Below are 288,358 nucleotides of genomic sequence, written 5' to 3'. Positions count from 1 at the left end.
GGAGGAGGCTTGAAGCATCCTGTCAGACGCCGCCCACCACCTGTTTGATTACTGCACTTCTGGTTCAGGGTTCAGGTTTCCAGTTGTGAGGAGTATTAGATACAAATACTCCTAAATCCCTGCAGCCATGATCATTTCAAATGCAGACATGGTTTTATGTGCATCACATAAACCCCTCCGCAGGACATTGTTTTACACTTAATTTAGTTTATATGGCCTTTTATTTTGCACAACTATCAAGTTTTTGCCAGTTCCTTTGTTTTTTATTGCAGCAGCATCAATGTTATTTTTCATTTTAATGATTTTCATGGTTCAAGAAATGTCCATTGTTATGTAACATGGCCGTTTTTACATGAGCGTGCACAGAACCGGAAGCAGAAAGCTGAGTTAACTTTACTATTGCAGTCCCAATCGGACATACGGAGATGGCGCAGTTCTGGGACCAACTTTGATGCTGACTCAGATTCAGCAACTTTAATATCACATTATTTTTCTGCACCTCATAAACAGAACTGTGAAGTACAAAAGGGTTCAGTACCAGTGAAGCTCAGCCTCTGGACAGAGTCCAAAGGAAACGAACAAGAACCCCCAACACTCCCAGCCACAGCATATTCCTCCTCATCTGCTACTGCACCAGCTACTTCAGAAACATTTCTTCTTGCCTCACTGTTTCTGAAAACCATCCTAACTTTTTTGACTTAATATTTCATCCATAAATTATGGTTTTATTAGCCTAAAATCCCTACATCAAGAATGCTATTTTATAGTAAGAATGAGATGTAATCCTGACAATTCGTATATTTTTTTCCCATTACCCATTTTTCATAAAGGTTTTTCAAAAAAGCCAGTTCCAAAGTGCGACAGGAATGTCTGTAATTTTTGCATTACCTTCTATTTAACAGATGTTACTACCGGTAATTAGGAAATTATATTGAGCATCATCCCTGACCAACTTCACTGTATGAAGAATATATAAATGAATTAAGCTTTCAGAATTTTGGGGGTGGGGCATGTTTACCACTGTGTTAGATGCACTATTTAATTATTTGAGAGCTGCGGAAGTTAATTTCAATTCATAAAGAGAGATCTGTGCTAATTCTGGCTGAATGCAAAATTTCAGCTTCTGCATTGATTTCCCTAGTTTTTAAAAAATCTTCCCAATATTATGCATTGCACACCTATATTCTTTGCAATTTTGCAAGAAATGTCTTTATGAAATGATGGACACTGATGGAGACTGAATAAAGCATGGTTTATTCTTCTACATTAAACTACATTAAACCAGTAGTGTATGTCTGCCATAAAGGGTAACCCCACACTGTAATCTCTGTTATCATCCGAAATATTCATTTTCTGACCAGCAAACAACAAACAAGATGAGTTTCCGCACAGTCCTTATGCGTAAGCAGTACTTACATGCTCTCTAATTGGAGGTTGTACTTTTTTCGGCTCAACCTTGTGGCCTGTTGGGTAAAGTACATGTGCCGTTCAGACTTCTTCCACATGTAGTAATACTCCACACACTCGCCCACGGAGCGTGTTCGTACCTGCGGAGTAAAGGAGTTTTTGTTTTGAGCAAACATTGAAAATTATCACCTTATATGCAACAGCGCGCAAAATTGCATGGCAAAATAATGATAATAATAATAATAATAATAATGATGATAATAATAATAATAATAATAATAATAATAATAATAATAATAATAATAATAATAATGAAACAGCTTCACATCCCATTACTTGAAGACTCACCTTATTACCCTGAATGAGGTGGAAGTTTTTCCCATAAACTCGATAGCCGTGCTCAAAGTTTCTACACTCCTCCTCGCTCCAACAACACAGCTCCTCTAAAGATAGCGGTAGGAGAGAGAGTAAGTATAGCGCTATGTGTCAATTTAATTTAAATGAGAGACATAACTTTGATAAAACTGTAAAGGAGGCAACAAACTGTGTACAAAAAAAGAATGCAAATCTGAAAAACAGCGTTTTTAGATTTGGCTTTATCATACTTTTAGGCCAATCCATTTGAGGAAATGTGTTAGTTTTAAGCGGCGCCTCACTGCGGTTTAAAAATTAAAATCAGTAACAAATCACCGACTTGTTCATCCTCTGCAGCGCTAAAATCGAGAGTTTGCATTATGCAGCAAATAAAATAGCCTAATTTGTAATCTCTGCAGAAAAATGTTTTCTAAGAACTTCTGAAATTCTGGTAACAGCACAAAGACGTTATCCTCTCACTCCTGTAAACTGGCTGTTCAAAAAGTGAACAAAGAAATGAATCCAAGTCGGGAAGAATTGTATTAATTTATATATTTATTTTTCAACGTTAAACCTTCTACAACTAGTATTGTGTGACCAAAAATGCAAATGGCCCAATTCAGAAGTTAATCTATTTTCACCAGTAATACTAGAGTTCATTTTTATCAAATGTACAAATAAATCTGCGAAAAAACATGCGTTCTTGGACTGGCAGTTTTCTTGATAATGAAATACTGCACATTATCAAGCATTATTACAAGTCAGAGACAACAAAAGGACATAATGAAACGTCTCACCGCTAAACACTTTCACATTGAACTGTAATCGCCTCAGTGCTTCCTCTGCATTGAAGTTGCATTTCACTAATTCATACAGCGCCTGAAGAAGAAAGGGAAATGAAGAAAAGTGAAACTTGACATCTGTGCTTGAATGCAACCGAAAGAAAGGCCTCACTAAAAACCATGTCAAATCTCAGCAAATCATTAACTCAGTCATTAAGGGGAATAAAGTTAAATTAGAAAAGTGGAAGAAACACTAAAATATCCTCAAATTATTGGACTTTGTTTAACCTCTTCCTAAAAAGGTAATTTTTTAAAAGATTGACTCATGAAAATGATACATCAAAAACATCATGAGTACATCTCAGCAACTAGATGTATTTGAATATATTTAGGGGTTTATGTGTAAAACAGATATTATGGGTCTACAAGGAAGGTGGCACAAAGCTGTTTTTTTCTGTGACATAATATAAGAATTGCATCTCATGTACTTACAACCACTATTTACAACATTGTTCTTTATTTATTACAATCAAGACTTATTTTCCAGTTGTTTGATGGTGAGTTTTTAACAGAGGTTTCTGCTGTGGACCAGTCGCTGAGCTGTGGTTGTCTGCACACGTTCATATCTTGGCAAACACTTCACTGGTGTGGATGACAATAACTTCGATAAAATCTTCCCAGCCATTAGAAGCAGCAGGCAGTAACAAATAATTCACAGGCATCATCTAATAAGAACAAGTATGTTTCTGCAGGATGGTGACTCAGTAGTCCTGCTTATGTATGTTTCTCCTGGTGAAGGGCCTTGTAAAAAGGATGCGCTGGGTGCTACACTCCGCTCTGAAACAATCCATATCTGTGTGTGCCATCCTGTCATTTAAGCCAAAAAATTTTCAACTTGAGTGTGTTGCATGTAGAAGCTGGTTGTACATTTTGGGATTTTTTTGCCTGGTTTGTTGCATGTGTATATTGTACCAGGCTCTATATGATTAAAAACAGCTTGAATGACCTTGCACCCTCTCCTCTTGTACACACGTACAGTGGATGACAGAATTCTCTAAGAAGTCATATCGTGCTGCTGTACCTGTTCATTATCATTGACAGCGGGATCTTGAGTCCACACTACTCCGTCCGGGCCCCGAGGCCTCTGTGCATTCAGCAGGAACTCCTCCACTTCCTGCTCCGACAGAACCCCTGGCTTCCACAGCAGCTGGTCTTCGCTGCTGTAGGCTGGAGGAACGGATGCAGATAAAAGAGGAGAGAATAAGCATAGAGAGTGGTTCAGAAGCACGTGGAAGAGAGAACAGATCGACAGAAAATAAAAGGAGACAATGATGATACAACGAGCTGTACATAGCAGGGACTTCTTTTATGTTACCAATGAAAGTTTGGAATAAAAAATGGACTTCTTATTCACATAAAACTTGTTTTGTCCCACAGTTAATGTGAGTTTCTTACCTTTCCCTTGGTATGTGTATGGACTTATTGGAGGGATTCTTGCTTGATACATGGAACCAACCATGATCTCCTGAGGAATATATCAAGGAAACAGATGTGGGACATTTGTGTCGTATATGCTGACAAAACCACACTTAAATTCTGTCCTGTAATTCAGGGGTGTTCCACCCTGGTCCTCGGGGCATGTTTCAGGTGTTTCCCTGTATCAACAGGATTCTAATTAATGGTCATCAGGTGGAAGTCAAGACCCACAAGTCTGTTAATGACACAGTCATTAGTATCAGGGTGTGTTGAAGCCCGGAAACTTCTAAAAGATGCAGTTTATTTTTTTGCTCTTTAAATATTGGATAACTTCGGTATGTGACTCAACTTGTATGTCTATGGCTGTGTTCTTCAGTCCAGTTCCTCAGGCCCCCCTGCTACGCATGTTTGGGTGTTTCTCTGCTCAAACACACCTGACTGGATCACCATCACTAAATCTGTCAACGAACCACTATTTTAAGCCAGGTCTGTTTGAGCAAGGAGTCCTTGGACCATGACCCTCGCCCCCCATTAGTCTGGCTGGTGATGTCACAAAGGAACTGCCCAGTTTTCTTAATACAGATCTAACAAAAGTCCCAGCCCTTGAAAAGAGGGTTGAAGCACAGTTGAACAGCTAACACCACCTTTAAAACAAGCTGCTATGAACAGACGTACACAGACACTGTTGAGAGGGGCGGTCAGTCTTTACGTCGGATGTGGCCAGAACATGTCACAGAAATGTCATCAAGGACACATAAACGTGTGAAACTTGAGCCTTGAGAAAAGGGTCTTTCTTTTCTAAGAGAAGTCGATCAACATCTCCCCTTCCAGCAAACAGCAGCTGTTGTGGAGGATTATGGAGAAACATTGGACCAAGCCTGTGAAAACCTTGGGTCCTTCATACTGATGTGGGATGAGTCTGTTATTAAAAGTACCACTGGATATGAATAAATTCCTGTTGCAAATATAAATACACAACCTTAAAGGCTTCATGAGAATGGCCTACCTTGTGCTCTTCATTGGAGGGAATAGACGCATCATCAGAGTCGTCATCTGACGAGCTCACTGATGTGGCTTTATCTTCACCTTAAAGAGATAAAACATCATTATTTGATAGAAATATACAGGTAATGAATGTCCAGATTTTAAGGAGGCTTTCTTTATGGTATTCTAACGTCACATTTTTTCTGGTCTCAGATCACAAAGGTTTTAGAAACCACTACATAAGCTGGTAATAAAAAATGCCATACATATAAAACTCATCATAAAAAAAGAGAACACGCAAGAATCAAATAACAAAAGGGCACCTCCTGTTTTTAAGCCTCCAAAGAAACTGTGTTCAGTCAATATAGAGAAAACAAATACAGCACACAAACAAGTGTACCCGCAAAAATAAATTCCTTTTTTCCAATCTGAATTATCTCCAGGAGTTGTACTGCTGCTATATATTTAATCTTCTTGAGGCCAAAAAGGGTTTGAGAGTGCCTTTGACATACATAGTGTGCCATGAAGCCAGAACATGCTGTTAAAAATGTCCATTCCTCCATTACAACTGTGGACCTCCACATCAGAAAATGATAGTAGCTGTTTGATTTCAAGGAAAATAAAAAAAAATAAAGCAAAAGGTAAAAAAAAAAAATTCTCTCCTTTTATTAATATGTCTTTTGCTGTGAGAACTGTAAGAACTGTTCCCCAGTCATGTGTAAATGTACATCACTTTGAGAGTTACCCTGGAGGTGGCAAAGCAGATCTGAGCTTTTGGAGGTGCGTTCATAAACTGATGCTTCGTTTTCCTCGTGTCCATGATAGAAATCCCCAGTTATCTGATCCTGTACATTAAAAACCATTAAAAAAAAACAGAAATTATACTGAAGTTAAAAAACAGAATATATATTTGTAAAAAAAAAAACAACACATAATATAATTTTACACTTTTATTTGATTGAATTAAATCACCAACTTTCAGCTGTAGACAGCATTTCAATCAAAAACCTCTGGAACCAAAAAGTGTTAAACATTTTTTTATTTTTAAGTGGGATTGTGTGGAGCACATATCAGTAGCATATGTCTATGTGCAGTAGGAAGCGATCATATTGCTCTCAGTTCAGTGATTCAGGGTAAAATTCAGACAGGAAGTACTGTACACCAACACACTCACAGGTACTTTTCACACCACCCTACTTCAACAAAACCAAAATGTCCCTTTTTCCAATGAGCTAAATGATTTCCCCCTTAGACCTTAGGCATTTGCAGTCGGGTCTGAACTGCAGGTTAGAGAAGGAAAAATAAGTCAGTTCAAGTGTCAAACATATCTAGCTGGAGTTCAGGGATGTTAACCTTTATCACACTCGGCAGTCACACCGGTGTGCTTCAGCTGTATTAACACAAAATCTGGTCCAGTTACACTTTTCTACGAGGTTTTGAATGTTTTTATGTACTGATGTGAAATAATGAAAGATTAACATTTTACTCCTCTGACTGATTGCTTTCCTTTCAATGATGGCACTCCCTCCTCTCATTCACGCTAAAGCTTGCTGGACCGCTCCATTTATCTATGCCCACCGTCTCCTCAGCTGAGTGAACCCGGCATGAACGTCTACATATGAATGTTGTTTACAATCAGCAACTACCAGTGGTGTAAAGTAACGAAGTACAAGTACTTCGTTATTGTACTTAAGTAAGATTTTTGAGAATTTGTACTTTTATTGATACTTTCATTTTTCTGTACTTTTACTTTTACTTCGTTACATTTTCAAGGAAAAAAATCGTACTTTTAATCCGCTATATTTAAAATTGGACACGTCGTTACTCGCTACAAATTAAAGAACAGCACAGCGAGGGCTGATTTATGGTTCCGCGTTACACCGACGCAGAGCCTCGCCGTAGGGTACGGGCTCTGCGTTGGTGTAACGCAGAAACATAAATCAGCCTTGAGCGGCAGCCGACGCGTGTCCATGCGCACCATTCTTTGATTCCACCCCTTCTAAGGTGGTTTTGGCATTTAAAAGTTCAAAAGTCTCATCCTTTATCAGCTGGGGTTGCTTAATGTTGTCACTGCATATAATAGTAATATAATACTATATATATATAATAGTAGTATTATATATATAATACTATATATATATAATACTACAGGCTGGGGGTGAACCTGTCAGCGGGGCCAATGGGGTACAGCAGCAGTGATGAGCAAAGGGAGAAATTAAAATGGGGTAATGGAAACGCTAAAGGGGTCAGAATAATATCACCATTATTTAGAGTTGTAAGCAAATTCTTGGATTCTTCATTTATTTGCAATCCTTTTGAAAATAATTTTGTACTTTGTAATTTTGTACTTTGTACTTTTTACTTTTGTACTTAAGTACATTTTACACCATGTACTTTTGGTACTTTATTATATTTAAGTTGAGGTACTTTTATACTTTTACTTAAGTAATGTTCTTACTGGGTACTTTTTACTTTTACTTAAGTAATTTTCAAGCAGAAAATTTGTACTTTCACTTAAGTACAATATTTTTGTACTTTTTCCACCTCTGGCAACTACTATTCCTGGGGTACAACTTTAAGTTAACAAATGCTACGCCCCACGGAAGAAAGACAGTAATCAGTTATGTTCAGCCCAGCAAGAAAAGGTGGGGAAAAGTACTGACTCCTGTTTTGGTTCCTGCAGTGAAAATAAAGGTGCTTCTTTCTGCACCCCAACACAGCCAACATAGGTTTGACTAATTAAAAAAAAATTCTGCAACAAAAATGCAAAGAAGGAAATCCAAAATATGACTGAGGTCCCAGGTGCGCTTCTGCTTTTAATCGTACCTTGTCCAGCGTCATATCCGGCATGCTGGCAGCCATGAGACACGTCTCCTTCTCTGGATCTGATACTGTATAACCGCACAAAGCCAGCAGCTCCTGCAAGGGCAGCTCACTGGCCTGAAAAACATTTAAGTGGGGAACAACAACAGCAGGAGGCATTTAATTTGGTTAAATGAGGAGACAAAGGACACAAATATTTTAATCATTTCCAAATTCCTTTAAAAAAATAGAAAAAAAAAACTTTTCAGTGATCTTAAGAACGAAATCCTGCTTTTTTCTTGGATTGATCAACATAAACATGCTTAAAATACAAACATTTGAACATTTCTCAAACTGATCCAACATTACAACTATGGTTCATCCATGGTAAGATTAGCAGTTCATTTAAAAAAAAAGGGAGAGAGAAGAAACATCTGTCAAAATCTGATCATCACAAAAAGTTTGATTAAGTGTGATATTAAGTGTGATACTAAAAATACCATCTTTGAAACATGGTGGTGGTTGTGGTTTGTGCTCATTTCACTGCAAGAGCGCAGAGCTCTGAAGAAAAATGAACATTTGTACAACTGTTCCTGAACTAAACCTGAGATAAAAGTGATTAATGAAGAGAGGCAAAAACAGGAAACTTACAAACTCCTCTAAAAAAAGAGAAGGGTTTATGATACACCAATTTGAAGTTTTGGAAAAGTGTAAACTTATTCCCACTAAAATGCTACGGAAGGATCAGAGATGAATCCTTCATCTCTTGTATGAGGGGTAAGGACCCATTTCTTAAAGGCTGATGTGCGGGAGTGATCAGGCAACGTTTAGTTTTTGCTGCACAAGGGCACACCCCTGATACTGAACCCAAAGACCCACATATTTGTTAGCAATGATATGCAATTTCAGAACATTTATTACAAAAGGATCTTTTGTAAGATTTTTATTAAAGGGCGCCTATTATGGTATCTAATACCTATTTTAAACAGGCCTTGAATGTCTTAAAAACAAGCTTTTGATTGTTTTTGCTAAATAAATTAGAAATTCAGCCTCTGAATCCTGTCTGCAGCATCCCAGTCTCTAACCTCATTATCTATGCAGGATTCTGAGTGGGCGTGGAGGCTATGATAATGAAGAACTGTGCTGATTGGCTGCCTGAATGACGCGATACACCGCTATGAAAAATGGCGGAATCTCCGGCTGGCTGAGTTAGTTGTGGGCGTGGTTTCACGTATCGGAGGCCAACCTATGTAAATCGCATTTTCGTTACGTAACAAAAGCAGAATCTGAACGGCTCGTAGAAGCCACATCACACTGGATGGCTCATCCGGGCAGCTGTACAGACACTGCAGAATTTAGTTGCTTTCCTCCTTCTCTGAGTTGGCAGGCTGAGGGGAGACCACTTTATATATGTTAAAGCAAGAAAAAACGTGTTTTTCATAATAGGTCCCCTTTAAGTTAAATTGGATTTTCCTCATTTACTTTTAAGCCTGAAGTGAAAATATGGAAAATCTGCTATAAATTCAAGGTCAAATTTGTACTGAAATAGCAACTGGAAACTCACCCGGCTCAATATACTAAGTTCAACATGGCAGATGTGGTGAAGAAACCAAAAAACAACATGGAAAATGTTAATTGAAAAACATGCAGTGATTCTTATATGTCATCTTTCAGACAGTATGAACTACTGCAACTCTCTTTATTTTGGCATGGACAACTCACTCTTGCACCGCCTACAGCTGGTACAAAACGCAGCTGCCCACCTCCTTACTGGCAAGCGTAAGCGGGACCACATATCCCCTGTGCTTGCTGCGCTGCACTGGCTCCCTGTTGTTTTTAAAATACATTTTAAAAATTGTTCTGATCTTTTTTAAAGCTCTTAATGGACTGGCTCCCCATTATCTGACTGAGCTCCTCAATACCCACAACCCTGCCAGGTCAGTGACATCCTCCACTCAGCGGCTACCGGTCGCCCCCAAAACACGACTGAAGACCAACGGTGACGCAGCCTTTGCGGTGGCGGCCCTTAAGCTCTGGAATATGCCCTTGCACGTTCCATCTACACGATCACTTGAGGTTTTTAAAAAACACACTTTGTCTCCCTGGCTTTTGATTAGTTTTAGTGGATTCTGGCAATATTTTATTTCAAATTTTTATTATTTTTTTAATTATTTTACTCTCATTTTTAATTTCATTGTATTCTTGTATTTTGTACCCATCTTGTTCTATTTATTTTATCTTTGTAATATATGCCTTTTATTCAGCAGGTTTTTAACTGTACAGCACTTTGGTCAATCTCGGTTGTTTTAAACTGCGCTCTATAAATAAAGATTGAGTTGAGTTGAGTTGAGTTGAACACAATATCTTCCCTAATTCTTCCTGTCAATTTTTAATGTATTCTATTAATATAGACCCATTTGTGGATGTCGGGTCTGCAACACACTCCAAAAACTGTTGTCTACGCTGACATCTTTGATGTCTGAACCTTCAGACAAAACTGCATAAAGAACCATCCTTTTTAAGTAGCTGCTAAAACCATGAGGGAAAGGACATATGTTGAGAAACTTCTGCTAACCACAATACAAAGCAGCGTTCACACACTACTCTGAAAATTTTGTAAAAATCTTATCATAACCTTAATCAGAGGCAGCACCAACATCTCTGGCTCAAGGGCATCTGAGATAGAGCATCACAGTGTGGAAACATATACCGTGGTTAGAAAACTCTTATAGGGTGCCATCGGGTGCTCTGTGGTCTGGACCACAGGATAAAAAAAACTACAAAAAAAAACAAAAACAAAGGACCATCCAGATTGTTATCCACAATAAGACCAAATGTCTTGGATCCTTAAAGAACAAAAACGTGCCCCTGCTCGGCATCTTCAATGCCAGAACACCTTTTAAATGTTTTAAGAAGGAAGAACGATAATATAAAGAAGTGAAAGGTTTATGCTCATAACTTTTTTGGAATGTGTCGCTGGCATAAAATGACCTTAAGTACAAAAATGGATGTACATGAACAAATGTAATGAAGTTGATGAAATAAAATGGAAGAATCGGTGGATTATTTTTTCTTTTTTGTATGATTTGGGCTTGCATTAATCCAATCAGCTCTGATGCAGCATACAGCTCGACATCAGCACTGAACCTTCACAAGAAACACAGAAAAGAGTTTAAAGACGCATAAGGAATCAAAGAAATCAATGACAACAGGGATGTTTAAACCTCTAAATGGATTTTATGTCATGTCTTCAGTTTCTTAGCAGTTTGAGACCTCAGGTCTTCAAACACAGCCCTGGTGGGAGAATGCTTACATCTGAATGGGTTACGTTGTGACAATCACATTTCACATTTTGTTAAAGCTAAGGAACTTGAACTTACAGTTTGGGACTGTGCTGCCATCTTCATGGAGCAACGACGCTTTGGCTCAAACTCCTCAAAGACTTGTTTTGATCGCTGCTTCTACTGCTGAGGGCCTTCATGGCTGCAGTTGGTCCGCTCTCCACTAGGCCAACGCCGCTGCGCTTACGCTTATATTTTCACCGACCTGTAGACACACAACATTATTTTTATCCAGCAGTCAAAGCCATGTGGGGGACAAAGTAGCACTGCTTACATGTACAGAGTGCATTTGAGGTGTACTGTGCACGAGTATGCACAAACAGCATGTGATCAAATAGTACCTGATCCTGGGTCATCCCAGTGGTGGACAGTAACGGAGTAAATTTACTTGAGTACTGTACTTAAGTACATATCCAGAGGATTTGTACTTTACTTGAGTATTAGATTTCTTTGGTACTTATTACTCTTACTTGAATACATTTCCAAGACAAATATTTTTACTTTTACTCGAGTACATTTCTAGGAAGGCAGAAAAGTACTCGTTACTTTCAGGTCTGCTCTTTTTTCTTCTTCCCTAAAATCCTATTGGACACAAGCTGTTTTTGTCAAAGGAGGAGACCTATCACAGTGCACGCTCTCAGACAGACATTGGGAGACAGACAAGACAGACATGGGAGACAGTTTGTTATGCTCTATATTGCTATATTGTACTGGTACATGTCCTTCCTGTAAAGTTAAGTGACTTCAACATTGAGTTATTGAAAGCAGAGATGTAGTTTTTTGTAAAGCAGTGGTTTTTGAGGGGGATCCAGACTTAGTTGGATGGTGCAGGTTCATTTGGTTTCAGTTCATGATTGTTAATAAACTCTGCATCATCTGCTGTCCTCTTATGATCCCATTCATTGGATTTGTTTTTGGTGTTTCTGCAGGTTTTATACAACATTGTGGTTCTAAAAGCAGCACATCAGTGCAGCTGGTTTCAAAGAGTTAATTCTCAGAAACAAGAGTTAAAAGATCCTTAAATTAATTTAGAAAAAATATAGTAATTTACTGATGGGGAAAATAAGAAATTTACTCTTACTCTTACTTTTACTTTTACTTAAAGTAAATTTAAAAGCATTTACTTTTGGATACTTAAGTACCTTTAAAAGCAAGTACTTTTCTACTCTTACTCGAGTAATATTTTGACTGAGCTACTTTTACTTGTAACAGAGTAAATTTTGACGAGTAGTATTTGTACTCTTACTCAAGTACTGGGGTCGAGTACTCTGTCCACCTCTGGGTCATCCCAATACAGATCAGCTGTCTGCCAACTTTTGAACCATTTTTTTAAAAGAAAATTTGATTCCACTTAAGTGATGGTGTTGATCAGGTCCCTATAGACAAACCATCACCACGCTGCTACAAGTCCATACAAGCACCAAACTGCCGTCAGGTGCAAAAAGCAACTGCATGCTTCCAGCAACTGCATGTTTTATTATAAATATCTGCATACTAATTGATACAATTTCCTAAGTGTAAAAATGTACTGCCATTTTGATGCACATGTAAATTCCTGTCTGACTCAAAACTACTTTGATTCATGTCATTTCAGTCTCTAAAGAAAGTTTATACTAATTATCATCTAATAACAGACCTTAGGTTGTTTAGATTGCTTCTTCGCTTAACCATATTATGGTGATAATAATATTACTTTGGCTCAATGTTCTGAGCACGACCATAATGAGTTATATTCATGTTTGCCTTAAAGAACATTGATAAAGAACGGCCCATACTACAGAACGTTTTTTTTAATCTGAGTAGAAAGTTATTTTAAAAAGTCCCACATTATGCCAATTTATTTATTCTGATCATCTACTGCAGTTAACTAGTTTGACATAAAACATGACTCAAACAAACAAGCTTTTCTAGAGCAACGCAGCTCTTTTCTGGCTTCCTCAACCCCAAGCCCAACCCCTGACATCCTGACTCTACTTGCCACTTTTCTCAACCTGAACCAGACAGCTGAACATTTGGAGGTGTTCAGCATGCGTCTTGCACATGCAGAAATACATTTCAATACAGTATAATTTGTGGAATGGCTTCATTGATGCAAATGTATGATAGAACTGGATATTATGGACCCCAAATCTGATCTGAAAAAGTCAGTGGTGAGTCTCCAGAAACTCCACAACTACAACTAAGTAATACGTTTTTGGACAGATCTAATAACAGTATGAGTGATTTGATTATTTTATCTTTGATTTACAAACTGCTTTTGCTTACTTTACAGTATATTAACACCAAAAGACACCCTGGCCAGCCATTCTTTTACTCTTCAACACAAAGAAATAGTCTGGTTCTTCTGGATTCGACTTTGATTTCCAGGAGACAGTAGGAGCGTTTCCATTACCCCTGGATTTGTTCAAAACTAAATATCGAAAAAAATAAAAATAAATCCTGTAACAGAAACAGCACTATTTCAAAAAAACTCCAGAATATCGATATAAACCTTTTCACGCTTCCAGGAGGTGACTTTTCAGCTGATTCGGGAATCCACTTATATGCGAAAGTAAGAATACTGTAACACTACTTAATCACTTTATGTTACATAATGGCTTAACCTCTGAATAATCATTTAAATGATCATCCACTGCCTTCATCATCTGGCTATTTTCTCAACAGCTGTAGCAGGACTCACAATAATTTAACGTTGAGTCTTTCTTTTTCGTTGTTTTAAAGAGAAATCTCACAGGAGAAGACATGCGGAGAGTTATGAGAATTACACATTCGAAAAACAGCAATCAATAGAAACATCGACCCCCTGCAGCGCTACCTTTATCAAACTTTACGAGACTCGATTTTCGCAAAGGTGTACTGGAAACATGGCTAGTATTAATGGATGCAGAAAGAAATGCATCTAGATGCTATTGCATAGGCATGTGACATAGGTAGAAGAACAACTAAACTAGCATAAAAAAGACGCCCAAAACGGCATGTAATGACGTAGGAACGCTGGTGAATGTTGATTTTGCAGAGAAAAAGAAAGCTCATCAAAGGAAGTCAGAGGCCATCATCGTTGTTTTGAACAGTGGCTCTTGAACAAATAATCACGTAAAACCTGCTCAGTTGCCATTGGTTTGGTACATTCTGCACCGGTGGAAACAGCTGTGAAACTGAGGGGTACCCAACTTATTTCATGGACCAAGTGTGTATCGCTGGCCAGACTAGTTAAAAGTGTGTACACATGCAGTACGTGTAACAACGGAGAACAAGGTAAGGAACATTTGCTGTAAAGAGGTGTGGCAGGTAGTGGCTGAGCAGAACCTCACACCAACTAAAGCAGCGTAATAAGTGGGTTCATATCTGTAGCTGCAGCTGAATACTTTTTACCATTTTTCTTGCTTAATTAAAAAATGTTATTTATTATGAATCAAAATACATTTGCTTTTTAAACACTTTGTCAACTACTTTGATTATCTGGTCAGCTGAGTAACAATTAACACACAGCTAGAAAAAATACAAGATGGATACACAATGCTACAAATCAGTCTTGAATCATTTAAAGACACTACAAGGATAACGTTGGGCCTTCAAGTTGTAGTGTTTATAATGACAATAATTCATTAACTATATGAATAGAAGTCACATGCATATATCTAAAGTCAGAGAGCTCAATAGGGATAAAATTATATGAGAAAAAGTTGACCCACAGGAGAATACATTTTTCAAAATAATACAAGTGCTCGAGAACTTTACCATGACATATCCATTACATGCTGAAATTTAATTTGAATTCTGAATTACTTTTCTTGCAATCTTGAAACCCCATAAATAAATTCACGACTGGTGCAAATGATGACTTCACCCGTGACTTTTGGTTTGATTCTATATAATTGTAATAGACGTTCTGCAGTGATTTTTTGCAATTCTATCTCAAATAGACCTACAATCATACACTAGGGGTTATTAAATTAAATATCTCTATTAAATATCTCAAGCAACTCTACACACATATCAATACCTCAGTTTTAGATGGAACATGAAAAACAGTTGTTAAAGTTTTGGATCATGGGTGCATGAGCCTAATTTCCCACCTTCTCAGCCACTTGGGTGTTTATAGAATAGGTTTTGTACATCCTCAGCAAATGAAGAAGTAAAAACTCAAATCATAACCAGGATACCAGCAGCAAACTGTCATCACTATCTTCTAGTTTTTGTGCAGTAAAAATAGAAAAACAGTGTTCATCTTCAAAAAACACCTCCCACAACAATGTAGCTGCAGTACAACAATGCTTTTCAAATGTAGGGTTTGTTATTAATTTGTTATGTCAAGTGGGACACACTTGAAGGACACAAGGAGTTTGACTAAGAAGTAATGAAAACCTCCCACCTACTCAGCCACTTGGGTGTTTATAGAATAAGTTTTGTACATTTTCAGCACATGAACAGGTAAAAACTCAATTCATAACCAGGTTACCAGCAGCAAACTGTCATCACTATCTTCTAGTTTCTGTGCAGTAAAAAAAAAAAAACAACGTTCAGCGTTCATATATACTTGTTCATATACAAAGCTACTGTATATTAGGTAACCTTCCATTTTACATCAGTAATTATAGCCTGAGATCAAATGATGCTATCCTGCTGTCCATATCAAGTGCAAGGACCAATCTAGGGAAGAAAGCCTTCAGCTGTTCTGCCCCACTTGCTTGGAATAGCCTCCAAAAAGACCTGAAGCTAAACACATTAGTGTCATTGTCTGATTTTAAAGCTCTTACAAATGCATTTTTAAATGACTCTGTCCTTAAGTATTGTAACTTATTTACTGGCACTGTTTTGTGATGTATTTTGCATTGTCTTTCTATTTCTGTTGTTGATGATTTGTTGTTTTGTCTGTAACTTATAAAGCTGCCATTTTTGGCCAGTGTTCTGCCAACTTCTGCTACCTGCCGAGAAATGCTACTTTGTGGTTCTGCGCATGCGCACAGTCGATTTTCAAAGTTTGATTGCCACGCTAAATTGATAATATGGGAACTTGAGTATTTGATCCTTCAAAATACACGACCCATGACATGAATCACATTACACTTTGTGAACATTATACGATAAAGGGGAAAAAAACAAAAAAAAAACAATTCTATCGCTTTAATAGATATTCATTCAGTCATTCGCCTTTATTTAACCAGGCAGGTCATTAAGAACACATTCTTATTTATAATGACGGCCTGGCAAGCAGAGGTGTCAAGTAACGAAGTACAAATACTTCGTTACGTTACTTAAGAAGAAATTTTGGTTATCTATACTTCACTGGAGTAATTCTTTTTCAGACGACTTTTTACTTTTACTCCTTACATTTTCACGCAATTATCTGTACTTTTTACTCCTTACATTTTAAAAACAGCCTCGTTACTCTATTTCATTTCGGCCTTTAAAAAAAACTATCCAGTTAAATTGCTCCATCCGGATAGAGTGAAATTGGTTGTGGTTGTTTCAGATGTTCTTGTCCAGTTTTGTTCTTACATCCGTTCCCTCAGATTCCTGCAACTAAACTTGGATGTACATTCCAATAAAGGTTAGGATAAATGATAACATGCCTCTGAAGTTTGACTTTTTGCACCATTACAATACTTATAGGCAAGTAGTCATCATATTACTTTACTTTTTAATTTATACATGTTACCCCTGGGCAGTGTCATCAGGAGACACGGCATATCTTTCCACAGTTATGCTGACGACACACAGCTCTATGTGGCCGTCTGATCACACTGGGCCGATTGACTTACTTTTTAACTGTATTTTAGATATTAAGGCCTGGATGTCACAGAATTTTTTACAGCTAAACCAGGACAAGACTGAAGTACTGATCGTCGGTTCAAGAGCCCAGAGAGAGAAACTGGCCTCTAAACTAAATACATATGGAGTAAACCCGAGCAAAAAGGCAAGAAATCTAGGAATCATATTTGACTCAGATTTTAATTTCAAATCACATGTACGCTGTATCACAAAAACAGCATTTTATCATTTAAAAAATATTTCTAAGGTGAGGCCGTTTCTCTCTCTGAGCAACACGGAGAGACTAATGCACGCCTTTATAACTAGCAGGATAGACTAATGCTCTTCTTACTGGTCTGCCCAAGAATACCATCAATCAGCTGCAACTGGTTCAAAACGCTGCAGCGCCAGTTCTGACTCAGACCAGAAGGAGAGCACACATTAGGCCCATTTTAAAATCCTTACACTGGCTACCTGTTAGTTTTCGTGTTGATTTTAAAGTTCTTTTATTAGTTTATAAAGCACTACATGGGTTTGCACCAGAGTATATTTCAGAGATGTTTTTATTCTATGAACCAGGAAGGCCCCTCAGATCCTCTGGCTCTTCCTTTCTAGCTGTTCCACAGAGTAGAACTAAAACATTTGGTGATGCTGCTTTTAGCCACTAATATGCTCCAAAACTGTGGAACAGCCTGCCGGAGGATCTGAGAGGAGCTGGAAATATGGACATTTTTAAACGTAGACTAAAAACTCATCTCTTTGGTCTGGCTTTTATGTAGCATCACATTTTATAGTTTTATTCTGTTTAACATTTTTTAAAGGTATCTGTTTTTTTTTTTTTTTTTTTCTTATAATGTTTTTATTAATTTTTATTGTTGTAGACTGATTATTTTTTAGCCTTAATCCTTGAACTTTTATCTTTTTATAAATTTTATATATTCTATATTGTATGTCAGGGTGCATTGGTCTCCCAGTTTTTATTTTTTGGTCTCCCAGTTTTTATTTATTTGTTTATTATGCTTATTTTTCAATCAAAATGTCAAAGCACCTTGTATTTCATGTACCTGGATGAAAGGTGCTATATAAATAAAATTTGATTGATTGATTGATTGATATCTCCTGCTCTCTGAAACACATGTTAATGCTCAATAGTACACATGTATGGTTCTTTAATATATTTGCATTATACTAAGATGCATTCATTTTCAATGGCTTTTGTCCTTAATGGCTTTTTCCCCCCTTACATTACTTTTACTTTTATACTTTAAGTAGTTTTGAAACCAGTACTTTTATACTTGAGTAAAAAACTTGAGTTGATACTTCAACTTCTACAGGAGTATTTTTAAACTCTAGTATCTATACTTCTACCTGAGTAATGAATGTGAATACTTTTGACACCTCTGCTGGCAGGCGACAAGGACCACTTGGGGGTAAAGGAAATGGGCTATAGGGAGTAAAACACAGTAAAATTGTAGCTCTGCAAAGGTAGAAAACCATTAGGTAGCATTTTTTGGCAAAGCAAAAGAAATTGGCAGAACACCAGGTCTCCCTTGAAAAAGAGATCCTCGATCTCAATGGGACTAATCTGGTAAAATAAAGGTAAAATAAAAAAATAATAAAAACACCCGCACAACAATTTGTGATGTTTTAAAGCTGGGGCAACGCTTTTCAAATGTAGGGATGTTATTAATTTGTTATGTCAAGTGGGGCACACTTGAAGGACACAAGGAGTTTGACCAGGGCCGTCAATTGGGTATGGCAAGGTACGGCAGCCGCCACACCTCGGCTTCAAGGGAAAATGTAAATGTTTGTTTTTTAAATTTTATGGAATTACTCTGTGTCTATTTGTATTGATTATTCTATTACTTAATACATATAGAATAACTACAAATGCAAATCAGAACATGATCGATTTCACTAGTTATTATACACTGCAAAAACTCAAAATCTTAACAAGAATATTTGTCTTATTTTAGTTAAAATGTCTAATTTTTAGTCAGAGAAAATCTCATTACATTTAAGACAAGACTCAAAAACAACCATTTTCACCTGTTTCAAGTAGATTTTCACTTAAAATAAGTGGAAAAATCTGCCAGTGGAACAAGATTTTTTTGCTTGTAATGAGAAGATAAATCTTGTCCCACTGGCAGATTTTTCTACTTATTTCAAGGGAAAATTTACTTGAAACAGGTGAAAATTGTCAAATAAGTTATTTTTCTGGTGATGACTCTTGTTTTAAGTGTAATGAGATTTTTTGACTAAAAATGAGACATTTTAACTAGAAATAAGACAACTATTCCAGGTAAGATTTTGAGTTTTTGCAGTGAGCGAGACTGCATTTGAAAACATTCCAATTTTCTTGACCACACAGATAAGCTACATAGACTTCTGTGATGAGTATTTGCTGGACGTGTTGATTGATACTCTAGTTTAGTTCTGTGACTCGTAACCTTGCCATACCTTAGCTTCCACTGAATTGACGCCACTGAGTTTGACTAAGAAGTAATGCAAACTTTGGGTGACAGCTCTGGAGAGGCTGTGCGAGGATGTAAAATAATCCCTGAAAAAGCATGTTATTAGTGAGCAGGTAAGAGTGAAAAAGCGTGTTATTCGTGAGGAGGTGAGCGTCCAGGGAGGACCTGGATGTTGCGTGTCTGACCAGGGCGCTTTCCTGCGACTTGGTGCTGAACGTGTGTGTGCCCGGCTCGCTGAGCTGCACAAGGAAATAACTACTTTACAATATTTCACTGAGACACAGGCGGACTTCACCGCCGCCGGCTCGTGTCATTCCTCCCCAACTTTTAAAGTGGACCCCCCTCGCTGTGAGGACGCACCTGGAGGGGTTCAGCACCCCCGGGTCGCAGCCCGCAATAGTCCCTATTGTTTCCCCCGGCTGCGAGAGCGGCGGAGGGAATGGCTCTTTAAAGGCGAGGACGCGGAGAGAGAGAGCCGATACGCTGGAGACCTTCTCCATTTCTCCCCCCCGCTTCCCGCTTACAAACGCCCTCGTAGCTCTCTTTCACTAGTCGCTCGCCGGCCGGAGAAACCACGGGCAATGTTGTTGTGCCGTACGAAGTGACACGAGTCACGAATCCGGCCCGCTTTGACACATTTTCGGGGGCATTACATTCTTCGTTTTCGCTCACTTACCTCCGCCATTCCGTTTCTGCGCAAGCTGAGTATTGCCCGGATGTAGTAGGTCTGCTCTTCTGCACAGCTCCGTTTATTGCCGCAACGCTTCAGCACGAGCCGCCGCGAGCACGGCGAGCTCCTAACTTACTTTTACTAAGTACTTTTAACATTTTCACCCCACTGCTTTAACGACATTTAAGAATATCTTCATAGTTTTGCACAACTTTTAAAAAAAGTCTTACTTTGACTGTCACCACTTTCAGTATCACTTCTGAAATTGCAAAACTATTATATATATATATATATATATATATATATATATATATATATATATATGATATATCAATATATTGAAAAAAGTGTACAAGGGTACTTTTGTCGTTGTCTACATGTGACTGTCTTTAACCACAGCCAACAAACAAATCACATGATGATGATTCACTCAATCTGTCTCCAACCCTGACATCAAAGAAGTGCAGACCCACAGAAAACACTTTTTTTTAAATATAGCACCGATACGCAACAAAAGTAATCTAAATTCACTTTTCACCTAAGACGACTCCAATGACAGAGCATCAAGTTCAGTTCATTTTTATTCCAATTAATTTCAGTTAACTGTCATTCAGTTCTTTCCAGTAGAGTCTAGACTTAAAGTTATGTCGTGTCTGTTCACTGAAAAAGAATTGCCTTGTTGAGGAATAAATTAATCTTTTAGAGCTATTTACAGGAAATAAAGCCCTTTTAGAATAATTATTGTAATGAGCAGTCTGTTGCAGGTCTTGCTGACCTCTGATTGGTTGAAGGTGCAATATGCTTGTTAATTGGATCTGTGAGTTTTTGACTGTTCACTCCAGACCGATATCAGTTTAACTAAAGGGATGGTTAAGGGCAGCTGAGCCATCTCTAACAATAAGATTAATCAAAAAAGTACGTTTAAATCCTAATCTTAAATGTGGAGTGTCTGCGTCTCAAACATGAACTAGAAGCTGGTTCCCCTAAGCCTAACCCAGAGAGCATGATGACTTTGCTTCTCATCTGGAAATTCTAACCAATATCTGCTGCCTGAGAAAGAAGTGCTCTATTGGGATAATAACTCAGATACGTAAGATAAGCAGGAACTTGGTCTGTAATGGCTTTAAATGTACATTGTAAGAGAAAAATAATTAAAAAATCCGTCCTTGGTTCAATACAAAACCACAGAAAGGAAGCTAAGTTTTGGGAAAAATGATCTCTCCGGCTAATCCTCATCAGAACTCAGCTGAAGCTTATTCAAAGTAATTTTAGGACATTTTTAAACAGGGAATTGTGTTGGTCTAAACATGCCGGAGAACCTCAGGGCCGCAGAGACTGTTGATGCTTTTAAAAGCAGGCTCAAGACTCACCTTTTTAAATTGGCTTTTAGTCTTTCTTGTATACCCTTGTTTTAGCTGTTCTTGTTGTTTTAACCCAGGTCTTATGCTCTTATGGTTTTAAGTTGTTCTTATGTTTGTTTTAGCAGGTCTTGCTTTTTAGACCTACTTTTAAGATTTTATGTTATACTTTTAAACTCTTTTAGTATATATGTATTTTAACCTCATAGCCTATCTTATCCTGCTTTCTTGTAGCTTTTAGTTCCAGTGTTTCCTCATGGGGAGCCTCCATGCTGGGAGTGACTCTGGCCTGCAGGTGGTCGTCCTGGGGATGGTTCTGGCCTGGATGGTTGTGGAGCTCTGCACCACGGCTTTACTGCTGTGGTGTGGTCTCCTCTATCTGATCGGATTATTAAGTTTTATGCTTTATGTTAAGCGCTTTGTGTTGCATTTTTTATTTTGTATGAAAAGCGCTTAACAAATGAAGTTTGACTCGATTTGATGAAATAACCACTTAATTTACTAGTTTTTCTGCATCACTTTGAGATAAGATTTTCCTTATTTCTACAAAGAAGATGGAAGAAGGCCCTAGAAAAAGTATATGTGAACAAAGAAATATATCAAATGTTTTCATTATCATGGCTTTCTAAAGTGGAAAGATGAAGAAAAGCCATTCGTGAAGACATAATTACATGTTTTCCCCACATAATTATGTCCATACACATAAGGATTTTATTTTAGCAACAGTACACTAATTAGATTTGGAGAACCCTGATATTTTCTAGATGGAACTCTGTAGTAACATGCAATACGCATACAGTGGGAAAAGATCACCAATAACGTGCTGTACACAGCTCATGTGGAGCTGTGAAAAATACAGTAATACCCCTGTAAACACAACAAAAGAATCATTTGTGACAGGTTCATTGATCACAGAGCTGTAGCTATAAGCCAAAAACTATTTTTGAACTCGTATTATGATAACTATTGAGCTAACAGGTTCACATCTGAGTTTGCATTACACCAGAAAAAAAAAGCTCAACCCTACTGAAAAAACTAAACAAAACACATTTGTTTGCAGGGAGAGTGTGACTGTGTGCTTTGGGATTTCTGTCTGAGCCAGATTTGGTCTAAATTTAGGATATAGCCATTTTGTATGAATGAATGTGATGAGAGCTGCCAGACTTCTTTTTTCATATAAAAAATGCATATACTGTACTCTATTTTATAATTCTGAATATTTCAAATATTGAGTCTCAATCTTATCAATTTAAAATGTTTTGTGAAATCTTTTTATAAAAAAAGTTAAACAATTGAAAATAACCCCATGAGAGTTTTAGGCATAAATAAAGACAGAATATAACAGTTATGTTGACAGACAGCTCCATCCTCACTGACTAACTTCTCCTCCCTTCAGCTGCTCTTCATGATGACAGATCCTGCAGCCAGTAGGACTTGTGTCCTCTGTCTCTCCTCTGTCCTCTTGTTAGTGCTTTACTCCACGAGAAGAGTCCACTTTCTTTGGTCGACTAAAAGAGCATCTTTTGTTGCAGCATTTGTTGCTCTTTTGTTATTTTGTGAGTGGTTTTGACGTTTGATCAGAGAAGTGCATAAGATTCCATTGTTTTGAGCTTTATTTGATAATGCACAAATTGCAGTATAATTTTGTTTTATTTACACTGTGCAAAGAAAAACAGTACTTGTTATTACAAATCTGAATGAAAATGGTCTTTTGTTTTACTCTGGTGGCAGTGCTAATAAAAAAAGAAATTGTAGCCATTTGTAGGATATATGGAAAGAGGAAGTTTATTTAAAGAAGTGGGAGTAGCCTGTTTGAATCTCTTTGTCTGGCTTGCTAGTAAGTTTGTTGCATCTGCGAGGTGTTAGGGAAGGTAGTATCAGCACTGTCATGACCGGGAGCTTGCATGAGCCGGTCTGTTGAAGGTGGCAGTGGACGATGGACGATGCTGTGGTGGTTGTGTAGATTGGGTAAAGGGTGTTGTTGTGGTGGGGATGGAGCGGTGAGAGCCGGCATTAAGGGAGTGACACAGTGATGCTAGAGATTACCGTTTAGCCTTCTGGAGTTGTCGTGGGACTAACTAAACAAAACACTTATTTACACCTACAAGGACCATTGCAAGAATAACTGTCAATCAATATTGTCTATGTGACAAAAAATGTTGAATAAGTAGAAAAAACATATGTTGAATTAAGCATGCAATACAAAAACCTGTGTACTTTACAACAAACTCAGAAACAGAAACAACACAGAGAAGGTAAATAGAAAAAATAAATAATTAAAAACATAAATTGTTATATTTACTTTGGCCTCTATTTAATAGCAGCCAGTATAAACCCTAGATTTAAATTTTTTCAGAATCCTTAAGATCTAGTATGTACTCAATTCTTCACACGTTCTTTATTAAGGATATGGTGGTCCAGTAGTTGGCCTGATTGGTTTGTTCTCCGGTGCTGGGTTGCATCAGGAAGTGCATCCAGTGTAAAACAGCCATATCTGTGTGTGGGCTACAAAGCTCTGCTGTGACAAAAGCTACGTCAGGTAGTGCCAAAACCTGATCACGTTATTTTTTATTGAGAACAGGTCAAGACAAGAGGCAAGCACCTTTGAATTTCAGTTTGGGATTTATTTGATTCTTGCTTTGTTTTGTTTTGGTTTACATGCGCTCTTGTTCTTTGTTATACATTTGCTATGTGTTTTATTTTGAAAGTGTCTAGCCTTCACACCTGTGTCTTATCAGTTATTTTGTTTACTTATGTCCTTTCTCTCCTTTCAAATTGATGATTTATCTGTTTGGCTCCTCCACCATGCTAGTTTGTTCATGTTTTCAGAAGCTATTTTCATGTCTCCTGCCTCCTCCTCTTATCACTACATTTTAAACTTTTGTTTTCTTGAATGTACAGCTTTTACTGAGACATAAGGACATTGCTATGTACTATTGAATTTTCTGGCCTTCCACAAACGCCTTGACAGAATGGACTGGCTTGTACATAACTTTTTTTCTGTTTGTTATTAGTTTTTAAGAAGGAAAGAGAAAAAAACACATAAGTTCTGGAGATGGCTGAGATGGAGTAACCTTACTACGTGATTCCCATTGAAATTTTTCTACCTCAAGTTTTCATTGTGTCATGGGTTCCTGCTCCAGAACCTCCACGGAGATGCTCCAGAGAGGAGGTGTGGGTGCTTTTGTGCACCCCAGTGTCCAAGGGGCCACCACTCGTGGTAGAAGCTGCTTCTCTGAGCTTCCACCGACATCCAGGGGGCTCCTTAAACCTCAACTCCTTCCCAGATCTCTCCTGTGCTTATTTGTGAGGGGTCTCAAGGTTCCCCTATACCTGTCTACAGCAGCTCTAACCACAACTCTGCTGCAATGTCCATTCCCTGAGCAAGAGCCAGATCCAGTTTTTGACCCAGACCCCGCTCCAGGTCCACACCATTTTTCTGTGTTATTCTCACTTCCAGTTTTAGTTTCTGGCTCATACTTGCTTCTATGGTAGTTTCTGTACCCGTCCCTTTGCCTAACTGAGTCAGTCCATTAACATGCACAGTTTAGTTGCGTTTTTGGCCATTACTCAACTAGGCTGTTAATTTGATGCTTATTATTATTTTTTTTAAATCATTTTGTGGCTGCAGTGGCGTTTATTAACAACAAGTGGACAGGACGTGGGGACAAAGAAAGAGGGAGAAGATACTGAGCAAAGGGCCTCAGAGCCAGCTTTCATCTTATTTGCAGTGGGCTCTTGACATATTATGCTACACTTCAAATGCATTGATACATTTCAGATTTAGCTGAAAATTGGAGCAATATCCAACATTGAACTGCAAAGACTTATATAGCTTCGTACATTTTATTAGGCCTGTACATAGTTGTTTTTCTTCATATCTATATTGGCTTCTTCTGTCATTTCTGCATTAAAGGCCGGGGAGGGAACTGTTGAACACATACAGAGCACCTAGGTCGTGTTTAAATGCAGGGAGTAGCTCAACTAGATTGTAATTACAGCAAATCCACATTAGTACACTATCATTTCAAAACATTTTTGTTTTTTTCTCTTTTTTGTGTGTTCGTGGTCTTTATTAGACATGGCAAGGCAAGTTCATTTGTACAGCACAGTTCAACAACAAGGTGATTCAAAGGGATTTACAGAGAAATATAATTAAAACATAAAACATAATCACATAGCAGAAAATAAAAAGCAGGAATTAAAACTGAAACAAAAAGAAAGAAAAAGGAGCAATAAAGACGGTAGTTCAAATAAGATTAAGTTTTGAAAGTCAAGCTTAAAAGCAACAGCGTAGATTGGGAACTTTATTCAGATGCAGCTGAGAACAGGAAACCCGGGAGACGGGGTGATGCTAAGCAGCGAAGGGCCCAGGTTAGGACATGTGTGTGCTGCAGGGAGGACTTAAACTGCAGTATGGGGCACTTGCTCAACAAGTTGACACTGTACCCAAAAAACATACAGCTTTTGTTACTGTTACACTGGGCATTAACTATACTCCTACAAATTCAAACCTAAAAAATTGTAACATTTTGATCTGCAGACGCTTTTTTGCTGTGTAAACCACAATGGTTGCAGTCTAAAAAAGTGATTATAATTGCATCAATTCAGGTAATGATTCCTTTCATTGGGTCACTATGTATCCTAGACGGATTCTCCAAGCTCATAACACATGACCATCACCGGAAGAAAACAAGATTACTAATACTGTAAACAACAACGTGAAGATGGAACAGCAAGTACTGCTGACTTTGATGTCCTTGGTAGGAGCTGGTATGCAGCCAAAGTCTGTATTTAATAAAACTGCATACATGTGAAAGAGGAGAGTCATCGTGAGCCATCTGTAGCAAAAGTTATTTACAGCGGAGATCTTTTCTCACCTGGAGCTTAAACACTAGTGTGGATGTGGATTGATTTTGGTTGGAATCAGCATCTTGGAGCATATACAACCTAGTTTGGATATAAAAATGACGTATGTTCACCTCAATTAGTGTATAATATCACCATGTTTATGTTTTTTTCTTAGTAAACCTGCACCCGTTTCTGAAATAAGGAAAAACTATCAATGCAAATTTGATCTTCAAACAACACCTTCTCTCTTCTTAGTCTGGGAGATAAAGGTTGCAGCAAAAAAAAAAAAAATAATAATAATAATAAAATAATGAGGCCATATCCAGTGAGAGCAGAAATTTAATTTGCAATGCATAATGGTAAATTGGTCTCTAAATCAAGAATCATGAATAGTATGCTGTGGTATGAAGCATTACCTGCTCCGGTTCCTGATGAAAGGCAGATGTAAAGATTACAGATTAAGACATGCTGGCTGTCTTTTTGCTGCATGTTTCCTGTTAAGCAGGCAACTGTATGTGTTGCTGCTTGATTTGTTATGGATGCTTTGAATTGCTACTATGAAACCTTGTTATATGCTCATTTCATCAAGGTTGTCATTATCAGATACAATGCAGCAGTGTTCGTTTCTGTTTACTTTTATTGAATATTGTTGTTTTTATTGAGTATTGTTGTCTTCCATCACTAACTTCTGTCCTTTCTGAGCACTCCCACCTCTTCTTAGTTTTACCACCTGACCTGCCGCTTCTTCCTGCTCACTTACTCTTGAGTTCCTTACCTTCCTCTGTATATTTAAATTCTTCTCATGGTCTCTAGGGTTTTTTGATAGGTTTTTTATTTTATTGTGTTTTTCTTGGGTTTCCTGCTTTGGCTTGTTTAGTTCCCGTTTTATTTTGAAAGTCCATGTCGTGGTTTATTGGGTTCCAGTTCGACTTCCCTTGTGCCCATCTCTCCTGATTGTGTGCACCGCTGTGACTGAGTATATGTTGTCTTGTCTTTCCCTCTTAAGGCTGCAAGATTTTTGGCTGTCTCAGAAAAATAATGGGCATTGTGGAAATATCTGTCATTGCACGTCCAAATTGGCTCTCTCACATCTGTGTGATGCCATGGCCAACAGTGTTGACAAATCTACAATAACTCGTATTTGTACGATCATTTTGACCTCTGTACGGCCAATACTTGAAAGTGTATGATAATTTCACAATGCCTTTCGAAAAGTGAGCATTTCTTCACAACTATTTTTCACAACTAATTTTTTATAAATATGTTAGTTTTGGGCTCTCTGTACTATAATTGGAATTGGGTATCGGGCAATACAGTCACACTCATTTTGCAACCAAAAACTGCCTAATTTAATATTTTGACTTTGCCTGAAATCATTTGACTCTGTCTGCTGACTAGCCAATTAAAATGTAACTTGAAGTGGCGTGTTAATGCAATCTAGTGCAATTCCTTCAAAGAAAGTGAAATGTAAAGGAAACTGAGCTTCATGACACTCTGAGAAACAACCAGTTGGTGGAACTGTGATAAAAGAAGTTAACAGTGAGGATGTTACAAGTTGTCGCACAGAATGTGTATCTGTAGCCTGAGAGACATTACGTGTACTACATGCTGTCTTTGCAAAGCAGACATCCAGAGTTGGTCTCGTCTGAATAATGACTTTGAATATCTACCAAATATTTTATGAAGTTATTTGGTACACATGAAAGTGACAACAGAGGTTCAATTCCAGTTTGTGTTTATTTATTGCTCCCCAAGCTGATGATACAACTGCTCCCTGTCGTATCAAGTCCTAGCCTACGACACGAGGGGGCATCATCGTTCAGTCTGATCACACCATATTTTACATTTTACCCAAGGTTAAGCAGGTTTAAGCCATACAGAAACAGATGTAATGATCTTATAAGACTGAAAAAGTTGTGCAGTCGGCAGAATCCTTTAAATTCTGACTGGTGCTGAGCTCCAAGTGTAGGGCTAGTTTCATCTTGAGTGTCATGGTTACGTGTGTTTTGCCGTTCTCTCATTTTTTTAGATTACTGTGGATATTCTTTACACATCTCTCAACTTTCTTTGATATTTTACAGATCACCAGTACTGAGGGTAAATGTCTTAATTTGATACAACATGTCTAATATGAACAACACCAGACCTGGAGCCTTGTCTCTTTTCTTATCATTTTATTTCATTTTATTTGTTATTTCCTGTTAACTGTGTCTTGCCACTTTTAATGTTGATATAAAGCACTTTGAATTACCTTGTGTTGAAATGTGCTATACAAATAAACTTGCCTTAATTGCCTTCCCTTGTCAGGCCATAACAAACTGCAGCTATAGACGATGAATGAATATATACACATCCACATTTAAGCACGCAGACAGTTGTCATGCAAAACATTCTTTTAAGTTTGATTTTTTTCTCAACCCCATGTGAAAAAAGTAGGCAATACATATGAGTTATGGTAATTCAACTCAAGGTAATTGAAATTATACTCAGTTAAATTTAAGATACTTTAACCCCGTGTGGAAAATACATGCTGCAGTAATTTTTACATCAATTTACAAGTATTATGATGGAAGCGTGGAGGACCCAAATGCATGAAACCGGAAGGCACAAGTAATAAATGTTCTTCAACAAATGCAATAGAGGCCAAACACTAAAAAAAATAAACAAAACAACTTCTTCAGGAACAAAAAGAGTCTGAAAGTTAAAAGAAAAACAGAACACATGATCACAAAAAAATCTGAAAGGTCGATGAGAACACGACCACCGCATTTCCATACCAGTAACCAGCTCATTCAGCAGATCCTCGCTGAATTACCCGCAGATCTGCCAGCAGATATTTACAGCATATTTTACAGATATTTTCAGATGTTGACTAGATGGCAAAATGAAAAATTACTGATGCATTTAGCCAACTCTGGCTTGGTACAAACTGCTGATTGCTTCACTAAGAACAGTAGCATGATGATTACAGATGAGCAAGTGATAATTCAAGTCAATTTAATTCAATTCAGTTTTATTTATATATCGTCTATTACAATACAAGTTATTTCTAGGCGCTTTCCAGAGACCCAGAACATGACCCCCAAGCTATTATTACATAAACAATGGCAGGTAAAAACTCCTCTAGTGGGAGAAAAACCTTAAGCCAAACAGGAGGGAAGAAACCTTGAGCAGGACCAGGATCATAAGGGGGGGGGGGGGGGGGGGGGGGGCAGGAAATGGGAGATCAAAAAGACAGGATGAAGAACAGAGAGAAGAGAAGCACAGATACATTGTCAATGGTACACAAGAGAAGATCGGTTGTTTCGCTCACTGAACACAGATTTAAATAATTGCAAACAGTAATAGACAAATGGCTCTTATTAACATACAATAAAAAAAAAGTGAAAAGTGCAGCAGTATGAGGTAGACATGGTTATTGAAAGGTGCATTGTTACAGCATATGGTTGTGGTTATTATTATTATTACTATTATTATTATTATTATTATTATTATTATTATTATTATTATTATTATTATTATTATTATTATTATTATTATTATTATTATTATTATTATTATTACACAGTGATTGATTACTCTGAGACTATGATTGAGTTCATCAGAGTAACAGCTTGGGGGAAGAAACTGTCTCTGTGTCTGTAGGTTTTGGCGTACAGAGCTCTGTAGTGCCGTCCAGAGGGGAGGAGTTCAAACAGACTGTGTCCTGGGTGTGAGGGGTCTGCAGAGATGTTTCCTGGTCATGGACCGGTACAGGTCCTGGATAAATGGGAGGTTAGTCCCAATTATCCTCTCTGCAGACCTAATTGTACGTTGCAGTCTGTGCCTGTCTAGTTTGGTGGGGGGGGTTCCTGTTATGTCCAATTATGCTTATGAGATACTTCTAATCAATACCTGTGGATTGAGCTTAAGAAAGAGAAGAGGAAAGCAAAAGGGGTGAGAGGCCCCCCTCAGTGGATCATGTCGGTGTCCCCCTGCAGCGTAGGCCGGTAGCAGCATATCTACAACAAAGCTATGTTTAATACCAGCGGCTCTAGTCTTGTCCTGTAGCTGCACCAATGACTACTGGCCCTAACACACTATAGTTTACACTAACTAGAGGCTTTACTAAACACTAACGTTTTCAGTTTGGTTTTAAAGGTGGAGGTGGTGTCAGCCTCCTTAACCCAGATTGGAAGTTGGTTCCATAGTAATGGTGCCTGATAGCAGAACCACCATCCTCCAAATCTACATTTGGATACTAGGAACTACGAGTAAACCTGAGAGAGCTCTGTTAGGAACAAGAGGTACTATCAGGTCTTGCAAATATCGCAGAGCTTGGCCAGGACTTTATCCGCATACATATACAATTTTAAATTGGATTCTAAGTTTTACGGGGAGCCAATGGAGGGAGGCTAACGCTGGAGAGACGTGCTCTCTCTTGTTGACTCCTGTCAGCACTCGCGCCGCTGGATCAGCTGGAGGCTACTCAGACATCATCTTCATCTTATCCCTTCTTAAGGTATTTGGGACTAAAAACAATAACCGCTATTTTATCAGAATTTAGAAGCACAAAATTTGTGGACATCCAGGTCTTACTGATGATTTGAAATAGAAAGAGTTTATGATCATACATTTTTGAGTGTTGTTATTGACCATAAACTGTGCTGGAAGCCACATGTTGATCATTTAAAGGCAAAGGTATCTAAATCAATCGGAATATTGCACAGAACCAAGGACATCCTCACTCATGACTCCCTGAATATGTTATACAGTTGCTTCATTGTCCCATTCATCACTTATTGTGTGGAAATCTGGGGAAATACATACAAAACAATTACAGACCCGATTTTTATCTTACAAAAAAGAGCCATTAGAGTTATAAACAAAGCAGGTTATTGAGAACCAACTAATAGATTATTCATAAATTCAAATGTGAGCTTAAATTCAGAGATTTTGTGGACCTTAAAACAGCACAATTTATGTTCAAAATCAACAATAAACACTTCCTGACAGTATTCAGAAGCTCTTCCAAAGCAGAATTAACCAATATGAACTCAGGGGAACATATATGTTAAGGGAAACAAAGGCAAGAACCAACGTTAAACAACGATGCATCTCAGTGACAGGAGTTAATCTGTAGAACAGCTTAAATACAGAAATGAAAATGTGTTATTACAATTCAAAAGCACCTATAAATTAATTAATTGATTAATAAATATAAAACAAAGGGATAATACACATAGGCATGTACCTATGGACATGTGTATGTATGTGTGTGTGTGTGTGTGTGTGTGTGTGTGTGTGTGTGTGTGTGTGTGTGTGTGTGTGTGTGTGTGTATGTATGTATGTATGTATGTATGTATGTATGTATGTATGTATGTATGTATGTATGTATGTATGTATGTATGTATGTATGTATGTATGTATGTATGTATGCGTATTTATGTGTGTGTGTGTATGTATACATATATATATATATATATACATATATATATATATATATATATATATATATATATATATATATATATATATATATATATATATATATATATATATATATATAAACACAGTATGTGTGTGTATATGTATAAATGTATATGTGTAGGTATGTGTATGAACTATTGTATTATTGCTTATACAAATACTGTATGGAATGATATTTATTAATGACAGTATATATATATATATATATGTGTGTATATACCAAAAATTATACTGTTTTTTTGTATGGCACTGACGAATTGCACCTGTACTGGGACTTGAAAGGACCAATAAACTAAACTAAACTAAACTAAACTAAACTGCCCCTAAAACATGTCTGAAGTGTGGCTAATTGCTCTGTTACACCCAGTTTCACAGACAAATACAGCTACAAATACAGACTCTTCTGTGTAGAAGAAACCTCCTAAAGACTAGCCTCTGGCTGAGGCGCCTGTCAATCAATCATATTTGAAATAAATTCATTGTTTTACATAAATTCTCCTGACGTGTTCCAAAAGAATTCAGGGAATAATGGGATTTGATGTTTCTCCTAATCATTAAAATGCCAAATTCAAAGTCAGAAATAAAACATTTGTGATCTATAGCTTAGATCTACCTCTAACTATTACAAAAATGAATGAATTTAGTATTTAGCCCATTAGTAGAAAACTTTTATAACAGACCACTACGGATGGATGGATGGAATAAGAAGCCCCCATGTAACTACAAAGCAGATGGACATTTTTGGCCAGAGCATCTTAGGAAGGAATTAGATGGTGTTGCGATGGCTTCCAGTGCAACTGTGAGAAACCTTGGTGTTGTTTTTGATCAGGATTTGTCGTTTAAACCATATGTTAATCAGGTTTGTAAAATAGCGTTTTTCCATCTCCGTAATATTGCAAAAATTAGGAAAATCCTCTCGCAGAGTGATGCAGAAAAACTAGTTCATGCATTTGTATCTTCTAGACTGGATTACTGTAATGTGTTGTTAGCAAGATGTCCAAGTAATTTGCTGAATAGGCTCCAGCTGATCCAGAATGCAGCAGCACGAGTACTGACAGGAATCAGCAGGAGAGACCACGTCTCTCCAATGTTAGCGTCGCTCCATTGGCTACCTGTAAAATTCAGAATCCAATTTAAAATTTTATTTCTTACATATAAAGCCCAAAACGGCTTAGCTCCGCAGTATTTACAAGACCTGATAGTGCCTTATGTTCCTGGCAGAGCTCTCCGCTCTGAGAGTGCAGGTTTACTCGTAGTTCCTAGAGTATCTAAATGTAGATTTGGAGGGCAGGCGTTCTGCTATCAGGCACCATTACTATGGAACCAACTTCCAATCTGGGTTAAGGAGGCTGACACCACCTCCACCTTTAAAACTAAACTTAAAACCTTTCTGTTTAGTAACGCCTATAGTTAGTGTTTAGTAAACCTCTAGCTGGTGTTGGTAAATCTCTAGGTAGTGTAAACTCTAGTGTGTTAGAGTCAGTAGTCATAGTTGCAGCTATAGAACAAGACTATAATAGTTTATATATAATAGTCTCAAATATAGCTTCGCGGTTGATATGCTGCTATAGGCCTATGCTGCAGGGGGGCACCGACATGATCCGCTGGGCGGTGACTCTCACCCTTCTTCTCCTCTCCTTTTCTCTCTTCTCCATTTCCATTTTTATTTATTATAAATATCTCATAGCTATCGTTTTTGTCCATCGTACCTGTAGTTTCTTGTGCCGGCCCCCCTTTTTTCTCTGTTGTGCATGTTTGCAGGCCGGAGCCTCGGGAGCTGCGTTCTGGCCTGCGGTCCCGGTCCCCCCCCACATCCCCAGTCATCCCGTTGCTGCTTCCACCTGCCTACGTGGATGTCTGCTGTGTGCTGCTGACGTTCGCCCGCCACCCCCAACCCCCCCCCCCCCCCCCACTGATCATCCCATTGCTGCTTCCGCCTGCCTGCTGTGTGCTGCTGACCCCGACCCCCAGTCTGGCCTTCGGCAGGATGGTCCCCCCTTATGAGCCTGGTCCTGCTCAAGGTTTCTTCCCTCCTAAAGGGGAGTTTTTCCTTGCCACTGTTTGGCTTAAGGCTTTTCTCCCACTATGGGAGTTTTTACCTGCCATTGTTTATGTAATAATTGCTCGGGGGTTTATGTTTATGTTTATGTTTATGTTTATGTTCATTTTCTGGATCTTTGGAAAGCATCTAGAGACAACATCTGTTGTATTAGACGCTATATAAATAAAATTGAATTGAATTGAATTGAATTGAAATGGAGGTAGTAGTGCTTTCCTGCCAAGCATCTGTACAATACTGTCTTCAAAGGAATGTTTTTAATATATTTATTTTTTTATGTAGCTGGACTGGTGGGTGATAACCTGAGGAGCTCTCTCCAGATCCATGAATTTATGGAGTTACTGCTTAATCCCCTAAATAAAGCGTGTTACTCGCTGGGCTACATATGACACAATGCTTCGTTTGTGTCATCCCTTAGGCAAATGAGTTTTTGTGTTGTTGCCAATTCTGATAACAATCCAGTTTGCATATCCACACAACTGAAGAGATCGCTCAGGTGCACGGCAAAAGATCTTCCAGAGAGAGGGAGAGAGAGAGAAAGAGAGAAAGAAGGGGGAAAAGTCCAACTTCCTTTTATTGCAGAAGTTAAAAACATAGTAAACCCAGTCAGTATGTTTAGCAGTCAGTCCCTGCATATTTTGGTTTGTGTCATGTGTTTTTTTTTTCAGTTTTGCCTGCTTTTTATTTTTGAGAATGTATTCTTGTTCATTTGTTGCCTGCTTATTTTATTAATTTTTTTGATTGCGTGCCTTGTGAGTGGAAAAAGTAAGTGAACCTCTCATCTCTAGTTTAAGTTTAAGCTCAAGTCAGGTGCTTTCAGTCGATATGAGTGGTTGGTCTGTTTTACTCAAAGAACAGGGATTTATTTAAGTCTGATCTTATTTGTTGCAGTGAAGCATGACACAACAGAGATTTCCTAGGATATCAGAAAAACAATTGCTCAAGCCCTTTTAGCCCGAAAGAGTTTACAATAATAACAATAGTGATTCAAAAATAGTTTGAATATACACCAATTCAGATTTAGACTGTGGAAAAATTAAAAAAAAAAATTAAAAAAATGCAAGAGCATTGTTATCCTGGCCAGCAGTAGTTGAACAAAATAACAAATTCCGTTATAATGCGGAGGTCACAAAAGGTCTTTAATATGACTAAAGAGTAAAGTTAGTATTCATTAGTCCACCTGCAGCTACCAGCTATGTCCACTAAACACACCTGACAGTTACCAACAAACATTTAGCTGCAGAAACTGTTGCACCACAACAAGGGTTCCTCTAGATACTGTAAGCAAATGTTCACGTACCTTTGCCACATGCAGATATGCAACACAGAATATTTTCCTAAGCAATTAAATGGTAAAAATTATATTTTTTTCAAAAGTCTGATGATGTCTAAGTTCATATTTAAACAGAAAAAAAGTCACAGAAATGTTATATCACTTTAAATGCTGCTATTATTTATAATATATAACATTATTTGACATGAAATTATTATAGTAACTGTTAAATATAATTATTTCTGTGACCCTGAATAGGAATAAAGGGGTCTTTTAAAGGGGTCTATTCCTGCTTCATTGTTTTTGGGGACACAGGGGCCTGCTGGAGCAACTGTTTTCCGGTGAAAGGCAGGAGGACACCCTGGGGGTTGCCAGTCAATCGCAGGACTACACACTGTAACAACCACATGCCCACCATAATGATAATTTACAATCTACAATTTACATAGCAAGCATGTTTTTGGACTGTGGGAGGAAACTGGACAGCTGAAGGAAAACCCGAAGTGAACAAGCAAACGCCAAACAGAAAGGCAAAGAAAGACATTTCAAGCATTACTTAACTGAAACTTATTTTTCCTCTACTACTCAATATGAAACAGCTGAGCCGTCCATCCATGAATGACTTCCTGCAAATTTGGGCCTCTCTGTCACCACGGTAACCCCCCTGCAGTCACAAGAATCTGCCACAAACTGAGATGACATCTGCATGTCCCCAAAAATGTGGTCAAAGGGCTGACGTAATGCCATCATCTGATGCATGACAGAGAGATGTGATATCTTCAGCAGTGCACGTAATGCGGCTGGTTGTTCTTTAAGAAAGGTATTGTGCAAAGAAGAGTTTGATACGTATATTCTTTCAAATACTGTATACATGTGCGCTATGGTATGGAACCGGATCCAGGACAAAATGGAAAATAGAATTTTGAAATTCAAAGTAATTCATGTAAACTGTAATGACTATACTGTGTTTCTATGTCAGTTTAGAAAGTTGTCAACATAAATTAAGGTACAATTAAATGAATTAAATGAAGCTTAATATTTGCAAACAAGTTGAAGGAAATAAAATTGACATCATAGTAAAATTAACAAAAACATTAAATCAAAATATAAAGTAAACTATTTATTCACAATCTTTAAAATCAAATCTGATGTTTTTAATCCAACGCTATAAAGTGTAAACATAATCTAATTTTAGGGTTGTTTAATTTTTTGCAATCCAGTTGATGAATGTGATTGTTTTCATTCTATAAAAAAAGGAGAAAAAAACCCTCCAAACATATGAAGTTTCAAGAATGAAGGGGAGGAGTTATTTCCTGCCTCCTTGAGTCACTTCCCGGGCATGACTTGTGTTTAGTGCATTTGTTATTATTCACGTTTTCAAAGAACAAATGGACATTAGCGGGAATTACACTGCGACAAGTGGTCCCGTGGTTTGCCACAAGAGATTACATGGAATTACTGTTTAAAATGTTTTGTTTTTTAACATCAGATTTTTCATTACATGAACATGTATGACAAAAAAAACGACTTGCATAAATACCCCCATTAGTTCAGTGCTGCTGCTGCCGGCCCTTACAGTCCTAACTTAATCAGCTCACACCCACGTATGCTGATTATCCCATTTTTGCACTTTTTTTTAATGTCACCATGTCAATTATGTTATTGCAACTCATCTCTTTCCTTTGTACTTGTTTTTGGTTTGTGACTCTATACATTATTAAAACAAACCACTTGCATACAAATAAGAATAGTTTGTGGGTGTGCTTTACAGCAAAGTTTCCTTTTTATCAAGAACCTCTCTGCATATGCATTATTGCTTGATGGTTTCTTTTGTCATTTTACAGAGGTGAATGTAGAACACATGTACACGCTGGACCTATTCTTGGCCTTGGTTATGAACCTTTCTATATTCTCTTAATAACACATACATTGTTTGTATTATATTATTATACATATATGTATATTTTGGTTAATACTGAATAAAAGGACAAACCTTTGTGACCAAGTTAAAATGTATGTTTGTTTTTTAACACTATAGCTACCTTTCCACAAGGGGGCAATGCTGCCCTTTCTATGAGTGGAAACAGGACGTGAACGCTACTGAGCTTTGCCCCGTCACATAAACAAGAAACCAATGTTTTAATGGGGTAGGATTTAAGAAACAACCGTCACTTCTCTACATATTCCACAAATTCCGTAAAGAACTTGTGTTCTTGCCAGCTCACTTTGGACAGATCACTATTGCACTGTAATTGGGCTAATTTTCCGTCTGCTGGTTCCGGTTGTCTGGCCATGGTTCTCTTCACACAGACTAACATGACTCAGTCACGGTAGGCTACTTATTTGTACAGTTGGGGCAATCTGGTTAGCTCCCTGCATTAATTTACGCGTTCTTCTTCTCTTTTCCCAGTCTCTCTCTAAACAGGATGTTTGTGTCTCAGCGGGGCCACAGCAGACAGCAAAGCACTGATGGTCAGATAGGGTGGCTGTGGAGTGCCCAGCTCTCCCAATGATGTGACAGATTAACTAGGATTTAAGGCTTCCATTTGGATTCCCCACTAAATCAACACACTGCAAGAGACAGCAAAACACAGGGGGTCACGCAGCCAACAGCGTGCCTGCTGTGATCCATAGCTGCTTGAACAGTGAAGTCCCCCTTCGTGCAGTGCTTCGCAATATCCTAAATACGCTGCATCCTATTGTATTGTCCCTCCTCTTATCTGAAGCAGAGCATAACTAACATGTTTTAACACTGATGCGTTGATTATCAGTCAAGAGAAAGCATACCTCTGCTGTATTTTACAGTAAGTTGCCAAATTATTCGTGGGGCAAACACACTCAAAGGTGATATCATGAGACTCTGGAAATTTTGGTTTCCTAGTATTGTGCTGCTGTGCGTGTGAACTCACCACACTTAATATTTGACGCCTTTCTGGGCCATGGTTTGTGTGGCACAGGATCTGAATCATGAGTGCAAGCTGTTTCACTGCAAAAAAATGTCGCTCCAGAGTTAAAGTACAACTACACTGGGAAGCAAAAGCAGGACAAATTGAAACTTTACCCCCCTTTAGTTGGAGCATCTGATTCCTGTCTGAATTCAAATTAAAAAGGATAAAAGGAGCTTTCAAGAAATATGCTATAGTTAAAACTTAAAACTTCTGGTGTGTTCTGTTCTTTCTTCCTCTATTTATAAACTCCACAGAGTTATTTTGCCATAGAAAACGTTTTTATGGAAACAGTGGAGGGCATTTCCTGTGAGACACAAGGAGCTCAAATAAAAACACAGGAGTGGAAAGATGTGTGTAGCTCTGCCCTGTCGTGTTTTAGTTACTCCCCACCCTCTAACTCCCACACCACTCTCTGGTTCCTTGTCCCTTGTTTCCCTGTATGCATATGTTTTGTATGCAGTTCACTCCAAAAGTAATTTTGGAGCTATATTCAATTTACGAGGAGAAAATGTGTTGAGTTATGTCTATCGGACATAATTCGAATCCTAAACAGGATTATAGTTTAAGTCAGATCAGAGGGATCAAAGGAGGGCAAATGAGAAGCCTAAAAGTGTTTACCTCCAACCTGACTAACACAACCGATTCTCTGTTGGTAGGACTTCCTTGCATGATTTTTTTGAAATATGTACAACAGCCTGAGTGTGAATTAGGCCAGTAAGTGGTGTCATTAAGTCACTGGCACCAGGACACATGAGCCTTTCACGCTGAAGACTCACTGGAGTGTTTACGCACATGTGCCGTAGATACAGCCCACAACCGGTCCACTGTTCAGATACACAGTTAACCTGCCATCATGACCGGCCCTCTTTTACCTCCAAACTTTCATTTAAGTTGCAACTGAATGCAGGCGGTTTGAAATATTGCATCATTACTCAATGCCACTGGTTTTCAGAGCTTTGAATCAGTGAAACTTTATGCTCTTTTAAATGTGAAACACGGTCTACATGTTGTTCATAGGCCCAACACTTGAGTCCTTAGTACCAAGTTTCAACCTCTGTGTTCCAGATAACCACAGCACTGTAATAATATACCCTTCTAAGCTGTGCCCCCCTTGTCTCTGATTTTAAACAAAAGTAGTTTGTTAATTTTCCATGAAGACCGTTTCTCTTTCAACCCTGAAGGCTATATTTGAACTCAAATGTTCCAAGACGGCATGCCAAGTGGACGAGTGCCTTCGTGGTGACGGTCTCAGGGCTGCCAGTCCACCGAGAGCCCATGTCTTTATCTTTTGGTTCCCATCCACAAAAAACAATCCAGCAGGGTAAGAGTAGTAGGAAAACTTTTAGGTCGAACGAGCTCTGAGGTTTTTGGAAATGCAAGTTTCCAAATGTTTGTGCTCTCTCCATCTCCATTAGACTTTGTTCTGATAGAGTGGATCGAGCTGATATGTGGTGCAGAGCCAAACAGCACAGCCTGAAATATGTGTGCTGGAGACAAAGCTGAACGCAAAGATAACATGACGTTCCCAACTGCCCGCGCCTGGGTTTCAATCAGTTAAGAGATTACAAATTAAAGTTGGGCCGCGTTTAAGAAGTGTGTATGTACTTGTTGAGGTGATGGCTGCGCTGGAAATCTGTTCTCCTTCCTGTGTCGGTGGTTTGATTGTTTTCATTTTGACTCCAGGGAAAAACAGTCCAGAGAACCAAGGCAAGGGCTAGGATGTAGCAGTCGGGTGTGTGTGTTTGTGTATGTGTGTGTGTGCATGAGTCTGTGTAAATGTCAGGTTTAATTCAGCTTTGTGAGAGATGTTATAGAGATACTGGGTTTGTGGTAGACCAGTGCACATGCCAACCTGTTGCAAAGGATGATCTCACAAGGCAGACAATTAGTGTTTATACAGAAGGCACATGAGCCTAGGACAGACCGGCATCTAACACACCCCTGCTGGCTGCAAGCTTGCTGCCCGCTTCATTTATCTTAATAGCATATTTATCCTGTTTAACCCTGCAGTCCACCTCCTCCGCATGTTTTCTTTTCCCTTGTTTCCTTCACACTCCAATGTACATGCCCACCACAGTCACCCTTTCCTCTGAAACATGCTACTGTTGGACCTTCTAAGGCCCCACCAGAGCTCTCTCAGTACACTCACAAGGACAGGAGGACAGATGTGGGGAGACTGGTCAGCTGAGCAAGGGTGGAGTAGATTTCCGTGGTGTAGTTGACTTTCATGTCATATAATCATAAACACAGGTGGATAAAGAGCTGCTGGCCATGGAGCCTAGTGCTAGTCTGTTTTTGTGTGGATAAATCTCCAGTACCATATGGCAGATGTCTGGAACATCCATCATATATTTACTTTGCATTATCACATGTCCTTTAATTTGCTTCTTTAAGAAGATAAACTCCCCTTAGGTGTGTGCATTCGAGACAGTCTGCCAACCTAAGGTACTCAAACTCTTTGTTGAAATGAAAGTATGGCAATCCAAGAACACTCCAACACAAGAAATGGTTTCAAAATATCTCGTAAGAACAGAACATGTCTACAACCTTTACCTTTAGTAGCTCATTGGTCAGTCAACATATTAACATTTCTTAATCTGCTAAAAAGTATTTCTTGGAGAAAAACAAGGCTAAAATAGTTTTTTATTATTTCAAGTTTCTAAGAATATGTGTGATTTATCTTAAACAATAAAGTACAAACAACCTTTAAATAATGTTGCTACAGATATGTATCTGGAAACTGCTTCACAGTGTTTTATGGTTTAATGTAGAACTTACATGATATTTTTTTATATATGTTTGTATATTGTGTACATACATGTTTCTCTCTTCAGAGTTATAGAGAATAAAAAAACACAATTCAGCACTAAAATAATGAGTTTTGCTATTAAACATGAGCCCCTTTTACATTAGCGGATACCCTGTATTTAAAAACAAATCTAATATGTTGCATGTCCTTTTTACATTAACTGACACCGGTGGCGTGTTGAGTTGGCCCCGCCAATAACTTGCCTCTGAGGGTAGACTTAATCACAGGTCAGGCGTAATGTAAACAGAACTGCCGCAGGCAGGTAACACCAGGTCCTAATCTGAAAACGCCTATGGATGGATACGTACGGTAAATCAAATAACATCCCTTTGAGTGACTCGGATATTCAACTCAATTCAGTTGTATTTATATAGCACCAAATCTGCATCAAAACCTTTCTTCAATACGCACCGATCCTAAGCACCAGGCGACTGTGGGAAGATAGAACTAGAAGAACCCTCATGCAGAAGCAAGCTCAGGAAGGGCACCAATCTTCCTTGACTGGTTGGGGGTTGAGAGGACAGAAAAGAGGAGAGAACAACAACAACAACAACAACAGATCAGGATCACCTTGGGTCTGTTTCACAAATCAGGTTTTGCAGAAACTCTGAGGAAGTTGAACGTGAACTCTTTCACAAAGCGAGGTTAAAGGTATAGTCTGTAATGTTGGAGAGCTAGCAAGATTTGAAAGTGGCACCTCCTCTAAGCCCCGCCCCCTCCTCCCCCTCCCGTCAGCGCTCCGTCCAAAGCCACGCCCCCACAAACTTTGGGGAACGCGCATTTGCAGGAGTCGAGTTTTCCAGGACATTTTGGACAGCACATTTTCAACAAAACTACCCCATGTCTCATTCACCTGTAAGCGAGGCCGGTTTTAGGGGGGGCAGGGGTGGGCTGTGCCCACCCAAACGTGCGTCCTGCCCACCCAATCAAAGTTATGGGGATCCTTTATTTTTTTATAATTTTATTTTTTCATAAATATAAAAAAATATCACAGAATATCTGTACTGTTTCTGATTGGGTGGGCACTGCGCATCATTTTTAGACACAACAATGAACGCATACCGCAAAAGTTGTGTCTCGGCGGAGGGACCCGACGTCCCAGCAAAATGAGCACAACAGAGAAGTTCAGAACAGCACACACAGCACACACTGAAGGCTGATTTATGGTTCCGCGTTACACCAATGCAGAATGGTGCGCGTCGCCGCGTACCCTACGCCGTAGGCTACGGCGTACCCTACGGCCTAGCCGAGGCAACAGAGCCTGCGCAGCACCGCCACCCGCACCGGTGCTCTCCGCCCTCGCCGGGATGGAGATGCCTCCATCCCCACGGACCCCACGGTCCGTGGCAGACCCCAGTGGCGGACAACCTGCGCCGCAGAATCGCACTTTGGCTTTCTTTTTTTAGCCTTTTTAGCAGGGCGAGCCGTTACATTCGACGTGACGAGTTGTAATGTATATTTTAAACAGGCCTCGAATGTCTTAAAAACAATCTAAAGCTTGTTTTTTCTACATAAATCAGAAATTCAGCCTGTGGGCCATGTCTTTAGTTTTACCCCTTCTCACCTAATTTTCTGTGCTTCATTTTAGGGGAGGGGAGGCTATGATAATGAGGCTCTGTGCTGATTGGCTCCCTGAATGACTTGTAGCAGGGAAGGAGAATACCGGTAAACCTCGCTCCGGCCAGAGCAGCTGGCTGCGTCGTACACAAACTGTGTCCCATGCGAGAAGCTTCTGTGACAAAATAAAATCCATTGCTTTATTTTTTTTGTATTGGACTGTCCTAACTGGCCGCGAGTTTAACAGTTTCAGTGTGGACAGAGAGCGTCCGATGTCACGCAGCTCGATAGTCGGATGCTCTTTCAGTTACACGCTGTAAACACTCCTTGGTTTAACTCAGGCCCCGTTTACACATAGCCGGGTATTTACAAAAACGGATATTTCCCCCTCTACGTTTTGAAAAATTCCATTGTTTACACGAGATCGTTTTCAAAATCTCTTCGTTTACACAAATCTGCATAAATACGCTGTTAACGTCATGCCAGCCAATCAGAATCCTGGAAAAACATCAACAAATGACACGTGTAACTTCCAGTTAAGGCTGATTTATGGTTCCGCGTTACACCAACGCAGAGCCTACGGCGTAGGGTACGCGGCGACGCACACCGTACGGCGCGCATCGCCACGTACCCTACGCCGTAGGCTCTGCGTCGATTTAACGCGGGACCATAATTCAGGCTTTACTTCCAAGACGGAACGAGAGTCTCGTTTGGAGTGACAGAGAAGTGGAGTTACTTTTAAGTGTGACTTTAGAATATAAAACAGGTAAAATACAAGAAAATATTGACGGTGGCCAAACTAATTGTAAACACAGATTGCACACATGACGCTGGTGACGTTTCTGTTGCATAATGTGACGTTCTGAAGCCTAAATCTCAGTTTTCCTCTGTTTAGACGCAAACGTGAAAACAGGGTTTTTGAAAATCTCCACTTTGAGTGTTCAGAAATGATCGTTTTTGGTGACTTTGAGCTCCGTTTTCGTGTAAACGAACGGCCAAAACGCATGAAAACGCCTCCGTTTTTGCTCCGTGTAAACGGGGCCTCAGTGTTTCTCAATCCTGGTCCTCGTGGGCCCCTGTCCTGCATGTTTTAGATGTTTCCCTGCACCAACACACCTGATTCTAATTAAAGGTCCTTATTAGCTTGTCACCAAGGTCTGCACAGCTCTGTTGATGACACAAGTATTTGTATCACGGTGTGTTGAAGCAGGGAAACATCTAAAACATGCAGGACAGGGGCCCACGAGGACCAGGATTTAACTCATTGATGTGGTCAAATTATTTTCTTCTTTTTTTTATTTATCCAGGCCAGTTTAATATCTTCAAAAGCAATGTGATTACGGTAGTCAAGTTTCAGTGACTTATTTTCTATCATTAATTTTGTAAGTTTTAGGGTATTTCAGTTACCATTGTGCTATTTTATTTCTTTAATTACAGGGTACCAACATATGTGCCCATGCATGTATGATGACGTCCAAGAAAGATTTGAGTCGAGATTACTTGGGAACCACAGAATAAATATATTAATTCTTTTTTAATCTTGTTTATAATAATTGCAAGGTCGACATTTGTCTTTCGTTTGTGAATGCGGTGATGAACTGTGTTCACTGACATTTGTTTCTAATGACAAATTACTTGGTGGAACAAAGATCTCTGTCAATAGATTCTGGCCTTGTACCATGGTTACAGATTAATGAAACCACGTCCATTTGTGCTGTTGTATGGTTTAGTCTTGGCTTTAGCCAGAAAGAGAAAATGTGCACATAACAAAGACTAATTTTTAAAAGCATTACATTTATGTTGGAAAAGGTTGGTCTTTCAGACTAGAAAATAAAAAAAGACTGCTACAAGATAAACACGAGAAATAATACTAGTTAACCAAAAGTAGGCCGAATAAATACATTTTGTTAGTAATTTAAGTCATTCAAAAAAAAAAAAGCAGTTTCCCTCAGGGATTATTAAAGTATTCTGATTCTGAAGCATTCAGTAATTCATACTGACTAAATTTTGATTGGTTTTTGCATGATTTGTTACTTGACCTGTTTCAGGACTTCAGTCGGCGGTCACAGTGGCCCTGACTAATGAGATGTGAAGTGTGTTTTTAGCCTTTAGTAAGTCCTGCATGTTTCTGGAGCCAGGGAGCTTTAGAGTGACCATGCCTGATGCCTGCCCTGTCTCACTGTTGTTGCTGGTTGAGCGGTCACCACACCAGTCTTGACTACCTCTGCAGATCTCTATCGAGCCTTTCTTTATGTGGAGCATGACTGAGGACCACAGACCACAGAGCTCACTGTCAGTCAGAGGATGGCAGCCCGGCTGAGTGCCATTCACACAGTAATTCATTCACAAACATGCACCATTCATTTCAAAAAGCCACTACAGCAGGGTCACATACTGGGAAAAAAGCTGTTGGACTTCCAATGCACGCATGAAGTACAGAAGTCCACATACTCCAACCCTGTCACAGTTCAGCACAGAGAAAAGAGACATTTTATGCTGTGTTTATATTCTACATTCTTCTTGTTAATTTCCCAGTGAAAACACGTACTGTAATGATGTATTAAAGAACTGTGGGAAAAAGCCCCATACAGGCTTTTTAACCACAATTAAACATCTCGGACTGTAAATCTGCAGAGCATTAAAGCCATACAAGAAAAACAAAACAAAACAAAAGAACAGCATACTGATAATGGAAGAGCAAGTAAGAGCGTTCACTCCAACTACATGGGATTTTTTTGTTTTCATTTTTTTGTAGCACAGTATCAAAAGAGAGAGCTTTCTTTCTTTTTTAATGATGATATCCTGCAAATTGAGTTTTCGATAAGTGATTTTCTTTTTTAAATGGCAGTAACACAACATGAGCCAAGTTTTCTATTCTCAAGAGAGTTGACTGATATGGCTGTTTTATATATTTCATGAAATGAATTGTATTCTGAATAAATTAAATAGTAGCAAATTTGAGTTCAGATTGTAAGTTCTTGAGGAGACTGTTTGGCATATTTTTTTAATTAAATGATTACAGTGTGATACTAACCATCATATCCTACTGACATTGCCCTGCAATTTTGATTCTGGATTTTTTTGATGTTGTGTTTTAACTTTTAGTGCTGTCAGGTTTCTGTAGTTGAGGATTTAAATGAAGACACCCAGGAGGTAGGAGTAATTTTTGAAAAAAGTCCCTTTTTTCAAACAAAAACTAGCAGAAAGCACAAACAGTTAGGATATTCCTATAGGCAACCAGAAAGCCAAAACAAAGGCAAAAACATGCAGAGAAATAGCGAGCAATACAGACTGGGCATTGTGTTGAATGAAGACGGATCAGCAAGGAAGGAAAAGAAAGCAGAACCAATATATACACGGGGCTGATGTTGGGAACAGTCTGGAAGGATGAGAATAAAGAAACTCAAACCTGAACTTAACACACAAGGAATCACACTAAAACCAGACGTCAAACAAACATGAAAGTTCAAAACAAAAGAACTCCACTAAATCAACACCAAGGGCCAAATTACACTCTCTACTCTGACGTAGTGCGAGATTAAAGAAAGCTGCAGTACTTCAACTGGCTCCAAAAACAAGTCACTTTTTTATTGACTCCCGTATTAAAGTGTTCAACCTTGCTGCAGAAATAGGCTTGAAATCTATGACAACTGTATGTGGGCTGAATTTTCACTTAGCCTATCAGCAAAATCATAAAAAAGCCAAAGGTTTATGCAGGATAAGGGATGTTGTCTGTAAATGACTGCCGCGTCAGACTTCCCGCTCCTGTCTCATAAGTACATGCAAGTTGCTCCAGAGCCGGTAAGCATGTAAAAGCATTACTTAATTGTTATACTCTGGAAATTTGAGAAAAGGTATTTACGCGTTTATGTTGTTCGTATGTTAGGTTAAGGAATTTCACTGCGCGGTATGAAAGATAGGCTACTAGTGCTAATAGAGTATGAGAAGATAGATGGTTTATTCATTGCAGGAAAAGTGTTTCATTTTATTCAAAACAGAAGTAATTATCATTAAATTGTTATTGTTTTTATAGATTTCAAGGATCCCATTTAATGTAAAAGTTAATTCATTAATTTAATTTTATTAAAATTACATTTAAAAACAGGTAAACATCTTTTCTACAGATTATTCATGGAAATAAGATGGTTCTGTGGCCTTTTGTATTTTATAGTTTTCACGTTGTAAGAAGTGAGGTGAAAGGAGGAGAAGATTAAAGTATACCAGTCGAAGCTCTCTGCATCCTGTGGTTATTCCAAGTGCCCCGCTACATGGTCTTTCCATTTATGGACAGCTATGGTTAATGGCTAACTGACATCACTTTAGCTTTAGCTAAGCACTGTCTTGTCTTGACTTCTGAGTTGTGAATAAAGAACTAATACTGTATAATAATTATAATTTAAAAATGTATACAGTCTGTTGTTAAGCAAGGTTGGAGCAAAGCTGCTGTGACGTACTTGAGTGTGTGACACAAACGAAGGAGGAAGGAGATGGTATATGTCGTGCTGCTTGGTCTTTGGTGTGTGTTCACTGTCAAGTTAAAATATGAGAGTGAGAAAAGGCTTCAAGCGGCGAGACATTTAAACATTTTTTTTTTCCTCATCTTGGCGCTGCTGAAAAGTCCTTTGGTAGCCATGAGCAGATATGGAGTAAGAAAGCTTCTGGTAGATCTTTTCGTTCCTTATCGTCCATCTAGATCCCTTTGAATTCTCTCCTCAGCCAACAGGTTAAGGAACGACTGCACGTCAGAGTTGGACCCCCGAGCAGACTTTTGCGCTGCCATTGCTGGTCAAATAATGAACAAGAAGTCATAGTCACTCTTCAAAAGATGTCCACATCCTGACTCAGACGTCTGACTCCAACCCCCCGACCAATCGGTGGCGTGTAGTGTGATGATGTCAGATACAAAGTATCTACTCGACACAGGTAGACCCCTGGTGGAAAAGCGCCAAACCGAGTCGAGGAGGGGTACCAGTGTAAAATGCCATAAGAGACGGCTGAAACTGGTTTTACATTGGTGCAAAGTTTAGCAAAAGCAGCCTCTTGCAGCACTCTGCCTTGCTCGGCTACCTGTTATATGGTCACCCAGGTTGTTAGACATGGTCAACTCGCAGGTGATGACTGAAAGACTGCGGCTTCCAGCAGAGCTCTGTTAGTTCTTGTTTCATCTATGACCATGCAGACAGATGAAAAAGAGGCTTGTGATGCACCATTCAGCACCATGGGTGACATCACAGGGGATTGTCTAGTTATTTTCATACAGTACAACCAACACCTAAACTTAAAGCAGCATGAAGGAACATTTGTGAATTGTAGCTCAGTGGGTCCCCCTATAGGCATGGAGGTTAAGTCACGTTTATGACACTGTCCAAAAATGTTCCCATTTGGCCTCTCACTCACCCTCTTATTTTATCTCCATTCATTACTTTCTTGAGTCTCTTTGTCACCTCTGCAACAATATCCATGGCCATTCTGGGCCATTTGAGCATGATATCACATGGAATAATAATAAATCAATATTAAAATCTCAAATTAACTTCCTTGAAAAGATGTAGATGAAAAGATGAATGGCACACATTCTGCAAGTGTGGTCTCATTTTGGGACTCTAAGATGGAAGAGAAAATATGGTAGAAATAAATACAGATTAAAACAAACACAGAATAGGTATGGTTGAGAAGAAGTGACTGAACCGTTTTAAGTTGGCAATAAACTGTAAATCTGTTCTATCTCATTCACAACCACTAAAATGTAGAACTAACCGATGCATATTTAGGGCCCGAGCACTTACAGTGCGAAGGCCCTAATGTATCTTTAGGAATTTTTGTTTTTTTTTCCTGTTTTTTTTTTCCTCCTTCTTCCAATGAAAGGAGGGCCTTTTTGCCCCCCTAAACGTGCCCCAAAAGTCACCAAATTTTGCATGCAAGCCAGGCCTGGCAAAAAATTTGATATTTCATGGTTTGCATTAATGGGCGTGGGAAAATGGCTCAACAGCGCCCCCTTGAAAACTTCGTGCCTCAAGCCTCACAATACCGTTTGACGTACATCCACGAAAATCGGTACACACCTGTATTATGTCGCAGCTTAAAGAAAAGTCTCTTGGCGCCATGGCCGAAACCGAACAGGAAGTCGTCCATTTTGAACATTTTGAATTAATCGTGTAATTTTGGCGCAATTTATGCCATTCCTTCGGCAGTTAATACGGCCCGAACCGTAACGTGCACCCAGGTATGTTATACATCAAAATGTGCGTCTCCATCCTGCGACGACGCGCATTACTTTTCTCAGTCAAAAGTGTTACCGTGGCGATGATAGACGCCAAAAAGCGCGCCCCCCCCCTTCATCTGATTGGTCCAGACAGAAAAAACGTTATGCTTCAAGCCCCACAATACGGTTTGACGTACATGCACGAAAAAAGCTACACACCTGTATCATGTCGGAACTTAAAGAAAAGTCTCTTGGCGCCATGGCCGAAACCGAACAGGAAGTCGGACATTTTGAACATTTTGAATTAATCGCGTAATTTTGGCGCAATTTATGCCATTCCTTCGGCAGTTAATACGGCCCGAACCGTAACGTGCACCCAGGTGTTTTATACATCAAAATGTGCGTCTCCATCCTGCGACGACGCGCATTACTTTTCTCTTTCCAAAGCGTTACCGTGGCGACGCTAGACGCCAAAAAGCGCGCCGCCCCCTTCATCTGATTGGTCAGTATTTGACATAAAGACTCGTCGGTGGTGTCATCAGACTCGGCATTGAGTACTTTACCTTCATTGGCATGAATTAGCCCCGCCCCTTCTTCTGATTGGTCAATATGTGATACTTCCGATTTTCTGCAATAACTTTTGAATGGTTTGACATAAAGACTCGTGGGTGGTGTCGTCGGACATGGTTTTGAGTCCTTGACCATAATTGGTGCAAATTAGCCCTGCCCCTTCTTCTGATTGGTCGATATTTCATAGTTCCTATTTTCTGCCATAACTTTTGAATGGTTTGACATAGAAAGTCATGGGTGGTGTCATTTCTGATATGCTTTGGGGGGCGCTGGCCATGAGTGCGAGGGCCCGTTCATCGCTGCTTGCAGCTTTAATTTTGTTTGTAATTTAAACATCTGGGCATTTTCAGATGTCTGACACTGAGAGAACTATTCTCTGATCCAATCTTGCAGTCACTTGTAGGTGCAATATTTTTGAGGCGTAATCCGTACGATATAGTCACTGGACCATAAATCCAAAGTAAGCAAGAGACGATAGAGCTCATCTTTGAAAGGTTAAAGTGATTCTAAATCTACACCGATGGTATTTGGAGATGAACTCTGGTCAGTTTCAGTCAGTGGGTTAGTTCTTTCTCACGCTCTTGCTGCATTTTTTCGTCCTGCGTTTCTTTTAAAAGCTGAGGGTTGAGGGAAAGGGTTTCTCGGGAACTGGAAAGCTTGCTGGTGAGGTGAATGTGAAAAATTGAGATGGTGTTTGATTGGGTTCACTGGGACATGTGTGGAGCATGTTATACTCGACTGCATGCTTCATCTTTGTTCCAAGGTAAATATACAGTATCATTGACTTCATCATGCGGAGCTGCAAACAGACAAAACACTCGACTTAGATACACATACTTCTAAAAATATCCGTAGCCGCTGCATGTAAAGGATGCATAAACTTTCCTCTATGTGGCAGTCAAGGACCTCAATGTTTACGTTTGGTAAAGAAGAGTCATAACTCTCATGTACACTAAAGACAACATTAATACACAAACACACACAGTACAAGTAAACAGAAAACATCTATTGTGTCAATAAAAAAACACACACACACACACACACACACACACACACACACACACACACACACACACACACACACACACACACACACACACACACACACACACACACACACACACATTATACATTCCATTCATTTAACCATACCTACTAACTTGTCAACCCAAAAGAACCAAACGTTAAAACATATCTTCAGTTTAACATCCAGTGCATAGCTTTTATTCCTATAAGGGAGACAAGTCTCTATAAAATGATTGTGTTAACAAACTGTGGCCCCCACGAGACAAATAATACTTGGAGCACACACACAGGGATAAACACACATGTGTGTATTTTTGGGGTTCTTTCCCAGACATCAGAAAGGCAGGTCTAATAAAAAAAGATTGGGCACGATTGTTTACATGAGCCAGCTACAAGTTATTCTTAACATGTTTTGTCAAAACAATGGCTTTTTAAGAGCGTCTAATGTTTAAGACCCACTTTCTTAAAGGAAATAGATAATGCTAGAACAATGTTGATACAGACAGATTGTATAATGAACAAGCGGGGTGGTGGCATTATAAAGATATAAATGATAAAATATGGTGCCATGTTTCCAACTATGTAATGGAAAGCTGAGAGTTTCCAGAGCTGTTACAGTGTGTTTTATCACAAAATCTTAGATTTTTAACAAAAAGTAAAAATAAGGCCTGTTTTAAGGCTGACAAAGGAATTTTTACACCCAGAACTGCAAAAGAGCAGATTGACTGAGCCTGGAACTCCTCATGATAGATACAGATACATCTGTCTTCCTCCTTTCTTACGATCAGGATGCAGCCTTTGTAGGAACAAATCCTTATCTTTTTCTATTCCACTAATCAATGCATTGTTTTCACAGGAATCTGTGTGGAGGAGACAAACTTAAAGAAGGATTTTTTTTGCAATTAAGGGAATGACCAAGTCATTATGAAGATGCAATGACATTCCTCTCTCCTCCATTTATTGGTCCATCTGTCGACCTTTGATTCTATTTTGAGCTAAACACAGATAAAAATGTTATCTCAAAGAAGCAGCAAGGCTGTTTCTAGGATGTGTGGTCACCTTGTGCCCCAAAAGATTTCAGACCTCCAGTGATAACCTGCCAGAAGCAGCGTGAATCCAGATAAACTATCATCCCCTCCGTAGACCTCCTACAGTGTTGCAACAAGCTCCATCCAAGAAAATATGTGATGCATACATATCATGTTGCAGTGCTTAGGATTTACAAACATTTGCTTTTAAATGAACATGTGCTCAAATATTTACTGTAGGTCTGTGAGCATCTGAATGAAATGAAGCATTATTGCAAGTTCAGTCATTGATGTTGGAAGGGTTAACAGGATATGAGGTGACGTTAGCAGGAAAATCACACGTGTTCTTTAGTAGTTGAATGACTGGGAAATGTATTGTTTGAGAAATCTTCTTTTTTCCACTGGAAGCCAAATATCTCTTGCATTCCATGTCAGTCAATCACTTATTTCTGAAACAAAGTGCATGATTATGACCAAGAAGGAGATCATGAGATAAAGCATGCATTTATGGTCTTGTGACACTCAGCCTCAGATAATTAAAAGACATGAAACACACTGGGTACAAAAAGCAGAACCTGTGTGTCACGATTTGGGGTTGTAGAACCCAGATGCAAGAGACTGAGATGGCAGGAGTTTCAAAACAAAAGTGATTTATTCAACAAAAAATGCTGCTGAACAAGATATGAAACAAAAACAAAAACAAGAGCCCAAAATTTAAAAAAGCCAGAACTAACCATTACAAAAAAACATGATGGGAAAACAGTCCGGACCAGCAGGGAGCAAGGGAAAGACAAGACAAGATATAGACATAGGACTTATGAGACACGGGTGCAAACAATCAGGGCAGATGGGAACAAGGAAGTCAAGACAAAACTAACAAGGACACAGGCTTTCGAAATAAAACAGGAACATAAACCCAAAAACGGTGACACTGTGTGGAAAACTAAGTACATACCATAATTTAGAAGCTTGTCGACCAAACTTCAACAAGAATTATGTGGCATAGAATTTTAGCCCATTTTTTTTTTACTCATTACCGTCACTTCTTTGAGATTATACGCATTTCATTTTCTCGCTTAATCCTAAAACTCAGTTTAAAATTACCCAAAACTGGAGCAAATGCCCTCAGTTTCACCAGATAACTTGCCCAACCATTTAGCGCCTTGCAAGGGTTAAGCTGCTGCAGTTTGAAACAATAGATGAAAAGTTATATCTTTGTTCTGAAAATGCAGAATTTCATCCAGATTATATTTCTAATTCTATTTGTCTTCATTTTTTAAGGCTGAGGCACAAAATAACTAAAACAAAAAACAACTGAGCGAAAATGTAATGCATATATATATATATATATATATATATATATATATATATATATACTGTATATACTGTATATACATGCTATACGTATGCATACGTATATATATGTCTGTATCTATACACAGAAAATGACTAAATGAAACCACAAAGTCTAAGAGGATTGTTATTGGTATAGAACTGTCTTCCCATCATTTTATTTTAATTTGAATGGTAACTACTTTACACATCTGCTCTGATATTTTTTTCTTATTAATTGAAGTGCTGTGTTCCTGGTGCCAAGCATCAAAGCATCTGTCAGCCTGGCTCCTGAGCTGACCAACTGTTCAGTGTCCATTTTAACCCAGGGTAGAATAATCTCAGCCTGAGAATTAACTATTAATATTACAGCTTATCCTAGACTGACTCCAATATAAATACCTGTGGGATGTTTTTTTCCCCTATCTATGGCTTCATACATTTCTTATGTTTGGATTTGGAGTGCTTTTCCCCGATGTTTGTGCTTTTCTCTTGAAGGCTGACACAGGTCTTCTTCAGAATCAATGACACAACAGATATTCCTAATCAGTCATTTTTACGGGACCTAGCACCCGGGATACCAGTATGCCAACTCTTGAACAGTTATCTGAAGCATAAACGGATCTGTTATTTGTCCTTAAAAGGTCATTTAAAATGTTCCATACCTAATTAATGTTAGCTGTTACACCCTTTTTTTTATTTTGGGTGAACAAAAGGATTTTGGTGAGGGTCAAGGCCTTTCTTTTCCATCAGTAGCGTCCTGCTCCGTTCCCACAAAACTTTGCATTCCCGGAGATCTAAATCACCACCAGAGGCTGCGTCAGTGTGCCCTGACTCAACGCTGCTGTGCACGTACATACACAGCAGCCACACGCACACACAGATGCAGAAACAGCCACCAATGGCAAAACTGTGACAGAAACTTTACTACAAAGCCAGTTGTTTCATGATCTGGTGACCTGGAGCCACATTTCCTCTCTTCAAAACAGCACCAAACATCCAGGAAGCCCGTTCCTGCTTGGAACAACACTGAGCCAAGGCCTTTGGGGTGTTTTCATGTGGTTATTAAAATGTTGTCATAGTGTCTGTACGTCTCTTGCTGGTCGGGGTAAAGTCAACAGCTCTGAGGGTCATTCATTAATCTACACTGTCTGGGCTGACATTTGCAAGAAGGCCAAACTGCCTGTAACTCCTCACAATCACTGATACCCAGGGACTGCTCTGTTGCTCCTCATATGTCTCCCACTCTCTTTTTTACTCTCTCACCATCCTTTCTCCTTTTAATCAATATGTATTACACTGTCAGTCTATTTTAACCAGTGCTGCTATCCATCAAAGTTTTATTTTCTGGCCTGCACGATGCTATTCTGGCGTTTTGGGTCCAGGAAAAGCAAAGAATGGAAAAACAAAAATAAAACTAAATCAGCAGGGATGGTCAGTTTGAGAAACTTAGGATTCACCAACAAAGGGAGAAGAAAAAAAAGGTATCTCTCATCTTTAGACATTTTTTATGCACATCAGATATGGATGGTTGCCTTACCTTGGCAATATTGTCTTATTATGCAACACAGGCTGAACAAGTCCCACAATTTCTGATTGAAAAAAAAGAAGGCTAGTTGAAATGTTGTGACATGCAGCTGCAATTGCTTTAGGTCAAAATTTGTCATAATAGACAAGTTTGAATACAAAATTCGTTCCAAGACTTAAGGACATGACCTTAAAGTCTGGGAGCTATAGCTGTACTTCATGATCTTCCATTGGAAATAGATTTTTCCAGTCAGAGGATTTTAAACACTTCTTAACATATTGATTTTCTTCCAAGACCTCTGTTCCACGGTTGCTTGAACGTTATTATGCAAAATCCTTGAAGTGGGGAAGGAGGTGAGAAATAACAGTGAATTTGATTACATAGGTTCTGTTTCAACAACGTGCAATCATGGGTACAGGCTGAGACATGTGGTCATACTTGACCATTTTTGCCTCTAATTTATTTTGAAATATTCTATAAATCTAAAAATGCAAATGCAATAAACAACACCCTTCTCCAGTAGATTGAGGTTGAAGTTTTATGACCTAACCTCCTTGTTGTCATTGAACATAGACCTCTATGATCTTCAATGACTTCAATAGTGTATTTTTATACCGTGTTAATAATAATAATTAAATAAAAGCGTAGCACTGAAGAACTGTGCACTTATAGCCTTCCCATCCAGTCGTTTGGCTCCAGTGTGAGAGGTCTGACCTATCTCACTCTCAAAAGGACCAAATTGACCCAACAATCCTTTATTTGAATGTGAAAGAACAATGACTCATAATTTCACAGATATAATTTATTGGCTTGTCCCTGAGGATGACTACTTTTAAAGAAGAGCCAAAAACAACTTACCGAATGCCAGATTTATAAACGAGATGAAAAATATCTGGTTACTGTGCGTTTCTCACACAGTTCAAAAACATGCACGTGCAGTTTATTGTTGATTATAAACAGTAGGTTGTTATGAGTGTGATTAGGTATGGTTATTTGTCTTTTTGTGGCCAGTCATGAACTGGTTGCCTGTCCAGGGTGCACATCACCTCTCATTTGATGACAACTGGGACAGATGCAGGCCCCCATCTAAACAGGATAAAGCAGGTATAGAAAAGACATGCATGGATGGATGAATGTTTTTTTTTAAAGTGGTTCACCACATGGTTTTATTTATAAGAGAAAGATTGAAATGTAAAACATGAAACTGGTATTATGCAGCACTCCAAACCGGATCACAACAGGAGCTGAACAAAGTCATTTAAGCATGATGCAACTGAATGCAGTGCCCAGACAACATAAGAGAACACATGAAGCCTGTAGGGCTAAAGACTAAAACATGTTGGGACATCAAGAGCTGCTATTACATGACACATCTAATTGAAACAATGAGCTAGTCTTCAGGTGGAAAAAAAATATTGATATACACTTGAAAAAAACAACAATTCAAACCCTCCCCCTGTGCTTGTTTTGAAATCCAAACGCTGGAATACGATAATATATCTCTACAACAGTTTTGTATAGTAAAACGCATTCATCTGCTCCAATCTCTGACTCAAAGTTAAGGCTGATTTATGGTTCCGCGTTACACCAACTCAGAGCCTACGCCAACCCTACGGCGTAGGCACTGCGTCGATTTAACGCAGAACCATAATTCAGGCTTTAATGGCAATAAAGCAGTGGAAGAACCGCCCCGCTGCTGGCGGGGAGGAGTGAAGAGTCAGTGTACAGACTGGACGTAGAAGAGCTCAGGACACAACTCATCCTGGATGTTTTGAGGATAATACTTAGTTATAAGATAAAAAAAAAGAAAAAAAAACTAACTACGAGAAATGATGGATATTTGAATCTGCTTTGAACGCACTCTCCACCTCCTTCTATAACTTGTTTGTGCCAGGACTTCTTTACGCATCATCTTTACGCAGCTTTACGCTTATTTTACGCTGCAGACGCTTATTATCCCTCAAATACCACCTCAAGCGAAATGTTCGGATGAGTCCAGTAACTTGAAAGGTAAGATACTTCCCAGAAACTCGTGATGCATGCTAAAATGATTTTTATCAAAACATTCACTGTGCACCATATTTGCACAATTGCGTTTCCAAAACGGGAAAATGATTTAGACTTTAATGAGTAGGTTTCTCGTTTCAACTAAAGTGTGGTAAACGTAGCAGACAAGATGTATTTCATGATAATGACGGAGAACAACTTGTAAGTGTACACATTTTTACATTTTCAGGCACAATGTGAGAATAATGTGGAGGAACTTGTTTTTGAGCTTCTTCATTTGTCTGTCACAGCGCTTTAACTTCAGCATTTCGCTTCTTATGTCAGTATTATTATGTCATTCACATTTTTATTTTTTATTTTTAAGTTCCCCGCGTGTCATTGTCAACACACTTGTGTAACACAGATGTTTTAGACTGAGTGATGCACTTTTCTGTTTTTAGAAGTCAATCAAACACACGATATCAAACTTTTTGGACTTACATTTAGAGCCATCCTTGGGATTTTCTCTTTCCCCCGGCTCTCAACCATCATGAACTCAATCAAACTTAATATTTGTTCCTCTCTAATCTCCATGTGATTGGCAGGACGTTGAAGAAGCTGTGAAATGGCAGCTGTGACTCTTCCAGGCTGAGCAGCTTCCAGTGTTTCCAGTGGTGTGGCGCCCTCTGCCGGTGGGCCGAGGAAGGTCAGGACAGTCTGCCGGTGGGGCCGAGGAAGGTCAGGACAGGCGACATGGGGAACACCTTTGACGAGGGGATGAACCGCATCATCGTGAACCACTACAACCACACAGGGAAGTGGAACCGGCCCCGCAGCAGTGAAGCCTGCAAGATGGCCGTGCTGCTCTTCATCTGCGTGCTGATCGTCCTGGAGAACGTCACCGTTCTGCTCGCCCTCTGGCGGAACAAACGCTTCCATAGCCGCATGTACTTCCTCATCGGAAACCTGGCACTGTCAGACCTGCTGGCCGGTGTGGCTTATGTGGTTAACATCTTCACATCGGGACGTAACACCTTTTTCCTGACACAGCAGCAGTGGCTGGCCAGAGAGGGAAGCATGTTCGTGGCCCTCAGCGCCTCCACCTTCAGCCTCCTGGCCATTGGCATCGAGAGGCACATGACAATGGTGCGTTTGCGCCCCTGTGAGACGGCAGGTCGAGGTAGACTTCTCGCACTGCTGGCAGCCTGCTGGGTTGTCTCGGTGTTTATCAGTGCCCTGCCCAGCCTTGGGTGGAACTGCCTGGACAACCTGCCTTCCTGCTCCACAGTGCTGCCACTTTATGCCAAGAGCTACATTGCCTTCTGCATTAGTGTGTTCAGCGCCTTGCTGGTGGCTATTGTAATCCTCTACATCAGGATCTACCGCCTGGTGACCTCGAGCAGTCGCAGGGTGAGCAGCCGGCCGTCAGAGCGCTCTCTCACCCTGCTGCGGACAGTGGTCATTGTTCTCGGGGTGTTTATCATGTGCTGGGCCCCCTTGTTCCTCCTGCTCCTGCTGGATGTGGTTTGCAGTCCGCTGAAGTGCCCGGTCCTCTACCAGGTGGACTGGTTCATTGCCTTGGCTGTGCTCAACTCTGCCCTCAACCCTCTGATATACACTCTGTCCAGCAGGGAGATGAGAGCTGCCTTCTTCCGGCTGCTGTGCTGCTGCCTTAGCAGCATGGAGCCCACGGGGACTCCCGCGGTGGGCAACCTCCACCTCGGCACCGTCATCCCCACAGCGGAAAACAGCAAGACCAGTTTGGGTGGAGGAGGAGGCAGCGGGGCTTGCAAGTCCACACTGAATAGGGGGAAGCTTCCCACACCTCTGAACTCTGACAACAGGTTTGGGGGTCCCTCTGCCACCGCCGTGTCCCACCCCTCCGGGCCTGCTGACCTGCTCTCAGCTGTGCTCGTGAAAGCAGGGGCTCTGCCGCCCCTCAGCAAGTTCTGAGCGGGCACACTGAAGTACACACAGAACAGACACTATCCTGCTATCAGCCACTTTTAGTTTGTGCACTTTGGCTTGTTTTGCTTTATGATATGACGATGAAACAATAACAATATTCCGTTGGAACCAAATAAATGCTGATTGTTGAACAGAATACAATCAAAATCACTGAAAGTCACTATTCTGTAATGTTATTTCCAACACTTCAGTGTCTGAAATGTGTTTGTCTCGCACAATATTTAAAGTTTAGTATTATTGCATAACCATGAGATACAACAGGACAATGTCATGGGTATGGTTATTCAGTCTCTGTCCCTGCCTGTGAGACAAGTCTTGGTAATCCTTCAAATGACAGCATGGTGACGTAAACTTTACACTTGTCTGTCTGTCGGTATGTTCATTTGTTTATTACTCCATTAAAAGCAGACACAATTCAATTGTGGCACTTTTTTGTTTGCATGTGTATATGCAGGAATTGTTAAAACGCCTGCAGTTACCATCACAACTAGATTGATAGTCTATTTATTTTCTGTGAAAACATTTTCCACCTTTATATTGTAAACTGCTATATTGTTTTGCATTGTGTGCATAAAATCGATCACGGTACTAGGAGTTTATTATTAATTCTTTTTGATGCACTGTGAGGGACATTTGTGTATTGCCAGACTAGCGACCTCATGCGGCTGTGACGCTCATCACACAGCAGGAGACAAAACTGCCGGTCGGATAAATATGGCACTGCTATCTTTAGATTGGTCCCACTAGCGGGCAAGAATCTGGAGTTCGTCCTGACGGTGGCACTACAGGAGAAGTAATGTTTTCAGCTCAGACTGGCTCAGCTCCTCTTCCCTTTTGTCAGTCTTAGCCTGACTGCTACTCTGTGAGCTGAGTTAGAAAAGGCTAATAACACTCATGAAGATGTTTACGTCTCAGCAGCACATGTAGGAACCACTCACACGTCAGCTAACCACTAGTGAATAAGAGTGTTGGATGTGAATTATTTAATGGTGGTAGACTGTAAATGACTTTCTGCCAAGGGTGATGTAGTGCCTGACACAGTTATATAGCAAATAAAAATCTATTTCCTTTTATATTTTTCCCACGTGTCATTTTCTTTTATTAAATTAGTGTGGCTGCTTGCTTTCAACCTTCCTGCTATCATCCAGGCTGCTTCTCTGCATAAATCATCACTGATTCGACAGTGATGGCATCTGTAACCTCTCACCACATGAATGGTAGACATTAACTCATGCTAATCTGTTGTCATGGTCCTCGGAAACGCTTAAGCCATTCATCATCCACATATATTAATCTAGAAGTATGCCAACGGGTCAGTTTATTAATTGCTTTTCGGACAGCAGGCATGAAATGTCATCTGATTCAACCTGCTGCACTCATTCATAAAACATCCTGATGCAAAACTGATTGATGATTTCTTATTACCATTCACTGGAAGACCAGGGTCAGACATTGTTGAATAATGCAAAGAAACTGATATTATTACTAAAGATTTCCAGACAGTGAGGTCACTTATCAATTAGTCATGAAAGTTATATTACATGAGTTTGCTGTGAAGAAAATGTGTCCTCTTAGCAGATAAATTCTCTGTAGGGCGTTTACAGATTATTGGAAGTATTGATGTGGCAAGGACCGCCGGAAAACAGCATCATGAATCTGGATACATTTTGAAATACATGTGTTTGTTTTTGTTCCCGAACAATTGTTTCACTGGAGGTTAGTTTCAACTGAACTGATAAATGGGATGATTAAATTAGTCTGTGTCTGGTGGCGCAGTGCAAAGCAAAGAACAGACAGGAGCTGACAGACTGACATTTCATACTCACCTCACCTAAAAGACGTGTCTCCGCTCCACGTATCCAGTTCTGATTGAAAAAGACAGTGCGACTGCACCACCAGCTTAGCATTTCCAGCTTAAAGGTCACTGATTTCTTCCTGTCAGAAATGTTTGGGCACTTTTTCCTGAATTAGCCAAAAAAAATTGTGGCCTGATGGCACATGGAGCATTTGAAAATGCCAACATGTTTGAGTTAGTGTGATTTGTAGTCTGGGAATCGACTTCCTCCTCCATTTTTATTTCAATTTAAATCCTTAGTATGTTATCTTTAAGTCTTTTCTATCTTTTTGTTCCATGACAGTAGATTTTTAAAAAATAGCTATGTTTTTAAAAACACATACAGGTAAATTTATTAGAAACAGGACTGAGGAGTGTTGCAGCTTCAAGTATTAAAAGCAATGTGAGAAATTGAATGAATCAGGAAACAGCTAATAAATGAGAACTAATACTGACAATCACATTTGACATATCAATGTGAGGAATAAAACGTATTTAATCTCAAGGCCCACGTTTTGTCTTAAAAAAAGGTACTATGACTTGAGCATGCATCAGAATAACCTGAATGGAAAATCTTCCAATAACACCAAGATGGACTGTTGCTCTGCAATGAGATGTATTGAAAAATAGTGGAGAATCCAAGAAATATTGATCAAAATCAGAACATACTTTGAGATGCCAGAGTCCAAATGTGATGCTAGAGTTAGTGTTAGTAAAGTAGTGACTTTAATGGCAGTTATACAGACAAACCCAAAGGCTGCAGACAGCATTGTGGTGGAACTGTGAGCATTCAACATCCACTGATGAATTCAAACTGCAGACTCAATATAAGTATCTTGTTCTCTCAAACTCAGCACCAAAGAAAATCTGTTAAGAAAAATAGCATATATTAGTTTGACAAGATAAATAAAGGTTTATAAAGTGTTTGTCACTTTTAATGTGTCTAAAGATGTCTATGAGTTCATGGTAATGATGGCTGAACACTGTTGGACACACGAGCCTGAAGTCATCCACAAGTGTTCAACCAGGATAGTGCATGTTGACTGCAAAAGACACAGCTTGGGATTCTCTTTGTTTTTGTTTTAACAGGAGTATATCTTATTCTTGTCTTATATGGGTTGATAGGAGCAGAGAACCACACAGAGCACCGGAGCCACCAGACCCCCCACTGTACGGGTTAAACTTTCAGACCGGTGTCTGTGGTTTTGCAAAAAAAGAATTTCATACAGTCTGATCACATCCTGCAGTGACATTCCTGATTACTGTGTTTCCCAAATGGAAAGATGCTCAGCTTTGACTTCAAGTAAGACTCGAGCAGAAAACCAAGTACTGGTAGTCGTCAATAAATGGTGACATGTTTTTTTTTTCTCAAGCAAATTTAAGGGTAGTGTTTTCATGAACAATGTAAGAAGAATTACCATTGACATTTGTTAAAAGTGAATCATACAATGCACTCCTAAAGCATGTAATTGGCATTGTTTGTCCATGCCGTATTTAGTTCTGAGATCAATTTCCTGGCTTCAGTGGACCTCTGACATTCTCCACCTGAAGGTTTTAATCTACATGAGGTTTATAAGGCAAGTTGTTTAGAAAAAAACTAAAACAAAAGCACAATCAGTAAAATTACATATTTGAGAAAAGGGGTTGGTTATACAGTTTACCACTTATATGCAGATATAATGTATCTTTGGTTCTATTTGTGAGAGTAAAAGTGTGCATAAATATAGGTCTATAACTGGATCCAACAATCAGGCAAGATGGGATCAGAGGAGACGTTTACAAAGGAGGCCGTCAATGTCATTGTTCCGACAAAGCTTTTTCACAGCACAAACTCTGATCAGGACAAGCACGGCTGCAATCAATAACACCAACAAAGGGATTGACACTGAATTCCTTTTAGGGCTGTGGTAAACCATGGCAATGAGCTGGTAACTCACCTAAAGGACCTTTAGCAAATGTCCTCATTAACACACCTGTACATCTATAACATGTCAAGATGTCTGCGGTTGAAAAGGGCTGCTTGAATGCAAGTCAATTTGATCGTATAAGTGCCATCCATACCCAGCAACCCTCTGCAAAACCCACACAGACTCTTAACTCACCCTGCTGAACAATGTTCTGCATGCCACAAACTAACAATGCTAACCGCTTAATGAATGCACCTCTGAAGGAGCACTTGCATCACTTACTTTCTCAAGGTTTTGCTGCTGGTTGGAGATCTAATTGTTGAAGACATACAAATAAAGATGATGTACTGTTCCTGACAACAGCTTTCTTTTGGTTACAGTTGGTGATTTTTAGTTCAGAAGTTGCCCTGATATAGTTGGCCAGCTATACTCTATTTGCAAAAATCCTCTCTTGTGAAAATCCAAATGATTTTAAGATGTCTTTTTGATACTAGTTTGATCATCATTCTGTCTGCCTCGCGTGGTTAATTTTTCTGACTGATAATTGATGATCCAGTACCATTCAGAGGTATGGTCCAGAGGCAGTTTCTCTGCATCCCTACGACCTCCTGGAAATCAAAGTTCAGTCCAGAGGAACCATACTAATTCTTGTCATCAGAGAGGAAAAAAATAAGAATTACACTTTCTTGGTCACTCGTTTTTTTCTTCCATCACCGTACCACGAAGGCCACCATAGCTCTTGTTGATGTTTTCAATAGTGCCGTAAAGTCAAATGCAGTTATCGAAAGAGACGACTGGGACAGGAACTTTCTTTAGATGGTCTTACCAATCGTAATGATGGGAGACCACGAGAGCTAGACAATATTTCTTAAAAATATTTAAATGTTCTTTCAAATTAACTGAAACTGCAGGTTTAACATGGCTTAACAAAAAACCTCTTTGTCTTGTTTTAAGTGCTTAAAATGGGACCAGAGTTCCCTGAAGAAAAGCCGCACGACCGTGGAAAGAACATCCAAACCCCACGCGGAAAGTACTCACCTGGGATTAAAAGCAGGAATCTTCCTGCTGTGAGGCATCAGTATTGGCCAACATCAAAATAAAAAACAACAATAAAAAAACCAATAATGATTTATTTACTCTGTGACTCTGATATGTGTAGACAAAGAAAACGCTTAAATTGGGGGACTTGGATTAAAGGACATGGAAAAAAAACCCTTTCAGCAACATATAGCAACATTCCTTTTCATTCAAATGCTTTCTGTGTCCTCCAACAGATTCAGTTTCTCCATTCACCTGAAACAAACACCCCAAATGGGCCATGTGCTAACTGGTCAAAACCCTTAATAAATCATGTTAACTAAATAGCCGTCACCAGTCCTTTTGAGGATTTAGATATGGTGGATTTGTGTCATTCACTCCGCACAATACCTATTTGCATAAGACTAATGTGAACACGACGGAGGACAAGAAAATCACACCCCCTCCCGTCACCATGATCCTGGCTTTATACCACCGTGTTGTGGTGGAGCGGGCATGCATGCATGTGTGTGCATTTGCATGTGTCAGATGGTTCGTGCACGGCCATGTTCGAGCTGTGTGTGTTTGAGCAAAAAGAACAAAGACTCCATCTGGTTCGAGCCACTGAATGTACCAGTATGAAACACTTCTGCTATTCTGAGGTCCCTTTTTGATGCGGCTCAGAGGTGGAGTGGGGCCAGGCTGAGAGCAGCAAGGGGTCTCATTTTATTCGGCCACTCACGCTGGGAGCCACCGAGTTGAAGCCATTTCTCCCCCTACGGCTGAGCTGTGCCACTCTCACCAGAGGAGACAGTCATTCATCTTCCCCTGCCTTCACCTCTACTGCACTTCGATTCAATATCGTATAATTACATGTGGAACAAAGACAGCAAAGAGCCAGGGAGACTTTGGTGATAAGCTCCCCAGGATCAGAGGGCTTTATCCTGGGTGCAGCTGTGAGGGAGCTGGGGGAGCTGAGGCAAAACGTCCCTTTGTAGGAAGATATCTAAGGAGATTTGCATTGGTGGACAGTCTTCCCTGCAATCCCCTCAACGTCCCGCTCAGTTAAGTACCTTGTCCAGACCTGTACAAGCAGACAGTCGAGGTGAAAAATGAATATTTTAAATTGAAAGATACTTCACCATCTAATCCAAGTCAATCATCCCATTTCATTCCTTGTTCCTTAGCAACAACAAAAACATCCTTCCCTGCTGGACACCCTCTGACGATATCTTATTAATCTGGGGCCGAGAGCCTAACGTGTGCTGTCTGCAACTGAAACCTATAAAATGTCTTAAAATAGATCAGATAGGCCAGGGGTCGGCAACCCAAAATGTTGAAAGAGCCGTATTGGACCAAAAACACAAAAAACAAATATGTCTGGAGCCGCAAAAAATGAAAAGTCTTGTATCAGCCTTAGAATGAAGGCAAAACATGCTGAATGTTTCTATATTAGTTATAACTGGGGGAAGATTTTTTTTTTCATTATGCACTTAAAGAAAAAAGTAAAAATGACGAGAAAAAAGTTGAAATGTTGAGAAAAAAATCTAAATGTCGAGAAAAAAGTTGAAATGTCGAGAAAAAAGTCAAAATTTCGAGAAAAAGGTCGAAATGTCGAGAAAAAAGTAAAAATGTCGAGAAAAAAGTCGAAATGTCGAGATTAAAAAAGGAAAAATGAAGAAAAAAAGAGAAATAAAGGAAAAAAGAAGAAAAAAGGAAAAAGGAAAAAAAAGAAAAAAAGAAGAAAAAAAGAGAAAAAAGGAAAAAAAAGAAAAAGAAGAAAAAATTAAAAAAAAGGGAAAAAAAGGTCAAACATTTTTGAAAAAGCTCCAGGAGCCACTAGGGTGGCGCTAAAGAGCCGCATGCGGCTCTAGAGCCGCGGGTTGCCGACCCCTGAGATTTGCCATATATCTTATTTTAATTTTCAAGAGTCCATTGTGAGGTTTTTAAAAGTTTACCAGTAACCGCTTCAGATGAAGGAAACAAAAAAGCGACATATCAATACATCCAAGAATCCACCAAACTTAACATATCAGATGGATGGATAAATATTTTTGGAATACTTTGCATCCCCAAATCCCCAAAAACAGCAGCTGCCTTCTTCTCCAAAACCCTCTCTGATTGCAGTCCTCTGGCAGGAGCCCGGCAACATGCACACACCTGCTCCCTCTGACCTCCAATCTATCTTTTCCATGACTGGCTGCCACAACTGCAGGGATTAGCATGTCTGGGACTGGGATAGAGGATAAATGAGCGCGAGGACGGCTGCCTTTAGGCCCCGTTTACACGTAGCCGGGTATTTACAAAAACGGAGGCGTTTTCATGCGTTTTGGCCGTTCGTTTACACGGAAACGGCGGTCAAAGTCACCAAAAACGATCATTTCTGAAAACTCCGGCCAAAGTGGAGATTTTCAAAAACTCCGTTTTCCCGTTTGCGTCTAAACGGAGGAAAACGGAGGAAAACGGAGATTTAAGCTTCAGAACGTCACATTATGCACCAGAAACTCACCAGCGTCATGTGTGCGACCTGTGTTTACAATTAGTTTGGCCACCGTCAATATTTTCTTGTATTTTACCTGTTTAATATTCTAAAGTCACACTTAAAAGTAACTCCCCCCCCGTCCAGCCTCCTGCTCATTCAAGCCTGTGAGCGCGTCAGCCAGCAGCATGAAGCCTGAATTATGGTTCCGCGTTAAATCGACGGCGTAGGGTACGCGGCGACGCGCAAGGTACGTGCGCGTCGCCGCGTACCCTACGCCGTAGGCTCTGCGTTAATGTAACGCGGAACCATAAATCAGCCTTAACTGGAAGTTACACACGTGTCATTTGTTGATGTTTTTCCAGGATTCTGATTGGCTTGCATGACGTTAAGAGCGTTTTCATGCGGGTCCGTGTAAACGAGGATTTTTTTGAAAACGTAGAGGGGAAAATATCCGTTTTTGTAAATACCCGGCTACGTGTAAACGTGGCCTTAGTCTGACATGTGTGTGCTGTCCCTCACTTGTGGCACTGAGCGTGTGTGCACAGCTGGTTAATTCCCTGCCTCTGTGCAAGCAAACACCCTGGAGGTTTCTGAGGAACTGGAGGTGGAGAGACCCATGATTGGTTTAAAGTTTGCATTTCATATTAATCAAAGGAGAGCAGGGTCTTGAATTACAGCATTTTTCTTAATAGCATTAAATGATTCCAATGAAATAACTTGACGTGGTTCTACAAAAGTTAACAGTTATTTCAAGGTCTTGTATGAGATTAGATTTATTTTCAACTTCGAAACTTGAAAAGATCCTCGTAAATAAACGATATTCTCAAGTTTTTGATTGTCCATAAACTCTCTGTAGAGTTGCTCTAACAGACACTTCTGCAGGAACGACTGCTGCTGTGAGCTCACACTCATAAATGTGTTAACATGAGAGCATTTTAATTTATTTTTTTACTTTTAAGTCAACGGCAGCTTATGTTGAATATAAAATCAAGCACAGCTTCACCAAAGTCCCCCACAAATGCACCCATTGAACCATGACAGGAATCTCTACATGAATATTGTTCAGTCCATCAGAAAAATGTCCTGTTTGACCCCTGTCCTCTTAGTAAGAACCTCAAAGCAGAATGTAGTGCATATTTGATCGATGCACCTTCTCCTGCTGCCTGCAGGGGTTTTGTCTGTGTGTTTTCCCTCCAGTCTTGCGTGCATGTTAGATTGATTGGTGATTCTAAATGAACTGCACTATAGGAGTGACTTTAGATGGTTGTTTGACTTTGAGATGCAGTCATGTTATCTCCGAAATAGATTATCGACCAGTCTGGGGAATAAGTCACCTAACGTCCAATAACAGTACAGAAGTGTGTCATGCAGAATAGAAAAAGGATGATCATAAGCAGTAGCCTATGGCAACTTAGAACAATAACATGACGATGGATTTTTGTACATTCATTCTCTTTCAGCTGTCAGACCCAGTTTGCCTATTACTCAGTAAACCGCCCGTCTTCTTGTTAACAGTGAGGAATATGTGAGATGAAAGAAAGAAACAGAGTTACAGCAAAGAAGGGGTCAAGCATTCTTGACCCGCACTCACAACTACGAGTGGGGACGTCTCAGTTTCTGCTGTTTTCATTCTGGCTGTTCTTTCTATGCCTAACAGTTTATGGATGCTCATTTCTAAACTGACATGGTTCTGGTTTCTTTGACATATGACTTGTGAGGCCTTAGTTAGTTTTATAAAAATTCCAGTGTTTAAAAAAAAAAGTCACTATACCATTTCCTGAATGCTTTTTTTGACTGCAGATACTGTAGTTATAAATAATATCCATTAATATCCTGTTCCTTTAAAGTGGACCAGCTTACACAACAGTCAGACCCAAAGATAAAGCAGCTCAGTGGAACCCATCCATGATTCATTTCATGGTTTACACCCGTGCACTGGCTTCCTCCTGCTGAAGGTATCTATAGAATGTATGTATCTACAGTTGTATATGTGTTTGCATGTCGTGTGTGAATTTTATGTGGTATCCTAAAATTCCCCGAGGCTGTATGGCATCACAGGTGTTCATTCCTGCAATCTTATGGTGGCAAAGCAGCTGCGGCCACCGCATAATTGTTGACAGATGCTGGTATGACAGCTACAAATACACACAAGCGTGGCGGACACACACTTTACTGCGCCCACAGACTTAATGGTTCATTTTAAAGTCACATTTTGTTCCAACAAACACAAATGTGCCCATTAAAAAATAAAATAAAATAAAGACTGAGCATGCTTCAGTCTAATATAAAAAACAAAAACTGACAGAACTCTCAAAAGCAGACACATGCTTGGAGCGAGACAAAAGCCAGAGGAGAATCAGAATACTTTCATTTTTTTTTGTATGCTGCATTGCTGCCGTCGTTATTATTCATACACCTCCCCGGGGAGGCTTGTTTGAAAAATGGGACTATATCAGCCCCCCCGTCCATGTCATCAGCCCACTGTTATTCTCACAAACACCCGCCCCACACACACACACACACACACACACACACACACACACACACACACACACACACACACACACACACACACACACACACACACACACACACACACACACACACACACACACACACACACTAGTTTGGAGTCTTTTTTTGGGAAGTAAAGCCAGGCGGTGTCTCCCTCCCATCCTTCCTGCTCCTCCTCCTCCTCTCCCTCATCTCCTCCCCCCCCAAAACACACACTTTTTTCACTCTTTCTCCCCAGCAGAGAAGGATCCAGCTCGTCTCCTTTTCCGTCACGCGGGTAATCAGGCTCTGCTATTTCATTTGGCTCTGTAATGAAAGCAATCCCCGCGCTTTTCACAGCAGCGCAGCCCAAATAATGAGGGCTGCTGCCTCACCCTCCTCAGCCACACCTCACCCCCAGCCGGCACCCTCTCCCTCCCAACTGCGCCGTTAATGGATGAAGGAAAGCACATGTGCGAGTGTGTTTGACGCACGCAATCTTGCCAAGTCCTTTGTGCCTCCTTTCCTCCTCTCCTCCTCTCTGGGCCGCCAAGGAGTCTATTGTATAAAATCTGATCAGCAGCAATGCTCTTAATCACAACCATTTTGACATGTTTCCTTATCAAATCAAACACCCAAGCAGACATGTTGCCTATAAGACATGTTGCCTTCATTACATTTAACTTGGTTATATCTATTTTGACTGTGATGCAACCACTTACAAGTTCAATTTCTATAAGTAACTTGTTTTTCAAAGAAAAACTGCTCTCAGGGAAGTACAAGTAGGCTACATGGTAATCAAAGCAAAAATAAACGTATGGAAAACTGACCTTGATGAAATTGTATCATTTGTCCAAAAGCGTCCATAATCTCTTAGAGATTCCTTCCTCTTGAGTTTTTCGGCACATTATTGGCCTTCATGCATTGAAGAGTTTTAAAACAAGCCATGGATTTTGGAGGTGTGTTTGCATCCTGCACTGTGAAGGAAAAGCCCCACCATGACAATAAAAGAGAACTTTTGTTTTCCATTTTCAGTCAATTTTAAACAATCATTTTCAAACGCCTTCCAACTCTTACTGACTGCTTTCATATTTTGCGTTGTGTATGAATAGTTTAAGGTTGTGAGTGTTTAACAGTTTCAACATTTCAGCTGTTGTGTGTTGATACATTCAGAAAAAAATTTGAAGAGAAGTTGTTTGTGTTTATTTTGCATTAGTACGTAGACTTTGCTGGTTGCAAAGGTAAGAGCTCATACTCAACGCTGATAGCTTGGACAACAGCGCTGCATGTGTTTCAGGCTGGCACACATATACCGATGATGCTCTGGTTCTGTTCAGGCATTGATTCCATCTTTTAGTATGTTTAATATATTAATAACTGTATTTACTACTCTTCAATTATGTATTAATTAAGATAGCTCTTAAATCTACAACACAGAAACCAAAGGTTTTCCTGTAGCCTAGACATCAACTAAAACCTCTTGGTCAACAGTTTTGTGGTTGAGCAAAAAACTAAAATGAAGGTGTTTGACGGATAAAAACAGCCAATACAACATATAACAACAGTAATATAATGCATTGGAACCTTTCTTTCTTTCTTTTTTAAGGGGTGATTTAACTATTTTGAGATGCTGCAGGACAACATAAGAAACCTTTTTGACGTAGACTGTGAGATCCAGATCACTGGCATGTCCAAAGTGGTGAATAGAAAACAAAGTTGGCCTTTCGGAGCAGCCCGGTCAGAGTCCTGGCCCGAGTCGCATCAAAAACATGTGGAGACAATTAAAAGCCAGAGTGATGGAAATGCACCTGGAAATCGTCACAGAGGAGGCATTGTCCAAATTCCCAGTGGCGACATGCAAAAAAGATTTGCAAGCAATTATAAAAACTGTTGGACTGCACTAATAGAAAATCAAGTCTTTGCCACTGACGACAGAGAAAAGTATGAAATATTAAGACTAAACATTTTTGATGAAACTGTTAAAAGGAGGTAATTGTTAAGGGTTCATCACAGCATTTCTGTCTTCTGATCTTCTACAACATTTATAACCAAAAGTTGTGTAGATATTTGGGGATTCACTTTATGTGAAAACTGAAGACTCTCTAGAAGCACTTTGTTTTGAATGCAGATGAGACTTAACACTGTAAAAACTGACATTTTTAATGGACTCTTGCTTTGAAAAGGATATATTTGTCATTTCCAATGAAAGACATAAATGTGTTTTCACTTAAAAATTCTGCAACCAGGCAGCATACATTTGAACCCATTCCAGATGGCAAGCATTGAACTCAAATACCACCAATTAGCATGCAAATTGGCTGCCTGAAAATCAGAAGGAAGTGTGAAAACAAGGCCAGCAATAATAAAGTTTGAAAGTCTGTGCGTGTGTGGAAGACGGAGATAGAGAGTGCGTATCTCTCCTCTCTTTGCTTCAAATATTCTTCCTTCTTCCAGTCAGTTATGAGACAAAGACAGCAAGAACAGGTTGTTTTTATCAAACCCAAATGCAACACAGGCAAGCAAACAGATAAAAGTCAGTTAAGTCAACACAAGCACCAATACAACACAACTTCTCTTTTGGATGTGACCAACAGTCAACAAATGATACAGAGATGGAGCTGTATGTTTCCGTGTTTAAAAAGACATCTGGTGAAGTATTATTGCTGTTTGTAAAGACCTCTAATTTCTACAAAAGTGTTTCAGGCTTGAGGATGGAAATGTTTCTCATGTTACTTATTACAATTGAATCCACTGATTTCATTGTGAGTATGAAAAAAAGCACAATGTGATTCTCCAGGTTTTCATACAACAGCAAAATCCTTTTTTTTTCCTTTTTCTTTTTTACTGGTGTCAAGGTATTTCAGTGGAACAGCAATAATTTAATCTCAGTCTTCTGCTCGTCGTCTGTGGACGAAAGTGGAGCATGATACATTCAGCATCTACAGACTTTCTCCTAGCAACAGCTCTGCTAACATCCCTTGCATTTCCATCACGGAGAAATGCAATGAAGTGGAACGTTTTCGATGTCCTGGAGTCAACCTTCTCGGTTAAGTACAGCAAACGAGAGATAGGAGTCACACTAGAAGTACCTAATGTATGTATTGCATTTCATGAGAATCGATCCCCAAGGAGGTGGAGACTTGGCACAGGTACGACAGCAGTGGTGGCGGAGGGCACGAGCCCTCGGCCGTTGAATCATTAAAAGTAATCCAGTCAAACATCTGAGCGAGCACTGTGACTCGGCTCTGAGATTAGCTGGTTTAACATTCATGTTTAGCAGTGTCTCATCACAATAAACTCCTTGAGGTCCAGGAGGAGGTTCCAGGTCCGTCAGAGCGTCTGCACCAGCACGGGGAACAGCAGGGACAGGTGTTCGGCACCTCGGATGGGGAGTTTGTGCGTGGTGTAAAAGTGGATGACCTCTGGGATGGTATCAAAGGGTGGGCTGTTCTGTCCCAGCACATACTTACCATCTTTACACCGAGTGAACTTCATGTGCATAAAACCCTGGCAGCTCCTGTGAAGAACAAACGGGAAAAGAAAAGATTTAGGATAGAAATAAAAGGAGGAAGGGTGCGGGAGGTATCCGATTCATATGTGGAGGAAAAAAAAATGTAGGTGAGAAAAAAAGGCCGACGTGAAATGTGGGGCACATAAAACATCGCACAGCCTTCCACGCGTTTCACCACATAATGACACGGCGTGACTGGCAGCTGGGATTTATGTTTACCTCTTTTTCTTTCACTTTAGGGACATAATTCTATCCAGGTAGCACCACCGTGACAAAAATTAGGAAGCAAGGGGCTTTATGATGGATGGATAAGTGCTGTAATAACACATAAAAGAGATCATAAAGTCTGGGAGAGAAAAGAGAGGCATGCTGTGAACTGTGATGGGCCACACCTCCCCTTTACAATCCAGGCTGCCATTAAAGGACTTCCCCTTTAAGAGCACGCCAGCCACTCATGATGAATGCCTAATTATAGCAGCAGAGGAAAGACAAGGGCTGAAACCGGTCCCCATAATTGTCATTGTTCAGAAAAGCAAATTAAAATTTAAAGAGCAGTGAAACCACAATCACTTGCCATAACTGTAGACAACAAAACTAGCAGCAGCTTCTTATTGTCCAGTTGGTCTCCCGAACACTGCTCCGATCTTAGGAGTTAACGGTGTGCTTTTAGGTGGCCTTGTTAGTTTTACAGACTCTTCTAATTTAGTCTTTAGTGTCTGAGACACACTGGTGTAAATCTGATACATCTGTTCGCTATGCCACTAACTCAATTTAGGGGGATTTGTTTTTACCTCCTCTTCATTAAACAACCTCCTTCAGTCAGTCCGACTATTGTTTACATTTCTGTGTAATACTTGATGTGGTTAACGTTTTCCAAGGATGGATAAAGTCAATGGCAAAAAAAAACAACATGCTGATGCTACATTTTCCCACAGAACTGGGGGGAAGGGGTTGTTTATTGCATAAAGATCCCTCTCTGAAGGTTAGCATCATGAGTGTGTGCACATTTGGCAACTGACCAAAGCACCCTGTTAAACACTTAACTGCTGCTCTCAAAGCTAGAAAGAGGAAAATCTCCTTTACTACCAGCTGGACCACATTTTGGTAGATTTATGATGATATAAGGCAAGATATTAGTGATGCATAGATCAGGATCAGGATTTTTTAATATCCCCAGCCAACATATGAGAGCCAACGCCACTGCCAAGCTTGCAAGAATATTGGTTGATATGATACCTGAACTGGACCTGATCCACAGCAGCTGTTGCAGTGCACTTCAATCCTAACTCTGCCATGTCCTATTCTGAAATGGTCTTTTATCCAGCTGTCTTTGTCCTCTCTCTGCAGGAGTTGCTTGTTCATTCTTTAAATCCTTTAAAGCATATTACTCTGAAGTTTGGTTATACAGATTATCAGCAGCAGCCAAGACAGAAACCAACAGCCTCCTGGGTCCAGTTGAGTGTCAAACTCAAGGGAGGGGGTGGCTTAGACGTAGAGCACTGCTCGGTATGGTTCAGCACAAAAAATAAAACATTTTATTTTTCATGACAGGTAGTATCACATTAAATGGGGCTGAATATTTCACCAATTTTCACTTCTGATCTACCATCTTGAAGCAAGATAAACAGCAGAGACATGAAGACTGTTGAAGGAATAATATCCTTGAAAACAGAAGGTGGCAGTCGAGTTGAAGGGTGTATCTTTAGAACAAAGAAGCAGCTGCTGCTGGTACTTTTTCTTTTTAAAAATCTAGATCTATTTGTATATCTTGTCAGTGATCTGCGGTGTCTTTACATAGTTATTCAATATTAGTTCGGCTCACTTGTCTCAGGTAGTAGTAAAAATCAGTCTCAGGTACATGGAAGTACCTAAAATTGTAACTGTCAAATGTAAATAAAATACCATTAGTTTTATTGAAGGCCAAATCAATCTGTCTGTTGATCCATGAACAACAGATCACTTCACAACAAAGCATGTTGTAATACCTCATCTCCACTTGTTTCTACACACTTGTGTAGAAGTCCATTCATTTTTATAGGAACCTCAGTAATCTCCGACGTAGTTGTGCAACTTCCTCAAATATTTCTCTGTTATGTGCAGTTGTTGTAGTAGTCCTGCTATCTGGCACAATGTGAATAGCTGCAAAAGCATACTTATTTTAGCTTAATATGTAGTGAAATTGTATGGGCTACAAGTGTAAGCTGTTATAGAGATAGTTTTTCAGCAACCAGCTGGTGGTTGCACTGAACCCCACAGGATATGCTCCACGATAGAGGGCAAGAGGAAGCAAAATGTTCATCAGATTATCTGAACTGTTGTAGTTGTGGGTGGAGCTCAAATGATAAAAGTTTTCATTGTTTACTGGGCTGACTGACTTCCTCAATACAGACCACAAAAAAGCATACTACTGTCAGAACATTCAAGTTAAATATGTAAACCAGTGTTTCAATATTCATGAGGAACTTGCTTAAATTCATTTTTAACTGGGGCTGAATATTACAGCAACCAGAGTGTAATAAACGCAGCCTTAGCGACTAACATTTATCAAATGACTGCATCATTTGAGCTGATAATGATTTGAAAGTTATAGCACTGCAGAGACTTCACTTCTTGTTTGCGGGCCAAACTGTTACCAAAACCACCATTAGACACACTTTAAGAGCCCATGGTGACATAGCAACAGTACAATGAAAAGCATCAGGTGAATTTACACTAAAAAAGGTCTCCTGCAACAATAATCATCGCATCATTCTTTTCCAAACAAAAGAGCTTCATTCCATTCGGTCCATAAACCTAAAACTCACTTCAACAAAAGGGATTTTGATCCTCTAAACAACTTCAACAACGTGATGTTGACAGTTTTCCTTCATACTTTCCCTCCCTAAGTCTGCATACGTGCCAGCTGGAGAGCCAACCTCACTCCTGACCTTGTTGCTTGAGCAAATGTGTGTGTATGTGTCAAGCCCACTCTAGTCAAGTAAATGAGTAATGCATGAGCTTGTTTATGTGTCAGCACAACACAGTAACTCCCCTCCCCCTCTCTCTCCCCCTTCTCCGCCTAATTCCATTCTTGGGTGTCCCACAGAAGGTAATTCATATTCATTAGTGATTATGTAGAGGATGATGTGTGCACCGAAGTGTGCTCTACCTGCCTGATTACCACTTAAGAGGGTCCGCTGGGGCCAAAGAAGAAGGCCAGAGAGAGAGAGAGGCCCAAGGATGGTGTGAGGACAGAGTGATGAAGGGAAACTGGTGTGAGCCAAGTGCAAGGAATCATGATGGTAATTATAAGGGAGAGATTTAACCAGATAAGCAGTGCTGTGCCCTGCACATGAGCACCGGGAGGAGAATCAGTGCAGCACTGAGTGTAAGTGAAGGGGATGTTGGGGTGGGAGAAAGAACTGGCAGAGACAGATGTTGAGATGTGGGAGACTGCAGTATGAGAAGAGTCGTTCAGGTGACTTCACACAAACACAAACACACACTTTGCACACACTCCTTAGCTACAAGGTGCAAAAAAAAAGAGAGAGAGAGAGAAATCTGTAATTAAACTGCAGAGCTCTTCATCTGAGACAGATATTGAGTGGAGTGAGATGTTTACTGGCTTGTTGCACTATAGTCTGTACATGTCTCACCGTAGGGACAGGGAGTAATCAACGCGGTTGGTCTGGCTGCTCCTCACCAGGTAGCTGCACTCCTTACACAGTGTCAGCAACGCCTCCGCCTCCGAACGCGATAGCGAGCCGTGGTACCATCTGTTGGCGGACACATACAGCCAGAATGAGATGCTGCAGAAGCGGTAGTGTGATGCTCTTATACTCTTTAAGCCATTCTTTTGATGTATATTGATACTGGAGTGAGTGCAACCTGCATTTGTGATTTGAGGAAAGTTATTCTGATTTTAGCAGCGTTGTTTCAATGTTTAAAATTCCAACAAAACGTAGAAACAGTAAGAGCTGACTTATTTATGGTAAAAAAAAAAGTAAAATCATGTTTTTTCTGGTATGATTGACCCAGGTGATATGAATAACACCATCTGACAATGATACTGTCCCAACTTAAATGGTGCTGAAAGACAAAGATTCTTACAGCCCTTAAGAGATCAGAAGAGAGTAATGGAGCATAACAGTGAGATCCTCAAGTGAATTTGTACACCATTACGTGTCTGTGAGTACGACACTGAGCGCCATATGTATGAATGTGCATCTGTGTTTAAGGGCTGTTGTGTGCATGGATTTCATTAGTAAAGCAGTCTTTTATAAATGCAGGAACAACAAATAAATTACAATAATGATCTCTTGAATTAAGACCAAAGTAAATGTGTGTCTTTAATGCTCTGCTAAATTAGTTCACATCTAACCCGTTCCAGCTTTGCTTAGCTGAAGCACATAACATCCTTATTTTAATGTGCTCAAGCCCTCCGTAGATCAAAGCGGAGCAATAAAACCGGTTTTGACTTTTTTAATGTGGTCTACTTTACAGCTAAGTCCTCTGTCAAATATTCATAACCACATTAAGACAAAGTAAAGATAAATGTGCGAATTAAAGCGCTGCAGAAAACATTCACAGCCAACTATAATTAAATGAACATGCATAAATAAGCCTATAATGAAAGTTTCTTTGGAGTTTTTCAAAAATCATTACAAATAACTCCCCAAGTAAATCCATGCATACCTTACAGTTCACTGTACCTTGACTGATCCATGTTCAAATATTGAATTTTCCTCAGCACTGCAGGCTCTTTTTGATATTTCATAACCTGTACTGCTACGACTGCCTGTCTAATTGGACAAGGCAGTTCAGTTTTATGTCAAAGATAAAGCAGTGTGAAAACATCTTTTAGTTCTAAGGTTTTACATATCCGAACATCATAAAAACCATCTGGTGCTTACCCAGTCTCAAAATTCGACAAATACAACTAAGATGAACAACATGAATCACATTAATCATTTACCAACAAACAAGCCAGAACACTTGAGCAGTGTGAGAAAAGTATATACTCTCTTACTGCTTCCATAGGAATCAAGAAGATGTGTAGTAACCAGCAACTTCTAGTAAAATCCTCTAAAATAAAATCAAATACAAATGTGCTTACATAACACCCAAGTGCAAAAACATCAGCAATGATCTTAGATAAGCATTTATTGCCAGCCACCAACCTTTGAAAGATTATAACGCCATTTCAAAACAATTCGAAGTCCATTGAGCAAGATTATTTACCAGTGGAAAACATTTAAAAAGTGGCCAATCTAACTAGGAGCGGATGTCCCAGCAAGCTCACCTACTCATCAGGTTTTAGTGCTGGTCCACATCTCAGACTCATCAGGCTTCAACTGGCATGCTAAATGTTAAATGTCATAACAGTAAAATTAGACTTAAGGATAACTTGTTTGGAGGAGTTGCGAGGAGAAAGCCTCTCTAGTGTGAACAGAAATAAAAAACAAAAAAAAAAAACCTTAGCAGCAAAGCTTAAGACTTCTTCATCAACTGACACTTCCCACTAAACATTTCCAGCTACTACTGCTTATCCACCAGACTGCAAAGATAAAACAATTGCGTTCTCGGTAAAAATGACTTTTGTGTGTGGTGCAAAAATTGATGGTTTGCATTTCCTTTTTTCCTGTTTGAACCTTTTTTTTTTGTTGTTGAATAAACAATCACAGTCGAATACATCATTTGTTCATCCAGGGTTGTATTCATCTGATTCTAATGCTACGTTCACACTGCAGGTATTAATGCTCAAATCCAATTTATTAACACAATCCGATTTCTTTTGGTGGTCGTACACATTATCATTTTAATGCAACCTTTATCACCCTGAAGTGTGAATGGAAGTGACACGCACTGGCAGAGGAAAACATGGCATCGCATTTACAAAAGTAAATATGGTGTTTGTCCAGCAAGTTGGAAGTACTTGCACAGTCGTAAAAAACTAAATTATGCCCAAATGATGGAGGAAAGAAGGACACTGAGCAAAAGGAGAGCACAAATGTTAGCGTTGGCCTTTTGTGAAGCAGTGGCTGTTACTTCTGTACTGTAAAAAGTATGTGTGGATGTGAGTCTGAGCAATATATCAATGGATGAAGCATTCAGTCACATTTAGCAGCCATGTTGCTCAGCGAGCCGATGGGAACACCCCACTGCATGTTGTTCAAAGTTCGCTTTGCTCCCAGCTCTGCCAAAATATCTGCAGAGCTGCTGACAGACATTAATTCAACAGTGAAAAAAAAAAAAGACCGTTGCGTTTAGCCGATGCTGGGTTCATACAAACGGGTGGTTGCTTTGTGAAAGGCGCGAGCATAACGATTACAAATAAGGAAGTGATAGGACTAGCACTAAGCTGAGCTGACTGCCAATCAATCATAATAGAAACGATCAAACGATTGAGACCAAAATGATTTTTTACAATGATTTATGATTATTTCTGCTCTAAAGTTGGACAATTTCACATGGGAGTCAAAGGGGATTGACTTGCTTTTGGAGCCAGCCACTATCGGTCAGTCGGGGAACCCAACAACAAAACTTAGTTCTGCATCAGCGTTAATGCTGAAGTTAGATGGTTGGCGCTTGGTCTGAACCAGCGGTGATGTCTGATGAAAGTCTGATGAAATACAACATGACCATTCTGTCTGCGGTCTCTCCGATACAGACTAGATATGTATCCGGTTTAGGAGCACATATGAAAGTGGCCTGGGTCTGATTTGAAAAAAAATCGGATTTGTGCTGTTCAGACTGTCATAAAAAAATCAGGATTGAGCTGCAGTGTGAACGTAGCCTAAGACCTTGTAATGGCCAGGTTGTTTTTCTTTTTTTTTTTTAATTATGTGCTTAGACTTAAAACCTTTGCAATGAAAAAGAATTTACTTTCTTTTTGACGTAACTGTATTTAAAACAACAGTAATCAGGACACTGAAGAAGTAAGTGCAACCTCGGCTCAGACATGCAAATTTGTGACGGTGATACATACACCTGCTTCTCCAGAGGCAGAGTCGGGTCCACTCTCTCCCCCACCATCGCCGGGCCTTCGTGCGGCATCCGGAACTTCACCCCCCCCCCGGCCAGTGGACTGGACCGGGGCCCGGGAGGACGCAGCCGCTCCGTGGGGGACGACGAGCGATCCCACTCCGTGCCTTCAAATTGAACTGTTGGCAAGCAGGGACAGACAAAGTGAGTCACCTGATTTACACAACACTGAGATCAAAGAGGATTAAACTTTTCATCCAAATAAGGGTAAGCATCAGATATTTCAACTACTGCAGAACCGTGTGCGGGGGTTTGGGGATTTCCCATGGACAGCAGATCTGGGTCAGACAGGAGCAAAACTAGCAGCACCATCAGTTACTAACATCCCCGTTTCTCTGAGCCCAGGAGGGCTGGCACAGACAGGAACTTCACTTGTCTATCCAGAACAAATGAGACGAGCACACAGAAATGTAATTTTACATGTTTGCGTTTGAGATTTGTAAAATTAGAGCTGTAATGAAACATTAAGTATACCAAAGTGCTACAAGTACCCTGACATTAACACGCCAGGCGCCTTCGTTACAAGGAGGTTTTGGTGCAGAGTTGATGTCAGGAAGGAAAATGGTAAGAAGGGAGTATTTTAAAACCCACAACATTGAAAAAGTGTTACAGGCAGGGATAGATGCAGGTGTGGCAGATGCAGGGCACTGGGGGTGGAGCAGATGTAGGACAACAGGGTCATGGAGGTCTGTACGGCTGCAAGTGTTTGTGTTTAGGCTGATAAAGGAAGGCGATGGGAGAGAAGAGAAGGGGTGTTCAGGGTGAGAGGTCACCTTGCTCTCTGACGGGGGGCTCCTCCTCCAGCTGACCCACTGGGGCAGGCCAGGGCAGCTCCGACAGCTCCCTCATTTCTAATAGCGGAGGAGAGCGGGGAGGAGGCGAGAGAAGAAAGGAGCGAGAAAACAGCAGATGGGCTTTTCACAAAGTTAGCCAAAACAACGTAGGTGAGAGAAGTGGTGAAGATTAAGAAATGAAGCTGATCTTGGGAAGGGATTTCATTTTTTTTTTAAATAAAAAGATGTGATATGTGGAGTAAGCAGAAGAAAGGGAAGCCCCGATGAGAGTTATGCAGCATGTGTGCAGAGATGGCAGGGATCTGGTATCATGAAATATAGTTAACTATAGCTCTTGTCATGAGGAGACGTAATCTACCTCTGCTCTCCCCGTTTCATCCCACACATGAAAAAAAACACAGTCTTAGTGCTTCAGAGTCTATATTTACTGTAATTCATCATGGGAGATAAGACTGAAGAAAGCAAAGATAAAACAAAAGGAACACGAAAAAATCACAGACCAAGTTATTTATAGTCATTTGATCTTTCACTTTGAAATAATACTTTCTTAGATGCGATGAAAACAAATGACTTCAAATGTAATGTGATCCAGAACCCAGTACGACAGAAGAACTGAGGAAAAAAGGGAAAAATCCTTAACTGTCCTACCTAGAACTGGAGAGCAACAGAGGGTATGCTGGGAGTTGGAACTGAAAATAGCTCATTACATACCAGAGCTGACAACTGAAACACTTATTAGCGCTGCTTCACGCACACACACGCAGTCACAGGTACATTATGTATTTGTGCCAGGATCACAATGTAAATTTAGCTCCCACTCTCAGCAAAAGCGGATTACAAAACAAATAAAAGGAAAACAGCGGTGACATCTTAATGAGCCGACAAATCCAAAGACCCCCCAGGCCAAGCAACATCAAAGGCCATTTGAATGGGCGTTTGGTGAGAGACCTGGGGCCTCATCTATAAAGCTTGCTTGCGCAGAAAAAGCGCCTGAAAGTTGCGGAAGCCGCCTTCTACGCAAAGTCTCGGATCTAAAAAGAAAAAACTAACCGAAAAATCTGCGTGTCTTTACGGCAACCCGGACCCTCCCGTAAGAATTTACTTAAGACAGGGGAACTGGCGACGCAGGCTGTGAGGTGGTGAAATGAAGCCAGATTCATGTCATACTCTTAGTAATGTCATCACATATCACAACATATTAGACTTATAATAAAATAGTGCTGATAACGGAGCAGGCGGCGGGGGGGCGGGGGGGGGGGGGGGGGAAATGCCGCTCCGAGCCGCTACTCCACGCCGAAGAGGAAAAAAGAAAGTGTTCTGATTAAAATAAGGAAAGTTGGACTATATAACAATTGCGTTCATAAGGATAAAGTTTAAAAAAAAAATAAAAATTAAAGAAATAGTCTCTTCTCCCCGTGTGTGTCTGCCTGTCATGCACGGGTACGTGCGCTCATGTTGTTACAGCCGGAATTATGGTTCTGCGTCACACCAACGCAGAGCCCACGCCGTAGGGTCCGGCGTACGGTGCGCGTCGCCGCGTACCCTACGCCGTAGGCTCTGCGTTGGTGTGACGCGGAACCATAAATCAGCCTAGAGCAGCTCTGAGGGGAGACGGGAGGGAGGAGGGGGAGCGGGGGCTGCCAGGCCGCCGTCCCGAGTGTCTTGATGATTTGCTGATCCTACCGTTAGTTTTTAAACTGTAAAAAGTGGGGGGGACAAATACATCATTTTGAAAAGACGGGGGGACATGTCCCCCCTGTTGCGCCGGGGAACTCACGGCGTTTAGCGCAGCAACGGCGTGCTGCCACTCACTCGCTTTATTTTATTGTATAGCCTACTATTTATATACTTATTCTAACTTTTACTGTGACCACCAAATAATGTGGTTTTCCTGTCCTCCACATCATATCTAGGTCTCCGTGAAAGTCAGTGTCACGGTGGCTGCTACTTCTCATTCATTCTGAAGCCAAACCATGGATCTGCGCCAAACAGGCTGCAGAAAGCCACTGCGCATGCTCAGCAGGCTCATCCATATGCATTTCTGGGCGTGATAGGAGGCGGATTCAGCTACGCAACCTTCCAGCTGGACTGCGTGGAAGTCTGCGTGCACATGGTTTTATTGATCCGGATTTTTTTTTGCGCACGGCATTTTCGGCTTTTGAGAGTACGTGCACTTTTAGTATGAATCCTACGCACTCCATTTTAAATGAGGCCCCTGGGCTGTACATACATGCTCTCTCGCTCGCTGGTTAATTATTGAGCAGGCAGACACACTCCGCCACTTTCTCTGTCTTTCTGTGAATTATTGATGCATGGCACAGTGCAATGGCCCCATCTGGAGCGGTCCGTACCTCCACTAAAGCCAGGATTAACGTGTGGCCCGGCTATCCTCAATGGGACACATTCACGAAAACATGCAGAGGCACGCACACACACACACACACAAACACCTGAGACCTTCGGACAACACCACTGTCACACTGCTTGTCAGTTCGCCACCACATTCCATTTCACACCTCTAATTCTCAACCAAAATGAGGAGGGAGCCATGGAAAGGGATCTAAGTCAGAATGAAAAGGACACAAAAAGCAAGTTACGGATAACACGACAGGACAATGGAGGGGAAAACAGGCAGCCAAGACAATTACATGTTAAAAATCTGCAGAGCCAAGTTGGAGATAAGCTTCGGGTGGTGGGTTGGTGATACTGGAGGAGAAAATGCCATCAAGATGCACCTCTTTTACTGTTTTGGAGGTCATTGTCCCTATAAAAATTCATTCTGTCTAAATTACAGTTAATAAAACTTTTAACTTTCTTGCTCACCTTCTCTTTTCAAAGATAAAATACATTTTTAGGATGAATGACCTGTCTAAATAACATTTTAAACTGTCAGTTTAATTGCCTTAGTTTTTACTTAACAAACTCAATAACTTGAACAAGTATAAGAATAGTCTAATAGTTTATGACTATTTTAAACATAATCTAGGCTAGGGCACTGCTTACTATGAATCACTATGGGTAATTTTGCTTTATTCAGTCAGATAGTGTGACTAAGATCTTGATCCAAGAACATAAAACATTCATAAGTGAGACGAATAAAGACTGAAGAGGAGTCAGATCCTTGGATGGGGCATGCAAAATTGTGTCATCCGTGTAAAAATGGATGCATACGTGTATAGTTGAGAGTACAGTATAATTTATGTAAAGTAGGAATAGTTATGGACAAAGAATACAGCCCTGCGGCAGTCCATTACTGAGGGTTAGCGGGTTTGACAGGGAACAATCAGTAACAACAGTCTGAGCTCCTCTAAAGCCATTTTCACACATGAACTGCACTTCTGAAATCTTCTGACATCTGACATCCTCTGGAGAGAGACGGTGCCGGCATAAATGTCTGAGTCGCATCATCGTAACACATTTCATGCAGACAGTCTCCAAACAAAGCCAGGCATAGGAAGGTAACCGACAACAAAGAAAAAACTTGTGAAAACTACAAAGGGACACAAACGTATACTAATGTATGAGGTTACAAACTGATCTTCCACGCTATCCAGGAATTAGGTTTTTCTGTTAAAGTGGAGGACTGAACCAGTTTACTCCAGCAAAAACGACCACCGGGGACACATGCCCACCTTGTCTGAAATCTCTCTTTCTTTCGAAAAGAAGTGTACCAAACACACATATGTACACGCTCATGAAAACACACAAATCATGTCATTCATTTGCCGGCAGCGAACATCTGGTTTCCATTTACTTCTACTGAGGAGCTGAGGCTCCGTCATCCACAGACGGCTGTTGGTGCTCTGTTTCTGTCTTTAGTACAAGACAGTGAAATGTATGGTTTTAGGACAAAGACATGTTCACAATGAAGACCGCAGTAGAAACTTTTGATATGGTAAAATATCAAACTTTCCACGATAAAACAATAAAGTGGGGTCTAACATTTTAAAAGCAAATAATAAAACAGGTGTCAGCAATTTGTGTTATGCCAATATCTCATGCGCCTACTGCCTCAGCTGCCTGCTAACAATTGGCAGAAACTGTCCGAGGGGGGGAGGGAATGACAAGGCTGGGTTTCTCTCTCTGCATTGCACACAGGACACACAGCTTTGGGTGACAGATAACTGACTTTTGAGGAACACCAGCTGTTCTCTGTGTCCTCATAATCAAAGAGAAGCAATCAAAGACAATAGAACAGCTATATTGGGTCGATTAATGAAGACATCTGGGGAGGGTTTCCATGCATCTCTGGCATCACATCTTTTCTCTGTGCACAAAGCCCCAGTGCTGAGAAAAAAAAATCTCTTCAGGATTGGCAATTATAGGAGGGGGGGGGCGGGACAAAATTCAATCACACAAAAAACCCTTTAAAATGTGAAGCCACACAATTTTATTTCAGTCTAAAAAGCACCATTTCTATGTAGTCTTTCCCCAGACATTCATCCCCTGGAGATTTGTGGCGTTCTCCCTGTCTCTTCCATTGTTAGATATCTGATCTATATCACTCCTCCGTCACCTATTTCCCCTCTAAGTGGGGCATTATCTCACTTTCCATATTTTCTTGCTCCTCTACTTTCTTGCCCTGCTCTACCTCGGTAATCTCTCCCCTCATCTCTCATATTGGTCAGTGAGGCCGAGACACAAAGGGCATGCCTTTCCATTTATGTCAGAAAAGAACCAGGCTGAAAGAGAGTGAAAATCAGCGGGCGCCGGCAAAGAGGAACGGGACAAGAGAGGGGAAATGTGACAAGGAGAAAAAGAGGTGAGAGGTAGAGAGAGTCCGACTGATGTGGCAGTAAACTGATGAAGAAGCCAGTCATCTGACCCCAGTGCAGCAGAGAGAAAAATCTAGACATGGAAATCTAATTTTCTTTGCCTCTTTTTTTTTTTTTCTTCATGTTTGCACACAGTGATGCACACGATTTAATACTGCAGAAAACACGTAACGTTACTTTCCTTTTAGCTTTCAAATATGCAAACAAGTGTAGCATGAGGGACTGTCGATACTCAGAAATAGACAACCCTGCTGACCCATGTGGGCCACGTGTCCTACTAAGTTGTCTTCTACCAGAACCTGGTGCAGGTATAAAATGCGCTCAGGTTTCTGGAGGTGATTCGGATTCTGCCTTTTGGGATTTAGATAGTCTCACATTACGATTGGCTGAACATTGAAATATATACGGATGCCACACAACTCTTAGCGACTACAGGCATAAATGACATGAGGGGGCTTTCCTCTTTCCACGGCCGGCCATATAAATTAATTGTCACAGTTAAATGGCACTTTAGTCATCCTGGATTCCATTTGTGAGTTGCACATGGAATTTGTTGTTGCACTTTTGCTGATAAATAATGGAGTAGTACATTTCCCAGAGTTCAATATGTCCAGCACAGAATAAAAAATAAAATGTGACTTCAGACATGATTCCATTTAAAGCTTGTCATGAATGTTATTAAATGAGGGTTCTTCATGTAAAGGCCCAATGGCATGCTCAAGATAGTACAACCACTGATGCGTGACATCACGTGGCAAGGAGAGTACATCTGGGACCTCCATCTGCATTAAGAGATGACAGTGCTTTTAGCTACATACCGACATCACCAAGTCACACAGACGATGACACAAGAGAAGATGTCAAAAGCTCAGAGGTCATTACAATCCATCCACAAAAAAAAAAATCTGTCATTCAATTGTCACATAAATCTGCTGTCAAGACATGGAACTGTCATAGAAGGCTCAGATAAAAAAAAGAAACCCATTAGTTTGGATGATCAGACACGACCCAAGAACCACTGAGTCACAGCTTTGCCATGAAATGGAAAAGGCAGTCCACAATCAGCATCTCTGACTTCACAGAAATTTGCGGTTGACTGAATAGAGACAGAAGAAAAGTATTGAGGGTGAGAATGTCCATCCAACCAAAGTATAAAAGAAATACCAGATGTGATGCAGTTGCATTTTTCAGGCTTGGTAATTGTATAACATGTTGAATTAGTGCAATGTGATACCAGTTGCACCAGTGTACCGGTCTAAATTTACAGACCAGTACGGATTCACAACATACCATCATACTGCAGACCAAACTTTCATTATTTTCATAAAAATAATAAGAGATGATTTTCTCTGACAGAGAATAAAATGCTGCGGCATGTTACAATGTGTTACCAAAACAATATGTAACAAAGATACAGTGCAGGTCAGAGGCAGTAAAAAACTGACTGAGGAGAAAGACAGATGGCTAAAGCAAGAACGTGGGCCAAAACGAAGGGCCTCATCTTCAGCTTTGAAGGTTTTTTGGATAGAAAATATAAAACACAGATGAACTGATTAGACTGAAACTAAGTTAGTTCTTCTAGTGCAGAGGTCAGCAACCCGCAGCTCTAGAGCCGCATGCGGCTCTTTAGCGCCACCCTAGTGGCGCCTGGAGCTTTTTCAAAAATGTTTGACCTTTTTTTATCCTTTTTTTCTTCTTTTTTTCTCTTTTTTCTCTTTTCTTCTTTTTCTCTTTTCTTCTTATTTTTCGTTTCCTTTTTAATCTTGACATTTCGACTTTTTTCTTGAAATATTGACTTTTTTCCTCAACATTTCGACTTTTTTCTCGACATTGACTTTTTTCACGTTATTTTCGACTTTTTTCTCAACATTTCGACTTTTTTCTCGAAATTTTGACTTTTTTTCAACATTTCGACTTTTTTCTCGACATTTCAACTTTTTTCTCGACATTTCAACTTTTTTCTCGACATTTCGACTTTTTTCTCGAAGTGCATAATGAAAAAAATTATCTTCCCCCAGTTCTAACTAATATACAGTGTAGATACATGCAGCATGTGTTGCCTTCATTCTAAGGCTTATACAAGACTTTTCATTTTTTGCGGCTCCAGACATATTTGTATTTTGTGTTTTTGGTCTAATATGGCTCTTTCAACATTTTGGGTTGCCGACCCCTGTTCTAGTGTTATTGCTGCTCGTAGGATGCGCTAAAACATCAGGACTGCCTGCGACTCCTGTCACTGAACTTGAGGCTGTCAACTAGCAGAGATAACGCAAGCTAAACAAAACGGCAGAGATCCATTGAAGAGGCACTGATGAGGCAACCAGAAAACTAAGAAGAGCGCTGTCACTAAAGCTGTGACATTAAAGCCAAACCGCTGTCCCATCACTGTTTGGCGAATACAGAAGTGCACTCAGCTTGGTACTCTTCCACCTCAAGGGAGGCATATCGCCCACAATGCACTGTAACAAATGCTTCATCAGCAAACACTATTTTCTGGTCAAAGACGTAGCACAAAGCAGGTTACCCTTGAATCTTGGGATCTGGGAGAAGAAAGACAGGAGGGTCGACCAACGGTGGGTCCGACATTTCAAACACAGTCCACCTTAATAACTGGAGAAAACCGCCAATGCATTGGACACTGAATTCACCTCATCAGATAGGAGCATTTATATTATTTAGAGATTTTAAAGTTGGTCTGATTATATTAAGACTCCATTGTTTTAAGCACTCAAATATTTAAAAAAGCTACCATTTTTCATGCAACTACTTCATGCTCACTGAATCTTCATGAATATGAAAAAGCTTTAATATCCCCGAAGGGCAATTTGGTTTGCAATCACAGGACAACATATACTTCATGTAATTTGTGTAAATTAAACCATCATTTCCTGAGTCAAAATGATTATTTTGTAGAAGCCAGCATACACTTTTACTAGTAGATAGTCATGCGAAAATTCATAAATAATAAGATGCTACGCACTGGGAAACTGAAAATCTTTCACAGTTTCCCTCAGCAGTACGTTGACCCCATGCTGACTTTAGAAACCCACTATAAATCAACTATTGCACACAGTGGGAGGTTTCTTGATAAGATGTGTGCTGTCCAGTCAGCTCAAAGAAATCAACACATTCTGTGACATTTACTTCAGATTTCAGCTTAATCCTGTTTGTCCTCCGAGTCTTTATTTGGATGTGAAATATAGAGAAATACCATAATAAAATTAAATAAAAAAAGGATAAAAGTAGTCTCAACCATGATTTGAAGACGGATATGCTCATCCTATGGTAGGGCTTCTCTCAACAGCCCAAGTCTTTTGCACCTGCCTAATGAGCAGCTGCACTGGATCAAGCGGAGGATAAGTGCTTTGCTCAATATCAACATAATAGAAATTACTGGAGGTAGCGATGTTATTCATTCGCCTTCCCCATCCAGATTTCCAGCTGATTGGCTGCTCTCCATTCATGCGTCCCCCCTTCCTCCAACTTGAACACAGCCATCACAGACATCAAATAGCTCAAAGGGTCTGTTGAGGACGATGAAACCTAAAAACATGGACCATCTGAAACAAGCCACTCAAGTGCTCATTAGGTGTGGCCATCAGAGAGCTAATAAGATGGCTCCTCTCATCAGCTCTCTAATAATGTAGATTGGCTGCAGGGCCAATCTCTCTGCTGGGCCGCCTATTAACTCCCAGGACTTAATGACTACTGTAAATCGAGCTGGATGGTGCGAGTGGTGACAGCTTTCCCTTGTAATCAAAATTTCTGGCCAGAGACGTGTCTGCCATGCCCAACTCCTCAGGCACTGGCAGGATCACCCTCACAGAGCTGGATGGAGTCAACTTGGCACACAGTTATAATAAGTGCAGTAAGTTTTTATGTAAATACGTATAATGCAATGAAAGAAAGCTTATTCTGTTTAAATAAAAAGCAATTGGTGTCACATTCAATTTCCGCCCACTTTATTACATTTAACACTGAATAGGCTGCGAAAATTGTAATTAAAGATATGCACCGCGACCAAATGGAGAGACGGAGAAGTCCGAAGGGTTCAGCACGGCGTCACGGCTGCGTTGTGTGCTCTGCGTTGGTGTGACGCAGAAGCATATTTCAGAGTAGTTGGCATATTGCATCACCCCCCCCCCCCCCCCCCCTTTTCTGCTCCCTGCAGCAGGTTATCTGAGTGAGTGTGTCACATCAGCAGGGAGGGGAGGTTGAGAGAAAAAAAAAAGCCCCATCCTCGCCGCCGTGTCGGTGTGTGTATATACCAGAGTGTGTGCCTGTGTTAGTGAATGACTGATTGCTCCCTGCCACAATGGCCCTGAGTCTCCCCTTCTGTCCGCTTGTTTCACCTCGACACAGCTCCCGAGCATTAATACAACTCAACGCTCCTCCCCACTGAAGCGCTGGGCCTCCACATATACCCAGTGAGCTGCCACCAAACATACCATAACCTTGAATGTCCCTTTCAATTTCCATCCAGCTTGCTTTCCCATGCAACCTTTCAGTTCACTTTGCTACCTCCGTCTGTCTCCCTTACTCTCGAAGGCCCTCCTCATCTCATTTATTCGTTCATCTTTCTTTTGAATCTCTCTCTTTCTCTACTCCGTTACTCCGTCCTTCCCATCTCTCTCCAACCGAACATGTGGGCCGTGCCTAGCAACGCTAAGAGAGTCTGGGAATATGGATTAAATGTGAGAATGGAAAATACTGTTTGCGTGTTTACACTTCAGTGCCTTGGTGTGCCCGAACAGACAGCCCGCCAGCTCAGAGTGCTCCCTGCGAATTGAAAAAACAAGGGGTCACACGACTGAAGCTGTACAAGTGCTTTCCTTGCACTATACACATCGATGATGTCATAGCCACTTTCTTGTAAGGGGGCACGGAATATGAGGCACCAAGAAGACACGCAGCGGAGAGAGAAAAAATGAAGGTGAAGTAAGAATGAGTGCAAAATAGGTGAGAGGCATTATTGGCTTTTAGATTAACAGCCCTGCATCTGCAGGTGAAACCATCACTCTCCAATAAGTTACGGTGGCTCTTTGCTCTGCTTAGGTTGATTTGAAAATGAGAATGGATTTCTGTGTGCATGTGTGGATATTCAAGCAGTGGTGCACTGACCATGACTGTCTTAATAACACCGAATCAGTCACACACATGTAGGCAAGTAATTAACTGAGGGGAGGAGAGTATGAATGGAGGGGAGGGAGGACAAGCCAAGGTTGATTTATTATCCCGTCACCTTGACCTTGATGACATGCAGATGCCGCTCAATTAAGCCTGCTAGGCTCGAGCATGCTTCACACTGATCCACTCCTAAATGATTTATCAGTTCTGTTTCTCTTATTTTTACTTTACTCTCTCCTTCGAACTATACTCAGCCGAGGGAACGTAATGCGATTGAATCTGGGGCATTACCAATTACTTGGACAAGCAGAGCTTGTTCTCTGTTCCCAACTGTTGACAACTCGCACAAATAAAGACACACAATGCCTCTGACAGCTCTGATGATCATCTCAAAGCTTGTTGTGAATTTGGTCCGTCACTCGCCTGAGAGCAAGAAATCAATACTCCCCAGAAGGTGTTCAAATGTAGAAGGAGAGCTATATGTCATTTGAGGCAAGACAGTTAAGGTCAAAACACTCCATTTCGTGTTAAAAACGTGGCGACGTTATGCCGGGTTAGATACTTTATTAAAGGTCAGGGCACTTTGATGATTATTTGCACCATGCAATATCAGCAGCAGGGCTTTTTTCTTTTCTCCAAGGAGGGCTCTGACCTTTAAAATAGCTCTTTCTGAGCCCGGTCTTAACAATTTAACTAATTCCATTAAGCGGCTTCTTTAAAAAATGTATTCTGTGAGATACAATACCTCACGACTCCCAGAGGCTTTAAAGGTTCTTGTCTGTAGTTGGTGGGGATTTATTGTTTTGCTCTAGGACACTGTAATGCGGTGGAAGATTGCCAGTATGTGGGGGATTCTGTGAACAAAAGACTGAGTATTGATCAAGTCTGGCTGTGTAAAACTAGATGAACCAACACAGAGTGAAACCATGTGTGAAGAATGGATTTTATAATGCTGTGATTCACCAAGTCCTGTAAATGACAAACTCAAAATGAGGCATTGTCTGAAGAATTGCAGCCTTTCCAGACCAGCTGCCCTGAATGGGGGCTCAAGTTACAGTGCATCGTCCAGTCGTATTCAGTTTGAGCTCGTCTACTATATACCGTAGATAGTCTAGGCTACCTTCTTTTTATTAAGAGCACTACTATAATTCTTCTTGCATGAAGATGTGCAGCCCAGAGTGGCTGGGTGCTGAATGCACTGATCATGTTGAGTCCCCATGAGGTCTGTGGCTGAAATACAAACCCCCACCAATGACATGGTGAGGGCAGCCCCGACTACAAAACCCCCCTAAACACTGCCTGTGGAAACCAAATGCAATGCTTTAATTGCCCGTAGGGAGGAGCAGTGATTACGGAGGCTCAAACTGTTCACAGCCGTCAGACTGATCGCTGTAGTTTGTGGATTTTATTTGTTATTACGGAAAATGCTAAAAGTGGTAATGCTGTAGCAGAACTGCAGCACTGTCGGTGCAGAGACAAGACAGACCATCAGAAATCTTCTGCAGATATCTCCAGTTGGAGCAAAAACTACTGTCTGACTTCCACAGCAAACAGCATTTCAGTACTTGGAACAATAGCCAGAAACAAAAAACTAGCCAAATACAGGGCATTGAAATATGAGTAGGCTGCAAAAAACACAATCTCTTTCTCACACACATGTAAAAGTAAAAAAAAAAAAAAGCTTTAAAGCCAAATACTTAAGAAAAGATGTATAAAACGACATATTCACAGAGAAAGTTTTTGGCACCCAAGACAATTCAAAGATCAGAATTTTTGTAAAAGCTTCACACACAACCTGCTCCTGCAGTGCATTTTCCACTTTTTCATAGCAACACTAGACATATTTCTGATTCTCTCCAATGGCTGCATTCCAAGTTCTGTTTTAAGCTAGTTAGATCATTATCAACCTGTTCTGTAGCAACTGTAGTGCAAAGGTTTCACATCATGATCACCTGCAAAAAGCATAATTTCAACCTTTTTTTGTTACTGATTCCTGATAACCATCAATTTTCGTATCCATTTCTTCTTGCTCAGGGCACGGGGGGGAGGGTGGGGTTTGTTTTTATCAGCCCATGAGGGTGAGAGGCGGGGTCACTTGTAAAAGGGCTAGCAGAGAGGCAAACAAGACAGCCATTACACCCACTCTTATGGGCAATTTACAATCACCAATCAACCTAACCTAAACTCCAAACCACTAATGCCTCTTACGCTGCCACAGTGAATTCAGACCGAAGCTAGTATTGAATGTCATTAAGCAGAAATACTGAATTTATGATGAAACAAGAACTTGAAAGCGCTCGATTAAAGAAGCCTGAATAACCTAAATGTCAGATTGCCGTAATTGACAGAACAACAATAAGACAGGCGTCATCTTAAAGGTCTGTTTATGTATTCGTACAATGATCAGATGTTGGCATTTCCAATGGCAGAATTCACAGAAGACTTCCTGATCATCTTTTATCTTCAGCTCGGGTAAAGAAAATGGCTGAGAGCGCAGTAACAAAGCTGTCGGTCCTGATCACCTTTTAACAGATGTTGACTCGAACGTCTGATGCTGAGTCGTATAAATTTATGCTTGTAAAAATTGAGTTTTCATTGATCCAAAGAGGATTTACATGGAACATCTGAGGGAGGGACTTGTGCACATTACAAAGCTCGCACAATCCATGCGAGTTTTAAAGGGAGTAAAGTTGATGTTTACTGTAAGCATCTATGTTTTTTAAGCTTTTCTTGAGAATGAACCCTTGAAAGGTTAAAAGCTTCAGTCTTTGAGTTGTTGTTTAGCAGCAGACGTACAGATGTCCTGCTTGTTGCACTGCCAACTGTGTGACATAGCTAATGCTTTCATTTGTACATGGGCAAAGTAACTGAAATACAATCACAATGTATGTGGAGGCACATTTTAATGCAAGGTGTTAACGCATACTTTTAGCAACTCACTTAAATATGGTTAACCCAGGAATAATGATGATTAGACAGTGAGTTCACAAACATAATCTGCTTTTCAGGTGAAACTTCCACAAAAGTGAACGGATAGGGATTTTTGCAGTTCTATTCATATGACTTGTTTTGGTCGGCTTGTGTTAGCGTGTACTCAGTCTACACTGCATTTTAGAGGTGATTCTCCTGGGCGCTCTTTGCCTAAGACAGCAGCCAATGTTGTTCTTCTGCTTCTTGTTTGCTCCTGAATGGGGGTTTTGATTCAGGCATGGGGTTGGCCCCCGCGGGACCCAGTGGAACCTCGTTTACAGGTGATGACATTTACATCACATAAGCTTTGTGCTCGGGCAGACAGAAAACCGAGAAATAGGACAAGAATCCTCTCATTATTGTCACAATGTTGTCTACCTTTCCCACCCTTAATGAAGAAAAATGTTAACACCTCTCACAGTCTGCTGAAACATAGTGTAAGCACTATTTCACTGCAAAAGCATAGCACATACACATGTGAACAAACCCACTAAAGAAAAAAATGTTTAGTTTGAACTAATTAAGGGTGTATTTTAAACCGAAAATGCTACAAGATTGAAGACTGGAATAATTATTTTATCTATTTTAAGTTTCACAGTGACAGAAAAACAGATATTTTATACTATCTCATTCACTCCTCACTCCGCACAGTCATGAAACACTGAAATCTGCTCAATGTTGTTGGTGATATTTGCACCAAATATTCTTTAAATGTCAGACAAGTGATATGGGCTGACAACAATAATAGTGTGGGTTTCCATTCGGGAGGGCCCTGAGAAAAACCTATGAAGCTACAACTGTGGCAGGCAGAACTCAATCCCTGATGCTTTCAGATGTTCCTCCATTACAATGACGGACCTGGGTTGGAGTCGCTGACCTGGCAAAGGTAAAACTCACTTGTTGGAAGTAATATACCACGTTTTATGTTTTCAGACATCCAATAACACGAAAAGAAGAAGAAGAAGAAGAAGGAAGGAGCAGCAACCATTGCTGCATTTCTGTTTGTTGCGTTTGCATGCACAGTGATGGCAATGAATGAGAAGAGGAGACTCAGACCTAACGGGGCCATCAGGAGGTATGAACATCATCTCTTGCCTGCGGCATACCCAATCAGCTGCGAGTCAACACCATGACCCATCCAGCAGCTTTCAGGCCATACTGAAGTAACGAACCCAGGGAAGGGTCTTGTATCAGCCCCATAAAATTTCCTGAAAATTCTCCAATTGGAGTAATGGAGACATCCACCATTGCTCCTGTTAATGGAAACCACTTCAGCTATAAATCATGACTGCATGTGATTTTTTTTTTTTTTTTTGTTGGGGGGCGGGGGCTATCTCTTCATTACACCCCACAATCACAAGCATGGACATAGTAAGAGTGGAAAGCAGACATGCCACTAGAGAAGGAGTAGGGACCCCACTGAAATTAACTGGCTTGCTTTTGGAAAAGGCATTTCTAACTAGCAAGACCTGTACCTGCAAAAGCTTTGGAAATGTGGTCTTTTTTCCATTCCCAGGGTTGGTCATACTCATCAGCTGGTCTCTCATCATCTTGTGGTAGCCGGCTGCTCTCCTTGCCATCCTCCGGAAGCTCTCCATATAAATAACCAAGACGACGTCCTCGCTCATCTTCATAGGGAGTGTCATAGAGCTGAACTCCTCCCCTCGTCCGTCCTCCGCCTGACCCGCGTTGCAGCTCTGCAACACCATATGCAGAATAAGATAAACCATGAATTAAAAATATACCAAAAATGTTGAGATTTTTCTTATGTGTGACTTAGCCAGTCTGCAAGAATGGTTGTGTTAATCAAAATGATATTTGTTTGCCAAAATGGTTCTGTAAACACAAAGGAGAAAAAAGGCCTGTTGAGCTCTGACATGTCTAGAGTTAGAGGAAAGAAGTAAATTATGTTTTCCACAGCTTTCCACTAGCTCAAAAAGGGCTTAATGATGTCTTTGGTTGGATGCTGAGTGGCAACACAGAAGACAAGCTTCCTCCCCCCCTCCTCTTGTCTAAGCTGCATCCCGGCAGCAATCTAGCACAGCTGACAACATCATCCAGAGTTCCCTGTTAACATTTTCATCACTTTCTCAGTGGGTAGCAACCAGCAAAATGGTTCTCAGCACCTGCATCTGTGTCGTGGAGTCAAATATGGCCATGAAAGATGAAAGACATTAGGATTATGATAATAAAACTTCAAAAACAAGCCATACGTATCATCAATAAGGCTGATTACTACGCTCACACAGATCCACTTTTTCTAAATTCTCATGTTATTAAATTTTATGATTTGTTTTATTTTAAATTCATGCAAATTATGTTTAAAGCAAAATCAAAAATGCTCCCTGAGCCAATACAGAGGTTCTTTTCAATTCAGGAGACTCGTTACAATCTTAGAGGTGTCTGCAATTTCACAGTACAAATAGCTAAAAAAGGTATGAAAAGGAGATGTGTCTCCATCACTGGAGTTAAATTCTGGAATGTTGCCAACAAATTTAAAAACATGTAATTCTTTTGTTGTATTTAAGAAAATGGTTTGTAAAGCTATTTTTGAAGCTTATAAGTGCAATTGACCATCTGTAAATGTTTCTTTGCTTTTCTATTGTTTCTTTGCCTTTTGTTGTTTCTTTGCTTTTCTATTCTCTTTTTGGTTTTCTGGAGGTTGGTAGCCAAAAATAGAAAGTTGGTACTATAGGACAGGCTTTTATAAGCATTTTGCTTCAGCCTATGCCTTTTCAGTTATTGTTCAACACATTTTTTTGTTTTGGTATGAAATGTTAATGCTGTGTACAATGTTTTTTTGGTGTTGTTGCAATGACTGAATAAACTTCATTCATTCATTCATTCATTATTGGTACGAGCAAGAAAACCAAATCTGATCTGTAAATGCTTCAAGCGTCTTAGCTGCAGCATCACCACTGACCAGTAGTGGACCTAAAATATTGCGCTGTTTTCAAAAACAGGTTGCACAGAGGAGGATAAACAGATCAAGAGTCTGAATCTTCTGTATTGACGTCCAGCACTTTTGAAAAGAAAATGTCTTCGTAGAAAAGTGAATGGACAGTGTTCACTGGTGAAAGACAGAGCAAAACTTTAACCTTCATGCGACAAGTCAAAGCTATCGAGCAGCCCTGTAATCACCATGGTGACCAAGAGGAGGCCCTGGGGAAAACCCCAGAGTTTATGAAGAGAAGGCTGGAGGGGAAACGAAAAAAAGGAGGAGCATGACCAAGAAGGCAGGGAAAGGAGAAGATGTGTTAGATGAAGAGCAGACAGAGAAGGAGGTGGAAAACGATGCAATGAGGAAACAAGGCAAGAAGAGAGGAGGTGAGGTGAGAGAAGTGGGGGGTTGTGGCATGTCAGCGTTTGACGTTAAGCTATTGAGACAGAAGCACAGGAGGGCTGAATCTTGTTCTACCTGTGCTGTGAGCCCACAGTGTCGCAGCAGCATCAGCTTAGCGAAGATGAAGGTTGGGAGATAAAAACTAGATTTATGGAAATAGTATATACATTTAAAGAAAACATGATGGAGGAAAACACAAGCTGGAGATAGAGTCTGGGGGGTGTAAAAAAAAAGCAAATCTGACAGAGTGACATAGACAGAAGTTTGAGGGGAATGATGACAGTGAAGGTTAGGAAGTGTTTAGGCGTGCAGATATGTGTCAGCAGGGAGACAAGTCTTTTATCTTCAAAAATTAATCTCAAACACATATTGTATGAGTTTTTTCAGTGAGAGATAATTATTATTCCAATTTCATGTTTGTTTGCGGCTTCCATGTATTTTAATGTGCAAAAACAGACAAAGATAGACGGACAGACAGACGAGCAATGGAGTGACAGGTTCAATTCAAAGTGATAATAAAAAAAATCTCTGACAATGCTTTGCCAGATGCTCCGCCATCACTGCTGTGAATCTAATCTGTCACATGGCTCCCTTCCATCTATGGCAACAAAGGATTTTGTTCAAAGTTTTTCAATTTGAGCAGGGAAAAGGGGTGCTCCATTCACTTATTCCTGATATTATGGAGTTCCTTTGACTACCAAAAGGGCAGCATGAGTGACAATGATGAGGGGACAGGACATAGACTCTGCTAAAGGACAGATTAGAGGGGAAGTCAAAGCCCCTCAGGGCTATGGAGAGTCCTCGAGATGAAGAGAGATAGAGAAATGGAGAAAGGGGAGGGGGGCAAGCTTTTACGATAAATGAGTGAGACAGACTGGGGAGAGCTTGGGGGAAAGGGCCAGACAGAGAGATGTTATAGTAGAAGGGAGAAATGGAAAATGATGGTTGTGTGCTAGACGATGTGGGAGCAAATCGCAAGGGCAGAGAGAGGTCCAAGACTGGATAGTGGATAAACTCTTTAGAAGGGACACTTAATGACCTTGAGCGCTCACTCAGCTATGCTGAATTAAAATCCTGTGGTGAAATATCTGCTAACAAATGCAGCCATTACACTGTTCTTATACCACATTTAACATCAAAGTCTACAATATTCTCAAAAGGGAGAAATACCTTATTGCAGAGGAATAAGAAGCGTAATAAACAAAGATAATGTTAGACTGCTGACCTAGGACAAAACAGAGGTATTACTTTGAGCCAAAGTTGCATCTTTTATTCATGATACAATCTGCCTGAAATGCGATGTAATATTCAGGTAAGAGGTTTGGATTTAACCTTTAAATATGTTCACTCACACTTATTATGGAGGCTTTTTCAAATCCTTTTTTGAGTGTGAAGCAATGAATCGTTAAACTGTAAAGATCAATGCCAAAGACACAAACAAGAAATAAGTAATAAGATAGAATTAAAAAGATTACACGATTAAAGGTTCAATGAGTCATTTAGATACAGGATTTTCTCTTTGTTAGCTGCTGCAAAATATCTCTTCACAATCTGTTGTCTTTCTGTTGCTATCAAATGCATTCAAGTGCTTTGTGTAAAGCCCCGGTTCTGTAGATGTCAACATGACTTCCAATGATCCACGCAACAACTCTAACAAACCACCCAAAGGGGTCATTTGTGTTTCTGCACAAACATACATGCTGTGCAGAGAACAAGCCTTTGATCCCCTGCATGTTTCCCATCAAAATTAAATCGGAATTTTCATTTTTTATAAACATAACCCCTTTTTTATTTAATTGATGTTTTACCTACGGCGGTCTTTCATTTCAGACGATAAAAGCTGCTGTTAAAGTCATACATTTATAGACAAATCTTGCTACGTTTGTGCATCTGATCCAGGTCAGGAATGTTAGACAACAGGATATCAGGGAAACAGCGATGAATACGCGAACAGAAATGTTGGAAAAACACAGAAAGAAGGCTATAGGACACAGTGGAATGACTCCATCCCAACCTGTAATTACGTATTATTTTCTGAACTCAATGGTCCTGTCAGAGGTATTTCACTGACCTGTTATAACCCTTTGGGCCTCATATGGTTCCATGTAGCCATTATTCTCACAGGGAACAGGTCCATGATCCAGCTCTGGTCGGTGCTCCAATCGAGCGTCAAATGGGTCAGAATAATCTGTGTCCCCTGCTAATGGAGCTGATGGCACCACCTAAAAGATGAAAGACAGCGACTCATGAAGACAAAAACACTTTGTAATGGATCGCTAACTTGAACCCCTAGTAAGAAAAAAAAAAAGCTGATTCAGTATTATGGATATAAAAGGATTTTAAGTTTTGTTCTTTTCTCGCAGGCAAATTTGTAAAAGGAGCTAAAATTCCAATGAGGCTATAATTAGTTCAACTTTCATCCAGAATTGTTATATCTGTACTCTGTAAGAGCTGCACATCGAAGAGTTTAATAAGAGTTATTCTGGGGAATACATTTTCTAATTATTAGGACAATTCAGCCGGGTGTCAATATTAAAAAGTCGGAGGTGCTGCAACAACAGTGGCTCATCAAGACTTAAACAGAAAATAGCTGAGCAACCTCTTTTAATCAGAGCTTCAATGAATGGTGTTAAATACATATTTGATCTAATGAATTTGTGAATAGAAAAACTGCTGCTACAGTTTTCAACATCCCAAAACCATAGCAGGACCGTGCAAAGAACATGTAGAAAATACACAACACAGTTGCTGATAGAATCCCCTTGAAAGAACTATATGGTATTTTTGTTATCATATCAAAAATAAACTGTGAAGAGGAAGCTACCCTGCCCGAGGATGATCTGTTTTTTTGGCAACCAAAAATGTGAACAGAGATAAAAGAAGGAGATGTGTGGTCGGCAGCATTTGTTCCTCTGTGCAAGCGCAGAAGGAAAACAGCGGTCATCTGGCACACTGACAGCTTCACGGGCAACCATATGGTCACGCAAACAGGTGAGCAATGTTTATGAACACATATGTGCACAAAGCTACAAACATGTATATACTTTGTCTTTTCTCAAAGAAAGGCTTGCTTCCCAAATTCCTGACAAACAGACTACTTTCTCCAAAAATGACATCCTAATCCCTTGTTGATGCTGTAACAGGTTTTCTATCGATGCGCAGGAATCTGCAATGTTAATCAAAATGCGGATGTTCCCACAGACCATGGGAAATTAATGAGAGCGGGAGGAGAGTGGAGCAGAGAAGGGAGCTATTGACTTCTGTAAAGACTATTACTTCAATCCACTTCTATCCGGGACTTTTGCACTTTCTTGCATTTTCCATGAGTGGAGTCATGAAATTAACTGCTGTGATGAAAACCCTGAGAGACTCCTTAACTTACTCAGCACGTGTGAGTCAAGTTAATGTGTACACAATACCACTGTAAAAACCCTTGGCTCTCCTCTCGTTTCTTTCTCAGTGTTACATTAATTTATTATCAGAAGCTGATTTTGTTTTCTACACTAAATACAAAATACAAAAACACCAGATCCATTGACACAAATAGCACAAAAGCAGAAATGATACCTCCCTGTGGCCCCTGAACTATCACCATGCAGCATACTGCAGGTGGGCCCCCAACATGTGCTCATATGAGGGTCTCTCAGCTTGCAAAACCAAACCCCATTTATTATTAATGGAAGGACATAAACTCGGGGGACTGTGAACCCCTTCCGACTCAATGTTCTGCTCAAGCCATCTTTTTTTTTCCTTCCCCCTTACCTATGGAGGAGGAGGAGCAAATTTATGTGGTGTGTGGGGCATAATGTGATTTATGTAAAAACGCACATTTTCTAACACACATTACTAGTCCCTTGCTTATGCAGTTTGATCAATAAACCTGCCACGGTGATGGAAATGGGATGAGAGAGAAGCGGGAAAGTGCTTTTTTCCCCCTCTTGCATTCTCTTCATCACACTTTCCCGGATCATTGAAAGCTCCTTTCACCTCATCACATTTCTTTTTTCTTTGAACACCCACAAAGAAATGCAGAAAAAAAACTGGGGGTCTTACAGGTTCCTGATGGTCTTCCAAAGTGATGGCGCTGAGGAGGATCTTGGTGCGCCCCAGCTCCTGGGAGTCCACTTTGATCAGTCTGTGTTTAGGAGACTTCATGTCCAAACTGGAGGACTTCATGGGAGATCCATACACTGGCGTGGCAGGTTCAGAAGTCCCAGAATCCCCTTTGGTCTTACTCTCTGACTCCTCATACGGATCTTCGAAATCGAGGTCCCTTTGGAGCCTATATGCCTTGAGAATCTCACTCTCTGTGTAGTCAGGTGTGGGGGGCTGTGGAGGCACCTTCCTGCCAAAGCTCAGGTAGTCCTTGAGCCACTTGGCCATCGCCGCTGAGCTTCCAAATGTGCTGCTGTGTGGTGAAGTAAGAGCAGGAGGCTGCAGGGGCCAGACAGTGACAGATACTGGGTTATTGCTTGACCTTAATATATGATGATAGATTTGCTCTGTTGTTACGCAAGAATAAAAATAAACTCAATTTCAATTTTTAAAACAACATTAATCCACAGGTCCTGACCCAATAATATTTGTGCACTAGACTAGACTAGACTAGATTCTCCTAATCACAGAGCCACAATTTATGAGCTGTTACATGCGCTCATGTGACATTAAGCTGCAGTGACAGCTGGGCTTTACGCGCTCCTTTTGTTTTTAAAAGGGGAGCCTAGGCAACTGGACTTTGACCACAGGCTTCAATTACATTTCACACCCCTGCAATAAACTTCCACGTTAACACACGGTGGTAAAAGTAAAAAAACAAAGACCAGACAACAGTATTACAGAGTCAAGGAATTACGAAATACACCCCCCTTTTTGAAAAATCCTGTTGTGTTTATAACTTTGTTTTTCTTTAATTTTACAAACAAGGAGCACAAGTTTAATTTTAGCACAGGCTGACACATGAAACTTAAAACTCGAGCCGGAAGGAAGATATATTTGCTCCAAGTTCTCTAGGAAACGATCTCATAATAAACACTGGATGTATATTCCAGACAGCGCTGCGCTCCAACAGCACACTCACCACGATTCAGTCCTGCAGCCACTTTGGATGCTTTAATCCGCGTTTCTTCATGTCGCCGTCCATAAAACACTACTGAAAATGGTCAAATGGTTTTATTTCAAGGGCTTTATATCTTCAAGAAAAGCACAAGTACAGAAAAAAACCAACAGCGCTTTTCTAACAAGAACGCAAATCCACTGGAGTTTCTCCGAAGGCTGAGTGGAAATGTGCGAGTGAAGAGAGCGACAAAAGCTCCGAGAGAAACACAACTCAACCGAGCGATTAAAGGGGAGGCGCTTCGTTCCCTGTGGACTATCCTTCTGCTCCCTTTCGCAATCAGCTCACCATTCATTCATCGAAATGTCTGCACATCGCACAGGATGCAACAAGACATGGGCTATATGTTCTCTCTCCAAAGCGCAATAACTGCGGGGGGAGAACAAGTCAAGAGGGGTCTGCTCTCACGAACACGCTCCACACAAATGCATTATTAATTCGCATGACATCATTGGGGATTTTTTGTTTCGGGTTGTTATGGGAATTATTTTTTTATTGCCTTCTAAGAGGACCCTCAACAACTTAGTGCAGAATCTTGAAAGTGTCATGAAAGGGCGTTCTGGGATTCCTCAGAGGACCTGCTGGTGAAAATCTAATCATTCTTTGGGCAACATGACTGCTGTTGTAGTGACAGGAGTGCAGACACAAAAAGTCTCATTTTCACTCAGATAAAATGAAAAAAAAAAGCACTGAGGCTTGTCCACTCTCATAAAAAAGATAGCATTTTTGTTTTTCATCCCCTTTGTTGATCCCTTTTCGCTCTCTGGGAGTGAGTCCTATCCTCCCACAGATGTCACATTACCCATTGTCCAGGCTGCTAAATTGGATTGTATGCTACACTGGGTAGGGCCTATCTAAGTCTGTTAAAAGACTGTAAATGCCTTTTTGTCTTTACGATGCTTGTGAGCTCACTTTCTCCTAGGGGAGGGTGACTGGATGAGGTCATCGAGCTAAAATCCACCCCCACCGCCGTTAGCACAACCATCAACATCATCCCATCCAGACTTATGTCTTCCCTAGCCTGCCTGCCTGCACCACTAATCACCAAATACTAGCCCCAAACCCACGAGAAGAGATCAAAAACTAGTCCAGAAGTGTTTCTAAAGGTACTTTGTAAGAGTGACTGCAAATCCTCCAGGTCCCTGCAGACCAGTTCGAATCACTTAAAGAGAGGAGGCAGTAAAGTTGAAGACGGGATCGATTTCATGGCGTTGTCCAACAGACGCCTGTCAGGTTTCTTATGTCGAAAAGATGTTCTGCAGCTTTAGGTACCCCTGTATCCTCTGTCACTAGACCATTTTAAGCAATCTTTTAACCCAGAAACAGATTCGTCTCATAGTGGGAATCAGTCATTATCATGTGGCAACAAGATCAATACGTTGTGTGGAATATCTTATCTTCTGGGAATTAAATCAATTTATTCATGAAGCTGATAGAGATCTTGTTGGACAACACATGGGTCATGATGCAATCTCATCTCAGTGCCATCTTATCATGTAGGTCTTACTACGAGTCTTGTATTATTCCCCCACGCCTTTTCTGCCTTTGATATTCCTTTTTTAAATCTCTTGTCATATCTTTGAACAAAACAACAATCGTTTTTCCCTTCGCTCTGCCCTCAGTCACACATTCCACTTTTTCATTTGCACTCTCTGCTCAAGCCAACATCTAATCTCTCTACAGGTGAGCACTATTTTTGTTTGAATTGAATTTGTGTTTCCACCCAAACTAGGATGAGAGCCAGAGCCTTATGGAAGAGGAGACTGAAACTAAGCAAAGGATGGAAAATTAGAAACACCAAACAATATGGATCCCAGAGAGAGTAAGAAGGGGACACAAGGAGACAAAGATAATCACAGACTGACAGTGAGACAGACATCTACTTTAGTCAGTTTGTGTTTTATTCATTAGGAAAAAAACAATTAAGAACCCGATATGTAATTAAATAGGGGAAAAACATCAAAAACAAGGTGCAGTGAAACTTTGCAGAGAATTACTAACACTGTCTAATTATAAAGGGCTAAATATGGATATTTCCACTGAATTTCAGGCTGCACTCAGAGTATTGCTTCTATGTATGATTTATATCATTTTTGTCTGTTCCAAGGGATTTAGTGGCTGTAGACATTAATGTATATAATAACACATTAAAAAAATATTAGATTTCAAAACCAGAAATTATTAATTAGCTTTTTTTTCAAATCAGTTGTCTCGCACAAAATTAGTATTAAATGCATGGGACACAATTTTGTGTTATGAGGAGCATAAAAACCTCTAAATTAATGCTCAATAAATTAATGTTTATCTTGTGATTTATTTGGGCTTTGAAAGGGGAGCTGAAAAAAGATAAGTCTGTCGGTTAATCAAATCCTGTGGTTTCATCTGCTTTGCATTGACTGCCCTCATTTGGTGGCTGCTATGTACTGCATGTATCGACAGCACGTGCAGTAGAAAGGACTCATCTTGTAAGTGTATCAAAATAAACTGCAAAAAACAGCAGTAAAAAAATACTGTATTTTTGCATTTTGAAAATATTCAAATTACTTTTTCAAAGGAGTTTCTCAATTAATTAACTGTTTTAGAGGCAAGCAGCTTGGCGGTTATCACTGCTGCCTCTTAATTAAGAGGCCCCTGCTTTAAATCCCAGTTGAAGTGTTTCTGTGTGGTGTTTCCATCTTCTCCCAGTGTCCATTTGTGATTTTGAATTCACCCTTGCAAGTTATTTTGTATGGCCCTGAAGTGGCTGGGGACTTGTCCAGGATGAACCCTTCCTTTTGCTCTAAACAGATGGAAAAAGGTTCCAGACTGACTGGACAAAATCTGTGAACTATCTTATGACCAAAGCTAGTAATGCGTAGGCTGAGACATTATTTTCTTAAATGTATTCTACACCTTCATATGGTAGATACAAGGAGGTCAGTGGAGCTCCACTGACCTCCACTGTAGACCAGAACCATGTCACCTCAAGAGTGGTTAGGGATCAAGGGTCAGGGTTAGATGTCAGAAAGACGTGCTTCATTGGCTGAAAGTCATATGGTTCTGGTCCACAGTGGAGGTCAGTGGAACTACACAGTCTGCAGCCAGGTCCCTCTCTGTAGATCAGCCCATTTCATATTTAAACTACTACAAAGGACTTTTTTTTCAAGCTGAACCAGTTTTAGTTTCATTTGAAGGAATATTTTCATTCTTTTACATCTATACATGACTGACCTAAATATCTATTTAAATATTAGCCTAACACCTAGCAATAGAACATTCTGTACTGGATAAAAATGATGTATGTTCTTCTGTTTTACATGAAAACTTAAGTGAAAAAGCATAGAATGTTGCAACTGTTTGCAATGAAGAACTGGTGTTATAAGTTTTTCATCTTGGAAGGAACAAGTTTTTTGTGGTCTGTTTGAGCAAGTTCTGAACAACGATTAAGAGGCAATAAAATAATTTGCTTTCTGTAGTGTCATAGACATCTTAGATTTCTCATACATCTCGTATATATTCTAAACCTTAAAATACAAAGCACTGTGTCATGGTCTGGGGAGGTTGATGGGGTTTGGCTCTTTCTCTTTAAGGTTTGGGTGTAGTGTTTGACTTGTTTCCTGTTTTATTATGAAAGTTTGTGTGATTGTGTGTTTAGTTCTTGGTTGACTTCCCTTGAGCCCTTGGACCCTGACTGTTTGCTGTGTGTTTCGTCAGCCACTTATAATGGCCCTTTTGCACTAGTACTTACTCAGCCCGACTCAGCTCGTCACGCCTCTACCCATTTTGTCCCCGTTTGTTTTTCCACAGCCAGGGGAGAAGTGGGCAGGTTGGGGTGAAGCTGCTGTGACGTACTCGATTGCGCAACCGCTTTGTTCATGTCGGCGCTGATCAGAAATCAGCTGGAGCCGTGAGCGGCTGAGAGTAAAACAGCCCGTCTACATCCCTTTTTTAATTCTCTCGTCAGCCACCAGGTTTATGAACATCTGCACCTCAGAGTTGGATCACCAAACAGACGTTTTGCGCTTTATAATAAAATTGCCGCGAGCCGCGAGTCGCTCTCGCTCTGACTCCCGCTTCCTGATTCAAACGTCTGACGGCCCCGCCCCCCGACCAATCAGTGGCGCGGAGGGTGGTGACGTCAGAAATAGTCCCGGCTCAGCCCGGTTAGAACCTCGACAGAATGGTTACAGAAAAAGTATCGGCTTGGCGCGGCTCGGCCCGCCTTGGCCCGTAGTGGAAAAGATCAAGACGGGGGCGTGGCGGGTAGAAGCGAGCTGAGCAGGTACTAGTGCAAAAGGGCCAATAGACTGTAGAAAACAATGAACAAAGCTTTCAATCACGCAACCCATTGGTTTCTGAAGACTGGTTTTGAAGCTTGTTCTTCTTTGAATGGGGCACACTTATGTTGCTTGAGGAGCCAACAGGAACACACCCACCACATGTCAATCAAGCTTAGATTTGCTCGCAGCTCCCTCAGCCAAACCCTGCCGAAATATCTGCAAAGGTGCCGTCAGATGTGAACAGTGGGATATACCATTTAACCTGTTGACTCTACAACGAAATCAAAAATGGGTTAATACAAACGGCTCAACGGCAGGTAAGGAAGTGATAACGGCTAGCCATTGGCTGAGCCGACTGTCAATCAATAATATCAGAAATAAATGTAATGCTTTATATAATTCTCCTGGCATGGTACAAACAAAATTTCCCCCCTTCAGAGTTGTCATGGGTGTGAAATCAAATGAATGGGACCAAAATGTTTTCTTGGAACCAGGCTGTAAATATGATTATTTCTGCTCTAAAGTTGGACATTTTAATATGGGAGTCAAAGGATATTGATTCGCTTTTGAAATCAGCCTTTCTCAGTCAAGGAACTGCAATAACTCTTCATTCCACATGAGCCCCAATGCAGAAGTTAGATGGTTGGTTGTTTTTTTTATCCTGTTAGTGCCCTTTTTGTTGAAGGGCTTTTTGCATTTACACTATTGGATTCCTGATGAAGCAGCATTTTTTTTAGGACTTTGCTGTACTCCTGACCCCTATAGATCTCCTGCTTTTGGGTCCTCTCCAAACCTCACATAAGGACACAATGATGTATTTTGTTATAAAATATGCTCAAATACAACTATAATAAATCTGAAGGTCACAATTGATTTATATTTATAATTGGCTCAAGTAAATGCAGATGTTTTGGCCCTCAGTGGTGCAGTTATTCATTATGTTAGCAAAACCACTTGTACATGACTGCCAGTTCACTTGTCTGTACTGAATTTGGAATCTCTTGACCATGATGGACAAATACAGTCTACATTCTTGTTTCTGTAGACAGGGCTGGAATCCATCAGTCTAAATCCAGGAGACATGAACAGATTAACACTGAGTTACACAGTACATAGACCATACCAATTTGGAGTTGAGAATAATGCCATATAAGTGCTAAAAACTTAATTCCTGAATACGTTATACAAAGAACAAAGACCAAAAGATGTACGGTAGTAAAACCAGCTCAATTAAATGATCTCTTATAATGGGATAATGTTAGCTTCTGTTGTACGAACACTGATGTTGGAAATGGCTGGTGGAGTTCCTGCCACCATATCATCATATCCCTCAATCTGAAAGAAGAGTTTGTAGCAAGGAGGTGAAAGCACATCACCAAGATCCCAGATCAGATGTCTTCTTGATGCTGGGGATGCTGTTTGCAAATACGTTATATGTGATCACTGAAGGGGATAAAGGGGTCTGTGGGAGCCCTGGCTGAAACCAGTAGTGAGGTATCAGCAAAAAGTAGTTTGAACAGTTTTGGAGTTTTTATAATTTAGTCTTTGGGTTTGAAATAAACAATCAAGATGTGATAAATGTGTAGACCTTCCATTTTAATTTAAGCAATTTTAGATAAATATGGCATAGCATTTAGGAATTACCATCATTTTCTGCAAAGTACCTCAATTTTTAGGGCTTCATAAAATATTTGGGCAAGTGACTGAAACTAAGTTAATTCACCTGGTGTGGTCCATTCCTTTATACAAGAAAAATGAAGCGGATAAAAGGCCTGGAGTTGATATCAGATATAGAGTAGCATATAGCTGTTTGACCAGAATTACCAATATGAAGTCCAAGGAGATATCTAGTGAAGGAGGCCTTAGTTAGACAGAAAACATGAATCTAGAGATATCCAAAACGTAGGTAGTTCTTAAACAGAAAGAAAACTCAACCGCATGAAAAGTCAATGAAAGACAATGAATGATCACAAAAATTCTTTCCTTGGTGAACAAAATCTCTTCACACCATCAACAGAAGTCAAGAATATTCTGGAGAAGGTAGGTGTATCATTGTCAAAATCTACAACCAATGAATATAAATAAATAATAATATGAAATAGATAAATGCAGGTACTTTATCATCCTGAAACGTTAGGGAAACTTTATCATCCTGAAACTTTATCATGCTGGAACGTTAGGAAAACTTTATCATCCTGAAACTTTAGGAAAACTATCACCCTGGAACGTTAGGAAAACTTTATCATCCTGAAACTTTATCATCCTGGAACGTTAGGAAAACTTTACCATCCTGGAACGTTAGGAAAACTTTACCATCCTGGAACGTTAGGAAAACTTTACCATCCTGGAACGTTAGGGAAACTTTATCATCCTGAAACTTTATCATGCTGGAACGTTAGGAAAACTTTATCATCCTGAAACTATCATCCTGAAACTTTATCATCCTGAAACGTTAGGGAAACTTTATCATCCTGAAACTTTATCATCCTGGAACTTTATCATCCTGAAACTTTAGGAAAACTTTATCATCCTGAAACTTTAGGAAAACTGTATCACCCTGGAACGTTAGGAAAACTTTACCATCCTGGAAAGTATCGGCTTGGCGCGGCTCGGCCCGCCTTGGCCCGTAGTGGAAAAGATCAAGACGGGGGCGTGGCGGGTAGAAGCGAGCTGAGCAGGTACTAGTGCAAAAGGGCCAATAGACTGTAGAAAACAATGGACAAAGCTTTCAATCACGCAACCCATTGGTTTCTGAAGACTGGTTTTGAATCTTGTTCTTCTTTGAATGGGGCACACTTATGTTGCTTGAGGAGCCAACAGGAACACACCCACCACATGTCAATCAAGCTTAGATTTGCTCGCAGCTCCCTCAGCCAAACCCTGCCGAAATATCTGCAAAGGTGCCGTCAGATGTGAACAGTGGGATATACCATTTAACCTGTTGACTCTACAACGAAATCAAAAATGGGTTAACACAAACGGCTCAACGGCAGGTAAGGAAGTGATAACGGCTAGCCATTGGCTGAGCCGACTGTCAATCAATCATATCAGAAATAAATGTAATGCTTTATATAATTCTCCTGGCATGGTACAAACAAAATTTCCCCCCTTCACAGTTGTCATGGGTGTGAAACTATCCTGAAACTATCATCTTGAAACGTTAGGGAAACTTTATCATCCTGAAACTTTATCATCCTGAAACTTTATCATCCTGGAACTTTATCATCCTGGAACTTTAGGAAAACTTTACCATCCTGGAACGTTAGGAAAACTTTATCATCCTGAAACGTTAGGGAAACTTTATCATCCTGAAACTTTAGGAAAACTATCACCCTGGAACGTTAGGAAAACTTTACCATCCTGGAACGTTAGGAAAACTTTATCATCCTGAAACTATCCTGAAACTATCATCTTGAAACGTTAGGGAAACTTTATCATCCTGAAACTTTATCATCCTGAAACTATCCTGAAACTATCATCTTGAAACGTTAGGGAAACTTTATCATCCTGGAACTTTATCATCCTGAAACTTTAGGAAAACTTTATCATCCTGAAACGTTAGGAAAACTTTACCATCCTGGAACGTTAGGAAAACTTTATCATCCTGAAACGTTAGGGAAACTATCATCCTGAAACTTTATCATCCTGAAACTTTAGGAAAACTATCACCCTGGAACGTTAGGAAAACTTTATCATCCTGAAACTTTACCATCCTGGAACGTTAGGAAAACTTTACCATCCTGGAACGTTAGGAAAACTTTAGCATCCTGGAACGTTAGGAAAACTTTACCATCCTGGAACGTTAGGAAAACTTTACCATCCTGGAACGTTAGGAAAACTTTACCATCCTGGAACGTTAGGAAAACTTTACCATCCTGAAACGTTAAGGAAATTATCATCCTGAAACTTTATCATGCTGGAACTTTATCATCCTGAAACTTTAGGAAAACTTTATCATCCTGAAACTTTAGGAAAACTTTATCACCCTGGAACGTTAGGAAAACTTTACCATCCTGGAACGTTAGGGAACCTTTATCATCCTGAAACTTTATCATCCTGAAACTTTATCATCCTGAAACTTTAGGAAAACTATCACCCTGGAACGTTAGGAAAACTTTATCATCCTGAAACTATCATCCTGGAATGTTAGGAAAACTTTACCATCCTGGAATGTTTGGAAAACTTTACCATCCTGGAACGTTAGGAAAACTTTACCATCCTGAAACGTTAGGAAAACTTTACCATCCTGAAACTATCATCCTGGAACGTTAGGAAAACTTTATCATCCTGGAACGTTAGGAAAACTTTACCATCCTGGAACGTTAGGAAAACTTTACCATCCTGGAACGTTAGGAAAACTTTACCATCCTGAAACTATCATCCTGAAACGTTAGGGAACCTTTATCATCCTGAAACTTTATCATCCTGAAACTTTAGGAAAACTATCACCCTGGAACGTTAGGAAAACTTTATCATCCTGAAACTATCATCCTGAAATGTTAGGAAAACTTTACCATCCTGGAATGTTAGGAAAACTTTACCATCCTGGAACGTTAGGAAAACTTTACCATCCTGGAACGTTAGGAAAACTTTACCATCCTGAAACTTTATCATCCTGGAACTTTATCATCCTGAAACTTTATCATGCTGGAACGTTAGGAAAACTTTATCATCCTGAAACTATCATCCTGAAACGTTAGGGAAACTTTATCATCCTGAAACTTTATCATCCTGGAACTTTATCATCCTGGAACTTTATCATCCTGAATCTTTAGGAAAACTATCATCCTGAAACTTTAGGAAAACTTTATCACCCTGGAACGTTAGGAAAACTTTACCATCCTGAAACGTTAGGAAAACTTTACCATCCTGGAACGTTAGGAAAAATTTACCATCCTGAAACATTAGGAAAACTTTATCATCCTGAAACTATCATCCTGGAACGTTAGGAAAACTTTACCATCCTGGAACGTTAGGAAAACTTTACCATCCTGAAACGTTAGGGAAACTATCATCCTGAAACTTTATCATGCTGGAACGTTAGGAAAACTTTATCATCCTGAAACGTTAGGGAAACTTTATCATCCTGAAACGTTAGGGAAACTTTATCATCCTGAAACTATCATCCTGAAATGTTAGGGAAACTTTATCATCCTGAAACTTTATCATGCTGGAACGTTAGGAAAACTTTATCATCCTGGAACGTTAGGAAAACTTTACCATCCTGAAACTATCATCCTGGAACGTTAGGAAAACTTTACCATCCTGGAACGTTAGGAAAACTTTACCATCCTGGAACGTTAGGAAAACTTTACCATCCTGAAACGTTAGGGAAACTATCATCCTGAAACTTTATCATGCTGGAACGTTAGGAAAACTTTATCATCCTGAAACGTTAGGGAAACTTTATCATCCTGAAACTTTATCATCCTGAAACTTTAGGAAAACTTTATCATCCTGAAACTTTAGGAAAACTTTATCCCCCTGGAACGTTAGGAAAACTTTACCATCCTGAAACGTTAGGAAAACTTTACCATCCTGGAACGTTAGGAAAACTTTACCATCCTGGAACGTTAGGAAAACTTTACCATCCTGGAACGTTAGGAAAACTTTACCATCCTGGAACGTTAGGAAAACTTTACCATCCTGGAACGTTAGGAAAACTTTACCATCCTGGAACGTTAGGGAAAACTTTATCATCCTGAAACTTTATCATCCTGGAACGTTAGGAAAACTTTACCATCCTGGAACGTTAGGAAAACTTTATCATCCTGAAACTTTATCATCCTGGAACGTTAGGAAAACTTTATCATCCTGAAACTTTAGGAAAACTTTATCCCCCTGGAACGTTAGGAAAACTTTACCATCCTGGAACGTTAGGAAAACTTTACCATCCTGAAACGTTAGGAAAACTTTACCATCCTGGAACGTTAGGAAAACTTTACCATCCTGGAACGTTAGGAAAACTTTATCATCCTGAAACTATCATCCTGAAACGTTAGGAAAACTTTACCATCCTGAAACTTTATCATCCTGGAACTTTATCATCCTGAAACTTTATCATGCTGGAACGTTAGGAAAACTTTATCATCCTGAAACTATCATCCTGAAACGTTAGGGAAACTTTATCATCCTGAAACTTTATCATCCTGGAACTTTATCATCCTGGAACTTTATCATCCTGAATCTTTAGGAAAACTATCATCCTGAAACTTTAGGAAAACTTTATCACCCTGGAACGTTAGGAAAACTTTACCATCCTGAAACGTTAGGAAAACTTTACCATCCTGGAACGTTAGGAAAAATTTACCATCCTGAAACATTAGGAAAACTTTATCATCCTGAAACTATCATCCTGGAACGTTAGGAAAACTTTACCATCCTGGAACGTTAGGAAAACTTTACCATCCTGAAACGTTAGGGAAACTATCATCCTGAAACTTTATCATCCTGAAACGTTAGGGAAACTTTATCATCCTGAAACGTTAGGGAAACTTTATCATCCTGAAACTATCATCCTGAAATGTTAGGGAAACTTTATCATCCTGAAACTTTATCATGCTGGAACGTTAGGAAAACTTTATCATCCTGGAACGTTAGGAAAACTTTACCATCCTGAAACATTAGGAAAACTTTATCATCCTGAAACTATCATCCTGGAACGTTAGGAAAACTTTACCATCCTGGAACGTTAGGAAAACTTTACCATCCTGAAACGTTAGGGAAACTATCATCCTGAAACTTTATCATGCTGGAACGTTAGGAAAACTTTATCATCCTGAAACGTTAGGGAAACTTTATCATCCTGAAACTTTATCATCCTGAAACTTTAGGAAAACTTTATCATCCTGAAACTTTAGGAAAACTTTATCCCCCTGGAACGTTAGGAAAACTTTACCATCCTGAAACGTTAGGAAAACTTTACCATCCTGGAACGTTAGGAAAACTTTACCATCCTGGAACGTTAGGAAAACTTTACCATCCTGGAACGTTAGGAAAACTTTACCATCCTGGAACGTTAGGAAAACTTTACCATCCTGGAACGTTAGGGAAAACTTTATCATCCTGAAACTTTATCATCCTGGAACGTTAGGAAAACTTTACCATCCTGGAACGTTAGGAAAACTTTATCATCCTGAAACTTTATCATCCTGAAACTTTAGGAAAACTTTATCATCCTGAAACTTTAGGAAAACTTTATCCCCCTGGAACGTTAGGAAAACTTTACCATCCTGAAACGTTAGGAAAACTTTACCATCCTGAAACGTTAGGAAAACTTTACCATCCTGGAACGTTAGGAAAACTTTACCATCCTGGAACGTTAGGAAAACTTTACCATCCTGGAACGTTAGGAAAACTTTATCATCCTGAAACTATCATCCTGAAACGTTAGGGAAACTTTATCATCCTGAAACTTTATCATCCTGAAACTTTATCATCCTGAAACGTTAAGAAAACTTTAGCATCCTGGAACGTTAGGAAAACTTTATCATCCTGAAACTATCATCCTGAAACCTTACCATCCTGAAACGTTAGGAAAACTTTACCATCCTGGAACGTTAGGAAAACTTTATCATCCTGAAACTATCATCCTGGAACGTTAGGAAAACTTTACCATCCTGGAACGTTAGGAAAACTTTACCATCCTGAAACGTTAGGAAAACTTTACCATCCTGGAACGTTAGGAAAACTTTACCATCCTGGAACGTTAGGAAAACTTTATCATCCTGAAACTATCATCCTGAAACGTTAGGGAAACTTTATCATCCTGAAACTTTATCATCCTGAAACTTTAGGAAAACTTTATCATCCTGAAACTTTAGGAAAACTTTATCACCCTGGAACGTTAGGAAAACTTTACCATCCTGAAACGTTAGGAAAACTTTACCATCCTGGAACGTTAGGAAAACTTTACCATCCTGAAACTATCACCCTGGAACGTTAGGAAAACTTTATCATCCTGAAACTATCATCCTGGAACGTAAGGAAAACTTTACCATCCTGGAACGTTAGGAAAACTTTACCATCCTGGAACGTTAGGGAAACTCATCCTGAAACTTTATCACGCTGGAACGTTAGGAAAACTTTACCATCCTGGAACGTTAGGAAAACTTTACCATCCTGAAACTATCATTCTGAAACGTTACGGAAACTTTATCATCCTGAAACTATCATGCTGGAACGTTAGGAAAACTTTATGATCCTGAAACTATCATCCTGAAACTTTATCATCCTGAAACGTTAGGGAAACTTTATCATCCTGAAACTTTATCATGCTGGAACGTTAGGAAAACTTTATAATCCTGAAACTTTATCATCCTGAAACTATCCTGAAACTATCATCCTGAAACGTTAGGGAAACTTTATCATCCTGAAACTTTATCATCCTGGAACTTTATCATCCTGAAACTTTAGGAAAACTATCATCCTGAAACTTTAGGAAAACTTTATCACCCTGGAACGTTAGGAAAACTTTACCATCCTGAAACGTTAGGAAAACTTTACCATCCTGGAACGTTAGGAAAACTTTACCATCCTGAAACTATCATCCTGAAACGTTAGGGAAACTTTATCATCCTGAAACTATCATCCTGAAATGTTAGGGAAACTTTATCATCCTGAAACTTTATCATGCTGGAACGTTAGGAAAACTTTATCATCCTGGAACGTTAGGAAAACTTTACCATCCTGAAACATTAGGAAAACTTTACCATCCTGAAACTATCATCCTGGAACGTTAGGAAAACTTTACCATCCTGGAACGTTAGGAAAACTTTACCATCCTGGAACGTTAGGAAAACTTTACCATCCTGAAACGTTAGGGAAACTATCATCCTGAAACTTTATCATGCTGGAACGTTAGGAAAACTTTATCATCCTGAAACGTTAGGGAAACTTTATCATCCTGAAACTTTATCATCCTGAAACTTTAGGAAAACTTTATCATCCTGAAACTTTAGGAAAACTTTATCCCCCTGGAACGTTAGGAAAACTTTACCATCCTGAAACGTTAGGAAAACTTTACCATCCTGGAACGTTAGGAAAACTTTACCATCCTGGAACGTTAGGAAAACTTTACCATCCTGGAACGTTAGGAAAACTTTATCATCCTGAAACTATCATCCTGAAACGTTAGGGAAACTTTATCATCCTGAAACTTTATCATCCTGAAACTTTATCATCCTGAAACGTTAGGAAAACTTTACCATCCTGGAACGTTAGGAAAACTTTATCATCCTGAAACTATCATCCTGAAACCTTACCATCCTGAAACGTTAGGAAAACTTTACCATCCTAGAACGTTAGGAAAACTTTATCATCCTGAAACTATCATCCTGGAACGTTAGGAAAACTTTACCATCCTGGAACGTTAGGAAAACTTTACCATCCTGGAACGTTAGGAAAACTTTACCCTCCTGGAACGTTAGGAAAACTTTACCATCCTGGAACGTTAGGGAAAACTTAATCATCCTGAAACTTTATCATCCTGGAACGTTAGGAAAACTTTACCATCCTGGAACGTTAGGAAAACTTTATCATCCTGAAACTATCCTCCTGGAACGTTAGGAAAACTTTATCATCCTGGAACGTTAGGAAAACTTTATCATCCTGAAACGTTAGGGAAACTTTATCATCCTGAAACTTTATCATCCTGAAACTTTAGGAAAACTTTACCATCCTGGAACGTTAGGAAAACTTTACCATCCTGGAACGTTAGGAAAACTTTATCATCCTGAAACTATCATCCTGAAACGTTAAGGGAAACTTTATCATCCTGAAACTTTAGGAAAACTTTATCATCCTGAAACTTTAGGAAAACTTTATCACCCTGGAACGTTAGGAAAACTTTACCATCCTGAAACGTTAGGAAAACTTTACCATCCTGGAACGTTAGGAAAACTTTACCATCCTGAAACTATCACCCTGGAACGTTAGGAAAACTTTATCATCCTGAAACTATCATCCTGGAACGTTAGGAAAACTTTACCATCCTGGAACGTTAGGGAAACTTTACCATCCTGGAACGTTAGGAAAACTTTACCATCCTGAAACTATCATGCTGGAACGTTAGGAAAACTTTATGATCCTGAAACTATCATCCTGAAACTTTATCATCCTGAAACGTTAGGGAAACTTTACCATCCTGAAACTATCATGCTGGAACGTTAGGAAAACTTTACCATCCTGAAACGTTAGGAAAACTTTACCATCCTGGAACGTTAGGAAAACTTTATCATCCTGAAACTATCATCCTGAAACGTTAGGGAAACTATCATCCTGAAACTTTATCATCCTGAAACTTTAGGAAAACTTTATCACCCTGGAACATTAGGAAAACTTTACCATCCTTAAACTTTATCATGCTGGAACGTTAGGAAAACTTTATCATCCTGAAACTATCCTCCTGGAACGTTAGGAAAACTTTATCATCCTGAAACGTTAGGGAAACTTTATCATCCTGAAACTATCATCCTGAAACGTGAGGAAAACTTTATCATCCTGAAACGTTAGGAAAACGTAATCATCCTGAAACTTTATCATCCTGGAACGTTTTAAAAAAAAAACAAAAAAAAACTCCCGTGTCCTGGAATCAGATCCCTTGGACAGATGAAACCAAGATCAACTTGTATCAGAATAATAGGAAGAGAAATGTATGAAAAAAAGAAAAGAGCAGCTCAAGGTCCAAGTCAGGACATGTGCCAAACATGGTGGAGGCAGTGTTACAACCATGTACTGTATGGATGCCAATGGAATGGGACCATTGGTATTTACTGGTGATGTGACAAATTCTGAGGTTTATTGGTATATTCTTTATGCTCATTTTAATCTAAATACTACAAAACTGACACAATGATGCTTCAAATTGCATAAGGATAATGATGACCATGAACATACTGCAAAAGCAACTCAAAACATTTTAAAGGCAAAAATAAATTGAGGATTTTTCAATGCCCAAGTCAGTTGCCTGATCTCTTCTCAATCATCTGGGCCTTTTTCATGCCAGCTACTGAAGATAAAACATTTCCATCCAAAAATTAAAAACCATGTTTATATTTAGTTATGTTACTTTATCTAAATACTTTTGATCCCTCTGAAAATGTGTACTTCGCTTAAAATGGCTGTAATTCCTGTATGGTAAATGACATATTTTCGTGAAATCTCTTAAATCAAAACTGAAAGTCTACACTTTGATCACATCTTGGCTGACTGTGGTGTTGTATAAAGGAAAAATTATCAAAACTCCATCATTTTCCAAATACGTCTTAACTTATTCAGAACTTAAACTGATAGTTTGGCCCCTATGCTTGTTATATTGTTATAAATGACATCCTCACATAGGAAGACAGAAATCAAGAAGAAAGCAAATACTGGAACCACAGACCTGTTACCTACTGCACTCATAGATTACCGGGACTGTAAGTACTGACAGCCATACAGTAGTGACAAGGTCTACAGTTTGTATTCTTCATCTTGAAATTAACCACTTAATAAAGCTGGGGGGTAGGTTACATTAAGTTGAGAAGACAGCTCTACATTTTATTTGAAATAGGTGACAATAAGCATAAAGTTAAGGAGTTTATATTTTCAGATAACCCTATTTTTCATAGTTGGACACAACCATGCCATGAGGTTGTAATGTAAAACAAAATGATTTATCATCACTAGCTTTACATTTTTACTCCCACGTGTTTTTTGTCAAAAAAATGTATTTCCGGGTTCAGCCGCTTCAGTGACGTCATTGGAGAACTCACCTCGACATTTTATTGTTTGGTTAAAATGTCTAAATTCAGGAACTTTCCCATCACCAACCGTGCTGAAATGTGGGCTGAAAGACAGTCATCAACCGGAATATTACAATAAAATAACATAATATAATACGAAATGCATTCAGTCCGATGTAAAACATCGATATTCGCACCCGCCTGCGTATCTTTAATGTAAAATAAAGACCGACTGCTGTGCACGCGACCGACCCCCATCAATCACCGCCAATCAAACTTTGATCTGGCATTATGCGCATTGCTGATTGGTTGATTTATGATGAAGGCGGGTGCATTCCTGCTAATGGCCAGACGGCAGTGACTTCAGTGTTTCGTTGTGAGCAGCTTGATGGGACACAAGAAACCCCAACCTGGAGGTGGGCAGTTATCCACAGGTAAGCTGCTGCAATGTTTCTCCATGAACTCAGTGTCCACCTGTGTTTATATGCTGTAACTGTATTAGATTTTTATTTAGCCTTCGGCTGATAGATTTCTGATGTCTTCCAAAACATTGGTGGAATGCCTTTGGGACCACTGTCTGATTTCACAATTAGGGGTAAAGGCTTTAAACCCACAGAGTGAGTTTCAGGATTTCAACAAGGCTTTGCTTCTTGTTAACTTTGGTTTTGTCGGTTTCTTTAGCATCTTTTCACTTTCTGTTTTCAGAGCTATCATTATTATTATTATCATTATTATTATTACTATTATTATTATTACTATTATTATTATTACAGCTATTACTATTATTATTATTATTATTATTATTATTATTATTATTATTATTATTATTATTACTACTATTATTATTATTTTGTGTAACCTCATGATACTTCATTTGTTCTTTTTGTATATTCTATTATGGTAAAAGGTGGGCAAGATAAGCTTTATGCTTCAAGCCCAGACCTTTTCGGTCAAAATAATCACAATGTTGACCAGGGAAAAACCTGTGGACGTTTGTTATCTTGTTTGTTTGAATTTATGCTTGTGATTGACCGAAATAAATATTAACTAACTAACTTTTACTTTCTATTTTGCAGTCATCCTGATGAGGCAAGTTTGTTAGACCAATATGAAAAGTCTTAAAGCAAAATTTAAGAAGAATGAGGTAAGACCCTTGGGGCAGGGTGGGTTTTACAGGTGGTGGTATTGTAAAGGGGGGGTCTCCAGGTTTCAATGTCACTAAAGCAGCAGGAGAGCGTGACTGTCGCCACGCTGCTGCTATAAGCAGTGATCTCAGGTAGCCTTCAATTATTCACGTTCATGGACACACATACAGTCATGTGCAAAAGAAAGTCCACCCTCTTTTCAGCTCTAAGGCTTTATGTGTCAGGGCATAATAAATAATCATCTGGCTCTTAGGACGGCTTAAAATGAGGTCACACCCTCAAATGAACAATGTTACATCATATATTATTTACTGTAAATGACTGTACTGTACTGTAAATTATTTACTGTATTATTTCCTGTTACTATAAACTAAGTTAAAGCTGAAGAAGCACTGTGTGACATAAAAGTCCATCATATGACTCATTGTAAAAAAAACCTTAAGCAGCCATAACTTGAGCTTCTCTGCAACATTGTCCATCTATCATACTATAGAGTAGTTTACACCCTTTTTTCCTTGCACTTTTACCTCTTTTAGTTCTTTCAGGTTCAGTGGCTATCGTTTATGAACCGCTCTAGCTCCCGTCACAGCATTTCACTTGGACTGAGGTCTGGAGGTTCAGTTTGTCAATGCAGAACTTTGGTTCTCTTCTTTTTCAGCCATAATTTTTGTAGATTTACTGGTGTGTTTGGGATAAGTGTCGTATTGCTCAGTCCAGATTCAGACATGGTTTAGCTGCTGGATACATGTTGGCGTATAAAGAGGAGATTATGCTTAACTGAATTACTGTAAGATGCCCAAGTCCTGTGGCTGAAAAACAAGGCCAAGTCATCACCCCTCCATCATCGTGTTTGTAAGTTGGCATGCAGCATTTGTGCTGTTATGCTGCATTTGGATTTTTCCACAAATTGGCTCTGTGCATTATGGTAAAAGTCAGATGTAGCACTTGGCCTTTTTGCAGCTACTCTGAGCACGCACGGTCTCACAATGGGGTGAACTCCTAAGACGACTCTCTTGAATGGTTTTTTTACAAGTGAATATTCTTTTTCGCCTCACATTGTTTGATTGTGACATCATAAGTCTTAGTTCATTAGGCCCTCGTCTTAAGTACATGATGATAATAATGACATGTTGTAATATGTCAATCTTAAGACCAGGTATGGAAAAGATTAGGTTTTATTAAGTCCTGAAGTATAAAACTGTTGAATTGAGAGAGAGTGCGTCTTCACACATGGCTTTAGATACACCTGAACGCACTGAGAATTCCCTGCTGTAGTTGTTTTGTTCACCCTGGGAGCTGCCTTCAGTGTAAACATTAGATGATAAAGAGATCTTGCAATCATCTGCAAGTGTTGCACTGGCTCTGGGCTGTGATTCAGGTTGCTCATAAACCAGTAATGTTTGAACTTCAAGGCAATCTAAAAATGGCTAAACTGTCAGTGTGCTTCTGACAGACAGATAGATTATTTGTGTGTCTGTGTCCTCCCCCCTCTGCTATTGCAAACCAGCAGGACAGACTGCAGCTTATCCAGCCTTTACTCCTCTCTTTTTGCTGAGTCCTCACATCCAACAGGCCTTGCTCTGTAGCTGCAGAGAAACAGACCTATGACGGTGGTGGAGGTGGCACTGTGGATGTCCCGACAAAAACTTGCAGGAACGAAGGAACGATGATGTAAAGAATGAGGCAGTGAGGAAATTGTTATGTCAGAGAAAGGAGGACATGGAGGTACAGAGGGAGGGGAGCTGCGGTGGACAGACTGACTGTGTCCCTGCTAGCAGCTGATGCAAGATGAGAGGATGCTGTTTGAATGCAGAGAGGGGATGCTACACAGTAAAATGTGTTGAGGACAGAGAGTAAGTGTGCCACTCTATGTATGTCACAGTTTATGTTTGGCAAGTGGTTCAGTTCACTGGAGGTTAGATTTGAGGATAGCATGCATCCTCTGGAATTTAGAGCTCTGTTGTGATGGTGCTCTCACCTCTGAAAGGGATCTCTGAAACTTATGGGTATTTGATTTTTCTCAAATCTCTGTAGTGGATTTGTAATGTCATGTGGACAGGTGACAGAGTGTACTGTCAGGTAGGATCCACCGTAGGAGCTTTGCAGCAGTATTTAGTTGTGTGAGACGCCCTGCTAACCAGATGGATCCTCAGCAGCCTGTTTTTAGCCTGATGAGGAGGTTCTGTCCTTGTCTCAGCCTGCTCCCGCTGCCAGTAGGTATCCTCTCTCTCTATCCAGAGCAAGCGCTGCATCACAGAGAAACATTATTTTTGAGTTTCTTGTCCTTTTTTAATGTTACTGGATTGGATTTCATTTGTGTAAACTATAAAATTGATGTGCACAATGTCTGTATGTTCATAGGCTTTGTGTGTTAAGTGGTACGCTGCGTGGTGTCAGTTATCATGGGTGACCTGTTCTCTGGCTTGGCTCCCTCAGAGTCAGGACTGGAGCAAGAGTGACGAAAGGCTTCTGCAGGCTGTGGAGCAAAACGAACCTGACAAAGTCTCTGCCCTCATTGTCAAAAAAGGTCTCTGTCCCACCAAGTTGGATGCTGAGGGCAAGTCAGCGTAAGTTTGGCCCCTACTTTTTATCCCCGAATTAGTGGAGGAGATGATGTTATTGCATAGATTAGAATTGTAGGTATGCAGTCATAGTATGCAAAGTCTCTTGTATAATATTACAGTAATATTCTATCAAAAATATGTCCCACTAAATGTTTAGTATAGATACACATTTTCCGATCTCTTAGAGTCAAAATGATCACCAAGGACGTTAAATACTCAAATTGGTCCAATATTAAGCGACAATTTTATAATCTGCAATTGCAAAAATGCAGCTACGTAATTTAAGAAATAATTGTCTGTGTTAAAGTGAAAGCCCCCTTTTTTTAGCTATCTTTTTTTTGTGCTGAATTTATTTTGGTGGCTAAATATCTCTCGGCCTTTTAGAGCTTCACAAACAGTTTCATGTCTCAATTTGAAAAAAAAAAAGTTAGAAATAAAATAAACATAAGCTTTGACAGTGTTTCCCCCGACAAGTTAAGTTTCTTTTAATGTTACTCTGTTCTTCCTCAGATGGCTCTCACAACTATCACATTAATACGAATCCCCTCCCGCACATTGTCAGAGCCTTACCTCTCTATGTGATATACTTATTTTATGTGTTTATACCAATCTAACCTGGTCAGTGACTATAATAAGTCAGTCCACTGTGACGCTGACAGTTATCTTAGATTTAATTACACAGGCTACTCAATATTCAAAGATTTTTGTCTCCATTTTTCATTAAGTGTTTCAAAGATAAGAAACACTCCCATGGTGTAATAACATTCGTATATGGTTTGTTTGCTTTCTCTCAAATGAAAACTTGATGAAAATAATGACAATTTCGAATAATCATCCGTCAAGCAAAATCAAACATGTAAATATGGCCCCACTTTATGATCTCATCTTTTAACTTGTTGTCCATCTTCCATTTGCCAGGTTTCACCTTTCCGCATCGAGAGGCCGGCTAGACTGCTTGGAGATTATCATCTCTAATGGAGCAGATATCAATGTAATCGATGGGGCTGGTGAGACGTTTTATTATCTCACTGCTATGCCAAGAGTAAAACATGTCATAGATTGTTTCAAAATGTGTGTTTTGTGACTGACTGACTCCAGGTTTCAGCGCCCTTCACCTTGCAGCCAAAAATGGCCAGTCAGAGTGTTTAAAGAGACTGTTGCAGGTAAAAATAAATATACTGTTACACTGTAAATTAATAACAAATTCTGTAAATAATTAATAAGATAAGGATTTACCAATAAATATTTTTGTAATGCAATAACCATAAGTGTTTTTCTTACAGGAAAGATTGGCAGTAGATTGCTCTGACAGCATCGGCAGGACGCCACTTCACCATGCAGGTAACAGCAAAACAATGCAAATATTAAATGAACTGCATCCGTCTAGCCTTATAAACCACCCAAAGCACTTGACAACCTAAATTGCATTTCTACAGCCCTTCTTAGACCGTATAGTGTATATTTCCTTTTTTTTTTTCTATGACTAATGCACGTGGGGCAGAGTGGGGTTTAGTGTCTTACCCTAGTGTGGACGGGTGAGGGCATGAGTTCAAACCACCAGCCTTCCGGTTAAAATATGAGCTCAATATATTTTGAGCCATAAGGCACCTGTGCAGTCTACAGCTCAACGGTTTATAAACTCAAAACTGTTGATACCTTCTGAATGGAAAGTAAAACCGTCTTGGAAAACAAAGAAAAATAAGTCCATTTGCCATGATTCAAGCCTTTGAGAATCACCATGACCTGAAGACTGTTTGCAAGTTTATCTATGCTCATAAAGATAATGTTTAGAGGTTCAGTCGAATCATGTGAATACAAATCATTGTATTTTGTTCCTCAGCCATCAATGTTAACAGTGTTAGTTGTAATTGTAACCTGCAGCAGTCAGCGGTTGCATGTCCTGCACTGAGACCTTGTGGGACTTCAAGGCTAATCTGGATGTCCAAGACAGCGTGAGTCTGAAGTTTGCTCCTCCATTATGTGATGCAGCTTCCAGGATTCGCTCATGAGCAACTCGCATATTTTTTCAGTTGTGTAATGTTGTTTCACGATATTTAAATGACCGTTTCTCCTTTAGGATGGGGCCAGCCCACTGATCTTGGCAGCCCAGATGAGCAGAGTGGAGCTGTGTGTTTTCCTGTTGGCCCGAGGTGCTGATGTAAACACACAGGACAACCAAGGAAGGTACTAAGCTGCTGTTGAGTGATTTCACCCATGTCCTTCCCTCAGCAGCTTGGGTCAGAATGCAGCAGGAATTCCCTTGGAGAGACACCAGCAGTCGTGAGGGCACGGTAGAGATTTAGAGGGATTTGGGTCAGGAGCACCAGCTTTTGGGTTTGACTCTAGAGAGTGGCTGGGGGGGGTAATGAGTAAAGATTCCCCAGGATAACATTAACAAGGAGAAAGAGATTATTTCTTCATTTCACTTCAGTGGCTAGAATCTTGTATTGTATAAAACCGTGTGTTTTAACGCACACCCCGATTAGTATACTTCTAATTATTGACCAAAGTTAAAAGTTCTGAACTTGATATTTTCAGTTATTAACTTGCCAAAGAAGTATATCTATGCACAATATTTAGTGAGGGACAAAAACCAATATGCCGTGTGATATTAATGTACTTTATTATTTTAAGAACTGGTAGTTTCATTAATTTGCTTGTTGTATGTTGCTGTGGGGAATGACAGGTCTGCGTTGATGCTGGCCTGTGAGAGTGACTGCGCTGACACTGTTGAGGCTTTGCTGAGAGGCGGCTCCAACACACAGCTAGTTGACTCCCTTGGACACAAAGCTGTTGATTACAGTGTAACCACAGGCAACCAACACATCATTTGTATGTTGCAAGACGGAGTACCCCCAGGTACATAATTAGCCTTTTTTTTCTACAAGTATGTCCACTTTCATTAAGTTCAAAGATCTGAAGAGGTTAAGGTAACCAACGCGTCGATTATGCAAACCAGTTTGAATAAACTATGCCTCCTTAGATCTCTTAAATATATTGTTTTTTTTGTTATTTTCCATATGAAGCAGTTTATTACAGACATTGGTACACATTGGGTCTATTATATCAATTTATTTTTTAATACTTTTCATGTTACTCCCTGCAATATAAGGACACAGGTCAAAAAAAATGAAACAGCAGACTCATTTCACTTTTATTTCTCAAAAAAGTCTTTGCTGATATAGAAAAAAATGGATGGGCAAATGATCTGAAAACATTATGATGTAAAGAATTTGGTGCAGGCATGACGCCTGACCACATCAGTGTATATTTTATAAATTAGATTGCTGATTGATTGATCTGATTGCTATATTTACTATGAGACACATGAATGGCACATGCTGTTTGCTTAAACCCGTTGAGGATATTTTTAAGGGTCCTACTGTGTCTTCTTCCTAAAGCAAACATAGCTTCTGAGGGACAAGGCGAAGAGGTAATTCTTCCCAGCTGTATTCTTACATCACTCCCTCCATCAGTGAGATCATGGCTACTTTTGGCCAATCATATTGCACATGCTTTCCAATATGAGGTCATTCTCTCCGTGTGCTGCTTTCTTTTTCTTGACTTTGCCTCCTATTTGTTGTTGACTCCTCTGCTTTATCTTGGTTTACCCCATTTTCCGATTTAAACTGCGCTTGACCTCTGCTTGTCAGTGATCTCCCTCTTACCCCTATGCAGCCCACTCAAATCCCCTCAGGCGCCTCATCGCTGCAAGGGGGGACAACCCCCCGCAAGCGGAAAGCTCCCGCACCACCCCGCTCTCCTCTCCAGGTACTGTAAGAAACATTCCAGTGGATGGAAAGGTGTTTTGTTACAGTACTGTCATCATACTTCATAACATTTATTTTACATATATTATGATACAACGTTTAACAATATCAAACCACTTCAGGTTTTTTTTCATGGAAACATAAACATTTATCTTATCCACATGACTGCTAGAGATACATGGGTTTCCATGGTTTTGCTATCTTTATAGTTTTTTTTTCCATAATGTCCCTGTTATACAGCATTGCTTTTAAAAAGCAAAGTTGAGTAGTATCATCTTACCCCTGACACCTTTTATCCTCTTTATAATCACATCCATCCAGGGTTTGATGTCCTCTCCACAGCCCCGGAGTCCAGCCCCACCTGCACACTCCCCTCAGGCCCACAAGTCCCAGCCTCCTTCTCCCTCTCCCCTGCATCCAGAAACCCAGCAGTCGGCCCAGGTTAGCATTGTAAATAAGGTGTTTTTTATTTCAAATGCAGTCTATGTCTTTTTTATTTTATCTAAACTTTGTCTAAACAAGGCCGAGGATGAGGAGGTGTTTGAGGAGATCCGACGGCTGCGCCTGGAGAGAGCACGTCTACTGCAGAAGATCAAAGCTTTGGAGCAACAGCATCAGAGCGCCCTCTCTGCCCTGGAAGAGGTAGTGAACAGCAGTGAATAGTATCTCAGTTCATTTTCTTTCCTCACTCATGTTTCTGCATTAATACCTTAATTTATTTAAGTCTGTGAGTGCTGACGGAGCTCAGTGTGCATGCATCTGTTTCATGATGATATATTTGTAAAGACATTTTTACATGTGTGCAAAAGCTGTGTCAACTAAAGCAGCGTCTAAAGGAGGCCGAGACAGAGAGGGACAAGCTGCTTGAGGAGCTGAAGGGGGGACATGGTGTTGGAGCCAGCGATTCTGAGGACATGGATGAAATGTTTGACTTCCCGGGTATGCGGTCCTAGAATTTGTGTACATTCCAGTCCCTCCCACAGAACGCACATCGATGCATGTGTCCCTGTACTACCTTAGCCATCCTTCATCAATTTATGTCATTCATCTTTGTTGTGGTCTTGTTTGAACATTCCCTCTAGAAAAGCTGCTCTCCAAGCGTTCCAGAGCCTCCTCAGCTCAGGAAGAGGCAGCATCTCTCACGAATGCTGACTCAGCCGGCCCCTCCACAGCCCCTGCGGACCCGGGAGCTGTTGCCGAGCTGCGTAAACAAATAGAAGCACTTTCCTCGCAGAACTCCGAACTGGTTCTGAAAGTGCAGGCAAGGCCAGACGGCAAAAAAGCGTTGTTTATGTACCAATAAACTCTCACACATTCACAAATGGTCACACACATCCCAAAACCTCTTTTATGCAGAACGATTGTGATTATGAAATTGCTCTGTGGTAGAGGAGGAAGGTACTGTGTCATGGGTAGCTGAGTCCCTGACTCAAGTGTTAGTCATGACCACTTAAAGATGCTGCTCTCTTACGGAGTGATACACTGAGCCAGTTATGTCCACATAGGTCAGGGGTCTGGGACTCCAGTCCTCGAGGGCTGCATTCCTGCATGTTTTAGATGTTACCCTGCTTCAGCACACCGTGATACAAGGAGCTGTATCAACAACAGAGTTTTCCAGACCTTGATGACAAGCTGGGGACGACCGTTAATTTGAATCAGGTGTGTTGATGCAAGGAGAGACATCTAAAACATGCAGGATTGCGGCCCTCGAGGACTGGAGTCCGAGACCCCTGTATTAGTAAAACACACCATCATCAGATGCAGACAACAGATCCATATTCCAGACATGTTCAATAAACTGGGCCATGCTGGTTGAAGTAAACTGAGCTCTTTAGCTCTGAAGTTTGTTTGATGTGATCTGTTTACTATAGGGCTTTGTTTAGCATCTCACAGTCCAAAAGCATGGCTGCTTGGTGGATTGTATGATGTCACAACACAGATGTATATAAAGTCTGGTTAAAATGTCTGGATTTTCCTTTTTTGTTTTTGGTAGGCATGTTTTTTTTTTTGATCGAAGTGAAGTGAAATAATAAAGACTTGTCATACATCGTACAGACTGATAGGCCAACACGATTACTCTGCATTGAAAACATTACCTGTACTCTGATGACAAACCGTCCAACTGCACCTCTGTTGTGTACAGATGCTGGAGATGTTTGAGAAGGATGACACAGACATGCAGGCCACCAGCCCCGACTGTGTCCCCTTAGCTCAGTATGAGACCTTGAGGAAAGAGTTTGAGACCCTTCAAGAACGATTCTCTCAGGAACAAGCTTCAGAGGAAGTCACCACTGGGGCTGATGGCCAGTAAGATTCACTCTTGAAACACCACCAGCACCTACAACTACCTGCCGCAGCTCTAATCTGAGATTAGCACACCTTTGCTGATATCCTCTCCAAACTTTGGCCATTTTTAAAAGTGCTGAACATTTAAATTTCTATGGTGCCACAGAGGAGGGGGGACGAGCTCGGGTACAAAATGTGGACTCTCAGTTTGACATCTCAGTTTTTTGATCACTGCACTAAGACAGAAAAAAATTACTTATTTTTATAAGTTGCACATAGGTGACACCTAGGGCTGTTCGATTAATCGATTTTAAATCGTAATCGCGATTATGTAATTAGAACGATGTTAAAACGTGAAAATCGTAAAATCGATTTTTCACTTTTTTTTCTTTTTTTAATACACCTTGTCTGCACACATATTAATGATTGATACCATATTAATGATTGATGGAAATACCTCTCAATACCTGCGACAAGTGCCCCATCGGAGAGGCTCTTTAGTGTAGGAGGGGGCGTTGTAACATGCCACCGGGCATCCCTCAAGCCAGATGCGGTAGACCGGCTCGTGTTCCTTGCAAAAAACTTGCAAATGTGAATATCAAATGTAATGACTGACATTACACAACTCTACCTCCTTCATGGGTTGCATTGTTATTTAGCATGCAAAGACCCAGTTTAGTTTAATTATAAAATGTCTTGTTTTATTTAATTGGAAATATAACTTACTGTATGTTTGCAAGTGCTGATTTGCTGATTTTTTTTTCCAGAGATAAAACTTTATATTTTATTTTTTTAAAGCCCAATGGGGCAAATGTTCAATAAAAAACAGCATATTTGAAATCATTTCTTTGCCTTTTGTCAATTCACAAAATAATCGAAATCGTAACGAAAATCGGATTTTGAGAGAAAAAAATCAAGATTTTATTTTTGGACAAAATCGAACAGCCCTAGTGACACTATACAAGTGAAGACATTGTTATCTAATACATATAAAACATTTATAGTTCCTTTTCTGTAGTGCCGTACTAGATGTATTGAATTTGTTATTTTTTGTGTTTGCTTGAACTTGTCTTGTCTTGAAGTGGGAATGAGAAGTCTCGGGAAGGCAGTGCAGACGCTGAGAGCACAGAAGCTCTGAAGGAGAAACTGCGTGGGCTGGAGGAGCAGTTGTCTTCTTCTCAGTCTGACCTGGAGGAGCTGAGGGAGCAGATGCGCCTCGGGGTGCTTTCTGTGGAGTGTGGTGAAGGGGATATCGCCACAGCAGTTGCTGGGGGTGCAAAGGGAAGCCTGAGCGAGGAGGTGCAACAGCTGAGAGCAAGAGTCACAGAGTTAGAGGAGGAGCTTACAAAGAGACGGGGGGAGGCTGGGGGTCAGAGCTGCCAGGACAGTGACACAATCAAACAGCTGACAGAGAAAGTAGAGGAACTCCAGGCTGCTCTGGCCCAGGAGGGACAAGAGAAAGGAGACAAAAGAGGAGAAGCTGAAACAGTGAATTCCCTTCGCGGCAAAATTGCTGAGCTGGAGGCAGCCCTGGCAGAGAGCAGGACATCAGGGAAAGAGACGGTTGTAACAGGAGATGGAGATCAGGTCCGCCGCCTTCAGGAGTGTTTGGGCGAGCTGGAGGGACAACTGAGAAAGTGCGTGCCTCGGTCGGAGCTGGAGGAGGTGCAGGTGACTCTCGGGCTCCAGTGTGAACAGCTGGCCAGGGAGAGGGCAGACGTTGCTAGAAGGCTCAACAATGCCCTGCTTGAGCTGGAGAGACTCAGAGCTCCCCATCGGGGAGATGATGAAGAAGAGGACGAAGAGCAGTCGGAGAGCTCCGAGCCCTCAGTTATATTAGGTGTGAAGCTGCATTTCCCCCCTTCTAATTAGCACATTGTTATATTTTGTTCATTGTTCTCTTTTCATTTTGTGCCAATTGTGCCTCTGTCCAATCAGAACCCTCCAGACACACCTTGGCAGTGGTGAAAGAAGAACTGGAGGTGGCGAGACAGGAAGCCGCCCAGGCTCTGGAATGCCTCTGTGCCGAGCGGGAAGGCCGGGCGCAGGATGCCCTGCATCTGAAGGATGCTGTGCCACTTTCAAAACATAAAGAGGCATTGTCTGCAGTATCAGAGCAGCTAGCTCAGACCCTGCAGGAGCTCCAGGAGGAGAAAACCCTGCGGGAGCATGCTGAGGAGCAAGCTGCCAGTCTTGAGGTTAAACTGCAGGCCATGCAGGACAGCGTTCCCAAAGAGGATCACGAAAAAATAAAGGTCAGCAAATAATAAGACAAGAATGATTAGAAAAAGCAGAGAGTACACTTGCATGCTTTAAATAGAGGGAAATCCATGACCTGATCTGACACGTGCGTCTTCTCTCAGGCAGAGCTGGAGCGCACCCTGCAGGCCAGCGAGAGCAGTGCAGCAGCATCCCAGGATGCTCTGAATGAGAAAGAGATGGAGCTGAGGGAGCTGAAGTCGCAGAAGGCCGCTGAACAGGGTTTGATCTCGAAGGAGGACCACGAGGCTCTTCGGCTCTCTTTGCAGGCGGAGATCAACGCCATCTCCGCTCGCTTCAACGATCTTACTCGGAAACACGAGAAGACATGTACAGAGGTAAGTTTGTTCATGTATGTGTGTGCTATTGTGTCTGCCATCAGTTCCTTCTGAGGACATCTAGATCCAAATCAGATCTTCTTGAGTCTATGTTCCATGACGGGCCTCTTTATTGGCTTTACATTATTCATTTGTCAATAACTTCCTCCATTTACTATGTGATTCTGTTAAAACTGTTACTGATGTAACAAAAAAGGGTTGTATGAGTACAATAACCTCTGGACTACAGTCTAAAGCTGACTTTCCCTCAGCTCATACAATGTCTTTCTTATATAGATATTTGGATTTGTATCCAAACTCCATCAGACTTATTTTTGTTGTGGTATAAAGTACAAACAGTTCATTTTAGTGGTGAGACAACAAGACTTGTTTTCTCACCACTACTTTTTTCTGACGGGTCTTCTATTAAGGGTTACATAAGCGCCACACAGCGCTGTCATTGCATCAACACTCGAGAGGGCTGAATCTTTCTGGAGAATATAATCTGTAATAATGACACCCAGAACGCAGTATTGTCTTATTGTAATTATAAGACTTAGCAAATAGAGTCAAGGATATCCACAGCTCCACAGGGATAAGGAGGAGGAGAGGTATTTTGCTTTGAAATTTGCATCACCTCACCTTTCCAAAAAGTGAAGAAAAACATTCTCTAAAAATGCCAATAAGATCTGCTCACTTAACTTTGTAAAATGTGGTTGGGGAGTTACTTATAAAGTCAAAAGTACCGTATTTTCTGGACTATAAGCCGCTACTTTTTTCATAGGTTTTGAACCATGCGGCTTGTATAAAGCTGCGGCTATTCTGTGGATTTTTCTTCCACCGCTCGGGGAGCTGTAACCGCAATTAGAATCAAAACTAAGACAAAATAAATGCAAAGAAGAATACGCTACTTCTTCTTTAGCAGATAGAAGTAGAAGCAGATTTCAAACAGATAAATAGATAAATAAATACCGGTTATTTTCTCTTGGTTCTGTCCCATTTTAATCAGCAAATTTGCTGCAGTGTTAAAAGACACTTTTAGGAAAGGATCTATTTAGGTACATACATGTACATTTTTTACAGTTCAAAATCCTTCTAAACATGTAGCAAATATCTAATCTAACAACATAAATATCTGCGGTTTGCATATCTTTTTTTTAAAAATAGAGCGGATGCGGCTTGTATGCAGGTGCGGCTTGTATATCTTTTTTTAATTGTTTTTTTTTTTTAAATAGAGTGGGTGCAGCTTATATGCAGGTGCGGCTTATAGTCCAGAAAATACGGTAAATGTAAAGATATACACTTTGTTTCATACAATGACAGATGTTGTTGGAATTTTAGCATTTGGCCATTTTGATCAAGTTTTACCACAATGAATTTGAGATCAAATCAAAAAGGTATCAAAGTGTGACTTTTAAGCTTTAATTTAAGAGGTTTCACAAAACTATGGCATTTGCCATTTAAGAATTACGGCCATTTTAATGAAAGTACCTCCATTTTCAGGAGCTCAAAGGTATTTGGATAAAGTGACAGAACTGTAAAGTGTTAGAGCGTAAGACATGACAGAGTAACAGCCGTACTGTTACTGGTGTAGGTGTTTCAGGTGCAGAGGGAGGCCCTCTTCCACAAGAGTGAGCGGCAGGTAGCAGAGTCGCAGTTGGCCGCAGTGCAGCAGCAGCTTTCTGAGCTGCAGGCCCGGTCCAGTCACATCCAGGAGCTCCACAAAGATATCCAAGAGTCCCAGGGTCTGGTCAAGGAGAAGGACCGCAAGGTGAGAGACTGCAGGGATACTTGACAACTACTATTACATTTGTGAGGAGGCGTGCTTATGCGTTTGATATGCATGCAGATAACAGAGCTGTCCAAAGAGGTGTTCCGGCTAAAAGAGGCCCTTGGTGCGCTGTCGCCTCCTCTTGGCGTCACATCCTCTTCTTCTTACTCTTCTGCTCATCATTCTAACCCTGGGCAGCAGATGGCGCTGCAGAATCGAATTGCAATACTCAGCCAACAGCTACAGGTGAGGAAACATGCCACAGCAGGGATGTATGATGTAAGGAGCAGATATACCTGAGAAGACCTTTTAATTAATTAATTAATTATATCACATCACTGTACTGTATACTGTATACTGCATACTGCATAATGACAAGATTGTAATCTTTTTCTTTTGTGCAGGATTGGGAAAGAAAGCACAAACATGTGGTGACTGTATATCGCTCTCATTTATTGGCAGCTGTACAGGTGAGCTGAGTTCACATACACATACTGATATTAAGGCATTTTGATGAGGATTAATATGTGATTATATATATTATGCATATGTTTGAATGGACAGAAATAGATAGATATACTTTATTTATCCCAAGCTGGGAAATTGTAGAAATCTTGTGGGCTATATGTTAATACTAATATCTCAGGTCGCACTGATGACATGACTCCACTGGTTATGAGTGTAACACATTTTCCCAACAGGGTCGCATGGATGAAGAGGTGCAGCGTCTGCTGCTTCAGATCCTAAAAATGACGCAGCAAGGACACTGATGTGTCTACAGGGTCTCTGTTTGCCTCCAGGCCTTTGACAAGGCAGCATGTAGCAGCAGCTCTAGCACTCTAAGCTATATGACCATAATCATGAAGACCTCGTCCAGAAAGCCAAACACAACTCATCTGTGGTCAGATATTGCTGCATGCTTCAGTTATAATAACTTCAACAACTACAGCCATATTGCTTGACTGATAATCAGACAGTGAAAGGGTGCCTTTATTATTATCTGTCGGAGGATTACGTTAACAAAAGTGAATGTGCTCAGAGTGGTGGTTTTAATGAAAGACTCATGCATATTGACGTGCATTGATTGTGTGACTTGCCTACTGATTTTATATAATGTTGTTATAATAAAAAAAAATTAAAAATCTAATCTGCTCTTTTGTTGCTTCTGATCATTTCTCAAACACACTTTAGTTACTGGTACAGTTAGTTTACAGAGTACATGATATAGCCATTATGCTGCTTTTGCATCCTAGAAAATCAATCATATGTGGATTTGTACTCCAGATTTATTACTTACATTGTTAGAAAAATGAAAACATAGTAAACGATGAATGAATCCTGGGAACATTTACCATCTACACTGTAGCGATTGGGTTGTTTGATAGTACCAGAATGATTAGTTATCAGTAACTGGGAGCCTGACATCCATACATGAAATATAGGTGGTGCTATTGTTCTGTCACTCCACAAGGATGATGTTCACTTCTGATATACATTTTTTTTTTATTTCCTTCACTTGTTTTGTAATATTTTCATATAGTATTGTTAGCAATTAGGCAATACAAACCATATAGTTAAGTGTTAGCCTAGCGTAAGATAACCGATGTTGCAAATTGATATTAGTTTACATTCATTCTGATCAAATTTGTCCAATCATCCTTATTTTTAATGTTGCTACTGACTTTTTTGAAGCAGGCTGTAAATATGTGTATTTCTTCTGCAGAGTTGAATATTTTAACATAGGGGTCACTGTTTTGTGTTCATCATATAGATTTGTTTGATTGAAACTTAAAGGCAGACACCCTGTACATGATTCATTGGGTATATAACATTGATGGATGAAACTTTAAGCCATAATTTGGTAGAAAAAAATTGTGAATATATATTTAGTTGACAGACTTCATATCCCCCATTGCAATACATGCATCTTTGTATCCCAGTAAGATATGCTGTGGACCTGTGATATTATGATACAATTTACTTTTATGAAAGAATGAAGTATCATTGAGTTGCACTGAATTAAATATAGGACTTATAAATGACTAAACACAATTTTTGTTGTACCCTTTTTTTTAATGTGTTCATGGACAAAACCTGTCATGGTTACTCAGAAAAGAAAAGCCCCAAGAATTTCCTGAGAAAACAAAGGGACGAGCTGTGAAAAAAAAAATGAAAGAAAATCACAAAATGACCTCATCATGCGGTTTCCCACATCTGTATTTATATGCTATGCATCCTAGAAGTTGACACTAAGAACAATGGTGGGCCAGAAAGCGAAATGCAAACAACTTAGCCAAAATGAAGAGTAGTACAATGGGAGAAATGATAAGTATCAGTTGTTAGCATATCCAAGGAACTATACGGACATGTATGTTATGTATAGACAAACACATAGAGATAAAGGCCTTTCATTAAGGCGATGAATTTTCCTGAGCCCGGGACACTTAAAGGACTTCCAAACCGGAGGTCCTCACTTTTACAGCAGACTTCTGACTTCTGAAGGGCGATTCTTCTAAGGGACACATAGAAGACAACTACAAACAAGACAACTGTAGAAGTGTTGATCAATACTCAAAACAGAACAAGAGCAGCTTACATTACTGTTCACAAATATAAGAGCTTAATCATCCTGAAGTTGGTCTATTTAAACAATGGCATAGCAAGAAAACTCATCTTTTCCAGCTGGAGCATAAATGCACATTATATACACTCTGACACAAATGCCTGTCAGTGTAGTTATTAAGGCACTGAAGTAGGAGGGGCTACGGAATAACACACACACAAATATAAGGATTTTGAATGCAGAAAAGTTTGTTTTTAACCCCGAATATACAGTTGACCACAGAGTACGGTCTTACCTATAATGTTCACAGCCTTATACAATCATCATCATGTTATGAACATCCCCTCATCAACAACATGTGACTTGTATTAATGACAAATGACAAACCTCTGACAAGAAAAAAATGTCCAGTAGACCGTTTGAATTCAAATGTACTATCACTATGTAATTAAAAAAAACTAAGGGGGAATACTTGGATTATCACGGAGAAACAGAGACACAACAGTGTGCAGGACTTCTCTTAATACGTCTTTACATACTGCAGACCAGACATATCAAAACAGTTTTTAGTCTTTACATTCCAAAGAGACAGACATGTCCTCATTTGCTTAAAGTCACAGACTTATAGTCATTTCTTGTTTTTATGCAGACATTTCTGTGTATGGAACCTGACATCTCCACACCAGAAAACGTGTTTTTCAGTTTTGCTCCGGGGTGTTCAGTTGTGGCAGAATCCTGTCGGAGTGATTGCAAATTAAAAGGAACCACTTCACGATTAAAGCCTTTGCAGGATATTTCCTCTTCACTGTGCATGTGATCCATTTAAAATTTCCTGAGGTTGGGTCCTTTCCAAAAAGTTTTCAGTTTAAGTTTTGACCTTGGTAAATATATTCAGTTCTGGCACTGGACAGTCTGTTAGATTTGGGTTGGCTTGTTAGCTTCGTAGCTGCATGCTAAGGAGTTAGTTGACAGATGACAAACGTTATTGGTTTACCCTGGTAGCCAACAGATAGAGAGAGTAAAAGGTGATGCCACACAGCTCACTTTCCTCAGAGGTATGTGTATGGGAAGAAAGTATCAGTGATCCTTCAGGTGAATAATAATCCGAGAAAAATATTTCCAGATTCAAACATTAGTTTCCTTGCTCAGTCACAGCAGAGTTCAGCTCTGGAAGAGACAAACACATGTGACATCATTACTGTATACAAGTACTATAACACTGAATGTGGAGCAACATAATATGTCCAATATTTATAGGCAAAAAATGATTACAACATTTCTAAAACCATAAAGGAAATTCTAAACATTCATAAGGTAACACATTTTTTTTATGCTACTTGAATTAGTGTTTTGAAAAAACAACCAAAACACCAATGATTACTAAAATGTTTAACTGCTGAAGGTTTATGTTGCTTCAGAAATGTCAAATGAATGGATTCCTTTCAGCCTGTCATCAAGGTCTGCACAGTCTAACAGCTCCATCACCTGAGCCAGGTGTGTTGGGGCAGGGAAACAACTAGCTCATGCAGGGTTGTAGGTCCTGGGGACCTGGATTGAAAAACACTGGTCCAAGAGCTTAACGTTTTTTGTTTATTCCTTTTAGGTCGTCCTCTTATTGGTTAGCTGATTAACCAAATGTATATTTGCAAGCTGAGTGCTGCTACTCATTCTTTAACATGCGCCAAAGTAGTAATCTCCCTGATACAGTACTATGATAATAACGTGTATTTTGTACATATGGTTGAGTGTAAAATGCAACCTACCAACCCTGGCAGGATGAAGTGGCTCACTGTTTCCTTCTGACCACCTGTTTGAGATGGAGCTCGCTTTCTGCTGCCACGATTGGCAGCTCGTTTTTCAGGTGGTATGATATGAGATGACTTATGCTCTCAAATAACATGTCTTTGGTCCGGACCTGTACAGAGGGAAACAAGTGTTAAAATGTTAAAGCAATAGTGTTGACCTTTAGAAACAGTCATTTGATTAAATGCAGTCTTCTTCCACTGGGTTTTTATGTACTATTATCGTTCTTAGTGGATTGTTAAGTTTTATTTTGATGAAACTGTTTAGATTTGCTAACATACTCACCACCCCTTCAGGGTCCACTAGCAGCAGGTGTTTTGGAAAGCCACAGTGCATGCCTGTTAGCACATACTGCCCTGGGTTAGTCGTGCTCTCCCGGACCAGAAAGTCTCCATCTCGGACCAGGAGTTTCTCTGCGTCTCGTCTGCTCATCCGGCTGTGGTACCAGGTCTCCCTGCGGAGCTGCTCCTCATTTGGGGCCACAGGAGCCCTGCGCCGTGGTGGGCTGGGCCACTGGTCCTCCAGGATCCGAACACCTCCCCCTCCAGCTTGTGAACCAACTACTTCTGATATGTTGGACCCAACAACTCGACCACAGGCCTCATGGAGCTTCAGGGCATCTTCAAAAGGCCCTGGAGCAACAAAGATGTTTCATAAACACAAATGTGGTCATTTCTAGTTTATAGTTCACATTTCAAGATGAGTTTACTCTTACTGTATCTGTCATACCAAATCTGAGCACTTACTCATGTCAAAAAGGTCTTTTTTAGGACTGTCGGGCACCCTGGCTCTTCTGTGTCCATCGGAACTCTGTGTGAGGGAATCTAGGTTATCCAGACTCTGGGTGTTTACATACTGATGCTCCTCATAGTCCTTGTTGCTTGTCGATTGGCCGTCAGCACACAGGTAACCATCTGATGGCAAACATCAGAAAGAGAAAAGAAATGCACGTAAAACATTTCTTCTATGCATATGATCCTCTTCATTTTAACGTACAAAACACTGTTATGTCTTGGGTTTATTTCAAGGCATTTTCCCTCAGTGAAATGTTGTTATGTTTATTGCAAATGTAGAAACTAAAGCTAAAGGTACTGTATATGGACATTTTGCAACTACAAAGCTAACAAACCAACCCAAATCTTGTTTTTACTGAATATTGCTTTTATTTACTCACCTGAATAAAAGAAAAAATACAAATACAGCTAAACTGGATGATTAAAAAACAAAAACGAGGAACTGAGGAATGCTTGTGGACAGTCTAAACTCCCTTCCTTTCAGGGATGGAAACATTGTGCACCAAGTAAGTAACCATTTAATGTTGAAGGCTTGCTCGGTGAGAGATCCCAAGACTCCAAATTCTATTAATGTGATTCTGGGAAGAGCCCAAACACTGGGGCTCTGTACTAGCTGGGAAGGGAATGTCATTAAATGGACTGGAAGCAATTCCTTCTCCTGAAAAAGTTACAAGTCAGTCAGTTTTCTTCCTGTTACAGTTCCTACCACGGGGCCTCTCACCTGAGCTGCAGGCCGTCTCAGTGTCCCAGTGGAGCTCATAACACAGCTGACCAGGTGGGTAAGATGCTTGCTCCCTCCGTGCTGGTGAGCCCATCTGCTGGCACACAAGAACTTCTTTAATTCTTCTGTACATCTACAACTAAAACTCGACATCCGACGTTGCCTAATCCAGTTTGGAAGCACTCTGAAACATTAACTACAGTGAGTCACCACCATATTGTGAACAAGCAGCAAGGAGAGGCCGATGGTTTCTTTCACCAAAGCTTTTTATGTAATCATATATGTCTTCAGCAGATGTGATGCAGACACACAAGGAAAACAGTTATGGAGTATATTTTCATGCTCATGTGCTTTAATTCAGTGTAAACAATGTGGAGAAGGAGAGCAAAACACAACAGTTTGGCTGTCATTCTGGGATTTTAATCAGATATGATGTCTTCTTGATAATGACCAGATGTAGCCTTTATTACATCTGTGAGGACATTAGATTTTACTTTTGCATCTTAATATTTTGCAGTACAGAAAGGTCTAATGAAATTACTGACTATTTATACCCTAAGAGGGGTGGTGTGGTGGCTGAAAGATTGATCCGACAATACTATCCAATACTTCTAATCTCTATTGAAGTGAAATTTTATACATACATCATGTATGTATAACATTTTCTTCAAGAATCGACACCAAAATCCCAGATTTGTGAAAAAGTGGCCTTTGAATAACGCAGTCAGACTGACCTGATCCCTGGCTTGCTCACTGTTTCCATGCCAACACAATGCCACTCACCTGAACAGCTGTCTTGCTCTGTGGTTGGGTGTGGATGTGACCCAGGAGGGACCCGCTGGGCCTGAGTCTGGAGTCCACCACTCCCCCGACAGGAGGCTCCTTCCCTGGGATACTGTTGTAGTAATCATGCTCAGAGAAGTCCTCATCCTCCCCCCACATTGGCTCTTCTATCCTGACAGGCCTAAAGTAAGAAACATGTGGAAATGAGGTACTTTTCATGAAGGTCTGATCCTAGAGTCAAAACTCTTGATAAAGACATTGGAGACTGTCATTGTTAGGAATTGATTGTTATTAATAGTAATAACAATCACTGGGAAGGAAATATTGGTTTACAACTAGATTGTGTCTGCTCAAGTAGCATCTCCACATTTCCATGCGTTCTATATAAATCAGCTGTATTTTGGTACAGAACGGTAGAGTTTCTGCCACCGGCAGGGATAAAGGTACTCATTTGAAACCAGGAAAGATGACACTTCAAGGCTAAGGTTCCTCCTGTTCCTGCAGAGGCATCATTCCGGGAGATGTGTCCCAGTAACTGGTGAATAGGCTGCTTGTATATTATGCTTTTCTCCCTCAACTCAAGTCTAGGTCACAATATATTTTCACATACACATTAATACATGTCTTACATTTTCTTAATCTTTTCTCTGTCCTACGTGGAAGACCCTACTGGGAATAATTGGGCTTTAGCATCTTGTCTAAGGACACTTAAGCATGTGGACTCAGGAATGGAACCACTGCCTTTTAATCAGAGGACGACAGACCCTGACCTTAAGTCTGCAATAAGATCTTTTTACAATATGAGATGAATACTATCTCATTTCATTGCATTAAACAACAAAGAAGCTTGAGCATGGTACACAAGGGTCCTTAGATAGTTAACCTTCTTTATACAGGATGCCTGCGTGAAAAAGGCTATTTCAATAGTTTGAATAAGAAAATATTTTCTTTTTACCTCTCCATGGACCCCAGGGCTTTTGGGGGGCTGTGTAGATACTGTTTGAATTGCAGCTCGAAGGCCTGGCCAATGGTACTGATGACACTTTGGGCTAAACCATCTGAGCACTCAAGGATATGACAGGCTAAAGGAAACCAAAGAGCATTACATATAAGAAAAGTTGTTTTTTTTAATATGAACAATATGTAACGTATGTGAGATTGTCTCCTACTCAAGACACATTACAATATACTGCATTGTACACTGTTTCATCGGGGGGGGTGGGGGGTAGTATTTTGTTGGACCAACTTTAGTTTTGAGGATGGCATGAATTTGCGATGGATTTGTTTCGATAAGCTTATACTCTGTTTGTATGATTGCTCTGCATTGATTTGCCATCATTGTAGAAAAATAAATCTATGGATGAAATAAACCTGATAACTAAGTATTTTTCAGGTGGTTAACTAATCTTATTTGGTACATAATGTTGCTGAACCTGTATCTGACCACCTGAAGCAACCCCAGATCATGATGCGGTTCTCACAGCCTTGAACGATATACACCAGTGGGTGCTTTATTTCTTCAGTCGGCATGGCAGTGTGTGTTGCAGACACTATGAAATGGGCAAGAAGGTAGAAAGAGATATTTTTCAGGACATACCTCTCTGATTTATTGGATCTTTGGCGACATAAGCAACATAATCAGGTGTGTCCTGTAACACATAATGGAAAATTAATTCAAAGTAGGGTTAAGGTTTATAACAAAATCCTTTTTTTTCTTTTCTTTTCTGATTATGAAATACAGCTGAGTCAGGTACGTTAAAATCAAAGGTCTCCATTGCCGATAACAATATTGCGTAGAGTGGGGATTTAAATCCTGCGCTCACCGTGTCTCCTCCAGAAGCAAATGAAATGGACTGCATAGGATGGTGTGCAATCACCTAGAAACAACAGTGGATAAAGAAAGTCAGTTGGCTGAATATGACAACATAAACAGGTAAGAAAGCCTTTGAACTGATTTCCAGGAAATTCCTTATATTCAACAGCACAAAATAAAACACTACCCAATGTTAACTAACCAATGAAGCCAACTAACATCAGGGAAAGGCTCTATAATAACAGATAAAAGTGTATTATTCAATAGCTTACTACGCAACATATTCTGTATTTTCAACCATATTTATTCAACTAGTACTTTAACATTCTAATGAAATAACATAAATAAAAGACATATTAAGCCACACCTGCTATGAGAACAGCTGATTATGAGAACCATAAAGTGGAAAATATTTATTGTCAGTGTTAAATGTCTTAATTCAGCTTTAGTCAGTGACAATACTTATTTTTTCCACTGGGGGAAAATATTTTCTAAAACCTTATCAAACCAAGTTTGATACTTAAACAGCTCACAGTCAACATCACCTGACCTGTCGTGTGGTTGGAACGAGCAGACCAAGGCCGTCCACGGAAATATTGACTGCTATGGTCATTCCTGCAAATCTCAGGTTGCTCTTCCCCATGACTGTCTGCAGAGCTTTGTTAAAGGCCTAAGTGTAAAAAAAAAAAAACAGAAAAGAAAAGAAAAAAAGGGGAAAAAATTATAATCACATAAGTTTGACTGTAAATAAGGTCAAAAATGGTAATGTGATATACCATTTGTGGCATGCAGGCATACTTGGATGATAAAATATGCAAGTATAAATAGATCAGTTTGTACTTATGTACCAAACTAAATCATGAAATACATTTTGTGATCATTTAAACCAAATAAATGCTGCAGCAGTAAACTGTTTTAGTCATTGTAAAATCCTACTGATCACTTGCAACAAGTGTGGGAAAAAACATGGATATGGACTGATAATAAAATGTATAATTAACCTTCTTCTTCCAGGCCCCCTTTCCTCCTGGCACAGCGTCACAGAGCCTGTTGATGGCTTCCCTGAGCAGGAAAAGGAAGAAAAGTGGCAGTTTAGGGAAACATTGGGTTCAAGATTCACGGCTTGCTTAAACAAACCAACAAATAAATAAAAAGTAAATGAACAAATACCTGTTACATCATATTCATGGTTAAATCTGACATTTAACATGGATAGAGGTTTTGTGTTCCCTGCCTTCCCCTAGGCAGAGACCCATAACAGTTCAAAGGTTATTAAATGGTTTCTGGTCTATTTGCTACTTCCTAGCAAGTAGTCATTTTGAAATTTTATAGACACTTCAAAACATGAATTATCCGCTTCATTAGGGAAGAAAGAAGAAATTTGAATGTGAAAAAAGCAGCAATTTTTGAGGTATCGGTGTTTACATTTGTTTTCTACAGTGCATTTATCTCTGCAGATTTGTTAAACCTTTGTAATGACATTGCTACAACTCCTGGCACTGGCTGCCTAATGGCCACTTTGAGTGTGTTTTCCCTGTGTATGTTCCTGATGGTTGGAGTGAGGGATGATGTGGATTCGAGGCTGTAGCTCGCAATCTCCCTGCCAGGGGACAGAGGGGACGGCAATCAAGAGCCCAGCTGCCCCTATCAAGTGGCTCGTAAATATTTAAAAAGCATCGTCCTGGGCCCTGTCTCGAGTAAAAGGTCTTCTCAGGGGTTTTTGAAAAAACACCACCATGTTCCAATGACTCAGGTTGATGAGAAAGCAGCAGGAGGAGGAGGAGGAGGAGAGAAATGGCCTGTTTTTGTTTTCGACTGCAGTCCTGGTATCTGCCCTGCAATAATACCGGACCTCATTATCGCCAGTGTTGCTGTTAAGCAGCATGACACAGCAAGCACTGTTCTTAAATCCATTTCTGAAATTCTCACATGCACGTAACGACTCTTTGTTGTCTTCCAGAACATAGTTATGCTGTGCACACGCTGAGGTCAGTTCTGGGCTGGCAGTATAACTTTAAATGTTGCTTTCTGCTGAACTTTGTTAGATAAAAGAAAACAATCGGAAACAAAGTCCCATAGTGTCGAAATCTAAGATGTCTTGGCTGAATTGCCTTATGATAAAAATAAGTTATGGAGGGGGTCGGGGGCATTGGGAATTTGTCTGAGGGCAAGCACAAAAAACAATATGAAATCAACACATTCATCATCCTCAGAGCTGCCTTCGCCAAACAAAAACATCAACCAGTAACAGTCAGCTCGTTCTCCATGTGCCTTCTCCCTTTACTTTTGTTTTGCTGTATTGTTTTCCAATCCCCCACCCCTTTTCCTCCTCCTTCTCCTCAAGAAGTTTCAGCCAAAGACATTATCGAGAAGGGTGCATGCACAAAGGCCACTGCAGTCTTCCACATCATTAGCAAACATCATCAATAATAGATCTCCTTCTCTATCACTCCATCGCTGCTGCCTCCTCCCCCCTTGCACTTAAGCCTTGGATGCACAGTGGGCTCGGATTACGACCGATCGATTGTGGAGGAGAGATATGAGGGTGAGAGATGGAGGGGAGGAGAGATATGAGGGTGAGAGATGGAGGGGAGGAAAGATGGTGGGAGGAGCCAGGGAGCAAGCTTCTCCCATAAGGTTAGCATTTGCTTCTATAACAATAATGTCACATGTAGGGCATGAAAACAAAAAAAAACAGGAAGACAACGAGCCTCAGGTATTATTTCATACCATATATCATCATAAGAGAGTACAAATAGACTAGTTGTGTTTTAGCTTTAAAGGGGGTATAAACTATACTGGGGTGCGCTTTGCAAACTGCTGTTTTGATGGACACTTTATATGCTTGTTCTGACATTACTGTAAGGGCTATTTTAAATGCAACTGCAGATTTGATGAAGTAAAATAACAGAATTGTTGGTCTTAAAGATGAAGGAACAACTGATTTAAACAAAGCTATGGATGCCACTTAATTTATTAACTGTCAAACTAAATTAAAAGTCAAACTGTAACATGTAAACGATCTTCGTTAACAATTCCCACTCTAGTTACCATTCTGGATACGATACACTGTTACAATTCCATTTTATAGAAAATGACACATCTATTAACAATCCTCATCTTGGATCATGTTCTACTAACTCACCACAATCAATACAGTCAGTCACCAGCTTACCTCGTCACCTGAGTCCGAGTGTTGAAGTCCAGCGAGCGCATTGACTTCAACACCTCGATGCAACCCATGTACTACAGAAGGGAGAAATATAAAAATAAGAATTAAGTGGTACAAAATGCTAGACAGATTTTTTTTTTGTCAAAACTAATACCACGGAAGTTATACATTCTTTGCTGTCCTTTACTGTGTTCTTTTCAAAATGGGAAATAAAATGCTCAAGAATATGATCTGTGTTTTAATTACAATGTCATTTTTGGCAATGCTTTAGAATTTGGTAAAAACTAACATTTCCAACAATATCCCGATGAAATCAGTAAGCAGAGCATTAAAGCGTGCTTCTATCTGAGGGCCTTCCTAATGGCTGTCAGCTCAGGGTGCTAATGGCACCTTGACTAGATTAGCAGCACTGAGAGTGTCAGGTCAAACCGCAGCTTCTTCCCCCTCTCGGGGATGCTATGCATGGGTGTGCTTGTTTCAATGATCAGGGCTTGTAAGGATGCCCTGGTTTTTGCACATCTGTAAACTGTATCTATGTGCTGATAGTTATGACCTGGTGTTGATGGCACACAGGCACTCAAGTTTATATAAATGCAATGGATATGTTGCAAATTAATAAATGACTTACTATATATCCATCTGAACAATGGATTTTTTTTCTTACATTATGATAATAATTCAGTTTCCTTGAAAATGTGTCTTGTAAAGACTTTTACGTCCGAAACATCTTGGCACAAGTAAAAGCTGAATCCATGTCATGTGCTGTCTCCTGGGATATTACTCTGCTGCAAAAACCCCACGCGGCAGAGTAGAAGGCAGAACCAGAGCAACATCAGAGCGTAATGAGCTTTCTAATAGGATTTGGAATTGAGGGAAGTCCTCTATTAAGGAAATTGTTGCTCTTTTTCCTTTTCTTCTCTCTCCCAATACTTCCATTGTCACACACTCATCAGCTAATGCAACACATCCCCTCCTCCTTCCCCCTGTCGTCCTGGGCCAAAGCTCTGGCTTACTATTCCTATGACTAGATACAATGCCTTTCCAAGAAACATTCCTGAGAAATTTAATAACACCACAATCCCCTTCTCAAACCCTGTTTTGTTGTCGCTGCCTTCCTTGAGATAAAGCATGCCGTTTCATAAAAGAAAGCTGCAATTCATCATCTAATGTGCAGTAATTTTACCCTCAGGGCAATGACAGAACAAGAGACACAATGGATGTTGTGTAATGTTTATGGGGTCAGATGAAAGGGACCAAAGAATACTATTTTTAGAGGTCAAACAGTGTGTACTCTGCCTTGTTCCTAAACTCATGGTGTAAAGATTCTACAGGAAAGTTTCTTTATTCTGGAAAACAAAGTTTCCTCTGAATTAACAATTATACATAAACTTAACATAACATATGATAACACAATTAACGATTAAATGATGTCTATCCTGTATAAATAGCTAAACACAGTCTAATTACAGATGGTAGATGTTAATGAGACAGATCAATGATTACTAGAATCAAAGACTGTTGGGAAACAGTATAAATAAAGGCTATAAATAAATAGCTATAAATAAAGCTATAAATAAAGGATGTAATTATAATGCTTTGGCAACTATGGCGTGTGTTTGCTGCAGCGCTCTGTCACAGATGCAGGACGGAAACAGCGCCAGACAGGGTTGTGCTTAAGAGAAAACAGAAGGATCACAAATACGTTTCTCCCAGAAGAGGGCTGGATGTGTGTGAATGAATGAATGAATGACTGTGTAAGTGATAAAGAAACAGAGGTAGGGAGAAAGAGACACTCACTATGCTGTTTAAAACCGGCATAATGCACCAGAAATTAGTTGTCCATTTAGCAATAACACATGCAGTAAATGCTCCTTCCGGCATAGATTTACCGCTGAACTGCACATGCAGTCCTGCTTCTGAAGCTATGACATACATGAGCTCTCACTGGTCATCCTAAAATTACTGCAGCACAATTTCATATGATAACATCTGTTTATTCAGTGAGATAGATATCAATGTTATGAGTCTTCGAGAGCTCTTCATGGCGACAAGACCTCTTGTGCACTCAGCATTTGGACCGCTCCCAGAGTGATCCAACCTTCTCTTCTGTATCACATGATGCAAATGACTGTGATTAAATGTAATTGAATATAGGAATGAATGGTGCCCGTATAATAGCATTAGAACGTGTGCTTGGACCCCAGACTGGGCTAATCAAGAGCCATGTCATTAGTTTGACGAGGAGGAGGAGAGAGCAGAAGGGCAGAGGTGAACAGAAATGGGGGAGATCATCAACGCTGATGTAAAGCAGTCACAATTCACCAACTCACACCCATGAAGACATCTCTCTGGAACATCATTTTATCTTCTAATTACCCATGAATATATTCATATAGCCTTATTTGACTTTTTATTATTATTATCATTTAAAAAAAGAGTAGTTTTGGGATTATTAATTGAAGCATACTACAACTTTACTAAAAACAATGATTATTAGTATTGACTATGCTGAGAGATACTGAAAATCCTATTTAGGGATCAAATCATGATAATTCACCAAACACATGAAAGTAAACAATCTCAAAATAAAAAAGAGCACCACTCCCACAGAGGAGCTCACACTGAGACACATGGCTTATGTGCCCAATAAACACAGTTGATCTTTGTTTTATCTCTGGTCAATGTTGAACAAGAACGCTTTCTGCAGCCTGTACGCAGATTTGATCGTTTCTCCACCCAGATGCCTGCGTGCAGTCCTGACGCAGTCTCCCAGCCAGCCTCACCAGGCCATCTATCTGGATTAAATTATGTATTCCCTTGTCCCCGCCACATGAGCTGCATAACAAACTGCTCAGTAGTCAGGTGTTCTTTTGTTTCCCATACAGACAGAGATACCTAAATGTAGTGTCATTATTAATATTCTGGCATTCACTGGTTCATGTTAAAATGTTGCTGTTCATTAGAACAAAACGTTAAATGTATGTATGTATATGAATATGTATATGTATATATATATATCTATATATTTGTATATATTATTTAGCTTCCTTGGTGTGTTTTAAAAGCCTTCAGACTTACCCTGACAACATAAGAGGCTCCTTGTCCTGCAATCTTCTTGTCAGCGTGCAGCCAGCCTTGAGAGGGTTTGTGGATGAAGCTGCCCTTCTGGTTGAAGTCTTCTCCTCCCAGCCATGTGCCCTCCACTCTCGTCCTACGGTTCATTCCTGTTCTGGAACTGCTGGATCCACCGGGGTTCACCGTGACCTCTGTGGATGTAAATCCGTGCCCGCCTGGACTGGCAGAATGTGCTGCTGCTACGGCTCGCTGCCCTCGAATGGCCTGTAGGGAACACGGGGTGACACACACCGGGTCACAGGAATTCAGCACGGCTGCCAGGCTGGCCACTGGGCCGCTGGCTGGCGTCGCACCGCTGTGCCTGTGTGACGATGAAGAGGAGGAAACAGAGGCGTGGGAAGCAGCTGTCGCTGCCCTGCCTGAGTCCTTGCTGGAGCTGGAGCCGGACGGGCTTCGGCTGAGCAGGGCGTTGGAGAACTTCCACTGTGGCATCTTGGGGATGAGCATGCAGAATGTTGTGGTGGCATCCTGTTCCCCGTCCAGGCAGGGGGAGTCTGCCAGGGCTGCAGCTCCAGCAGAGGAGGACGACCTGGCGCTGGGATCCAGAGGAGGCAGGGGAGGCAGAGCAATGCTCCGTGTGGAGGAGACCACTGGCGTGGCCACAACTTTGCTGCTCATGGCTATGCTCTGCATCAGGTCTTCAGAGGAGGTCACAGATTCGTTGCGAAAGCGGTCATACTTTGGCTTAAGGAGCATACCCGGAGGAGCCGCCTGAAGCAGGAGCAGAGAAGGGCGGATAACTGCCTGAGAACGAAGGGGAAAGGGGAGTAGGGGAAGGGGAGGGGGAGGGAAAGGTGTGATGGAAGAGGAGGAGAACACAAAAAGAGAAAATCTTCCAGGGTGAGTCCTATATCCTTGTGAAAGCCAGCTTAATGATGCATGGTCCTCTCCCGATCAGGAACACACACTGTCCCGCTCTCATGCTACTCTCCTCTCCATCTGAGCCTCCCTTCACTGCCTGAGGCAAGATCGCTCGTGTGCTCCCAGTCTCTCTCTCTCTCTCTCTCTCGCTCTGTCTCAATGATGTCATTGGCCCATTAGCCCTGCCCTGCCCAGCTGCTCTCTGACTGTATTCACCAAAACACATCAGCCACAATCACCCGGACAAACACCAACACATTCTGCCCATCACCTATGCTTCTGCCTGCAAGGCATTTAATGATGTACAATATTCTTCAGCAAAATGAGCAGTATTATGTTATACAGGATAAGCAATGCTTAGTGATGTCATTTTTTTTTTTCATAAGCTGCTATCAGTTTTAAGGTGCTTAATATTATGTTGGATATTACATAGACTTTTGCTCTATTTATGGCACCGCGAGGAAAAATTGAGTGGTCTGTTTCCTGCAAGTCATGTGTTTAAAAGTTTTCACATCAATCAAGTTAATTCAGAACTCTGTACACAAAAAACTAATACTACACACAGTATAATTATATTTACTACAGCATCACTTTAATGCATAATACAAATTCAAACTCAAAAACTGATTGTGAAAATGAGCAAATATCAGAATGACACTCATCCAATTAGTTTAAGTGAATTTTGAAGAATCAATGTGTGTGTGTGTGTGTGTGTGTGTGTGTGTGTGTGTGTGTGTGTGTGTGTGTGTGTGTGCGTGTGCGCGTGTGCGTGTGCGTGTGCGTGTGTGTGTGTGTGTGTGTGTGTGTGTGTGCGTGTGTGTGTGTGTGTGTGTTATCCCATTTGTCCAAAAATGTAAGAAAGAAAACAATGCAGCCAGGCTCATAAGGAACTGCGTATCTGAAAGCATCCACCCTTTCCCATCTGTCTGAATTCTCTCCCCATCCTCCCTCTCATTCACCTCCCAAGAGAGCAATCAGCCATCTCAGCGTGATCCTTTTAGCTCTTCACTTGCACCCTCCCTTGTGCCTCTCCCTCTCCATTCCCTGTAAACAATTTTCCCTCTATTATCTTTTTCCCCCCCAAATTGCATTATATAATGATCAGATAAAAGAGTCATAATTCTTAGAGTGAAACACAGAAAGAATTCAAGCAGAGATTTACTGTATACTGCACAACATTTTGGGGGTTGTTATTTTTTGGGTTTCCAAATATTTGCACACAGGCACGAAGAGAGAAAGATGCAAAAAGAAAACAGATGCACAAGTTTTCAACAAACAAATAAAGGTTATTATGTGTTATGCAAATAGATCGGTCCATACAAAAACACAGGCCTGTCAGAATTTGAACTTTGCAAAGTTAAATTGCCTCAAATATCTTTTGTAAAAACAACAGAAGACATTTTTCCAACATAAAAATAAATGTACACTGTTTGCCTGATGTCTTTATGATAATTTCAGTGTGTCTGCTTCATAGTTGAATGACATATAGGCAGAGAAATGGAGCCACTACTTTTCAGTCTTACTGCTCTTAGCTTCTAATATTTGTTTACTGCTTTTGGGTGATCATAGGCTGACATTGACAATATATATTATCTGCAAAACCAAACACCAGAGTCCCACTACAGACACATTTTAAAGCCAATGCACAAGTTTTTTTTACACAGAGAAAGCCAAAACATCAGAATAGGTCCAAAAAAAAAAGGTAGTCAAAGATCCTAAGTCCACTAAAATAAATCAAAAACATCTTATGTAAGAGACACAAGTGCAGCTGCAAGTCATTATCTCTGTTATATATGTTCTGTTGAGTTAAATCAAGTAAGCATAAGTGGCAAACTGAAATACAGTTCTGTTTGATCCATAAATCAAGTTTCTCCTTTGTAAGGTGGGCGTTGATTTATGAAACTTTATTACAGTATACAATTATGCATAAAAATAACAGAAAAGAGACATATTGCAAGTCCCCAGATATCTACATGACAACTGAAATGGTATAGTCGTGACATTCCTACAAGTAATTCAAGTAAGTGACTTCAAACTTGTACAGTCCTACCCATTTGGAAAACAGTGTGAGAGAATCAAAGTTTTCTATCCAACAAAACAGCCCTCCTGAAGACATCGGTACACAATTCATTTCTGACCAAATGCCACAAACCAAAAAGTATTTGTCATAGTGGTTCACCAGCTAAAACAGTTTTTAGAAGGGTATCAGTATTAAGCATCTTACCTACAACACAGGTCAGGCTCTTTAAGATCCAACCCAGTGGACTTCCAATGGCTTCAATTGGGGAAAATATAAAACAATGTGAGTGCTTCAGGTGTGGAAGAAAGAGGCTGTAGTGAAGTTCCTGAATGAGAAAACAACTGCATTTCCATGGCCAAGAGACTAATCAAGAACAACACAAGCTTCTCACAAAAAACAAATAAGAGTCAGCAATGCTATGAAACAACTCCACCCTTCTCCAATCAGCCAATCACCTTATATTTGTCTTTGCTACTAGATATATAGTTACTGATAAACCAGATATAATCGATGCATGTTGACAAATGCAGCAGTCGCTGGACTTTCTCACTATGTTTTGTCCCCCTTTTTTCAAAGGACTGCACTTATGTTGCAGATACAGTAAAAGTGCAATCAATTTGCTCATTTTGCTTTGTCAAATCAAATTCATGACGCAAAAACATACAGACTCAATGCCAAAAACAATCTCCATGTTATCATAGATACACATGATACCAACAGCCTTTTTATATAAAGATTGCTTAGATTTGACAGCTAAACCTGACTCTGCTTAATACACGTGGAACAAATCATGATGTGAATACACCACAATTCATTAGAAACCCTGACAACAGTGTCTGCAATGCAGAAGAACAACATATGCTGTTCTTATCCTTCACCTTTATGGAAAAGAGGTGCATGTTTTAACCTCAAAATTCATGTTACAGTCTTCATTTTAAAATGGTAGACTTATATTTTAGGCGTGAACAGCTAATACACAGACACGTATATATATTTAAAAAAGGTGGTGACGCCATCTATTTCATTTGCAATTTACTTTTGTCATCTCTAGGCAGATCCAGATCTGGTTTGTTGTGTGTCCCAAGAACCAGAACCAAGCAAGGTGAGGCAGCGTTCAGTTATTCTGCTCCTTCCTGTAGACCTGAGGTCTGCTCCAACTGTCAAGTCCTTTAAATCAGGCCTAAAAACTTTACTGTTTACTGAAGCGTACTCTTAATTAAATACGTACCTGCTGTACTTTACTGCCCTTACTTTTTAACAACTTGTACTTTTTATTATTTTACCTCTTTTCTTATTATTTTATTTGTTATTTACTGTTTAATTGTGTCTTGCTGTTTTTAATGTGGATGTAAAGCACTTTGAATTACCTTGTGTTGAATTGGGCTACACAAATAAACTTGCCTTGTCTTGTCTGTCAAATAAAATCTTTGTTTGTAACAGATACAAAAGAGTAATAAAGGGCTCTCATATAATCCATCCGCTTTTTTTTGTTGTTGTGGAAAAAAAAAAATATACGTGTTTTCAGCACATGTCACTCAATGGATAATGTTCATCCCCCCAGATAATCGACCCATTTTAATTTCCCTTGGTTTATTTATTATTTGTGAGATAGATTTTTTTTCTCCTTAAAAAAAAAGAGTGCTTAGAAGATCAGATACACAATCTGGCTATATGAGCTCCGAATGTTGAACTATGTATTTTATACTGTGAACTCTATATGTCTGGTATTTGTGGGGGGGGGGGGTCGATGGGATTTTGGATTTCTTCTTGTCTGTTCTGTTGAACTTATGTGAGTGCTTCATTTCCCGTGGTAAACCAGCCTGTTGTGGCGCATGTCTGGACCAATCAGGAGGAGCCTGATTCTGTCTGGACCAATCAGGAGGAGCCGGATTGTGTCTGGACCAATCAGGAGGAGCCGGATTGTGTCTGGACCAATCAGGAGGAGCCTGATTCTGTCTGGACCAATCAGGAGGAACCTGATTCTGTCTGGACCAATCAGGAGGAACCTGATTCTGTCTGGACCAATCAGGAGCAGCCTGATTCTGTCTGGACCAATCAGGAGGAGCCGGATAGCCGTTGAGGTTTGAATTGCTCTCAGAAAACAGCGGCAGATGACAGCAACCCGTTTCGCTCGTAAACGTCGCTTCGTATCAAACTTCTAAACACATTTTCTGGATTTTAACGAGGACAAAATGTCCAAAAAACAGATATTCTATTCCGACAAGTACAACGATGAAGAGTATGAGTACAGGTAATTACACTTTTCTCAGGTTTTCAGGAGTTGGATATGTTGTGTCTTGGCTACGGCTAATTTATCAGTTTTCTGACTCCGTGGCGGAAACAACATTTATGTGTTTTCAACTTCCATTCCGATGTCTGTATCATTAAACATTGTTTTAATCGATTCAAAAACTAATTATGCACTGTTTCCACGTGGTTATAGCAATACTCACCGTCAACAGTATGTATAACGTTTGAAACTATTTTTTTTTTACCTTTTACACAGGCATGTTGTTCTTCCGAAGCAGCTGTCTAAACTGGTGCCTTCCTCCCATCTGATGGCGGAGGACGAGTGGAGAGGACTGGGGGTGCAGCAGAGCAAGGGCTGGATCCACTACATGATCCACAAGCCAGGTCAGGATCTCTGCTCAACACGTCCATTAAGCCTGTTTATGGTTCCGCGTTAAATCGACGAGAGCCTGCGCCGTAGGGTCTGCGTTGGTGTAACGCGGAACCATAAATCAGCCTTTACTGTGAGAGTCAAAAAATAGTCATAAAATGCCAATGGAAAATGGCATTGAGTTCATAAGTTGTTGTTTTTTCTCCGTTTTACTACAACTGTAGCCTACAGTACGGAAGAGTATTAGGGCCATGCAGGAGAAAAAATATTTGAGGGGAAGGTTTTTTTTGCACTTCGAGAAAAAAGTCGAAATGTCTAGATTAATGTTGAAATACAATTTCGAGAAAAAAGTCAAAATTTCGTGAATAAAGTCGAAATTTCGCCTTTTTTCCTCAACATTTCAACTTTATTCACGAAATTTTGACTTTATTCTCAACATTTCGACTTTTTTCTCGATATTGAACTTCAACATTCAAGTAGCAAATAATGCTACTTAGGATGTGGATGGTTGGTTACTTAATCTTTTATTTTTGGTTCAATTTATTATTTCAGGAATTGTAGTGAAGATTTTTCACCCTTTTTGAGTTGGATTATTGTCATCTTTATTGTCATGTTATTATATTATTATGATATTATCATCTTTTATATTATCTTTTGTATGTCTATGTGTGGACCCCGAGAAGAATAGTCTTCCCATGGCGAAGACTAATGGGGATCCATTTTAAATAAACAAATAAACATTAATCTCGACATTTCGAATTTTTTCTCGAATTGCATAATGAAAAAAAAAATCTTCCTCTAAAATATTATTTTTATTTTTCTCCTGCCTGGCCCTAATACTCTTCCGTACCTACAGTCATGGCCTTTGAGGCACAAATATGTTTACAAGTTTTCTACAGACTTTCTGGTTGCACTTTTGTTATTGCACTAAAATGTGCACTATTACAGAATGGATGTTCTGCTTTCTTTCTATTGTTTTATATTAATTTATACCATTTTAAGTTAAGCAGGACAGGTTTCTGTTTAAGAAAGATACTTATTTTTATTCAGTTCATTTTGTTATTTTGTATTAAAGTGAATGGCTGGATAATAATTTGTTTTCCATGTGTTCATGGCATTCAAAAATATGCATCTAATTCAATTCAGGTTCGAGTCAAATAGTTAAAAAATCGTTTCACTCACAAAAAAGGTGCTAAAAAAATTCACCACGCCAGAAAAGGTGAAGGCAATCGGGTTGGCCAGCCCTGCCGATGAGGTGTCCCTTATTTATTTTTCAGGGAGTTGGCAACCTTTATGTCCACGTGTCCAAGACTTTTGAACATTTACTCTTAACATTCAACCACACTCACCAGCTACTTCATTAATACCAGGTGTACCTCGTTAAGTGGCCCGAGAGTGTATGTTTGTTGAGTGACTAAAACAAAAAATTCTATAACGTCTTTGTCAAAAATTCACGAAGCTCAGACGAAACATTGTTTTATAACTGATGTGAAATCAATTAAGTATTCACATCATGCATACAGATTGTATAAACAAATCTGTTTTTCATGGTGGAATGAAGGTGATTCATTCAGCAGTGGTTTCCTCCGGGTTTCTTGCCAAATGGCAGCGGAGTAATCGGAAGTTACGTTGGTAACTGGTTCTGTGAATCCCTGGGTGGCTGCCAGTGGTGGTCAGGGAGGGGGCAGAACAACAAAACAGGTGGTTGCGGTGGGTGGATAGAAATAGAAAATAGAATTTAGAAATACATTTTTGTGTCAATCACTGTGCTAGAAGAAAGCAGAATACAGGACGTGGATCTTCTGAACCAAAACATCACTGTAATGGTTAGTTTCAGCTAAGATTGATGGATTTTTTTTACAAAGAATACTATTCAGCTGCCCATGTTTCACATCGTAGCATTTTACAAAAGATGGTCTTTACATAAACATTGAAGTTGTTTCCGCTTTTCCTTTAAAAGCTTCTCATGTGTGTCATCGGACCTTGGTTATGGTTATATGAAGACAGAACACAACAGTGTACAAAGATGTCTGTATGACACTCACCTGTTTCTTTTTTGTTGCTTTTGTCCTCAGAGCCACACATACTGCTCTTCAGGAGACCTCTTCCAAAAGAATGAATGGGACCATCTGTATGTTTCTGTCCATGTGTATGTTTTTTCTTTTTTATTTGTTTTTGTTCATGTATATTGTCACTGGGCTGTACACCTATCTCTATATATGTTGTACTGTATTGTGTAGAACCTCTTTAGTTGTATACAATGATTTGTTCTTTTAAATTCCCTCAGTTTTCAGAGGTAATGAAACAAAGGAGTTGATTCCACTGTGAATGTTAAACAAAATGAAAGTTTGCATGTCAGTTGTACACTTTAAAAATGTCTTTTGAAATGTTTTTTTTCACGTTATTTTGATCAAGATTGATTGATTTATTTACTGATGGGTCATACAGTCAGGGGGGGTTTCTTCCTCAAATGTTTTCTCAAAGTTCTTGGAAGATTTATTATATTTTAAACTTATGCTTATGTTAAGTCCATATGTTATTAGATATTCCAGATCCACAGCTAATTCAGCAGGTTTTTTGTTGCTCAAGGAACAAAATAAAATTAGTTGTCATGTACGTTTTCTCCTCGTTTTTATTTTTTTTCCTTCACAAGTCGAAATTTCGAGAAAAAAGTCAAAATGTCGAGATTAAAAAGGAAGAAAAAAAGAAGTAAAAGAAAAGTACTGCATTTCTGGTACTTTTTTGGTGTGACAGATCTTCAGTCAGAAACACTGACTACTAGAGGTGTAACAAATTCTGAGTGTCTGATACCCAGGGAGTAGGCTGGTGCCCGGGCCTTGTGAACGGTGACTTTCTCTGGATTATAAGTCCCTGGACCTGGTATCTTGGTGCCATCTCTGGGCCGGGGCCGGCTGCCACGCCCCAACATGGAGAAGGCAGGCTTTCGGGGTAGATAAACGCTGGGGTCTGTACAATTGTATCCGCAGGGCCCGGGTGTCTTGGCAAAATCCACGGATGCTCCCCCTCTGCTGAAATTACTGGACATGGTGTAACTTGCACTTGCTGTCTTGTTTGGGACGTGAGGGCCCAGGAGAGGAGGCAAGTGGTACTTGTTTGGAGCAGGGTTGTGGTCTACGGTGCGGTAGTGTGTGCGGAAGCCCATTGTGTAGGATGGGGCTTTTCTTTGCAGGCTGCACAGCGGGGCTTTCTCAGGGCTGTATGCACCAGGTCCAGGTGTGTGGAAGAGCTCTTCTAATGAACAGAAAGTACAGTTTAGAAATAGGAGCTGACATAGAACTCCTAAGAAATTCAGAAGCAATCGTTTTAAAATATTTGAGTGTTCATAGTTTAACTGTATTGACTGGGCAATCATTAAAGGTTCGCTGTAGAAACATGAATTCATGAGAGAAATCTACCTGTCATTGCAAAAAGGAACTTACTCTGCACCTTGGCTCTACCCAACATTGAGTATGAGGGTGTGCCATCTTTTCCAAAGCGAGTGATTTTTGCATCAACATGATATCGAGGTCCTGGACTGCTGTCAACACAATATACTGCAATAAAAGTTAACTTTTAAAGATCAGTCATGCCGTTAAAAAGAAAGAAACGTAAACAATCATGCTCAGGAAAGTGGCAGTAGAATATGTTTGCCTCCCCCTAGTGATCACGTGTTGACATTACAGTACATCATGTAATGTCACATACACACGCATGCTGATATTTAGATGAACGTTTTAAAGAATATTAAGTTTTTTAGAATATCAGTGTAATTTTCTGAAGTATAGAATTAAAGAAAAACTTTAATAATGTGCCATTGGGTTTTGTTAATACTCTGATTTGTCTATGTCTGAGTTAGAATTCTGACTAATAAATAGAATAATATAAACAATGACAAGAGTTTGTATTATGTTGCTTAGGCTGATCTCAGTTGAGTAAAAGAAAGAGAAGAGCTCACTGTTATTATTCTTGCCATGGAGAGAATAAGCAGGACTGGATGACTTTGTAAAGTCATGGCCAATATAGCCAACAGTGGGGGGAAGTCCATAGCGGCCAGGGCCTGGTCCTGCAGAAAAGGTGAAAGTGCATATTCACAATCTTATTCACACCTTTTTGTGCTTAAATTCTGTTCATAAAACACATGTCAGAAGTATGTAACAGAGGGGAACAAGTAGACATTTGTCTTGAACCACCTTTGAGTGAAGAATTTTTGGTCTCCCTCATAGATATAAAAGATGTAATAGATATATAATGGTAGAATATTTGTAACTGAACGAAATTTTAGATAGGACAAATATCAACATTTTTCTGCATTTAATAGTTTTACTCTCATAATACCTTGCAATTGTTAATCACCACCAGAGCTTTAATCTTGACAGAGACAGCTTCTGATTGGAGTCTAATATGCAAATTCAGGCATACAAACGTCTACGAAGTAGCCAAAAAGACATAAGCATATACGTGGTTAGTACACAAAGAAATAGTAATAATAATAGTAATAATAGTAATTCTTGTGAATAGTACACATGAAAGAGCAATCGGGTGCATTTTTCTGAGGAAGGAACGAGTCCTGGCAGGTCAGAGAAACCTCTACTCTGCTCATGTCAGGCTTGAGAAATACCAACTGACCCGAATAGAGGTCACAAACCTGAAAAACTGATAATGCTCATGTCTGTACAGTGGATGTAAAGTTTCAGAAGTAAAAATTTAGATAATTAGTAAGATTAACTTAATCATCTTTTCATTCATTGAGATTATTACCTTTTTCTTTCCCTGCGATCGCTGGGTATTTTTTCTCCATCTGATTACTCAAGGGATCCTGCAATGGTTTCAGTTCTGCAGAAACATTTGTAAAATGCTGGAAAAAAACTTAAAAAAAAAAAAGAAACCAGCCTCAATGTTACTTTTTGCATCTTACCAAATGGAGATCCTGTTCTGAGCCACAGGTGAAGCAGACTTTATACTTGGATAAACAGTCACCAGATGTGTGTCAGCTTGGTCGTTAATCCCTGCCCACCATGACAGGGTTTTTTTTGTTGTTTTTCTTTCAGATTTCACAATTCTTCATTCCCACTTACCCAGGCGGACAGTAAAAACCCAGAGGCATGGCTGGTGCAGAACCAAACGCCAGTTACCTCTGAAATAATCAGGAATCCCGACACTTACATCAGCCATCAAAGTGTTAACAACAGGAGCAGACTGACCCTCTCAGGGTTTTATCCATCTGCCTGTTTGCCTCTTTGTTCAAATGATCCACCTGTGGGGGCCCGCACAGCTGAATAGCCCATCCTCCTCAGAGGTGGATGTATAGGTACACTCTGGTGCTTACAAACAATGTCATCACTCAGATTCTCTCTCATGTAATGCTAGCCCCCAATCCGACCATGAAACCAAGACCCCCTCTCCTGCACTATTCTTTTCAATCTTCCTCCTCATCACAGTGCGGACACACTATATCACTCTTCAGCCAAGCATGTAGTTCCCAAAGAGACTGATGGGAGCCTGCTGCTCCCAGCTCCCCTGCAGTGACGGCTTAATGTCACAACAGGAACCGCTTCGTCCATTGCAGTACTTGCATTTAATGTCATTGCCCAGAGTTTGGAGGGAAATTGATGAGCAGAGCACACAGAGCTGTATAGTCAGATGCAGCTCACCTGGGGCTGCTACAGGATGGACGCCTTCATTTTTAACTCCTATACTGATCTAGTTTTACATCCCATGCTGGAGTGTAATAGCAGTGTTGGAAATTAAACCAGCAACTCTCAGGTTAAAAATCTTTTAACTTTTGGCCAAACAGTTGAGCTAGATGCTGGTATAATGAAGCCCTCTTTAATCCCCCTTAACCTAAGTAATTGGAGAGAGCTGACAAGTGATGAGCAGTTACCAAACATTAAACTTTAACAGGCTTTAACCCTCCACCGACTGTTGCTCTGGTAACCTTAATCCATGGTCCACGGATACACATCCACTCATGGAGATGCATGCGGTCAAGGACAAACTGATGCAAACTCACATGCTTTCTAGCACCGACGCTCGTCAGAGGGTCAGAGAGTAAGTTATCAAAACCAGGAGCCCTCTAAAGCAGCAGACAGAAAATGACTCTAAATGTATTTAACCTTACAAAGGGGCATGGAGCAACACCTCTGTCAGTGGAAAAGAGATATACTGTGCTCCAGCTGCAGACACGGTACCACGTTTAAAATAAACTAGGTTCAATGCACTCCTTCATGCCAAATATTCAAGTGCAAAGGCATTAAAAGTGAAATGGAACACATTGAAATTTAGTTTCAGTTGATGCAGCAAACCAAAAGCTTGGACCATATATGAAGTTTATTTTCATTCTTGTTAAAAAAAAAAAAAACAAAACAACAAAAACACAAATTTTGATATGAATCAGTATTGAATGTAATCAAATTTGGTGCATTTACAGAGACTCAAAACTTCAGACTTTATTTTTAAATTGATTTCTTCACAAATGGAAACCGAACAAAAACAAAATAGCTTATGAACTGTACAATCAGATCCCACCGTAGGTGGATGGTCAGAGCGGATGATGAAGGTGTCGTGGTTGGGTAGTTTCAAAGACGGATGGAGAGTCAAGGTGGACCAGCGACAGAAAGGCATCTTTCCAACAAATGTACAGTCTGTGATCTGAGATGATCAGAGGCTTTTGTTGCATGTCTGTTCCCCTTTCCCAGTTTTGTTTCCCTGTCTCCTTTGTGCTAACAGATACAACAAAAAAAGAATCAAAATATCTTTAGAATGAAAAACATAACATATGTTTCTGTAAAGCACATGGTTAGCATATTTTCTTTCTCTTACCAGCAGGAAACAGCACAGAAATGTTATCAGAACTTCCAAATATTCAGTTAAAGCTTGCAATTAAAGAAAAAATAAAAAACAGAAAATGAAATTAGTAAGCCGCATGGAAGGGTAATGAATTAAACAAAAATAAAAACATGAACTCTAACTAAAAATAAATACCACAGATAGAAAATATAACAACACATTTTGCTTAACATCTGGTGTCATTACAAACATAAATAGTTGATTATTTCTTCTAGTGATTATAAAGGCAGCACAGTGAATAATTATGGTGCTTATTGCTTACTAAGAGTTTACAGGAAGACATGTCTGGAGGTTTCTAGCTTAATAATAATAATAATAATAATAATAATAATAATAATAACAATAATAATAATAATATTAATAATAACAATAATAATAATATACATTCACATCCAACTGCACACAGAAACAAACATACATGATAAAAGGCATCCACTCGGACTCCATTTACTTAATAACAAACATTTACCCGCTCATTTTCATGAGCAGCCAAATCTTACTCCAAAGAAGTCCCAGATGCCTCTTTTCTTTTCATTCACAAACATATTCACAAATATGATACAATTTGGAGCTGGACACGGCTTCTTCAGTTCTGTGGACAACAAGAAAAAAAAAGGACAATAGTTTTTTTAATGAAAAACATGTCCTACCTACAGAAAACGAATAGCTACAGTACTCAATTTGGGGGTCAGATAAAATATAATAACATTTTTTTTAAATAAGCAAGAATGCAAAAGGAATATACCATCGGTCAGGTGTGTTTTTTGTTCCCATTGTGGGTAGCTGGGTGTCTGCCGGTAGGTCCACCTTATGCCCTAAACCCCCTCCACCGTCAGGCACGTCAAAACTGTCCCTTCCTTCTGCATCGGCAAGAAAAGGCTCGGAATCTAAGTCATATTCATAGGAGTAGTAAGACACCTCTGCAACTGAGCCCTGTTCCTCCTCACCTGCAGGGGCAAACATGGACACATTAATCCAGATATTTTTATTTCAAAACTTTCGGGTAGAGCAATGTTCACAAATGGACAACACCGTCAAAAAGGAAGGAAGGAACATTATTCCTCAGCGTATCAGATGCAAGAGTGAGTCGTGGCATTTGAGGAGTTTAGTGTACTATCATCATAGGTAACCTTTGACCTTCAATGAATCCACATCATTTCCAAAAAAGCGAAGCATCAGCCCTGAACTGGAAACCCAGTTCAGATTCAGACTCTTTATCTATTGTTAAATTTAGGATTTTAACTGCTAACTTTTTTTATCTATTTACTGTTCAACTGTGTCCCAGCTTTTTTGGAAATAATTTATGTGGGACAAATTTCAATCGTTGGAAATATACTAACCCATTGATCTGCAGGTGGCAGTAAAATGCAAGATAATATAGCAACAGGGAAACCATGACAAAGGGGGGGACCAACGCTGCTAATAATTAATGGTGAAAGTAAGTGACCTAGGTTTCACATTTACAACAGTTGCCTGTCAAAAAAGAAACTATGAGTGAATGTAAACATAATTGTTTAACTGTTTTCAGAGAAACTGTAGATTTGCTCTGTTTATCGCCGCCTGTTGAGATGCAGTACTTCTCTGTGGCCAGTAGGGGCCAGACCTTACTTACTATTCAATTCTCACATCTTCAAAAGGAATCTTTCTTTTTTGGATATACAGTTATCAAATATTCATTCCATGATGACTTCTTGCTACATATATAGAATATGTAAACACGAGACTCAAAATTTCAAAAGACTTTGACCAAAAAAGAAAATGATGGATACAGAAAAGGGTGGAACTTACAGCTTGTAGGTTGTGTACATATTATACTATATTTTTCCCATTAATAAGACAAGTCTGATCATGGAAGCTAATTCCAGAGCTTCAGCTTCTTTCTCTGTCCTGATGGAAAGTGTCAGTTCTTTGGCACAACCCACCTTCACCTATTACACCCTTGGTGCACTTAGAGGGCATGTTGTCAATGTTTTAATGGTTTACAATGACAGTGTTTTTACAGTACTTATTCATTCTAATCACCCCAGGGTTACTTTATTGTAGCTGATCGTATTTGCACGTGTAGACGCATATTTGGTTGTGATAACAGGCAGTAAGTGTATACTTGTGTGTGTTTGCATCCACAAATGCATGTGTGAGTGTGAGGAATAGCATTCCTGTGGTGAGAGTGAAGCTTTTGTACTAAGGAGACCTTTGACTGAGTGCAGCTTTGTGAGGAACAGCCACCGGGAGCTGAAGCTGCAAAACAAGTCACTACAGGCCAGACCACATCAAGCATGCACACACACACACACACACACACACACACACACACACACACACACACACACACACACACACACACACACACACACACACACACACACACACACACACACACACACACACACACACACACACACACACACACACACACACACACACACACACACACACACACACACAGGTAGATTTAAATGTTATGTCTATGTCCGATCACACGTTGCAATATGCAACGTGCACATGTTGCATGCGTGTCAGGACTACACTCTTCTACAGTTTGTGCAGTACCTTTTTCTATGTTTTCATTGGCAAATGTAGCACAGCTACATCCTCCCATCACACACGTTCAAACATCCTAACAGGAATTTTGTGGCTGCCTCTCTGGAAGGGGCAAGCTCATGGAAGCAACAATCAAGGCTGCTGTGTGAAACTCATCCACCCATTTATCTCAGCGATTGCAGACATGATGTGGTGGCAGGGGAATGTGCTGCCACACACCCCACCTACGTATCCACTTTCCTCTTCTCATCTCCTTCTTCTCTTTCTTCTTTAATCTTGTTCATGCCTTTCAGCCTAGCTTCACTGACCCCCCCCAATACACCTTTCATGTATCAACTATGGGTGGTAATGTGCTTTAGGTCATTTCTGTTGAGTATCGCATTTAGTAAACACTGAATTCAGAATCTGTCATGGATATAGATGCAGACAGTCGGGTTAGTAAAACACAGTGGCAATCAGACAGCAGAGGTAAAGCACTGCTGATTCCTGGGGGTATGAGTGGAATCAAGAAAGTCGACTGAAAAAAGGGTAAATGGATGGACAATGGAAAGTAGTTTTTGATGCGGTAGTCAGGGGAAAGTGTGTTTCAAAGTTACCTGTGCTTACAGGGACAGAGGGCTGCTCCGTTTCCTGGCTCACTACTGACTGATTGTCTTTGGTGCTCTCCACTGGAAATAGAAACACTGTTACATGTAAACTCTTTCAATTATTCACATTTATGTGGCTTCCACAGCGCCATTCAAAAAAAGGAATAAAGAAACGTTAAGTACATCGATGGAGTACTATGTTGCATAATCTAAATACTTCCTGGAATAATTATCCGGCCCACTGAGCAACACTTCATGGCAAAGCCAGAGTGTACATTCAGTATTACAATCCATCAGTCAAACACTGTAACTGGCCGAGCCGCGGCCAGGAGGTCATGTGCGGAAACAAATTGTATCTTTTTCTTCCTCAGAATAAGGAAACGGTGGCATGAATCTGCCCCCCACGCAGGGATACACAAACAAACACGGCCAGGGAGCTCGAAACACAAATACAATCATTTTGATGATCTACATGATGAACCACTTGGCACACACTGAGGTCTTTTCCCACCAAAGTTTTGTCTATGCCTTTTCCCAATCGGCTCTACAACATGAAGGCTCCTTTTGTTGTTGGGCTGTGCGTCGGAAAGGAATGTGACAAGGATTTCAAAGGCTGGACAAAAGCACTCTGTCATTTGGAGGGAGCCCTGTAATACGGCGGAGAGCGAGAGAGGGAGAAAGATGTGGGAGGGGGTTGTTACGACGGGTAGTTCTTTTCAGAGGACTCATCCAGTAATCAGCTCAACACCTGAACAGCTGTTTCCTCTGCTCAGATAAGCATTGACGCACTCGCAGGTGCACACGCACAAACTCAGCTAGCACAATGGATGATTACACACTAATAGTGGGTTGCAACAAAGCAAACCAACTGTATCCAGCAGAACAACGGATCAGATATGGTCACTCCTTGTGATTGATGCTGAACGAGTGGATACGTTTAAATGTTTGACTGGTACTGAACTTGGATACATACAGTATTTCCTGGAATAATATATGACAAATCTGCGTCGTCTCATATCATATAACGGCGCTGGCGAATGTTCCAGCTGCGCTCATTATCGTCATTTCTGCTGCATATTTGTGTTTCCTCCAGTCACCATTGTCTTGGGTGCAGCGATCGTGACATTGAAGAATAATGGAGGAGCCAATTTGACATTTTGAATCTTTGAACCAAAACTTACAACATTTTTCTATCCCAAAATTTTCATTTCATGTGAAGACTAAAATGTAAACTTTTTCAGTTCAAAGGTTTTAAGCATTAGTGCAAAAGACAAATATGATAACTGGGACCTTATTTTTTGTCGTTTACAAGCTTGTGGTGAACTAGTTCTCAAGCAAGTGGAAGTCAAAGGTCAGCTGATGTAACACATGACACTCAGCCTATGAAAACAGTGGTGGACATTCAATTCGTCTATAGTCACATATAAGCAGAAGTGTGACAGAATTATCAGGCCTAATAAATCCTCTGTGGAGAAAAAAATGATAAAGTATTGATAGAAGAAGAGAGATCCCTTACTGTGTGGGCACTGGGACAGTGGAACCTGCTTGATGCGCGTCCCGTTTCGACAGGCAAAGACTTCCAACTGACACTGGTTCTGGTAGAGCTGGCCGTCTGAGCCACAGACAGGCTCCCCGTCGTAGCCACAGTCCCTGTAACATGTGCAACGCTCAAACTGCTCCTCCTCCAGACAGCCAAACACATTGTTGCACTGATTTGCCTGCACGAAACCTGCAATGAAGAGATCTTTTTAGGAAACGGATGAAAGTTGGGGGGCTTGTAAACTGTTACAAGGCTTAATAATAAGTATGTCCCACCTATCCACTGATTGGTTGAACTCTCCACCTCGTTGCAAGTAGGCCCATCACACAGCTCCCGTGCAAGCGGACTGCTCTCACTCACGTTGTAGAATCTGGTGGCCTCAAACGCTGCATGACGGGTACAAATCCACACCATCACAGTCACACATAAGGTATACAAAACCATGATCACATCCAGCACAATGTGCTTACTTTAAAAGTGGATGTGTTTTTTTTTTCAATTGCATTTGTGTTTTCTTTCTGGCCTGAATAAGAGAATCATTAGATGAACACCTGGTTCATAGTAGTCGTAGATCTTGACCGGGACAGGCGCAGTCTTGCCCACGATGTATTCCCTGACAGCTTGGAAGGCTACACACGTCATACACTGACTGGGAATCTGAGAAGGAGGAACACCCACAGACAAAAACATATTAGCAGATCTAAGCATGCACACTTGCACTTTAGCCCATCCCTGTGTTACGTATGCTTTTTGCTTTCAAATGAGCAAAAAGGCGCTGGCACAGTAATTGGGAATGTAAATGATTAAACTCGCCTCATCGAAGTAGAACAAGACTTTTCTCCCACTCAGCTCGTATCTCTTCAGGCCTACTCTCTTGTCCATCAGTACCTGTTGAGGATGACAGTGAGTATGACAGCATCGATATGTCAAAGAGCACAAAAACACAACTGAACTGAGGACACTGTAAACTGGGTTAGTAAAGGAATTATTTTCAAATATTTCAGCCTTTCAGTGGGAATAATACTCTGAAATACTTTTACAAGTCTTCACAATATTTTCTTGCAATACAACACCAGTTGAATGTACAACATGACAAGATACGATTTAAAAATAATTAATGATGCATTATAAACTCAGAAAAAAGCTTTAAGTCAGTTTTCCAAGGCTGATGCTGATTTTTAGAGATCAGGTAGGCCGATGGCTGAATTGATTGATTGATTGATCGATTGATTGAAACCTTTATTGTCCCCTCTGGGGAAAATCAGTTGTCAAACAGCTCATGACATTCAAAAAGAGGAAGACAAACAGAAAAACAGAGCCGACAATGCAACAATACATATAAACACACTGCTGGTCCAAAGTGCTGGTAGTTGTTATAATAATGCCCTTTTTAGTAAATATATAAAAAAGGATAAGAAAAATGGTTTCACTTCAAAGACAAAAGGTTGGGTACCCTAATTGGCATAGTCCTAGTTTCTACTTGCATATATAATGCCTGAAATGCATTTAGAGAATACACGCTCCACTTCGCTACTCTTAACAACCACCGAAAAATGTGTAAACAAATACAAATTAAGTTTATTATAAACAGGGAACGGTTTTCACGATGGAAAATGTGCAGGTCACGGACTCATTTGGGCTTACATGAATTCAAACCAACAAGTGATCGCAGCTTTCCATCAGAGTTTCCTCTAAAGTCATTCATACAATTCAAGCTTTTGGAATTTTGTGAACCTTGTGTGCAAATGACCTTATGACTGAGTTATAAAGATGCTATTCATTGTGAATCTGCGCTTGGAGAACCAGAAGTCAATCCCCCCTTGCAGGGGGGATTTCTTATTCTGTCAAAGAAAGGTGGCAGTCTTCGGACAGCGGGGGTTTATGAGGTGCTCAGTCTGAGCTGGCGCCACTCTCTCTCCCTCTTTCTTATACACATATACACGCACACACAGTAAAAGTGATCCCTGTTTACAAAAGTATTGTTTATAGCTACCAAAAATTGCCTATTAACTCCCATAGCTCAAATTCTAATACAAATGTGCGTTCTGGATAGTTGAGCACACCTCATTATACTGAGTGATAAGAGACCATGGCTGCAGGAGCCCCCAGTCAGTCACTGGACTAATCATTCGTGCATGCCCAGCATCCACAAAAAGCAACCAGACAAGACTGCAGAAGCCAAACCTGCCACAGTAAACGGAGGAATGTAAGTAGTAGTCAAGCAGGCAGCAGTAAAATTCAGGGGAGGCCAGCAGGGGTGTAAACAGAGTTTGTTAGCCACTGCAACTCAGGTCGACCTCAAGTGGCGCACTAAAGGTATAGTATGTGTGTGTGTGTGTGTGTACGTTTAATAGTTCTCCAAAAATGGAAGCTCTTGACTAAACCCCTGTTACAATCTAGTAATGAGGCGCACGCCTTTGATGGGCTACCAGGGAGCTGACCTGGATTCAGCCATTGTATTTACCTTCATCTCCTCTCTCAGAGCAAACATTTCTTGGTTCGTCTTTTCATCCAACACCTGACAATCCTTTACTCAATTCCTCTGTTTATTATGAATATACATGTCCCTTTTCTCTGTTTTTCTGTACTATATAATCTCTAATAGGTTGTGCATAAATGCTCTTCCAGATCCAGAACAGCCTGATGATCTCTGACTCTGAACAATCACACCTTCCCTTGTACTGATCTGACTATACCTAAGAACCACCACCTTAATGACTATTCCCCCTGACAGATATAAATCAATGAATATTCACTGTATAGTAATTCTTTGTTGAACATGTGTCTTTTATGCAACACTTTAACTACCTGTCACCGTTTGAAGAACGTGTTCAGGAACTGTCCAGTCTTCAGAGACAATGGAGAGCACTTCAGATAAGTGATTTACTGCTTCCAGCTCTGGCAAATATTTATGTTCCTTGTGCGACACAACTGTAAGATCCATGTCTGCTATATGTGTTTGTTTATGAGGGTAACTTAGGGATATATCCTTTGTGGGTGTTATTGTGTACATGTGAGTGTGTTGGTTACAAAGAGTTTTTGAAGAAAACAGGATGAGCCTGATAAATTCCATGCTTTTTTTGTAAAATGGCTTCCAGATGTGGATGCATCTGTGTCTGTTATTTACATCACTACTCGTCCCGTCACCATGACCAACAATAATAGCCAGTGAGTGTCTATGGGTAAAGCTTTGGTAAAGTGCGTGCATGTGTGTCAGATTACGTACCCTCTCTAGACTTTCGACATCTGCTCGGAAGCCAGAAATCATGGGAACTTCTATGACTGCCATGTTAGATGAGCCTGAGTGGAGCCATCTAGGTAAAATATTTGAGGTGAAGATAAATATAGAGTTTTGTTAGAAGCAGCTCTGTCTGTGAGTATGTGTGTGCGTGTGTGTTGAGGGGGAGCGGGGGGTCGACTTCTACCTGGCACAAACTTCTAAGGAGATGTTAAAGTCCATTTTGTCCTGGTGGGCTGCTGGGTCGTCATCATCAACCGGTGCCCGCCGCTTCCGACTGAGCTCGGAGCGATTGTCCGCTCGACTCCGGGAGCGTGACGTTGAATGACGGGAAGAGGAAGAGGCGGGTTGAGGGTGCCGCTCCTGAGGACGCTCTTTCAGGTCCACTTTTAGCTGAAAAGCCGGCTTGGACACTGGGTCAGGCACGTTGTAAGACACATCAATCTACAAATGTGCAGGGAGAAGAAGCAGAAATGGTCATTAATAGGGGTGGGCAAAAATATCGATATGGCAATATATCGCGATACTTTTCCAGCTGATTCAATATCGATATTCAAAATTTGAATATCGATTATTTTTTTTTTTTTTTTTTTTATCCCCGATTTTTTTCCCATTATATCACCCAGTGCTCCTACCTAAGTGACAGTCCTGGGCATTGCCACTCTCTACCAACCCTGGGAGGGCCCTGCACTAAGCTCAGGTTTTATTTCATTTTATAATTTATTTTTTATATAACACAATTGCCTTAAAAAATGAAAAATAATGGACAGAGGTTTATTTATTTATGGATTTATATCTATACTGACTGATCACTGTGCCTGTCGTTGGTTTTAGTACCCATCTTTCTTGTGTTTATTATCATTTGCCACATAATTAAAGCAACCTCATACTAAATTTAATGTTAATTTCATATGATGTAAATAATATGAAAAACATATACAAATATGTTGTAACTTTAGCTTGTATAGTTATAATAAAACATTGTTTTGACTCAGTTTGTCCCATGAATTGTCACGATAATCTGATGAACGTGAAACTCGGATTTTAAGATCCATCACTATCATCTGATGTACATATATACAACTTGGATTTTAAGATGTGTAATGCATTTTTAAATTTTTCGGTGAACTATGTAGAATATAATAATCGGGATATCGCATAATCGGGATATCGCAATGTGTATCGTATCGTGGCTCAAGTATCGTGATGCGTATCGTATCGTGAGGTCCTTCCCAATACCCACCCCTAGTCATTAATAGAGATTAACGAGAGCTAATGGCATCCAGACAAAAATAACAAAAATGATAAGTCTCCTGAACTGAGCTGTGCCAGTCGTGCGGCCTCAGAATGATTACACAACCATTTGTTTTCTTTAGTTCAAGCATCCTGATGAAAAGTATTCATACAGCTATTAAATGAAGACATAAAATCTGGTAACATCACAATTTCTAGTTTTCCTGTTTAATCTAATCTTATAATGTCATTTGGCCAAATTTGACCTAATGGTTGGAAAACTGAGGTTGACAGTTGTGAGCACAGTGACATTAACATGTAGTTGTAGTTTATATATTTCTAGAAGAATTTTACATCCGAAGAACAAGGCAGAAGAAAGTGCCGCTGGATGCAGTCGGAGGGTTATTAGGGTTATTTCTAGGGGAGCTTTTTTGCAGTGTATTACTTCCACACATTCTGGGACAACTTGCTGTTTTAAGAGTACACAAGCCTCCACCGGATGCACGGGTGGAAGAAGGACATATCTGGGGACTTTGGTTGTACTTCACAAGATGTGTTTTGAACAGGAACAGTACTTTGGTTACGACTGATGATGTTTCACAAACCCACAACAGCACAAAAACAGAAAAGTACACATGTTGAGAAATGAATAGAGGCTTTTGGACACTCCTGTATGAGTCATTACATAAGCCCCACCCCCACCTTTTTGTGATTAGCTTGGTGCATTCTGTATTGGTGGAAATGGCTGAGAATAGGAGACTTATTTCAGGAGAGAATAGGTATGGCTGGCAGGCTACTATGAATTGTGCTATATAATTAAGTATGTATTGCCTTGCATTTATCTCAGTTTGTGCATATTCTGTATAAGGTCAGCAAAGTTACAAAGCCACACAAACAGTTATTCTCTTTGAGGGCACCATTCTTGAAACATCTAAAATACCTTGTTCCTGGTTCAGGCCTTTTTTTTCCCCAATTACTTTTCATCACGCACTTTCACATTTGCACAAAGCCAGCACAGTGGTTAGTCTGGGACACTTCCAATATAGTCACATTCAGCCTTATTTATCTTATCATGTTTGTGGCTATTTGGAGCCAAAATCACATCAACAGTTCACGTATTCTAAAAGAGCTTTATGTGCTTTTATGTGCTCTATGTACATAGAGTTTTTTGAAGCAATATGTAATACATGGCATCAAAGACTGGGAACAAGCTTCTAAGAATTAAAATATTTATGACTTCGAGCATGCAAGATTCAGAGAAACAAAGAGGTCTTAAGTATTGACTACCAATAAATTTCCCTGGACACAAGACATGCATTCAGCAGATATCAAAAACAGCCACACACTCACACGCAAACACCCACCCACGCACACCATTTTGTTGCTTTTTGATTTCAAAGAGGGTTATTTTCCCAGAAGTGTACACATTCTTTATAAATCCCGCAGTGAGATTTTAGACCTTTGCAAAGCTACTAAATTATAATCCTGAAGCACAGAACACATTGCTTACAGCCAGGATACAAACACATACACAGGCAAGGCTCTTTGATTGCCCGGCTCTTGCATTTCATTAGGGCCCAGGTGCTGCCGGCCCGAGGGGCTGAGAGGTGTGTTGATGCATGAAGAGGTGTGGATGGAAGGAACATTTGTGTGTGAAAAACCTGCCAAGAAGGGCAAGTTGAAAGAGATCTCAGGCACTGCACAGCCCACCACAACACCCTCTCCTGTGGCCGGATCTGCCGCACGCAAATTAAGTCATATTTCATGCATGGGATCCCCCAAAAAACGGGGACTGTAAACATCTCTGTTTACAGATGCATTTTCATTTATGCAATGTTTAGTTTTAAAGTGGACAAATGTTTGAACATGGATCATCAAAAGTAAGTGCTGGATATCATTTCCAAAGGAGTAAAGTAACTCTGGAAGTTTATGAAAGAGGTTTGTATTTGTTTGCGACAAGGTATGTTGAGACAACAGGAATCAACATACTGTAGAGCAGGGATATTCAATTGGCGGCCCGCAAGCTTTTATGTGGCCCCTGGTCATATTTCAAAAAAGGGGGTGTTTGTTGAAAAAAAAAAAAAAAAAAAAACTTTTTTTTTTTTTTTTTTTTTTTTATAATATTTTTATAACTGGCTACTGTGGACTAAAATGGTTGTGCTCAATGCTTAATATAATATTCAAATAAGGAAATCTTGGTGGAAAGTGGTGCTTTGTCATTATGGCGTGTTTTATTAAAAGTAGGTCAATATCAACTTCATTAAGTTTGCACAATGCATGGTTTCAAAATGAACTTGCATTCAAAATAATATTTCTTTATCTGAACATTATATTTAACATTCACAATTACTAAATCTGGAGACAATTAATACATAATTCATATGTAAACTAGATATATTCAAATGTATAATACAAATGTATTATATTTACATAAGTCTTCGTCTTTGAGTGCAAAATACATTTTGAAAACCCCCACATTTTCAAATTGTGCGGCCCTCTCCATACAGTCCTTTTGCAGATGTGGCCCCCGGCCCAATCTTGTTGAATACCACTGCTGTAGAGTAACTGGGTAACTTCATCAGATAACTACAAAAGTCATGATGGCGCAGCAGCAGCAGCAGCAGCAGCTGCCATGTCCCCATTTGCAGATTCCTGGTTTGAGTCACGTAAATAAAAACTGTCGTAGTTCCATTTTGGGTCATTTTTGAAGGCTGCAACCATGTGTTTGTGTGAGCTTGAGTGTGCGTAATACCTGCATGAGGCAGCAACCCTCTCCTTTAGCACTGACGAAAAGCCCTGTAGGGATACTGGGGATCTGAAAAAAGAAGACAAGAACAAGGAGAAACAAAGATAGTCAGAGGGGGCAGGAAGAGGTGAGCGAGTCATTTATCAAGTGAATGAATGCCGTAGGCTGCTGCACTGCCACTAGTGGCTCCCTGGCTACCAACCAGAAGCCCTTAATTGCCCCCAATTAAGCTGACACCACTAATCATAGCAGCCTGGCAGAGACAGCCCCCTGCATTCTCACCTGAACCTTTCCTGGAGGCCGGTGGAGCCGCTGTGCCCACACAGATCTCCCCCCATGTTTAAGGAAACAGACTCATAAAACACAGTACCTAAATGAACTGACCAACAAGGCACTTTTGGGAACTCCAGCCCAGGTGAGCCTGGTTTGGCTTGGCAGTAAGAAGAGGTCGGCGCTAGTGAATGGCCAAACAAGCAAACACAGAGATCCCTGTTTGATGCCAGAGTTTAACTCCTGTACATAACAGCTCATCGGTAACAGTATTTGGAAAAACTTGGCATCACTTATAAGAGCAGAGGTTTCTCTAAATGAAACATTCCATCTTATGTATTAATACCAGCAAAAGGAACTGATTGTTAACTTAGTAACAGTCAACTGCGACAAGCTACATGAAGGAACCGACAGACTGGACTGATTATCCCTCAGGAAGACTGAAGAGCCTTGAAATAATAAAGTTAATCCATGAAGGCCAAGGAAACATTTACCTTGGCACTCTGAAGGAGTTTCTTGTTGTCCCTGTTTAGTTCAAAGGTCTCCTGGAAGTCGAGGTTGGTGGAGGCCAGTGAGATGGTGAGGTTTACCCCGCCTACATAAGACAGGATGGCATACTCTGACAGAGCATGCAGAGCCACACACGTGTCCTGAAACAGGATTGTTAGAGCTTACTTTAGATTTGAGACTCTGTAGCTGATCCATAGGCTAACTTTTAAAAAAAACAACACAAGATAAGATTAGATAAATAAGATTTTTACACTTTCACTGAAGGAAAAGAAAGGAGAGAAAAGGTTTCCTCTACCTGCGTGGAGGAAAAGCCGCCCAAGGCATTCCTTTGTTGGGAGAGCCATTTAACCACAGGGAGGGCAGACGCCACATCCCCCACCAGGGTGTAGGTCAGAAGCCCGTAGGCGGTCATCTCCACCTCTGCTGACACCACTGGGATCAAACAATAACTCATTTTGACAAGCATTTCCTAGATTGTGATTCTTATGATTAAAGAAGTCAACAATAATGTAAACACTCTATTTTTTAAAGCTCTCATACTATGCTAGTCCATTTATCCTGAGGATGCAGTCACATTTCTCTATTAATCTAACATCTACATTGATCCCATGCCACACGTCGACATCCCCACCTTTCTAAATTTAATCAGTTTTCTGAACCAATGAATGCAGAATACAGCAGGACTGTGAAGGATTTGGTCAGCACGCCTCTGTCACGTGTATTTGTTGAATGGTTGTATCCATGGTGAGGTTTGTTATGGAGCCATGTTCTTCACTGAATCTGACCCGAAAAGGACAAAATATTCCTATTTTAAAAAGGTGCGCCTGAAGCCCATTTACAGTTTTTTTTGTTTTTGTTGTGATTTTAAATACAAATGTCAACTTTTGGAAATGAGAATAGAGTCAAACTGCCTTATCAACGAAAAGAAAAAAAAAAGGCATATTGGCGTCCGCAGTCTCTCCTTTTTCTTCAGATGGTGGGGTTGTCTGTGGCTGAGTTACAGTTTTTAGGAAGCAGATCGGAGCTCACATGGGGTCCAGATGCAGAGGTTGTTCTGTACCTGGAGTCCAGCCAGCAGACCCACATTTCTGTTCATGTCATGACAACAAAGTTTTGAAAAAAAGAGGTCTAAAACCTGGGTCTTTAAGTGTTCTGAAACATGCTTAATGATCATTTAATCAGTCGTGTAGTACTTAAAATGCAACTAGATGACATCAAAATGAATATGTGACGCCACTAATAAGGTTAGAACTGTTTAAAGAAGCACAAAAGAAGTTTTGGCATGTTTTTGCTCAGCTCCCCCGAAGTTAGTTTGGCTGGTTTTTGTCAAAGAGATGGCGTGAGATGGCCAGAGCTAGACAGCTAATATTAATTCAAGTAAAATTTAAACTAGTGTTTTAACCTGAAGGTAAGTCTCTGTGGTCATGAAAAGCATAATATGGGACTTTTAATTCAAACAGGTGTACAGAGGAGGTGGAGCGATGCAGACAGCTCTTCTGATATTACTGTACCTGACTGAGAAAGGCCATCGCTGAAGCCCATGAAAGTGTCTTCGTCAGACACCGTACTGCCAGTCAGACTCCAGTGGGTAAGTCCATCTACAAAAAAAAGCATGGTGACGTAGAAAGCTGACATTAGACGGATGTAACGGGGGCGTGACAAGGTCGTGTCCGACTCAGAAACAACAAAATCAAGCTCTGTACTTATGTTGTCTGTAAAATTATTGCAATCAAGTGAGAAAACTTTAATTTTCTCCTTGACTCAGTCAGGTTTACCAAAAGTTGAAGAACGCTTCAGTCAAAAGGGACAGAAGGAAATGGCCAAAGGAAACCAACTGTGAGATAAGAAAAAGAACTGGAAAAGGAAGGGGTGGACTGAACCCTGCTGAGGTTTACAACAGCTACTTTTAAAATAGTTTCTGTCTGATAGCTGCTTTTTCCTGCAGTTTTAGGTTGGGACGCTATAACTGTAAATCTTACTAAACACACACACACACACACACACACACACACACACATATATACAAGTATATATATATATATATATATACAGTATGTATGTATATATATATATATATATATACATACACACACACACACACTGTACTATCTTACATAGAATATGTTTTTCTATTATGCATCAGTTTTGTAGTTGAAAATACCTTCATGCGACCCTCTTCTTTACTTGTCACCTATTCATACGTCTGTTGTCCACATTGTTGAGCACTGACTGCATGAAATCCAGGTGACTTACAAATCAAAGCTGCTGGTACCTTGTGTGATGGCCATGTGGTTGAGACGACGCAGCGCCAGCAGGGCGTAAGGGCTGCGCAGCAGAGCCAAGGTGTATGCGGACAGAGCGGTGGTGTACGGATCATCAGCCGAATACGTGTTGCTCTCCAAGAAGTCCTTGGCTTTGGCCACTGACACTTTCTCCTCCTGTACCAAACGAGACAGCCAGTGTCAGTGAATTTCAACAACAGTAATAGAATAAATATTCATCTTTTCCATTAAAATGCTAAAAGGACTTTCATCTCATGCACCTGTGACCTCCCCTCTCATCTGTGAGACGGTAGGCCTCAAGAGCCACTCACTGTAATTGCAGCAGTTATCTTTTCATCGAGACTGGAAGGGAAATGGAGGCACCACTTTGAAGTGCAGGATACCTTTTTTAGTGTTTATCAGTTGTAAAAGGGCAGATTCACAGAAGAATCCTTTTGGGATTGATAGCAAAGCAAAGGGGGAGAGACGGATGGAGAGGAGCCAGCGAGAGGAAACGCTAAATAAAGAGTCAACTATTTGTACAACTGCAGAGCAAAGACAAAAACAATCTGAGGACTAAAGGCTTTTGTTTTTTAGGACTTTACAGCACAAGATGAAGATTATGAAGATCTTTTGCATACCTTAAATGTTTTATTTTCTAAATATATAGTTATTGCAGAAGGCTGTAAGTTAGTGTTTAGAAAAACGAAGTGAAGAAAGTTTAATCTCAGGGTGAAAAGCAGATGGCCTAAAGAGCGCAATGAGATGTCTTTCAGGGGACTAAGCTGTCTCTCCACGTTAGCCTGAATCTCTTGAGGTAGTTCAAACGTGATTAGACATTACATTAAGAGCACTGAGGCATAAAAAATGTTGAGTGGGCTGACTGCCAGCACATCCATCTTCATAACTATCAGGAATGCAGCGGTACGTCCAAACATGACCCGAGTCAGTTGGATGGTACATGGCTGTTTATGGGGACAGGTATTGCAGTAGGTGTTGTTCCTTGTGACTAAAAAAAAAACTCCCATAAAGTTCTACAAATCACAAATCAAATTTTGCATCTGTTATTCTGTAAAAGTGACACAAAAAAATGGAACATTTCAGCGTGTTTCTGTAGGTACATTTGGTTCATAAAACTGCCCTCCGAAGAGCCAGTGTGGAGCGAGAGGTGCACTCTCTACTCACCTCTGTGGTGATTCCTGTCTCCAGCAGAGCTGCTACCACATACGCTGTAAGAGAAATCTTTCCATGGATTCCTCCCTGTGAACAAAATCATAAATTAGGCTATGCTCCATGACATATCGTAGAGAAGCTCTCCAGTACCTAAACCTTCATTTATCCCCGGGGTAAATACTGTTTAACTGCTCAGTACAGCCCAACCAGCACGCTCTGTCAGCATTATCCTATCACAGACACACCTGTTCAAGCACAGGTACAGTATTTATGCAGTCTGCTATGTGTGGAGATGAGTTAGTTTGTTTTTTGTCACAGAGAATGATGCAGTAAAAGATACACAGGTTAAGAACCATTGCATAATTTGTCAGAGCTAGTGGATACAAACAGGAAATGGATATAAATAGAAATCAGAACGCTTCCCTTACCATATGTTTACATTTACGCAAGACTGTTTACCAGTATATTGATAGGAAAAAATGTTTGTCCCATAAAATCAGTATCTACAGCAACCTAAGGAGAAAAAAATAAGAGTCAAGCTTTTCTTGTTGGCTTCAGTTTATCCAGACAAGCTTCATATCAGAAGTCTGCTAGTGAACTGGTCACCCAGCATAACTGCACAAAGTAATGTAGATTTGTTATATACATACATACATATATATATATATATATATATATATATATATATATATATATATATATATATATATATATATATATATATATATATATATATATATATATACATATATATGTATATATATATATATATACATACATACAATAGAACAGTTAATAGAGCGTGATACTCAATAGAATGACCTGGAGGAGCATGTTCCAAATAATCAGGACGACAAGTCTGTGGTATTTTGGGGTATACAAAGAACATGTAAGAGCGGCAGAAGTTCACCAGTCTGCAAAAAACTGAACCTGCAAATTGTGAAACCATGTCAGAATATTGTTCCTCACCATAAAAGTGCGAACACCTTGAATACATACATCATATACTGTTAATAATAGTATTTAAAAATAAAAAGAATCAAAATAAATCTCTGTAGATGAAACTCATTGGATAATCATGATGTTCATGCCCCCGAAGCACTGCCTCAAAAACAGACATGATTCTGGAATGGAAATCATAGAATGGCTTCAGGAACACTTAAAGAAAAGCTCTATCCTGCAAAATAGAAGTCACATATAAACATGATCCACAGATCCACAGGTCCTCTGTCACCCAAAGATCGCTTACAAGTGAAAAACTGTACTGGTCATACAAATCCGAATTCAACTGGATGCTGCATCCTAGGGCAGATTAGAGTACAGTACTGAGAGAATCATGTATATCACAAAACAAAAATACAACAAAAAAGACGCGGAAGTATCGGGCATCTCAAATCCTATATCAGTTAGGAATCGGCCAATATTCTTCTTTTGAACCTTCAGCAACTGGTCTCCTCAGTTTCCAGATGGACATGGTTGTTGGAAGAAGAAGGGAAGTTAAACTGTGGAAAACATCCCCCTGTTCCAATTCTTTGAGACGTGTCGTTGCCATCATTTAAAATCCTCATTTTCAAAATTCTATATTTTTTCCAATCTATTCCACTGTAAATAAAATAAAGGTTCATGTTTTTATTTACCTTTCACAAAGTGTCTAAACTTTTTTTTGTAATTGGAGTTGTAACATAAATTTGCTCCCACATCCATCCAGACAGCGGCTCACCTGCAGGTCTTTGTTGAGGATGCGTCCCATGGCGGGGAAGGAACCGTCTTCTCGCTGATATTTGATGAGCCAAGACTTGGCTGCGCGAAGCTCCTCGGGGTCAATGAAGATGAATCCGCGAGACTGAGCGAAGGACTTCAGCACAAATGCTGTCAACCTAGAGGAAGGACAAATGATGAGCCAGAAAGAAAAGAGGTGAGAAGGAGGGAGATATCAAATACCCTTTGACAACATGTGCTGGCAAATATCTAAAAATGGTGATCACTCTCCACAAGACTTTTGAAGTCAGTCACAAAGCACAGTCACATGGGACACTCGTTTCCAAGCCGTTCTGTGCATACGTATGTATGCCCCCATGGAGGAACAGGGGTTCATTATTGTTCTGTTTAAGGAGGTAGTTACAGAGACAAAACAGAGGGCAGACAAGTGCTGTGTCTCAGCTCCAACCGGTGTCTTAGAACACGGTCCTCTAACCAGTGGCGCTCTTGTCACTAATGACTCCTCAGTGCCGATATACTGTGTGTAATGATCAAACACTGATGCAGCGCTATGTCTCCTCCATTTGGTCTGTGTGCATTTAAAAAAAAGGGAACAGCAGTGGTTTTATAAGGAGAGCATTTCTGATCTGGTACCGCTGTATGTAAGAGCCAATAAAGGACATGCTCTCAGCCTGTCAGCAGAGGAGGAGCTGGAGTATTGAGGGAGTATTGTTTTACACATGTGACAAATATGTAAGCACCCTTCCACTAAACAAAGAAAAACCCACATGGTCAATGAAATCATTTGAAACTGACAAACGTAATAATAAATAATGTTTACAAAAAACTGACTAATGAAAACCGACATTGCGTTTGAACGGTGTCTCAGAAGAATCTTACTAATGAAACTAGACTGGACAAATTAATTGGTATCCTCAACTGAATGTTTCAGCTCTTGTCACGGATGTTCAATGGGATTCAGATCAGGGTTCATAGAGGGAAACTTCAATAGTCCAATGTTTTCTTCTCAGTCATTATTTCCTGTTTTTAGTTGCATGTTTGTGGTCATTAGAACCCATGACCTGCAACTGAGGCCGAGCTTTCTGACATTGGGCAACACATTTCACGCCAGAGCGCCTTGATAGTCTTGAGATTTCATTGTTCAAGACATCCTGTACCAGACGCGGCAAAGCAGCCACAGAGCAGAACCGAGCCTCCTCACAGCAGCTATAGTCTTCTTTTCTCTCAAAGCTTCATTTTTGTGTCTGTGAACATAGAAATTGGGACTTGCCAAAAGTTACAGTTGTGTTTCACCTGTCCAAAGGACCTTCTCCTCTTGTCATTGTGCATTTTGACAAGTTCCTGTCTTGCTTTTTTATGATTTGCCCTCAATAGTGCAGTCCTCCTCAGTCATGCATTTTGCTCAGACAGTGATGAATGGTGCAATATGACACTGGTGTACCTTGACCTTGAAGTTCACCCTTAATATTTTTGGAAGTTGCCCTGGGCTCTATGATACTATATATCTCTTCAATTTGTTATTAATTTTCCTCTTGGAGGTATACAGCCAGGGAGACTGACTAGAGTCCTCTAGACCCTAAACCCCTGAATCAAATGTGTTACTGTAGTCATGGAAACATAAAGCTGCTTGGAGATGGTATTATAGTCTTTCCCTTTAACATGCTTATCTAGAATTTGTTTTTTTCTGATCTCCTCTGACAACTCTCTCCATTGCTTTCTCCGGTCCATATTCAGTGTGGCACAAAACATGATACCAGCAGAGACGACTTTACACCCTTTAAATAATCAGACTTGCAATCAGTTACAAGACTGACTAAACTTGTGATGCTAATTACAGGACACACTTAAGTTTAACATGGCACAATGGTCAAATAATTTTCAATCTTTTCCAAGGGTACCAGTAATTTGTCCATGTCTGTAGTTTGATGGGATTTGATGAAATGGAAAAAAAAGAAGGGAATGAGGATGAGAGTAGATGGATGTGGCAGAGTTTGATCAATGCTTCACGATACAGCATATGTGCTCTTGAGAATGTAAAACTGTGCAAAGGCCACTCGAGTCTGTTTCTGGATGCATTTCAAAGATTTCCCAAATGCATTGTGGTACGTATGCAGACACTGGTACCCAGGGAAGAAGGTTGTGAATGTGACGGGGCTGGGAGAGCAACTGAACGTTTATGAGCCATGGTTTTAGTGGGCCATGTTGGAGGGGAACCAGGAGAGAACGGGAGGAAGGCCAAGGTCGACCCTGGGGACACGGGGGGATGAGCTAACACACAAACAATCATCTATAAACAACAAACCTCCCGGAAGTGGTTATAATCCTCAATCATTGGCCACTGACTGCTCAGTGACTTTTGGAGATTTCATAACAGCATCTCTGACCAGAAGTACCTTATAAGATGAGGTAAGCTGTTTACCATGAAAAGAAAGAAGAAAAAACGAGATGGAAATGAAGGATTACACACACGGGTCACACTGTAGTTTCTCAATGCAGCTCGCAAGTGAGATCACCATCCAAGAAAAGAGCACCAGGGGGATGAGTAGGAAAAAGAGAATTGTGTTCTCATAAACCAAAACATTAAATCTTCCCTGGCTGTAAAACTGGATTATTCCTCCTCAGAGACCAAACAAAAAAATCAGTCCTATTTGAATTCTTACAATGTTAAGCAACATTGTGTCACTGGCTCAAACAGGGCTCGGTGTAAGGTATTCCAAAGTGTGATTGTGAATTATTTTGAGGAAAGAAGGAAGCTTGAGGAAAGGTCACTTCCAACCCTCAGCTCCGAGCTGAGATCCCCTCTCTCATCCCTGCTCTTCTGTTTTCTAACTTCCCACTTCCACATTCCCTTCCTGAGCGTCCGTGATCCAGCTCATACGTCAAAGGACCGAGCTGAGAGACAGTGCATCAGCACGCCTTGGCTAAAGCCTTGGCTAACAGGCTTTAAGGGGAATGTTATGAGCTGAACTTTGAAAAGTCCCTCCCCTTTAATATGTCAAGGATATTAGTGAATGAAAACATGGGTAGAAACTTGTATTTACTATACTCTAACGCAGGTTTTATGTTAAACACACAAAATCTGTACCTTTTTTAACATGACCCCCTTTTTGTTTCATTCATTTGAAACCCTGATGTATATGCTTGCTTTAAATTGACTTAAGGTTAGTATTTTACTATTTTCCTATGGGTAGAAGATCTTGTTATTTCTTAGGTAGTTGATATAAATAGAAGTGAGGGGCCAGAAAGTCCTACTTCCAGTCATTAAGCTTTCAGCCCATCCTGCAGAGTGTTAACAGCCCTGGCATCAAAGCTGGCGAATACACCAAACCATTAATGCCAGCTGGTGCCTTTCGTTCAGGATTCTTAGATCCTGTCAATTTCCACTTCGGTACATTTTTAAATACTGGGAAACATTATCACAGCACTTCATGTGAGTTTAAGCAGGCAGTAAAAGCACTGCTCTACTTATGAACTCTGGAACTAAAACAAAAGCTGGACTTGTTTTGGATGCAAATGTGTTGTTGATTGATTCATAAAGTGTCAAAATGAAAGTTTATGGAAGGTTCACCATCTGCGTTGTGCCTGAAACTCACACTTACTGCTCTGATGGCCAAAGAAAACTCCAAACTGCTGCATGTCACATCCTCATATCCTCTCATAGTCAGGTGAAGAGTTCATGCTTTCCGTTGCAGTTTAATATTACCAATTACAACCAGGTAGTGAGTCATTAGGAGCACTTTTATTTTCTAAGAAATGTATTTAAACATGTGGGTACATAGCCATTCGGTGACGTGGCTCCAGACAACTTATAACCCTGTCTCCAAGAGTGGCATTTAACGCTTGTTTCTGGGGTCAAAGCAGCATGGGTCCATTCAGTGGCTCGGATATGAACTCAGATTAAGAGCAAATAAATCCTGACAAGTTTTCCTGCCTCAGGGATCCAATTACTCAGTATGTTTATGATTCACTATCGTTTATATAACCTGCTGTTTCACAGTGTTAGCTCCATTAAATATCAAAATACCCACCTCAGCTCATAAATCATTCAGAGGAATGCACAATGTGCACGGGCCTCAAAATACAAGCACAGGAGCTCCCCTCTGAGAGGTTTTTTTAGTTTGAGATATACTGAGATTATTTAGTGTGCCTGTCAACCCTGAAAATATGAAGTAAACATTCTACCCTACAGGAAAAGATTCATTAGAGCACTGCAAACTCAGATTTTGATCAAAACATCTCTGCCCTTTCCAGCAACTTATGTCCCAGATAAAGCTGAAAAAAAATACCGCCCCATTTAAGCATATCTTGGATGGTATGAGTTGTATGAACTTGAACAACTACATCAATGACTCACCACATACTCCCAGAGGAATCCCTTTCCCCAAAGGCACTATAGGATCCATCCTGCCGTTTGTATGTCAGCTGCCTCTGGTAGCCTGGATAAGAGTCAAAGTGAATGTAAACAGGTTCAAAAGTTAGTAGGTTACCATTAAGTACCCTTAAGAAGAGATTGGCATCCTTGGAAGATTAATTTAATCTGATTTAACTTAATTACAGAGAAGTATGATATTGCTAACCATGTCTCATTTTTTTTAGGGTTCCTCTTATGTCAGTTTATTTTAATTTTTATTTATTTATCTTTTTTTTTTTTTTTACTTTTTTTGTTGCTGCTGTTTGGCGTGTCCTGTATCTTAGTTTATTACTTTATTTTTCCTATTATTATTGTCTTCAGTCAGAGTTTGATTGGTAATCTGTACTTACTTTGGGACCTGTTTATAATTACGTATTTTGCAGTGTGTGTGTTTTGGGGTGTTTGTTATGTTAAGTTTTGTGTCCTTATTTATTTTTATTTTTTTTAAATTTTATTTAGTTATTTATTTATTTATTTTTTTGAATGTGTATGGTAAAATATAAAACGGGGTATTCTGTCGAACCCTTTAAAAGAAATGTTTATTGTGTAATATAATTTACATGGATTACCCAATAAAGAAACATGTTAAAAAAATAAATAAAAAAAAAGAAGAGACTGCGTCTTATCAAAAAATAATTAATATAATTTCAATGTCTACTAAGTTAGCAAAAGTTAATTTTATTTACGATATTGGAGAAGCACTATGTTGTTACAGTGGGAGATCAAGCAGCAGCAACAAAACAAAGCTGAAGCTGAAGCTGGGGTTATATTTCACAGGTGGTGTAAATCTAGTTTAAAACAACATGTCTGTTAACCTCTTAACCTGGAAACTGTCTTCGCTGCTCGCACGTGTTCTTAATCCAACTCCTCTGTGCATGCCGCACCAAAATACATACAGTATACAAAAATATCAAGTCGGCCTGGACATGCCCTCCCTCACCACCCGACAAAGGGACTTCCACTGCAATTGTGGAATTGGAAAGGTCCGAACTGTTAATTAATACTAGTTAATTAATAACATTTTTAAAAAGCAATGCTGCACTTCATGCCGCGTGGCCACTTTTAGAGTCGACTTTACCACCTCAAAAACAACCTCTTGAATGTACTTGCAGTTCAAGGTTTGTGTAGATCTCTTTTACATACATGATGAAAATGTATTTTCCATCCCAGTGACAGCGGGAGCAAAATATCGAGAGTATGATAAATATCTAGTCTTGGTAACTCTAAGGGATTCACTTTATGATCAACAAATAACAGGCGCACAAGTACTTTCCAGGTGGACTAAAGCAATTAAGTCACGAAATTCACTGGTCCCAATGCAAAACCTATGATGAAAGGCACATTTTACTACAATTAATTACCATTATCTACCTGCTGTTCCCTCAGCATGACGCCACTTTGCATGCCTCCAGGACAGAAGTGATTGACTTGTCATTGACCTGTCTCTGCACCCTCTTGAGGAGCTTAATCAACTTTGTTGTTTTCATTTCTTTAAGAGCCACTTGCTAATGCAATATTCATCAGTGGATATTTGGGAATGCAGCATCATCTGGTAAATATGTTATCTATCCTCTCACCATAGAGGATGAAATCTGCACTGAAGTGACCCCTCATTTTAGTGTCAGGAATGTGGATCACTGATTCAGTTTCATCCAGAAGAGGGAGTTTAATATGACAAATTGTGTATACAAATTTGTCACAGAAATGAAGGTACAGCCCTCTGTGCATCCTCACAATAATATGTTTGTGTGTGTCTAACTTATTGAGTTCAGAGAATGAGGTTGGCCGTGGCTTCTTTACCTTGCAGCAGGTAGTCAGTTGCTTCATTTTCAACCTCAGGGGTGAGCTGCCTGGTCTTCTGCAAGTACTTCAGAACAAAGACGTTAGGGGCAAAGTGGATCATGTTTTGCTCGCCACACCCAAAGGGAAGCCTCAGCAGCTTGTCCAGGTTATTAAGAGTTGGTCCCATGACATCCCCTGTTACAAGGACACAGGTATAACATACAAGGACACATCAGCCTACTCACACTGCCAGACTATTTCAGTGATATTCAAATGAAGACTTGTGACGTATAAACATCAGGTCAGAGGGTAGTTTACCAATCATAAATGCAGTAGCCTTTTCTGATCCAGGGACCATGTTGTGTGGGACCCCCAGCGTAAAGGCCTCACTGTGGTTGTCATCAGAGTCCTCCTTCTTCCAGATCTTAAACTCCCCCACTGAGCCCCAGCCTGTCGAGAAGCCAATATGTTGCACCTAGTCAAAAATACAGACAAAACAAGATTTTAAAATAACCTGTAAAGAGAATGCTGGTAGCAGCTTGTACATAGACAGCATTAAAGGGTCAAACCTGTCCTGGGACTTGACCTGCCCACTGGAGGATGACAGACTCATTAGATGGATGCAAACCATGGCCCACCTGGTGACAAAAAAAACTTCCTTATATACTTTATTCTTAGGTAAACCTACATCTCCTCAGGCCTGATTAATAATACATGATTATACTTCCAAAAAAAACTGCTACAGATCATTTAGAGTTGAGTTGGCAATGCCTGTGTGATTTACATACATGCACCTGTTACACAGGCACATAAACACGGAAAAGACACATAGAGAACACAGTTTTTAATTTATTGAATTGAAATTACATTGAATCATAAAACATGCAGACATCAAGATGATCAATCCAAACGGGGCACTTCTCCCAAACAAATAAATCAGGGTTTATACAGCAATCCTTATGTTAAATTTAATACCTTTTTCTCTACCTTTAGATTTTTTTAAAAACTGTCACAACATTAAGTGTTAAGTGTTAATCACGGACCTTTTAACATTAATACAGATTTTGACCTATAGAACACTATACAGAACAGATTTAGACTCATTGATGTTGACCAGATGTTTCACATTTATTTCACTTTGTGAATGACAATAAAATAGACTGCTTAAAATGTGAAATACTGATAATTCCAGCACACTGGCGGGCATTCAAAACATGAACAAAAAAAACAAAACATGAAAAAAAAAAAATACCTCTGACAGTGAATTTAACACTTTTAATGGCCTTAAATTTGGCAATTTTCATTTATCACTTTTTAATACTTTTTAAAACCCCGCGGAAACCGCTTTTGGATGTAATACAGTGTTTTTAGTTTTTGCCGTTGGTGAACGGTGCGAGCCACATGCCAGGTCTTTGACTGCAGTGAGCCCATGACTGGAATGTGATCACCAGGTCAAGGTTCACTGAGCAACATCGGCTTATTAAACATTACCTTGAAGGAAGGTAAAGTTGAAGCTAGTTCTCCTTAAAGGCAGAGCCTGTGGTCTGTTGAGTGGTTTCCTCATTGCATCTCAGCACACAATTACTAGATGAACACTAAAACTGTAAAGTTTCTGGCTCTTACCTGTACCGATCCTCCCCTCCAGCTGATCCAAAAACTGCGGAATTCATCCCAGGACAGGATACTGGGTGTAGAGGCGCTGACGAGTGCATCGCCCATCTTGCCTAAGGAAATCCAGGAGCGGGTGTTCTGCCTGCCACCCAGGACAATTTCAAGCATCTCTGCGCTGTCATGTGGGCTGGCGGAGAGGGCGATGTGGGCATCGTTGTGGGTCTTCACCGCCACCTCAAACTGGCTCATCTTCGCCGGCTTTTTGACATACTGGTACTCGTACTTGTTAGGAGTGGAAATATGGATCCTCTCTAAGAATAAAAACACCAAATGCACTTTGCTTTGAAAAGTTTAACGCCTGGAAAATGACAGTGGGCAAGTAATACTAGAAACAAACATTTTCACTGACCGTTGGGACAGAAGAAAACACTGTAGGTGTATTCTCTGGGAAGGCCTTCTGGCTACAAGTACGACAAGAAGGAGAGTTGATATTCAGGGGAAAATAGGACAGCAGAACCCATATAGTTTATATAATGTTATAATCATACAATTAAATAAAGACAGGATTTCCTTTCCAGTGATGAATGTCAACCCTCTCACCTCCACCAGGACGGTCCTGCGGACATAGTCCACGCCGGTTGGGATCCTCCTGTCGTCCAAATCGTTTCCCATTTTGCCTGTCAGGAAACCATCTGAACAGCAGCTTGGTGCACTGTAGGCAATGGCCCGAGCTGTCAGGGGAGTACAGAACAAGGTCAGAACTTCCTTCCTCCAGTTTGTTCATATTACAATATCTCAGAATGTCAGCGTTAACACAAACCAGTCACTGGCTGCTTGATGAACCAGAAAATATTGTAGAATTAATCCACTCAGAAAGAATTTATATGCAGCACAGATTCAAACATGAATGCTAAAAGTGCAGGTTAAAGAAACAGAAGACTGAAGCTGAAGGAAGACTGGCAAAAAGCTGCTAGGCTACTGATGCTCATAATGTTCAGAAATGTCAAATTTATTATAAAAATGCATCCAAAATTTCGGTGACATCAAAAACTAGCAACTTTAACACCTTGAATTTTCCGTTTTCACCGATGGCAGTTGTGGACGTACACTACACAAGGCAAGCATGTCTGCAGAGGGACACCCAGTTCTCTTGATGGGGAGCACATTGGAAATGTGGCCCCGTGCCAGTGGCGTCTCTTTGTGTGTGTGTAGTGAGAAGGAAACACAAGGGGCCAGGAAACTATGAGTGGGGCCATGGGGGGCCCATTGACCGCCAATGACCTGCAAACTCATCAACATGCCACTGAGTGTCACAGCGCAGCTCTGGTTACTCCCCCACTGCTGGCCAACTTTGTTTTCACATGCACTTGGGAGGGGACTGTTTGTAACCTGAGTGGGTGACCAGATCACACACAGCTCAGCTTCTTGGCTGGCAGAGCTATTCTAAGTCAGAGACGTTTGAAGTTTGCCTTTTTGCGAAGGCATCACACCGAGGGGACCCGATGTCGTGATGAGAGGCCCCTATTGTTTTTTAAAGCCATGCAGAATTCAAATAATGTCATTTCCATGATCCAAAACAATCTGATCTGTCTTTTTTACATAATCATGAACATTCTGAATACTTCTCCCACACCACATTGACAAGGACTACAAAGCTTATAATATTGCATAAAATGTTTTCTACACCTTTTGCAAAACTGTTTGTTCTGTAACATTAATGACGGCGTAATTTATTCTTCTTCAATAAATGAAGGACTGATGTTATTTGACTGCTCTCTGCGGGTACCTGTGATGTTAACCGATCCCAGTTCGGTGAAGGACAACACAATGGAGGTGGGAGCAGCCTGTCCGGGAGCAACACACTTCTTTCTGGTAAGGTGGTGCTTTCCAGGATGGCCAATAAACTTGATGCCCTTTGCAACTGACACTTTTACATGAACCTATGAAAGGAGAGAAGAGGAATACGCAAGTCAGAAGACATCCTTTAATGACATCATACGCGCTGGGCACGCCCTCCCTCATATAGCATGTTTCCTCAAAGCTCTAAAAAAGCGGGGCAAATTTTTTAATCACATTACAAAATTTTCCATGCTGCCTTACTCATGCTCCTCAGGCTCTCTGAAGGATTAAGTTCCACTCATCGTCCAATTTTCACAGGGCTCAGTAACGCAGAGGAATCTTTTAACTGTTCTTTATCCACATGCCACAAGTCATAAATACCGGAGCAGAAAATATAGGAATCACATGTTGCTGGGGTGGACATCAAAGGAAGGGCTATTCTGGTTTGCATATTCACCAAACATGACATCAGGGCAGCACACGCACAGGCCATTTCACTGGCTCATCTGCAAACATCATGATGTCATTTGTATGGCGTGCAGGTTGGACCCTTTTAAGGCCAGGATAGAGTTTGGCGGGTTCTTCAAAGGGAGTGCTGAAACATTTTCCTGAGCTAATATCACATCTTGACATCACAAACATGCACTTCCTTTGGAATTTCCATCCTCTCTGAACCCTGTGGGCCCACCTGAGCCCGTCCACATTCCATGAGAATCCTTTGCTTGTTTATCACATCACTCATATCAACCCAGTTCTACTAAATGCCTTACATTTGTGTGTGTTTCCTGCTCATGGAATGTACTCTCTGTCTTCCCTATTATCTGTAGTCTTCTTATGCATGAATTAATAAAGCATCTTATCTTAAACTCCTGTATTTAGTGGGTGTAAAAGACTTTTATTTACATAGTATTGCATTTCTGTCTTTCCACAATGTGGTACTACTAAAGGTTTGTTTATACTTCCTCTCTAGAAAGACTGTCTATTTTTTCCTCCTCACTTGTCTTTCTGAGAATTATCTTCTTATCCCTGTGATGAACTGAAAATGTTAACATTATACCACGTTTGATCATATTCTGGCTCATTTACAGATGTACAGCATTTTTCATTGACTTCCACTCATGACCAAGGAGAGTACAGACTGGCTATATTTCTTCTTCTGTAAGGAATTCATAGCTATTTCAGGTCACTTTTCAGAGCAAAATACTGGCAAGCATTTGTATCTCTTCTATTACAAGGGCCTCAGCAAACCACATATACTGATTCCACCTCAAGGACATCTGACAAGCAGCTCTCTACCTGCAGAAAACAAGAAAACATTGCAAGCAGTCACATTCACCCCTCTTTGTGGAAGATCCCTCATTGTGATCCGTTATTTGGTGATGTGATCGTGGCCAAGAAAACCCAGACCCCGCCCCCCGACCCGAAAGCATGCACGCTCATTCCTCAACTTACCTCAGAACAGGTGGGCAGGTAGTTGTACACGGTGAGGGGAACTTTGGTCTGCTCCCCTCTGATTAAGCTGTAGGGCAGCGTAAAATCAACAAAGAAGGGCTTGAAAGTACGAAGCTCTGCCCTCTTTGCTAAACCCAATCCCTTCTCTTCAGACAGGCCAACAGCTTCCGTGACCCAGGTGGTGATGGAATCCGGCAGGTCCAGCTGCAGGTCAGCTTCCCCCGTGTCAGAGCTGTCAATGACACATTCACAAGCAATTTGATTAGCAAACCATGTTGCAAAACACAACCAGAAGGCTGTGGCAACATTTCACGGATGTACTCAATACGTTGATGAAAAGGAATCTTCTACAAAACCTGCCTTGATGAAACATGGAAAATGATTTTTATGTTGCTAACACCTGTGTCAACATCTGCACCAATATAACGACATCAAACACTCTAAAATGGATAAATGTGAGGGACAGTCAGGTGTTGACCCACTCTGCTGCTCTGAATCAAATGGGCTGAGGTCATTCTTGGCAGCACATATTTCAAGTTGGTCTTGGCAAATACATTTCAGGCCATAATAAACTGCAAGAACTGCATTACACCCTTCCTTTTGATCAATCTTGCCCAAAGTCCACTTTAAAAAACCAGAAAAATCTGAGCTTTGGACTTCACAGGAAATTAGAGAGAGCTGAAATCCCATCCATAGGAATCCAGCGTATGGAAATCCATGGGCAATTTATTTATACTGGCTGAAAATAAATCAAAGGAGTTCTTGAGAAAGTAACAGTGTGTTCCAAGAATAAATTAGGCACCTTCACCCAGAGAGAGTAATGCTGGATTTTGCCACATGATAGATCATCAGTTTTCTCGCATGCAACGTTGCTTCAATTGTGACTAAATCTCATGAAAAGATATCTAGCCACAGGTATGAACATGTAAATGCAAGACAAATACTTGCTAAATACCTAACATTGAGGCAGTGCCACACCCACGTCTCTGGGAAAAATGTGCGTCTCCGACTCTCCGCTCTACAACAAAAACACAGGCCGACATCAGTTCATTTTCACAGCTGGAAAATTTGATATCAAAAGTATTCTAAATGACATCATGTGTTTAATGTTAATCACTACAGTGAGATGCATTTTTGTCTAAAATACAGACAAACAAAAGGTCATTTCTTGTGTCATGTTGATCTTTGCTTATGTTTTACTCATTCCAGAGCGCCCAGTCAAACCCAAAGACAATAAATACACTAAGTGAGAGATCATTTTTGGGCTCTTGAAGTGATAATACCCATCTAGGATCTTATGAGCTTGTTTTCAAATTCACTGTTTTCAGTAAAGTGCACATGCTCCAGTGAAGGATTGAATTACATTTTCCCTCAATAACAGCAACTTGTTTCCTTCCGTTTAACATTAACTAACTTATCTACTATATTCAAGACCACGATTTTAAAAGAACGCCCTAAAATAGAAACGTCAGTAGTTGAATACATTACACAGCCGATTAAAAAAGCATTAGCAACTAAATTTGCACTCTCTCTTACACTCTGCAGTTTTAACTAAAAACAGCTGCTGATGGTTGTATTTTCAGATTGTTTTTCAGTTTACTTTTATATTCATTAGAAAGGTTATTGGGAGCCAAACTTTGTCAGAATTAGACATCAGTTACGCAAGTTTTTAATCGACTTGCAGTCGTGGTTATAATAGTTTTGAATTTGTGTACCGGTAATAGTTTTTATTCTTTTTGGTGTTTCAGTTTTCTTGGTTATTTCTGTTTAGTTTAGTTAGTTTAAAAGTGCATCAGTAGTTTTAGTCTTTGAGCTATTGACTTACAGATATTTACAAAAAACTCGTCAACAATACCATACTGTACAAAATCCTTTATTCCTTAAGTGAAGAGATGTGTTTTTATATTAATTAGCCATGTTTCAATAAAGGCTTTTTATATTTTTCCACAAGAAGAGTGCCTTGGACTCCTTTTCTCCTTTATTCCTTACTTTGAGTAATCAGAATAAGAAAAACAATTAATTAGTAATTAGAAACATTAGGTGCCAACTGTTAATAAAACAAGGCACAAAAATAAATAACAATAAAAAATGTCCATTAACTCTTCACTTGGCTAAACTATAGATCTCTTGTTAAGAAATCTCTCAAAGGTGTTAACAGAAAACCAAGAAAATCTGAAGACAGCCATCATGTGTGTCATGATCTGTCAGGGTCTGAAGGCTAAGGTGGTAGAGAAAGAAGAGAATAAGATGGAACATGAAATAGTTATTATAGGATGCTCAACAAACCTTTTTTTTTAATCTGACCAGAATAAAACCAAATCCTTAAAATGTACTTTTGACTTAAATGCATGTGAAGCCCTACGGTCATAGGTCAACATATCACCAAAGTGTAGAGATTGTGGCTACCTGCTTGTGGGGCGGGGGTGTGTGGCAGCCACTAAGGTGGAGGTGTGTGGCTGAAAGGCAGGAACAGCCTCATCCGTGTACATGCCGCCGCTCTGCCGGTGATTTAAACTCACCATATCCGTCATCACCACCAGCCCTGTTTCCTGCATTAAACATACAGAGACGTGAACATGCAGACACTCCGAGGCATTTCACCTCCTCGTGGGCTCTTTAATCAAGTGTGTATTCTCACTGCGAAAGCAAAGCGAGCATCCTTAGTGATGTCCCAGTGCCATGGGAACACAGAGGAGCGTCTGCGTCTCTTTGACGACAGGCCAGGCCACCAGAAGTGTCCATCATCTTTAGGAATGCCGAAGACATCTGAAACATCAAATTCTGCCAGCTCCTTAAACACCTGCACGGTAAAAACACATCCATACAAGGACTTGTACATGATCACCACAAACTGGAGCTCAGAGTCATAGATTCCTTGTAAGGAGATTACAAAAGGTCTTGAACATCGGCAGCTCATCAAAAGTCTCAAACATCGACAGCTAATGCTACAGAATACAATACTTCTTGTGAAATAATCTATGAGCATGACAAACCTTGTCAGGACTCAGCTGAAAGTCAGGTTTTAACAGGTACAGACTCTTATCCACAGCGGCAACGCAAACACAGGAGCCCTTCTCAGCCCGGACACGCAGGGTCACTGGGTCCCCTGGCATGGACTGATTAGACGACAAAGAGACGGACACCTGCAACACAACAAAACTATATAACTAAATCATACCTTCATGAGACTCTTCTGACCTAACAATGCCTTCCCAACAAACTATATTAGCTCTTGTGAATTAAGAATGTAAATGACTAAATCATTTCAACACAATTTCAGGCAGTGTCGCTTCAGTGGCGACTTCTGTGTCATCTTTTAGCTAATAGTTTTAAGTCGGAAGAAATCCTTGGAAACGGCAGAAGAGAGCAGAAAACCACAGTGTTTAAAAGAGGGAGGGATGTAAAAGTGAGCAATAAACTTTCACACATCAACACTATTTTTTCAACAGCACACAGTCACAAATTAGCTGTGTTAATCTGTTCCGCTGCCCTCCTTTCACCATTCTGTAACCTGTCATCCTCTCCTGTCATGACCCCACTTATCTGCCTGCATGGCCGCTGTCTTGTCCTTCCCGTGCAACCCCCTCCTCCAGCACACACACACACACACACACCCACACACACACACACACACACACACACACACACACACACACACACACACACACACACACACACACACACACACACACACACACACACACACACACACACACACACACACACACATACACAATGTTGTAAGGGCATACCAGAGAGCTGTAAATACTTCTGGGAGTTAACTCCACCTAATTCAGGCAGGAACTAGGGAGCACTCTCAGCCCAACACAGCTGTTTGTTTACAGACATTACACTGTGCTGTAATGCCTGGTGCATGGACACTTGGGATTAGCTCCGAAATGTATACACAGAGTCCACCCTTTCTGCAGCTTTTAAAGGGATATTCCAGCTGTTTTGATGTGGGGTTACGTGAAGTGGTTAGGAGCAGTATTAGGAGGACCTGCGGTGGACAGCAGTCATGGTGCTCTCAGTTGACAGGTGACAGATAAAATGTATAAACAGAAATGAACAGTATACATTTATGTCTATACTGTTCATTTCTGTTTATACATTTATACATCTGTCATCCTACGTCACTTTTTGTAAAGATTCATATTCGGCACTTTTTAATCCTCATATTGTACATTTCTGTTTATTTCTGTTATACATTTTACTTTATTCTATCTCTTAGTTTATCTCCATATATTTGTTTGCTTTTATATTTTTATTTTTATTTTTACTGTATTGTACGACGGAGTATTAGGGCAAAAAAAACAAAAAAAGGAAATTACGAAAATAAAGTCATAATGAAATGAGAATAAAGTCGTAAAATTACGAGAATAAAGTCATAATATTACGAGAATAAAGTCGTAAAATTACGAGAATAAAGTCATAATATTACGAGAATAAAGTCGTAAAATTACGAGAATAAAGTCATAATATTACGAGAATAAAGTCGTAATATATTATAAACATATAAATATAACTTCACAAGATGCTCAATATTCCTCATTTTAACACAGGGAGAAGAAGCTCTTCCTGTTAGAGTTCTCATAAATTATATTCTCATAATATTACGACTTTATTCTCGCAACATTACGACTTTATTCTCGTAATGTTACGACTTTATTCTCGTAATGTTACGACTTTATTCTCGTAATTTTACGACTTTATTCTCGTAATATTACGACTTTATTCTCATAATATTACGACTTTATTCTATTACGACTTTATTCTCGCAACATTACGACTTTATTCTCGTAATTTTACGACTTTATTCTCATTATATTATGACTTTATTCTCGTAATTTCCAATTTCTTTTGTCTTAGTTTGGCCCTAATACTCCGTCGTAGTATTGCACCAATCACCACAACAAATTCCTTGTGTGTGTTAACAAACTTGGCAATAAACCCCCTTTCTGATTCTGATTCTGATTCTGACACTTGGGATTAGCTCCGAAATGTATACACAGAGTCCACCCTTTCTGCAGCTTTTAAAGGGATATTCCAGCTGTTTTGATGTGGGGTTATGTGAGGTGGTTAGGAGCAGTATTAGGAGGAGTCTTACCTGCAATGGACAGCAGTCATGGTGCTCTCAGTTGGGAGAATCGGGGAAAGAATTTTGATGGGAAGCTACGCCAACAGCAACTCAGAATGAGTCGCCAATTTTCACCCTCTTAAACGATTCAAACCTTATAAATATTCGTCCAGTTAAATCAACATTATATGTGGATTTTGTACCAGACATAAGCTTAATTTACTTTGTCACTACATTTTCTTAATCGGAAAACAATTCATATTGCAAGACAGACCTGTGTAACTGTGTTTCATACTCAAATGTTACAAATATACTGTTTCAACAACAGTGTACTCGTGAACTGCTATGACATTTTGTTGAGGTATGAGTTGTTTTGGGGTATGGCCGTTATTCTGATTAGCTGGTAATGTCGCTGGCTGTCAGAATTCCTCTCTGATTCTCCAAACTAAGACCAGGTAAGATGCTAGCGACCCAGAAGTGTGTGACATAGCCCCACCTCAAAATCAATAAACAAATCTCTCAAATTATTTCAAATTATTACAACAATAATTACCTGGTTCTCAAACTCAGGCTGCACAGAAATCTGCAGACTATCTGTGACACCCTCGCCGTTTTGTCTCACGTAGTACACCAGCAGCCGGCTGATGGGCGCCATGCTGTGACTTACAGGGAAACGTAAATAAGACAGACAGCTGTCCATCTCCGTCTGTGAGGAAACATCTGCAACACCTGTGGGAGGGATGACAAAAAAAAAAAAATGGATTGACACATTACTCTGGTGCTGAGGGGCCGTGGAGTAATCCTTCACTTCTGTTAGCATTATCACATTAAACAAGGGCCTTTTTAACGATTTAGGCATGCTGCATGTGCATAAAGCCAGAGTTTTTATCCATCTGACAAGGTATTGTTATAGCTGTAATAACATGAAACATCTTCACACACTTCCAGAGGCAGAAGGAGGGAGTTGGGTGGCGTGGACGTTCTTATCAAAGATGACTGTCGCCCTCTTTTCTCGGTGCGAGGCCGTCAGGTTGGCTGGCTGTTTCCCTGAGAGGACGATGTTTCCCCTGGATGCCACCTCGTAGTGTAAGGTGAAGTTACATGGACATGTGGATTTAAGGGCCACTTCGGCTTCCTGGCCAACCTGTACACACAGAAGGATACAAATACAACTTCATGAATGTATTTAGGATACTTCAGACCAGACTGAACCAAAAGGAACCAGATGGTGAAGTATATTTCAAATTCACAGATTTTCCCAAATTTTGGCCCCCCCAAAAAAAGTAAACCGTACTTTGAGAGGGGCACTGGGGCTCTGGATCTGGACGTGACACCTACTTGGAGAGTACCAACTACTTATTGACAGGTAGCTCGGTAAGTACTGGTCTCCCACGGTCTTCCCATCAATTGACATCACCTTGGTCTGTGCAAACGCAAAAACAACAAATTCTAAAACAAATGACCAAATGTTTTTCTCACAACTCCTCAGGTGAAGCAGCTGCTACTCCTTCACTGACCTCAAGCCAGACATACTGAGCAGCTGTAGGGATGGAGGGGATCTCAAAGGTGGCTTGGCCATCCTTGGAGATCAGTTCACTGGTGTAGACATTGTCCTTAGGAGTCAGCTCTGCTTTAACTCGCACCCTCACCCCGTCAGCTGGGCTTCCATCAGGATAGGTAACCTCGATCTACAGGCCGGAGGTGACAACCAAAGTAAGAAAAACATTAAAAAGAATACACAGATGACAGGCTCAATAACTCATCAGTCATCACCTAATTTATCATTAGCTGTCAAATGTTGTATATGAAATGTGTTATGCAGGGAGCCTCACCTTTCCTTTGTAGGGTAGACCAGGCTTGAACTGCTTGCGTGTCTCCTTTGAATACTTGATGTCAATGAGCTGTTTGTGAACTGCTGTGGAATCATCAAACGTGGTTTGCCTGCTCCCGTCAATGCTGGCCACAGATGCCCAAATGCTGACTGTCCCCCTGAAGTGATCAGCCACATCCACAGGCATCATCTCCTTAACACACAGGCTGAAATTTGCAGAGCCCTTGATCTGCCAACAGGAGACATGTATGTAGGCTGAGAGCAGTGCATCATTTTGAGTATTTCCACATAAGAATTAAGAGAACACAATAAAGAATGAGTCAAAATGAACTTATTTTTTATCACTTATGATGTCAGTATAATATTCAGCATCACACTACCTACGTGTTTGGTGTAAAAAAAAAACGTACCTCCAGAGTTTTGATAACAGGATGGCCCATCTCATGGCGGTAGTAACCAACCCCATTTACCGTCATATTCACAGTCAACTTTCCTGTCACTGGTTTCCCAAAGATATACCTGCACAACAATACCTTGTCAGAGCTTAACAAAGAAAAGGTATTGAATTGAATTTACACAACACAAAGGCCCATAACAATTAATGCTAGGCTATGACGGACAAAACAAACAGAGATGCATTGACGCTGACGAGCGAAACGCAATCACACGGCCCAAACACACCCTTAAGAAACTTCATTTATTTTATTTTTGTCTATTCCTTTACCTTGTAGCACTGACTTACCTGGCTGTGACGCTGGCCTGCTCACATGAGCTGAGATCACGGATGTAACGTGGTGGATCGATCACCAGCTCAAACTTGGGCATAACTGTGAGGAAAGGAGCAGACCATGTTTCACTTTCGCATACATCTCGCATGCATATGGGTTGTTTTTTTCTGTACTTATAAAATATCCCACATCTGCTCAGATTTAAGTAGAGCATCTCTAAAACATTAATCATAATTAACTTGAAGTAGTCTCTCTCTGTTCAGGTGAAGGGTGGTTTCCATAGTCACCTGATATACTGTAAATGAGACTTGTTGTAAAAAGAAAATTAGATATAAGTCTTACATTAACCACTGAACAAAGTAATTTAAAGAACCTAATGTGTAAAAACACATCAAAAGGGCTTTAATACAGGAATATGTACATACATTCCATTCATATCCATATGTACATATATATGTACATATATATATATATATATATATATATATATATATATATATATATATATATATATATATATAGTTGTGTCTGTGTGTGTCCTCACCGTATTTCTGCACGTCAAACGACTTGTTGTAGGTGTGGCCCTGGACCTCTACAAAGATAAACCACTCTCCAAACACAGGCTGGTCGGACAGAGGAAAACTCATATTCACAATCCCTAAGAGAGAAAGAAATCTGGTTTAACATGTTCCGTGTGTGCTTCATGCTGATACACAGACATATACTGGTACTGATACACAGAAACATACTGGTGAGCAGCCATATACTGTATCACCCTGTACTCTACACTCTTTATATAAAAATTACAATAGTAGACTGAATTGCATAATCTTAATATAATTTCAACCTTCTTATCATGCCCAAAATGGAATAAATATCATTAAACAGATTTAATATGAATACATCACAAAGATATAGTTCTCTAAATGACAGTAATTAAACGTTAAGCATGAACAATGATGATGTGAATATTTTAGATGAGAGGTGGTTTACCACAGCAGACAGATGGAAGTTCCTTCCACTGGACCATCCTGGATCCTTTTGGATCCTGAAAGATTCAATTAGAATATCACAACTAAGTGCTTTTCACCTTTTTGTAAGCGTTTTGTCTTTCAGTCCATGCTATTATTTCAACATGCAAGTCTACTTTATTATTAAGTCTCAGGAAGCTGGAGTCTATCCCAGCAGACATATACTGTAACAACTATACGGGGTTGAGTAGTCTTTGAACTTCACTTTACAGTAGGACACACATTTTGGCCAGTGCAATGGCCGTCCAAGCTCTCCTAACAGGTGAAACGAAGACTTTGTGTAAAAAGCTTTGACTGTATGTGCTTGTTGCAAGCTTTTACTTTTGCATAGGCCTCTCTGAACTCTGTGCGAAAGAAGAGAAGAGAAGAGAAGAGAAGAGAAGAGAAGAGAAGAGAAGAGAAGAGAAGAGAAGAGAAGAGAAGAGAAGAGAAGAGAAGAGAAGAGAAGAGAAGAGGTTCTTTTCATGTTGTTTATCCTCATGCTGTTCCTAAGAGCACCCTGTTATCTAAGTGAACTGCTCTGACTTCTGCTCTGTAATCTCCAACCAAGCTGGGAAGTAAAATTGCCACTGTCCCCCTCCCAGATGAGGCTCTGCCAACCCTGGGTGGTCCCGTCAGTCTCCACTCACCAAAATGTATGCCTCAATCTGCAAAAGTAAAATGAGAAGATTAGGGAGATAAGTACAATACTGTATACATCAGACTAAAAACTATGAAGCCAAAAGAGAAGTCCATGCATCCTCTCAGGGCTTCACTCAGCTCCCCTTGTCCTCATCCAACAATCATCTACCTGTGAACGTGAGTCATGCCCTTTACCTGCGACTGACTTTAATAACTGCAAACATCAAAAAACTCTATGTCTGAAAAGTAACACAGTGTATTTGGAGCCACTGCAAACATTCCAAGATAAATGCTAGAACTTGGCCGCTGTAAACAAGTTACTGTACAAGTCTGCGCCCAGGGCAAACTAGGTTGATCTTTGTTATACTACTATTTAAAATACGTTCTTGTTAAAATTATGCCGTGCTAATTCAAATCGGATACAAAATGAAAATTAATGGATCGAGTTACTTGTATTTACTAAAATTTTATATTAGAATTTATATTTTCTGCAATACAGGTTACAGATAAAAATTTGTTTTGGGTTTGACACGACTCAGAATTAGAATTACCTTGTCATTCACTGGCCTCAAGTCAGGTGAGACTGTGTAAACATTGATGAACACTGAAGACAAAAAAGAAACACACTATTGTAAAGATAATACATGCATACTTAGATCATAGACATTTTCATGCACACAGTAAAAAATCAATTACCGGTAATCAGACACTAAATGACATGTTTATATTATTTTTATGCGTTGGAAGCTTTGCTGTGACCATGAATCAGACCGAAAGTTGGGATGAAAAAAGGAAAATCTAAAAGAAATCAAAAATTCAGTAATATCTACATTGACTTTGAATTACTTATTGCACTGCAGTCTGTATAAATCCAAAATACTTTCTGCATTTAAGTCCTGAAACACATTCATAAAAAGTTGGAATGAGTGCAATTTAGGACTAGAATGTAACTTGAATAAATAATTAAATATTCATATAAGAATTAACAATAATTAAAGGATTCTGGGAATCTGGAGAAATATCCATGCATGACAAGCAAGAGCACAAGCTTAAGTTGGACATCCATGACCGCTGATCCCTCAGACAGCAACACATAGAGACGTCTTTGGTCAATAGCTGATAAAACCCAATAAGCTAGGATTACAGGAGGAAACATTTGTTAAACACTTCCGTATGAAGCTACATTCCCAAATAACACTTAGAACTTTAACGTGTGGAAACGGACGCTTGTGTTAACTCTGTGGTCAGACAAATCAGTAATCCAGAGCTTCTCTGGGAGAAATTAATACCGTGTCCTTTGAACAAAAGAGGAAAACAGGACCTTCTGGACTGTTCTTAAGAAATAAATCCAAAAGCCGGGCTCTGTGATGGTAAAGGGTCGTATCATTGTCCTTGACAAGGTTCATACTGTATAGACTTCTGTGATTATAGCATTAATGCAGACAAGTGTGAGGACACACTGCCTTCAGGGAAAATGTCCTTTTCAGAGAAAATAATATGTATTTTACAACAAAATAATGCAAAACCACAGTCTGAGTAGCCCACCTGCAGACCTGACCTACTACTGTACTGTTACTGTAAAAGTCAAATTAGTTGTAAGACGTTTTTTTTTATTTATTTATTTTAGATCAACCTTTTTCACACTGTCCCAACTTTCTTGGTTTTGGTTGACATAAAATTGATTAGAACCTCAATATTATAAACATGTATCATACAAACAAAGCATATCTTTGTCAATATTCCAGTTCAAGCCAAGCATGTACATGGCCACTGTATCATTTTCAGTAACTGGGTAGTATTCTGTCATAAACATTCTTAAAAAATGCCTATTTTCTCTGCAGTTCTCTGTGATTAACTGATTAACTACCAGCTGCACTATGAGGGAACCTTTATGTTTGGGTTTGTAGATGGGTTTGTCAGTCTGGATGAAGACAGCGGTGCCCTTGCTCTCCACGGTGACGGTAGTGTAGTTGTGGAAAATGTAACCTCCCTCTGTCAGGTGACGGTTCCCCCACACCTTCAGATGGGCCTGACCTCTGAGCCCAGAGGGAACCTGGGGAAACCAAGGATACAAGCAAACTCAAAAGTGATCACTCTTGATTTTTTTTTAGAAAAGAAAGTAATTTAGGATTGAAATCTCAATTCAAGGTTTCCGTGATGACACACAGTTTCGTACGCTTTCCTAGATTTAATCTATTTGATCATTTCTGAGAAAATAGAGGCTGCAGAGTGACAAACAAACAACATTAAAAGGCCAGGCGGAGGCTAAAACACAGTCTATTAAACATAACAGTGTTAGCAAAATGAGTGTGGAGATAATAATAATAATAATGGTTTGGTTTTATATAGCGCTCTTCAAGGCACCCAGAGCGCTTTACAGAGACCATTATTCATAAGTGCCGAGGTTAAGGGTGGGGGGCTTTGGAGAGACAGAGGCGAAGAATGGAGTTGTGCACGCTACAGTGATCTGTTCCAGCCTTCAGGGGCAGCGCATCATACGTGTGCATCAACAGCTGTTGCATATTATATTGAGGCTGTTACCTTACTCCCATTGAATGAGCAGAGACAGATGTTGCATTACAAAATAATGTTAGTGTTGATTTGCACTATGGCTGAGGAATGTTCACATAATGGACAAGGGGATCTCACTACTGTGCAGCTGTCACAACTGCCAAGAAACAAATACAAACTGTGACGCACACTTTCAGACTCACCTTCAGTTTGATGGTTCCTTTATCTAAAAACCAACAGAAATAGAGAATCAGCATCAGATGGTGTTTTTTTTCATACCCTTATCACTTCCACATTCCTGTCATTTATTCTGGATCTATGAGAGCAGCTAAAAGTCCTGCTGAGTTTTCCTGGAGGTCTTCAGTAGGAAATGCAGCTGCAAGCGTATCCAGGCTATTGTGTGCAGAGCTAGCACCATCAGTTAATAGTGCTGTCAAACAAATCACAGACTGTTTACACGGAAAAGATGGTGGTACGGGCTGAAATGATTCCTCCACTCAAAGAGCATGAAAACCATGGTTGATGAGGAACATAGTTGTGGGAGATCAGGCCAATAAGGCTCTCCCTCTGCATGTTTGTATGTGTATGTTTTTACCAGCATGTGCATCTGTGTAATTCCACATCCTTTGAATAAATCACACAAACAAGGGATCTTGTGGCTCAATTTGCCATTCTAACCTTAGATTAAGAATTGGTCCTCACCGAACACTGAGCTGTGACTGTGGGCGACTGTCTGTCCCTTCACCGACAGCTGCACCTGGACGGGTGTTTCTGCTTTTGCATTGAAGATGGTTACACTCACACTCTCCTCAACACCCGCTCGGAACACCGAGGGGGCGGCGACCAGGTAACCCCTGGCGGGAGAGCAGGAGAACGGAGAAACAAAGAGATTCATTAAAAAAGGAGGCAAGATGGGAAAAAGGGGGTCAGAGGTCAAAAAGAGAGAGAGAGAGATAAACTGAGGTGGTGCATAAGTACACCTTACTATTCTTGTTTCTAAGATAAAATTGCAACCTAATCTACACAATGAGAAAAGCACTCTGTCAATTTTCTCCGGCTAACACATGTCAAATAATTTTCTGCATGTGTGTGTGAAACCTCTGCTATTTTATTAAACAAAGGTGGTGCTTATTAACTATTTAAGCACAAGGACAAACTAAAGTTTAATTTGAATGAGATAAGATAAGATAAGAAATCCTTTAATAGTCCCACAGAGGGGAAATTTCCAAGAAAAAATGACAGATGAGAAAATGAGAAAATGAGAAAAAATGTAATCTGCTACAAAGGATCAAGATCTCTATTATAACAATGGTAGAGTTGCACATTTTCTCGTATGTTCAGAACAACTATTGTCAGCACAGTTATTTAAGGGTCATCTGTGGGAGAATACAGTTAGCTATTATTCTTAGCAATATTACAAGACAATGTTGGCATATTACAGGTATATATTAGCATCTGTGCACTACCCAAAAAGGTGGTCCAGTTTAAGATGTTTGGGATACTTTGGAAATGGTGTCATCGCATAGTTTTACCGGTGGAGCATCTCTGACTGCATTGTTTTTAACACTCCCAACACTCTTGGCAGTACATACTGTATAGAAGCGTACGCATCACAGCTGAGCAGACGGTGGTGCACAGTCTTTGGAGCAGTAAAAGGGACAACGCTAAGATTGTTGGCAGGGAATTAGTGGATTAGTGGAATTAGTGTTCTGGTGTATGATAAACTGCTGCTGTGACTTTTTACTCAACAAGGTGGGAACGTGTGCGTCACTCAGCAACTGCATCAGCTACTGCCTCTTCAAGGCTTTACCACACTGAGACTAGAGAGCAACCAAAAGTGCTGCTGCTCCAGCTGGCAGCTAGCACACCGAGGCAGGTGACCCACTGGAGGGGATTGACTTCTCTGTGATCAAACTTCCTATATCTAGAGTACACCCATATTCAGACTTTTAAGGTAAAGGCAATGAAAACCTCAGGGAGTTTCGGCTTTCTAGAATACCAAATTTGTAGGAACTGAATGATTTCAATCACAGTTTTGAGTTTTTTTCCTTTATTTTGATAGGAAATTAAACCACTTTAGACCACCCATGAATGCCATCCAAACAATCTCATTTTTACAGATTGTATTTCTTACTATACAAAGCACAGTTATTAACGTTTCAATAAATGTATAATTATGCAAACACTGCCACAATTTAGACAAAGATAGGCAGTTGCTTTGGGTTTTGTTGAGGTTTTTGTAGTTTCTCATCAGGAGTCAAGATTATCTGATCGGATACTGTAAGATGCTGAAGAGATGACGGAATGAGGTAAAAAGCTCTCCAGTCCAGTTGTCTCTGCATTGTTTCGGTGCAATGGATGCATGTAACATATGAGTAAGAATGAAATGTATATGTCTGTTACACAACAGAGGTTTGATAGTTAGCCGCTGAGACGGTGGCTGAATTGGTGACTCTCTTGGTTAGACATGAGATCCTCTGAAAGTTGAATGACTCAACTCCTTCTCTAGCTTGTGAAATACATTTCTAAATTGAAAAAGCAGCATTAACTCTAACCATGATTAAAATATCTGCAGATCTTAAACTTGATGATTACCGGCATTAAACTTATCTGACAAATTCCAGTTTTTCCAAGTAAATGATGTAACCTCTATGTACTCCAAACTTAATGGTAAGTACCCGGTACTTAAGTACTTTCGGAAACTGTAGGCTTGTCTGGGATACATTAATATTTTGGTAACTTAAAACCCCCAAAAAACATAATTATACTATACTAATTTTTTTTTCTTCTAGAATGTAGTACACATGTATGCAAAGTGCAAATAATTATGCAATCTGCAGTATGTGAGAAGTATTTGGATGGTTTGCTGCTTCTGGAAAACAAAAAACAACAAAGATCTGTGACCAGTCCACCTCGTATACAAGATATGGAATTTTGTCACATGGTTGTCTCCCATTTGGGCTGTAACATACTAGTTTTTACTGTGGCATACTACACACTAAACTAGTATGCAGTGCATACTGTTAACTTGTAAATGCAGTATGTGGCGTATCGCTTCAAAACAGCCATTGCTTTTGGCACTAAAAATGCCAGATTCCTCATCTGACTACATCGTCACTCAGGATGGGAATACTTTGACTTTGGGACTACTGTGAAAAATCTTGAGGTGATTTTTAGCTAGTCATTGCTGTCTCTTAACTCACATGTTAAGCATGTCTCTGCAGCAACCTTTTTAACTCATGTAGTGTTACCAAAATCAGTCCAATCTTTTCCAACACCAACACTGAAAAACTATTCTCACATTCATCACACGTTGGCTCAACAACTGCAGTGCCATTCTTCCTGTATGTCTAGACAATTCCTCGCCAGATCCAAAATGCAGCAGTCAGAGTATTGATTTGTAATGCCAAGAGGGATCATTTAATTCACTGTTTTTATTTTCAGCTGTATTTAAATGCCTTGTTGTGTTTTGTATGTGTTTATTCCCTCTATAATGTTAACAATCTCTATATATAATTATTTTCTTATTCCATCCTGTTCAGGGTCAAAGTAACAAAAATCTATCACACTTTTTAAATTATCCTGTAAAATTACATATGGATGTAGTAACAAATAATATTAGGCTAATCTATTAATATCTGATTGTTTTTCCTTTTTCAGATCCAGATTCTAGTCAGGCTCCATTTGTAAATATATTGTTTATGTAATGCACATCCCAATACAACAGTACATCATTTATGACTGATGGGCACACTTAAACCAGAGCATGTACCTAAAATATCTTATTGTTTGACCCATTCTGTCTTGACCCACTGATTCCAGCCTTTCTATATAAAAGTCTCGCTGAAGATCACATAAATTAGGGGTGAGTAAATCCCTGAGCGCAAACCCAATTGCATGCATGAGAGAAGGATCAGGTGGTTGGTATTACAGGACTACAGCATTATAGCCAGAGGCAACTGAAGTTCCTGTGAGAAAGTCATGAGAAAATCCCTGAAAAATAAGACTTCATAGAAGAGAGATAATGTGAAAAAAATGACTAGGCTCTATGACTAGCTCTGGGATGAGAATGGATCTTTTCAGTCACATGGCTCACTCTACGCTGGCTCCCATTCTTTTAGGGCAACTTTTATCCTCTGAGAGTTAATAGCTGCTCAGTGCCTAAGAAGGATTTGTGCCCTCCTTTGTAGATGAAACCAGTCACATGATTTCATGTTTTCAGCCTTTTGGTTTTGTAAACTTTCCCTCAGTGTTTTTCTTTTTTTTTTTGGGGAGTTTTGTCACTTGACAAATAAGTCAGTATTTAAATGGGGGAATCTAATGTGACCCTTGTGATGAATGCTTAAAACTTAAAAGTTGTTTAACACTCATGCTGAATGAGCCTGAACCTGGGAAGACACTGAAAACCTAGAAGTTGTGTAATTTACATCTGCTATTTTCTTATGGTATAATTAAACCATGGGCAACCGGAAGAAAAGCAGTGCAGGTCACTAACAAACAGTGAATGAAGTCTGTTCATAGGGTAAATGGAAAGGTGCTAAGACATGTCAGTGTCTATGATCACATACTGGGAATGACAAAGTTCAGAGAGCAGACAGACACACACACACACACACACACACACACGTATTCAACTAGGTGAAAAATGACATAAATATAAAAAAGTACTAATAAAGTCCTCTCTCTGCTCATATCCAAATATAAAATGACAACCAAACAATGTTCTTTTTTATATCTAATAAATAATATAAATTGATCCAAATTATATCATTCTAATGTAATATTTGGTTGCAATGAGAAATGAAGAAGTCACACCATGGGATCATACACTCCTACCTGAACCTGAAAAAAACATGTGTCCAGTCTATACACACACACACACACACACACACACACACACACACACACACACACACACACACACACACACACACACACACACACACACACACACACACACACACACACACACACACACACACACACACACACACACACACACACACACACACACACACACACACACACACACACACAAACTAAAAGCTACTTGAGATTGCTGTGCAGATTCAGATCTCATCTTCCATTACAATAGCAATAACATGTGAAACTTGCAGTCTTGCATCACGGGACGCAGCCACCACATGCAACACAAGGCTACTTACTGTCTTTCTTGCGCACAACTTGTGCTCATGTTGCAAATGAAAATGCTCCACAAAAGACCCAAAGCTGCCAGAGTCAGCCGGAACATTTTGGCTTCAGGAACCGAGTTCCTTTGTGGATATCAGCTCCCCTTGTGAATGACGCTGTCTCTCCAAAGTCTGATGAAACTGTAGGATGAAGTGTAACAGTTCGGCTCTACAGTCCTCTCCGTCTATCAGTCCATTTGTGTTGCCTGGAGTGATAGGTGTGCAGAGCTTCGCCGCCGGGAATCAAAGTTGTTGTAATCATCTCTTCAGCACATTTTTCCTCCTTTTTACAGCCCAGAATATACGGCAAGTCCTCTCCCATGTGCCTTCACCCGCCCCGGTTCTGTTCTCTCATATTTCAGCATTACAGTTTGTTAGTGTCCTCCCACTGCAGCGCTGCAGAAATGTGTCACAGAATATGTTTGTTTGACCTGTGATAAGTGCCAACTCTCGGGGATCCGGTTGTTCTCTGCGGTCTTGAGTCGCCCAGTCAGATTTCCGAGAGTCCAGAGGAGAACAATCCACTTCTCGCAGCGCTTCATTCACTTTAATACGTCAACCGAGAGCCCGACTATTGCTGCGTTCCATTTACCTCGGAAGTCGGAACTCGGAACTGGGAATGACGTCACAGCCGAGTTATCAGCGTTCCAGTTACAAAGTAGGAAAACAAGTTTGTAGTTCGCATATACCACATGAAACATGTAAATTACACTATAGCAGCATATATATGCCGAACAATACTTGTACACGACTGATTTAGTGTGACCAAAACTAGAATGAAGTGCTACGAATTTTTACAGAGCTCTCTTCTACTGTTTACAACCGGGGCAGCCATCTTGGAATGGTAACTCGGGGGTGGTGAAGACTCTCCCACTTTCCCAGTGGGAAATCCCACTTCGAGGGGCGTTCCAGTTGAAAAATCCAACTGGGACTGGGAAATCCCCACTTCCGAGGACAAATGGAACGCGGCATAAAGCCTGAATTATGGTTCCGCGTTAAATCGACGCAGAGCCTACGACGTAGGGTACGCGGCGACGCGCAACGTACGATGTGAGTCGCCGCGTACCTTACGCCGTAGGCCCTGCGTCGATTTTACGCGGAACCATAAATCAGCCTTAAACACCAATCTTTGAAAAAAGGAAAAAAAAAAAAAAACCTGCATGCTTCAGGCCACAACATAATTATACCCACATTTTAGGATTTTACTTCATCTGACAAGTCACATACTTTAAAAGATACACGCCCCCTGTTGTTTTTGTTTTTGATGTTCTTACAGATGAAAAAAGGGGAAAAAACAAGTTTAAAACGCAAACACAGTTGATACTGCACTCTTACCGTTTAAATCACATTTAGGGAGACTACAGGTATATGCTGCCCTCAAGTGGTAGGTTGACATCAATGCAATCCAAAGTATTTGAATAGTTTCAAAATGAGACTTTGCTTGAACAGCATACACACAAGTTTTGGTAACATGACAATTCCCCATCCTGATGAAGAGTTTCTGGGATAAATCAGTTTTGTTTTGTTTTATTAGTTTATTGTGAACACAGGAGGTTAACTCATGAGGAATTTCTTCACTGTAAAAATTCCTATTGTTGCAAATGAAGGGACTGAGAACAAAATCAAGACACCACTTATCTATAGCTTCACCATAGGAGGGATAGTAAGTAAGTAAGAAGTTTTGGAAGCCATTCGGCCACATGGATGCACAACCAAAATCAGCTGTGGTGTCCTGTACCATAACATTACCATGTTTTAGAACTGGACTTCCACAGAAAATAAACACGAAATGTCTTGAAATAATCTCACAGCGAACAGTTTAGTGGAGTAAGAGGTCTTAATCTGCACAATTTACACAGTGGCTGGAGGAATGTCTTTGATCTGTGATGATGCTATCATGACGAGATACTGCAGTCTTCTAACGGTTGTTGAAACAGCAATAAGAATCATGTAATAACGCTCTTTTTGTGTAACCTGTGCATTGGATGTCCAATCGACATCCAGATCATCTCTATATTGTATTCCACACCATATTTGCCAATTTAGCAACTTAGTCAGTATATTTTGCAAATTCTCTCTAGCAACTTTTTCTCAAAAAAGCCAATAGCAACAAGTACTAACTTTTTTAGGTCTTATTGGCAACTTGAGGTGGAAATGTTACGTTGTCTCCAACTTGCTGCTGACTAAAACAACTTTTTCAAGTTCATAGCTAATGGCCATTGATGTCTGACCTTGGAATTGTTGGACAAGAGTTTGATTTTTCTCCAAAACACCTTGTTCAAAACTCTACATCTTTGGGAAAATTTGAGTGATTGTCCTGGTTCATGCAGATCTCAAAACGAGCTACATAACGTTGTCAAACATCAGTCACAACCTTTTAAAATAAGGCTGAAAGACTTTGGTTTCACAAAATTACCATCTACGTTGATGTCACTTTGTGTCTTAGAAAACCTTGCTTACAGGGCTCCAGAGATTATACTTAAGACATCCTTCCAGGAGCCGTGGCATCGATATATCGTCACTTGGGTATGTTTTAGCATACTTGTTTCTTGGCAAAAAAACCCCAACTATATCCAAATACATGTGAATATAAGGCAGTGAGACTTGTGCAGATAAACCATCTACTCACCAATGATTTCATCGGTACCATACGGGTACTATTTTAATAGGATGCTTGGTGGTTCGCAATATCAGTGGTGTCTGGAATCCTCGAAGCAATACACATTGGAAACAGAAAAAGGAGTTGAAAATTATCATAGAATCTCAAATCGCTTTTTTTCCCTGGATGACCTGCAGCAGATGAGACTTGAAATACCCAGTTACTTGTCCAGACTCAAATGCATTCATCAGCCTCCTCAAGCAGATCTTAGTGGTGGATGCAGAAAGCAGATTATGTCCAACTGCAGCTCTCAACCAAAATGTTATTAACACATCTGTCAGCTTACGATGGTCAACCTTATGTGATCATAGCACAGGAAAGCATGACAAAGTGAGTCTGAAGATGCTGTTCCTGATACCTCTAAAACATAGTCTGTTTGAAATTTAACATATGTTGCCATTTTCAGAAAAGAGGGAGCAATATCAACACAGAGGAGAGTGCTGGCTCACCACTCTCATGCTGGGTCCGCGACAGAGATAAAAGACAGCAATCCAAGTTAATAAAAGCTTCATTTCAAAAAATGTAACTTTCTTTTTTTTTTAAGTATAATTAAAGGAAGCTGTCAAGATCTTAAAATCTGTTTATCGAGTCATATATGTTAATTGAAATGACAGGTGTTGATATCTTTGCTGAGAATAAAAGTTGTTGTTATCATACCTCTTTGACCTGTGACGAGTGACAGCTCTACGTATGTAATCTGGAAATGATCTGCCCAGCGTCCATGTATTAAAATTTAAATGAATATATAAATCTGCCCACTCAGCCCACAACCGGTCGATACAATTCAGGAGTTTATTTCATCTGACAAATTATTTAAAAAAATACAAAAGTCCCTTTTGGTTTGTTGTCCTTTAAAAAAAAAAAGCAAAAAAAAAAAGCAAACACAGTTGATAAAGGACTATTACAATTTAAGACACATTTAGGACACCGCAGATATATGCTGCCCTCAAGTAATGAACTGACATAGATGTAAACTACCGTAAAGAACGTGGTTTAACTGGTTAACAAAATGTAATGAATTGTTTAGAGTGCTGTTGTGATGAAAAAAAGAGCAGGGATCAACGGTTCAACTTGACTTCGGTTTTAATAATAACTTTAAAAGAAACATTTAAAATCAAGAAAAGAACATGGCAGGCAAACTGGCCATTTCTGAATTTCCGCTGCTTCTCTACAACTCAAAACTGAGGTAAATTTAAATCCCACAAGAACCCTTTAGTAGCGAGGGTCTTTTTTGGCTGTCACGATTCACATTCCATAATAAAACAATATCTTGACCTGGGTCCCTGAGAATTCACACAAACGCATTGCCGTGAATGATGTTCCCAATAGTGAGGCCTTTCTGTTTGTCAGCCACTATACTGTGATACAGTTTACAGTGCAGTTTTCCTTGCTCAGGCTCATTAAAAGCAGCTTTGGAGAAGATCACTTGCTTGTCCTGACTGACCTCCAAGCCATACACCTGACAAAGTTGAGATGTGAGTGAAATGTCTAAGGACAAGAGTTTAGACAGTCTGTGAAGAGGAAAGCGGCAATTGCGGCTGCTGTACCCATGGCTGTATATCAGCAATAGATCTCTGCGACATTTCACCAGGTGACGGTGGAGTGCACAGGTTTGCAGAAAGTTCAGCTTCTGAGCCAATCGGAGTAAGCGTAAAGGATTTCTCTCCAGAAAAGCTTGGTTGATTGAAAGGGCCAGTGTGATGGAAGGAGTGCTGCGGTGCTGCTTCGGGACTTCCAAAATGTGCTGCATTGCACGGCCTGAACCTGAAGAGAAAGCATGACAATATTTTATCTCAGGAATGTGATACTGGTGAATAACCTGTAAAATCTCTCTCTAGACGGCCATTTGAATCTCCTGGCAAAAATACAACAAAAAAAAAAACAAAGCAAATTGAGATAAGAACACCAAGCCTTTAAAATTAACCTTCTTCTTTGATTGTGCTTTTTAACACCTGGGTAATCTTCTATTTTGATTACTCTTTAAACTACTTCAATGCTTCCCACAACCAGAAGGAAGAGCCCTAAAGAATGATATCTCTACGTGGAGTTTTCTTTTTCCTATGATCTTCACTTCTTCGTAAAGTGATTGACTGGTCCATGGATCCTAATCCAATAAACTGATGGAGGTTCAGTTTAGAAATAAAAAAATAAAAAAAACACCACATTTTATGACACCATTCATCCTTTTTAAATGCGTCATTCCGGAGAAAAAAAGACCTGGGGACACATATGTCTTTAAACAAGAAGATTACTGCCTGATTCTCATGTGATCTCAAAACCTTCAGGTAAGCTTGTAATCTCATGACTTCATATGTGCAGGCAGGGTTGTGAGTGCAACATCTTTGAAATGGCCTTTATAAGAAACTGAAAATGGAGCAAACCGCTTCAGAAGCAGACCACAGCACTTTCCCTACCAATACCACTGATACCACCCCAATACCACCCCTACAGCACTCTCAGGGCACTGGATCCCTTTTTCAAGTAGAAGTGACCCTTTAACCCATGAAGCCCAGCTTAAAGTAAAGATTTTACTTGATAAAACTATGTCCATGTTGCTCCAGATTAGTCTGCAGCTTCAGAGTTGTTTTTTGTGGTCCATCCACCCATTTTCCACAGCTTATCCGGAATTGGGTCGCAGGGGCAGCAGTCTCAACAGAGATGCCCAGACTTCCTTCACCCCAGACACTTGTTTTTTGTGGTGTTTTCTCTCAATATAAAGCAACATTCACATACTTTTTTTTTTAACCATTTAGTTTCAATTGTTTTCTTAGGAATGAGGGAGTCTAATTTGCTGATAAGCGCTGAACTCAGGGAAGGACTTAACAACACTTTGGAATGTTGTTTAAATTGTATCTCTGCATCTGCGCAGCTCGTTTATACATAGTTTTGTAGAAATCATCTTGCCTAGAACTACACCAAAGCTCTAAGTATAAAAAACATCAACCAACCCAAGTTGTAGAGCAAATCAAGAGCGTGGAATTCTTCCTGGTTGGGGTATGGTTCTGTTCCAGTTTTGTAGCAATCCAACAGCCAGCTCAGGTATTCTTGTAGGTGTGTGTCGTTGATGCTTGGGTCATAAAGACGCAGTGGCTCCCCACAAAGACAATAAGAAGCATAGATGAGGAAACGGACTGCACGCTCTAAAATAGCCACACAGTCCAATCCAGACACCCTCTGGATGATCATATCTTGTTTCACACTACGCAACCGATCAAAGACAAAGTTGTACACCTGAAAGAAGAGAAAACATTTAATGGTTGTACAAGTTCTTACATACATTTAGGACTTAAATATTGCAATGGTCCTTCTGGTCTTGTAACACATAACCTGCAGTCATGGTCTAAAGGCTCTACTCTGAGCAGACCAAGCATGTTTATAAAGTTGAATCTGAAATAACCAAAAGACTTCTGAAACAATGTTCTTTGAACGGATGACGTTAAGGTGAAAGTGTTTTCCCATAATGCACAATGCCTCTGGTTCCTGAATATGTATTGTAAGGTGTTAAAATGAAAATCTGGTAACAACTTAATTCTGTTTTCAAATATAGAACAATAAAACTGAAGTTTTCCCTCTGATACTAAAGGGGTTTTGATGGAGCCTGCCTAAGCTCAAAGGTTTGCTTACCGAGTTCTGATTACGGTACCTTAAACAAATAATTTACAGTTTTAGAATAGAAAGGAGATGTGTATATATATGACTTGCCTCAGTCCATGGTTGCAGATTAGGAGAGGTTGCAATGTCATCAATGAGGTAACAAACAGTTTTGAGCAAAACAGCAGGTGGTCGTAGGTCAGGAGGGTTTGTTGCATCTTTCCCAGCTGCTGGCCTGGAGTATTCTTTGACAGCTCGTAAAGGGTCACCCCTTGGCCTTCGATCTTTCTCTGTGCCTAATACCATTTCAAAACGATGAAGCCGATTCTGTTTCTCGCGGTCCCACAACTCTTGAGTAGGGCACATGGTCTGGCAGACCCCTCTGGGGACTGTTTCCTTTACCTGTGGTCCAGGTTTCTGGTCTTCTTCTTCCACCTCTGCAACAGGGACTTTACTTTCATTTTGCCATCGCTCTTTATTGCTTTGTCTCCACTGCCTTCCTGTTGGCACCCCACTCCTCTGTGACGGGTAGACATCTGTCCCTTGGGCATTGCTTTTGTTTTGCCCTTGCTCTTTAATGCTCTGCCTCCAATGTCCCCCTGATGGTCCACCACTCCTCTGTGAGTGAGATCTGTTTAAGAAACAGTTTCACAAGTGTTTATAGTTTGGTATGCAGTTTAAAATGAAAAATGAGATCTTCGGATTTGTACAGACTCATATCCGGCACTTTAAAAATCTCATATTGTACATTTCTGTTTATACATTTTATTTTATCTCTTATATATTTGTATTGTATTGCACCAATCACCACAACAAATTCCTTGTGTGTGTTAACAAACTTGGCAATAAACCTTTTTCTGATTCTGATTTGCAAATGCAAGGAACATAGAGCTTATTCTTTTACAGTAGCCACAAATACAAAGTATTTTAGAGAAAGTATATGAGAATGTATAATAAAAAAATTCATTTACATACAAAGAATGTCCATTTTAGCTTGATGTTCCAAACAGATATAGTACAAATTTTACAGAGCATGCCCATAAGTTTTGTTGACTGCACAATTTCAAACTTGTGCAAAAAAAGTGTTTGGTTTATAACTTGAAGAAATATTTTAACAAGTTTTTGAAAACCAATCCAACAGGGACAGGTTGTTTATTAGCTTCGGACCACTGTTCTCCATTTAAAGTAGGCTACATACTGTACTCATCTCATTCTACATCCTCAGGAAATTACCTACCAAGGGTAGCTTCAAAGTAAAGGAATATTTATGAAGTAATTTCTTACAAATGTGGACCAGAATAGTGCATGGACAAAGAACATCCAGAGGCAGATTATTTTTTCATTCTTTTTTGAATTTCTGAAGTGTGTTTTTTTATGATAATGTTACCTGGGTAAGTAACTACATCAATACTTCCATCAGGCTGACACATGGATGTATTATTTAACCTGACACCACGGTGACACCTGGCTGGCTAACGACATGCTAACGTGATTGTTTTTACTTCACAACACAGACCAGTGCAATATGTCGCATGGTCTCGGTTAGAATTAAACGGTATGTTTTTGAATGTCTTTAACAAAACGAGCAGTTTGAGAGAAACGAATGCCGTTGTTATTTGGTTATTATTACTCACAAGCCACGGGAGCTTCTGCGATGGTTCATGAGCTCCTCCGGCACGTGACTTCCTAGCAGCCAATCAGAGTAATCCATTTATGTTTTCACGACGTAACTTCCGGAGTTGGACGTCACGTGTCGGGGCACAGTTTTCAAATCCATATTTTGCTCCCAAGTCATTATGGAATTTTATTTCACATAATATATTCAAGTCTCAAATTATTATTGCCTTGTAAATATAGTATTTCAAACATCAACAAGCTTTGTTAGCATGGAAGCTATGTTATTCATTCACATAACTTTTCACCACATTCATTCATCATTTGGAATAATGAATGCATTATTAAAAGGAAAAAGTAGCTGTATTCACAAAATTGGATAGATAGAAATATAATCTGTTTAAAAGACTTATTTAGCTCTAATGGCCAATTATTTAGTTATGAAGACACTTTAACCGTACAATTTAAAGAATTTAACTCAGTAATTAGCTTTATTCCTAGAGGAATAATTTAACTAATGAAAGGTTATAAAGAACAGAATGTGCAAAATACAACTTCTAACATTCTTTACATAAATGGTATTGACATTCTGAGTAAAAAATGTACCAATAAACATATCAGAGGATGGAATTTTTGGAATGCTATTTTTATGGATATTACAGTTTTTCTCAATCACTTTGGTACATTTCTCACATCAGAATTGAAATTCTCAAAAGTTCTTGTTCAGTTTTCACATCATCATGCCATTTGTGCAGATGAAAAAGGCAGTTTCTCATTGCATTGAACAAATTGCAAATGCTTTTGTCCATCCATGCAAATGATTGTGTACAATTCTCAGTTTTTTCGTACATTATCAATTGCTTTTGTCATGCTAATCAAAATGCTTTGTTATAGGAATCTATCAAATAGTCTCTTTCCCCAAAACATTTAGGCTATAGTTCATCATATAAGTCTTCACATGCAAAATGATTTACCAAGCCATCATAACATGTCAAGCATATATACATTTCCATAAGACATTTGTCTGTAAATATGATCTAAATTGGTAAATTCCTCCCAGGTGAATCTAGTCTTTCTCTAATGAAAAGAGTTGATCAACCAATGATCGACAGTTTTCTGAATGAGCTCAAGGGAGCATCTCATGAACAATCTACTGGGGAGTATATAGGTAACCAGAGCACAATAGAAAGTTACAATGTCTGACAATGGAAGGACAACAGCCAAGAAGAAGGAGAGGAAGAGGGGTGAGGCTGCGTGGTGGAGGAGTAGGAAGAGGAAGAGGCAGAAGAGGCGGACACATGCGTGTTCCTGATGAAATCAGAGCAACACTTGTAGACCATGTTTTGAATCATGGGCTGACTATGGCTGAAGCGGGGAGAAGGGTGCAGCCAAATGTTGGCAGAACAACTGTGTCCTCAATTATTCAAACTTTCCGCAGAGAGAACAGGTGTGTAATCTAACAGTATGTGCTGAATTACATGGAGTTTACTGTATTTACATGTCAATACAGTAATGCCCCATACATGCTCTATACCAGTGATTCTTAACCATAGGGCCGCGGCCCACACTTGGGCCGCGAGCGCCATCTAGTGGGCCGCGAAAAAAAATCAGTTTTGAACGTGTGGGCCGCGGGGGCCGCGGGACAGCATAGCAACTCCCGACCAAATGAGGAGAAGAAGACCCTCAGCTAGCTCTAGGTGTAATAGTAAGAGAAATGGTGTGTATTTATAGAGAAAATCCTTCATTTTGCACAGAGTAGGTTTAGATCCGCCAGGATCAGGGATCGATTACTTGGGTCTGCGCCCAGAGCGAGCGAGCGCGGCGTGATCATTTATCCTGACTCGTCCGCGCGGCCGGGGAGGTCGGAGCCGCTCGGGCGGTGGGCTCCGTCGTTACTGCTGAAGGATTGTACATGTAGATGTGTCTGCTGGACTGGACTGTTGTTCGGGCTCGCAAAAGCATCGGAAAGTGACTGCTGCAGCGGCCAGAGAGCTGCGGGTTCTGCCCGTCTCAGATGATCAGGCTCGGATGAAATCCGATACGCGCAGTCCTGACAACTTATTAATGTAAATAAAACTTAGTAAGTTACTTAGTAAGTAATTAGCTTGACTCTTACAGAGATGAGAAGCCTAACAGGTGGAAAGGGAAGTTCAACCCAGAATGGACAGATTCATCCTGGTTCAGTTTACCCACTGGGACAAAACCAGTGTCTCATACGTTCAGAGACCGTGGCGTTCAAAGTGCGAAAGTAAAACGCCACTGAAACAAAACACAAAGTTTTTCATCAAACATATTCACTCAAGTCTGAACTGAAGTCACAGAAAATAAGCTGACCATCTTAAACATGTTTGGGTCCACATTTCAGCTGTGAAGCAGCTTTCTCCACAATGAACATAATTAAAACTAAATATCGTTCCAGGTTAATCAATGAGCACCTTCTCATGTGCATGAGAACCTGACACCATCCAGCCCAGATTTAAAGTCCTGACAGGAGAAATTAGAGCTCAGTTCTCTCACTGAACGACAGAAAGTGGGGGCATAAGATTAAGGGGAAGAAAGAAAAACTGCAAAACTTTTAAATTGTTAAGATGTGTTTATATTAATTTATTATAAAAAGGTGTTGAGACAATTAACAAAGAAAAGGGGAAATTCAAACTGCTGGTAAAGAAATAAAATAAGATAGCATTTGAAAAATAAAATAAAATCTTATTTATTTATTGTATTTTTAAGAGAAAAAAATGTGTAATTGAAGTTACACATGTTAATGGGCAAATATGTACTTTTTTAATATAACAGTCAGATGCAGATGTTGATACAACTATGAGGCTACTTGAATATATATATATATATATATATATATATATATATATATATATATATATATATATTTATTTATTATGATGTTCTGGACCTTCGCTGCTATACAGTGTTAATATTTAACGGGCCTCGGGCCACTCTGTGCTGAAAAAATTGGGCCCCAAGGTCAGAAAGGTTAAGAACCCCTGCTCTATACAATGCCATTGTGTCTTCCTCAAATTTGTTTTGGTTTACATTTCTATTTCCCACATAGGACTGCAAGACAAGTACACAGGGGTGGTAGAGGGCGGATTTTCACACCACACCAGGAGATGGCTATCTGCAACATTGTTGTTGAAAACAACGCCATTACACTGAGAGAGATACAGACTACTATTTTGCAGGACAATGACACATTTGCAAACATCGAAACAGTCAGTATCTCTACCATTGACAGAGTGCTAAAAAAACAACACGTGCGCATGAAACAGCTATACACTGTCCCATTTGAAAGAAATGGTGAGAGGGTGAAGGAGCTGCGCTACCACTTTGTCCAGGTACAACTTTTATTCCAAAACCATATATAGATATGTCCTCGTTTATAAGTCGCTTTGGGTTTACAGTAAAAGGTGTCTGCCAAATGCAATGTAATGTAAAGATGTACACTACACTACTGTAAGTGTGGCATTTGCACATATGCTATGGCTGTAGAAAAGAAGATGCAATATGTCATATACGTTTGATCTAACTTCTTTTGCAAATGCATGTAATGCAGTAATTCAAAAAATAACATTTTGTCTTCTGTATTTAGCGCATGATGGAACTGGAAGCTAGTGATCCACCCTGTCACTTCATTTACATGGACGAGGCTGGCTTCAATCTGACAAAGCGCAGAAGACGGGGTCGAAACCTTATTGGACATCGAGCCACCATTGATGTGCCAGGCCAAAGGGGTGGCAACATAACTATGTGTGCCGCAATATCAGATAACGGTGTGCTGACACACATTCCACTGATGGGTCCATACAACTCTGAACGTCTAATAGCATTTTTAGACACTTTGTACAGGGATCATATCCTAGGTGGCCCAGCCGAGAATATGGCCCAGCCCAAATATGCCATAATATGGGACAATGTAAGCTTCCACAAGTCAGCCTGGAGGTGGAAGGTGTATGACCGAGAGCCACACACACAAGTGACCCTTCTGGCTGCAATGGATGCAGCATGCCAAGACATTACTGCAGATTCCTGCAGAGCATGGATTAGGCATGCAAAAAGATACTATCCACGCTGCCTTGCACGGGAGGACATCAGGTGTGACGTGGATGAGAATTTGTGGCCTAACAGACAGGAACGGGAAGAAGCTGAAGATCAGGATTGAGATTAGAATTTGGGGAGTTGTTCATATTTTTTTGTTTACCTACTGTATGACCTATGTTTATATTTTTGACCTATGTTTACACTTACGTATTGTATTTCACCTTTGTTATGTGCAGTCTTTTTTTTTTCTTTACGGACTGCAATGTCAATGTTTGCCAATAAAGAAGTCATTCTGTAAATGTGAATCTTGTCTTTTCCAATCAATCTTACACGTATACATTATATGAGGTCAAATGTACAACACTTGTCATCACACCTAAACCACATTTTACATCAACATGTCTCTTCAAAGTGCCTTCAATTGCCAACATGACTAATGAATTTGACTGTCTTATCTGTACACAATGACACAATGATTAAACATTCTGATGGCACTGACAAGTATATTGACACAAAAACTTGCTTTTGAGGGATGGACTAAGGATTTTGAGCAAGAGACTGGCTTTTGCAGGTGATCCACAGTGTTTTGCTATTTGTTCAAACTGTTTTGAGAAATGCACTTGATCTTCTGCAAATTGCAAGAACGATTGGAAAAATGTACCAAAGTGATTGAGAAAAACTGTAACAGGCAGAAGGCATGGCTCTTTACATTTAAATTTTGGGTCACAAATAAAATTAGACAATTACACTTAAAGATACTACACAATATATACTCATCTAAGATGTATATTCAAGATTCCTGGACATAGATAACAAATGCACCTTCTGTAAAATCGAATGTGAAGATGTAACTCATTTGTTTTATGGTTGTGCATATAGCAGTACATTTTGGAGAGATATGGAGAACTATATATTTTGTAAGACAAATCACAAAATCAACATTGGAGGGAAGTACATAATTACTTATTTTGAATCCCAAGAAAATAAACTTTGTACTATAGTAAACCTTTACATTCTATTGGGGAGATTCCATATACATAAAGGTAAATTTCAGAATTCCTCATCATTTAAATAGTCTTCAATTGAAATGTATTATTATTTTGGATCTCTTAAATTAATTACAAATAAAAAATATTTATCCATATTGAACATACATTCATAAACGTTTAATCAAAAACGTGTCACAATAATTATAATTCTTTTCCATGGGAGACGAGTTCTGTCACTGATTTATTTATTTTTTTTCCTCAAGTATTGTGTCATATAGTCATATGTAACTTTAATGTATTATTTTTTTCATGGAATGTGAGCTGGAAATGCTGAAATGTTTATTATTTGTATATATTTGTTTATATAATGTTGTCACAATTTTTCAATAAAGTCATTTGGACGATATTTTTGATACACTTCTGCATCGTTTTAAAGAATGATTTCTTGAGTTAAGGAATTATAGAAAGTTAATCAAAGCACACACTTTTTTTTTTTTTTTTTAAACAGACCATGGCCCGGTTTCCCAGATCAGTTAAGTAGCTCTTAACAGCGAAAGACTTCTTTCACAGGCTCCTTTAGAAGGTTTGAAAGAAGTCTTTCGCTGTTAAGAGCTACTTAACTGATCTGGGAAACCGGGCCCTTATCATTGTGTTTCAAATATATATTTACTTGTTGATCTATATATATATCATACATGTAATGTGTCATGTGTTGTTCATTAGAGGTTGTATTACTTATTCTTATGATCTGGTAAACACCAGCTTATTATTTGTTTAAATGCCCTCACTGAAATTTTAATGTAAATTAACTTAATACATTTTGATTTTGTTTATTAAGCATATCTTTAAAAATGCATCTGCACTTGGTCAATATTTACACTCATACAATACAAGTGAAATCGCAAATCAGACAAGACATGAAGAAAAAAAAAGCCACAAAAGTACAAATAAATCCAAAACAGGGAAATCTGAAGAAAATCCAAAGTGCATGTACTCTGTATCCCATACTGTGTTGTATTTTCATTTGCGACAGAAGAGTTCATGGGTTCTTGAACTCCCGAGCTCTCCTTCTTCAGTGGCCTGTTGGACATGGATCGAATGACGGCAGACTAGTGATGACAGCTCCAGCAGCTCAGAAAATGCACTACAAATACAATAAAATATCAACATCTGAGTAAAAATAAAACATACTCAAAGTCCAGGTACTTTTCAGAATGCAACAGGATTCTTATAGGGAATAAAAAAATAAATCAATTGTATAGACTGTAATGCTGTCACATCATGCATTCAAGTCCCCATCAAATATTCTCTTTTCTACACATGACCCTACCTTGTCAGCTGATGACTGATATCTTTGGATGTTTTTTTCATATCCTTAAGGCACCCCAAAGTTGTGCTGTTGCCCACATGGTTTCCTTGTGTACACTCCAGCAACAATTTCTCAGTTTCCGTCAGGCAAGACTCAGCTTTATCTAAACAGTTGGAGAAAATGTATTTCATGAGATTGACAAACCATTTTCTGAAAATGGTTTGTGTGTATATCATTTAATTTTTACAAAACAGAACACTTAATTTCATGATTTTATGTAATTTTTTATATGTCAAAGAAAATTATTTTGTTTTTTTAAGCAGGCCTCTGACTTTAGGTTTGGTTCACATATAGGTTTAAACTACAAAAAAAAAAAACAACAAAAGAAATTCCAGATCCACATCCTAAAGCTGATATATTTTACTGTCAAAGAACATTTGGTCCAAACAATTAGATTCTGTAATTTGTACACACTTTTATCCAAAGCAGCTTAAAAATTAGATAAAGCGATCAACATGATTATCTTTAACTAAAACTTTTTCTCAGACACAATAACTACGGTACCTAGAAATGCTCTTCCATCATCCCCAGTGTAGAAATTCTTGACCGGCAGCTCATGACGGGTGGTGTCAGTGGCTGATGCTAAACACTTGTAGTCCTTGGTAAACTGTTTGGCAGCCTCTGCCACAGGTGTCAGTATATCAATCTGATGGAAAAAGAATATTAGCAGGATATTAATAGAGTGCCTGTTCCTTTATCAGCAGACGCACTTTACGCATTACATAACAAACTGATTAATTGAATGTTTGGTAGCTAATACCTGGGTAACAAAAACATGTATTTTTATACATTAAAACATTCATTATAAAAAGAAGCAAGTGTTCATACCTGCAAATCCAACAGTTCATTGAGCAGCCTTTTTCTCTCTGCCAGAAGGTACTGGCGCTTCTTTTCTTCAACCTCATTACACAGCATGTGTTCTTCTTCCATTTCCATCAAGATCTTTGCTTCTGCCTCAGCCTTGAATTTTGTAGTATGGTTTTGCATCTTAAAGAATATTTTAAAAATACAACCATAGGATCTGAATAATGCCAATAATTCAAATATATTTTATTCCAAACAATACATATTTATATAGATGAGCATGCTTTCTTTAAGACACTATTGTACACTTAATTGACTGAATGCAGCAAACACATTGAATGCAATTTCCAGCATGCGTCAGACAGTATGAGAGCAACTTACTTTAGCTGTGAGGTATGCTAGTAGAAATGTATGCATCTCAACGATCCTCTTCTCATGTTCTGAATTTCTTTCCGTCTCCACTGCATTTTCAATCACAGTTTTCTCTTACAGGGACAGATTAAAGACAATGTGTTCAGGCACAATCCAGTCAGAAAATAACACTCAGTGCTGTAGGTGTTTTGTTGAATTACCTTTAATGACTGAAATATCAAAATCTGGTCGAAAGCAGTGCCCATCTGAAAAAGTGGACTGGAGAATACTTTTTCCAAGAAGGGATGGATCAGTTTCACGAGACATCATTGCTATAAGGAAGATAATGTGGATTTGTTATGTTATTTTGAATCTATGTACATGATCAAACACGGGAAATAGTTTATTTAAGGATAATGGACTGTTGGGTGTAGAAGGCATATGACAGCATTGAATAACTATATGCTCACTCAATTTAGATTCACAACTTAAAAATAAGAAATATAGTCATGGTAACAAAAAAAAAAAAACAATCACAATTAAAAGTACTTACATGCTGCAAGCACCTGTGGGGTCACTGAGCGCCTTGGATGAGTCCCCACCTTTGGCTTGACACTGGTGGGTTTGGGTGAGGAAGGCCGTGGAGGTGCAGCAATCGAGTCATTGGTCAGTGAGTTACTCTGTTAATTAAAAAAAAAAAATAATAAGTGACATAAACACACAAATTGAAAAAAAAATAAGACAGCTGAATTGAGAGGGACGTGTACCGGTAGTTGAAAATGACACCTTAAGTTCAAATGCCATTAGCAGTTACCATATTATCCTGATAAAAATATGAGAAGGACAAAAAAGAAGCAAGCATCATTACCTTTGAAAGAGATGTTTTCTCAGCAGCTTGGAGATAGCGTGACTTGACAATAGTGCCACCTGCTAAAGATGGTGAGGACAAGTGTTGATGAATGAAGTTGCATTAGTTCCAATGAAACTAATTTCTGCATGCTTTATATCATGTTAAGCCATCTAAAAGATCAAATTAAGAACAGCAATTATGCAAATGTATCTTGTAACGTTAAATATTAAAAAGATTCTAATGAGGATTACCCTAAGCACACGACCAAGTAGTGTATCAGCAAAATATTGCAATAACACTGACCCCATATTAGTGATAATTAATAGAGACTTTCAATGCACTTTAACAGTTAGCGTTTGTGAAACTTCTCACTGCTGGACAAATTAATAACTAATTAAAACAATCCAATCAGACATGTTCTTCATTTTCTCACTGTCCGTTTTCTCTTTTCCTGCTCTGCCCAGCCTTCTGTTGTAATAGACGCTATATAAATAACATTGAATTGACACTAGATTGGTAAACTACTTTTTGGTAAATCCTGAAAAGTTTTTATGTCTTTCTGTTAAATCTGGACAACTTAAAATCAGTTTGCCTTCTTTTAAATTTGTATCTATTACTTAAATGAGATGTAACTTTAACCCCTATAGAAGGGGTTAATGATAATTGAGGCCGTTTGCATATGATAGATAGATAGATAGATAGATAGATAGATAGATAGATAGATAGATAGATAGATAGATAGATAAATAAATCAACACAATGAAATAAAATAAATATATATATATATATATATATATATAGACACATTCACCCCTCCACACATACATCAACACACGGGCATTACAAGAACTTTCATCAACATACAATCATTTTTTTGTTATTGCACATTAGCTCCTGTTTTTGTTAAGAGTAGTAATTGCTGTTGGGTAAAAGCTGTGTTTGAGTCCGAGTCTACCTATATGATTTACTCAACATGACGTGTAGTGAAACAACTAAACGAAATACTTACATTTAACAGTTTTCTTCCCATTTCCACTGTTGTTGGCTTTATCAGTATTGCTGCCACTCTTCAAACTGTGCAGGAAATAGAAAGGGGGAAAAATGTCGTCTAATTAGCAAGTAATCGAACTGATTCCTTGATATAGAAAAGAAATGCCCAAGCTAAAACACAAACGTTTTAGGTTTAATTAACTATTGTGGAATAGAAGTGATTCATGATTATATTTCTTTTTACGTATTATTCTGAACTTGCGAACTTTAATTCACTTAAACGGCTGTCTAGTCGACATCAAATTCTTATAAATTAACCTAAATACAAATCTAAACATAGTTCAACGCTGATTTAAAAGGGAAAATTAAGCACATATATACACCTTTTTTGGTCGGAAACGCTTTTAAAACTACTTGCTGCCCCTGTTGTTCTTCTGGACGCCATATTTGTTTTGTTTGAACCGCCAGTACTTCCCCTTTTGTGACCGGGAGGAACGAGAATAACATGTTCGTTCCGCTTTTCTTTTTCCCGAGGTACTAATTTAAAGGAATGCAAGTCGGATTAAAATACATATTGATATATACTGAACTGAAATGTTTATACCATTCCAGAGGATACTATATAGCTCACGATAAAAATAAGTCCATAATCTTGCAAATTAATTCTCTAAAGCTAAGGTAATACTTATTTAACCCATAATTTAATTTGGTCAGTAAATATGTATATAAGAATTCAGTTATTATTTGGATTCTAATATCTATCACTGGGATAAATGTGAGTGTACATCATTGCACTGCATTTGATCAAGCACAGATACTTATTAAGTAAAATCTAACAATGCACCCAGTTAGACAGACAGACAGACAGACAGACAGACAGACAGACAGACAATCCATTTGCTCCATGCTCCTTTAAACAGCAGAGTTGAATGAGTCTGTTGCTGAAGCTGCTCTTGAGTTTGTCAGGTGACTTTTGCCCTTTGCCACCTCCTCCAGGGTGACAAAGTAGGAGCCAACAACCAGCTTTGCTTTTTTAATGCGTTTGTTGAGTGGGTTGGCATCCTTTGTTTTGATGCCAGTCCCCTAGCATATTGCAGCAAAGAAGATGATGTTTGTAACAACAGACCGCTAAAACATTTGGATCATCCTGTTACCGACATTGAAGGACCTGATGAAGCCAAGCCCCTCTTATAAAAAACTCTCTGTGTTTGTGGACTCTAGGTGATTGTTCAGTAGAAAAGCCAGGTAGAATGAGACGATGTTCACATTTGTCCGAAGTGAAGAATGGGGACGGCAGAATGGGGACGGCAAGGACTTGTGTCTTCTGAAATCCACTACTATCTCTTTCATCTTTGCCACATGAATTGAAGGTAATTCTTTCCACACCAATTCTCAAAGGGTTAATCGGGTCCCTGTGCTCCTTGTGCGGACTGCTCTCTACACAGCACACTAAAGACATATTATCAGAACATTTCTGCAAGTGACACGACTCAGTACAGCACTTCAGAGGTTAAAGACCATGACACAAACTGTGTGTTGGTTCCATCCAGGGAGGATTATAACCTCTACACTAAATATTTTATTGCAATTACTCCACAGACCACTAGGTGGAGGTAAGAGTCTGCCCTGTTACACAATTTTAGTGTGTAAAGTCTAGGGCGCATGTCTGAGGTGGAAACTTGTGGTACTGTAACAAAATGTGTAAAGAATTACTCAGGAACTTTTTTTGACAAGCTTTACGATGCAGAACTACACAAATCACACTTAAAACTTTACTGTCCAACAAAGAAGGCTTATGTTAGCTGAGTCCAGAGGGGGTGTTCCTGAGCTTTTAGGCATTTGAGATGCAGAGTCACATCAGAAACATTTATCGTGGTCAGAAAAATCTGTGTTCCATCTAAATGAAAACATTTTTCATCAAGACAAAACTCATCAAGCACAGACTACAAAGGCAGGATTGAGGAAGGAGAGGAAAAAAGTGTTGGAGTGGACATAATGCAGTTGTGACGTGTTGACATTAGAGACACTTCATCATTTTGTATCCTGTATTATTTTTAAATGTTGCGAGAAGGAATCACAAGGGATATGCATTTAAATGCAGAAATGTATTTGGGATTTTTTTGTTTTACTAAATATGAATAGCAGGGGTTGAGGTATTTTAAAACATAATATCTGATAGGTTTACACTCTCTATAATGAAAATGAAATCAAAGGCACTGTTAGAATAAATCTAACTTTTTCATTTTATTTAGCTTTTTCCAACTTGTTCGGGCTCATGGTTATGTGTTAAAGTATGCTGTGTGTTATATTAACATACTATACTTCTTTTCTTCCTCTTTATGTGTGATCACATGATCATTACAACAAGAAACTGACCATGTGTATAGATTGTGCCAATGCAGTGAACTGCACACCTGGGAACTCAAGCCTCGATGCATTTGAATGCATGTGTGCAGCTTTATCCCATATGTGAGCATCTGCTTAAATAGTTCCTTTACATGGTGTGTAGCGCCAGCATGTGTGCGCTAGTCTTAGAGAACATAAAGGAGGCTGATCCCACCTGTTTGAGCTAGTCCTGAACAGTGGGTAGGACAATAGGAAGTGAGGTGGGGTGATGGATGACAAACACTGGTTTGCAGCTACTCCTAATACGCTTCTACAAAGATAGGAGGATAAACCACTAAGTGGTCAACTAAACCTCAGGAGATAAATTATGAGTATTGTGAACAAAACAAAAAAAACTCAACACTGCAACAAAAGAGGAAACATATACTCCATGTTGTGTCTTCTATCTTCAAAATAAAGACAGAACACCACAGTGAGTTTAATAGCTGTTGGATTATCTTTTTATTTCTATAAAGTCTATCTGCTGGAAAATGTCCAGACTTTGAAACCAGCTTTATTGTGACCTTTCGACTTTAATAAATCTTCAGAAAGGTTGAACACTCGGTACCTGTCTTTGTGCATGTATCCTGCATGTGTGTGTGTGCAAGAGAGAGACAGAGAGAGAGAGAGGGAGAGACAGATAGAGGGAGAGACCCATGACACCCCTACCCTACATTACCAGTCTGTGTAAAGGATGGATCTTATTGCCTCTCAAAGTAATAAAGTCGTGAGGCTGGCTGGTGTGTGTCTGTCTGCATGTCCATCTCTCACCACCAGGCAATGCCAGGACCAATGGCTGCGTTGAGAAGAGTGATCATAGTGAAGGTGATATGAGCAGTGAGAGTTAAGGCACAGATGATATAAAATGATGTACTGGTAAAGTGGCTTTGTTTTGGAATGTTTTTAAATTCATGTAAAATGTGAGACTGAGTCTTAAACTAAGGGGCTAACGTAAAAGAGAAAGAAGCACACACTGAAACACAGTGTTATAAGAAGACAGCTGAGAACTGAATGAGAGTCCTTGTCTTTTTTTCCCTTTTTTGTAGCCCGCCTCTCTTTCTTGTCTATCTGTTCTGAAACTCTGAAGGATGAAGGATGAAGGTTTTTATTTATGTCACTGTGACCTCATTGATACTCTGCTCTGCCACTTGAATGAAAAAAAGAAGAAGAAAAAAGCTAAATGAAGCAGTCCTAAACACATGTGCACTCACATGATTATACAGACACAACCAGGCTGTGCCCCTCTTTCCTTTGCGGTAAGCTGTTACTCATCACCCAGTCTGCCAGTCTGGTCCACATAACCTACCAGGAATGCTTCAGATACACAGAGCCTCTTACAGAAAAGCCAACAAACAGGACCTGCATCATTCAGCTGGATGTCTGTGTTAGATTAAAATGCTCTATATCTAATCAAGGTATTGTTGCATGGCACAGAAAATGTTTTGCCTTGAGTGGATCAGTTTAGTTGTATACTAATTTACCCGAATCCTTCATATGTGTGGGTATATCTTCTCATTTTCAGCATGCAAAGTTGGGAGAAATTAAAAACAAACAAACAAAAAACACCATCTCAGCTTTAAGGACAAATGCTGGGTGTATAATTTCCACTGTTTGCTCTTTTCTTTCAGTGGACCTTCTTAAAGAAACGAGGTAAGCAGGTCTAACAGTGTCATCAAGCCTGTTTGGCTTTGGAGTTTTAGAGCAGTGTTTATTTACACTCCTCAGTCAGTTACCTTGCTGTTCATTTTGTCCTATTTTACACATTACTTCCACATTTGTAAACGTAAGGTGTATCATAATTTGTTGATAGCAGTGTATAACATATTTTTAAAGGACTAGTTTTAAAAAAATGTTAAAAAGTGTTTGTTTTCATTTGTAACTGTCAAGTTACAAATTAAGTACTTCCTATAGCATTAAAACAGGTAATATAGAATGTTGCAATGGTACCTTTCAAAGTGATGGTAGGCAGAATTTTCCTCCAATTTTCCAGTCCAGTTTGATTATTGAGTTATTTTTCCATTTATTTGCTCTCAGTCCTTCTCTTTTTCATTTAAATTTAAGGTTCACAATGGTATGTGTGTTATTTTGAGAGGCCCCACTTCCAATAAAGTTAAAACACTGTAAAATGTACATAAGAATAATAATAAAAAATGCAATGAATTGAAAATCTCGCCAACCCATATTTTATTCCTATTAAAACATAAATAATGTACCAAATATAAAAAATCTGACTTCTTGTGATTTCATAGAAAATGTTAGCTCATTTTCAATGTGATGATAGCAGAATGTCTCAAAAAAGCTGGAATAGGGGCAAGAAAAGGCCGGGAAAGTAAATGAAAACAACCAGATGCGCTTTTGGACAACTAGTTTAGTTAACTGGCAACAGGCATCACTGGCTATAAAAGGAGCATTTCACAAAGGAAGAGCCTCTCAGGTGCAAAGATGGGAGGTTTTGTAATCTGCAACAAATTGTGTCCAAAGATTTGTGGAAGAATGTTTCAGGAAACATTCCTCAATATAAAATTGCAAAGACTATGAAGATTCCCCCATCCACAGCGTGTGATATCATCAAAAGATTTAGGGAATTAGATGGAATACACATGCACAAGGGACAAACATGAAGGTCAGAACTAGAGACTTGTGATTGTCAGGCACTGCATTAAAAACAGGTATGATGAGAGGGACATCCATCCAGACAGCGTCTCATTCAGAGGAAGACAGAAAACATTTGTTTTCACCCAACGAGATCACGTTAGATCCTCCCCACCCCTTCAGCTGGTGTGGAGGCAGTGCCCAGGATTGATGCATGTTTTTGTGAGGGTGGCTAATGTGAGCAACTGGACACTGGGAGAACATGCAAACTCCACACAGAGAGGCCCTTCTGCCAACCCCACCCAGGGTATGGGTGCCGAGGACATGAGGAAGTAAACACACAGAATTGAACCCAGGTCCTTCCAGCTGTGAGGCGGCTGCACTACCAGCTGCACCACTGCATCAGATAAGAAAGGTACCACATTCCTTAGCTAAAACTCCAACACATGGTCTCTTTAAACATTTACCAACAGTTTTTCAGAGGCAATGCTACTCAATGGTAAACACCCTGTTCTTACTTGCTTTATTTGTTGCTGCCATCATATTCAGAATGAACTAAACTTTCCATGAAATGAAAAAATGTGTCAGTTGCTATGTCAGATATGTTGTTAATGTGCTGTTGGGAATAAAATGTGGCTTTATGAGATTTGCAAATCAGTAAATTCAGTTTTTATTTACATTGCATGCAGCATCCCAACCCTTTCTAGAACTAGGGTTGTAATTTTCAGAATATGAATTGTTTTCCCCCATTACACAACAATAAAGTACAAAAGTCCTTTCAGGCACGTCTCATCACTCAGCATCCAGCATGGCAATGCCTCAGTCTTCCATTTAAATTATTGGTGTGGGTCAATTATTGAAATGTTTTGGTCATGAGTACATAGAAATTACCTGTATGAAATCTGGCATGAAGTCTACAAGAAAATTACTTTTATTATGACATTTATTATGAAACTGCAACCATCTTGGAAATGTCTTTGGGTAGCTATTTAATACTCAGCCTCTTTCTAAATGAATGTGGGAAAGAAAATGTACACTCATGTGAAGACAACATTAATGGAGAGAAAAATATGTCACCTTCAAGATGACAGCTTTTCAGGAACATCAACATATTTTTAGAACAGTTTAAATCTATATTCCTCACATATTACAAAAGCATGGCTAAGGAAGAAGAGGGCAAGAAGACAGTTAATGTCCTGACCGGTCCCAGACTGTAAAGACACGATGGACTGAACTGTTGCATACCTTTTTGTTTTTCTGATTTGGAATCGTTCCATTTGGTGACATCTTGTGGCTTAAACTACAAACTGCAACCAAATGAGCACTTTCCAACATATACCTTAAAAAAGCTTAGCTAAAAGATGTGAAAGCCAGTGTTTGGTTTGGCCTTTCTCGGCTGCTGCAGAAACGTTGAGGCTGGTATGAAAGAATGTATTGGTGTAATTTATCAGAAGAACATCAACTGGGCTTGCTTTCTCTTCACACAAGGGGATCTCATTCAAGACTGTTCTCCTACATGCTGTAGTTCCTCAATGTTGGAAAAAAGCTACCCGTCGCCATAAGAGCCAAGCTGCCTTCCTACCCCTTTTATTCTCTAATGAAAATATGTTAATGAATATTAAATAAAGTTAGTGCTAAATCTAGGCAGTGACATGAAAGAGCAGTGATTCTTGATTCAAATCACGTGAACAAATGCCCCACTGAGACACATTTTGGATACAGTTAAAATCTTCACAAGTGTTATATTTTTAAAGTTTAAGCTGCTTACCTCAGCGGCCTCAGACAGCATGTCACAGGGCATGTGAGGATATGCTTTACCGTAATTGTTTTATGTCCATAAACTAATCATGGGTTAAATGAGACAGCCAGAGCAGAAAGACTGATGAAACTGCTGGGCCAGAGAGTAAACAAAAGAGGGGGACATAATGCTGCTTACTTATGAGCTTGGAGCTGCGAGTTAAAATATTCCAGAGCCAGGGGAGTGACTGAGCTGATGAGAGAAAGGGTAAACAGACTCAGGATCCCGCCTGATTCTGACTGAACAAAACATGTGCAGCAGCACCATGACTTATTATGGGAGAGCTAGTGTATTTAAAAAAAAATTGCTTAAACAAGAAGATGACTAGGTGAACAAATTCAAATAAGAAATGGAAACATTTTGTTGTAAACCCAGTGCTCCTACCTAAGTGACAGTCCTGGGCATTGCTCCCTCTACCAACCCCGGGAGGCCCTGCACTGAGCTCAGGTCTCTTTCTTAACCTGAGGAATGAGCAGGCCGCTTCTTTTCACCAGACAGGGTGGGGTTTCTCTCCTCCCCATTCTCTCCTCCCCATCTGGCGCCCCAGCTGGCCAGAGGGGGCATGTATAGCCCAGGAGCATGTTTTTGTGAGGGTAGCTCCCATTAGCTACGCAAGGGAACATGGGGAGAACATGCAAACTCCACACAGAAAGGCCCTTTCACCAACCCCACCCAGGGTGTGGGCGCCGAACTCATGGGGGAACTAACACGCACTTCAGCGCCCACAGCGTCGCCGGCGGGAATTGAACCCAGGACCTTCTTGCTGTGAGACGGCTGCACTACCAGCTGCGCAAATACTAGTATTTCTGTTATAACAAGTCCTTTTTACTCCAAACTCATCACATGTTGACACTTGGGGCCAATCCCAATGTTCACCCTACTTTCTACCACTAGCCCTCACCCACTACCACTTCACCCTAGAAGCTGTTTTAATTTCCGTTGTAGCGCTGTTAATATGCCACTTTATTAAGTTTTAATATTTTTTCAGGCGTAAAAGTAACCGTTAAGATCCCCAACCTGGGCTCAGTTAATCCAAATAACGCCTGTTAAGAGATTTGCTCCGATGTTTTCCGGGATGAGAAGAGCTGACGGCGATTTATGGTTCCACGTTAAATCGACGCAGAGCCTACGGCGTAGGTTACGCGGCGCCGCGTAACCTACTGTACACCGTAGGCTCTGTGTTGGTGTAACGCGGAACCATAAATCAGCCTTTATTCTGGCGAGATCTGAAGATACAACGCAACAACGAGCAAGCAAGTGATTATGTACATTCATTGAGTGAATATTACGAAAGTAAAATATATATTTCTTGCTACAAATGTAATCAAAACGCATTTTTATGCAGAAACTAACTCAAAATATTGATTTTATTCACTAAAAATGACAAATGTCCGCTAATTTTTTTGTTTGATTCAGCCTGCAAATGATGACGTAAAGCATTCTGGGAAATTTTTCTGGCCCTCGGTCGTGAAGTCAGCATCTGAAATCCCTAGCTTTTAAGGGCTAGATTCATACCCCCTAGCCCTCGATATGCACACTACCCCTACATGCAAATAGGAATTGGGACACCACTACCCTCACGGGAACACGCAAAATTTAGGGGTAGGGCTGAAAAGTAGGGGGTGTATTGGGACTGGCCCTTGGTCTTCAAAGTCCTTAAAAGCACAAATACCAGTTAAAGCTTCATTTTTGGATGTGTAGAGTTCTCGGATTTGCCATTACAACAATTGTGGGATGCATTGCCATTGAAATGTATAAAATATCAGCAAAAATTTAAGCTGAACAAATGCCACATTACCCAACCACAATGTTTTCCCAACTGGAAGTCAAAAGGAAGAAAAAAAAAGAAAATTAGTAGAGAAAAGCAGCAGAAACCAGGTGTGTCCCAAACACACCTCCTAAGATTAAGAGTCAGGTGACAATGGTTTTAGCCTCAGTTTTCACCTAAGAAAGATAGCTGGCAATATTTAGCTGTACATAAATTCCCAGTGCATAGAAAAGTGACTTTAAAGGGGTCCTCACGCTGAAAACTAAAGTAAAGTGCTTTTTAAGCAAGTGCCAGTGTGACAAGTTTGGAATCAAAATGTGTTGGATAGCTACATTTATACTTATACTTAAATTTATACTTAAAATGTCAACACATTTTATTAGCGTCCGATCTCTTATCCACATGGGAGTTTTTTTATTGTAACCCTTTTTTGCTTTTTCAATGCACTTTGGTTTTGGTCTGTTTTAGTCACATGCAATTATTTACAATTTTCCCTTTGAGTTTTTTTTTGTTTTAAAAAAGGGAAATTTTAAAAGGAATTATATCTGTAAATGTGTAGTCTAGAGCCTGAAAAGCTGTGTTTTTCCTGCTATCACCTAATGTTCCTCCTCTCATAGCCAACCTTGCTCTGTTTTCAATCTCTAAAAACAGATGTCTGAATATGAAAGTGGGGAATCATTGGTAAAACCAGATGACAGACTTTTGGTACTGTCGGTACTGGAATGTGTCATGATCCATGCCTCAGCCCAGAGACTTTGATGCCATCTCTGGACAAAGATAATATAAAGCCCGCCCCAGAAATGTTTTGTCCATGTGGTTATATCAGCTATAGACAAATTATGGTCATGGGTGAGAGCTTGTGGGTCTCCACCCTAGATTCATGCCCATTTACATGTACCCATGTGCAGTCCTCCAAATACATTGAATAATAATATTAAAACAATGTCAAAGGAGAAACACGAAAATCTTTTCCGATGTCCCTTTAAAACATTTCAATGATTTCCCCGAGCATTTTTTGTGCAGATCTTCTGCCCATCATTGCTCCTGAGAGACTCACCCTTTCATGAAAACTGGCACCAAATCACCTTTACAAAAACCTGCTAACATCACACACCAATTTGGAATATTTTTTTTCCCTTTTACATCCTTACTAACATGAAATTTCCCCTGAATGGAAAAGAATTGATACCTATTAACGAACTGAATTAACTTAACAAGAGAAGAAACATGGAAAATCTTGATATTAAATCTTCATACTGTTGCAAATAAATACAAGTTAAAATGATAAGAAAATCACTGCACAGTTCTTATTTTGTTTTATTTTATTGTATTTGCATTGCCCATATCCCAACTTCTTTTGATTTAGGGTTCTAAACTTGCCCAACTGTCCATGCATCCCTTCTATGATATGTTTAAAAACACAGATGTGTTTAAATGTATACAAAAATACTGTTGAAAGCTAAAACTGATGGACTCAGTAATAAGTAAGTAGTAAGTAAAATGTATTTATATAGCAATCTGTAATCTGATTTTATCCCTCAAAGAACAACTTGAACCCCTCTTGAAAGAAGGGCTCAAGATTTTTAGATGTCATCACATAGTCTGGAGTCACGCTTTCCACTTTGTGCTCCTGTCGCTCACATCCTAATTGTTTAATTATAGTGCTTATCTTAACCTGCTTTGACCTCAGAACTGTGGTCACTCTTTTGAATGCTTCAAGCAACTTCTCTCTCTGCACCCCTGAGGGCTCATGGATGGGTTTCTGTGGGGCAGTGTTGAAGAGGATCCGGTCTTCAGGGTTATCCTGGGGGGGTGGAAACTTAATAATCCCCAATAAAGGAAAAATAGCAGATAAGATTGTATTTTATGTACCATGAAGAGACCATTTTTCAGCTTTCAACAGTGAATTTAAAACATTTAAACATTTACAACATCAGTTGGGTAACTGATCTTTGTGAAAACAAGTTTAGAAATGAGTACATTGGTTGTATCATCAAATTTGTTCAAACACATTTGTACCTCTTTGAAAATGATAAATGAGCTGCATATAAACATGGCGCGATTTGGTTGTGTGTGTGTGTGTGTGTGTGTGTGTGTGTGTGTGTGTGTGTGTGTGTGTGTGTGTGTGTGTGTGTGTGTGTGTGTGTGTGTGTGTGTGTGTGTGTGTGTGTGTGTGTGTGTGTGTGTGAGAACCCTGCTCAGCGCTTTAGTAGAGCAGTGTAGCGTGCAGTGCAGGAGTGAGCAGAGGCAGCCCAGGCCAGCGCAGCCCCAGTACTCTGGTAATCCCTGCGTTTTCAGGAGCCCTGGCCCGTACTTGATGAGCTTGAGCAAGAAAAAGGTTGTGCGCTCTCTCATGTGCTTCCCTCTCTCTGTGTCTCCCTGTCTTTCTGTCTCTCACTCTTTTATTCCCCCTCTTTTTCTCATGCTCCCCCTCCTTCTCATCCCCTGGAGCCACTGTTCGAATGAATGGATTCCAAGTGTTGACTCAGCAACTTCATCTGCTCCTCTCACCCGTCGTACTTCTCAGCAGCTATTTCATCATATGGGGGAGAAAACCTGCAGAGTTGGTACCATCAGGGATGACAATAAGTATGAATGCACTTGTGTCTGCTTTGAATGTGGGTGCTTATTTTTTAGGTTGGTTTTAGGTTCGGTTAATTTAATCGAAACTTAACTTTATTGTTTTTTTTCCTGAATTTCGTTCAGGTTTTTTTCCTTATCGCAACAAAAGTGTACAGAAACTATTCCAACTCCACATTTGATGAGCTGGTTTCAGTTAAAAACATTGTGTAAATGTGTGTAAATAGTTTACATGTGTGTTTGAGGGCATCCCAGAGAATCTCTCAGTATTGTGGCAAGACAGTTACCTCTCCTGAGACTGGTTTATGGTTACAATCCATCTCAACGTGGTAGACATGAATACAGACGAAGCCTGCTTGACACGTATACTCAGTGAAAACCCTTTAGTGCTGCAAGATTTTTGAAAAAGTTTCCGACATGCCACCACTTCCCTGGAATCCCGGGCTCAGTTAAGATGGACTTTGTCAACATGTCACACGGTTTTGTGGTCTGAATGGATGCTGCTTCCTCCGACCTGACGAGGTCATGAAGAGCTTTGAAATAAACATACAATTCACAAGCCATCATCTGCGGCAGCAGAGGGGTACACCAGCGGCTAAAGTCTGGGTAACCTAAGTAGCTGAAAAGGCTTCATACTAACACCAAGACATGCTGCCATCCAGATGACATCTGCTCCAGGAAGGCTTTGATTACAATGCCATGACTCTGCAGTAAAGGAGTCCAGATGCTGAAATTGGTCAGCCTGCAGGTCTGATCTGTCGCCCACAGAAAGCATCATGTGCGTCATGAAAACAAAATTCTATCAAGATAAGCCCCAGATGATTATTTATTAATTAGCACATTTTCTTTAGAAAGGGAAACTTTTTTTCCCAGTATTTCAGTAATATATTTGGTATAGAATAAAAAAAATGTATTCCCTGTTGCTTAAGGATACGGTTCTGACAGGAGTTGGCGAATTAAGCGACTATTCTTTAGACTGGCCTGGCAGGACTCCTGATCAGTACCAAGGGATGAACCACAATTCACTTCTCACTACAGCAAATCTTCTGCTTTTCCACAGTTTGTGAGCATTGTTGAACCACATTTTGCATTTAGGGTTTCAGATTTTGTTGGGTTTTTTTGTCCAAAATATCCATCCATCCATCCATCCATCCATCCATCCATCCATCCATCCATCCATCCATCCATCCATCCATCCATCCATCCATCCATCCATCCATCCATCCATCCATCCATCCATCCATCCATCCATCCATCATCTATACCTGTTTATTTCTCTTTAGGTCACAGGGATCTACTGCTCTATCCCAATTCTTTCTTGGTGAAAAGCAGAGGTACACCCTGGACCGGCTTCCAGTCCATCGCAGGGCTTTTTCCAGAAAATGATAAATAAAATCTGATGCCTACAGTATTAACTCGGTGGAGAGGCCACATTCTTTTCAAAAACCATACACGGAGATATGTTTATCAATATGTACAGTACGATGTTTGTTCTGTTCATGTGACTGAGAAACAAATATTGTACTGAGGATACAGAGAGGTGTGGGGAGGCTCTGACACGGTGGCAGGGTCGTTTGGGAGGGGATTAGCAGGAGGCTGGGGGCCCCGAGGCAGAGAACCTTGTTTCCTGGCCTGAGCCCCTGTTTGTCCTGCCTGACCTGGCAGCTCTGGGGGCAGATCCTGCTTGGATACATCCCCGCTCCCACGCCTGTCTGAAGCTGTTAGCCACTGGCTGTGAGTAGCTAGCTGGGCTTAGTGGTGTCTGAGCTGCGGCTGGGCGGGGAGGGGGTCCAGTCATCTGTGGAAGGGGGTTCCCAGCTGTTGTGTGTTGGCAAAGAGCGGGTGACGGTGAAACAGGCATCTGGCAGAGCAGTGGGAGGGGATGATTAATAACTTTTGTTTGGCTATGGCCAACATATTTGTATGTTAGGTCTGATCAAAGGGGAGTCAGCGGTGTCGCCTCAGAGCTTGTGAACATGTAACTTGTTAGGTTAATGTGATAAAAAAAACCCACCATGCTTTAAATAAAATATTTAGCCTGAATTTAGTGTTACTTAGTCCTTCTTTTGTTGATTTTTCAAATTTTAATCCAATTGAAATTAATTTGTTAAAACGAATTAGTTGTGTTGTTGATGGAAATGGTAATGAACTAGCTCAGTGCAAGAGCTACAACAAAATAATTCCAACTGTGTCCTACAGATGCATACCTACACTTACGGTGCCACAAATGTATTCAGGTCTTCGTTTAATTTTCTGTGTCATCAAGTTATCAAGTGGTCATGCAACATCCTAATTCCACCGTCAACACTGTGAAGCCTCCCTGATGGGCAGACATTATCCACATTAAGCAACACAACACGCCTCACCATGCTGTTAAAACGGACAGTGGTTGATGCTAATCGTAGCCCTCTGTTTCTATGAATAATCAAACAGCACCATCACAATCTGGTGCTTAAAGGGTGTTGTCTTCATACCGGCTGTGTGCACAAGTGTTTTCACTCCAAAATCCATAAGATAACACATCTCCACTCTACCAAAGGGAGATTGTTTGATTATCACTGTCAAAAAAAATGAAATGAAATAGAGCGATATTTACTTTTCTTCCCCAAAAGCTTTGATAGCTCAATTGCTTGTTTTCAGCGGCTTGTTATTATTTTTCAATTGGTGGATTGGCTGTTGGGTTTCGAGGAGAATGGCTCAGCTCTGTGTGTGTTGTTTCTGCCCTAGATATACACACAGCTGTCGGTGAAAGGCCAGAGAGCAACAGAGATTCAGAGAAGGGATCACTAGCGCTAAAGTTTTATTTGTGTCTCCAAAACAGATAACCGGTTTAGAGCCGGTGGGATAAAAAAACTTCACAAGTCGGTACTTTGCTTGAACATCACAGAGGGGTTGTTAGTTGGAGCTGAGATTGAGAAAACTAATGTTTGTTGTACTTGGTTAAAGACCAGGTTTAAAATTAAATAGAACATTATTACAATTATTATTCATATTGATCAAGTAGTAGTCAGTCCTTGTTTATATATCTTTACTACTATGCTGCTAATGAGGAAATAGCTTGTTTTTATTCTTTGTTCTTGCTCTTTTCATACTGTACCAAATAATGAAATGAGGTTCCGGGATATATTCAATTTTTGCCTAGGGTATGTGCAATGTCGTTCACTGCTGCTTGGTTTCATTCTCACTAATTTTATTGTGGTATTGAGTCTTATATCTGTGGCTGTCTGTATGTGTTTTTATATGCTATGCATGTATTTGATGCCTAAAACAAATTTCCCTATAGTGGACATTAAAGTATAGCTCAACTCAACTCATATACATACATCATTAAATGCAGGCTGCTGTAAAAAGTCCAAATACCTAAAAACAGTCAACTTTGGAGTGGATGGGCGTGAGTTGTGGGTGCTCGTGCTTCAATCGTCACTGTGGACCCAGTGGCGTCACTACTGGCCTGTCTTATAAAACTGTCAACGCCTTCCTCTCACCTGGACTGACACACACACCCACACACACACACGCACACAACAGCCGGTGCAGGACAAGGGCTATTTCTGTCCGGAGCAAAAGCGGGTATAGCCAGAGGTAAAAATTACTCTCTGTGGGTATTTTTTTTTTTACCCTCAATTGATATTCTCGACTCAAAGAAGAACATTATTGTTTCTTTTATGAATCTGGCAAATTATTCTTACTTCTCTGGCATGTGCAACATGACCGCAGAGCCGTCGCCCGCAGAGGCCAGCCCTGTGGTCATGTCTCCCAGCGTCAGCCTGGACTCGCCGGGGATGCAGCTGCAGGTGCGGCCGAAGGACGGCGTCCTGATCAAGTGCGAGCCCCGGGGCTCCAGCCCGGGCATCACGGAGGAGGGAGCGGCCCTGGGCCAGACCCTGCAGGGCCAGGCCGAGGAGACGCTGCCCTCGGGCAGCCGCCGCAGGAAGAGGCCCGTCCAGAGGGGGAAGCCTCCCTACAGCTACATCGCCCTCATCGCCATGGCCATCGCCAACTCCCCGGAGAGGAAGCTCACCTTAGGGGGCATTTACAAGTTCATCATGGAGCGCTTTCCTTTCTACAGGGAAAACTCAAAGAAGTGGCAAAACTCCATCCGCCACAACCTGACCCTGAACGACTGCTTTGTGAAGATCCCCAGGGAGCCCGGCAGGCCGGGAAAGGGCAACTACTGGACCTTGGACCCCGCCGCGGAGGACATGTTTGACAACGGAAGCTTTCTGAGGAGGAGGAAGAGGTTCAAGCGCACGGATGTGAGCACCTACCCGGGCTACATGCAGAGCTCCAGTGCGTTCACCCCGACGCCCATGGGCAGGCCGGCCTACCCCAACAGCCTTTACGCGGGGATGGGGCCGGGCTACGGCTCCCAGCTGACAGCATCCTCCCCGCATCCCGCCATGCTGCATCACTACCAGACCCCCGCAGGGGTCGGCCTGCAGGGACAGCCCCGCATGTTCAGCATCGACAACATCATCAGCCAGCAGGCGGTGGACGGGGGGCTGGGCTCCCAGCAGGCCCTGCATGGTGACCTGGGCACCATGACCTCCAGCTGCTCCATCTCAGACCCGTCTGCGTCCTTCCAGAGCCAGAGCGTGAACCCGTCATCAGCCAACATGCTCAGCAGCAGGAACAGCGGGAACCTCTCCTCCAACCTGACCAACGCCGGGTATCCTTACTCCTCTTCCTCCGCCTCCCCCCCGAGCCTGCCCTCCATGAGCCAGTCCGGCTTCTCCCCGGGGAGCTCCCAGGTGTACTGCTCGGGGAACCGGCTGTCCCTGCCGGCCCTGCGCCCCGGCTCCTGCGCCGAGCACACGGAGCAGCTGCTGGGCCTGTCGGGCCCCATGAACTCCTACAACAACAGCTACATGAGACAGAGCAACTTTGCGTCGGGACTAGAGCGGTATATGTGAGGGATTGATTGATAGAAAAGAGAGAGAAGAGATACACTACAGGTGTTGTGCCAAAAAGTGATTGCCTGCCAGAATCTGATTTCTTCTGATTTCTGGCCGCGGGAGCGCGCACAGCAGCCCGTTGAACGATAGCGCTGAAACGTCAGATTTTCAGATTATGAAGCTCAAGAATGAGATCAAGTCATATTTAGGCAGAAACAACTTTTCATTAACTGTATTTGGCCTTCAATCAATTTTTGGCAGGGGAAAATGCCTATTGTAACGGTCATTTAAAAGAGTTAAAGGCAATCCTGTGAGCTCTAGTATTTAGCCTATATTATGAAGCTCAAGAATGAGATCAAATCATATAGGTAGAAACGACCTTTCATTAATTGTATTTGGCCTTCAATCAATTTTTGGCAGGTAAAAAGACCCATTTTCAGGGGAGAAATCAGATTCTGGCAGGCAATCACTTTTTGGCACAACACCTGTTAACATGAACATCGCCTAAAGCCTTAATTATGGTTCTGCGTTAAATCGACGCCGAGCCTACGCCGTAGAGTTACGGCGTAGCCTTCGGCGTAGGCTCTGCGTTGGTGTAACGCGGAACCATAAATCAGCCTTAATGCAAACAGTCATTGAATGACAGATTTACTTACTGTAGAAGTTCAGAAACGAAGTGACACAACATGACCGAGCCTCAGAATAAAACATTCCTATTTATAAAGGTGCGAAGCCATTCAGATCCGTTTGACACATTCCATCATTGTATCTTCTGATATGTTGTTTCACATGCGTGCCTTCTTCCTGTTCAAGTCAGTACTTCTTCGACTTTGTCAAAACTTGTTTTTTTAAAGTGTCATTTAAAAAAAAAAACGAATTGAAAACGGATATTTTCTGTGTGTAAATAGCTTATCAATGTAAAGATTTTATTAAAAGAAGAAGGGTGTCATTTCTGGAAAAACATTTCTTGGTTACATGAAAATAATGATTTTTTTTTTTCGTGCACAGCAGACTTATTATGCTTTCTGTGTAACTCAAGGTTTTATATCAGCAATTAATGAGTAACATAATAATATGAAAAAAGGCTATGAAGGTTCAACTTATTTTATCTAATAATTAAATTACTAAGATTTAAGTCAATAGCATAATAAGATTCAATTAATTTCATAAAACCTGTTCTGTGTTTCACTAAGGAGTTTTGATAGCAATGCTTCTATTTATTTTGTTAAATAAAGGTGTCTTGAAAGTTTTAAGAGTCATGGTTTGTATTTCAGATCATTTGTAATACAGTATTTCTGTTGTCTGTATGACCACAATAACAGGCCTTTAAAATCCTTAATACGTTTTGCTTTGGTTTAGAATGTGCTTTGGGGGAGTGTTGATTATTGAAAGTTATCAGATAAGCAGATCACAGACTGAAGACATGCAACTCCACACAATAATCTGGGCCCAATTTCTTTGAATACCTGCACCATTTTTGGATTTTCCCGTTTTACATCTGTGGTATATCAGCATCTGTACAGAAATGATTTACTTCATCACGTTTTGGCCTTTCCTCATGATTGATAATACTTTCCATCTGATTGTTTATTATTTAGTTAATTATTTTGTTTCTGTTATCTTCTGAGATTAAATTCAAATATTGAAAATGTATTTGAGCACTTTCATATCTACTTTAACAATATTGATTAACTGATTAAACTTGAGATACTGTGTAAAAACAATTTATAATTGTAGGCTGTTAGAGCTAAAATAAAAAAAGAAGAAAAAATGTCATTAATTGCATTGTTCTCATCATGGTAATAAGAACAGATTAAAAAGGAGATGGAGGTGGTAATGAAATATTGATAAAGACTGTATTGGAATGAAATTTCATTGTAAATCGACTAATAAAGGAGTCTAATCTCACCTCATCATCTAAATGCAAACACATTGCAGATAATAGTAGATTGGACGTACTGATAAGTTTGAGTGTTATTGACCAAATATTCATTGAAATAGTCTTATAGCATCTCTTGGATCAGCATTATTATCTGTGATGGAAAACTGATGTTTAAGTTCGAGAACACAAGAATCGCAGTATATTACCGGTTCCTGCCATCAGCAGGAAGTAATTAATCAGCCATTGGGACTGTTGTCACACTCGGTAACTGTATAGCTGCTCATTTTCTTCAGTGGTTTGTTGGATGTATGTAGAATAAATATGCTGCTATACCCTCTGTGAGGGGGATTAAACAATATCTGTTGTTTTTTGTTTTTTAATTCCGATTTGATTAGATGCATCATTGTTGATCTGGGATCATTTTTAGACTTAATTCATAGAGGGAAATAGTTTATGTTGCGACTAAAATACATGAATAAAAGGATTAAAGCTTGATTTGAGACACGGTTTGATACCTTGTGCTGTATCATATTAGTTTCCCCAGCCCAATGTGTAGATGTAACAGATATCTTTCAATCAGAAAAGAGGGTAAACAAGGCACATCCAACCAGGACGGCATTTATATGATCATTTATCCAGCTAATCTTCTAAGCCGTAGGTGCATATGTGCGGACATAACATGTTTTATAATATTTTATTTTATTATTAATTATAAAATTTCTTAACGGGGTCCAAAGCAACAAGAAAAAAAAATTGCAACAGGTCTTAGATTTACAGACTGTCTTCAGCAGTTGTACTCACATATTGAGCTTTCAGATGACTCTGCAGTGTGTGTTATATATTATTCAATCTTTCACTTACATTGAAAAGATAAGTTGTGGGTCTGTTTATTTAGACACACAACCATGCCTACTATATAATATTACAGTGTGTCTAAAAAATATAAACAACACATATGACAATAAATTAATGTAAAAAAATCAATATGCGTGAAAGTACACCGTTCAACTTCGTACAGACTTTACACTTTAAAAACACCAATGCGCCATGCAAACGCCTCATTTAGGCAACAAAGATCATGAAAGTCATATGAGCCGCTCTTTAATAAATAATATTTGCGTCTGAGTTTTTGCACTTCTGTTATCGTCTCACAACACCAAAATAACATTGTTTGATTTTTTAATTTTTGCTTTAACATTTATTTTGACACCAAATAGCATAAATTAATTTTTAATACTTTTTCACCAGCAGAGGGCGCGTCAGCACCACAAACTGCGGCGATGAGAAGTGCGTCTCTGGACAATCCGGTAAAACATGAACCAATGGACCTTTGGTAAGATGACAACCCTGAAAGAGATGGTTAAATATATGCAAAATTCAGAATATAACGTATAAAACAACAACTTTAAACCACAATATTAAGCATTAAACTTGTATTAAAAATGAATGTTTCGTGTAATATTAATAAGAGCATGAAAAAGGGCTATTCATACTAAATATCTTTAAATTTAAACAAGACGACAGTATATATTCATTTATCATTTTTGAGTCTATTCATTTACTCATTATTTAATTAATTTTACTTTTGGAAAACCTATTGGAAAAAAGGTCAGAAGACATCATATACCTATATATATACATACATATATATATATATATATATATATATATATATATATATATATATATATATATATATATATATATATATATATATATATATATATATATATATATATATACGTCTTACGTTAATTATTCATATATTTTACATGTCTTAAATATTATTGATTACCTTATGAATTTATCTTAACATTGCATTGATCATATCTTGGAGAGAATCCGGGAATAAAGCATATGCAGTTTTTAGCGTGTGGTCTGGGGTTGGGTTTTGAGGGATACATAAATAAATAAATACATGAATAAATAAATAAATAAATAAATTTAAAAAAAATGTAAAATGAGTTTTATGAAAAATACAGTTCTTAAAAAGAGCATTGCGTCATGCCTGCCGGGCAGCTGTCTGCCAGGTTTGTTTGTTTATTCTACATCTTTACAGGCTCGTCACACGCAGCTCTGACACTCGAATCAGTCAAGGCGTCTTTAATTTACGTCTCCTCGCCTTGAACCTGTTTCCTTACAGAAACCAGGACTCCATTTAAAATGTAAACAATCAAAACGAAAAAAAAAAACAAAAAAAAAAACAAAACTAAATTAGGCAGGCATATTCAAAATAATTCATCATCTGTTCCGTCGTGCAAGGAATTTCAAAACCATCGCGCCTTTTCACCTACAGGTGCGACTAATGAGGTGATGACAGGATCGCATTAGGTTCACTAACTCCGCAGGGTAATATACCTGCTCTAAACAACCCAAATCCATATCGTCACCCTGTGTCATTTTACCGTTGACGAGGACGAAGTGCAGCAGGCTGCAGTTGAGTGAAAAACAATAACATATTCTAGTTAAATTAGGCAAAACATCCAATTAGACAATGTTCTGTGTTGTTGACAAGGAAAATACAAAAACTCAAGAGAAATAGGCTATCCGGCTTGTTATGCAACTGGTCGAAACCTATTAAAGGGAATTAATTAATTCACCCAAATTACATCCCGAAATCCTCGTTTGAAGACCATGCAACACCTTACAAAAACAGAGATGAGTTAATTTATTTAAAGGTCATGCTAAGATTATTTTATCCTCGAGCTGTTTATATGTTTTATACATGATACCCTAATTAATCTCATATGAATTCAATTCAGTATAATTCAGTAGCCTGTTTTTTTTTTTTACATGTTCCTGTTTCATAACAAACGCTCTTGTTTCTTAAATGTATAGCTGTGAGCCAATTGATAAAGATGGGAATCAGTAAAATTGCCGTCTGTCAATCAAAACTTGAGAGTATATAAACAAGTGCCAGGCTTAAAGCAAACGTGGGAGCAAACAGTGACACCAGCACTTGTTGTCATCTTCTTTTAGTTTTGTTACTCTTCTTTTAACGATGAATATACAATATTCAAAAGCCAGTCGAGGAAATCCAAATATTTCTTTTTCTGCAGAGAATGCCCGTCCAGTTCCTGGTAACGTTGACTCAGACACCACGTGATCAGCATGGTCCTATAAATACCTTTTGAGAGCCTAGGAGGATAGTGTGACAGTGTGGCTGGATACCACCCGTGCGTAAAAGCTATTTTGGAGGGGCATCTGGATATCCAAAAAGTGGCGTTTTTGAAACAATCCATGCGTAAAAATGATCACGGGCGGAATCCATTGCATCTGAAGAAAACAGAAGAGACAATCGGCGCAAGAAGCTGACTTCTTCTCAGTGTGGCTTTTACGCCTGACAGTCCCAAGTTTTCTCTATGAGATCCTCGTACGACCCTGCTCTCGCAGCCGTGGACGTCAAGAAGTCGCCAGAATCACAGGTCAAAGAGTTCCTTATCTGTTTCGTAGATTCTAGCCATGTGTTCATTCAGTAGTTGGAGATAAGTCTGCAGCAAAAGCCTGAGGTTGCAGGGAGAGAAAGAGGTGTGTCTGTGCGCTCTGGCTCTATAGCCCGACCAGACGACAGAAGTCGGGTTTTTTGGGGAACGAGAGGGAAGGAGAAACGCTTCTCCAAGGATGACTTTAGGGACGGATATGTCCGACAGCTCTGCATTGTCCGAAGATGTGGACATCGATGTTGTTGGAGGGGACATAACCGTCGGGAAAGACGGAAAATACATTCACCACGAGTTCAACTTGGACAATGATTCGGACGATAATTACTCCCAGAATACGGCCGACAGGGTTTCCTCTCCCGGGCTCAGCAGTTCCGACTGTCCGTCAGACCAGCTGGGATCCAGCGCAGAGGCTGGGACTGTGATCGGGGACAAACCCAGGAAAAGTGCGCTGGTGAAACCCCCCTACTCTTACATCGCCCTGATCACCATGGCCATCCTGCAGAGCCCCAAGAAACGTCTCACTCTCAGCGAGATCTGCGAGTTTATCAGCAGTAGATTTCCTTACTACCGGGAAAAATTCCCCGCTTGGCAAAACTCTATTCGCCACAACCTTTCCCTAAACGACTGCTTTGTGAAAATCCCTCGGGAGCCCGGCAACCCCGGAAAGGGCAACTACTGGACCCTGGACCCGGACTCCGCAGACATGTTCGACAACGGCAGCTTCTTGCGCAGAAGGAAACGCTTCAAGAGGCACCAAAACACCGAAATCCTCAGGGACTCCGGCGGCTTTCTACCAGGGTTTGGATACGGACCATATGGATACAACTATGGACTTCAGCTGCAGAACTTTCACGCAGCCCACAACCCGTATCACCCACACCACACAGGCGGCTCATTCCCGTTCCCCAATGCGCCCTGCACCTTGCCTTCATCAGCCACTATATTCCCCGCGCCACATCACCTGCCCTCACTTTTAGGGGCCGATTTAAGAAAGACTTTTTACCCTCAACTGAGCCCTTCTCTGCCCCCCCTCAAGACGGACTCCAGCACCCCGAGTCGACCATCATTCTCCATTGATAATATCATCGGAGCAGCCAACTCCAGCAGCTCTTCATACAGCGCGCAGACGGGCAGCCAGGCTCAGATCCTGGCCATGCTGACCCCGGCACTCACCTCCGCTTCCACCCACTTGAACTTATCACAGGACAACATATTACAGCCAAGCCCCCAAAGTCAGTCCTTTCCCAACAAAACCCCGACTATGAACACGTGTCCATATTAAAGAAAAAGAGAGATAGAGAAAAACACAGACAAAAAAAACTATGTATATATGTGACATCGTCCAGCGTGAAGGTAGGGTGCACTTTCTTGCTGAAGTAAGAGTCTTTTTAAGCTCTCCAAGTTTCCTAACAATGTAAGATGAGAGCTACGTTTATTTATGACTTGTACATATGTATTATACTGAGAGACAGAAGCAGAAGCAACTTGGAGAAAGATCTAAAAAAAACAAACCCCAACAAAACAAAAAACGCTGGTCTGCAACCTGGTGCGGCCTTCATTTTGAATGAAGAAGAAGCGGATTCGAATAAGTTAAAGCTTTCATCAATGACCACGGGAATAATTTCCATTTTTTATAAATATAACTGAGAAGTTTATTATGATTCATATTGTTTATTTTGTGCGTCGTGAGAAAGTGGCACTGTTGTATTTTAGGCTGACAAGAGACGGCAAACTCAGGTTTTACTTAGAAAGCACATGGAGCCAAAGGGGTGTTTCTAACATATAAAGAAAAAAAATCCACTCTCACTCCCCTTGAATCTCTTTTACATGGTGAACTTGTGATAAAGAATCATTTCACGCTGCCAGTGGACACGTAGATTGTGTGATTTTTCGTATTACACGGTGTAATACCTATCTCGATCGTTTAATTGTTCGTCCCTCCCTATTCACAATTTAATCTGTGAAGCATACCATTTGTCATGTGTTGTCAATAGATAAACACTTAAATGTTCATAGGTCATTTTTTGTTGTAATGACGAGATTAATAAATGTTTGTGAATTTAAAAAGAGAAAAATCGTTATTTTTTATTGTATTGCAGAGGTCCTCTTCAACATGGATCGAAAAAATAGAGCAGTGCAAGGACTGAATTCAGAAAACCCAGTTTCATTGTATTAATTGTTTTTTTTTTCATGCACATGTTTGGAAAAGTTTCCTAACCACTGAAATTGCAGGGTTTCAGTCTAAACTAGATTTATTTGGGGGGTTACAACACGGACATAATTTATTTCACTAATCTAGTTGCACTTATAGCACAAATGTGCCATAATAAGCCATAATAATAACCTTGCGTGTTCCAGTTAGACAGCTCCCAATCTAAGTTATTCAGGTGTGGATACAGCCAATTAAACCAATCTTACTTCTCGGAATTGCAGTAAATGAAGCCTCCAATTTAGGTGTGAGAAATGCACACAATCCCTTAAATGTTTCCAACCCAACTTGATGTATGTGACATTGATGAATATCACGCAACAGTGGGCAAATATGCCTCTTGTGTGGCTGCTGCTCGTTTGTAAAGGACCATTTTCCAGCAAGCCACAAAGGCCCCCAAATGAATGGGGACGTTAGCGGGCCTCGGCGGTCTGTAATTGAAAGTGAACAAGGATATACCCACGGTCTTTGGGGGCTTTCGTTGCTAATTTGTAGCAGCATTTTTCATCAGGCTCCTAATCCGCCATAATGCGTCTTTTTGGCCGTTTGTTGATGTTGTCAGTGCGGACCCCTGACCTAAGCGAGTGAATGTGCGCGCAGCGAGCGGTCCCCCCGGCGGGACCAGCCGCACACATTTGGACCCTGAAAAGCAATCTTCTCAAAAGGCCCTCGGTTTGCTCCGCTTTCATGTCATCCGTGTTGTCTCGGGCTACGCAGAAAGCAAGCAGTGGGACTCCTCCAGCTACAGAAAACAGGCCTATTGGTCTTTTTCAGAGTTGTTGGAGCACATGTTTCCACACAGAAGGGGGTGTAAAGACCCCTTTATTTACCAGATCTGTGTGCAAATGGTTAAATTAGTTTGTGGGTGTTTTGACAGATGATTATTAAGGATGAAGGGTGGGAGGGCTGACTCCTCTGTTTTCGCCTCTCAGAACAACTCACTTAAAGTCTTTGAAACGAAAACCAGCACATGACTACTTTCTTTATCCAGACCCAGCCTTTGTTTCTTTTCTTCTTCTCTCTGCTTGTTAGTGGAAACGAGAGAAATAGGAAAAGTTGCACATGGATTTGGGAAATAATTTTGGTTCGCGCCTATCCCGCTGTATCCATAATGTTCATTGATATCCTCCGTGTGTAATTTGCAGAGTAAATGACCCGGAAAAAAAACATTACCAGACTATTGAAGTTTTCTCTTCACAGCCGTTCTGAAAGGGAGTCATTACGCACCGCATCAGACCATTAAAATCCACATCAAGCGTTTGCAGCGCTGGTTAGAAAACATTTAAAAACAACGGGAACGAAACTAAGCCAATAAAGATCACTAGGAACACTATACCGCCTGCACACACAGTAGGTCGGTTGTGGGGAAGTTCCGCAGAAGGCAACGCTCGATTTAAGACAGTGAATTAACTCGTAGCCTGAGAATTTTCAGCTCAAAAGCATAAACACCGATCATCTTTTATTGTAAGACTGCAGTTAAACAGGAAGCATGCTCTTTACGTGTCCTAAAAGATAGTTCCGGAGTGCATTAAATACGACATGTCCACATAAAAATAGAATATAATCTACGATCCAAACAGACAGGTTAATTCTCAATAAAGATCGTGTTTTCCGCGCGGTTGTCACTTGGAGACCACCCACACTATCAGCACCAGAGCGTGTCCTCATTTAGGCACCACACAAGCCATCATTCATTTTTCGAGACGTTTTCTCAAACGAAATACGGACTGCGTGATATGTGAAGTGACAGCCAAATGACTCAGCAGTCACCAAAAACACGTTTATGCCAATTCCCATCTTTTTCTAAACGCTTCCACATGTCCCTTTTGGGCGTTAAGGACCAGCTTTTGTCGCTGTGTGTTATTTATAGACTTCAGACGTCAACATCAGTTTTGATTTTTCCCTTATTTTCACTTGCAACATTATTATTATTATTATTATTATTATTATTATTATTATTATTATTATTATTATTATTATTATTATTATTATTATTATTATTATTATTATTATTATTATCGTCGTTATTATGGGTTCACGCTGCGGCAGTAAATCCGTGGATCAATATTAAATCATTTAGCTTAAGTATTTCACTGCAGTGGCAATAAGGGGTCGTTCTTGATCGATACGTCTTGAAGGACACGAGGACAAAGTGTGTAGTGTTTAAGTATCACTGTGTGTATGTCCGTGTGTCTCCTTTTTTCTGCAAGATGTGCGCACTTGGAGGAATATAAATGTTGCACTGATGTCTTAAAGGTCTCGTTTGGCAAATTCGGATATAATATAATATAATATAATATAATATAATATAATATAATATAATATAATATAATATAATATAATATAATATAATATAATATAATATAATATAATATGATTCAAATTTCAACTGCTAATAATAACAACAACACCAACAACAACAATATAAAAAGATCGAAGCAAACCTGAAGTGGGTCCATAAGGAAAGTAAGATGTTCCTCTGGTTTCGCCTGGGTCCCGGACCAATCTGCTACTCTAAACACTGGGAGGTGGCAGTAATGAAAATAAAGCATGATGTAATTATTATTATTATTCTTTGGGGAGCACATTAAGGGCCAAACACTGTCCACGCTGTTTACTATTATTATTTTTTAAATCATTTTGTGAATCGACATATTCAGTCTGAGTCGCTGCATTAATCGTGTGTACTTTTTTTTCACTCCCCTAACCTTTATTCAGAAGCTTATCTTATCCCACCTAACCCTTTTCCTGTCTCCCGTGCATGTGCCCTGGCCAGGCAGGGTTATTGGAGGATGTTGGCGCGGTGCGCGGTGCATGCGCGGCCTCTGCAGCCCGGAGGGGAGGCGAGACGCGCGGCTCAGTGTAAATCACCGCGGCCCCCCCTCGCCGCTCCCGGAGCCCCCCCTCCATCCTCCGTGTTTTTGCAACAGACTGAGGAATCCTCCGCTTAATTAATCTAGAATGTGTAAATAAAGCGAAGACAGTGAACTCCCCATCATCTTCGGAAACAAAATATTAACTTTGGAAGATGTTGGCTCCGCCGACTCTCTCTCTCTCTCTCTCTCTCTCTCTCTCTCTCTCTCTCTCTCTCTCTCTCTCTCTCTCTCCCTCCATCTCTCTCTCTCTCTCTGACACACACACACACACACACACACACACACACACACACACACACACACACACACACACACACACACACACACACACACACACACACACACACACACTGAAGGAACACCTGCTGTAAAGTAAAGATGAGGACTGGCGCGTGCACTGGCACACGCACGCGTACCCACTGTATTGGGTCCGGGTTTGAGGGTTTGAGGGCTTGAGGGTTTGAGGGGCCGCCCATGCAGATCACGAGAAAATGATAGCAGGTGATGCTACTGCACTTGTCTTCCAGGAAGGTTTCATTAAGAATAAGAATATTATTTGGTTGGGTTCAAAAACAAGCGATATAGTTTTGAAGTTATTCTAAACTTTCTGCAGTTTCCCCCTCATTTAGTAGTTTTTTTGTTTTCCATAAAAATTATTTTAATTAAATATGGTTTTACAGGCTGACGCAGACTTGGCACACCCTATGACATTATCCTAAATGCGCTCTTCTCTTGACTTGACGCCCAACACTTGCCACGCACGCATGGGAGATGGCTGCATCTTTGCATGGCCATGAAATGATAACATGACAAACCAAACAAGTATGGCGCAAAAAAACACTTTAGTGACCTAAATACTGAGGTGATCTGTGTTGCCGTGCGCGTCATTTACAGGCAACCAGAAAGGACAATTCTGTGACACAGGACTGGACCGCTGAATAGATATCAAGCAGGGAGTCATCTCGTTTTTGTAGAATATAAAAACAACGACTCAGCCAACCACCTCCCAAAATAACACAATTTACATCTTAAAAATGTTCCTCAATTTTTCTGGGTCATTTTAATTAATTTTTGGTTTAGATTTTCTAGTTTGTATGCTCACAAGCGCAGATATTTGGAGAGTTGTGACTGAAGCATTACACGCCTTAACTGAAATCAGAAAGCCCCCCCCCCCCCCCCCCCCCCCCCCCCTCCGCAAAACCACTGACACCTTAAATCCAAAAAACAGGCTACACTCACTTACTGTGCTATTATCTAATTAAACTAAGCTATTTTAAAGGGGACCCTCTGAGTGTCTGGTTCCGACCCCACCCCCATCGGTCATCAGGCTTTCTATTGGAGCCTTCCGTACTCGGTTAGGCTTCACTGCACTAAAGGAAAGGCTGCCGTGCAGGACGTTTCTCTGTTGCTTTGATGGAGAGGCGCAGCTGCCTCTGGTGGCTTGCACACACGTCAGCGGTGCATGCGGGCACTTTTACTGCTTCTTTTTTGACCTTTGATGCCAGCAGCGTGGATCCACCGTCTAATGTCAGTGCTGCTAAACCCTATAAATTAGGATATTGATTTAAGTTGCAGTCGTTCGTCCATATGCGTGATCGTCTTTGAATTTTGCAGGGGGGGCATTTCAGTTTTTTCACCAAGGGCCAGATCACGTTAAGAGTGTTAAGGAGCCCAATTGATAGAAGTAGGAGATGTGAATGTCCTTAATAAACCTCTTAGTCGACCCTTTGAGTTGTTCAAGACAAACTTCCGTCACTGATGAGGAAAGTGCATGTGGGCCACGTTTCTTATTCTAGTTGCAGCTGATTAAGATCCAAAGAAAAGTGTTTCACGACATGCAATTGTTTTGAGACTATATTATTTTGAGACCATTCTGTTGCTTTTTAAGGACTGGTATCCCCTTAATGCTTTTCAAGAGACAGACTAATGATTATACTTCAAACGCGGATGTAAATCAGCAAAGTCAAACAAGTCAGACCTGGCGGGGAAAATAAAAACCAAGGACACTGCAGGCCCCTCTGTCCCCCCAGAAAGGTGAAAATGAAACTTTGTTTAAGCTGACATCCAATCTGCTCCAGCGTGAAAGAGTGTTTTTGAAAAGTCAGGGGGAAACCTCGCGATAAAGTTGAAGTTTACTATCCAGAGTGAAATGCGATCACGCAGAGGTCGCGGGGCCAAACTTTTTAAGACTAATGTTTATTTAGAGAAGCAAGCGCTGTCCATGGGACTCCCCGTACTCCCAGAATGCTGCACTAATGTCTTTGCCAGGCCAGACTGGACCACCAGTAAGAGTCGGTGCAGTCTGCATCCTCTTGTGACTAAACATGACTTCATCCAGCGCAAGACATCGCTAATGTCCCATCGCTCCAATATTTGATGGGATTAATATTAACAAGTGGAGAGCTACATTTGGATATGCACCAGTATATAGGTGGATCATAAAATGTGGAAAACATTTAGCTTTGTTTTATTAACCTATGAGTTGGATAAAAAAAAAAGAAAAACTATTATTTCAAAAATATTCCCAAAGATCTCAAACTTTCTTTGGTATATTTGCTTTAAAATCACAAATCTCACAAACCATCTCACCCAGTGTTCTTTTACAGAAAAGGAAAATCGTTTGATAATGAGGTGTAAAAATGGAAATATTTTGCAGCACATTTCTCCCGCCTCGGAGAGCAGCAGCGTGTTTTCTTACAGTTTGTGAAATTGAATTAGATATGCTGGGGAATCTGACCTTTTGCAAGACCGGCATATGTTTCACCCCTCAGGTTTTAGTGTTCCTTGGGTAATTTTTTGTTTTCTCAGCTGGAACTGCCATTACACACTGTGTCGGTACCGTCCATTTCTTTCTTTATCATCTCTCCTCGCATCTCTCCAGGTTTCTTTCTCCACCTAAACCCCCCCCCCTCCTCTGCTGCCGCCGGGTTGGATCTGAGAAGCAGAGCGACGGAACTGCGTATCGGTGCCATGCACGCGCATTAATTGTGCATGATAAGAAAGACAAAGAAAATATGTAGGCTACCTGTAACAACAATCGTTGATCCACTTTGCTTCTTTATGCACCGTGAGAAATACATTAAAGTTTTTTTCTTTTCCTTTTTTTGTCTTGAAAGTTTAAAAACGTGTTTTAGTTATTTATGGATTCACAATGTTATCGTGTTGTCCCTAAGTGCGTCACAACACTTTCAGAAGTTAACAATAATTAAAGAACGTATGAAAAATGACGAATAGCCTTCATTAATAACCCTACCAAAACTCTAATTTCATATTTAACAGTATTCTAACATTACCTGTGGACCATTGTGTAAGGACGTTGCTTACCGCTTTTTATTTAAACTTATGGTATTAATTGTTGTATTTTTTTTCACCTGTCGGTTGAATAATGGCATGAATGGCATGTTAAAGCGCTTTATAAATAAAGTTTTGATTGAATGATTGACCATTTTCAGACGATTTGTTAATATCTACTTTCAACAGGTAGGTGGCTTTTAAGCATCTTGGAGCTCACCACGGTGTTTATCTTAGTTATAATGTTTCTGCATGTAATTCCAGCCTGATTTCCTGTTATCAATATAGGGATCCTTAAAGATAGCTGCACTCTTATGACCCCCTGCTTCTTAAAATATGACTGTCAAATGAATTGGGACCAGTTATACATTTCCTAATGCGTTGGATGACAAACATGAATCAATACATATGAATAATATCCATTTGGGAATTGACAAATTCTTTCAAAGAATAGAAAACACTGTGCCAGTCAGCTCAGTTGGTGGGGAAGGTGCCTTTGGAGCTCCAAAGGGAGGCTCCCTATGGGAGGCTAGATCATACACATCAGCCCAGGTCTTTTTAAAAAAAAATATGTATATATGTTAATAAAAGCTGTCATATGTCTATTTACGGTACAGTGAGCGAAAATAACCGAGTGAAATTCCCTGTCTTGTTTGACCTGACTTGGCCAAATAAACATGATTCTGATTCTGATTCTGATCTGAGTCTCAGCCTGTTGCCCTTTGCTTTGCCACATGTCTTGCCCCTCTTTTTTGTTCAAGTCTAACCACTTTCAATAAAGGCATGGAGCTTTAAAATTGCGAAAAAAGACTCACACTTAAATTATGTTTTAAAGTTAATTTAAAAAGTTTCTGAGTAAAACAACAGTTATGCTGAACAATGTAGTTCTTATTCATTCATTTTCTGACAGAAAATACCTAAAATTATCATCAGTTGCATCCTCATTCTTTTCATAGTCTTTATTGCGGTCAAAACTGAATTTTCAAGGATGGTTGGGTGCTTTTTCTATAAGAGGCATTGACTGAAAGCATTGATTCAATCTCACACAATAAAGGTCTACAGGATTCTTCAGGCTGAAAGAGGACTGTGCAGCAACAACATCAGCGTCAGTAGCAACAAATCCTGCAAGCAGCCACTTCAGTGAAGAGGCTGAGTACAGTACAGTGCAGCATGCATGAAGGGGTGAAAAGTATGCATTAACATAAAAGGAGATATTTAGATAACATATTTAAATAATATTCGTTTTTATTTTCTACCTTCCCGTTAAATAACTGATTTCTTGCAGTAATTCATAAGTACGAGAAAAGACTATGCTGAAGGTTATATGGTGCACTAGCAAGGAAGCTGGCTGCAGCTTGTCTAATAAGACATAAATTGGAGTATTAGGAGGTTCAGTAAAAGTACATAAATCAAGTTTCATAAAGGGAATGCTGCAATTAGCTCTTCTAAGATGCAGCTCTTCAAATACACATCAATTAAAATATAAATCAATATATTTCTCTTTTATTTCAAACCTTCACATCTTTATGAATCAGCTTATAATAAAATAATCTGCTAAACACATGATGTTTCACCACTGGACTGTATGTTCTTGCACTGAGGCTGGACTGCTGAAATTCAATTAGCACTGATGTAGCATAAATGGAGTATATTATTACATCTGTGAGTGCATCTGTGTGTGAAAGTGTCTGTCTGCATGTGATTGCAAGAGAGTTCACAGAAAGCCCAGGTTCAAAGGCAAGGCAAATGAAAAGGCCAAAAGATGATGAGGCCACTCTGAGGCCCCTCGCGGAGGAGAAATGTCACACATAAAGAAGGGAAAGCAGAGCAGAGAAACAACAGCCTGCACAGCGAAGGCCTGATGCAGAGGTGGAGTAGCTTGAGATTGCACTCTAAGTAGAGGTAAAGGGGCATCTGATCACATGCGTGTGCATATGTGTGTGTATGTGGATTTGGATGGGGGGAGGTTAATGATGTTCATGAGTAGTAGAGTCATTTCACAGAGCTAGCGGCGCGGCTGGATGACGGATTGGAAGCTGAAGGGGCAGGCAGATGGGTAAGTAGAGAAAGTGAGGTTAAGTGGCAGTTAGATGTTGCGGATCTAAGTAGATCAAGAGTAGGTGTGTGTGTGTGCTTGCGTGTGTGTGTGTGTGTGAGAGAGAGAGGGAGAGAGAGAGAGAGAGAGAGAGAGAACAGCAAAACAGAGTTAGACAAACCAGTAAACACAAACTATATTTCAAGACCTCAACCAGTGCAGCAGACAGCAGAGGTTGATGATAATACTTTTCCTTTGGTTCCCTTTTCTATCCTGATGTGTTCAGCGAGACACATAGTCAGCTCACTCATTTCCTAGTTCGAGGTTAGTGACCCAAAATGTCGACTTAAACTCTGCTTAAGTTTTTCATTCATAGGAAATCAGTGGAGAAGAGTAATCACATTTTCTAGAACCAGGTAGCTTAGCAGGGCCTATACAGTATGTGGAATTAATATATTGTGCACTGGATAAAATAAGGTTTAAACCAACATCATATTCTTTGAAGATTAATTTAATGGTTTCCAACCTCAACAGTCCAACACATTTTACTCTGCAGTATGTTTTATTTTTATGCTAACTTGAAAGTTTAGCACCAAGCAATAAATGTAGTTACTTAAAAAGCCATTTGAAGCTTATTAAAAGAAAGTGCACACGCTTTCCCTCTAAAAGAGAGAGAAATAGTTTTTTCTCTTTCTTATTCAGCCACAACATGATCTATATGCCTAGTTGCCAAGGTCCTAAACTCGGTCGTCAGCCACTGAGTAGCAACAGGAACTGTTGGCTGACTGCAGCAACAGTAACATGCATTTAATAATCATTTCTAAAATATTCACAAAAGATTTGTCATCTCTCTGAAAAGGGCCAAAAAGAGCTAGAATATTTTGTGCGTAGCATACACTGGGTCTACAAATGCACACCAGCACTTTGGCTTTATAGGAAGGATGTGATCCAGCTCAAGAGGTACAAGCAGTGACTGTGCCGTAGGTAATGACACTGCAAAGGTAGACCAGGGCAGGCCCCACAGCCAGGCGCCAACAAGGGCCGAGGGGGAGGAGGGAGGTGAGATGTCGGTGTACATGACTGTTTTTCTTTGCTCATATTGTGGGTTCGCTGGCTGACTGGGAAAAACTTCCCGGGTGGCAAGCATGTCATCATGAGCCTGTCAGTGCGCTGTCACAGACCATCGTGGCCATGTGGGATTGATGAGGAGCAGCAACAGGAAGACGATAGACAGTAGGGAAACAGAAAGAGGAAGGACAACAGATGAGACATGGAAGGTGAGGAGCAAGAGAAGTCAGGCTGTGAGGCACAGCTGGAGGTATTGAATTTAAGACATGACATACTGAAAATGTGGCCAAGACAGGTGAGAGCTCAAGAAAAGGTCAGAAATTAGTTTGTGTAAAATGAGAAAGTGTACCACTTTAATAGATAAGAGTATGTGCTGGAAATTTGAAAAAATATAAAACCAAGCTCCTTGGCTGAAATTCTCAATTATTCCCATTGTTTTGTTACATAGCCATTGTTCTTTAATTCAGGCTCTCAGGTACCACTGTGTAATATAGACGTTTCCCTGCTCCGAAACACCTCCTTAACATCCGTATCACCCTTGATGACAAGCTGATGGTGATCCATTTATGTAGAAATATCTCATACAAACAGATGGAGAAACATTTCTCAAGTGACATTAAGAAACTCTAGGGAAAGTCTCTTTCTGCATCAAGGTCTTTTTCAAAAGAAGCATTTACGCCTCCCTTTCTTCAAAGGCTGACATGCCTGTGAGAATTTAATAAAAACAAAAAAAAATCCAGCTCAACCTTAATTCATGTAGAAGTACCTCTTCTACATGATTTTGCTGCTCTTTTCATAGCAGCCAGGTTGAGGGGGTTAGACTCAGCCACCTGAATTGAATACGCCTCTACTCTGCATCTTGTGAAAATGGCGGTACAGCTTTGGGCTACGCACTTTAGAGAAGTTGGGTGGAGGCTTCTAATTCAGCGCTGGGTTTGTGATGTCACAGAAGCCTGCAAATCTGATCAGCTCACTGGAATGACTTATTATTTGGGTCAGGTGGCCCAAAACTAAATTATCAGGATGTGTTTTGTCAAAGTTTTCAGTGTGTAGAAATATGCCGTCAAATGCAGACAAATTATTGTTTTGTCATGATATGATGACCAAAAATGGTTTAGAAGGGGCATATTTTGGGACATCCTGTTGGTTTACCTTACGCCTGATTAAAGAAAATAACGAGTGGGGTGAAAATAATGGAGGTAATCATTCAGATCGACATTTTCTTTACCCTTTAGCTTTACACAGAGAGGCATTTAACAAATCAGGGCACGTTGGCAGGATTTCTACACAGCAATACATATCTTTAATCCATTCCAGTGACTCCCTGCAGCTCTAGGCCTACCAAAATAACACAAAATATATGCATCCTCAAAAAGGTCTTCTGACGCTACTCACCTGCTCCTCCGCGAAGGTCAAAACAAATGAGGTTGCTTATAAAACTCTGACCTCATTGTCTATTTCTACAGAATATGGCTGCCCTTTAAATCTCTTCTCAAGTTATCCTTATCTGTCCACCCACTCTGATGTTTCTCCCCATCCATGGGAGGGGGCGTCACCATGGGATGTAACGGCTGATGAACGAAGGGTAATGGTCCTGCTCTTCTTTCTCGCAACCCTGCCTCGCCCTGTCTTTTGGTTTGCTCAGTGGCTCTCCATCTCGTAATGCGGTTCTACATGCTTCCCTTCGCTTGACCGACTTCTGTCTTCACTAAACAATCCTTCTCTCTGCATGCTGCATTACCTCTGTGATTTTCTCATTTTGAACTCTCATTCCTGCTTTTGTCATCTTTACTTGGACTTTCCTTTAACTGCAGCATTCCCAGTCTCCACCCTCCCATTTGCTCGACGTTACAGTGCTTTTAGTATTGCTTCTGATTTGCAAGTGATTTGGGCCGTCTGTCTCCCTCAGAGGGAGCAGCTCGCTGGGGCTGAAAGGGGTCATGCCTGGGTGAAGGATATCACTTCACACCTATCTCCTTCTTCATACACTCTTTCCTTATCCTCACTCCTCACTCTTGACTTCAGTTTCTTTCTTCCCCTTCCAGTCTCATTTTCCCTTCTTTAGACATCCCTCCTCTTTCTTTTTCCATTTTTGACTTTTTCCTACATTTTACCTTCAAATGACTCAATGGATTTATAAATACTCCCAAAAGTGCTAATCTAAATGCACCTCTGATCCAAGCATTAAAAAAAATATGTAATTTAACTCTGACAGGTATGTATATATAGTTGATTATGGTTAGGATTTTGAAAAATTATTTCACGAGTGTGTCAAGTTTGCAATTTAGGTCAGAAAATGTGAAAGAAGGAGTGTGTGGGAGTGCTCCTGAAACAACAAACTGGACGTGTGAAGAAGACACTGTGTGTACACAGATGCAGAAAGCAACAACGAACTGGGGGAAAAAAGGGAAAGATGTTGAGGAAAGAGATATAAGAGAGAGGATGGTGATCCAAAGGGGGGGGGGGAAGATAGACAGGGGAGTGTGTGTTCTTGTGGGGGGCAACTTAAGGGATCGTCTTCCCCCCTTGGCCCCTCCCTGGCCCCAGCCAGAAGCCTCAAGGGGTCCCTGGGTTCCTGAGGAAAAACATCTCGGCCCCCATCACCCCTGAACCCAGCACTGGGCTGTTTACCTTGGCCTGGCTGCCTGACAGCTTTACTGATGTTACATACAGGCACACAGGGACCCTGAGTCAGAGAGGGGAGAAGGAGCATGAGGAGAGAGGAGGAGGAGGAGGAGGAGGAGGAGGAGGAGGAAAAAGACAGCGGGATAGATGAGGAATGGAGAAGCAAGGAGGATGGATACTGAGTGATGAGGACGCTGGGTGTTGGGGAGGAAGTGTGGGCACTGGGTGAGGAGAACAGGAGAGGAACGGAGGAGGTGAGGGACCAGGAGGTGTGAGGGAGCCAGAGTGTTAGCTTACTCTGATCTTAATCACCCACATCAGCTCCATTTGGGGAGATCTCCAGAGGAGAGAGAGCTGTTCAGAGGCCAGCTGAGTGCAAACTGAGTACACAACCGAAAAGAAATATTGTCTGCAAAAAAGTCTGCACTAAAAACACAGGCATTAATTTTCATCAGCTCTCTAAGTCGATCACTGTGTATATAATGCAATATTTTGTTTTGGGGTGGGGGGGTGAGGGGGTCGCTTGGAGAAATATGTGAGATTTAAAAAGCAAATGTGGAATGGAGACTCAATATTTTGACAGGAGGTATCATTACTCATTAAATTGTGCTTTAGAAACTTATACACACTTTCCATTCTGTTTGTGGGGGAAGACTGGAACAGGGAAGGTGCTACTGGCACACGGTGTGTAGCTTTTAACGAGAGTATACAATATCTACTTTAAATAAATAAACGTAATCCATTTGGAAACAAAGACCCGCATCATGGAAATAACTTTTCACTATAAGGCAAATATGATTCTGAAATGCAAAACTGAATTTGGTAGAAAATCCCAATTGACCAATTTCTTCACCGTCTCACCGTCTCTCACAAAACAAGGATACACACTTCTTTTGATGTCGATTTAATTTTGCAATCATCGTCATCACTTTTTGACAGAACTTCCCCTCATGCCTGACAGTTTGTCTATTTGTAGGCGTCTGTTTGTCCATTTCTGAGCCACAGTGCTGGGCTGGACTGGACCACAGGGGTTTCTGTGATGGGGTGGGAGGTCTGTGTTTTGTAGCTCAGAGCTCTAAGTCTTGTTTGTCTGTCCCGAGCAGCTGGACAAGCTGTAATAATACAAACAGGCCTTTGAACAGGCTGCTGTGTTGTGCAGCTCTGGCTTGGGTTACATCCCACACACTTAGTCTTTAAGAAGCACACACTCAGGACTGGCAGTAACATAGACACATACATTCATGCTAAAAACACATGTTCACATGCTCATGAACGCAGGCTTGTGTGCAGACATGACGCACATGTATGCAAACACACCCAACGATCCAGCCGTTATCTCTAACCCCAACTAACAGAACTCCCACTGATCTCCCCCTGTCGAATGTGATTGATCACGTTAAACTCAGCCATCACTGGGTCTGATGGCCTGTTTGCCTGTCTCCTCTGTATGTTTGTTTGTTAGTTTGTTTGTGTGCACAGACAGGCGGCTTGCTTGTTGTTTGTTCATGCCTGATCATTTGTCACAATAAATCATTAAGGAGGGACACACACATGCACTTTTAAGCAGTGTGGATTGCTTCTCCAGTCTCTCTCAAACCCATTTAGGCTTATGCAAACACTTCAGCTCCAGTGAGCCGTCACCCTAACACACTGGAAACAGCAGATCTTGAAGAGAGAGTGAAAAAAGGAGATTGCTGAGTTCCATCTGACTGCAATGCACTGACAGATGACTTCCTCTGTCATTATGCAATGAAGTTCGAAGGTTTACTGACTGGGCCAGGGGCCTCTCTGGGCTCACTCCAGGAAACCAGGAGAGCGAATTGGGTTATGGGTTGCCTGGTCAACACTCAGGGGATCTAGATCAACAACAGTGGGGGATCAACGGAGAGCCAAAGCTGGGGTGTCCATGGGTACAATACGTTAATATCACAGATTCTATGAAAGATAGACTTAGCAGCTACTGTAGGTCAGTAATAAATGTTACCATGGAAGTATATTGGCACACAGTGTGAATGAAACTTGTACAAAGCACTGGCCAAAGATTAATGCATGAATATATATCTGGATGAACAAGTTCCCATAGATTTTTCATTAAATATCAAGTCAATCCAATTTCATAATACACCGGAACCAAGATTGTTTTAACTCTACTACTGGAAGTCTGCAGAGAGACTGACAAGCAACTTGAAAACAGAAATGGTTGGAGGTTCATTCACTGAAATCTGCAACACATGCTTGCTGTGTTCCATCCATTGATGCATCCATCCATTGATCCATCCATTGATCCATCCATTGATCCATCCATTGATGCATCCATCCATCCATCCATCCATCCATCCATCCATCCATCCATCCATCCATCCATCCATCCATCCATCCATCCATCCAGGTCAAATCGTCTTATCTATTGGAATAGTCTTCCAGCTATAAATCGAAGAAGTACCACATTTATATGTATTTGAAACTATATTAATAAAAATAATCAAGATGTGAGTTAAGTGTAGACTATCAGCTATGGGAAGTTTCTTCATTTTAAGGGGTTCAAATGTTTTTGAATAAATGGATATAATTATGAATATATCATTTTTAATACTTGGAGGAACAATATCTTTAGGACTTAATCCTGAAGTTCCTTCCCTGGAGAATCGTTGCTAGACCTTCACTGCACTCACCTTCAGTTGTTGCTTGTTTGTGGGCCTTCCTGCCTTCAGTTTTATCTTTAGTAACTGAAACTCATGCTTTGCTTGGTTGAGATCAGAGGACCGACTTGGCTATCTAATAATATTCCATTAAACCCCCTTCAGAAAGTATTGATTGGCCTTCACAGTTTACTTAAGGTCATTATCCATCTGCACTGTCGCACTGAACGTGAGCAGAGCAGAGACCTATACAGCTCAGTTTCATCTTCTCCTTCTGTCAGCAGTCACATCATTAATAAACACTATGGAGTCTGGTTTACTGGCAGCCATAGATGAACATACCACAACACTTCCTCCACCATGTTTTACACATGATGTGGTACTTTGGAGCATGGCCTGTTACCTTCCTTCTCCATCCCATTATTTTGGTAGGAGTTTAAATTGGTTAAATCTGACAAAAGAATCTGTTTCAAGAACATAGGAAGCTCTCTAGACATTCCTGTTCCTGGTTTTCACCTTGTTATAAACCCTCAATATTTGCACGTCCCTTGATGCTGTAAAGGGGTCTTTCTTCATAAAAGAAATAATTCTGCAATCATTGACCTCAGCTTTCTTTTGTGCTTTCTTTTATTTTGAGAATGTACCAAACTTTTGATTTGGCCACATGAAGTTTTTGATGTCTCTTATATATTTGATTATTTTTTCAATCTTTATGATGGCCTCCTTCACTTGCACTGATAGCTTTAAAACCCTTGAAAATGGAGGTACCGTACTTTGCTGAAAATGGTGGTAAGTCTAGACGTCATATTTTTGTCAAACCTCTTCAACTGAAGCTAAAAGATTACAATAAGATTCCACTTTGTTTGTTTGATTTTATATCCGTCGTGTTCGTATATAAAGTAAAAATTGTAACAACTCTGTCAAGTTCTGTCTAAAAAAATCCAGATCAAGTTACAAGCAATCTGCATGCAGAGGTGAAAGTGTCATTGAGACCCAAAAGTGCCACTAATGCTTTGATCTGAGCAGATTATCCAGTCATGGGTTAATCAGAGGTGAACATCTGGTCACAAAAGCAGCAGAGCTAGAGTTACTCCTCTCTGAAAATAACAGAAGAACATGATAGGATGGACAGCCAAAGGGAAAGAAGCCCATTTTCACTTTATTGATGCTAGTGGACTTCTTGTGATGCTGGCTATTCTTGTTTTCATTGAAACAAATGAAGCCAGCAAAGTTCTGCTTCAGTGTGACATTTCTCATAACATACAGTAATTGAGCATAAAAATAGCATTGACACCTTTGGGCATATGACATAAATGGACCTTGAGCACATTGTGTACCGTATTTTCTGGACTATAAGCCGCTACTTTTTTCATAGGTTTTGAACCATGCAGCTTATACAAAGGTGCAGCTATTCTGTGGATTTTTCTTCCACCGCTCGGGGCGCTCTAACCGGAATTAGAATCAAAACTAAGACAAAATAAATGCAAAGAAGAATACGCTACTTCTTCTTTAGCAGATAGAAGTAGGTAGAAGTAGATTTCAAACAGATAAATAGATGAATAAATACCGGTTATTTTCTCTTGGTTCTGTCCAGTTTTAATCAGCAAAGTTGCTGCCGTGTTAAAAGATACTGTTAGGAAAGGATCTATTTAGGTACAAATATGTACATCATTTACAGTTCAAAATCCTTCTGTACATGTAGTAAATATCTAATCTAACAATATAAATATCTGCGGCTTGCATATCTTTTTTTCTAAATAGAGCGGATGCGGCTTATATATGGGTGCGGCTTATATATCTTTTTTATTGTTTTTTTTTTAAATAGAGCTGATGCGGCTTATATACAGGTGCAGCTTATAGTCCAGAAAATACGGTACTTGCAAAATATGATTTTGTCCCCAGTCCAGAAAGTAAGAAAGCTCACAACCTCGTCCAATTTGCTGTTGTTTAAGTATCTTGATTCCTGCAACTTAGATTTATCTTTATTTTTCTATCTTATCTTTTTTTAAAGCTCACACAGAAAGCACATCATCCAAACACCATCCTCCTGTCATTTGTGTGAATACTGCTACGTCTAAGGCTGGACTACTGGTTTTAACTACTGTTGGTAATTTTTATTCACACAGCTAGAGAATACAAATGTTGGATTAAGGCAGATTTAGAAAAGGGGTTTGTTTGTTTGAAAAGACAGTACAAGGAGAGAGGAAACGCTCCACAATGGGTTTTGCTGCTTTTTTCTGAGAATGACTGAGTTTTCATGTTCTGTTTATGATTTTGATAGCAAATCATATTCTGCAAGTCTCCATGTCTTACCCAAATATGACAAATGTCACAGAAGGGGATTTAGTTTATTTAGAGAGGTCAAAGTGCTGCATCAGAGATACCAGAGAGGACATGAGTCTGCAGTCTTTGCTGAAATCCTTCACTGAAGAAGTAACTCTGTCTGCACACAGGGTCGCTGGTGACCCCAATAACCCAACACAGCCTAGACTTTTCGTAGAGTGAAATTTATGAGTTTTGACATACATGAAAATGTTACTTCTGAACTCTTGGTACATACAAAATCTTGTCCCAATAATGCGTAGGACTCGAGTAATAGAGTAATGCACATACGTATTGCTTGCCATTATCAGACTTTACTGTGTTAATGCATGTGGTCTGTTATTTCCACAATATGCACATGCCTGTAAAACACATGGTTTAAACATTGTGAACAATTATGATGAGATTGATCTTAACTGATTAACATTTCAAGTATGTACATTCATGCTTCTTAAACTGTGTGTTTAAAGCAATACATCCCACCATATAGGTTCACAATGTTACATTTCACATTTGGCGTGAACCCCCAACTCACTGGGACACAGTTCAAAGATAACACTGTTTTAATTCATTTTGTTATTTCAGACAAATCTGGCTATGGGCAGAAAATTACACAAAATAGAAAATAAGAGAAAGGAGTTTAAAAAAAGAAAAAAAGAGAAATGAGGAAAACTTTGGCCAGGAAAAACTTAGACAAGAAGGAAGAAGTTGTAAAAACAAAGTGTCTCTGTCCTGTCCTCCTGGCACCCTGCTGGTCCTGATGTGGAGGTCTTGGGGTGAATTTCAAAACTGTTTTCCACTGACTTCATCATCTGACTGCTCTGTTCTGTCTTTAATCTGCAATCATACGCGGTGGCAGAGAGGAAGCCACAGCTTGAAAGTGGCTGTAGGAGCCAGCTCTTCTCAAAACAGAAGATTTTATCATGCTGTTCGTTTGCTTGGCTCTGTTAGTACTTCCTCATTTTTATGTCAAATTTATGTTTCGTGGAGATCTATGCCATGGTTCATTCATGGCATGCCTATTTATATATGTACCTACTGTAGACAAGCATTCGCTCCGCTTGAATTGCTCCTTATGACACGTTCAGTGTTTTTTCCCTTCACTTCATCAGTCCCTTTCACCACCTTTTATTTTTACATGGCATGCTGGAATTTGTTTTTTTGTTTGGGTTTAAACTCCTTAGCCTAAGTCATGATTATATAAAGAAGTATTTGTGGTGGGAAGGTAAAGGTCAGAACTGTGTTTTGAATACTCACGCATGACTGGTCAGTCAGATGTGGTGAGTTACAGCACTCTGAGGAGTCAGGAAATGTGTTTTTGGAGAAGAAGGCTGGATAGTTTTTTACTGAATGCTGGTGTTAAATTTTATTCATTTATTTATTTATTCTAGCACTAATTATTAATGTTAAAATTTGCATAGTTTTACACGTTGATATGGATATGAAAATTGCGTTAACAAAGTCAAACATCTATTCCATATGGGTCCACAACCCTCCAAATTTGGTTTCACATAAACAAATGTGAGAACTTTGCAAATACTGAAATCAACTAAATTGAATAATTTAAGTAGCAGTTCAAATGATGCTTGAATAGATGTCTGTGTTACTGAAAATGTATGTTTTCTGCTGTTAAATGTGAATGAGCATGGATGCTGACTGTTACCATTTAACTAATTACCGGTAAGATTGGATTTCTGGTTGCATTATGCAGCAGCAGCTTTCATGAGTCACGTAGTCGAAGTTAAAAAGAGCTTTAAGCTCTGAACTCTCACTGGATTCAATAAAAGTCAAAACTTAGTTGGATGTTGGAAGATCAGGTGTAAAAGGGTCAGTCTTTTGTGGATCTGAAAATGTTAATGCTGCCTGCTCCCATCATCCTTACCAACCAAAAAAATGTAGATGTCTTCAGGCCTGGACATTTAGCGGATGACACCACCCACGACTCTATGTCAAAACATTAAAAACTTATGGCAGAAAATAGGGACTATCAAATATCGACCAATCATAAGAAGGGGGAGGGCTAATTTGCACCAATTATGTTCAAGGACTCAAAATCGAGTCTGATTACACCACCCACGAGTCTTTATGTCAAACCATTCAAAAGTTATGGCAGAAAGTAGGAACTATCAAATATGGACCAATAAGATGAAGGGGGGGGGCGCGCTTTTTGGCGTCTATCGTCGCTGCGGTAATGATTTTGACTGCAGGATCGAGACGCACATTTTGATGTATAACACACCTGGGTGAACGTTACGGTTCGGACGAAGAAGCGGCCGAAGAAATGGCATAAATTGCGCCAAAATTACACGATTAATTCAAAATGGCCGACTTCCTGTTCGGTTTCGGCCATGGCACCAAGAGACTTTTCTTAAAGTTGCGACATGATACAGGTGTGTAACGATTTTCGTGCATGTACGTCAAACCGTATTGTGGGGCTTGAGGCACGAAGTTTTCTAGGGTGCACTGTTGAGCCATTAGGCCACGCCCATTAATGCAAACCATGAAATATCACATTTTTCGTCAGGCCTGGCTTGCCTAAAAAATGTTGTGACTTTTGGGGCACGTTTAGGGGGGCAAAAAGGCTGTCCTTTCATCATATGAAAGAAAAAAACGAGAAAAATTCCTACAGATACAATAGGGCCTTCGCACTGTAGAGCCCTAATTATAATATAATATATATCATAATTTTTTTGGACCACTTAAGGGAAATAGGATATATTCTCAAGACACAGCTGACAATCTCCAACAGTGGGAAGGCAACAAAGAGGACTCAAGGATGTACTCTGCCATTTTAGCAGGTTAAGTGAAGTGTTTGACTGTACAAATGAAAAGTAGAAAACCTGGATTTCTTTGAGGACTACACTCATATTTGGTGACACGAGTGGAAGTGGATCAGACTTCCCCTGAGACAGGGACGGATGCCAACATTCAAATCTAAATTAATGTAATATTTACTCTTTAATAAACTGTACAATATTTTTTAAGCTCAATCATTTTATAAGTTTAAGGTCTTATTAAAAAAAGTAAGTCATAAACAATGCTATCAGACAAATAATTTAAGATCAATTGAAAAATATTTAGCAATACGATACTTTATTTTACTGTGAGTTATTAGTTCCTTTCTGTGATTGTAATGTGCAATTTGTTTTTCCCCAGATATTCATCAGGAATCTCAAAAATAAAGGCTTATCTATGAAAATATTATTCCAGGTTGTCACATTGACTCCTCAAAAAAGCTAGAAGCAGAAAAGATTTCAGTTAATTTATTAAACAATTAACCCAATGTGATTCAGGGGACGAAGCCCAAGAACAACCCTGAAGTAATTCATAAACAAGTAATAACGAGTAAAAAGGGAGCAGAAAGCATACAAGTTACGTAACACAAAGCATACATTGCATGAACATAAATTAAAAACAGGTAGGAGAGAGGGAAAAGGAAAATCCTAGGAGGAACATCGGAACAACACTGCGGATATGATGGAGAACAAAGTAAAACGAGATGATATATGCAGAGAAAGACAGTCGGTAATCACAGATGAGGAGAGCTCGAAGACATCCAGAAACTTATGCCTGGGGTGAACCAAGAGTGCGAAGCAAAACTAAACAGAGTGCAAATGGGACACAAGCACTACAAAGCAGGAATTAAAGCTAACTCAAGCGCAAAAAAAAATAACTGATGACAAAACTAAACAGAAATAAAGCTGACCAGAAAACAGATGAAGGAAATAAGACACACAGTAACTAAACACAGAAGAAGAACCAAAGAAAAGCATAACGCAAGTAAACCGAGACTAATCAATGGTCAAGAAAGCTAAAAATAATATCACTGCTGAAGCTCTTAGCTGATTAAATTTCATAATTTTCAATTTCTGTGTCATCCACCAGCCTCTTCCTGGCCACATTCATTTTTTTATATGGTCTATGGTGTTTCTCTAGAATGTTTTTTCATTACCAAGGAATTTATTAGTAATGCTATTCAGTTGGAAAACATATAAATGTGTTGATTTAAGCTGGGCTCCTAAATTTTGTCCTCGTGAAATCTTCAGTGGGAAACATCACAACTGGCAGTGGAAAAAGTTAGTCTGGAGTCGTGTTTTATGAAATCTGGTTTGGCATGACTTTACTCTTCAGACCTCCCATGACTCACTGTTGTGTTGACATCAGTCGATAGTTGCATCATGTGAAACACATTTCATGTCTCGCACACACACACATGCCTTTTGTTGGACCGTACCAGTCCTCCTGACCACCCCTGCTGTTTGCACAGTGTTTGTCAAGTTTATGGTTGCCATGTCAAATGCTTTGTAATAACGTATGTTTTTCACATTAGAACATGGGAGCTCCACCTCAGAGGACAGGAGCAAGATTCGGAGGGATGAAGTTAGAAATAGACAGGATGATACGAGGAACAAAAGATGGAAGATATCAAATTTTTCCAAATGAATTCTGAACTCACAATTTCACATATTAGCAAGAAGAGGCAACTAATGAAAAGGACTTTGGGAACAGGATATGAAGAGAGAAGGGGGGGGGGGGCAGTCGCTGTAACCGGGTGAAATGGAAAATTTGATAAAGCTCTGATCGGTTGTATAGGCCGTATCAAATGTGCAGGTCTGGAGGTATGGCGCGATGGAGATCAGGCTCGAGGGTGGCTATCAGGAGCAACACATCTGCAGAAGCCATTAAGGATTGTGTATGTATGCAGCGTGACACTGTGTTTTCTCTGCCAGGCTCGGCTTGGGCCTATGCGGCAAATCTGGGATCGGGTTTCGTCAGCGTGCAGTGGGGGGCCGTCTCCAGTTGACGCGTGATGATTTAGTCAGGTGTGAGCGTGCACTTTCCAATTTGGAGGGAAATAAATTAGAAGTGATTTTTTATGAGGCCTCTGTCCCAAGCTGTCTCAGGGCTCTCTCTCCCTCCTGCAGTGTACTGTCAGCCCAACTGATGTGTTTATAAAGAGTGCTGCAGCAGCCCATAAACACACACACACACACACACACACACACACACACACACACACACACACACACACACACACACACACACACACACACACACACACACACACACACACACACACACACACACACACACACACACACACACACACACACACGTGTATTGATTCTTGGAAAGCCAGGACAAAAGAGATATACATTAAGCACATTTGAAAATGTGTTTATGCACAGAAGAAGCATTCTGTAAAATGTCATGCACATGCATTTAATGTTTTTAAAAACATATGAGCTAAAATCAAATGCTAAAAATCCTTTCAGATACAAAAACATTCATAACAAACTAAGATTTTCCATCCGTCAATATATAAGTAAAATATACAAGTAAAGCAGAGAAACGCAGGTGCGTTAGAGGAGACTGGAGCCAGGATCACAGTGGCTGAGGTGAGGGAGACGCTGGAGCTCCACCGGGGACTAAGAAGCAGGAAACCCAAATCCCACCTGACCTCTGACCCATGTTTGATTCCCATGCTTCTACTCTCACATGTGGCTTTGCCTTTACTAAATAACTGCCTGATTATCGCGTCTGCGTGATTCTTCCTTGTATTTGCACGGCTGTTTTAAAAACTGGACGACTGTTGTCTGATGTGTATTTTTGTCACCCTGCCAGGGGTAAATGAGGGTGCCTGTGGCAACTGTTCTAATTACCCCACTGACGTTAAATTAACAGCCCAGCCGGAGTTCTGTTGGTCAGTTTAAATAACAGGTAACTGAAAACTATAAGAGCTCTCAAGCATGTTGAAGTTTTGGCCTGTCCCTGGTTTTTATTGACAGGAGAGATTAGGCATTTTCTTTTAGCTGGTCTGCAAGTTATCTTCACCGTTAAATATCAGTATCTTGTCGTCTTGTTTCCACACATTTACAGTCTCAACTGTTTGAGCTTTTGAAGATATAGCGGGGGTTTCACATTAGTTCAAAGGTTTTGAAAGGATGTAAAAGTGAGAATTTCAGTACGGTGATGTGTATTAATTTGTGTCTGCCTCATAAGATCCTCCCTATTTATATAAAGCTCATGGCAGGCACCTTGGGTTCAGTAATTCTTTTTATTAATTTACCGTATTTTTTTAATCTTTAGGTTGAGGAACAAAATGTCATTATATACCATGGGGAAGAGACAGGATCTGAGTATGATGCAGTTGTAACCGTGCTTAGTAACATGGTAGAAATACAAAAAAAAATGGTGGTAATCTCAGAGTTCCTTATTTCATTTTTGCATTCTTACAAAGTCAAGTGTGAATGATAAATATATGTTAGATATTCAGATTTGTCTAATTTAAATGGATATTCTGTAAGAGCTTGTCAAGCCAGTGTAAAAGTAGAAATCAAAATAAATTCTTAGTTGACTCTCGAAATATTAAAACTCCTAACCTGGCCAGCCATACCCATTCACAAAATTCTCTGCCTGGCCTTTCTGGGTAGAGCTTGTGTCTCCTCACTATGCTTGAGTGGGGCTTCTTCTCCTATTTCTTAGCACAGTCCCGACTGATGGGTTTTATTGGTTGTAAATTTCCTGTGAGTGTGTGTGGTTGTTTATCAATATAAGATACTACGCTGGACATGCAGACTGTCCAGGGTTTACCTGCCTTTTGCCTGAGGAGGGCTCCCGCACATGCCCGTGACTGTGAGTAGGGTGAAGCAGGTGTAGATAATGGGTGGATGTATCTAAGAGGAAATGAATTAGGATGGCTGGCCTGTCAGAGAAAAGACATGAAATATTATGAATACCAGCATTGTATCAATGGGTTAAGTGAAAATGACACATCAAAGCAGCTCTGACGTGAGAAACCCCGATAAGGTAATGATTGGCATATAAGGAGCTCCTTTGTTAGGATTTTGAGTTTTTATCACTTTTTGATCAAAACATTTAAAACAGAGTGGCTGTTTCAGAAGGATTGGTTACCGTTAAAAATAAGTCAAAACCATTTTTTGAGAAACCCAATAGAAGCCAGTTGTTTATTCTAATAAAATCCCTTTAGGTATCTTGGACATTTATACTTTGAATAGGATGTCAGAGCATAGCCAGAGGAGTCGCTCCAAATTTGCCTAACCCACTCCTACGCACAGCAGATGAACGAAGGCGACTGGGAACTTTTTACTGAAGGGGTCAAAGTCTGCTTCCTTTATGAGTTGTTACAACATGAATAAGAGCACTGAGAGAGGGAGGGAGGTGGGGAAAGGAGAAACTAGGTAGGGACGGAGGGAAAGGAAGTAGAGGGTGTAGTTTTTCTCGGCTATAGTGCCTCCGAGCGAGGTGAGAGGTGGGGCCCAGGGGGCACTGGCTGGGTGGTCAGCATGTTCGCCGACCTGTGTGTGTGTGTTTATGTTTGTGTTAATGGCTGTGGGTGCATGCGAGAAAGTCAAAAAAGAAAAAGAGTTCTGTGTGCAAATTATCCAAACTTGGGAATAATGAAAAAGCCTCTCATATTTTGCATAGGGGCTGTTTGACCTATCTACTTTTAAAATAAGTTTCCCTTCCCTCAGAGAACTGTTTCTATTCTTGTGTCATTGTTATTCCACACAAAGCTTACACATGCACATTCCCTGAGGTTTCGCTCTTTATGGCCTGCAGAATGGGGTGTAGACCAAAATGACTGCTTTAATCGAGTAGCAGCACGAGTCCTAAAACAACAGACTGTATTTAGCCAATGTAATTAATTCCTCTTGACCATAAAATATCCACGGGCTTAATAAAAACAGGCATTAGGCAATGAAAGGCCAAATATTTCACTTGATACAGATTCTTACTTGGAAAAATACAGCCAATATGGAAGGATTTTCAGAGAAGGCACATACAGTATGATGATGCTGCTGAAGGTTTAATTAATGGGAAATCAATAATTCTCACATATGAAGACTAGAAAATTTAAGGAGGGTGACGGCTCGCACGGCAGTTTCACACATGTGAAGATAGAATCTGTAAGGGATAGATGAAGGTTGGTGATTAATAGATATGAGTGAAAACTCAAGAGACAATGCACATCTGCTCTAAACAATTCAGAAAATTAAGAATCTGTCCAAAAAATTTTAAATGGTGAGATTCATAAATGTTCTCTATGAACAGTTTTTATGACAAGTTTTTTGTATGGGTCAGAAATCAATCAGCCTCATGAGTGGCTACTTTAGGAAAATTAAGGGAGGGTTGTGTGGATCTGTTCACATCATGGTTACTAATAAGTCCTAAACACATTAAAGTGTAATCAGCACAAAAGCTCACCCTGTAAACAATATTATGTCAATTCTTGAATAAACATTGACTTTCATGGGACGCTAGCAAACAAGAAACAACTCCTATAGACAGCAACTGAATTTGGCTAAGTCTAAATTAAAGGGAAGGTAAGTAGTTTTAGGTGATTTCTAACCCAGACACTTTTTCACCATTGTATCACATTTCCTTATGCAAACTTTACATTTCTTGATTTGACAGTAATAATAATAAAAAGATCTTCACAGCCCTGACTTTATAAACTGGAAACGAACAGAGGGGTAGCATCCTTCCCTAAACCATTATAACGCTGCTACAGCCAATCACTGAAAGGGGGAGGGTTCATACTTGTGCACATGAAGTGGAGGAGGGGGCAGAGACTTGGGGAAGTTCATGGTGACGAATGTTTTGTTGGTGAAAACTGGAGGGATGGGTGATGAAGAAGATAGCGCTTTGTTATTTATTGATGTCTTTTTTGTTGTTGCTGTTTTTTTCTTTTTTTGAACAAATACCAACACATATGATGTTAGCCAGAAACCCTTTAGCCTACCTTTAAACCAAACTATCCGATTGGAGAACAGTGCAATCGACAGCACAGAAGTGACGCAGTCCACTAGACAATTACAACGAATCAACCAACCCGGCTGAATGCTGAAGTAATGGTTACTACTGTAAGTAATAGTAGCGATATTTAATACATTAAGTCTTGATCATTAAATCAATACAAGGGAGCAAATTCAAAGTAGCTCCATTTTTATATGAGCAGGCAGTTTGTATTTTCATTTAACTCTTGACAACTAAATTTATTTCCCCAATTTTGCAACATATTTGGTAACTTAAAAAAAAACGTTATTCAATGATCTAATCATTTTTTAAATTCTGTATACACTGAGACAGACCTAGTCATCATCTGCGCATACACCTCTTCGGTTGTCAGACATGCTGAGTCTTCCTCCAGTCTTTTGCCTCTGGCGAGCTCTGTTACGGTCTTGCAACAGTGCGGCCAGATTGTAGCCACATTCAAGAGAAGCTAGCTGTCATCAGGCGCTGCTAAACCAAAACACTAGCAGCCACAGACCCGATTCCCCCTCTCCCTACTACGACACTTCTGTCGGCTTTCCACGCTTACATTAAACAAGCACACATGTTTTAGTTCCTACAGTATAACTTTCAGAGATATTTTTTTTAATATCTTCCACCCAGCTCTGTCTCCCATGCCCTTCACAGCCCCCTTTGATCAGGCAACTTTTCTTTCTTTTTTTGTTGCCCACAAGTGGCTATTCCTGTCAGATTGAGCGCAATGCACAGTAGTCCTTCATACGTTAAACATCAGAGGTTGATGGGGAAGCACTGTAAAATGATTGGGCTTTGATCCAGAGGGTTCATGTGTGACAAACCTTGTTTGGAAGGAGAGAAATGTAAACCTGGCAGGAGTGAGGGGACGGATCAACAAGATCAAGCGATGCAGGGTGAGTACATTCATTTCAGATGGCCTGGGTCATGACTGAATTGGTCCTGCATGCTGTTTTGCAGCAAGTGCCGGTGTCATGTTCTCGGGGTCCCTGTGTTGTAATATCGGAGTGGTTTTGGCACAAGCATTGACGCCAGCTCCTGTTCTGAAGGGCCGAACCCCACTCATCCCAGCTCACGATGTTGCTAGAGTGTTGACAACGCTGAAGCTGGAAACCTAACTTAGCCTTGACACTGAATACTCACTCTGCCAATTCATTTTCCCCTTCACTCACATCAGTTCCCTTTGTAAGTCTTTCTTTCTTTTCTTTTTTTTTGTCTTATTCTGCTTATTATTTACTGTCCTTTGGCTTGGTGTTACAGTTGTAACAATGTGTTCAGTAGGAGGAAAAGAAATTATGGTCAAAAGTCTACAAGTGCAAGCATTTTTGTTTATTTTATTTTCTTCTGTCACTTTACTGCTCTTTCATCTATATGTCTTCTTTTTATTTCATCACAAATATGCTTCTCTCAACAGTTTCATCATAAAATGGCAAAAATGCCATATAAACCTCCATTCACTCGGTCATAAAAGCTCAAGTGCCATAATATTTGCACTTGGAAGAAAAGCATGTCCGCTGGTTGACAAACTTTTCTGGCTTATTTGAATTTCTGTTTGCTTAGCACGGCTAAGTGCTCAAAGCAGTTTTCATTAGACTTGTATAAAGGCGGACAATCAAACAGACACATGGACGTGAGATTCCAGTGCGAAGGAAAATATGACACCAGGGACATCTCACATGCTCTTCCTTCCTGCCCGCACAGATTTAATCTCTCTGAGAGGTAAAGAAGACAGCTGGCCGCACGGGTTTGACACCCACAGGGATTTATGTGGTGAAGATGCAGTCAGACATTCTCAGTAAAATGGCAGCAGGAAAGTGAGCTAAGATCGTCCTTTGAATGAATGTCATTGAAGGAGACAGTGCATCCCAACCAGCTGCAGTGGGCGCTGTTCTGTCACCGACACTCAGCTCAGACCTCCGTGTGACACCTGCACCCCCTTGGATACACCAGTGGCTTCTGACGCCTGATCACCAGTGACGATGACGAGTATGAAGGTAGAAGTGTTGGCAATGATTAATGTTTAGTGGCTCTGTATACAGCTGATAAGGAGCAACCAGGCTTGGCATCTTTTTTATCTTTTTCTGCAGTAGCAACAGATTGCTGTTATATCACTATCAAAACTTGATACGGTGTGATATATAACACTTCATGCCACGGCCAGGTGGATTTGTGTTGTTTTTTTTGTGTTTTATATACATATATATATATATATATATATATATATATATATATACATATATATATATATATATATATATATACATATATATATATATATATATATATATATATATATATATATATATATATATATATATATATATATATATATATATATATATATATATATATATATATATATATATATATATATATATACAATGACACTTGTGTGACTTATTGAGACAAGAGATATATGTTGTACAGTAACACAGAATAGCAAGTATCGACAGCAAAAAAAGTAGGTATGTAAGAGGTTCCTAGAAAAGAGGAAAAACATTTTTTTTTTTTTTTAAACAATGAGGAACACAGATAGAGGATATTACATGGTGAGAGAAAGGCAGACCAAAAGAAATATAGTGCTTTGAGAGCTGGGGCATAAGTTAATGTTTAATCCAAAATACGCTCAATTGCTGTTTATTATAACCATCCTTAACATTGCAACATCCACACAATAAAACTAGGATACACAGCAAAAACATCCTGCTAAACATTTACCCTTCAAACAATTAACAGTCACTCTGTTTTCCCCGTTGTACCGTATGACATGATCCATACATTTACTTTCATCCAAAAATAGTACCATTCTTGAAGCTGCTTATGCTCTGCACCGTGTAACTTAGAAAGAGAAAACTGTTATGCTGATGCAACATCTAAAAACCTGAAACAAAGACTTGATGCCCTCCATTATGAGTTATATGCTCTCCCGTGCAAGTGGTTAAAACTAGTAAAAAATTGGTAATTGATGCGCACCAGTCTCCTCAAACCCATACCCTAAAAACCTGAACAACTATAAGATATTTCTATTCTATATATCATTTCAAATAATTAACATAAATAAACAAATATATAAAGTAGTGATATTATTGTCTATGATTTCAATCTGGGTTTTCTGGGAAACCTTTTCAAAAAAAGGTTAAAAGCTTTCTGTATATAAGTTCAGGAAGAAAATAAAAATAAAATCATCCAAACTGCTGATTTAGGCATTAGTGCTTCTGTAAATGTCTTATAAATCAGATCTTTGACCTTGAGCAAATCTGTGTAGGAGAGACTTTTATAAATGAAGACCCTAATGACTTGCTGAGCTTCAGCTTGTTATATGGCACAGAGAAAAACCCGTAACTTCACAAGAGTTCAAGATGACCCCCAAGATGGCTCTTCTCCCATCTTATCGCCTCCTCTCCTGCGTAATGAGACTGCTTTCCTCATATGGCTGAGACTCTTGTTTGATTAGCTAATAAGGCGGTGTTTCACATGCACTTGTGGCAAATGGCTCAGTGTGACACAGAGGCTGCATGGTTGGTCCGTTTTTTGGTTGAATTCAGTTTTTATGTATTTAATACACTAACCACTTGAATTACAAGGTATGTTTTCACGAATATGTAATTATGTGTTAGTGTGCTTCTTGGTTTTAACAGAAAAAAACAAACAAACATACACACTACCTTCCAGCTCTGTGACTCTGGTATGGGTTTAATACTCTACTTTCTCTGGCCCTCCACTTCCCCCGCCAAACATTTGCGACACGTATAACATCATATAGCATGAAACAGTGATGGACTTTACAAGAAAGTCTTTACACAGTGAGAAGTAAACTGCATTTCTGAAGGGGGGAAATGATGACTAAGGAAAATTTAGTTATTGTCCAATTTTTGAGCCTTTCTTAAACATGACTACATAAATATGACTGATCCTCATAACTGTGTATATTGAACAATATCTTTTACAGTCACCAAATTGGTCAGGAAGTGTGAAACTATAAAACCCAACATTTTCACAATGTGTTTGCAGACATTTGTTTTGTAGTCATGTGAGCAGCTTCCTTTTTCATGAAATCCAATAAAACTTTTTGAGTAACTGACATTATAAAAGCTCATGGCTTCGAACATTTTAGAAGGAAATATAACCCTCATACAGAAAATGTTTGGAATTGAATGTGCAAATGCCATGGTAACTGAAACATGTTTGCTGTTATTCAAATAGGTCATTCGTATTAAAAAAATAAAATGCCTATTTTTTGACTTCAATAGGGTTAGAATAAGCCAAAACATATGACTAAAAGGAATGTAAAACCTGAAATAGGAACATTATGTGGAATGCAATCATTTTTCTTCGTGTTTGATGTGTGATTTCTTCACCTATCCTGTCTTCTGCTGAGCATTAGACTTTTTTTTCTAACATAAAATAGGGAATAATAAGCATACATTGACAAAATACACATCAGAATTGACCTTGACCTTGGTTTTCTATGATTCCCCTCACACGTAAACACACGAGTCCTTCTGCTGTCACAGAACAAGAACGGCAGCTCATAGTGGAAGCAGGCTGGCAAGGGGAAGAACAGCGTTTTACTGCTCTGACTAAAATAAAACATGAGGACTTTGTGGTCCACCGTGCAGTTGGAAAGACAAATATTATTTTTTTTACAAGCCAGAGAAGTCTGGGGACAGACTTTATAAAAGGCACTAAAGATTGAATGGCTGAAGTATTAAGCCTTGTAATGTAGGCTGTGAGGTGTTGACCTGGAAGGAGGCAGAGAGGAGTCCTTTTAAAGCAGCGTGATAGAAAAATCTGCCTTGCAAACACACACGTGGTTTTTCGGGTACACACCTATCCACAACATAGAATATTTTGTGACACACACACCTCACACACTTATATTGGCAGAAGAGTTTCCACCGTAAATCTTTTTGTTGGAGTGGATACTGAGGTTTAATGATTAACGGCGAACAAAAAACCTTCAGTTCCTTTAGACACAACAAACTCTGTTCAGGTGCTATTTATGTTCTTTTTTAGCTTTTTAAGACTTTTAACCCTTAATATTTAACTTTTTGATTATGCTGGCTGGCGTTACATTTACACAAGATTCAGCACATTTGTTTTTCTTTGGCTATCTTATACATTTAAAAAAAAGGAGTAATCATTGAATAAACTTTATATTTTCACCATTATTTATGCCAATATCTAGTTCATTTTCTCATCCTACTGGCAAGTTAGAGGCGGAAAAATCACACAAAAACTACTCAGCCAATGTACACAAGACTTGGAGGAGCTTAGGAGCATATTAGCCTGACTGGTTCCTCAAAGAACTATCACCATCTGTCAAAAATGTCAGCCAAAGTCTCCATTTAAAGATTCTGCTTTAGAAGCAAAATTCAATTCAGATCAATTACATGTGTGTATATCTATACCGTATATACATAAATATATATATATATATATACAGTATATAGCGTTTAATACAATACAAGTTGTATTTAGGCATATTCCAGAGACCCAGAGCGTGACTGCCAAGCCATTACAGAAACACTGGCTGGTAAAAACTCCCCTAACAGCAGAAAAACCTTTAGCCAAACAGTGACATTTATATTAACACACAAGGACATATACTATGCCAATAACTTGTTATAAAAGTAACAAACACATGCACTTTGAATCTACACAAAATCAGTGTAATTCAATGAGCGGCCTCTGGTGTACACGCGGGTACTGAGGGGCACCATGAGTTTCAGGCCACACTATCAGTGCAGTCACCGCAGAGACTCTGCCACGTCAGGAAGCTGGGTATAGGCTGAGTATGGAAAAACTGCCAAGCCACATTCCATCATGAGGCTTATGATCCACCACCTTATCTTTATGATTGCCATCATTGGCTCCAATGAAACTGTCCCATCCAGAGGGTGTTGACTCCAGACCAGCTTTGGGGTCGGTGCTGAAAGGGTTGATAGATTGATAGATGAAAGGATCGCTGGTATAAAAACAGGTGGCAGGCGAGCATGAACGCATACCAGATTTAGCAGGAGAGGTATATGTTAGTAGATACACAGTTAAAAGTATCAACATGTTTAGATGTGGAAAATAAATCTACATTTCTCTGTTGTAGACATACGCAGCTTTGTGTGTCTGCACCTCTCTTAACCACAAGCGTGACAGGCCCACAGGTGGTCATGGCAGACTCACACATTCTTGTAAACATTACCATAAATGCAAATGTCCCAGTTACGTCCCCCCAGAATCTAGACCAGACTGTCTCAAGCAAAAAAACCACTGAATTAAAGAAATAAACCATCGCATATGCGTCTGACATTTAGATGAAAGACTGAACTGTCTGCCCCGTCACACTTTGCATGCACATGCACCCCACTTCTCTGTGTGCAGTTTATGTCATTCTAGTACACGTGTGCGCATGTGTGTTTGTGAGTGTCCTTCTCCTCTTCCAGCTGCAGCTCTCATGCTGGGGCCTCCTCCTGGTAGCCATTATGTGTGTGTGTGTGTGTGTGTGTGTGTGTGTGTGTGTGTGTGTGTGTGTGTGTGTGTGTGTGTGTGTCTGGGTGGTCTATCCCTGTCTACCCTCCTTCTAATAGTTTTATACTGTTGTGCCCTGATGTTGCCAGAGGGCAGGGGAGGTTTGTGAGCTGGGAGGGGGTTAAGGAAAAGCTGCGGGTGTTGCAGGGGGGTGTAAGCGGCCCTGTTAAGAAGAGCAGACGACAGGACTAATAAAGCTTCCCAGGGTCTAGGCCCATTGCTCTCAGCACTTCCTCCCTGCTGCCCTCTCTGCTCCCCCATGCCCCCTAAGTCTCCCCCCCTAACACCACCACCACCACCCTACCCACCTTCCTTATGCACACATGTGGTTCGGCCCTAATGGGACCCAGCTGGACTCCCACCTTTCCTCTCTTACGGACCCCAGCTCCGGCTGTCCAACTAAGCTCTCCTCTGTCCCTTTCAGTGTTCAACCCCAGATGGCACTCCTTTGGGGCCAAATATTCGCCGTTGGGTGATGTTTTTGTTTTCTCCTTATCATCCTTTTCTTAATTCCTTGTTCTTACATTCCATTTCCTTTCCAAAAACAGAAAAATGTATATATTCTGTGATGTCCCGTCATGTAGCTGACCCTCGTTGATACCTGCCATCCCTCCTTTAGCCGTCCTCTGTTCTGTGCGCAGTACCAGTCATTCAAACGTCAGACTCCTTCGCAGCCGCTTTAATCGGCACCCCTCTTTGCTGAGTTATCCGGGGGAAACATTTGCTCCCCAGACCTACTCCACAGGCTGCTGCCTCCCTCTGGAGTCATAGAGGGATGGTATGTACAGTAAACGGGGCGGGGACGATAGAGTTTTTATGGTTTAAGCAGAGCAAACAAACAAACTGCAGAATTTTACACAACAGCCTGCAAAACATTTTAACTGTGTTTCAAGGGGCTAGTGTTGCCAAGTCTTGTCAGCTCTAATTCAAGCGTGTATGACAGTATGCAGATGTGAAAGCAAATTTATGTGCATGAATTTACACACACATATCATAGCCTGTGTTTATTGCACATGTGACACGACTGCCACAAACAGAGATTAATGACAGAAGTTTCTTTTCTTACATGACCTATGCACTGTTCTCGTAACACAGGGTTTATTGCATCATTTTAGCTGAGTTTGTGTGTGTGTATAACTGGTCACTGGTAAGTGGATGGCAAAGAATACAATTTTAAAAACACTTCCCCTTTGCAGCAGTAAGAATGGGGCTATTATCATAATAACACTGGGGCAGACATCACACAGGGCTTAGTTACCATAACACCTTATCATTCTGAGATCATAACTACAGTGGATGCTTACACAGATAAACGACTGGGCTTCTGCTGTGTGGTCCTCCTGGGGCCCCCACAGATGGTGTCATAGCGGTTCCCCTCCGTGTCACAGATGAGAAGTCTGGGTGCGGCAACACAGTGTTTGTGCTCTTGAATTCATTATCTCCGACCAAGTCCGTCCCTGTGATCAGAACAGCCAGGAAAGCAACGCAACAGGACAGATAAGTCGTTCTTCCTGCTCCTTTGCGGTGCACCCATGCATGCACACACCCTATGAAAGTTAGAAAGGTTGCAGTTTTTAGAACTCTCTACAATTACCAGATACAGTGCTCTGAATTTATGCCGGTAAGGGAGCAATTAAACTGTACAAACAGCACTAACATGTGGATGTTGATTGCTCTGTAAAAGATATATGTTAAGTACAAACATGTTGACATTTATTTAATTCGCGTTTCACAGATGTTCTTGAGTTTGTGCATCAGTTTTTAGCACCCTGCCTAATTCTTTCGATTTTCATCGTGAATCCTGCACATGGCGATTTTCTCCAAATTTAGTTGGTCTTTATGTTTCTATTAAATTCAGATATCAATGAATTATACTTTAAATTTAATGTAATAGAAATATTTGCCTGCATAATCTTTTATGTATTAATTAGTTACGAGACATTTCATCAAGTATTTTTTCATTGTTATGAAACTTTTACAGTCTCCTGTGGCCAAGTTCGACCTTTCAAAATGCAAAGTCAGGATTTGGTTTACGTGTTTGACATGTCTGTAATTTGTGCAATTTCATACATAATTTCAAAAATATTTGTAAATTATTAGACTCTTTTTTGGGGGGATTTGAATCTTTCTCAGCTTTTTAACAGGGTTATGTCACAGTGAAATTCAGGTCTGATTTGTACCTGAGAAATGTTTCTTTTCTTTTTTCTTTTTCCCTGTTTTTATTTATTCATTTATTTTGTATTAATTTGTTCTTTTTTCTTGAGTGGCAGTGATCTTGCCTTTATGCTCACAAGCTGGCTTTCAAAGGGGATGCAGCACGTACCAGACCAGAGAAGCTGTGAAAGAAAAAAACTACGGCACCTGTTATCATAGTTTATTCATTTAATGAGCTTAACGGGCAGCAAAACTGCAACCTCTAAGTTTGGTACTGTTAAAATATGACGTACAACAAAACTCAAAAAACTGATTAAAAAAAAAAAGAAGTCTGTTTGTGTGCGTTCAACTACACACAAATTTCATAAGTGGGTTCAAAAAGTAGATTTAGTTTTTTTTTCTTAAGATTTTCAAACAACAAGAATATAAGATTAAACTTTAGTAATCATTTCGGACTTGAGGATACACACGTTATATTTTTGAGTGTGCTGAATATATACATGCTGCATCCTCACTTATTTAAAAGCTCATTCCATCGTGTGTTACAGAGGACAAAATAGGTTTAGTTTGGGGGTGAGTGTAGTTCAAGGATCATTGCTCCATGATGGCCCATGCTGTTGCCCTTTAGTCAGCCCATCCACTGGCCTTCTCTAGGGGCTTTCCAGCAGGATTGAAACCATGACTCCTTCGTCATGTATCCTGCAGCAGGCAAGGCCCCAAAGTGTTTATGTGTGGCAGACGCCCAGGCTAAACAGGAAGGCACACAAGACCGTCACCTGGGGATTTAGAACAGAGACCCACATCCAAAGGCTCTCTCAGTATGAGTTAGGTTTGCCATTGCTCATTTGAATGAATAATAATAATAAGAAAAGACCATAGGCCAAACACCTGTTTGTGTCCACTTACATGCTGGAGCAGTTTTGGTGGGAAAATATGTACATCTGCACACTGATGTGCATGAAGCTGCACTCACACCTGCAGTTCTAAGTCTGTGCTTGTGTTTGCAGTGGACTTGGACCCGGTGCAGAGTGATCCTTGTGACAATCTGAATAGAAGGCAGATACTAGTGTGTACATGCAGAGCCTTGTGTGAGCCCCTCAGACAGAAAAATAAATACTGTCAAAGCAGGAGAAAAGAGGGAAGGAGTGTGTTTGAAGTAAAAGAACTGCAGAGTGCAGCCGAAAGACAGATGAATCATCCTGTTTCAGAAACCTGAACGTGCTCTTGTTAAGGAGCAGTAATGTGTGTTTGTGTGTGGTAGCGAAAACACAGTTGCAAGACTTGGCTCTGTGTTTACACATACGGCAGTGTAACCCTACACACTTCTCTGATGATGTCAGATTAGCATTAAGCGTGGGTTTTGGCCTGTGTTTATACATGTGTGTATTCGTTGTGGTGAACAAGATGTCTGGTATTGTTTTTTGGGTCGTAAGAGAAATGTAAACAGCGGAAGGTAGTGGCAAAGGGAGAGTGGAAGAGCAGAGACGTTCCATGCGTGGGTTCATGCGTGTGTGTTTGTGTGTGGCACAGGGATAATGACATCAGCGGCTGAGGAGGGAGAAGGTGAAGGAGCTCTGGTCAGTGTGAAAGTCGAGTTTGTTACAAAGACGCCATCCGACTGCACGCCACACTCACAACAGAGCATTCACCCACTGGCAGAGGCCTGAGGACTGGCCAGCAGTGGTCTGCCAAAAGCTGTTAGCTCTGTGGTGGCTCACATGTTTCAGTGCAGAAGTCTGGATTCAGAAATGCAACAGTGAAGGCAAACATCGACGCAGAATTTCTTCAGAAAAAGGTTTCCATCTTAGCTTTCCTGCAAAAGTAAATGAGCACTCTTTTTCATGTTAAGGTCAGTTTAAAGGCATCAAATATATTTTGAGATATTTTGAAATCAGTTTTATGAACGGCAACCTGATGCACAAAACATGGCAGGCAAAAAACTAAAGTTTAGTCTTGAATCTTTTTTATGTGCAGTGTGGTTAGCTCTATCTGTGGAACAACAGCCTAAATCTAGCCATGAGCTAAGGGCGTGAACTCTGCCAACTCCAGTAGTGAAACAGAGCATAGAAATGACCACCTGTTTCCTTGTCTTCAGATTTTACATTAATTTATACCACATGCTTCTGTGATGACTGCTGACTTTACACAGTTATTAATTCTTGGGAATAATACGTTCATTTAAACCATTTTCTTCACTGCCACATTTCCATTCCAGAAGCTTCACCTTCAGCATACCTTTTCTGCTAACACAGCATTTGCATTTGCATTATTGCAAGAGTGGTTCAGTTGATAGAACCTTAAATGTCCTACAGGAAGAAAATATCAGTACAAATGTGGTACCCTGGATTATAGTACTGTAACCGTGACTGGCCTTTAGGGGATTCCAAAGAACAATTACAGTGGTGTTTCTTTAAGTATTTTGGTGAAGATCATAAGTGAGGAATGAGATCTAAATGCACACAGAGGAACAGTGAAACCTCTCCCATACCAAGGCTCATTGATTCTCTTTCTCCCTACATCAGAAGAGGTGGTCCTTGCTTTTTCTGTGGCTTGTCTTTGATCCCTCTCGCTCTTCTCTTCCTACAATTCATTCTGCAGGCCCAGACAATGACTGGCGTTCCAACAAATGTAGCCGCTGCTTTTCAGGGCCAAGCGTCAGGCTGTTGAGACAAGAAGACAACAGGAGAGGAGCAGGGAAGCAGTGAAGAGGAGAGGAAAGGACATGAGAGAAGAAGAAAGAAGAGAGGTGCAGAGAGGAAAGGAGAGGAGCATGTAGTTTCACCCACTCCGGAGGTCTCCGGCAGGCCCCTTCTCTCAGTACCCAACCTCCAGAAGGCCTCATTCAGAGTCTCACCTAATGAACACTCCTGCCCTCATTCAGCCCTACAATGGAGCCCTCCACAGCCATTGAGTTCACTCACAATGGAGAACATCGCTCCAATTAAACCCCAGAGACAATGGGCAGGGGTAGGTGAAGGGGGTGGAGGTGTGTGTGTAATATGTGTGCGTATGAGGGGTCGAGCTGGGGGGTCAGCAGGGTAATGAACAGGCTCAACATAGCAGATCTCATTGGAGGTCCACTGAAGTGCTGCTGCCTCTGATGTACTATTTAGAACAGTAAGAAGCAATTAGGTGCCCATTGCCAGCACATCCCAAACCTTTGTACTCCCCCAGGAAGGTCTACCTTGCGTTTGCGTTCAGGAGTTTTGAAGAAAACAAAATAGGATAGAAATAGGAATGACAATGTAAGAGTGCAAACATCAGCCAGGGTTTACTAACAGAGAAGATTTTTCAAATGCTTCTTTCACTGGCCAAGAAAAAGGTAGCCGCAACAAAATGAAGCATCTTGGTAGGATTTAGACATTTGGCAGCACCCAGGGAGTTTTAGCACAATAGCTTGACAAGGCCAGTTTCCCCACTATGGTGAGATCCTTGCATCCATCCATCCATCCATCCATCCATCCATCCATCCATCCATCCATCCATCCATCCATCCATCCATCCATCCATCCATCCATCCATCCATCCATCCATCCATCCATCCATCCATCCATCCATCCATCCATCCATCCATCCATCCATCCATCCATCCATCCATCCATCCAGGTCAAATCGTCTTATCTATTGGAATAGTCTTCCAGCTATAAATCGAAGAAGTACCACATTTATATGTATTTGAAACTATATTATTGTGATTTAAGTGTAGACTATCAGCTATGGGAATTTTCTTCATTTTAAGGGGTTCAAATGTTTTTGAATAAATGGATATAATTATAAATATATCATTTTTAATACTTGGAGGAACAATATCTTTAGGACTTAATCCTGAAGTTCCTTCCCTGGAGAATCGTTGCTAGACCTTGACTGCACTCACCTTCAGTTGTTGCTTGTTTGTGGGCCTTCCTGCCTTCAGTTTTATCTCTAGTAACTCAAACTCATGCTTTGCTTGGTTGAGATCAAAGGATCAACTTGGCTATCTAATAATATTCCATTTAACCCCCTTCATCTTGGTAGGATTTAGACATTTGGCAGCACCCAGGGAGTTTTAGCACAATAGCTTGACAAGGCCAGTTTCCCCACTATGGTGAGATCCTTCCATCTATCCATCCATCCATCCATCCATCCATCCATCCATCCATCCATCCATCCATCCATCCATCCATCCATCCATCCATCCATCCATCCATCCATCCATCCATCCATCCATCCATCCATCCATCCATCCATCCATCCATCCATCCATCCATCCATCCATCCATCCATCCACTATATACCGAGGAAATACAGAAACAAAGCACCAAACCACACACATAAAAAATGCATTCATGTATTTTGTGCAGAGGGGTCCTCAGGCTTCCATAATGTTGTATAACTAATTATTGACACTGATGCTCAAAGTACAAAGTCTGCAGAGACGTGACATTTGACAGAGGCACAGGCAAGCAGAAGAGCCAACAAAGGCCAGGACAAAGGCAGGAGCTGGGTCATGGTAATGCAGCTCAGTGCAGATCCCACTCATGAATATGGCAGCTGTGGAGGTGACAGCAGAGAAGGTATTTGTGTGAGATGCATGCATATACTGTATCTTCTTGTGTGTGCTTGCTTTAGTGCAAATAGTCTTTGTCCTTAATGGTTACTCTGTCTTGCTAATAAGTGTATGCATAATTGCAGTTTTTCAAGCGCTTTCATGTTAAGGCATTTATGCGTCTCTATCTGCATCTGTTGCTCCCCAGTGGGGCTGAAAAGTCAATCAACTAGTCTGTCAGGGGAGCAGGTTGCATATTCTGCCAGGGGATCAATACCCCTTACCCTTGGGACCCCTGCTTAGTCAGTGGGGGCATTGCAAAGCTCCTTAAATCCCGTGTACTGATCCGACAACTGTCCAGAGAGGGCATTTTTAATGTGTGTGCATGTATTTGAGCCCTCATAGATTTTTGTTCAACAGAATAAGGTTGGCTGAAGCATCACAGTGCATTTATCCGCTTTATTTTTGTATAATTTAGAATATATTTTTTGCTATTTTTTTTGAGCATGTACATTTTTTCATTTTGTGTTATCTCTTTACTAAAATCGATTTTTTTGTCATTTATGGAAACTGGTTTATGAATTAATATTTTAGCCATTTTAGAACTAAAGACTTGGAGGAAATAAATAAATACTTCAAGTTCCTTAGCCTGTTCGTTGTTATTGTAATTCTTGAATTTCTATTTGTGTAATATTTCTATATGATGACCTCATCACTCACACAGTAGAGCAGCTTTGTTTGTCTGTACGCATCGCCAGCTCTTAAACTGCTCAGGCACAACAACCTTCATTCTCTACACAGGCAGTTTTTGTAGGAGCCAGCTCCACTTTGTTCAGGATCTCATCTGCCCCCAATTTACTCTCCCAATGACCTCCCAACCCTGACCTATCAGTGCAGCGTTCCTTTCTTTATTACTGAAAGCCATATTGTTTTCAAATGAAAAAGGACATAAATAGTTGCTAATATTCTTGAGTCTCACTCAAGTGGAACTGAGAGTTGTAGTAAATCAAAGGCCATGAAGAGGAGTCCCACCACCATGTCCATGTGTGCTGTGTGTGCGAGACCCCTCTTTGTGAATGAGAGTGTGTTTTTCTTTGAGAGTGTTTGTCTCTGCTGAGCAGTGGAGAGTGTTCTCTTTTTCATCTTCTTGTTTTTAAATTTCTTCATCTCCATCGTCTTCCTTGCTGGTGTTGGCATAGTCCTCATCCTCTCTTCCTTTCTGGTTCCTGTGGCCTCCCAGGGCTTCCTCCAGCCAATTCAGACGAAAGGCTGCTATGGGACTTTGACGATGGTGGGGGTGAGGTTTTGGAGGAACAGAGTGGGTATCATGTTCTCCCTCTCTCTCCTACTACAGATTTATGGGGGCTCAGTCCTTCTCTAAATATTTGCCTTTCTCCCTGTACTGTGGGAGATTGATGGCCTTTGATGTCTGGGGTGTAGAGGCTCAGGGTGTTGGGATAGAAGACGCAAGGAGTGTAGGGATAGGTAAAGACTTGGTATTTGTCGAAGCTGATTCCTAATTGGTTGATATGACATGCCTGATATGTTAAAGTAAGCATCTGCTTTGCATTATCTGAAGAATCTGACAACCCTTCTACATTTAATTGACACATGCATGCTTTATGACTCTAACAATCTAGCTCATAATGAAACCAATGATCCAATGAGCTTAACATAAATGTTTAGGCATAAGGGAAAGAGGTCTCCCAATTACCTGTTCCACTGAGGATTTCGCTGGAAAAGCCTGAGCAAGGCCGCTAATAATAATCCTATTCAGAGTCAGTCATAAGTTATAAAAACATCTTCTACAATACAGACTCTTAACCTCTTCAAATCTCCTCCCTGAATAATTGCTTTCAGATTCTTAAATCCATGTCCAAGTCCAGCAAATGTTGCATCATCTGGATTTTGTATGTTTTCTTTTTAAAAATACCCTAACTTTCACTCTCTCTCTCAAAACTAATTGCTGACTGCCCACATAAAGGGCTAAGTTACCCTAGACTGATATGTTTAAATGTATGTAACTTTTGTAAGTGCACAGTTAAATGCATTGTTAAAACAAACAATCACTTTGGTTATTACAGTTGAAAGGAATTTAAACAAGCAATTTGGTGGTTCTGCTGGTGACACAAGCTTTCTTCTGTCCTTTCCTTGGTTGTTTTTTCTCCCCAACAGGATAATTACATACCCACAATGACACAAACATCAAACTTGTGCAGATATCTTTATTAGGACATTCTGACTGATTCATTGTAGACAGCCGAACCCACATCCTTTCACCTAATCTTATCCATTTTCAGTTTATATCCAAACCCCTCAATTCATGCTTTGAAACTAACTTGGAGACCAGAATTTACATTTTCCTTTATAAGATTTTGATCCCTTCGAGGATTAAAGGGTTACATACTAGAAAACACCCCAGTGAGGTGACTATAGGCAACATAAAACTGACCACTATCAGACACTAACTATATCTTTTTATCTCTGGGTCATATCTTCCCTCAATCCCGGCAACCATTGCACTGAAACAATCGCCATGTCAGTGACTCGGAAGGAAAAGGGGAGGTACAGAGAGGTCATTTGGATGACTAATGGCAGAATTCACAGGAAACTCCAGAAACATTCCTCCTCAAATTATCCTATTAGCTACTTTCGGGAGCAGAAAATGAGGGAAAACGTAATGGAGGGAGAAGTAAAAAAAAAAAAAAAAACAGGTATGGATAATATGTGTATGGGTTAAAAGGTGGGAAGGGGGGTTGGCCTTAAAACAACACAAACTGAAAGAGAAAGGATCTTGTAGCCATTTGGCCTCTTTTTCTTTTGCGGAATGTGTTGCAGTGGCATTTACACACTTGCAATGATTTATTGGTACTGGCGTTCCCCCTCTGTCTCTGTCAATACAGGCCTCTCGGAGCCAGGAAAAGGCCCTAAGCCCAGGGAGACAGTGGGCCTGAGCTTTTCTCTTTCTCCCCCTGCACCTGTTCCCTTGGTGGGGGAAATGATAGCCTGTAATTATGTGTGAAAGAGGCTCTGTCGGATAGCCAGTGTGATAGTGTCAATCCGCTAATGTTTTGGATTGGACTCTGTATGATCCCATGAGCACGAGAGGGAGAGCTCTTTAAGGATTTGTCTCAATAATGTGTCACAGGGAGGCGCTGCATGTTTCTGGCTCTTGCTGCTGCTGCCTTCTATGCGTGTGGTTGTGACGTGTGTGGATTATTATTTTGAATACGGTTGTCTTGATTTGACACTTTAATGGTACCTTTCCCTTGAAATAAATCTAATAATCTTCAAAACAATCATTTAGTGTAATTGCGCTAGCAGTGCCAAACAAGATCCCATCATGACCTACAGAGGGTTACACTAAGGGGAAGTTGTTGTATGAATCAAGCAGAAGTAAATGTCTGCAAAAGACACACACTACTTCAGACTAAAATGTAAAAAAAAAATGTTCAGCTTTTTCATGAAGGGGTTCGTATATATTCCTCTCACAATCCAAATAAAATTTTACAATGTTGAGAGGAGTTAGGACTTCCCGGCCAGATAAAACTAAATGTCAGTGTTTCAGTGGATACATCAAAATACCAGCATTATGATGAATCAACCAGACTGTTGTAGCAGAGTTGTACTGCAATTTTTGAACATCACAATACACTGCACACATGAAGTAAATTTAAGGAGCACATTGTTATGGATATCATCATTCACAACATTGTTTTATAGATACAGAAGTTTCATTAAAGGACACTTGGAACTATTAAAAACTTAATGGTCGTCATCGGCATGTCATCAAGGTCTGCACAAGTCTGATAATGACACACTCATTTGTATCATGGTCTGCTGACGCAGACAAACATCTAAGACATGCAGGACACTGGCCCACAAGGATCGGAATTAGAGACCCAGGTTTTTTGCACTTACAGTTATATGATGAGCTTTTGCCAGCTAAAGTAATAAATCTTCACTGGCATCTTGTCCCCCTTTTTATATATGTTTGTGTGTGTGTGTGTGTGTGTGTGTGTGTGTGTGTGTGTGTGTGTGTGTGTGTGTGTGTGTGTGTGTGTGTGTGTGTGTGAGAGAGAGAGAAAGAGAGAGAGATAGGTCTGACACGTGTCACAAGGGAAAACACATGTTGCTCTAAACAGCTTGTGATAGAACAGATGAGTCAGATTATAGTCTTGACTATATTATCTATACCTTTTAAGGGTCATGGTGGCTACTGGAATTTATACCAGCTTTTATTGGTACAAGACAGACAAGTTGCCAGTTCATCACACAAAAATAATATAAAAAAAAACTTAAGTCTGATAACCAAATTCTGACAAAACAGTATTTTATGGCATGAATAAAGATTTGGACAGGCAACTAGTTAGACCAAAGTATTTACTTTGCTAAAACTTGGCACTTATGTACAGCTCTATGGTATGTTTAACTTTGAACTATACATCACAATGGGAAAGATCTATTATTTAACTTATATTGTCTATTAAAATATTGGATTACCACTGTACAAATTAATGGTACAATTTCTGTAACCACTGTCAGGTAATTTAGTTACGGATAAATCCGTGTGAAACTTTCAGCATGATTCTTATTTTGTCTCAGGAACAGGTTTTCCTGCCCAAAAGTGGTTTATTTTAAAAAGGGCTGCTGTAGGTCTACAGTCCGTTATTACATCTCTGTCTTCCAGGTGGACGCTAGTAAGTCCGTCTAACTTTAGACATTTTTATAACTTTGCCAAGGGAAAATAAAGCCTTCCTTTGCTGCAGTGAACGAGGGTGAACAGGAGGAAAGGAGAGGATTTAAGTGTATGCAAGACCTGCTGTGACGGCCACAGTGCGGCCGAAGTGTGGGAAAAGACTATTCTCTCAGTCATCCATGAGACAGACGCGGAGACAGGAAAGGTTATTTCAGTTTTGCCAGGAAATGTGAATGTAATGTGTGTGTGTGTGTGTCTATGTGTGTGTGTCCATCTTGACAGTGGTTCGTATACACAGGAAACCACAGAAAGCTAACATTTATCTCCAAAAAAATGAGGGAAAGGTCCACCTGCCTCATAGAGAGAAAATCACAAAGCACAGTGGTCAGATAAAATAACCAATGATTTCTACAGCTACCACTAACTTTGTAAGCCATCTGATTTTGTCTGTGTGTGTGTATAAG

At 40.1% G+C, this 288,358-nt stretch overlaps 12 protein-coding genes across 19 annotated transcripts in view; 5 read left to right on the top strand and 7 right to left on the bottom strand.

Annotated features, from left to right (window-relative positions):
* Positions 1-20,080, bottom strand: part of mier2 (mesoderm induction early response 1, family member 2) — a 25,509-nt gene extending 5,429 nt beyond the window's left edge. The window contains exons 1-10 of the mRNA XM_061738163.1: positions 20,048-20,080; positions 11,186-11,351; positions 7,830-7,943; positions 5,749-5,848; positions 5,026-5,105; positions 3,999-4,068; positions 3,625-3,770; positions 2,559-2,640; positions 1,756-1,850; positions 1,417-1,547 (exon numbers count right to left, since the gene is read on the bottom strand). Of these exons, the coding sequence (XP_061594147.1) occupies positions 1,417-1,547; positions 1,756-1,850; positions 2,559-2,640; positions 3,625-3,770; positions 3,999-4,068; positions 5,026-5,105; positions 5,749-5,848; positions 7,830-7,943; positions 11,186-11,212 (845 nt within the window). The 5' untranslated portion in view covers positions 11,213-11,351; positions 20,048-20,080. The remainder of the gene's footprint in view (positions 1-1,416; positions 1,548-1,755; positions 1,851-2,558; positions 2,641-3,624; positions 3,771-3,998; positions 4,069-5,025; positions 5,106-5,748; positions 5,849-7,829; positions 7,944-11,185; positions 11,352-20,047) is intronic.
* A 35,698-nt stretch (positions 20,081-55,778) lies between these two features.
* On the top strand, positions 55,779-59,078 carry s1pr3a (sphingosine-1-phosphate receptor 3a). Its single transcript, XM_061738162.1, has 2 exons — positions 55,779-56,061; positions 56,643-59,078. The coding sequence occupies exon 2, from the start codon at positions 56,791-56,793 to the stop codon at positions 57,988-57,990; it is 1,200 nt and encodes a 399-aa protein (XP_061594146.1). The 5' UTR covers positions 55,779-56,061; positions 56,643-56,790; the 3' UTR covers positions 57,991-59,078.
* Positions 59,079-69,912: 10,834 nt separating this feature from the next.
* shdb (Src homology 2 domain containing transforming protein D, b) lies at positions 69,913-100,620 on the bottom strand. 2 transcript variants are annotated; one of them, XM_061738160.1, is made up of 8 exons: positions 100,359-100,620; positions 99,335-99,715; positions 97,353-97,503; positions 93,414-93,635; positions 79,046-79,123; positions 78,217-78,391; positions 74,885-75,004; positions 69,913-71,255 (listed from the first exon to the last, which is right to left on the bottom strand). In XM_061738160.1, the coding sequence occupies exons 2-8, from the start codon at positions 99,662-99,664 to the stop codon at positions 71,069-71,071; spliced, it is 1,263 nt and encodes a 420-aa protein (XP_061594144.1). In that variant the 5' UTR covers positions 99,665-99,715; positions 100,359-100,620; the 3' UTR covers positions 69,913-71,068. The 2 variants fall into 2 exon arrangements, with proteins under 2 accessions (XP_061594144.1, XP_061594145.1); XM_061738161.1 differs by lacking the exon at positions 79,046-79,123 and having other exon boundaries at positions 100,359-100,619.
* Positions 100,621-116,756: 16,136 nt separating this feature from the next.
* On the top strand, positions 116,757-131,584 carry ankrd24 (ankyrin repeat domain 24). The gene is made up of 23 exons (XM_061737129.1): positions 116,757-116,810; positions 117,453-117,520; positions 119,958-120,088; positions 121,004-121,092; positions 121,184-121,248; positions 121,369-121,426; positions 121,967-122,037; positions 122,163-122,269; positions 122,772-122,944; positions 123,487-123,518; positions 123,764-123,856; positions 124,177-124,296; positions 124,378-124,497; positions 124,665-124,794; positions 124,938-125,116; positions 125,999-126,162; positions 127,224-127,981; positions 128,080-128,396; positions 128,505-128,738; positions 130,312-130,488; positions 130,567-130,734; positions 130,893-130,958; positions 131,190-131,584. Exons 2-23 carry the CDS (start codon positions 117,485-117,487, stop codon positions 131,256-131,258), a joined length of 3,357 nt encoding a protein of 1,118 aa, XP_061593113.1. The 5' UTR covers positions 116,757-116,810; positions 117,453-117,484; the 3' UTR covers positions 131,259-131,584.
* Positions 131,585-132,556: 972 nt separating this feature from the next.
* On the bottom strand, positions 132,557-148,418 carry shc2 (SHC (Src homology 2 domain containing) transforming protein 2). Of its 2 annotated transcripts, XM_061737126.1 has the most exons (14): positions 148,358-148,418; positions 145,216-146,012; positions 142,141-142,211; positions 139,967-140,027; positions 139,516-139,635; positions 138,976-139,029; positions 138,750-138,801; positions 138,108-138,234; positions 137,153-137,333; positions 136,370-136,463; positions 135,601-135,768; positions 135,140-135,486; positions 134,815-134,966; positions 132,557-134,218 (listed from the first exon to the last, which is right to left on the bottom strand). In XM_061737126.1, the coding sequence occupies exons 2-13, from the start codon at positions 145,966-145,968 to the stop codon at positions 134,838-134,840; spliced, it is 2,157 nt and encodes a 718-aa protein (XP_061593110.1). In that variant the 5' UTR covers positions 145,969-146,012; positions 148,358-148,418; the 3' UTR covers positions 132,557-134,218; positions 134,815-134,837. The 2 variants fall into 2 exon arrangements, with proteins under 2 accessions (XP_061593110.1, XP_061593111.1); XM_061737127.1 differs by lacking the exon at positions 148,358-148,418 and having other exon boundaries at positions 134,819-134,966; positions 145,216-146,185.
* Positions 148,419-150,245: 1,827 nt separating this feature from the next.
* cks2 (CDC28 protein kinase regulatory subunit 2) lies at positions 150,246-153,389 on the top strand. Its single transcript, XM_061738159.1, has 3 exons — positions 150,246-150,404; positions 150,660-150,787; positions 152,849-153,389. Exons 1-3 carry the CDS (start codon positions 150,346-150,348, stop codon positions 152,890-152,892), a joined length of 231 nt encoding a protein of 76 aa, XP_061594143.1. The 5' UTR covers positions 150,246-150,345; the 3' UTR covers positions 152,893-153,389.
* A 142-nt stretch (positions 153,390-153,531) lies between these two features.
* cimap1d (CIMAP1 family member D) lies at positions 153,532-155,571 on the bottom strand. The gene is made up of 4 exons (XM_061738158.1): positions 155,532-155,571; positions 154,729-154,836; positions 154,214-154,327; positions 153,532-154,025 (listed from the first exon to the last, which is right to left on the bottom strand). Exons 1-4 carry the CDS (start codon positions 155,569-155,571, stop codon positions 153,532-153,534), a joined length of 756 nt encoding a protein of 251 aa, XP_061594142.1.
* A 1,527-nt stretch (positions 155,572-157,098) lies between these two features.
* Positions 157,099-204,060, bottom strand: cpamd8 (C3 and PZP like alpha-2-macroglobulin domain containing 8). 5 transcript variants are annotated; one of them, XR_009783941.1, is made up of 46 exons: positions 203,497-204,060; positions 199,034-199,185; positions 198,535-198,557; positions 197,708-197,873; positions 196,372-196,424; positions 195,829-195,846; positions 195,162-195,216; positions 194,713-194,826; positions 194,183-194,267; positions 193,851-193,959; positions 193,442-193,669; positions 193,127-193,297; positions 192,904-193,032; positions 192,552-192,753; positions 192,163-192,338; positions 189,526-189,675; positions 189,171-189,332; positions 188,939-189,081; positions 187,488-187,550; positions 186,533-186,764; positions 185,028-185,181; positions 183,842-183,972; positions 183,651-183,702; positions 183,254-183,552; positions 182,200-182,268; positions 181,949-182,105; positions 181,649-181,825; positions 179,792-179,873; positions 175,439-175,595; positions 173,731-173,805; positions 172,557-172,722; positions 171,796-171,882; positions 170,580-170,716; positions 170,269-170,424; positions 169,511-169,573; positions 165,713-165,969; positions 165,514-165,601; positions 163,101-163,175; positions 162,839-162,944; positions 162,563-162,673; positions 162,264-162,476; positions 160,757-160,828; positions 158,365-158,566; positions 158,120-158,211; positions 157,593-157,645; positions 157,100-157,492 (listed from the first exon to the last, which is right to left on the bottom strand). XR_009783941.1 is itself a non-coding variant. In XM_061738156.1 (44 exons), coding segments are annotated over exons 1-44 (5,604 nt in total). In that variant the 5' UTR covers positions 203,583-204,060; the 3' UTR covers positions 157,100-158,210. The 5 variants fall into 5 exon arrangements, 1 of the variants encoding a protein (XP_061594140.1); XR_009783940.1 differs by having other exon boundaries at positions 157,099-157,492; positions 157,593-158,211; XR_009783939.1 differs by having other exon boundaries at positions 157,100-157,645.
* Positions 204,061-206,957: 2,897 nt separating this feature from the next.
* On the bottom strand, positions 206,958-211,458 carry sac3d1 (SAC3 domain containing 1). Its single transcript, XM_061737125.1, has 4 exons — positions 211,405-211,458; positions 209,882-210,401; positions 209,128-209,410; positions 206,958-207,943 (listed from the first exon to the last, which is right to left on the bottom strand). Exons 1-4 carry the CDS (start codon positions 211,431-211,433, stop codon positions 207,471-207,473), a joined length of 1,305 nt encoding a protein of 434 aa, XP_061593109.1. The 5' UTR covers positions 211,434-211,458; the 3' UTR covers positions 206,958-207,470.
* A 5,785-nt stretch (positions 211,459-217,243) lies between these two features.
* On the bottom strand, positions 217,244-221,257 carry haus8 (HAUS augmin like complex subunit 8). 2 transcript variants are annotated; one of them, XM_061737123.1, is made up of 10 exons: positions 221,177-221,257; positions 220,813-220,877; positions 219,822-219,883; positions 219,507-219,633; positions 219,175-219,285; positions 218,984-219,087; positions 218,627-218,785; positions 218,303-218,444; positions 217,760-217,901; positions 217,244-217,573 (listed from the first exon to the last, which is right to left on the bottom strand). In XM_061737123.1, exons 1-10 carry the CDS (start codon positions 221,236-221,238, stop codon positions 217,450-217,452), a joined length of 1,098 nt encoding a protein of 365 aa, XP_061593107.1. In that variant the 5' UTR covers positions 221,239-221,257; the 3' UTR covers positions 217,244-217,449. The 2 variants fall into 2 exon arrangements, with proteins under 2 accessions (XP_061593107.1, XP_061593108.1); XM_061737124.1 differs by having other exon boundaries at positions 219,822-219,880.
* Positions 221,258-235,480: 14,223 nt separating this feature from the next.
* foxe3 (forkhead box E3) lies at positions 235,481-238,359 on the top strand. Its single transcript, XM_061738154.1, has one exon. It carries the CDS (start codon positions 235,582-235,584, stop codon positions 236,827-236,829), a length of 1,248 nt encoding a protein of 415 aa, XP_061594138.1. The 5' UTR covers positions 235,481-235,581; the 3' UTR covers positions 236,830-238,359.
* Positions 238,360-241,854: 3,495 nt separating this feature from the next.
* On the top strand, positions 241,855-244,211 carry foxd2 (forkhead box D2). The gene has a single exon (XM_061738155.1). It carries the CDS (start codon positions 242,315-242,317, stop codon positions 243,416-243,418), a length of 1,104 nt encoding a protein of 367 aa, XP_061594139.1. The 5' UTR covers positions 241,855-242,314; the 3' UTR covers positions 243,419-244,211.
* The last annotated feature ends 44,147 nt before the right edge of the window (positions 244,212-288,358 follow it).

The sequence above is a fragment of the Cololabis saira genome, chromosome 13, assembly GCF_033807715.1.
Source record: "Cololabis saira isolate AMF1-May2022 chromosome 13, fColSai1.1, whole genome shotgun sequence".
Lineage (NCBI taxonomy): Eukaryota > Metazoa > Chordata > Actinopteri > Beloniformes > Belonidae > Cololabis > Cololabis saira.
Note: the sequence above shows the minus strand (reverse complement) of the source record. Positions and strands in the feature narration are given on the sequence as shown.

What these genes read in the sequence shown, in the direction of transcription:
- sac3d1 (XM_061737125.1), bottom strand. Translation starts at nt 211,433, where the DNA reads ATGAACCATCGCAGAAGCTCCCGTGGCTT. An exon ending in CGCAGAAGCTCCCGTGGCTT is followed by an intron (nt 210,402 to 211,404) that starts GTGAGTAATAAT and finishes TTTCTTAAACAG; the next exon opens with ATCTCACTCACAGAGGAGTG. An exon ending in ATCTGCAACCATGGACTGAG is followed by an intron (nt 209,411 to 209,881) that starts GCAAGTCATATA and finishes CTCTTCTTTCAG; the next exon opens with GTGTACAACTTTGTCTTTGA.
- cpamd8 (XM_061738156.1), bottom strand. Translation starts at nt 203,582, where the DNA reads ATGTTCCGGCTGACTCTGGCAGCTTTGGGTCTTTTGTGGAGCATTTTC. An exon ending in AAGGAACCATCAAACTGAAG is followed by an intron (nt 197,874 to 198,534) that starts GTGAGTCTGAAA and finishes TGGTTTCCCCAG; the next exon opens with GTTCCCTCTGGGCTCAGAGG. An exon ending in GTCTACCCTACAAAGGAAAG is followed by an intron (nt 193,298 to 193,441) that starts GTGAGGCTCCCT and finishes TCCGGCCTGTAG; the next exon opens with ATCGAGGTTACCTATCCTGA.
- s1pr3a (XM_061738162.1), top strand. Translation starts at nt 56,791, where the DNA reads ATGGGGAACACCTTTGACGAGGGGATGAACCGCATCATCGTGAACCAC.
- ankrd24 (XM_061737129.1), top strand. Translation starts at nt 117,485, where the DNA reads ATGAAAAGTCTTAAAGCAAAATTTAAGAAGAATGAG. An exon ending in AAACCCAGCAGTCGGCCCAG is followed by an intron (nt 124,297 to 124,377) that starts GTTAGCATTGTA and finishes TGTCTAAACAAG; the next exon opens with GCCGAGGATGAGGAGGTGTT. An exon ending in TCAAGGAGAAGGACCGCAAG is followed by an intron (nt 130,489 to 130,566) that starts GTGAGAGACTGC and finishes ATATGCATGCAG; the next exon opens with ATAACAGAGCTGTCCAAAGA.
- foxe3 (XM_061738154.1), top strand. Translation starts at nt 235,582, where the DNA reads ATGAATCTGGCAAATTATTCTTACTTCTCTGGCATGTGCAACATGACC.
- foxd2 (XM_061738155.1), top strand. Translation starts at nt 242,315, where the DNA reads ATGACTTTAGGGACGGATATGTCCGACAGCTCTGCATTGTCCGAAGAT.
- shdb (XM_061738160.1), bottom strand. Translation starts at nt 99,664, where the DNA reads ATGGCCAAGTGGCTCAAGGACTACCTGAGCTTTGGCAGGAAGGTGCCT. An exon ending in CATTTCCAAAGCTTTTGCAG is followed by an intron (nt 79,124 to 93,413) that starts GTACAGGTCTTG and finishes CTCCGCTATTAG; the next exon opens with AAATGAGGGAGCTGTCGGAG. An exon ending in GATTACTCCCTGTCCCTACG is followed by an intron (nt 71,256 to 74,884) that starts GTGAGACATGTA and finishes TGTTCTTCACAG; the next exon opens with GAGCTGCCAGGGTTTTATGC.
- cks2 (XM_061738159.1), top strand. Translation starts at nt 150,346, where the DNA reads ATGTCCAAAAAACAGATATTCTATTCCGACAAGTACAACGATGAAGAG. An exon ending in GATGAAGAGTATGAGTACAG is followed by an intron (nt 150,405 to 150,659) that starts GTAATTACACTT and finishes CCTTTTACACAG; the next exon opens with GCATGTTGTTCTTCCGAAGC. An exon ending in CTACATGATCCACAAGCCAG is followed by an intron (nt 150,788 to 152,848) that starts GTCAGGATCTCT and finishes TTTTGTCCTCAG; the next exon opens with AGCCACACATACTGCTCTTC.
- haus8 (XM_061737123.1), bottom strand. Translation starts at nt 221,238, where the DNA reads ATGGCGTCCAGAAGAACAACAGGGGCAGCAAGTAGTTTTAAAAGCGTT. An exon ending in TGGGAAGAAAACTGTTAAAT is followed by an intron (nt 219,884 to 220,812) that starts GTAAGTATTTCG and finishes CACCATCTTTAG; the next exon opens with CAGGTGGCACTATTGTCAAG. An exon ending in ATGAACTGTTGGATTTGCAG is followed by an intron (nt 218,445 to 218,626) that starts GTATGAACACTT and finishes TTTTTCCATCAG; the next exon opens with ATTGATATACTGACACCTGT.
- shc2 (XM_061737126.1), bottom strand. Translation starts at nt 145,968, where the DNA reads ATGCTCCTTAAGCCAAAGTATGACCGCTTTCGCAACGAATCTGTGACC. An exon ending in AGATCCAATAAATCAGAGAG is followed by an intron (nt 138,235 to 138,749) that starts GTATGTCCTGAA and finishes GGTTTCCTTTAG; the next exon opens with CCTGTCATATCCTTGAGTGC. An exon ending in GCCCTGGGGTCCATGGAGAG is followed by an intron (nt 137,334 to 138,107) that starts GTAAAAAGAAAA and finishes TTCTTACTTTAG; the next exon opens with GCCTGTCAGGATAGAAGAGC.
- cimap1d (XM_061738158.1), bottom strand. Translation starts at nt 155,571, where the DNA reads ATGGAGAAAAAATACCCAGCGATCGCAGGGAAAGAAAAAG. An exon ending in GATCGCAGGGAAAGAAAAAG is followed by an intron (nt 154,837 to 155,531) that starts GTAATAATCTCA and finishes CCTTTTCTGCAG; the next exon opens with GACCAGGCCCTGGCCGCTAT. An exon ending in GGGTAGAGCCAAGGTGCAGA is followed by an intron (nt 154,026 to 154,213) that starts GTAAGTTCCTTT and finishes TCTGTTCATTAG; the next exon opens with AAGAGCTCTTCCACACACCT.